Here is a 277,105-nt window from a genome sequence, read left to right on the forward strand (position 1 = left end):
CCCGAGGCAGAGTGATGGACGACGAGCAGGACGCGGGAGACAGGGCTCAGGATGCTGGTCAGGGCCGGAGGAGGTGCAGGACTGTGAGTCCTGGGCCCTCAGGGCAGTCAGGGCCGGCGGCGGGGTGGAGGCCATCACCAGGTCTAGGGGAAAGAGATGCAGGAGGAGCAGAGGGCTGAGCCCTAACAGTCGGGGCCAGGAGAAGGAAGGGAGCCACTTCTGATCTGCACCAACTAAAGGGAGGGGAGGACCCACCTGTGTTGACTTTCTTGCACTGAGTCTGGGGGTTAAGTGGCATGAAGGGATCTGAGAGTTTGGAGGCCAGAGTTCAAGCCCTCGCCCTGCTGTGCAACCTAAAGCTGATAGCTGCCCCTCTCTGGGCCCAGACTCATCCTCTGTACAGGGAAGCGATAGACCTGAGATCCCTCGTGGGTCACTGGCCTCAGCCTTCTCTTTCCTTGGCTCCCTCCCTGCTGCCTGCCTGGAGTCCAGGGGTCCTTCCTGCTCCCCCTCATGTCCCGCGGGCTCCTGGCACTCCCAGGGAGGGAGCAGGTACCGCTCCATTCCGCCACTCTCGTGCCTTTGCCTCATCTCCCGCCTGCAGAACAGGCCTGTGTGGATGCTGGGAGAAGCAAGCGTCGCCCTCTGGTGGCACCTTCTGGGCCAAACGTCACTGGGTCCTGCTCCATTTGAACTCAAGTATGCCTAAAGCAATTATTGAGTGCCTTTGGTGTGCGCAGTCCTGAGGCAGGCCATGAAGGAGGTGGGCAGTGAGGGGAAGTGGGGAGAATCCTGGGTGTGGTGTCAGAGTTCAATTCCAGAGTCAGGCCACCTGAGCTCAGATCCTGACTCCAGCCCAGATCCTTACCCCCCGGGGCCTGGGTGTTCTATATGTGGGAATCAAGGCCAAGGGGGTTCCTGGGGTTGCAAGGGGATCAAATGGCACCACCCTGGAGTGCGTGTCAGCCTCGCTCCAGGCCCCAGACACGTGGGCTGTGTTTATAACACACGCATGCTCAGTGCCTCAAAGGAGACCGCCATGCGGAGGGGCGCTCTGCTGTGTGGGTGGACGTGCCGGCCTCGGGGTTCCTCCAGGCAGCGTGGAGCTCATGCTGAGGGCCCTTCCCAGGGCCGTGCCCACGGTGCAGTAGGGGCCCCCTGGCAGTGGCTCTGGGCAGGGAGACCTGGCTGTGCAGGTCCCCTGCAGTTACACTCCTGACCATCCATGGCGTTTCCAAGGAGCCGGGACGTCAAGCGCCTGGGGCTGTGGGGGCCCGTCCAGGGCAGCAGAGACCTTGGGTGTGTGCAGCATCTCTTGTTCCCCCGTGAGCAGCTGGGCTGGCTGTGTCTGCACGGCTCAGGTGTGCGTGAAGGAGGCCTCCTGTGCGCAGGTGTCCTGGCTTGAATGAACACATCTGTGTGCACGCCAGAGCTGGATGGGCTTGCTCCCCTGAAAAGGAATGATCTCCCCATCACAGGGGGAATTCAAAGGAGTCTGGGATTCTGGGAGAGATGCTGTGGAGAGGAGATAGGTATCAGATGAGGGTCGGATTCAGGGATGTTTAGAGCTCCAGGCATCTGCTTCAGCCCCACAGGCCTCTTTGCATCTGTGTCTGCTGTGTCAGACCCCTTTGCCTCTTTGCTCAGGCTGGTCTTTTATCTTTGCTGTATGTTAGCCATTACTGAGCCTTCAAGGCCTGACTCAAAGCCACCTCCTCCAAGAGGCCTGCCCTGATCACCTCACGCCAACTCCGGTTATTGTTACTGCGTGCACGCACGGGACTGTCTCCCGTCTCCCGTCTCCCGTCTCCTCAGCTGGGCCCTGGACTCCTGGAGGCAGGAGTGAGGCCTGAGCATCTTTTGTAGCTGCCATTACTCCCGGCCCAGAGCCGGGATGATGTGGATGCTGGACAAATGCTCCATGCTGACTGCTAGCTGTTCTTCCCTTCTATGCCTGAGAAAAGCATGATCCAGACTCCCCCTGAGGAGGCAGGGGCTGGAGGAATGGTGGGAAGGCCAGAGTGGGTTCTGGAAGGCCAGAGCAGCGCAGATAGGACAGGCGGAGATGGCCAGCAGTGCCTCGAATTCCCACAGCTCTCTCATTCCAGAGGCAGCAGCAGCTCGATAGTTAGAAGTGTATCCTCCAGAACCAGACGGCCTGAGTTCAAGTCTCAGCCCGGCACTTACCATCTGGCTGGCCTTGGGCAAGATACTTAACCTCTCTGTGCCTTAATTTCCTCACCTGTAAAGTAGGATAATAGGAGGACCTACCTGCAAGTGTGGTTGTCAGGATTAAATGAGTTAATATGATGCTTCTCAAACTTCCACGTGCACACGAATCACCTGGTGAAAACGCAGATTCTGACTCAGTCATCTGGGGCCTGAGACGCCGCATTTCTGACAAGCGCCCGGGGATGCCAACACTGTTGGACCTTGAACCCTGCTGGCGTCCTTGGGAATTAATGTGTCAAGTGCTTAGAAGAGACCTGGAGCATAGTAACGGATGGGGGAAGTGTTGTGAGCTGCTGCTAGCTGGCACCAATCACGGAAGGGATGGGCTTCTAGAATTTTCCAGAGCCTTCTTGGTGCTCTGCTCTCTGGAGCCTTGGCGAGGCTGTAGCCTCTGAGGTCTTTGAGACGGGGCGTCCTGAACCTCCTTGCTCGGTAGTTTGTGCTCTGGGCCCTGAGGAGGGACATGTGCCGGGGAGCAGGCAGAGGGCGATTTCAGGAGAGAGCTGAGAAGAGAAACCGGAAGAAGGCCCTGCGGCAGAGGCGGCTTCTCGGGCCCACTCCCTCGAGTGTCCGGGCTTGCTCTGGTGCGAGCTGCACAGCCGAAACCACACACCTTGCAGCTCCCCGCCCCCTCCGCTCCTGCCGCCCCCTGCTTCCTGCGGGGAAAGTCACAGGTGACTTCAGCCAGGGTGCCAGCAGCACTTCTGGGCTGGAACCGCAGGCCTGAAACCACAGCCACATCCTCTTGATTGAAGTGCCCCTTGGCCTCTTGCTAGGCCTGCTCCCTGGACCCTGGCCGCTGGTGCACCGGCCAGGCCTGGTTTGGTCCCTGAGCCCGAGCTACTTCTGAAGAGGTGGGGGAGGTTGGGAGGGTGGGTGCGTGGAGGGGCCGAGGGGCGGGGGTGTAGAGAGCGGGTCCTGGGTCAGGAGGCTGGAGGGCTGAGTGTCCGACTCAGCTCTGCTTTGAGAGCTGCCTCTCTCTGCATGCCCTCATCTCATGGTCTCTGTCTCCCACCTCCCGGGGTCATTTGCAGGGGTCCCCTGTGGTAACCTGCGAAAAGGGGTTGGGAACATAAGCCCCTTCATCAGTTAGGAGAGGGCGAGGGCCTCCTGGCAGGTGTGGTTGGTTGCCGCCCAAGTTCCAGTTTGAGGTCATTTCCCGGAGAGCAGCTCCAGGCCCCGAGGAATTGAGCTGGTCACAGCGTTCCTCCAGCCTTGCCCCAGAGAGGGTGATGCAGCCTGGGGCCCCATCCTCTGCTGCTTTCAGGTTGGCTCATGAGCTCTGGGAGGCCCATGAGATCAAGGTCACTGGTTCAAGGTCCATGTCGGGAAAGAACGTGAGCTTCCCCCTTTCCACTCAGGTGGCAGCTCTGACCTGACTGGTTCTCTCCTGTATCGGGGTGGGGGGTGCTCAGGGTGAGTGTGCAGGCGTTCTCAACCCAGGATCCCCTCCTGAGGGCTGAGAAGAGTCCCTCCTCCCTGAGGGAGGCAAGGCACCCATTCAAATTCCTCCAATCAGAGGATGCCTCTCCTGGAGGAGCCCTCAGCATCATCTGACCGGATCCCACGCTTGTAGGGCCGGGAGGCTGGGCTCAAAGTGGGCAGGCCTGGCGCCCTGGGTCTGGCTTGCTCACCATCATCTAGCCCCCTGTTTCTGGTCGCAGCACCCTACTTTTCTTTGGACATCTACCTTCCTGCATTAGGTGAGGTCTTGGTCAAGCTGCCGATCAAAGTACAGCATCCATCCTTTCTAGCCAGGAGGTGGGCATTTGACCCCATCTTAGCCGATGAGACTCTGAATTCCACTGGGAGGAGGCCAGGCAATAGCTGGAGGTTGGTACCTTGAAGGGATCTTTGAAGCTGGTCTGGAGTCTGCTGCCCCCGAGGTCTGGGTCTTCAGCTGTCTCCAGAACTGTGAACCACTCCAGATCCTTCTAGTTAGTTCTGTTTGGCTCAAGTTAGCCACAGGCTGTTCCTGTGGGCTGTAGCCCCAGAACAGTGATTACGGTGGGGAGGGACATGTGACTAGTGAGCTGGTGGCACTGCTGGGACTCCAACCCGGGTCTTTAGACTCTCAATCAATGCTCATGTCCCCTGGGAGGAGCCTCTGGTCCCTAGAGGAGCGGTGGGACTCAAATGAATTGGAACCAAAGAGAAGAAACGAGAGTTCTCATCTAGGGCTCAGTGCTGGGTGGGGGTGTTGGTGGTTTGACTGCTGGGCAGAGTGTGGGGAGACACACAGAACCTGGGCAGGCGGGCTGCGGGGGTGGGGAGGGGTCAGCCAGTGAGGCCCCTTGTGGCCCTCACACGTGCCCTGGCTCTGCCCCACGCCCCAGGCATGCGGTAGGAACTCTGCTCTAAGGTGGGAGAGGAGGAACAGGGCGCCCAGGAAAGGAGGATTTGGTTAACAGAGCACATGCTGACCTGGTTCAGAAAAGCCAGGGTGGGTTTGTGCCTCCCTGCGGTGGGAGGACTCACAATGGGTCTGTGTCTAACTCACTCTGAAAGTGAAACCAGCCACCCACCAAACACGGGGGCCTCTGCTCGTCCTGAAAGCTCTGGCAGCCTGTCTCTTTATTAGCCAGCACCCAAAGTAGAAACCAGTCAGCACGACAGATTCAAGGTCAGCCAGCCAGCTGGGGCGCATGGGCCTCACCAGGCCTTGGAAGTCAGGCATTCAACCATGTAGGCTGCCAGGAAGACATCCAGCTGTGACTCCCTTCTCAGGGTCACCCATCTGTGAGTACGCTAGGCAGCAGGGGGTTTTTGTCTTAGACCCTCCGGTGTTCCCCAAGATCCAGTGCTCACACCTGGCTCCAGGGCCTGAGTTGCAACGCTGATCCTATTCCAGGGACTCCAGAGAGAGAAAAACGTGGGGACATACACTTCTCCTGCTGCCCTCCACTCGATTCCCCGCCTCGCCACCACCCAGGCTGGCCGGTAACTGCTGAAGTGGGGGCTGGGGAGGGGAGGGCAGGCCAGTAACTAAAGAGGACTTCGAGTCCTAATCTGTGTCCAAGTGAACGTTCCTCCACGCTCGGCACAGGCACCTGTGTCTGCCAGGAATTTCAGTTGCAAACCACAGGACCCAACGCGTACTTTCATTAGAAAAGGAATTTATTCAGGATATTCTGAGGCTGGGGAATCTCTGACAGGACCCTCGAATCAGACTTGGAGGGCGGAGCATCTGAGATGGGATGTTCTGATGCCACCCTCCCCAGCCCCCTGGAATCCTCTGCCTCCTTAGCGTCACTCTTTCCCACATTGGAGTCTGCAGCAGAGACTTCTGATTGGAGGATCCCCGTCACATGCTCCCTGTCCCACATTGGAGTCTGCAGCTGACTGGGGGAGCCTCCTCACGTGCTCGCTGCCCCAGCTGCAAGAGAGGCTGGGAAAGTAAAGTTTTACCTTGTTGCTTGGGACACAAGACTCCTAAAGAAGTAAACACCACAAACACAGGAAAGGTTTGCAAAGCTGCTGTGTGACCACAGTGTACAATAAATATCCGGCCAGCCCCTGAGCAGAAGCATCGCTGACAGAGAGTCCTTTGTCAGCCCTGGTCCTCAGCTCCCCCCACCCCAAGGTACCCCATCCTTACACCTTCGCGGCCAGTGAGTGGTCTGTTGTTTTCTGCTGCGAGCCGGATGGTGGTGTTTTGTTGTGTGTCTAAGTTAGAACTAATGACCAATATTTTAAATGAGAAAATTCACATTTTAAAAAAAATCTCCATTTTCTACTTTTCTTGAAAATTCAGAATTTATTGGCAGTATTGAGTCAACATTCCCGTCTACCGTCTCTCCCGTAGATGGAGCCTCCAGTTTGTCATGGTCCCCGCCCACCATCCCGTCTCACGCTTCGTTCCTGCCTGGCCCGTGGGCATCCTTGTCTGGGACTCCTGCCCAAACTTACCACGAGGGTGAGAGACCAGGCCTCCTCCCTCACTTGACAGGCTTCGATGTTGGGAGGCCAAGAGAGCAGCATGCGTTTTAGTTAATTGCTGATTGTCCAGAAACGCCACTTGGTCCGTGATGTCTTTACAGTGCCATTCGGGTGGCCCGTGGAGTATGTCCACAAACCTGTATACATAGAAATGATGCAAGACAGTCCTGTTTTAAACCTGGTGGAGCACCTGTGTGAGTGCCCAGGTCGGGGAAGTTTTGGGCTGCAGATGCAGGTGGCCTGGAAGAATGACAGGTCCCCACCTTACTTCCCTGAGGGCCACTCAAAGGGGCCCCTCTCCAGGAATCCTGTCACTGGCCCGACACCTTCTGAGGCTTTGCACTTGCCCCAAACTCCCGTTTCTCAGGATGTTTGGCCCTTTAATTCTGGAGAGGAGACCCATGGTCCTTTCTGCCTCCTCACCGGCACCTGTTTTGGGATCTGCCAAAATACGTTCGTCTCTCTTCTCTGGGCCCCACCTTGTTTAGATTCTCGAGGTGGCGATGAGACCAACACATCAGGATGCCAAGAGTCAGGGACCAGCGGAAGATTTTACAGTCTCTCTGTCTGATGCAGGGCCAGGTGGTACCCAAATCTGGTCGACTGTGCCCCTGTCCGCTGCTTGAAGACGGCATCTCCATTGCTCAGCGGAGTTCAGGGTCCCCTGTTCTCTGGGGGTCCAGCATCCCTGGTCCTGGAGCCAGGCTTGACTGGGGGCATCATTCCGGAGCGGCAGTGGATTTGACACACCATTTACTACTTTCCACTGAGGAAGCACTGCAGGCCGAGGGGACAGCCAGGGACAGCCTCCACAGAGGGACGTTTAGATGTTTTCCGATTCCCTAATAAAAACACTAAGAAAAAAAAGCAAGCAAGCATAACTTCTAGATAGAGAGGAACTTCTCACAGACAGTTTGCAAACATCACACGTCCTCTTTCCTCGGTGCAACACCTAGACTATCTTCTGAGAAAGATCACAGATCTTGCTGAAACCTGCTTAAGATTAAGAAAAAGTGAAAAGATTCTTTCTACCTGTTTCCCACGGGAAAGGGGGAAGGCACCGCAGGTGCTGTCCAAGGGTCTTTGGAGCTTTCCCGGCCTCCCCAGAACACGCCCCCAGCTGGGCAGTCAGGAGGGGGGCCAGGAGTCGGTGCCCTGTGGACAAGATGCTGCCCTCCCTGTCTGCCCAGAGAGGTGGTCCCACAGGCCCGGGACACAAGGACAGTTTCAGGTTCCTGGGAAGAGGTTAGAAACGATCAGGGGAGCAGGAAGGCTGGGGTCTGGGGGAGCCCTGAGGGGAGCTCCATCTCCCACAAGGGGTCCCACATTCTTTTTCTTTTCTTTCTAATTTTACTTATTTTCTTAAGTAGGTATTATGTTCCCATGAAACAAAATTCAAATAGTACCAAAGGTTATTCGGGAAAGTTCCTCTCCCTCCTTTGCCTCCCGGGCCTCGCAGCTCTCCTCCCAGCAGGAAATCGTGGCTACCGGTCTCTGGGGAGCCTTCAGAGCTCCTCCGTGCACGCGCATGCAGCCTGCAGACGCGCTCGCACACAATGCACACTCACTTGCACACACGTGCATACATACACACATGCACACACTCACAGATAGACAGGCTCACCCTCACACACACACTCACATTTATCCCTTTACTTCCACACGAGTGGTGGCACACTGCACATTTTGTCCTGAACTTGGCTTTTGCTCGCTCAATCTTACATCTTGGGCATTGCTCCATGTCAGGAACAGAGAGCTGCCTCTTTCTTTGTTGGCCCAGCTGCACTGTCCTCCCCCGTACGATGTCCCTCATTTATCACGGGCGGCCCTCTGTGGATGCACACTTAGGCTGCCTCCAGTCTCATTACTGCATGGATTAGTTGGCACACACATTTCCTACATGGACACGTGTCTCTCTACACAAGGACTTTGAGAGGCTGCATTGCTGGGTTGTGTGTCAGAGACATTGATAGATGTTGTCGTCAAATTGCGTCCCAGAGGGGTGGCACCACTTTGAGCGCCCATCAGCAAAGTGGCCCACCCTCTAAGACTGCTTTTGGTGGCGAACCTTTGGAAACTTCAAATTCATTCTTCCCAGTGTTGTTTTTAATGTGATTTTCTGGAGTCTTTGTGGTATTAGAGATCTGGAACATTTGATTCTTTCTCTTTTCCTTTTATCCTTCCTTCCTCTCATCTTGACACCTTCTGTAGGTAAGGTGGTTTTCTATACTCTGGAGCTGTCTGGATAAATCGCACACGGTCCTGTTCTCAGGGAACTCCTAGTGTAGTGGGGTGGGAATGGGGTGACCAACTTTGTCCCGGTTTTAGCACTGAAAGTCCACTGTCCTGGAAACCCCCTCAGGACCAGGTGAAGGGGGCGAGTGGCTCCCCTGGAGGAGTCCTGGTAAGGAACCGGAACAGGGAATGGCTTCCTACGTGAACGGCATGGTTCCACGAGATACGAGTTGCTCTGGGTGCTGGTGTTGGAGCGGCCGACGAACCAGCTGCTCACAGAGGAACACAGAACAAGGGTATTCAGGTCTGGAGCCCGGGAGGCTGGCGAGGAGGCGACTGTGTGGCAAAGTGGAGATGGTGAGGGTGGTGGCTTGGAAGTGGAGTGTCAGGAAGACGAGCCACAGAGGATGGCCACGTTCCAGCTTGGGGACTGCTGGGTGGAGCGTCCCAATGAAGAGTGGATGTCGGCAGAGGGATTGGCTGGGAGGAGAGCCGCCAGGGCCGTCAGCCACCAGACTGTTTCCTCCTCCTTGTCCTGCTCCCCTCACTCTGAGCTTTCCTCTCACCTTGTGCTCTCCACCTGATGGGCGAGGGGGACCAGGCTGAGGGTTGGAGGCAAAATCATGCATGCCGGCGCCCCCCAGACCAGGGACCAGGACCCCTATCTGGTCGCTAGTGAAGCCGGGTGTGGTGGTGCTAGGATTTTCTCCAGCTGAGGACTCAGCTCCCCACTGATTTGCAAGAAGGCAGGTCACAGGCCCTGGGAGAGGGGTGGCCAAAGTGGAGAGAGAGTGTCAGCCAGATGAGCAACTATGCCATCCAGGCTGAGGAAGGGACAGAGGGCTGCCAGGTGGCCTGGGAGATACTGGAGGGCTTCATGACGGCAGAGGAGAGTGACCACAGAAGCCATTAATGCTCCCTCCGCACCTGTTCTCCCCTGCCTAAGGACCCTCTGTTTATAGCTAGGCACATTTCCCAGCCTCCTTTGCAGCTAAGTTGGTCACATGACTCAGTTATAGCCAATGCGATGTAAGTTAGAAGCGTCAAGGGCAACTTTGGGGAAAGGTCTTTAACAGGCAGAGGGATGCCCTTCTTTGCTCCTTTCTTCACTTTCCAGCTATAGGAAAGCAGATGTGATGGATGGAGCTCAAACAGCTCTCTTGGTCCATGAGGTAGGAGAAAGATATTGAAGATGCTCCAGCAGTGAGACAGATTTAGGTCAGGATCCTGACATCATCATAGAGCCCGCCACCGGCCCTGGAATGCCTGCCTCTGCACTCTTCTGTGTGAGACAGAAATATGCTCCTCTCTTGCTTTGGGCCACTGCTACCTTCTTCTGGTCTCTTTGGACACACACAGCTGGACTTAATCCTTCCTGGGACACTATTGTAGAGTGGACGGGGGTGGTGGAAGTTTGAGGGTTCTTGGCTGGCATGAGTCAGAGTGATGACAAGGTCCCAGTGTGGGCCTGGGCACTGACGTGGAGCCACACAGAGGCTGCCCGGGGAGAAGACGGTGCAGGACTGGAGGCTGCAGCAGGCCCCCAAAGTACCCCCGGGGCTGGAGTGCAGAGGAAGGGAGCGGGGAGGGGAGGGGGTGTTTGGTGGATGCCAGGGCAGAGAGGGGCAGGGAGGTCTGGCAGCCTGGCTTGACCCCAGAAAGAGACAGCCATATGATGGGCAAGTGGAAAAGTCATGGTCAGGGAGGGATGTGGAAGCCGGAAGGCCCCAATATGCACTTGCCCCATGGCTCCTATGAAAGAGGGGCCAGAGGCCAGGTTCGGTGGTGGTTGAGCTGCAGGAGCTGCGTCCACGAAAGCTGAGGGTGCAGGGAAGTTGGTCACAAGGGGACACAGTGAGGACGCAGAGGGGAGGGTTGGTGGGGTGTGGGGGGCACAGGAGAGGCAGTTCCGGGAACAAGAGTTTAAGCTGCTTGGTAGTTTGGGCGCTGGGAGGGGAGGAGGCTGGTGCAACACCCAGAACTCTTGAGACAAAGGTCTAGGCAGGCCTGAGTGGGCTCTGTCAGGCCCCTGCCATCAGAGAACCTTCTGGAAGATTCTTTAGGCTCCCTCAGAGGGAATCTGATGTTCTCCATCAGCCAGACCCAGGTTCCCATCCTGGCCCTGCCACATTCTGGATGGATAACCTGTGAGCCTCGGTTTTCTTGCCTGTGAAGTGGGAAGGCAGGAGCTAGCTCTGGAGGGGCAGGGAGAGTGGTCCAGGCAGGGCAGCATGTATGGAGCTCGGGGGCATGGAGAGCTTGGCTGTTTGCTGAACAGCAGCCGTGCCTGAGCTGGAGGGACGTTCAGAGATGACGGCAGGGCTTGCTCACGTAGAGTAGCACTGGGAGCTATGGAAGGTTTTAAAGAGGCGGGTGGCACAATGAAATGACCTGATTGGGGTTTGGGAAAGATGTTCTGGCTGCTGAGTGGAGAAATAGAGTGGAAGGGGTTAGGAATGGAAGCAAGGAGGTCAGTAAGGGGGCCACTGTGGCCCTGGCTGGGGGGAGACGATGACAGCCGGGACTGGGTAGGGGCTGAAAAAACCACGTGCACTTCTCTGCACACCTGTCACCCCCGGCTTTGGGGCCCCTCCGGCACGCTCGCTCACACCCTCGCCTCGCTTTCACGCCCAGCTCAGGCACGTGGGCATCAGTCAGGGCGAAGCCCCCTAGCTGCTGAGACGAGAACCTACGTGTCTCAGAGGCCCACGCAATGCAGGTTAGTCTCTTGCTCCCGTTACAGTCCAGGACGGGTTGTCTGGGGAGTGGAGAGTGGGGCCTGTCCTGCAGGTGGCTCCCCACCCCCAGGCCTTCACTTTCCTCCAGTGGATTCTTGGGGGCAGAGGAAGGGAGGGAGGGCAGGAGGGAGAGACACAGAGGAGGATCAGAGGTGAGGTTTTTAGTCCTGGAAGTGGAATAAATCACTGCCACCCACATCCCATTGGCCAGACTCAGTTCACGGCCTGCCCACCTGCAACGGAGGCTGGGATGTGGGGTCTGGATGATTCCCAGGAGGAAGGTGCATGAGGGGCTACGGGGACATATTCCTATGCTCTCTTGCACCCTAGCATGCACCGCCTCCGACAAGCTCCCGCGGCTGTGAGGTCTCAGGCAGAGGATGCGAGGACTGCACATGATCAACGTTCTCCCTGTTTAGTGTAGCCCACCCCCGCCTCTCCACCCGAGGCACCCTGGCCTGGGGCCCTCGACAAAAGCAGAGCCCTGGGCCCTCAGGTAGGGGATTCTGACTGTGGGGGCTGCCCCTTCCCCATTTTCGGTCCCCCCGCCCCCCCCCTTAGAGCCACCTCCGCCTCCTCTCCTGTCCTGCCTGGGCCCGTGTGCTGCTCCTAAGGCACGGCTGGTGTCGGTCCCCTCAGGGTCCTCGGCGCCCGGCCTGGCCATGAGGACATCTTGGTGCTCAGTAAGTGTTTGTGGAGTGAAGAAGGAAGGAGAGAGGAGGAGGAAGAGCCCCCGGCCCCTCAGGTGGGGCAGGCTCTGCCCTCCCTCTGGGCAAAGCCATTGCAAGCTGGTCCAAGACTTCTGACTTCGCCTGGGGCTGTATGTTTTCTTTCTATGTGTTTTTGAAAGTTTTAACTGAATTCATTTATTTGGGGCAGGAAATACGTTCGTGCAGTGCAAAAGGGACTACGGTGCAAAACATCCTTCCTCATCTGGCTTTCCTCCCCAAGAGATCCAGCGTTCTGGTTTCTGGAGAAACTTCCAGAAATATTCTAGGTTTAATAAATCTTGGCTGTTATTCTCATCCTTGTGATGGTTGCGTTTATGACCGTCTCCTGCATCCAGAGAGCCCGGCTCTAGGGCAGGGGGAGCAGGGGCTCATGGTGAGCCTACTGTGCGTGGTCTCAGGGAGACACGCTGTGTGCGCTCCTGCCCATTGTTCCTCCTGGCGTATCCAGCAGGAACTGTCACCCCTCATTTTATGGGTGTGCGTGTCAGGCACAGGGAGGCAGGGCCACTGGCTTCCAAGCGGCCTCGGGTCCAGTCTCGCTCTCCTCTCCCGCCTCCCACTCAGGAGGCAGTGGGGCCACGTTCTCTTTTCAGGGTTCTCGATTCTGCTTTCTCACTTCTGCGCACACTGGAGGTTCTGCAGAGCTGCCTGCCCCCCCTGCCATCCCCCAGCTCGCTCTATTCCCCTTTTTTGAAAGAGACAGCAGCTTACAAAAAATGCCCCCTGAAGCATGACTACTAGAATTGGGAGAAAGGGAGAAAGTGGAGCTGCTGCTTCTGGACCCTGGAGGGACCCTCACAGGGTCCCCGGACCTGTGACACTACGCGTAAATGGACGCGCACCTTTCTAGAAGGGTCCATAATCTCATCATAAAAGAAAAAAAGCCCTGAGCTGACATCCCCCTACCCCCCACAAAAGGGGAAAAAAGGATTAGGAACCATGACTTGAGAGGAAGAAGAAGGTTCTAGAACGTTCAATAAGGGGCCATCGAATTGTTTGCAAAGCCCCGAAAAGTGACTGAATGTTAAACTGGGTGAGGGGCTTCCTAGAAGGCTGGGCAAAAAGGGAGGTCTCAGGGAGATGGGTGGGATGAGCGAGCCGCGCTGGGGGATGCCCGAGGGACCTGTTTGTGAGGCCGGCGTGTTAGTGGGTGTGTGTGTGATTGGATGAGGGGGTCAGAGGCTGGAGGGGGCCTGTGCTAGAGGGGTGGGCGTGGTGGGGGAGGGAAAGAAGGGGCTGCACCGCCTCGCGCTCCCTGGTGCAGCAAGGCTCTATCTGAGAGTGCGCGCGCACGCGCTGCCAAGGCGCCCACGGTGCCCCCCTCCACTCCCCCCACCCCGGGGAGGAGGGAGATCTTTATCTGGTCTCTGGGTGCTCAGGAGTTTCAGACTTTCTCACCAGCCAGACCTCCCCCGCCTCCCCACCCCAGGCCTTGCCCCCTCCATCCTCTGCACAGGAAGTGGGCTGGCCCTGGGGTTTAGTCTTTGCTGGCCCCATCAGCCGGCTGCTACCTGGGCCGCCAGTGCCGGGGCAGGGCCCTGGGGAGATGGCTGAGGTCCCAGCAGCCGACAGAACCGGAGAGAGCACGCCGCAGCCCCATGTCTCAGCCAGGTGATGCCCCGCCTTGCCCTCACCCTGCCCCTGCTCGTTCCCGGGTCCCCGGGCTTCCCTCCTGGCCCCTGCCACCAGCCAGGGACCTGGAAGTGAAGGTCCTGGGGACAACTTTCAGCTCTGACTCAGATCCCCCAGGAGCTTCTGCCTGAACTTCCATCTCCCAGCCCTCCCCCCAGCCTTCTCTGAGACCCCCAAGGAGGAGGCAGGCCCTGCTCTCAGGGCTTCTGGCTTGAGAAGAAGCTGGTACCGGGTCCTAGGCTGCCCTCCCTCCCAGCCCACCCTAGGGAGGCTGGGGGCTGCTCTGGGATGAGGTGTTTCCCGGACCCTGTGCTGGGCCCCCCAACCAAGAGGCAGAGGGTAAGGAGGGGAGAGGACTGGGTGGGAGAAGGCCAGCTGAGCCTCAGATGGACTAGGTGCCCAGAGAGGGCACTGGGATGTGGGCCCACAGCGGGGAGGCACCCCCGTGTCAGGTGCTCCTAGGAGGCTTGTGGGCTGAGGAAGGAGACTTGGCTATGAAGTAGGGTGTGCTGGCAGTCTCTGGGAGCCTTGGGCCAGAGGCCAGACCCCTGGGTTCAGGTCCGGATTTGTCACTCACCTGCCTGTGTGACTGGGCAGGTCACTGTTGGAAGGGATGGGGCTCCATCCCTGGGGCTCCCTGGGGAGCGTGCTCTCTCTCTTCTCCTGGGGGCCGAGGTCTCCCCCTGTTCACTGTGTCTGGAGCACTGTGGGAATGGGGACAGAGCCATGCCCAAGGGTCCCCTTCGTTCTCCCGCGCCAGGATCCCACACCCAGCTGGAGAGATGCCCCCGGGTTAAACAGCCGGAGGAAGCCCTGTGTGTGCATACGGAGGGGTGGCCAGAGGTCGGGGGGTGGGGAGCAGGCCCGTCCAGTTCAGAGGTCAGGTGGGACGCGTCTCCGGCTACTGAGCTCCTGCTTCATGTCCTCCCCATCCCCCACGTACCGCCGTGGACCCCCATGTCAGCCCCGGCAGGGGGCCTCAGACTGCACCGGACTGGGTTTAAACCCCAGCTCTGCCCCTCTAGCCTGGGCAGGAGGCTTACACGTGCCTCAGTCTCCTTATCTGAGAAAAGGAGTCATATTAGGACCTACTCATAGGGGCGCCGAGAGGATTAAATGAGGTCGCATCTGTGAAGTGCTAATGACAGTGCCGGACACAGAGGGAGACTGAGTATTAGTCACCACCAGCTTTACCATCAGCACCGTCACCATCAGCATCAACATCATCAGTGCCAGCATTATCTTCATCTTCTTCTTTTAACTTGAAATCAGGTGATCTGGGCTTGAGTCCAGCCCCTCAGGCAGCTCTGAGCTTCAGTCTTGGCATCTGTCACATGGGGATGGTGACGCCCACCTCCCAGGGTTGTGGTGGGGATCTGATGAGTCAGTGAGTACGAACGGTGTTGCAGTCGTGAGGGGCAGGGTGCATGGGTGTGCGTGAGAACCCAGGATGGAGGGTGCCTGGGACTCGGGTCCCACTGGCCCTCCCTAAGGCTGGGCTTCTTCCTTGCTCTGGGGCTTTAACCTCCCCGAGACTGTTTCCTCCTTTGCAGAAAGGTGCAGGCTCAGGCTAGGAGCCCCCCAGCCCCACCCCTCGGGCTCCCTCCTCGCCTTGGCCCATGCAGTCGCTCTCCTGGTCCACTGCTGCGCCCTCTCTGCCATGGGCGCTGGGGCTCATTTCAGACAGTGCTGCTTCACAGACAGGGGCTGTGGTTTGGCCCTGACTGTCCTGCGATCTGGCAGGCCTTTGCCCCCATCCGCCTCCTCTCACCCTGAGGCCCTGTGCCAGGTCTGGTCCTGGGCATGGGGTCACCTTGCTGGCTGGTGCCTGGCCCCAGACAACCCCCCCCCAGGGGATCGACAGTGCCCGTGCCCCAGAATCAAATAAGGGGCATGGTGGGGGGGCTTGCTGGGGGCCCCTTTGCTGGGCTCTGCACCCTTTGGGGTCCCAACCCTGTGCCCTGTGCTGTTGGGGGGGGTCCCAGCCCCGCCCCGAGGAGCTCACCCTCTTGTGGGCACAGTGGGCTGATCAAGGAGGAGCCCACGGGTACCTCTCTGGGCTCCCTCCCACACCCAGGCCATACGCCCGCCAGTTGGCCTGTGGCCTGCTGGGCCCTGACTCCCCAGGGCAGGGAGGCTGTGGGCCTTCCCTCTGGGACCAGTGCCTGGGGCAGGGTCTGCGCAGGGCGGACAACATGAGAGAACAGGGCTTGGGGTGGAGCCTGGGGATGGAATCTCTCTCTGCCTTTCCTGCACGGTGACCCTAGGCAGGTTAATGACTGGATCCTGCCGGTCCTCATCTGAGTGAGGGGATAATACACACGTCCCACCCCCGAGCTGCGGGGCGTGTCAGCCGAGCCAGGGCATGTAGAGCACTCGGCACGGTGTGGCGCTCGGCATGGCGTGCGCGCTCACACGCACTGTGAGTACTGTCGTGGGGCTGTCAGCACCTGTTTATCGATGGTGTGAGTGGGCTCGGTGGGTGGGAAGATGCAGTCGGAGAAGCTACAGGAGGGAGGGCCCCTGCCTGGGCCCCAGGCAGTCTGCCCTGGCTCAGATTCCACATCTGCCTCTTGTCAGCTGTGTGACCTTGGGTAATTTGCTTCATCTCTCTCTGCTTCAGTTTCCTCATCTGAAAGTGGGGATAATGAGTATGTGCAGTAGACGCTCTTATTGCTGTGTTTAGAGTTTAACACAGAGCCTGGCCTATGGGAACCTCTTGACCATTGGTTCGGTGTGGTTAAGGGGCGGTGGGGCAGAAGGGAGCTGGGCTCTCATTCTAGCTCCTCCGTGCTGGCCTCCCTATGTGAACTTAAGCACATCTTTCCTCTTTCTTCTGGACCTGTTTCCCCAACTTTTGAACAAGAGTTCGGGCTCACTCAGAGAGCCCTTTTGGCTCTGACGACGCATGGGTCCGTGAATCTCTGAAGAAAGGAAATGAGTGTGTGGGGGGCAGAGGGACCAGCAGGTGCAAAGGCCCTGAGACTGGACTCTTGTATGGCGGACAGCAGACCAGCACACCCTGAGAGGAGAGGGACAGGGGTGGATGTTCACCTGCGCTCTCTCTCCCTTTGCGTCCCTCCAGGGCTCCCTTCTCCAGCTCCCACCCGTGGATGTGATGGCGGCTCCTGCTCTGTCCTGGTGTCTGTCCCTCCTTGTCCTCCTCCTGCCCCTGGCCATCCCTCAGGCATCCACAGTGGTGAACGGTGAGGACCCTGGCCTCTGGACAGCTGTGCTTTCCCTAGGGGAAGAGGCCAACACCCTTCTAGAACCCCTTTCTAGACCCCTTTCTGGACCTCTGCTTCTTGGCAGAAGATCCATCAGCAGGGGCAGGAGGCAGGGAGAGAGAGACATCCACCTTCCCCCTTGGCCCTCGGTCCTGCCCTCACTGCACCCATGTGCCTCTCCAAACCACAGGAGGACACTGGCTTGTGTCCCTGCCCTGCCCCGGCCTGCCTATGGGCCCTCACGGGCTCTGGGGCTCAGTTTATCCTCTCTGAAATGGGTCCGCCCGCCCCTTCTCTGCCCACCATAACTGTTGCCCACCTCCCCATCTGGTAGGTGAGGGTGCCAGGAGCAGGGGTGAGGGCTGGGGGCGCCCTGCAGCCAGCCACTCATGCCCCGTCCCACCGGCAGACACCTCCAAACTCACATGCTTCTACAACTCGAAAGCCAACATCTCCTGCGTCTGGAGCCGGGATGACGGACTGCAGGCTGCATCCTGCCACATCCACGCCAAGTCGGATAAACGGTGAGCACGGGGTTGGCGGGCGGGGCTGCAGGGTCTCAGGACGGTGGGGTCTTGTCCCTGGCTTTTAGACCCTTGGAGTCCTGACTCTCCGACTCCAAGAACCCTGCCCTTGGAGAATCTCGGAGCAATAGGACCCCCAGATCTTGGAATCGCATGGGTCTGGAACAATTTGGGAGTCAGATATTCAGACTCCTGGAAGCAGGGTGGGAGTGGGGTTCGGACGTCCAGATGGCAGCGGAGGGGCTGGAGACAAGCTGGGCAAGGTGGTTTGGGACCATTGGGCTGCACACCTGCTAGGCAGAGGCTGGACTCGACTTTAGAGGCCAGAGGGGAAGAGAGAGGACTCCCCAAGCTTTTCGAGGAAGCTGGGATTTTGAGAGACTCCTAAGGCAGCTGTGGTGACACGGGACTGGGGCGTGGTTGGGATGCCTGGGGGCTGGGAAGGAGTCAGTGAAGGGGTTGCCATGATCCAGGCATCCTCGTGGCAGCAGCATAGGTAGCATTGGCTTTTGGCCCTGGTCCCGGGGGGTGGTGATTCCATGGGGCTCCGAAGGCCCCATCAGGCCCCATGGGAAGACTCTGGAGGGCTGCAGCGGGGGAGGGCTGCAGGTCCTGACCTGGTCTGTTTCTAGAAGATTACTCTGACAAGGAGGCAGGAAAAGGTGAGGGGACACAGAGCAGGTGGGCAGGTGGAGACCAGCCTTGCTGCGTGGGGGACCATCCCGAGGGCCAGCTCTGCGGCGGGGAGGGGGGGGGGTCCCTCCTTTTCTTCTAAGAAGGTTCGTTTGTCTCGAAAGGACGTGGGAAAAATCCTGTGAGCTGCTCCCAGTGAGGTCAGCAACCTGGGCCTGTAACCTGATCCTCGGAGCCCCAAAGGTGAGGAGCCAAAGCCTAAGGGAGATGCCTGGGGGAGGGTGGGTCCGTCAACCCCCAGCGCAGCCTTTCACCGTTGCCCTAGGCTGCCTCTCGAAGGGCACATGGCCATGTCTGTGTGGGTATGCCTCACATTATTGTCCATCAAACCCTGTCTGGCAGTGGTGGGCACCAGGGATGCCCAGATCACATTTTCCAACCATCATCAGGTTATACGTGTTCTTGAAAGGCAGGAAAATGTGGAGACGGACTCATACAGTGTAGCTGACCAAGGCATGGCCAGACTGTGTGTCTATCCCCATGAGCTCTGATCCTGGCCCCACCATTTCCTAGCTGTGTGACCTTAGGCAAGTCCCTAAGCCTCTCTGTGCTTCAGTCTTCTCAACTGTAGGGTGAGAATAGTCATAGTGCCTGTCTCATAGGGTATGGAGAGCATTAAATGAGATAGTATATGTCAAATGCCTGGCAGAGTGCCCAGCACAGAGTAAGTGCACAACAGAAGATGTTAGTGGCATCTTTACAACCACAACAATAAGAGTAATAATAATAATGATAATACTATTATTATCTGGGAAAATCTGGCCCCTATAGCAACTGGAAGAAGGCTGGGGCAGGGTCCTTGGGGTGGAGAGGGAGGAGTGGTTCCCAGCTTCGGGAACTCTGATGGTCAGGTTCAAGGTTTGCTCAGAGCCTGCCCTGTGGCAGGTCAGAGGGTCTGCGCCCGGGGGTCCTGGACCCCAGAACACCAGCCTGGGCCCCGGAGCACAGATCCTAACAGGGCCTCCACCAGACCTTCCTCCCGCAGCGCTGCAGGGCTGCCCCTGCACAGGGTGGAGGCTGCCACAAGCTGCTCGCTCGCAGCCTGCCGTCAGGTGCGACTGGCCAGGCGCGGTCTCTATGGGGCCGTGGGTGCAGCAGCCCAGGCTCGACTCCGGCCTCCCCTGCTGACCAGAGGCGTGACTGTGGGCAAGTGCCTGAATGAGCCCAGACCTCGGTTTCTTGCCTGCAGGATGGGGACAGCCCGCTGTGCAATCAGCAGAGTGGTGGCTAAGGCCCCTGAGTGCTGCCCGCCCACAGAAGGTGCTCCACACTTGGACGTTTTCTTCCAGAAAAGTCAGGGCGTGGAGGTGGGGAGAGATGGCGAGGAGAGTCTTTCACACTCAAAGCTGTTACACGGGGACAGTTCCAGACCTGAGCCTTGTGGGGGCTCACCCTGTTTGCACACCTCTGGTGACAGGGAGCTCCCTCCCTCCCAAGGCCGCTCACTTCACTTTAGATCAGGGGTTGGCAAACTGCTACGGCTCACGGGCCAAACCCAGCCTGCTGTCTGTTAGGTAAATAAAGTTTTAGTGGCGTGCAGCCACGCCCATTCTCTCTGTGATGTCTAGGGCTGTCTTCACAGACCAGATGGCCCGCAAAGCCAAAATCTTTGCTCTCTGATCCTTTACAAAAGTTTGCCGACCCCGCCTGAGATGGTGGGGCATGTGGAGGGGCCCACCTTTGTTGCAGGCTGGGTCTCCCCTCCTGTCCCCCCCGTCCTCATCCCGCCGGCCTCCCGCTCCCCCACCCCAGCTGCTGGCAGTTGTGACCCGGCCCTCCTTCCCCTGCAGGCTCAGAAGCTGACCTCCGCGGACACCGTCACCCTGAGCGTGAGGTGCTATGAGGGGGAGAATAGGAGCACGGTGCTGACCCAGGACTTTAAGCCCTTCGAGAACCGTGAGTGCCGACTCCAGGGGGCCCCTCCCTTCTTGGCGTCCCCTCTGGGGTCCTCCCTGCTCCAGTCTCTCTCTACACCCGCATCTGACCTCTCACTGCCCACAGCCTGCAGGGTGAGGTCCTGGTTCCACACCCTGCCATTCAAGGCCCCTCAGCATTGGCTCTGGCTTCCCTCTTTGGCACTCCTCTCCTGTGGCCTATATTCATGCCATAACCAAAGCCGGCCCTCCAAACTCAACTTGCCCGCCATACCTCTGAGCCCTTGCACATGCTGGTCTCACCACCTGGAAGGCTCTTCCCATCTAGAAAATTCCCTACTCACCCTTCAAGGCTCAGTGAAGAGTCACCTCCTCCAGGAGGCCTTCCCAGACTCTCCCAAACCTTTGAGCCTCCTTTCAGGGTGTTTATTTCTTGAGTCGCCACTGCTTGATTATGGGACTGTCTCCCTCACTGGGCTGTGAGCTCCCTGAGGGCAGAATCTCTGTCATCCCTATGTCTCTACTCTGAGTCCCCAGCACCAGGCCTGATCTGGGCAGTGCTCTGGGAAGGTTTGTTGAATGACTGAGTGCCCAGTCCAACCCCATCCCTTGCCCGCTTCCTCCTAGACCTTCCAGGCCACCTCTAGGGAAGAGCTGGGGTGGAGGGTGAGATCCAGGCAGGGTTCTGGACGCAGCGCTGCCTTAACCAAGTGTGATCAGACTGGCAGATCATTTCACATGGCTGCGCCTCAGTTTCCCCATCTGTACAGAGGGGGTAATCAGTTACCTGCTGCTCATGGTTGCTGGAAGGAGTCTGTGATCCAAGACGCAGAAACTGCTTCCCGCGTGCTTGGCAAACATTCGCTTATCATGGCGTGTGTAGCTCTATGAGCCTCAGAATTATAAAAACTGAGATCAGTTTAACTTGAGAATCACAAAACAAGATTAATGGGATTAAGTGAAATGAAGTTAAACGAATGAGAAGATGCCTGCAAAACTCAGACAGATTCTGAGTGCAGAGAAAGGCGGCCTTGCTCCCTTCCTTCCCCAGATAGTTAATCAAGCGTCTGGACGTGCCAGATGACGTCCCAGGCCCCAGGGAGGCATCAGAGAGCAAAGTCCCCACCTTCAGCAGGCGCCCAGGCCGGTGGGGGCACAGAAAATGAATAAAGGACCAAAAATAGATATTTAATATGTCAGGTGTGATAGGTGCTGGGAAGAAACATAAGACAGGTGAGGGGACGGAGGGTGGTGGCCGGAGAAGGCTTCTTGGAACAGGTGATATTCCCACACCAGGAGGGAAGGACGACAGGTACGGAGGTGGAGGAGGGAGCGCGCCTCGCTTTCTCCTCTCAGCATCATGACGTGGCGTCCCCCAAGCTTGCTCTCCCGTCCTCTCTCCTGCCTCCAGTTCGCCTGATGGCCCCCGACTCCTTCCACGTTGTCCACGTGGAGACCCACAGATGCAACATAAGCTGGAGCGTCTCTCAGTGTTCCCACTACATTGAGAAATACCTGGAGTTCGAGGCCCGGATGAGGTCCCCGGGCCACAGCTGGGAGGTGAGTCCATGGGCCAGGCCTGACCTGCCCTGACTCCTCCTTCCTGTCCTGATCGCCCCATCCGCCCTTCATCTCAGCAAAGCCAGCAGCCCCCATTGGTCCACTGTACTGCCTGCTCCTGCCTCCCCCTCCTTCCACGTGCCCCCTGACAATCAGGTGGTGGCAGCTGCCAGGCTGGCACCAGGTGAGGTTTACACAGCCAAGAGGTAGGCGGCTGCCCTCTCTGTGAGATTTCAGAGGCCTGGGGAAGCCATCTTTCCACTCTTCAAATCCAGCATGGTCCACGTCCACAGGGGTCTGTCACCTACTCGTTCACTTCCCCAGTCATTTATTCGCTCGCTCGCTCACTCAGCAAACATTTACTGAGTACCTACTATGTGCTGCATACCGGAGAGTGAGTGGAAGGTGAGACTGACAAGCTTCCTGCTCCCGGGGCGCTCACATGGCAGGCGTGGGGCAGACCGTCAGCACAGGAACAGGAGACCATGGCTATTAAGTGCTATCAAGACAATTAATGGGATGAGCATTTGAGAGGGACTGGCACAGGCTACTCCAGACTCAAGTGACCAGAGAAGACTGCTCTGAGATCTGAGCGTCAAGAAGGAGCTGGCCCTGCAAAGGTCTGGGGAGGGTTTTCCAGCAGTTGGTGCAAAGGCAAGACGCTGTTTGTGCATCTGGGGAACCGGAAAAAAGCAACAAGAGGGATCCAGAGTGGGGAGAGGTCTGTGGGAAAATCCCTCTTTCGGGTGGTGTGGTGCACAGACTGTGGCAGAGCCGCGTGGACGCAGAGACCACCTGCAGGCCTTCGAGGCTGTGGCCCTCAGACCTGGAGGGGGAGCCAGCTGATCGGCTGATAGCTTTGGATGTGCGCGATGAGTGGGAAGAGGGGTTTAGGATGACTCTGGGCTTGGGGGCCCCAGCAACTGAGTGGTCAGTTTCATAGGATGGGGGGCAGAGGAAGGGGTGGCTGGAGGGGAGAAAGGAAGGTGCTGCCTTGCTCAGCCTCCGCCCAGCCCTGCCATGGGAGGTGAGGCGGGTGGTGGGGCCCCTCTGCTCTGACAGCCCTGTTTCTGCCCCAGGAGGCCGCCCTGCTGACCCTCCATCAGAACCAGCAGTGGATCTGCCTGGAGACACTGGCTCCAGACACCCCGTATGAGCTTCAGGTGCGAGTGAGGCCCCAGCTGGACAATCTCGAGGCTTGGAGCCCCTGGAGCCCCTGGAGCCAGCCCCTGGCCTTCAGGACCAGGCCTGCAGGTACTGTGGGCAGCAGGGGCGGGGACGGATCTGGGGCAGGGCGGTGTGGCTGGGGTGTGGCTCTGGGGGGGCTGCGGGGGAGGCCCGGGGATGGGGGTACGGTGCTCAGCCCATTCACAGTCACCGGTCACTTGATGTGTCACTTGATGTGGCCCTGCAGGGTGGGCCTAATTGTGCCCATTTCACAGATGGAAACAGGGCTCAGTGAGGGGCTGGCCTTGCCTATGGCCTTGTGAGTTAGTGGGGAGACCAGAAAGGCTCTTTTCACTTGCTCCACCCTGAAACCTCAAACTCCTGGTTTCTGCCACGGTCTGGGGCAGGGTGCTTTCACCTCTTGGCCTCAGTTTCCTCATCTGTGGAATGGGTACCATGATACTGAGGCAGGGCTGCTGTGATGAAGGCATGCGATGCCCCTTGTCAGCCTGGCCCATAGCGTGTCTGCTGGACAAGCAGGGACCCTGTGAAGGGTCAGAGGGCAGCCTGTCCCTCAGCACCAGGTCGGGGGCCGCGGATGCTGGAGTGATGGGGTCAGTGGGGGCACCTGTCTGACCCCTCTTCCTGCTTCTCCTCTCGCCCCTGGGCAGCCCCCGAGAAGGAGACCCTGCCCGTTTCTTGGTGGGGCCACACCCTTGTGGGCCTCACTGGCGGCAGCTTAGGCTTCATCTTCTTGGTCTACCTGCTGGTCAACTGCCGGTACATCGGGCTGTGGTAAGAGCGCTCCCCTCCCGTCCGTCACATTCTTGTCTGATCCACGCACACCCCTGGGCGGGTCTGGTTCCCGGCTGAGCCCCCTGCTCTGGCACACCCGTGCTCCTCTGCCCTCCCGTGAGCCCTCCCGCCTCACACCCGGCCTGTCCCTGTGACCCACCCCCAAAGACGGAACCCATGGAACCAGCCTGAGGGGAGGGGCGAGGGAGAGCCCATGGGGGCCCTGTCCCCAGCATTACTCTCAGGACTCGGGTGCGTGTGTCCACGTGCCAGCCGTCTGTGTGTGTCGGTCCTCTCGGTTCTGTTTAGGTCTGGGCGATCATTCATTCACCCCTTTCTTTACTGAGTCCCGGCACAGAGCCGGGGGGACCCCGAGTGCTGGGAGCACAGGGCCAGCCCCGTGCCTGGGTCCCCTCCTCAGGGAGCTCGCAGTCCAGTGGGGGAAGGCAGATACTATTAGTCATATGTGTATCTAACGACACGCTGTCATTGGGATAGTGAAGGAAGCAAATGGATGGATGGGAAGCAGACAATGTGGAGTGGAATCCTGTCTGAGGGGTGGCTGGGGGCGGCTTCCCTGAGAAAGACATGATTCTGTTGAAATCTGAAGGAGGAGTGAACCAGGTGGAGTGGAGGGGATGGGGAGCACATCCCAGGCGGAGAAAACAGCCTGTGCAAAGGCCCTGGGTGGGAAGAAGGGAGGAGCATCCCAGGAACTGAGAATGCAGGGAGGCGGGTGTGGCTAGAGACCAGGAGGCAGCAGGGGAGAGGGCTGACCTGAGCCTGGACATGTGGGTGGCAGCCAAGCTTTATGGGGCCCTGAGGCTGTGGTGTACATCCTGAGGTGGATGCACACAGATACTGGGGCACTCAGCTTGGCCAACAGAACATGGGCTAGAATTCAGTCCCCACTCACCACCTGTCCCCAAACTCGGTGCCCTTGGGCAGTGCTCAACCTGAACCACTATCCATGGCAGCCCTGACTGGGAGGCCCACAATCTGGCCTCTCTCCTACCTCCCTCCTCCTGGTTCACTCTGCTCCAGCCATCTTCATCCGTAACCCCTCTAGCTCATGAGGTCTCCCACTCTCATATCCTTCTCTTGCACAGCACCTGCTCTTTGTCTCTGCAGAATGAATGGTCATGTTGCACACTTGGTTCGAGTCTGACTCCTCATTACAATGTCAGCTCCTTGAGTGCAGGGACCTTCTCCATCAGCCATTCTTGTGTCCCCAGCACAGTACCTTCCCTTAGTCGGCATTCAATTAGTGTTGACCGAATAAATGAACATCTGTGGGGTGGCTCCGCGCCCTGCCATCAGAGCTAGGGGGCTGCCGGCAGGACCCCTTGGCCCCTTCCCTGCTCACCTCCTTCCCTCCCTGCCTCCCCCTGTCCAGGCTGAAGAAGGTCCTGAAGTGCCACATCCCAGACCCCTCGGAGTTCTTTTCGCAGCTGAGCTCAGAGCACGGAGGAGACTTCCAGGTAGGAGCCTGGGGGTGGAGGACGGCAGCGGGCAGCTGGCGGGGGCTGGCTGGAGGGTGGGTGTGGTGCAAGTGGCTGGGGAGCTGGTGCAGGAATAGCAGCTTTGCCGCTGTGTGGGAGGAAACAAAACGGGAAGTGAGCAGCCTGGGGTTGCGGGGGGGCCCCTTTCCCCAGCTCTGGCACCAGTGATCTCTGTCTGAGCCAGACTGTCTGGCTTCTAATCCCGGCTCCACCACTTTCTGGCTGTGTGACCTTGGGCAAGTCATGGAACCTCTCTGTGCTCAGTTTCCTCCCCTGTAAACCGGGGAGGAGAATAGTGTTACTACGGGTATGGCCCCGGCACACAGTGAGTGCTCAGGGGGCCCTGGCTAGAATTCCTGTCACCAGGCTGTTGACAGAGTAGGACTTGCCAGGCACATGTTCTCCCCGCCAGCACCTGCATGGACCTGCTCTGCAAAAACCCGTGGGCAGGCTCCAGATCTTGTCCCAGATGCTGCCGAGTCCTCTAGTCACTTCTGGTCACAAAATCCAGATTCAATTAAAAGTACGGGCCCGTATGGTAGTAACACCCCGAGCTTCACTTCAAGTTTGGTGGTCTCCCTTCCCCCAGCCACACCCGCTTCAGGAAGGAAGCTTCGAGGGGGAGAGGGGCGTGGTGGGCTGCCACTACCTCCCCACCCCTAGTCCAGGCTGCCAAGACCTGCGGGGTGAGGTGGGGGCCGGAGGGAGGTCAGGAGGAGCGCTGAGGGGCTGGAAAGCCATCCTGGACCAGAGCTGTCATGAGCTGGCTTTGGAGTTCTTTCTCAGGGCTGATCAGAGCCCCTTCTGGAATTCTCTGGAAAAGTCCCAAGACTGGGGATATCTTACCTACAGTACTCTTGATGTAGGGGAGTGTATCGCCTTAAAATTCCTCCTTCAGCCGTAAAGGTAGTGAGCTCCCCACCAACAGAGGTATTCAAGCAGGCCTTGGCGGACTGTGTGTCAGAAGGGATTCCTGTGTTGGAGCTGGTTGGAGGCTGGACTGGATGCATCCTCAGTCCTCTCCCAGCTTGAAGTCCTTCTGATTCTATGGCCTAGGACATTCTGAAGTGGGAGTGGGGTCCTTCATGGAGAGCTGCAAACCACTCCATCCTCCCATGAGGTCATCCCTGGGTCTGGATGCCTGGCTCAGGCCCAGTGTGTGGCGGGGGGTATCCCGAGAAGGCTTTGGGGACGCACAATGTGGCTGGGGGCTGGGGGTGGCCAAGAGGGACCCAGCCCTCTCCTCTGCATCTGGCTGAGGCCTGCTCCCCCCTCTGTCTACCCCAGGGCCCCCAGCTCCAAGGCCACAAGGCCCACTACCCCATCCAGGGGACCTGGGAGTGTGTGTGTGAGTGTGCGAGTATGTGTGAACGGGGACGAGCTTCTCATTGTGCCCCCCTCCCACCCCACTTTGGGGCATGTGGACGGAGGCCCAGCCCAGGAAGTGGCTGACCACACACCCCTCTGAGCGGGGCCCAGTGAGGCCCTGGCACAGCAGCGCTGGCCACAGGCCTGGCCTCTCCTTCTGCTGCCACCCGCCTGGAACCCCTGACCCGCACCCCCTCTCTCCCGGGCTGCTGCCCTGCTCTGCCATTCCCGGTTTGCCCCGGGGCCATCTCTCTCTCTCTTTTGGCCTTTTCTCCTGCAACACAAACTCCTGGTTTGGGGGAGGGGGTAGGTTTTGTTGAGTGGTTTGCATGTGCGTGAGTGTGCGTGTGTGTAACAGCCGCTCAGCCCTGGGAACTCACTCTGGGGAGAGAGAACCGGCATGTTTCCCGCTGGTCCACTAGTTCAGCAGAAATAGATCGGCTGGAGCGTAGGGGGAGCCGAGCATGGTGCTGAGGCTCCCGGGACAGAGGGCTGTTGGGATCCTCCAAGGCACCCACCCGAGGCCCCCATCACAGCATCCCAGAGTCTGCCGGCCCCCACACTCTGCTGTGTCGTCCGCATTTTACCTGTTGCCAGGTGGTTCCACCTTCGTTTTCTTACTTGACATCTGCCTACTGGCCCACAGGGAGGAGGTCAGGAGAGACGTGGCTAGCTGTTTTGGAATTGAGGCTCAGAGAGGTGCAGTGACCTGCCCACGGCCACACAGCTCATGAATGCCAGGGCCAGGGCTGGACCCTGGTCTCCCCGCTCCTTACCGGGGCTCTCTGGACACCCCAGAAACTGCGAAGTGCTCTGCTGGGCACTTTCCTCTCTCTGTGGAGGGAGCGTGCGGGAGGGGGGTGCTGCAAGGTGCTGGGAGGGAGAGGTAAATGGGGGACCATCAGCTCCCCACCTGAGATGTCTCCACGGCAGTGTGAGTGGGGAGCCTGGGTCCCTGCTCTGCTGCCAGCTGGCTGTGTGATCGACGTCAGGGTGCACCCCCTCTCTGGGCCTCTGTGCTCTGAGGGACCTTTCTGCTTCCGTGTTGGTTGGCTGATTCACGCACTCCCCCTAGTCCCCACCACGCTCTGAGGATTCCGCCCTTTGCTGTGTCCCTGGTACCGAGAGCAGTGCCAGGCTCACCGTAGGTGCTCAGTAAAGACACTCATTGAACCCACACATCCCCTGGGCACCTCCTGTGAGCCAGCAAGGCCTGTGCTGGGGCTGTGAGGCAGGCACACCCCCTGGGCTGACCCAGAGGGTTCTCCAAGCCAGGGGGCTTGTTGGTGTGGAGGTATAGTCAGGGAGGGCTTCCCGGAGGGGGCAGCCCTGCGTGGATGGCTGAAGGTGGAGGAGGAGCTAGGAGTTGTGGCGGGGAGTCCGGAGGAGGGGGTGGGAGGGCAGAGCAAGCATCCCGCTCACCCTCCCGGCTCTTTCTCCCCACAGAAGTGGCTCTCCTCGCCTTTCCCCTCATCCTCCTTTAGCTCCAGCGGCCCAGCGCCCGAGATCTCCCCGCTGGAGGTGCTGGACAAGGACGCCAAGGCCACTCAGCTGCTCCTGCTGCAGCAGGACAAGGCGCCCTCGCCCCCGCGCGAGACCAGCGGCCACTCGCTGACCAGCTGCTTCACCAACCAGGGCTACTTCTTTTTCCACCTCCCGGACGCACTGGAGATCGAGGCCTGCCAGGTGTACTTCACCTACGACCCCTACGCAGAGGAGCTCGACGAGGGTGGGCCCGGGGCGCCCGAAGGGTCTCCCCTCCCAGCCCTGCTGCCTCTGCCGGGGGAGGACGATGCCTACTGCACCTTCCCCCCCGGGGAGGATCTGCTGCTCTTCTCCCCTAGTCTCCTGGGTGGCCCAAGCCCCCCAAACCCCGCCTCAGGGGGCACCAGGGCCAGTGAGGAGAAGCTGCCCCGCTCCCCGCAGGAGGAGGTGGCTGGAGACTGGGCCCCGAAGCCCCTGGGGCGTCCCCCAGCAGGAGCCCCTGGCCTGGCAGATCGCCAGCCTCCCCCGGAGCAGCCGCTGGGAGAAGCAGGAGAGGAGGTCCCTGCCCCCCGCCCCGTGGAGGGGGCCGGCTTCCCCTGGGCCAGCCCTCCCGGGCACGGCCAGGTCAGGGCCCCCGCCTCCTGCCTGACCCTGAACACGGACGCCTACCTCTCCCTCCAAGAGCTCCAGAATCAGGACCCAGCTCACTCGGTGTAGACAGACGGCCAGCGGTGGGAGGCAGGTGGCTGCCCACTGTGGCACCAGGCCTAGTGGAGGACCCTGTGTCCTTGGGGCTTGTCCACTGCTGAGACACTCAGTGTCCGGCTGCCTCTGACATCTCCACCCAGAAGGCCCCGCCCAGCCCTGCACACTCTGCCCTTCACTTCCAACCTCGATTGCCGCTCCCTGGTCCTACTGCCCGTGCCCGGCACTGCGGGGGAGGGGCGCTGGACTCCCCCGCCCCCTCAGCAGTCATGGAGCACCCGGGGCGTCCCTCCTCTCCAGCCCTGCAGCTACTCTTCAGGGAGAGTTCTCGTGGCTCTCCAGGGGTCATCGCCCAGCTGCCTCACTGGGCTTCCTGCCCCAGGCTCCCCGCCTCCCTCTCACCCCCTACAGGGCAGGCAGAGGGCTCTTTCCAAACCACGGATATGGTTATGCTGCCCCTTGTTCTAAACCAGCACCACACCTTGGCCTGGCCCTTGCCCCTCCAGCATCATGTTGGGACATTCCCTTGGGGAACCCTCTCAACGGTCCTACTGAGCCACTTGGAGCTCCCTCAAGCCCCCGGAGCCTTGCACATACTGTTCCCTGTGCCTGGGGTCCCTCTCCTCCCTCATCTAGGTGACAGTGTCACCTTCGTGTCCTTCACGTGTCAGTTCTGCTTCCACTGGAGGGGAACATTGCCTCCTTTCATGTGCTCCAACTTCAAGATTCAGAGCTGGAGGGACAAGCTCTCAGGGTCACAGAAGGGCTGGACAAAGCGGCCCTGTCCCCTCACCCCTGGGCTCTCTCAGGACCTCGGATGCTTGGCTACTGCATCCTTAACGCTGTGGCCCAAGTATGGACTCAAATCCCCCAGCAGAGTGGACGCTGGCTGGATCTTTCCATAGTGGCTTCACAGACCCATAGGGCATGCTGCTGCAAAGTACACACCTCCTGATGCTGCCACAGGGAGCGCACTCCTGGATCCCCGCCCCCCTGCAGCCCTCTCCACCTCTCACTGGAGAGGTTTCTTCCGAACACCAGCTCCAGAAGAGCAGCTCCATTCACTGAACTTGACACAGTGCCCTCGGCACCCACCTATTCCCTGGATGAATTAATGAACTATCTGGCACCACCTGGCCTGGGCTCCCTGTGCCCAAATGCTTTCACACAGGGAGCACCATCCACCTGGCAGGAGCACCCCTGGGGGCTTGATCCTTGTGAGGTTAAGACTCAGAGAGGCAGAGCCCCATGCCCACTGTGTTCCAGCATGCTGCTCCAGAAAGAGGCTTGTCCCCTCCCATGGCAGCCCTCCCCTCCCATACAGCTGGCCGCTTCCTTCTCAGTGCTCCCCACCATCCCTCCACTTCCTTTCCTTGTGTCCCTGGCACTGATCACACTTGTGATGTCTGTCACAACCTTCTTCCTTGACTAAGTCTCCGGAAGACAGGGACACCATCCCACCTAACTGAGCCCTGAGAGCACCTGGCTGCACTTATAGGCCCTGCTTGCTGCTGATTGGGTGCCTGAGGCAAGCCCACCCATAGGCTGACCAGCAGCCTATGAGGTGGCATAACACAGAAGCTCTGTCCAATCAAGGAGGCCGGGCCTGAGCTGGCCAATCAGATTTCTCTCAGTCTTGGGCATTTGAACTCAGGGAGGGAGGAAGGTCCCTGGGAGCAGTTGCACATGGAGTAGGCACCGGGAAAGGCTAGAGAGGAGCAGAGCCATGTAAGCAGAGGGCTCAGGACTCCCCAGCCAGAGTCCTGCTCCCAAGGGGGCTACTGGCCCTTTGCTCAGCATTCCTGTTTCCCTTATATCCAAAATAAACTTTCCTGAGCTTGTCTGAGTCTTGAATCGTTACCACGGAACAGCTTTATTTCCTGGTAATCTCAATTCCTGCCTCTTGCCATACGATGCCGTATGATCTGGGCCACAAGGCTCTTCAGTCCTGGCCTGAGTGTCAGCCCCGAGCTCCGTGCCCAGACCTTTGCTGTGCATCCTGGAGCAAACTAGGAACCCTTTCTGCAAGTCAGTTTCCACTTTGAAAAGTTCCGGGGAGGGTGACATTGCTCAAGCCATGGTCATTTGTGTTACGTATATTTTTAATGATCTGTGTGTACTATCTTTGTTGTTGTTTACTTAATATTTTTCTTTAAGCCAATTCACTTTAAAAAATATTTTTATTTAAAGAAAAATCTTTATATTGCTTTTGTAAATGGAAAAATGGATATTCACTATAAATAAAAGGTAACTGTAAAAAGTAAATACAATAAAACAAAATGTTTCAACTCATTGCCTGCTGGAAATCTGCTGTCTCTTAGTTTAAAGGGGAGATCAACAAGTGTTAGGAAGCTGTTGAAGACATGCCAGCACCGAATGGGGACTTCCTCCTTGAGAGAAAGCAAAAGAGTTGTAAAGGGAATATCTTTTTCACTAATAGGACTCAGATTTACCTTATTCTGTGTCACATATATATATAGATAGATATAGATATAGATTTTTTTTCAATGCCCTTGACTCTGAAAAGTCGGACCAGATCATGGATGGCAATATCTGGCATTCATAAAGCTGCACCCATGGCAGACATTGCTAATCGATTCTATCCATGCAGGGAAGACATTGCTAATTGATCACGGCCCTCCTTCCTCTGGAGCTTGGGTACAGCTTTAGATTCTGTACGCAGGTCCCAATGGATCACAGCTGGCACACAATGACATCTCTGGAACAGATAATCCCTCAGGTTCCTTCCACACAGAAACTCTTACTTTTCCAGATTCTGATTTTCCAGACGGGGAAAACTGAGGCTGAGATGCTGGAGACTGGAAAGCTGAGAGGGACCTATGAGCAGGCACGCCCAGGGAACCCAACTGCCCCACCATGTGTGACGAGAGACCTGCGCTGGCAGCGAGCAGAATAAGGGGCCACCTTACATCAGCTGAAGATGGACTGCTGGGCCAGAAGCCACAGAGTGACATGTCTGGTGTGGCTTAGAGTGTGGGCCTTGGGTGATGGGGCAAGGTGGGAGCAGCTGGCAGAGGTGGAAGGAGTGAAGGAGAGACAGGCCTGCCTGGCTCAGATTGAGGAGGAGAGGAGCAGCGCCAGCTGGGGACCAGGAAGCCTAGGGGCCCGGAGAACCGTCAGGTGCAGAGTGGGAAGCAGGAGACAGCAGAGGCAGATAGGGGGATAAGAGAAAAGGCAGGAGAGGTAGGGGGGCCTTCCAGCCTCTCAGGTCTCCAATCTCTTGAGCAGTATTCCTTCCTCCACCTCCCCAATCCCCGGGGATCTCTGCTCCCCACACCTCCCAGCTCCCACTCCGAGCAGCTTCCAGTGCCCACAGTTACCGAGAAGATTATGGTGGAAAGAGTTCATGACTAGGATGAATAACCCACCACCGTGCTCCTAATGATTGACATCCTGGATAACCTCAGAAATGATTACAAAGCACATTAAAAAGGGATAATAAAATTAATATTTATGCTCCAGACACTGTGTCAGGCACTTCCCAAGCATCATCCCTCAGTATCTGAAAGGGACCTTTGAGGCAGGGGTTATGTTCCCCGTTGTGCAGGTTAGGAAACTGAGGCTCAGGGAGGTTAGGAAAGGCAGCTGATGGTTGGGAAAGCCGGACTCAAACTCAGGGACCTTTGGGACCAGAGCTTTTGGCCCTTTGCATATACAAAGCTGCATAGGAGACAATTAGATTAATAGAAAAAAACCCAAGCAAAATTCCATTCTAAGCTTCCTGGCAACCAATTAAAAAGAAAAAAAAAGCGGACCCCATTCCACGAGTGTGACTGTGGGAGAAACCGTCCTCACCCTTGGCACCTGGCGGCATCACCTGTAGCTCGGACGTCTGCTCAGCCTCCTCCTTGGTCCACCAGCCCCCAGCCACCTGCCCCTCCCGTCTGTCCACCTCTGAGCCCTGCCAGGGTGGTCTCGCTCAGGGTCACATCTGGCCATGTCATGCCCCTGCTTACGTCCCCAGTGACTCCTTGTTGTTTTCAGGACAATGGCCGAACTCCTTAATGTGACAGTCAATGACTTGGGGGACCTCAGGCAGGTCCCATCGGCTCTCATGCCTCCGTCACCCTCTCTGTGAATGGGGGAGTCTGGATGATTCCTAAGTGCTCTGCTAGCCCTGCTAGTCTGTGGTCTCAGGCTCCCCACGGAAGGTGGCTTGTGGCTGGGACTACACATACTTTACTTCAAGACTGGGAGGGTGGGGTTGGGGATGGGATGAGGACAGGGACCACAATTCACTCCTTGACTTTGGCACTTGTTGGTCCTTGGGTTTGAAGCAGTCCTGCTGCCCAAAAAATCCATTCTCAGACTCCTACACATCCCTCAGGACCCCACTCAAGCATCCCCACTTCTGAGAGGCCCTCTGGTTCATCCCCGGTAGGGTTGATGACTTCCTCCTCTGTCCCCCTCCTAAGCTACCTTTTTTATAAACAATCTGTTGTGCTGTGGGCCAGACCCTGTGCTAGATTCTGGGGATACAGGGGTGATGGCAACGGCTGTGGAAGAAAATCAACCAGAGGCCCACCAGCACAGCCTGATTCAAAAATCCGGGGCCTGAGAAGACTCTGGAGTCTCTGACCTTGGGAAGGGGGAGGGGAACGTTTCCAGGGCTTTAGCAAGAGAGGCTCAAGCCAGAGTTGAGTGAGTTTTAGAAATAATTGGTCAAAGATGGTCTTGGAAGAGAGAGAAACTGTTCCCGCAGATTAGCAGCCACTGTTGGCAATCTCGATTTTATAACAGGTGGCGGGGGGACGGACAGCTGTGGGGACAAGGACCTGTGAGGGCCACAGGCGAAGGTTCGCGGTCCTTCAGGGTCCCTTCAAGAGCTACATTTACTGAGCACGCAGCATGCATCAGGTTCCGTTCTAAGTCCACCGTGTTGTTAATTGCCTTGATCTTTACAGCAATGCCACAAGGGAGGCGGGAGGTACTCCATTTCACAGATGAGGAAACGAAGGCACAGAGTGGTTAATGACTTGCCCAAGCCCACACAGCTAGAACAGGGTGGAGCAAGGATGTGAACCCAGGTGGTCTTCAGCACTCACAGGGCAAGCCCTTTACAGCTTTTAGGGTGTGTGCACGTCTAGCGTCTCATACAGTCTCTCGGTGACCCAGCAAGACAAGAATGACCCAGATTCTGAGTCCTGAGTCACAGATGATGACAGGAGGCCCCGACAGGCTGGCACCATGTCCCAGGCTGTGAATTTAGGAGGGCAGGGCCAGGGGGCGGGGAAGGACTGGAACCCTGGGCTCTTTCCCCTACATCCTGCTGTCTCAGGGCCACTGTCATTGAGGATGGGGTGAGGGGGGTGGTTGGGTTGTTGATTGAACTTGAGCTCAGCACCAGCAGCCCGGGCCTGGCCCCTGTGACAGCCCCGGGACATCCCCTTGCTGGCTTGCTCAGAGACATTTTCCACCACCACAGGTATGACACATTCGATGCTCCCATCACAGCGCCGCAGGGGAAGGGGGGGTCACAGGGCTGGGGGAATGCAAGGCAGGAAGTGCTGAGTGGGGAGAGAGCTCAAGTGTGGGGAGAGAGGTACCCAGTCTACAATTCCAGGAAGCCAGGACGCGGAGGAAGGGAGGAGCTGGTGGGAGATGCATCGCCTTCCACTCCTCTGTGCACCCAGCCTACTGCCAGGCCCCGGCCACAGAGAGGAGGCTGGCGACTGCCCTGTCTGCAGAGTCCCCAGTCCTAGGGGGGCGGGAGTGACCACGGAGGACACAGACAAGTAAACCAACAGCCACATCCTCCCACTGGGGAAGAAAGTCAACCCAAGCCTTTACTGGAAACGCCAGCATGGGAGGCTCTGACAGAGTCCCCTAACTCAGGAAGGGAGAGAGGAATGCAGGGCGGGGCTTTAGGGAGGGGCTCAGCCAGAGCTCGCTGGCTTTGGATATAGTTGGTGGAGGATAGTTCTTGGAAAAGGGAGGAATTCTTCTTAGAGATTTGTTCATTCATTTACTCAACACACCTTTACGGGAGTCTATCATGTGCCGGGCATGGTGCTAGGTGCTGGGGATCCAGGAGTGGGAGAAACACCCTCTATCCTGCCCTGAGGCCCCTGCGGCCCCCTGAGGGTAGTTGGTGTGGTGGTTGAAGCACTAACTCTGGACCTTGGCAGCCCAGGTTAAATCCGGTTCTGCTGCCTACCAGCTGTGACCTTGGGCAGATCCCGACACTTCTCTGTGCCTCCGTTTTCTCATCTGTAAAAGGGGGACTTACCGGGACTGTTGTGAGGATTAAAGAAGTACTTAGCAGAGATGTGCTGGTTTCAGGGGAGGTGGGACAGGCTGGGGCAGGACTGCGGCCGGGGAAGCCCGAGGGCTGCAGGTGTGGAGGCAACTGGCCTGCATCTCGGATGCTCTCCGCTGTCTTGGTGACGCCGTCTGGGGCGGGGCTCACCCGGACACCACTGCAGACTGGGTTCCAGCACCCCTCCTTGCCCTTTCTGACTCTTGGTCCTCACGGTCTGTCTGCTCCTTGCTCCTGGGTAGGTCTCAGGGATCAGGGTCTAAGGTGTGACCCTCTGCAGGGGTATCTAAGCACCCAACATGGCGTATCTCCCATGAGAGGATCCCTGGAGGTGTGACAAAGGCGAAAGGAAAGCTACAGGGTCTTCTGCCTCCCTCTCAGATCCAGCCACGTCAGCTGCCACCAGCCTGGTCCAAGGCCAAGGGCACTGAGTCCTTCCCAGTTCCGTCCCACCTGTCCCCTTTGAGCCTCAGTCTCTTCCTCTGTCAACTGGGGAGAAGGGTGCAGAGGAGAGGAGTCTGTCTCACCTCAAAGCTCCCTTCTGGCTGAACCAGTCTGTTCTGTGGCCTCTGGAAGGATGGGGACGGGGTCCCCACTCACTCTGGTAAGATGACCCAGCAAATTTACCATCCCAATTTTAAATCCCCGCGGGAGTTACTGACTGGAAAAGCCTCAAGTGATGTGCTTGGAGGCCCACCCTGCAGCGGGCCTCCCATTCCCCACTCATTCCACTACACTACTGAGCTCCTGCCACGTGCACTGGGCTGTTGGAAGTGATGTTTCGATGGGGGGGAGTTGGGAGTGCTCGAGACAGGGCATGGTGTTGGTCAACCCCAGTGTTTGGGGGAGTGTCCCTGGCGAAGGGTCCAGTGACTCTTGTAACAGCAGGTGTAGGAGAGCAACCAGCCAGGAACGGAATAATTCAGCAAGAGATTTCTATTGCTTGTAACTCATGCAAATGTGAAACGAACAGTGAAAACTGTACTTCTGGGACCCCAAACTCAGATGCACATGCTGATGGGGGAAGGGGGTGGGATGGGGTGGGGGAGAAGGGCAGATAACAGCAACAGTGTTGGAAATGATGACAACGACGTGTATGTGCAGGCACTGTTCTCAGTTCCTCTCATAGGTTATCTCCATTTCCACAGCACAGCTTATGATTATTGTCTCATTTTCTGTAGAAGGAAACGAGGCACAATAAAATCAAATAACTTGTAGGTCAAGGTCAAGCGGCTAATAAGTGTCAGAGTCAGGACTTGAACCCAGGCTTCTGACTTCAGTACCCGTCTTTTTAACCCACACAGTGTGAGACAGTTGGGAGTGGTGGGGCCTGCGTCACACTGAAATTTCTCAGGGCAGCCACGGCTGACTGTTGCTGCATAGGAAGGCAGGGCAGATCTTCTAAAATTTAAGAGAAGCTGGAAATTCAGTTTTTTTATGTGAAGCGTCCTGATTCTTAAATATTGGCCACTAATTTTTTAAAAATTTAAAACAAAAGTAGGCCAAGAAAAATGTTTCTTCGCACTAGATAGGAAGGAAGAAAAGAAAACCATCCTATGAGTTTTGTTTGTTGTAAAGGTCACTTCTTCCTGACTCTGCTGGCTGGGTGCTTCGCGCCCCCACCCTTGGGCTCTCTGAGCCCCTGTGACCCTTTGCCGGCCCTGATCCCAAAGGTCCAGTCCATCACTCCTCCCAGCACCTGCCACCGGAGCCTCCCCAAGGAAACGTGTAGCTTGGTGAATGGGTGGAGGGAGAAAGGGAAGAGGAAAGGGAGGTTCCAAGAACAGGGACTTGCATATGAATTTGAAGACAACACGGATGGCATAAGGGACATTAGGACCTCTCACAGCCCCACCAGGAGGGACAGCTGCTCTGATGACACAAGTTATCAGGGAGAAGAGAGGCACCAGGGAGCCTGAGCCGTGGTTCCTCTGCGGGGCAGCCGGAAAGAGGCTCCTTGGAGAATCTTCCATGCCTCTGGCCTTGGAAGGGGTTCCCTCTGGAGTTAAGAGGCGGACCTTCAAACTGAACTGTCTGTGGGGGAGGAGTTCTGGCTGCAACAGCACTTTGAGGCAAAAAAAAAAAATATATATATATATATATAGGTTGAAAACTGGAATTCTGTGTGCCTTGGAAATTTTTTACTGACTCTCTGCCTAAGGACTTGCATGTGTAAGACCGATGTTGTCCTTTTATGTGATGTTTAGAAATTTATTTTTGGACAGAGTCCTGGAAAGAGCATGGGACGAGGAAGCAGGTGACTTGAGTCCCAATCCGGACCCCGCCGCAGCCGTGCCATGACGGGGCTCGGGGAGCCCCGCACCACAGGCTGGGTGTCTGTCTCTGGGTGTGTTTCGGGAACTCCTCCTGCTGAGACCCCACAGGGGAGGAGGCCACGCTGAGTGACACATGCAGAGTTTCCATTCTGTGTCCCCAGCACGGCTTGAGGCAGCACCTCTCAAACCCCAAACCCCTGAGCAGAAGCCACTCCCCTGACCACCCGGCTGGGAAAGCAGCGAGGGGCAGGCCAGGGCCTGGAGAGCTGTCCCCCGGTGGCGCCTGCACATAGAGGCCAGAGGCCTGAGAAGAAATTTTTACATATTAAGGTGCATGGGGAAGCCGTTCTGGGTACGCCCGAGTCAGCCTGAAATTTACGTAAACTCAAGAAGTCTGACTCACCGCCCGTCAAACATACGTTGTGCATCCGCTTTAAGCACTAAGGGGAAGGATGCGTCTGGTCACTACCCTACAGGAAAGAAGGCGCTCTTGGAGAGTGGGAACTAACGCCTCCCTTCCTGGGATGCTGGAAGAGTCTTCCTTCCCATGGCCCCAGGGTCATGTCGACCACTGTGTACAGGCTAATCTGTAGACAGAATATCTTCTTGAAACCTGGAGAAGAAATAAAACATACCCGTGTCGTGCTTGGTGTATGTTCTTTGTTCCAAAATAGTTTAAACTTCGCTGAAAACTATGCTTCTCCGGGCGCTTTCCTCCTCCGTGAAGGCTGTGCTTCCGGGCTAGCCCTCAGCTTGGCTCGAACGAAACTCTCTTCTGTTATGGATGGATTATTGATTATTTGCATTGACAGGCCAGGACCCAGGACTGTCAGAGGGATGAGGGGCCCAGAAGTGGCGGAGGGGCAAGGAGAGAGGGACACAGACAGGAGGGGGTGACACGAGGGTGGCACTGGGAAAGAACCACCCGCTCTGAAGTCAGGGGGTCCTGGGTTTGAATCCAGCATGTCCTGGCTGTGTGACCCTGAGCAAATCACATCCAGTCTCTGAGACTCCACTTTCTCACCTATAAAATGGGGGGAAATGGCCACTTTTCCTGCTTCTTCAACATGGGGCTCAGCACAGACCAGCATTGTGTGAGTGCTTGACGCCAGACTAAGGAACAAGTGGATGAGCCATGGTGGGCACAGGGTGTGCTGAACAGAGGTGGCAGAGGTGGGCCCCGGGGACCCTGCGCAGGCACCCTCTGAAGTCTTGCTCAAGGCAACGGGCAAGGCTGTGCAGGCAGCCCATAGGGTTTCCTTCCCCCCAGCCACAGTGCGGCTCCCGCAGGCTCCAGAGGCTGTGGGAGGGAGAAGGGGCGGGTACCCCTGTGTCCACGCAGGCGGAGAGCGATGGTGGGGACAGCTCAGGAGTAGAGAAAGCACCCTTCGGGAGCAGCTTGAGGACTCAGGGTACACGGACTGTGGAACAGTGTCCACGCATTGTCAGTATCCATCCCGCTCCTGACCCCCCGCCCCACCTGCGATGGGCTGAACTGTGTCCCCTCAAAAGATATGTTCAAGTCCCAACCCCTGGAACCTATGAATGTGACTTTATTTGGAAATAGGGGTCTTTGTAAATAAGATGAGGTCATTGGGGGGAGCCCTAATTCAGTATGACTAGTGTCCTCATAAGAGGAAGAGAAGAGACACAGAGAAAGACACACACAGGGAGAAGTCCAGGGGACGTTATGCTGCCATGACCCAAGGGATGCCAAGGACTGCCAGCACCTGCCAAGGCAGGAAGGACCCTCCCTCAGGGCCTTCGGAGAGCCTGGTCCTGCCGACACCTTGATCTTGGACTTTCAGCCTCTGGAACAGTGAGAGAAACATTTCTTAGTTTACGCAGCCCTGTTGGTGGCACTTTGTTCTGACAGTCCTAGGAAACTCATGCCCCGCCCTCAAGTCTGGAGGAGCTGCGTACCCGTACCCGCAGACGCCTGTCTAGACAGCATCTGCTGGGGCACCTGGAGCCGCCCCTCCCCCCTCCCCGCAGCCCCTGCACTTCCTCCTGGGTTCAGAGAGAGGCTCAGCCAGCAGAGAAGCTTCTCCCGGGTGGGCTGCACTCTCCTCCCTCGCCCCCTCCGTGGCCTCCTTGAGCTCTGAGGCTCAGGTGACCCCCAGGGCAGGCTGACCAGGAGGGGTGGCTCTCCCGCTATCTCCCAGCCTGATGCCCCTCCCTCAGAATAGTCCCTTCACTCCCTATGCTCAATTGAACAGTGTCCCCTCCAAATTCATGTCCACCCGGAACCCGCGAGGGTGACATTATTTGGAAATAGGGCCTTTGCAGACGTAAGCAAGTTAAGATGAGGTCACATGGGATCAGGGTGGGCCCTGAGTCCAGTATGATGGGTGTCCTTATAAGAAGAGGGAAATGCGGCACAGAGACACAGACACAAAGGAAGAAGGCCACCTGACGAGGGAGGCAGAGGCCGGAGCGAGGCTTCTATAAGCCAAGGAATGCCAAGGACTGCCAGCAGCGACCAGAGGCCAGGAAGAGGTGAGGAAGGATTCGCTGCCGAGCCTTCAGAGGGAGAATGGACCCGCGGACGACGTTCGACTCTGGCCTCCGGGACCGGGAGAGAATGGACTTCTGCTGTTTTAGCCACGAAGTTTGCGGTATTTTATTATAGCAGCTTAGGAATCTGATTCACCTCCCATCAAAGAGACCAGGTCGGAGTCCCCGTTCCACTTGCAAGGGGCCGTGGGACCTGTGGCAGGTCAACCGCTCCTCTCAGAACCTCAGTCTCCTCTTCTGCTGATGGGGACACATATTTTCTCTCCCAAGTCTGGACCTTTCACTGCGAAGGGCTCAGCTCAGGGCCCAGAGCTCAAAAGCCTTCCTGTATTATCAGTGAAGAAGTTGACAGCAACTGTCATTTATTCACTCCACAAACATTTGCTTGTCCTGTGTGCCATGCACCGTTCTAGGCTGGGATCCAGCAGAGGACAAGACAGATGGGGACTTTGTCTTCATGGGCTCACAGTCTAGGAATGGGGAGCAGGGAGAGAGACAAACCGCTGGAGCGGTTAATTGCAGAAAGTAAGAGTTGTGATATGGGGTTGTCCCTAAAGGCTGGTGGTTGTCATTCTTACAGGGCCTGCCTGAGCTGAGCCGAGGTCAGCTGCCCCAGCCTCCTCCCACTCCAGGCTGACCACAGCACGCTGCCTGAAGGCCTGACAACAAGGCAGCTCTCCGGGCTCGCCAGCCTCTTTGGTGGCCAGTGGTGAGCACCTGCTGTGTGCAGGGCCGTGGGAGGAAGTGGAACACATGACACACGACAGGCGCTGGCACTGCATCTGCCCACCTCCAGTTCATGGAACATTGTGTGGACAGAGTATCACGAACTGAGCGGCCGAAACAGCAGAGCTCTACTGTCAAACAGTTCTGGAGGAGAGAAATCCAAGAGCAAGGTGTTGGCATGGCTATTTCTTCCTGAACCGTGAGGCCGTGGGGAAGAATCTATTCCAGGCCTTTCTCCTAGCTTCTGCTGGCTTGCTGGAGATCTCTGGCATTCCTTAGCAAGTAGAAGCATCACCCTGTTCTCTGCTTTCATTCTCACATGGCATTCTCTGTGTGTGTGTTTGTCTTGAAATTTCCCCTTTTTCTGCGGCCATCAAGGTTATCAGATTAGGGCGCATGCTACTCCAGCATGACCTCATTTTAACCAAATACATCCACAGCACCCCTATTTCCAAGTCAGATCACCTTCCGAGGGACGGGGGCTAGACTCCCACATGTGGATCTGGGGAAGGCACAGTGCTACCCCCACAAGCATCGTCTCTGTGCCCCCAGGAAGGCAGGCGGCACCCATCCCGCTGGGTGGCGCCCAGGCCTGGGGTCAGGGCTGTGACTTGCTGGCCCGGTGGCCTCCCTCTCTGAGTTCAGCTCCCCTTCAGAATGTCTTATGAAGTGGGATGTTGAATGTCCAACTGTTGTCTTTTCAAACCCAGGACTTATGTACAATGTCCCGCTCTGTTGGGCAGAAGTCACACGTGTCTCCTTCACGTCCCTGTCCCCGGTGCCCAACACAGGCCTGGCAAATTGTAGGCACTTAATCAACTAGGAGTCACGAGGTCAAATTTTGGTTTCTGCAAACTGGGGCTAAAAACGGCATGGACGAACCGGTTGTGAGAAGTAAATGAAATAACCAGGAAGCGCTGGGCATGGCAGCTGGCCCACAGCAGGCGCCCTCTGTGGCATCAGCCGGGACGGAATGACCGTCATCAGAAGGCTGCATGGAGGGTGAGGGGGGACACGGCCGGCAGCCCCCAGCTCTGCCCAAACCCCGGATTGAGAGAGAGGCAACTGACCTTTGTTAAGGGCCTCCCAAGTACCTGGCACACTTCTGCGATTTATATCCAGTTCCATCTTTCGCCCTCAACAAGCCTTCTCCCTGTCCTGCTGGGTCAAGCCCGCGTGCACCCTGGTCTCCAAGCCTGGCCAGCCAGGCTTCCAGGTGGCTTCCCCGTCCCTGGGGACCCTGGGGGCCCGGCGTTGGTGTGAGATGCAGATCCCCCGGAGCAGCGAGGCCTTCATGCCGTGTGTGTGTGTGTGTGTGTGTGTGTGTGTGTGTGTGTGTGATCCGCCCCGGGACAAGAGGATGGACGCAGGCCACACGGGTGCCCCGCTGCCAGAAGGAAGCCCTTTCCCCGCGGCCCTCTGGGCTCCCGGCACTTGACACCCTTGCCCAGGCCTCCAACGCCGCCTCCTCCGCGTCCCGCTGCCCCGCGCGGCCCTTCCCCAGGCTGCGGCCGGTCGATGGCTGGGCGGCCGCCAGGTACAGAGGACGCTGGTTGTGCAAGACCTTCGGCTTTTCCGACTCTCCAGCTTCCGGCCCGTCCGGTCCAGCGCGGGCGGCTGTGCCTCTAGCAGGAGCCTCTCGTGGGGGGGCGGGGCAGAGGCGGGGCTCGGTCCCCACGCCCGCACCCCTGCTCCCACTGCAGCGCCCCACGCTCCCACCCCAGCGCCCCTCCCTGCAAACTTCGCAGGGCAGCCCCGCCTGGGAGGAGGGGACCGGGAGGGAGGAGGAAAAACTGCGAGCTGGGCCTGGCTGCGTCCTCGGCCAGGGCGGTGAGGCCCGGGCAGCAGGCCCTGCAGGCCCGAGGACCAGGACCCAGGGAGCCGGGGCGCCCCCGGCCCCGCCCCGAGAGGAGGGCTCTGGGCACGCCCCTCACGCCCGCAGCCACGCGGGACTCACGCCCCGCCCCGGCGCCCGTCACAGAGCGCGAGGAGGAGCACGCGAGGGGTGTGCGACGCACGGAGGTGCCACGCGGGAGGGACCACACAGGCGGCCTTACCTGTCTTTACCCGCCCCTCGGTGCACACCCCAGACACACTGGCCGCGCACATACGCGTCACACGCCACACGCACACTTTACACACCCTCACACACCACACACGCCTCCCACTCCACACACACCTTCTCCTTCACACGCACACGCCTCTGCCTCCACGCGCACGCGCACGCGCACGCGTCCTCACGCCCGGCCCCGCTGTTCGCGGGGCGCTTGTGGTGGGTCGGTGCGCCCGGCGGGCGGCGCGCAGCTCCAGGCTGTGGTGGCCTCGTCCGTCGCTGGAGAGAGACAAGGGCGGGTGGGCGCCAGGAGGACCCTCTGTGTGACCGCAGGGAGCCCCGCGGTGCCATGTGAGGGAGTGATCGTGTGACAAGTTCGTGCTGGGGAGGTTCCCTCTTGGGTCGCCCCGAGTGTGGAGCCCGGCGTGTGTCCCACCTGCGGCCGGTCCCAGCCCACGTGGCCGCGTCCTGCGAGCTCCAGAGCCGCACGTGGCCGGTGGCCGCCGGAACGGACTGCACGAGGGGGCCGCCACCCTGGCCCCCACCCCCACCCCCCCACCCACTCCCACCCCCGGCCTCACCTGTCCAGGTAAGGGGACCCACGTGCGCCTCCCGCTCCCTCCGGGACCCCGGGCTGTAACCAGGCAGGAGCGTCACCAGGCAACAGGCCCCTGGGGAGAGCTCCGGTCTCGCACCTGCCGCCGCCTCCAGGGTGCCCACGGGCGGGGCGGGGCGGGCTCTGCCTGCCGCCTGCCTGTGGCCTGTTTACCTGGCTCAGTCACCGTGGCCGGCCCAGCAGGAGGCCCATGGCGCCTGAGGCCACAGGCCACAGGGGACAAGGGCCAGGCACCCCTGCCATGGCTCCAGGCCATTGATCCAGCCCTGCGGCCGGTGGGGGAGGGGAGACCTTGGCCTGGACAAACAGCGGCTCTGAGGCCTGCGTGCAGGCCTGGCACCCACCTGCCACTCCCAAAGGTAAGGGGGCCTCCGGGCCGGGGCACTGGGATCCATGAGTGACGTGGTGGCAGTGTCCACCCTGGTCGCCGGCCTGGCTCCCTGGGGCTTGAGCCATCTGCCCTGCTCGGAGGCCAGAGCGGGAAGGCTGAGCAGAAGGCGAGGGGTGCATGGGGCTGGGGTGGGGGCAGGACGGGGTGGAGCGAGGCCGCGTGTGGGGACAGGCACAGCGGCAGTTGAGGGGCCGCAGGTTCGGGGGGCTGGGAGGCCTGGCGTTCGGGTGGGGCCTGGGGGCTCTGGGGCAGGGACAGGGCTGGGAGAGGCCCGATTTGCTGGGCTGACCATCCCACCCTCACTCGCCAGGGCTGGACACACTGCCCCCTCCAGATCCAGGTCCCCGACCTGGGTTTGGATGTGGGGAACGGGCCCAGAGCCCCACGCTGCACCCACTGCGGGACGCTGAGCTCACAGGCTCAGGGCTAAAGACGGCCGGCCGAGCGTGTGTGTGTGCATGAGTGTGTGCAAGTGTGTATGAAGTGCAAGCATGCATCGATGAGTGTGTGTGTCATGGATAGATGTGTGTCTCCATGTGTGTATACCTGTGTGTGAGTTTATGAATGTGATTGTGCATGTGGTGGGGACTTTCACCCACTGTCCCCACACTCGGGGACACAGAAAGTGGCTGTAGAGAGGATTTACTCGAGGCCCTTTGGCCTCGCTGAAAGGTCCTGGGTCAGAATCCCAGCTCTGCCCCACTCTGCCCTGCCCAGCCTGGCTGAGTGATCTCAGGGAAGTCACCTCTCTGTACCTCAGTTTCCTCAAGCACTAAGTAAAGACAGCAAAGCAAACGTCGCAGGCTGCCGGAGGCGGAGGCCTGCACGGGGCTGGAAGAGGGGTGGCCCCGCCCCAGCGAGCTCAGCTCCAGGGGCAGACCAGGGACCCTCCAAGGGTCAGAGGGCAGGAGGGAGTGAGGAGCAGGCTGGGAGTCCCAGTGCTTGGATAAGGGGCGGAGCCTCAGGCCCCTGTGGTGGGTGGGGCGCACCCAGCCCCTCCCTCCAGGGCTCCCCATCAGGGCACAGAGGATGCCCCCAGGTGAGCTGCGGTTGCCCAGGGAGGCCCAGGGCGCTGCAGAGGAGACGTGCTAGGAGCAGGCGGGAGCTGGGCTGAGGGTGATGGGGCCGCGTGAGGAGGTGGCAGTGCAGGCGGAAGGGGGAGGGCGCCGAAAGCAGGCTGTCAGCAGGAACCCGCTGGGCTCAAGAAGCCACCCACACCATGCTCTTTACCCAGCGCTGGCAAAGCCCTTGATCTGTCCAAGTTTCCTGCCATCTTCGTTATTAGAATTGATAACTGAGAAGTCTAGTGTCGCCGGGGTGCGACCAGAGAAGAGGGAGAGGGGAGGAAGGAGCAGGCCAAGTCAGCCAGGCCTCCGGGAACAAGCACGTTCCAGCTCCGTGGGAAGGAACTGGGACCTGAGCGGTCACTCGTTCAACAGCCACAGTCCTGCGTCGCTTAATGACGGGGGCACATCCTTCGAGCTGTTAAGTGATGTCATTGTGTGAACATCATCTAGTGCGCTTACACAAACCTAGATGGCGTAGCCCACTCCACACCTAGGCTATACGGTACTGATCTCATGGGACCACCATTGTCTATGTGGCCCAATGTTGACTGACATGTTGCTGTGTGACGCGTGACTGTGTTGAGTGCCAGCCTCTGCTCTTGGCACAGGACACACAGCGGTGAACACGATGAAGCCCCTGCTGCTGTGCAGCTAACAGCCAGGAAGAGACAGAAAAAGGACACATAAGTATAGAAAGATCTCGAGAAGTGCTGTGAAGAAAAGTGCAGCAGAGGGTGGGGAGTGGTCATGGAAGGCCTCCTTGAAAAGGGAACATTTGGGCAAAGGAGGTAAAAGAACAGGCCATGAGGCAAACTGAAGGAAAAGTGTTCCTGGTGGAGGGACCAGCAAGTGCAAAGGCCCTGAGGTGGCATGTACTTGATATGTTGAAGGTCTGGCAAGGAGCTGGTGTGGCTGCAGCAGAGGGAGGGAGAGGACAGAAGGATGTGCAGGGGCCACGTCACGTGGGCCCTTGTGGGCTGTGATAAGGGCTTCAGGCTCTGTTCTAGGTGGATGGAAGTCATGTGAGGCTTGTGAGCAGGGCACATGGTGAAGGGACCACCCTGGTGGTTGTATGGGAATTTGCTAGTGAGGGTGGCCGGACGACTGGCTACTGCAGGTAGGTGACAGATGATGTTGACCTGGATGAAGGGGTTGGGTTCTGGGGACGGTTGGAAGGTAGAGCCACAGACTTTTGTGATGAACTGGACCCTCGGAACAACGGAGGAGCCGTTGTGATAGTAAAAGACGGGAATGGTGGGGTCATCTTCACAGCTGTCAGCTGTCACCATCGTCCATCTCCTGCTGGGCTGTCAGCCCAAGAGGGTGGGAATGAGGTCTCTTATATTCACCAGTGTGCCCCGTCCCCAGCACCGAGCCTGGCACCAAGCAGGTGCCGATAGAAATGGGGTGGCCAGCTAACTGAATCGAGGACTCGATAGGCTGACCCCATCATCTGCGCCCCAGCTGCAAGCCCCACGAGTCCCACTTCCTGGAGGCAGCGAGATGTAGGAGAGAGCACTGCACCGAGAGTCTGGGGGCTCATTCATCTGGGTGGCAGGCTCTGGGCTGGGTTCTGTGGGGGGCAGGGCTGAGTAAGACACAGGCCCACTTCCTTCTGGGGGAGAGACACGAGGCCAAAAGCCAGGCAGATTGTTGATCTGACCGAGGGCTGCCCAGAGGAGGAGGCAACTTACTACCCAGGGCCCTGAGACCCCTCGCCTGGCAGGTGGCCTTGGAGCTGGCCTTTAAGGGTCCTTCAGGCAGTCCTTGAGGCAGAGGGTGTGGCAGCACAAAGTGGGGTCTCGTGGGCCTGCAGGGCGCTGTGCGTCATGGATGTTAGGGCCACGGGGGGCGTGGGCAGCAGCCTGGCCATGGAGGGTCTTGGGTGCCACGGCAAGGGCTTTGGAGGTGGCTGGGAGCCATGAGAGCATTCTGAGCAGCTGAGCGGTTGGAGGTGGCCAGGGAGAGCTCTCTGGTGATAACGTGAGGAGGAGCCGGAGGAGGAAATGGGAGGCGGGGAGCCCAGTTAGGATGCTGGTCCAGGGGTCCCGGTGGGAGGCGATGGGGAGCCCAGGTGAGTTGCCCCCCCCCTTCGGGGCTGTGTCTAATCTTGGATTTTCACACAGCGAGTGTTCTGCAAATGGGCCCCCTCTGTGATGCTCAAGGTCTTCCCAGACAGACGCGAGGGGCGTTTATGAGGGAGGCGGGATCCACAGAGTGAAGGCGTGGCGTGCGGGATGGGGGAGGAAGGGGGAGGCCTCCCTGACCATCCTACCCCGGACTGCTCTCTTGCTGCCTCCTCTCACGGACTCACAACCTTCTCTGAGCCTCGGTTTCCCCCTCGGCACCTGATGAGGTGTAAGGCAGTAGAGCACAGGGGTTAGGGCATTCCTCTGAAGATAAAGGGCTTGGGTTTGCAGCCTGGCTCTGCTGCTAACCAGCTGGGTGACCTTGGCCAAGCTGCTCAGCCTCTCTGTGCCTCAACTTTCTCATCTGTAGAAGGGGGATAATAAGACAACCTACCCCCACAGGGTCTGTGTAAGGCTCCATGAGACAGTTCGTATAAATGTCAACTATTGTCACCTCTGGGTCCCTGGGCCCCACGGCTCTGTGAGTCACCCCGAAATAGCTCCTTGGTGATCCAGACTCAAGAGTAAAAGAGGGGTGTGGCCACCTGCGGCAGAGAGAATGGACCTGGGGCTGAGAGGTCGTGGAGCCGGCCGATCGCCTGGGCTCTCCCCAAACAAGCCACCCCACTCAGCTTCTGGGGACGGCCAGTTTCTCAGCAGGGGTGCTGGGACACTTTGGGAAGTGGGCAGGCTGTCCCGCCTGTTGCAGGATATTGACCATCCTTGGTTCTGGCCCCAGCAGGGCCTGCCCCACACATATGGGTGTCCTCTGGTTACTGGGTGGAGGGGAGTCCAGGCCCAGTGGAGAGTCACCAGCAGTCCCTCCCTTCCTTATGTCTGATGGGGCCCACTCAAGAGGGTCACTGTGGCTGGATGCAGCAGGCATCCTTGGCTGGCAACAATGCCAAGAGAAGTGGCAGGGAGCAGGAAAGTGGGAAGGAGGGCCAGGGGCCCTTGAATCCAGCTGGGAGGACTCTGAGCATCACTGAGGGGCCCCATTTTCAGAAAACTCACGGTGTGAGAACTCAAGGCACAGCCCAAAGGGAATCCATCCTCCAACCCATCTGGGATGCATTTGAAAGGCCCAGCGGCATTTAAGGATGCAGTAATGGGAGACTGGCTTCTCAGTGCTCTGGAATCCTTGCTCTGCGGGTAGGCGGGGAGGGGGGTGAAGGGCCTTCTCTGTGCTGTGTGAGGACCTGCCTGAGAAGCCAATAACACTCAGAAGTTTGCTTGGGGGTCTGACAACAGAGCTGCAGGCCGGGGGCACCGAGGGGGATGACATTCAGTTGTTATTAAATGGTTATTTGTTAAGTAACAGCTCATTCACAGGAAGCAGCCCAGAGTAGCAGAAGGAGCAGGGAGTCAGACCCTGGGCTGGATCCCTCCTCACCTGCTGTGTGACGTTGGGCGAGTGGCTTAGGCTCTCCGGGCGTCAGGGTTTTCATCTGTAAAATGGGGCTGGTAGAGAGCGCCAGATATTCAACTCACATTGGGAAAACGAAGCCAGGAAAACCCTGGACTGAGTTGTTGCTAAAACACTCTGGGCTTCAGTTTCCTCATCTGTCCAATGGGTGCAGAACCTTGAAAGGTGCTTGGAGGTTTCAGCAAGATAATACACATGAAGTGTGCACACAGAGGGGGCCAGAGGAAGAAGAATGCATGGTGACAGTGCTCCCCAAATCCCTGGGGGACCAGAGGCTTGAATGAGGTGATACCTGTGAAATGTGTTCTGTAGACACTAAACAAATACTCATTTTTGTCTTCTGCCCCTAAGAGGCTTTCTGGTGGGTGGGGAGACAGGAGGGCTGGCGCTAAGGGCTGGCTCTCTCCAGGCCTTGGGGGGCTGGTGCAGTGAATTCACTGCATCAGTATTACCAGAAACTCTATTGTGGAGACCCAGGAAGAAGGAAAAGCAGGCCCAGTGGAAGGGAAGCCAAGGGCGAGAGGAGCTGGTGTACAGAAGTTTGCACCCCGTGTGCTCCATTCCCCATGTAGGTACAGCCTCTGTAGGGCAGGGTCCAGGCTCTGAGACCTGCATCTGTCCTCTAACCCCAGAGAGGGTAGTGCGGGAGCAAAGGTGGGGGCTCCAGAGCTGCTCTGAATCCAGCTCTGCCACTTGCCCTCTGGGGCGAGCTGCTCGGGGACCCGCTTTCCCCCACTAGAAGCTGGCTCAGCTCTCACTTTCAGTCACTGCCCCCCGGTGTTATTTTCCTCCCATCCAAAAGGCAGAGGTGCTGTCTCACTTCTATGCATCGCTGGCATCCAGCAAAGGCTCCCTTGCAAATGCCAGATGGTTTCCAGCCCTGGTCTCTTTCTCCACCAGGATGCCCATGGCCGAGGCCCCCCAAGCCACTGGTGGGCAGAGCGATGGAGGCGACGGCGAGGACGCAGAGCCGGAGGGGATGTTCAAGGCCCCTGAGGACTCCAAGAGAAAAGTCCGAGACTACCTCCGCCTGGCGCCCCTGTGGCTGGCCCTGGTCGTGCTGGTTTCTGTGGGGGTCTTGCTCTGGTATTTCCTAGGTAATCGCGTGGGCCCCCCTGGAGAGGCACCTGGGGAGGACTCTGGGTGGCTGTGGGGGGCACAGCAGGGCAGATCCAAGCTCAGTGATGCCTATAACTCCGTGTGACCTTGGGCAAGGCACATTGTCTCTGTGAGTCTCCCTTTCTGTTCTGTGAGATGGGAGTGCTGCTGCATCCCCATGCTAGGTCTTGGGGCCTCAGGCCAAGTGCCCCCAGCTCCCACCCACTGTGGAAGGAGTGCTTTCTCAGCATGCCCAGTTCTCGTGAACTGATAAACTGAAGGAATGTAAACATTGCCTCCCCTTGCCTGCAGCCCTCCTGGGTTGCCCTGGGGCTCAGAGCCAGCTGGCTCTGTGAGAGGGGGCCCATTGACGCCAGTGGTGCCTGGCACCAATTAATGCCTCTGCTCACTTGAGCGCAACCTGGGAGCTCGTCCGGGGTAGGGACCACAGCTCCAGCACCTCTGGGTCTCCAGGGCCCAGCAGGAGTGTGGATGAGGGGAGGAGGACACAGGACTCAGGCATCCAGGAGGTGTCCATCACACAGATGGCTTTCAGACCCAGCTCGGCACATGTGGAATTCAGCACACAGTGATGGGGGGCCTGAGGTGTCCAGAGCTCAGGGCCTCTCCCCTGTCCTGAATTTTGGCCGTCCTCTCTGGTATCATAGCCTCAGTCAGTCGCCTGGAGCCCTAGGAGCAACTGGCCCATGTTCTGGGTCCATTCGTCCATCCTTCCATTCATGCATGCATGCATTCATTCCTTCATGCATTCATTCATTCCTTCATGCATGCATTCGTTCACTCAATGAACACTCTTGAGTATCTACTATGTCTCTCTCTGAAACCAGTGGACACCAAACCTCATTCCTTCAGCTCTCGGGGGTGGGAGGTAATGGATAAACCAAAGTAGATGGGGCCTGTGAGAATGCTCTCGTGTAGTGTTAGAAGACTCATTCATTCATTCATTTATTCAGTACTGAGCACCTCCTGTACTCCAGCTCTGAGCTGGGCTCTGGAGAAAACCCCGCCCTCGCCTTAAAGCACACCAGGTGCTAGGACAGAGGAGCTGAGGCCAGGCAGCCACAGCAAGGGCCACCCACCCTGCTCAAGAGATCAGAGACTTCCCATTAAACACTCTGTGGAAGTTAGATAGTCTTCTTACTGGCTAAATCTCCTGGTGGAATTCAGGCCTGTTGAAAGCAATGGGGACCCCCTTTGGGGCAGTTATCAGGGAGATCAGCAAGGGCCCAGCTCCAGAGGGGTCCAGGGAGGCGGTGGTCTGGAGCAGCCCCTGCCGATGCTGTTGGGAGGCCCGGGTCAGATGCGGGCCGCCTGCTGTGACTCAAATGGACTGTGCTCAGAGCTGAGCAACATGGGCAGGGAGTGGAAGCTGTGTGTATTTCACCACCGGCAGGAAGCTGGCGCCCCAAAGAGCGCCCCAAAGAGTGCGGGGCTGCCGGGGCCTCCTTAGGCTTCAGGATAAATAGTGTTTAGGGTAGAGTTCGGAGCGTCAGTCTGGAGGCCCGGGAACTCACCTGCCAGTTGTCTCTCTTGCAGAGTCTAATTTCTCCTAGTTAAGTTCCAGGAGTAAATCACCCCCAGGGGTGGGTGCTCCTTGGGGCTGAGGACCCAGGGGGTGAGCGCTCCAAAGCCTCAACTGCGGAACCCACCCCCCCATCCCCCAAAGGGATTAAGGGTGGAGGAGGCACTTGAGGAGATGTTTGAAGGGTTCCTCCCACCCGGGGCCAGGCTGGGACCTATGACATCGGAGCGGGAGAAGCCCAGTGAGGAGTGAAGGACTGGCTGAGTGGCAGCCTGACCCAGAAAGGGGCCCAGGAGAGGAGAGGGGTGGGGACCGGCTTCCTAGCGCCGAGGAGCCCTGGGCCCGGGGTACGTTCTTCTTGGAGCAGGGCCCTCAATGCTGCCTGCCGGTATTTCCCCGGTCCTTTCCCTCTCCTGGGCGAGTTTTATGCTTTCTTCCCAAACCTCCCACCCTCACCTCCACCCGCTTTGCCACCTGCGTCAAAGAGAAAACGGAACCACTCAGAAAAGAAGCCTGGTGGATGCCAGCACCACGTCCTCCCAGCTGCACCCCGGTGCTCTGCCCTCCCCGCTGTCCCTGCGGCTGGGCCATCCCTCCCCGGCTAAAGCCGCCTGCCCTCCCAGGAGGCACCCCTTTTGCCCACGCGGCGGCTGGGGCTCTGGCAATGCTCCTTCTCTCCTCCAGCGGTGTCACCCTCAGTGTACAAGCGTGCTCCCATTGCTCCCGCACCAAATCCCTCTGTTTCTCCTCCGTTTCTCTGCCCCCTTTGCAGCAAACTCTCTGAAGGAGAAGTCTCTAAGAGCTGCTGCCTCCAACTCTGCACCCCTGGTCTCTCTGCGCCCTTTCCATCCTGGCTCCCCGCCCCCTTCCCCTACAGCTCGAACAGGGCTGGTCAAGGTTGCCAGTCATCATGTTGCTAAACCCAACGGCCAGTCCTCAGTCCTCACTGCCTTTGACCCGTTGACCCATGGGCAGCACTTGACCAGGCGCCTGTCCCCCTTCTCCTTGAAGCCCACTCCTCACTGGCTCCTGGGGCTCCCCTTATTTTCTCCACCCCCCCCCCCCACCCCAGCTCATGGTTGCTTCTTCTCCTGCGTGTCCTGTGCTGGGCGCGGGGCTCCCCTCCTCTCTCCCTCGGCCCACTCCCTTCAGATTCTCCTCCGGTGCCCTTGGCTTTAAATGCTTTTAGACCCTGAAGACTCTTAGTTTTACGTTTCCAGCCTGGGCCCCTGGGCACCTCCCTCAAGCTCCACTCTGTCACTGGGGCCTCTCCACCAGGATGTCCAAGGGCCATCTCAGACCCCACGGTTCAGCAGGCCACTCTCATCACTTCCTCCAAACCTGCGCCCCCCACCTCCCAGTCTGTGGCCATTTCATCCTTCTAGTTACTCCCTGTTACTCTTTCTTTTACACCCTGGCCCTAACTTGCCAGCAAACCTGGTCATCTCCAGCCCCAGAATATCCTGACTCCAGTCGCTTCTCACGCCCTCTGCTGTGCAGCCTGGTCCAGGCTCCGTCACCTTTCTCCTGGACTACTCTCCCCTGGACGGACCCCCTCACTGGGCTCCCTGCTTCTGCCCTTGCCTCCTTAGAGCCTGTTCTCAACACAGTAGCAAAGAGATTGTTTTATAAAGCGAATCAAATCATCTAACTTCTCTGCTTAAAACCTCCCACGGCTCTCATCTCACTCGGAGTAAAACCACAGTCCTCCCAGGGCTTGCAAGGCCCTATATGCACTTCTCATCCCCCAGCTCATCTCCTCCTGCTCTCCCCTCACTCACTCTTTGCTGTTCCTCAAACATGCCAGACAAGCTCCTGCCTCAGGGCCTTTGCACTTGCTGGTCCCACTGCCTAGAACGCTCTTTCTATAGATCAACATCCACGTAGCTGCTACCATCACCTTCTTCCCTGGCTTCCATGTTGCAGCTCATCCCTGGGCCCTGATTTCCACAGCACTTACACCTCGAACATGTTGTATACTATGCTTGCTGTTTATGTCTGTCTTTCTTGCTGGACTACAAGCTCCTAAGGACAGCTTTATTTATTCATTTATTGTTTTGTTCATTGTTATATTCCCAAGTGCATTAGGTCAGTTCCTATGCATAGCAGGTTCTCAATGAATATTTGTTGAATGAATGAGTAAATGAATGAATAGGGGTATAAACTCAGGGCTATGAATCTGTTCTCTTCACATCAGCCAAAAACTGTCTTTGCAAAATGGAAATCTGATGACACATCCTTGATTTTAAACCTTTCAAGGTTCCCCTTGTTCATTGGGTAAACTCGTACCCTGCTGAAGTCCTGGCCTCTTGTTGCCCTTCCCCGTATCTGATTGCTCCAGCCAAACAGGTTTTAGCCCTGGTCCTTACCACTATCCCTCTGCCCCAGGGTCTTTGCATATGCTATTCCTTCTGCCCTGAAGGTACTTCCCTCCCTGTCATCTCAGTTTATACTCCACTCTTCCCATTTCAGCTGGAGGGTCATCCTGGCCCAGGCCCAGTTTCTTGGTCATGTCCCCTCAATAGCATCTCGTGCCTCTCCTTGAAGGTGCTCCTCCCAGATGGATCCTCATGTTGTGTGGTTACTGGGGTAACACCTGACTTACCCACTACTGTCAGCTGCGCACGGGGGGACACATCTGTCTTGGTTACTGTCATACCCTACATAGTACATGCAACTTGGACGACCTGGTCAATAGAAGATTCATAGAGGTGCTAATCCACGAACTTGGCCTGGGTTATGTGGCCCTCATGTCATCCGTGTCCTGGACTGGTCACTGCATCAGCCTCTGCCTGGGACACCACCCATCTGTGGGCCTCTCTTCTCCCTGGCACCTTAGGGCCAGTGTGTCACTAAATAAACCTTGGATGAGGATGATGACAATGACCTAGACAATGATGATGGTGGTGCCTTGGAGGCCCAAGATGCTGGAGGCTGAGCCGAGGGTTCGGGTGGCAGGAGAAGGCGTAGAGGAGCCAGGAGCCCTCCCTGTCTGCGCCCTGGGTTAATCTTGCCGGTTTCTTCCTGGGCAGGGTACAGGGCGGAGGTGACCGTCAGCCAGGTGTACTCAGGCAGCCTCCGCGTGCTCAATCGCCACTTCTCCCAGGACCTCGCCCGCCGCGAGTCCAGTGCCTTCCGCAGTGAAACCGCCAAAGCCCAGAAGATGGTACGGAAGGACTGCGGGATGCAGGGACGGAACGTGGGGCTGAGGAGGGAGAGGGCCAGAGCCGGAGCAGGTCAGGCCGGTTGGTCAGTCCATCTGGAACACTCCCTGGGAGCAGAGCCCTGTTCCAGGCACGATGGGAGGGGACGTGACACAGGGTGGTGGGAAAGTTAGCGGACTCTGGGGTCAGTCACTTGGCTTAAATCCTGATTGTGCCGCTTAGTAGGAGCACGACCTCAGGAAAGTTAGGGCAGCGTGGGGATGCTGGCGGGACCCACCCTCCTGGCCTCCCTCCTTACTGCCCTGGGGATGGCCTCAGCTGCCAGCATCTTCCGCTCTTGGGCCACAGGACCGCGCCCTGCCCCGCAGGGCAGGCCGGAAGTGCCGAGGAGTTATTTCGAGGAGCGGCCCTCAGCCACGGGAGGTGGAGTGCGTGGATAGAATCCCCGGCTCCTTGGCTCTAGGGGGCAGTTTTGAGGAGGCCCCTGCTGTCTGCCTGTTGGACGAGCCCTCAGCTGCCCACAGCTCTGCCTGCTCCTTCACAGCCAGAGGGGCTGCCCGCTTCCTGTCTCTCTTCCCCGCCCCCACTGTCTTCCCCAGAATCACCTCCAAATAAGCCACTTGCCTCATGTCCCTGACTCGGGACCTGCGTCTGGGGGACCCCCCCCAAGGCTCTCTTTCCTCCTTTGTAAAGTGGGGTTGTCATGGGGTTGAAATGAGGTAATGAGGACATTCTCTGTGTGCCCTTCGACGTGCTTTCCAAGCATACACCCCGCCGTTCCATCCTGCCATCAGCGCTGTGGTCGAACGTGTGCAAAACCAACCAGCTGAGCTCCCGTGGCTGGTGGCGCGGGGAGGGGACTCAGGAGCTGAGCGGGCTTTTCGGGGTTGAGGAGTGACTTTTGGCCAGGGGGAGAGAGGCCATTGGTGGTCGGTGAAGGCCAGAGCCGGGGCGGGGGGGATGGAGGGCAGCGCCTGGGCGGAGGCGGAGGGGATGAAGATGGAGTGAGTGTGAGGTTTGTTTCCTGGCACGGCCCACGGGCAAGCCTCTGGCAAGCAGGGCTGCGGGCAGGGGCGAAGGGCGTCCCCAGGTCAGAGGGGGCAATTGTTTCCCCTCCTTTTAGCTCAAGGGGCTCATTGCCAGCACCCGCCTGGGCACATACTACAACTCTAGCTCCGTCTACTCCTTTGGGTGAGTCATCCCAGCCCCCGACCAGCCCCTGCTACAACCCCGGACTCAAAGAGTGAGAGGGGACGCTGTAGGCTTCTGAGGCAATGCCCTTGTTTTTAAAAGTGGGGCAACTGAAGCATGGAGAGGAAACTTGGTTCCTGCATGTACCCACGCCCCCCCGCCCCAACCGCTCGCTGAGTTTGGTTTCCTCGTCTGGAGAATGGGCGCAGTGGTGTGGGAAGGATTCCGGTAGACCATTGGTGCGACGTGCTTGTCAAGGGCATGTATTAGGTGAGGCCGTGGGCGGGTGGGAGAGAGGGGTGACCCAGCTGTCCCGCTCGTGTCTGGTTCTGCCACTTACGACACGGTCTGCGGCATCGATCTAACCTCCTGGGCCTCTGGGTCCTCATCTGTAAAATGGGCATGTTGAGAGCGCCTCACTCTGAGGTTGTTAGCAGGCTCCCCTGAAGATGGAGCACAAGGCCTGGGAGGTAGTAAGCGCTCAACACACATGAGCCACGCTTGGTTTTCTCCCCGCAGGGGCAGGGGGCTGGGTGGGGGCCAGACTTCAGGCCCCGCCAGCCCCTCTCACTTCTGTCTGCCTTAGGGAGGGACCTTTCACCTGCTTCTTCTGGTTCATCCTCCAAATCCCTGAGCACCGCCGGCCGATGCTGAGCCCCGAGGTGGTGCGGGCGCTGCTGGTGGAGGAGCTGCTGTCCACGGCCAACAGCTCGGCGCCCCCTCCCTACCTGGCTGAGTACGAGCTGGACCCCGAGGGCCTGGTGCTCCTGGGTCAGTACTGGGAGGGGGAACATGGGATGGTCTGGCAGGCCTAGGCAGGCCCCCAGGGTGGCCCCCTGCATGACCCAGGAACCAGGACCGAGGGACGGGGCGGGGCGGAGGGTCGGCATTCAGGGTCACTCTCAGACTGGCTGGCTCTGACGGGTCTCTTCTATTTTTATTTTCATTTTTCATTTCATTTTTATTTATTTATGTTTTTGTCTTTGTTTCTTTCTTTGTTCGTTTCCTTTTGACAGAAGCCAGTGTGAAAGACCTAGTTGCCCTGAATTCCACGCTGGGTATGCTGCTTCTGTGCTCTCTCTGTTCCCTTTTGAGTTGGTGTTTTTCTTGGCTTGGTCCATTGTCGGGGCTACCTGGCTTCTGTGGCAGGTTCGGGGTGCGCTGGCCTGGAGTCACCCAGGGGATGTCTGATGGGTCCTGAGCAAGGCTTGGGGCCTGTGAGCACGCGTGTGTGTGTGTCTTGCACAGGAGTGTGTGTGTGTTGCCTGTGTGGGATGTGAGAGGGAAAAGCAGTTTCGTTGTGCATAAATGTGACTCGATTTCTCTATCATTGGATCCGGTGTGCCCACAAGATGCCGTTTCCACTGCGGGTAGAAAATAATCCTGCCAATTCGAGGTGTGCCAGCCACTTTGGGTTGAAAACTTGGTATTTTGGAGATATTTCTGTCACATTCAAGGATACTCCCTCCACCCTTTCCTTCCTCAGCCAGCCAGGCTAGTCTGCCCTCTCCTCCCACCCCACCCCAGAGCCATGTTGCTAGAGTCGGTTTGCTTTTCTCCAAGAGGCTCCACAGTCTTCCTGCTGAGCCCTGGGGAGCAAAGTACCAGCAGGGCCACCATGCTGACCAATGGCAGGGAGTACTGTCCACACTGGGGTCTGTGTGACTGGTGAGCCCTGGAGATGTGCAGTGCGCCACCTGGGCTACTGTACCCTATGGCCCTGAGCACAAGCTCCTAAATTCTCAGATTCTTCCTATACCACCTAGAGTTTGTACTGAGAGCTGAGGCAGGGCCTGGGGTCTCAGCCCCCTCTCAGTGAGGAAGGCAGAGTTTAAATCCTGGTTATACCTTCTCTGACCATCGTCTCGTCCCATCTGGCTTGTCAAATACCTACTTTCTTGGCAGATGGAGGTGATGGGGTCAAAGTGTAATTTTCAAATAGTTAAAATCATGATTCTCATACAAAGGCATTGTGAGCATGCCAAAGATTTATATAACTCATTAATGAAGGAAGCTGTAGGATGGTAAAGCTTGTTCAAAGGAAAACACGGGAAACTCATCTATCTACCTATTTATCTATCACCTATCATCCATCTATCTATCTATCTATCTATCTATCTATCTATCTATCTATCATCTGTGTACCATCTATCTGTGTATGTATGTATCTATCTATCTATCATCCATCTATCTGTCTACCTGTCATCTATCTACCTACCTCTCTATCTACCCATCTACCTATCTCTCATCTATCTACCTATCTTTTATCTATCTACCTACCCACCTACCTACCTATCTACCTACCTACCTGTCTACCTATCTATCATCTATCTACCTAAATATCATCTATGTACTATATATATATTTATGTATCTACTTATCTATCATCTATCTACCTATCTGCCTACCCATCTACCTGTCTATCATCTATCTATTTACCTATCTATATATCATCTACCTACCATCTATCTTTCTATATATGGATGTATCTATCTACTTATCTATCATCTATCTACCTATCTACCTATCATCTATCTACCTATCATCTATCTATCTAACTATATATTGTTTATCTATCTACCATGTATCTATTTATCTACCCATCTATCATCTGTCTATGTATCTATCCATCATCTATCTATCTATTAATCCTTTATCTATCTGTTAATCATCTACCCATCAGTCATCTATCTAGCACCTTCCATTGCCTCAGTACACCTGTGGCCCTGGCCCTTGGTCTGGGATGGGCCTTTTGGTTGCCCTTGCCTGCATGGGGTGTCCTTGTGTCCCCAAGTTTCTGGCAGCTGTTCTGCAATTATCCTCATCTGGTTCAGCGCACATCCAGAGCCCCTGCCCTCTGGGAGCACAGCATTTAATGGGGCGAGGATGACCATTCAAATCCTTTAAACAGGCTTCTGTGCACCTCCTCCATGCCAGGCCCCCTGCCTGCGCTGGGGACACCAGGTGACCGTGTCCTCACCCCTGCCCTCGGAGGAGCTCTGGCCCCGTGGGGGAGACAGACACATAAACAGAACCTCACAACACCAAGTGCGGCTGCTGGGACAGAGGTCCCCGAGGCAGCGGAGAGAGCAACAGAGACTGACACCAGGGGCCGCCATCCAAAGAGGGAGGAGGGAGTTGCTCCTGACTGGGGGTCCTGGAAGCTCTCATGGAGGAGGCGGCAGCAGACTCAGGCTTGGGGATAGGTAGGAGTCCGTCAGGCAGAGGGAACAGCGTGAGCAAAGGCCTGGCACAAGGCCGGTTCCCGGCGACCAGAGACACCAGGCTCCCCAGAGGTGTTTCTGATTCTCAGCAGAAACCAGCGCAAACCTCTCCACTTAATTAGTCTCAAAATAAACCAAACCAAAAAAGATTAAAATGGCAAAAGCAAAGCATCAGCTTGGAGCACGATTTAAAGGACACAAACGCCTAGGAACAGCCAGGCACCTTTCCGCGGTGCTGGCGGAGGCAGATATCAAAGGCCTGTCCTTTCCACTTGCAGCTGTCAGAGGTCTCTCCCCGGGGAGGTCAGCTCCCCACTGGGGTCACCATGGCCAGGGGTCAGGAGGAGGGAGTTGAGCAACAGGCAGCAGGATCAGAGCAAAGCCCGTTCACCACCATTCCCTTCTTGGTCCTCAGAACCACCCAGAGAAGGAGGTGGGACACGTGTTATTATTGTGTTCGTTTGACAGAACTCAGAGTGGCTAAGCGACTGGCCCAGAGTCACACAGCTGATGTGAGGTGGTGCTGGGATTATAACAGATTGTGGACTGCCCTCACACCTGCTGCCTCCCACAAGTGGGGCTCATCCCCACATCCTGACTGCTTCTTGGCAGAACACCATCCTCCCTGCTTCATAGGTTTATGGTGAGGTTTAAATGAGATATTTATGCTCCATGGGAGAGATTTGTTTGCCTACATCAAACATGTAATAGGTGATCAATAACTATGTTGAATGAATGAGTGAATGAATGAATGGTGCAGGTGGTACAGCTTTGCAAGTTCTAGCCTTGCATACAAAGCTCGTAGATTAAATGTAAGAGAGGAGCCACCGCGGGTGTGGGTGTGGGTGTGGGCGGGTGTGTCTGTGTGATGGAGAAGGAGGTGTGAAGTGAGGGCAGCCAGTGAGACTGGCCACATCTGAGCCTCAAGCGGGGCCAGCTGAAGGGTGACGTGTCACAGAACTTTCTCCCCAGCTCCACCCTCTCCCTCTCCCCCACACCCCCCTAAAGAAGAACAGTCACTACATTTATTGAGTACCTACTGTGTGCAAGGCACTATGCTGAGCGCTCAGACATGCGTCATCCCTAAGCTTTGTGACAGCCCTGCAGAGGGTAAGATCCAGCAAAGAGAGGGGAGATGAGGGGAACCCAGGTCTGTCTGGCCCAGGCTGTAAAATGGCGACAGTGATAGACGCCGTTCCCGGGGCTGCTCAGCAAGGTGGTCAGTTTTGCTCAGTTCCGGCACAGATCCAGCACGTGACAAGTGCAATCTGCCTCCCTCTCCTTGTCCCGTTATCATTAGCTAGAAGCTCACTTCCTCTCCCAGGGCTGCCTCCCAGCCCCCGGAACACAGTCCCTTCCCTCCACCTTACGTGAAGCCCTCCCACTGCTCCCCCTCTTGTGCAGCCGCCTCCTGCTCTCCCAGCCTCCTCAGTGTTGCTCCCAGCAGCAGAGGGGTGTGTGGTCCACGCCCGACCACGTCCCAGCCCTGCCTAACCTTCCATGGCTCCCAGGGCTCCTCTCCGGGGTGTGAGCTGGATCTGCTGCTTCTCCAGCTTGCCTCCCGCCTCAAGGTCCCTGCCCACTCTGGCCTCCAGCCCTTTGCTCACGCTGTGACCCCCCGAGGACTTCCCTGCCCCACGGCCGGGCTCAGCGCCCTCACCTCCTGAGCTATTACCCTGGGCTCTGTGTCTATCCCTGCTGTTCTGGGCGCTCCCACGCCGTGAAGGGACTTTCTCTGGCACTCGCCTGGCGGGGAGGGCTCAGTGAGTGCAAGTGAACGAATGAATGCACGATGAATGAATGCATGCATGAGGAGACTGGAGACGGATGGAAGCAGCTGGGAAACAGAAAGATAGGACTTAGCACATCTGGGCTGATCCCATGCAGCTGCTCTGGCCGTCCCACCCCTGCCTGGTGGGGACCCACCGGGGCTGGCCTCCCTGGGTCTCTCCTCCCAGCTAACCGGGGTCAGGGGCCTGTCCCTTTCCTCCCTCCAGGCTGCTACCGCTACAGCTACGTGGGCCAGGGCCAGGTCCTCCGGCTGAAGGGGCCCGACCAGCTGGCCTCCAGCTGTCTCTGGCACCTGCAGGGCCCCCAGGATCTCATGCTCAAGCTCCGGCTTGAGTGGAAGCTGGCCGACTGCCGGGACCGGCTGGCCATGTACGACGTGGCTGGGCCCCTGGAGAGGAAGCTCATCACCTCGTGAGTGCTGGGAGGGTCGGGGTGAGGGGAGAGGTGGGAGGGGTTGGGGTGGGGTCAAAGGTCATGTCCAGGATTCTGAGACCAGAGGCTGTGTGACCTTGGGCCCACGTATCTGATGGGAGACAGTGAGGCTAGCCCAGACGGAGAACGGGAAAGGAGGCTGGAAGTGGCTGTGTACTATGGGCAGTCCTCTTCCTCTCCCAGCACCTCAGTTTCCCCATTTGTAACAAACCAGTTGTACTAGATGACCCCTAAGGTCAGCTCTGGGAGGAAACCTGGCTTGTTAGAAGAATGCTTCAGAGTCTGGCAGCCCTGACTTCCAACCCTCCCTCTGCTGCTTCCTAGCTGTGTGTCCTAAGGCAAGATACTTTCCCTCTCTGAGCCTCAGTTTTCTCACCTGTAAAATGGGTGCACAATCATGCTTACCTTGCAGGGTTATTCTGCGGATTTAAATCAACCCATCTGTGCCAAGATCCATACACACAGTAATGCTCTCCATTATTCCTCTCATTATCTACAGTCTAGTTGGGGGCGGGTCACAAAGGGCATTGAATGCCAGGAGCAATTTGAACTGGAATACTTAGTAAGCGGGGAACTAATGGAAAGTTTTTGAGCGGAGGAGCAGGGCTTTAGGACACGGGATATGATGTAGTGGGCAGGAGTGACAGGTCCAGAGGGCAGGCAGTGGGCGGTGTGGAGACCATAAAGGGGCTGGAAATGGCCTTGGCCCAGGAGCGTAGTCACCTCCCCACAGGGGGAGGGAGGGGTGTTGGGACTACAAGATTCTGTAGGAAGTGGGGGGCAGACACTCGGGGGCATGGGCTGCTGCCTTCTCTGTCTCGCAGGGGCCCCCAGCTTCTGGGCTGGGGTGGGGTGGGACCTGCGTGTTCAGACCAAGGACAGCCCTCGAGGGTGAGCTGGGCGAAGGTTCTCCCCAGCCCCTCCCCAGGGCCTCTCTGAATCTCTGGCTCCGAGGCTGCACACTCATTGGCACCCCCAGCCTGCTGCCCCACCACATGGTGACCTCGATCTGGTTGTGCGTGGGCTGGGTTCCTGGAGGGAAGCACAGAGAAGCCAGATACAGTCTGCTCTCCCGGCCCGATGGGGGTGGGGATGCTCGTGGGCTTCCCTGGGGGCTTCTCCCAGTGCCCCCCAGCCTGCTGTTGGGGAGGGGACCTGCCTGCCAGTCTCTGCTCTGTCCCTGCTCACTGTGGCACCAGGCTGCTCACTCGTCTCAGAGCCTCAGAGAAGGTCCAAAATGAAGAGTCAGACAAGACTGGGGGTCCTCAAACTTGCACCCCAGAGCTGGGAGGGGGGACCTTAGTGGTGATGGGAAGACAGAGCAGGGGGGAACCTTGATCAACTTCAACCCCCTGGTTAGACACTGTAGTTACAGCAAGGGCTCTGCTGCTAAGTAAACATGAAAAACGAAAGGTGAAGCCCCTGTTAAAGGCGACCTCAGGTCCCTCGTACCCCTAATACCTTATCTCCCCCCTCCCACCTCCCGGGCAGATGAGCAGCAGAGGCAAGGAGGGCGTGGTGTGTGTGGGGGGTGCTCCAGCAGTGAGAAGAAACCAGCGGTGTTCAAAGCAGGAAGAACGAAGGAGGAACTGGGGTGCCTGGCATGGGAGAGGCAGGGGACATGATCCTTCCCAGGAGCCCTGGGCACCAGGACCCTCCCGGGAAGCTCCTTGGGATTATTCACTCCACCAGCCAGGTGCCGTGTGTGGATCTCACGCAAGCATTTCCATGGGGCCTGCAGCCCCCCGCTCCCTCCTGCCAAGTCCATGGCTGCACAGAGTGGGCAGGCAGTGCCTTGCTGCCGGATGCTGGCCTGCCCACTGTGGGGGAGGCGGGGGTCTTAGCTTCCTGGGAATCGGTCTGCCAATTAGCAAGGGCTCCAGAGAATTCCGTCGGAGATGAGGGGAAGTTTGACAGAGGTTGGTGAGAGGGCGAAGGGGAAACCGGGAGCACCCCTGCCTGAGATGGGCAGACCTTGGGTGGGGTGGGGGCACCTACACAGCGTCGGGGGGGGGGGTCACCACATGCTGTCAGATGCAGTGCCCAGAGCACATCTGTCTCTGCTGTGGATGGTCCTGAGCCTCAGTTTCCCTACCTGGAAACCAAGCAGTTGACCATGACAATCTCCGAAGACCCTTTTCAGGGCCGACCTTCCAGACTTCTAAGAGTCTAGAATTCTAAGATGCTATTATTTATTCCGTACCTCCCAGGCACCAAGCTCTGGGTGGAATCCTGGGGTGCCCCAGGGGTCACCAGGCCACACACCTGCCTTCCCTCTGGCCCAGCCCAGAACAAGGCCAGTGGTCAGGGTGTGGCCAGCCACAGGGAGTGGTCCCCACAGGTGCCAGCTGGGCTCCCTGGGGGGCACAGGCTGAGCACTTGGGGGTCCTGGGGATTCTGAGGGCGTGTTGTGAGACTGGGGTCAGCCGTCATGGTTGAACTACAAGCTCCAGAAGTCTGGCCAACCTCCTGGCCTCGCTCACCCGAGACGCTGGCCTGACCCTTACAGGGCCTCCAGTCAGTCCTCTGGACCACAGAGGGTCAGAAGCCTGCCTGTGGACACACAGCGGACTGGTTGCAGACCTGGCCATACAGATTCCCAGTCCGCCCTCCTCGGCTCCTCCCAGCAGCCCGTGGCCCCCCCCAGATGCCCTTCCTGGACCCCTGCCTGCCGTTGCACCTTTCTCTGTCCCCTCAGGGTCTATGGCTGCAGCCGCCAGGAGCCTGTGGTGGAGGTCCTGGCGTCAGGCGCCGTCATGGCAGTGGTCTGGAAGAAGGGTCTGCACAGCTACCAGGACCCCTTCGTGCTCTCTGTGCAGCCTGTGGCCTTCCAGGGTGAGGGGTCCGGGGTCCCGGGGGTGGGGAGGTGTCCCCTGGGCATGCTCTTCACCTTCTTTGCTGTAGCTGGGGATGGCATGGGGGCAGAGGGAAGATTCTGTCATCTCTCCCTCATTCTCTCTCCTGCCTTCCTTCTGATATTTTCTGTCCGGAGTGTATTGTCGTTCCCCACCCCGCCACCCCCCCTGCCCCTCTTCCTCTGCATCCCCGTGGGGCTGAGGCTGGAGGGTGGGGTCTATGGTCAGAGGCCTGAGAACCTCGGATTCACCCCCAGGCAGTCCTTGCACAAGGAATGGAACAGTGCAGACTCCCTGGAGGGGGCGGGGTGGGGCTCAGCGCAGGGCGATTCACAGCATTTCAAAGGCTCTCCCCCGGGCTGCCCACCGGCCCCTCCCCAGCCCCCACGCTCCTCCTGCTTCAGGAGCCCCCTCCCCACCCCGTTTCTCAGGAAGAGCACACCCCACCCTTCATGCCCAGTGGCTGTCCTGGGCCTGGAGGGACGCGAACCTTCAGTTTCCGAGCTCTGCAAGGGCTGGGTGCACACGCACAGCCGCTGCTCCCCACCTCCGCCGGTCTGCCTCTCCCGCTCAGCCTCCCCTCCCTCTCCTACTGTCCATACCCACTCTCCTGGCTGTGGCCCAGGGCCCCAGCTGGCCCCACCGGGGCGCTGGCTGCCTCCTGAGGGTGGGGGGCGTCCCTGGGAGTCTTGACACACCTCTAGGGGAGGAGAGAGGGCGGCTTTAGGGACCTGGACTCCATGGAGAGGTGGGGGACAGCAGGCATACGCCTTCCCCCATCCCTCACTCTCCCGGTGACCTCAGCCAAGCTGCTTCTCTTCCTTGAGACTCATCTTTGAAAAGGGGACAACTCTCCCTCCCCCTTGACCCATAACCGTGGGCGGGCACGGGAGTGAACATGTTCAGTAAGCTGTCAACCGCTGCCGGCTAATGTCATAGTCATAGCCGACATTCATTGAGCGCTTACTACTTGCCAGGCTGTTTGAGTGTTTCGTGTCTGTTTCATCTGCTCAGCTACCCTGTGAGGTGTGGACTGTCATCATCCCATTTTATAGATGACGAAACTGAGGCCCGAGGTCACACAGGCACACTCAACCGCGGGGCTTTCCTGTTTAGCGGCAGGAGGGATGCTGGGGTTCCAGCTGCTCCCCCGGGTGCTGGGAGGGGCAGCAGGGTGGGGCCGGGGCCTGTGTAACGGCTGTTCTCGGGGCCCAGCCTGCGAGGTGAACCTGACCTTGGAGGGCCGGCTGGAACCACAGGGAGCCCTCCGCACACCGCACTTCCCCAGCTACTACTCGCCCAGCACCCACTGCTCCTGGCACCTCACGGTGAGCCCTGCGACCTGCCTGCCCACCTGCCCTCGCTCAGAGCACCCCATGCACCTCCGGGGACCCCAGCTGGGAGGGGGGCAATGTCCTGCCCTGCTGAAGCACCCACAGGCTGAGCCCTAGGTGCAAATCCCTGGTGCAGGGGATGGTAGTGTGGCCTAGGTTTGGGTCTTTAGCCACAGCAACACTTGTTTGTTGAGTGACTGACAAACTTCAGCCCCTCCTGGCACTCTGTGTCGGCGAGCCTCCTTCTGCCTCTGTTGTCCTGGGGGGTGGGACCACCAGCCCGGCCACAGCCCATGGGCCACCTGGTGACCGGCTCCTCCGTCACAGGTGCCCTCGCTGGAGTACGGCTTGGCTCTCTGGTTTGACGCCTACGCGCTGCGGAGGCAGAAGTACGGCCTGCCATGTACCCAGGGCCAGTGGACGATCCAGAACCGGAGGTACCCGCCCCCTGGAGCCCCTTCCTCTCCACACAGGTGCCCCCACTTGGAGCCCAACTCTCTGACCTCAGAGGGCAGCACCGGAAGAGAGCAGAGGTGGGGCAGGTCAGGCCTGTTGCCCCACCCCTTGACCCAGTCCCCTATCCTGGCCCCCCACCCCCTCCTCCTACCACCCAAAGGTGTCAGATACACATTTGTCATCAGACACCTTGGACGTTGATCCTGTTCGAGTGAAATGGTTTCATTTCCTTGGGTGCTGTCACCCCACGGTCTGGCACCCTGAGTCCTTAAGTGAGATGATGTGGGAGCCACAGGACTCAGCAGCGCTGGCGCGACCTGCCTTAAACCAGCCGAGTGCAGATGGAGGCCCCTCTTCCCATATTTGCTCCCTCCCTGCTGGTGGCCAAGGTCACGTGGCTTCCGCACAGCCAGGACTGCTTCTGCAGGGATGCGCGGTAACCACGGTCACCCTGTGTCCCCCACATCCCCAGTGGGGCACCAGCCCTGCTATTTGTCCTGCCCTTGGCCTCTCTGGTGACAAAGTTTGTGAGGAAGAAGTGAGTCCCTCAGGGAGGCGGGCAGGACATGGTGGGCCAGGCCATGCAAGGGGCCGTCCTCGGGTCAGCCGTGGCTGTGGTTGGATCAGTAAGCTCAGGACTGGTAGATGCCCACTGGGGCTGGCAACCTGGGGGCCGCTGGTGGTCCTGACAGCTGCAAAGGAGTGGGATGGGCAGGGGAGCGGGACGACGTGGTGCAGACGCACTTTCCTTTGTGTGGGGGGAGGAGGTGGGAACTAGGCCGGTCGGGGTGGGGGGGGCATCTACCATGGGAGGGGTCCACAACCAAATGCTGCGCCGGCCATCCTGTACAGAGAGAGGACATTAAGGCGCAGGTGATAATGGTTCGAGGGGGACAGCGGGGAGGGGAGTGGAAGGCATGGAGGGGAGCAGAGGAGGCCCTCCTGTGGCCCCCTTGTTGGGAGAGAGGAGTAGCCTTGTAGAGCCGGGAGACCCCTCCCCACCGGGGGTCCCAGGACGTTGAAGAGAAGCAGGTTGGGCTTCTGCTCTCCCTTCCACCCAGGGGGTCTGGGGGTCTAAGGCTGGGATGCTAATATGGAAGGTTCTTGATTTCTTGGCTATTTTGAGTAACCAAGATTCCAATAGACTGAAATTGCGGGGTTCTAGGACTCCGGAATTCCGGGATCTGGGGACTGGTGTCCACATTCACCAACACTTGACCTCTGCTTATCGGTTGGTCCTATTCAAAAGCATCAGACAAAAGGTGATGGGGACTGACAATGCCCGTTGACAGGATGTCATCCTCTCCAGGGCTTTTGCAGTTGATCAGGGACTGTGATTAAAAGGAAAAAGAAGGGATGTCAATGGTGTGAGTTCCAGCTCGTGCTGTGTGGGGGGACATCAGGTGGTGTGAGTTCAGGCCTGTGCTGTCTGGGGGGGACATCAGTCAGGTGGTATGAGTTCAGGCCCGTGCTGTCTGAGGGTGACATCTGATGTGGCTCTGGCCTGTGCTGTCTGGAGAGCAGAAGGGGCATCTTGTCCCACCTCTCCAGCACATGGGTGGCATTTCTGGCCGTGACCACCTTGATCTTTCATGGAGCTCCCTGGGGGCCCTTTTCCACTTGCCTGGGGCCTACCCAGACCAAGGACAGCTGGGCTCACCCCTCAACATCAGGAGCCCACAGAGCGACCCTGGGAGTGGCCCATGATTCATAGTTCTTTGAATGATGATAACGTGTTCTCCTGCTGCCCTCTCAGCCCCAGAACTGAATCTGATATCTCGGAGAGGAGCTGGGAAGGAGCCAGAAGGGCCGCAGGGTCTGACAACCCTGCCCTCACCCCACCCCGTGGCGATTCCATTCCCCAGGCGCCAGGCCCAGCCCCAGGTGCCCTGCGGCTCCACGCTTGGTGCTCAGCATGGGGCATTCAGTTCACCGGCCAGCGGCCTGTGACGTCAATGGCATCTTCATTCCATTTCCCAGAGAAGGAATCGAGGCTCAGCAGAATTAGGTGGTGCCCACGGTAAGGGTGTCTCCCATGCCCACCACCAGCCATGACTGGTAGGACACAGGACGGTCCACACGACGCTCCCCAGGGAGAGCCTTCTTCCTCCCTCCCTGAGTCAGCCAGGAGGGTCGGGCAGAGGTATGGGCACTGGGTCCTAGGAATGTCATGAGCTACACTTGGGGTTTGTTTTTACTTTTTTGAGGAAGATTAGCCCTGAGCTAACATCTGCCACCAATCCTCCTCTCTTTGCTGAGGAAGACCGGCCCTGAGCCAACATCTGTGCCCATCTTCCTCCACTTTACATGTGGGACGCTAGCCACAGCATGGCTTGCCAAGCGATGCGCACATCCCCACCTGGGATCCAAACCCGTGAACCCCGGGCTGCTGAAACAGAATGTGTGAACTTAACCACTGTACCACCGGGCTGGCCCCTACCCTTGGGTTTTAAATGAGGACCGTGGACGGGGAGTCTTAACCAAAAGAATGTGACTGCAATGGTGGAATTTCAGGCACTGTGACAGATTCTAGCGGAGGTGGGGGGGGGCTCTCCCTCCCGTGTCACCAAAGAGGGATGGAAAGTGTGGGCTGGATGGGCCATCGAGCCCCACTCTCACCCGTTGTACAGGTGGGGAAACTGAGGCCAAGTGAGGGCCAAGGACTTGGCCTCTTGTCCTTGTCTTTTTGCCTTGAAGTGGTGGGGACGAACTTCAGGGTGCAGCCAGCTGGTGGGTGGGTGGGGAGGGTGAGGCCCGACAGGGTCTCTCTCCCCAAGCCTCCCCTCACCTCCTGGGGGGTTGCAGATATGTGCAGGGGAGTCTGGCCACCTGGTTTTGCGTTAACTCTGGGCACACCCCCTTCCTTGTCTGCACAACAAGGAGGTTAGGCCAGCCCAGGGCCCCAACTTTTTATAGTTTACCCATCAGAAAGACGTCTCTCAGGAAGTTGTGTTTATTAGTTCCTAAAGAAATGTCCTTCCAAATCGGGCTGGCGAGGTGGAAAGAGCATAGGAGTTGAAACCAGACCGAACAGGGTTCCAGTCCTGCCTCCTCTCCTTCCTACTAGACAAGGACGCCCAGCCTCAGGTAACTCATCTGGAAAATGGGCCTGAAACAGAGCCCCCTGCCCAGGGAAGACTCAATGAGATAACGGGTGGAGGACACTGGCTCCTATGGGCCCGGGTAATGAGCAGCTCCAGAAGGCGCCAAACATTAATAACTGGCTTTCCACTCTGTGCTGGGCAGGCACCGAGCTAAGGGGTTCGCCGTGCCATTTCCTTCCTCCTCAACAACCTGGTGAGGAAGCAGGCCCCTGTACTGCCTTCACAGACCAATGGGGAGCCTCAGGCACAGAGAGGTAAAGTCGTTTGCACAAAGTCACCCAGCTCATAACTGGAGAAGCCAGAGTTGAGCAAGGCAGTCTGATCCAGAACGTGTGTGGGTGCACATACGCATGCCTGTGTGCGTGTGTGCATGCACACGTCACTGCTCACACTCATGCAGATTCTTTCACGCAAAGCCTCTGAGCAGCCATGCCAGCTGTTCACTCTCTTGGCCAAGGCCCTCCCCACCAATCCCTTGGCCTCCTGGTGAGAGGACCGACAGCTTCTGCGGCTCTCGGCAGTTCCGAGAGCAGCCTGGGAAGTCCCATTTCCATCTTCTCAGATCTTCATTAAGGGTCCAGGGTCCCCAGGTGGAGTCTCATGTCCCCTGTGCCCCCCGCCCGTGTCTGAGTGTGGAAAGGAAGGCAGAGGTGTACCTCCAAATTATAAGCACGGGATAAACCATTTCCTCTAGTTACGATCTTTTTTGATAATGATCATCCTATGTAGTTGCTGGGAAATTCTTTGAATGAGCATTTGTTGGAAAATCTGCTGCGTGGGCGGCAAAGACACAGAGATCCGGGGAAGGGCGTAGATTTCCAGCCACAGGGTTTGTAGGGAGGGGGTGGCACAGTCTTTGGGCTCAGAATGGCCAACGACGAGCAACAACTGAGGGTGGGTCGGGGGACAGGGCGTCTTACCCCTCAGGTGCCAGCAGAGCGGTGAGGAAAGGCTGGCCTGGGCTCCCTCCACTGGCTGGGCATCCTTGGGCACATCGCCTCACTCCTCTGAGCCCTTTCTGCCTTCCCTCCACCTCCCTGTTTCTACCCAGCTTCTCCCAGTGCCCGCCTGACCCTGGCTGAGGCCTCATGCCCTGTGGGTGGCCTGGAGGCTGGGAGGGACTTGGCCTCATGAGATCTGGCCACCAGCGGCTTGGTTTCGCAGAACCACTCTGGCTGGGCGTCACCACAGCTCAGGCTTCCCCCTTTCTGGGAACCTGCCTCCTGCCAGCTTCCTCTCCTGTGATGTCACTTTTCTTGTCATCTGCCCAACCATTTCCACTTCCCTCCCGCCCATGGGAACAGGCAAAACTACTGGCTCCTTAGGCCTGCTGGAGCCCCCTCTGGCCTGGCCTGGCTATGGGGTGGCCCTTCTGCTCCCCTGAGCCCCCGGGCGGCCAGCACTGCCTATAGCCACAGAGCCTCCTGGGCACTGGCGAGTGTCAGACCCCGTGCTGGGTGCTGGCAATGCGGAAGGCAGTGCCCCAGTGCTGCCCTAGACGAGTCGACAGCCTGACAACGACAGCAGCTTGCTTTCAGAGAAGTCATTGTCTCATGTATTCCTTAAAAGACCCTACGAGGGAGATAGTATCACCCCCATTTTACAGATGTGAAAATTGAAGCTTGTTGAGGTTGGGCCATAGGCCCAAGGTCACACAGCTGGTCCATGTGGCAAAGCCAGACCTCAGACTCAGCGCTGCAGCTCCACGTCCAATGCTCTGGCACCATGTCAGCTCGTCCTCCCTTCTTTGGTGCTTGCCTTCTCTGACCCTTCTTCCCATTTCACCTGTCCTTAGGGAGGGGAATGGATGCGTGCACCCATCCATCCATCCATCTACTCACTCATCCTTCTTCCTTCCACCTGTCCACCCATCCATCCATCCATCTACTCACTCATCCTTCTTCCTTCCACCTGTCTACCCATCCATCCATCCATCTACCCTTCCATCCAACCACCCTTCCATCCATCCATCCTTCTCTCTATCCATCCATCTGCCCACCCTTCCTTCCTTCAACCTGCTCATCCATCCATCTATCCTTCCGTCCACTCACTCTCCCGTCTACCTTTCCATCCATCCACCCACCCACCTACTCATCTGATCTTTCTTGAATTCCTCCTTGTGTGGAGTTGCTGATACGCAAGTAGGTTGACAGGGTCTCTGTTTACCATCTGGGTGAGACAAGAAGAAAAATCTCCAAATCCAGAGAGGTGAGAAAGGCAGGCAGGACACAGTCCAAAAATGTACCTTCAGACCCCCAGCACTTTGTAGCTGAGATGAAAGGTGGGCTCCACGGCCTTCAGACTTCTGGTGCTTCTCAGAGAGGGCCTGTGGGGGAGAGCGTGGCATTTGCAGAGTGTGCATCCCCTCCCCCAGAAGGCTCTGCAGCAGGACCCAGAAACGCGAACGTGTGAAGCAGCCAGGCTGCCCTGTCGTTCCATGAGGCAGGCTGCATGGGGGCGAGTGGGAGAGGTAGGGACCTGATTAGCAGGGCCACTCATGCCCTGCCTAATTCGAGCAGGCTCTGATTACTTCTAGCCAGCGTTTCTGGGGCTTATTTTTCAGGAGAAGCAAGAATCTAGATTATTATGTGAAATTAATTGGCACTAAACTTGAAAAGAAAAATTTTAACACTCTATAGACTAAACAGATCATCTTTAAGTTGAGTGACTCAGCCTGAGTCACTGGATTGCAGCCTCTGCCTCCAAGTCTCGTCTGGCCCCTAAGAACGGAGAGCCTCGCCCCGGGGATTCTGCCACCCTGCCCCTGCCCCAGACCTCTAGGGCGAGAACCAAATGCTGCCCAGGCTGGGCGGGCTCCTGGGGTACCAGGCTGAGCTACGGGCTGATTCTGGAATTCCCTCTTGGATGCCAGTGGAGAAAGCGCCCTGTCGGTACCTTAGGGCCCCTGGCCAAGGCTCAGGGTGACCACGAGCCCTCGAATTCTTCTGGATTGAAACATCCTGCTCCCCTCCATCCCGGTTCTGCCTCCTTGCCTGTCTCCATCTCTCTCCTGGACTGGGTGGGGATGGCACCTCACATCCCTGAATCTCAGGTATATTCCGGGATATACTTGATTCTTCATTTCCTTGCAGTATTTCCCAGCCCCTGATTCTCCTTTCCACTCCCCAGGGCAATTCTCTGGGGATGAAAATCCAGGATAACACTTTTTTATCCACTTTAAAAACAAACAAACGACCAAACCCCCTTGTTTTGCTTAGGTTTAAAAGGATGAGGGGCCAGCCTTGCTCGGGGGCGCCCCCTGGTGGCACCTCGTTCAGGGGTGGGGGTGGCTGTGGGAATGGTGTGCACAGCACGGGTTCTCAGAATTTTCCATCTCAGGCTCGTTTACACTCTTCAAAATTGTCGAGCACCCCAAAGAGCTTTTAATAGGTTATATACTCTAAATTTACAATACCAGAAATTAAAAGAGAGAAAATTTTAAAATATTTATCAATTCACTTAAAATAATAATAAACCCATTACATTTTAACATAAACAACATTTTATGAAAAATTATAGTTTCAAAAACTAAAAACATTTGGTGAGAAAAATACCATTTTTCACATTTTTTCAACTTTCTTTAATAACTAGATTAGTAATAGGCCACAACTGCATCCCCCCCATCCGCTTCCACATTCACTTGGTTACATATCACACATCCCGTAGTTTCTGGAAAATTCCACTGTATTCTTAGGAAAGTGAAAAAGGGCAAATGATATCTTGGCATTATTATGAAAATAATTTCTACTTTGGACCCTCGAGGTCTCCAGACCGTGCTTTGAGAACTGTTTGTTGGTATGGGGCAAGAATAAGGTCACTGAGGCCAGACAGTACTCATAGGGAGTCTGTACCGTAGGCCAGGTCCCGTGGTAGGATGTGGAGGACGTGAGGGCTCAGCCCCTGGAGCTCCTGTTGCAGTGAGAGTCAGGGGCCCACCTCCCCCCAGAGCAGGCTGGGTGGGCTCCCCTGGGTCCTGAGGAGGCTGGATTCTGGCCCCGCTTGGCACTTCCCTTCAGGAGCCTCATCTGGAAAATGGGATGAGGACAATTCCTCCCTCACAGGGTGGAGTTGCTGCAAGAACCTCAAAACCCCTGTACAGCGAGGCCATTGCCATGCTGCTGCCGATGAGGGAGGGGCCGGACGAGAAGGCCCGACAGTGGCCAGCCCCAGCCCTGCACCTTGGGATGTTAAAACAACTCATAAGCCTTCCTCAGTTGTTCATTGATCAACTCCTTCATTAGTTAATTGAGCTGTAAGTGCTGGCCATGTTCTAGAAGTTCTGAGGAAGGACCTTGCCACTGGGAATTAGGCGACCTACCCTGTGGGCTGTTCCCATCATGCTTTGGGGCATTCGCACCTGATCTCTTGACTTGCTCCCACCTTCTCTGCCAGAGTACTTCCACTTCTCTCTGGGGAGCTTTCAACCCGTGTTCTGGGTGTGTTTCCCTCATCTGCAAAGGCATTCCTGTTTGGTCTGTGGGGGTACTCCCTTCCCTGTGGGGGGCATTCCTACAAGCTGATGGACCCACCCATCTGTTCTGTGATGGTGTCCCACCTGGGAAGGGAGGGAACCCCCGCTGCTTTCTGAGGAGGGTCCCCGCTCTGGGGGAGTGATTGCTCCCGCTCTGTGAAAGCATGCATGCCCACTTCCTCTGTGAGGTGACGGATGACCAGACACCTTGTGGGATGAGCCCCACGTGACACCGACCCTGGAGATGGGAGGATTCCTACCTGGTCTCTGGGGAGAACTCTGCCTCTCTGTGGGGCTTCTCCTACCTGCTCTGTGGGAACAAGAGCATCAGGGGAGGAGGAGTCCAGCAGGGATGTGAGGGTGCTCCCACAGTTGGGGGATGCTCCCATGGTTGGGAGATGCTCCCATGGTTGGGGGATGCTCCCACAGTTGCGGGATGCTCCCATGGTTGGGGGATGCTCCCTTGGTGGGGGGGGGTGTCCCATGGTTGTGGGGTGCTCCCATGGTTGGAGGATGTTCCCAGGGTTGGGGGATGTGCCCATGGTTGGGGAATGCTCCCTTGGTTGAGGAATGCTCCCATGGTTGGGTGATGCTCCCATGGTTGGGGGGTGCTCCCTTGGTTGGGAGGCACTCCCATGGTTGTGGGATGCTCCCAGGGTAGGGGGATGCTCCCGTGGTTGGGGGATAGCCCCCCCGGGTGTGGCTGTACACGGAGAAGGTGCTGCCCATCAGCACTGCGCTACTGGTCCTGGGAGTAGGACTGGGGCCTCCTTCATGCCCAGAGAGTCACAGGGACACCACCAGGGCTGTGGAGGCTTCTCAGTGGGAGGGACAGTGCCTGAATGGGGCACGGTTGCCTTCTCACCCTACACCGAGCACAAGGGGACTGTCCTCTCTGTCTACAGAGAGGAGACCCGTCAAGGACTTTGCCGCTGCTGACACATTGAAGGCTTTTGTCAAGTCAACAGACATGAGGTGCTCCCTTATTTTATAAGGGAGGAAACTGAGGCTCAGCGGAGGACTCTGACTTGCTAGAATCTCACAGCTCCTAGGTGACTGCGACTCGAATCCAGACTTTGAATTTTATCCTGCAGGCAGTGGGGAGCCATTGAAGGTTTTGGGGCAGGGCAGTGACATAGCCAGGCTGCTTTCTAGAAGATGACTCTGCGGGTGAGCAGTCACCCAAGGGAGAAATCAAGACAGAGGAGGTGGGGGTGTGTCTCTCCCTTCCTCTCCGGCTGCGCTGTCCTTGCCCTGTCTGTGCACTATCCCTTCCCTTGGGCCAGCCTGTGTGGCGCTGAGTTTGTCTCTGCTCACCCCTAGGCTGTGTGGCCTACGTACCCTGCAGCCCTACGCCGAGAGGATCCCAGTGGTGGCCACTGCCGGTGTCACCATCAACTTCACCTCCCAGATCTCCCTCACTGGGCCCGGCGTGCAGGTGCACTATGGCCTGTACAACCAGTCGGACCGTGAGTGCGGGCAGGCCAGGGGCAGGGCGGCACCCCAGAGCCCCGCAGCCCCTCCCTGCCTCTTTGCCATCCCTGGAAGCACCCAGACGCTGCACAAAAGGAGTGTGTGTGTGTGCATGTACATATGAGCACGGGCACAGATGTATGCAGCTTTGTGTGTGTCCACATGTACAAGGCAGTCATGTGTGTTCCCTGGGTACACACACCTGTGCGTGGTCTGTGTGCACATGCCTGGACACGTATGTCCACACAGACCACGTATACAGATGTGTGCGTGTACATGTGGGTTCACGTGTGAGCACACGGGGGGAGGGCTCGTCTGCATGCGTTTTCATGATGGCGCATGTCCTAATGGCATCCTCCCTGTCCAGCCTGCCCTGGAGAGTTCCTCTGCTCTGTGAACGGCCTCTGTGTGCCCGCCTGCGACGGCGTCAAGGACTGCCCCAACGGCCTGGACGAGCGAAACTGTGGTGAGCGGCCCCCCTGGCCCGTGCCTCCTCTGTCTCTCCTTCTCTGCTCTGAGCAGAGCCCACCCTTTGACTAGAGCCCCTCCACGTGCAGTTCTCGTCATTAGCCTCCAGGAAGTGGGGCTCTCCCTGCACTGAGATGGCAAGATGGAAGCCCAGAGTGGGAAAGTGGCCTCCCCAGGGCCACCCATGCAGCAGTGGCAGGGACAAGCTGGGACTCAGGTCTCCTGACTCCCAGCTCAGGGCTTCTCCTCATCAGGCCATCTCCTCCCAGGCTTCTGTCCTGGCCGGCTGTCCTGGAGGGAACATCCAATAAGGATGAGGGTAGGACCTGGAAGGGCAAGCTGTTAAGCAAGGACAGAACCCTTTATTTCCCTCCCTTGAGTGGGGCTCACTCATCTACCTCAGGTCTTCAGACAGGAGGTGCCAACTCCCACTGGAATTGTGCTGTCCACTGCCCAGCCCTGGCAAAGGGGCTCCGGGTCCTGGTGGTCCCCAAGCCAGGGCTCTCTTGGAATAATACCTCTCCCTCTGGATCCTGGCTGCTGGCTCCAGAGTCACCATCAGGGCCGGCTATTCTGGTCTGATCTCCCCACGCCTCCCCCTTCTGCCATTCCATCAAAGTTTTAAATATATGGGGAGAGAAGCAGGAGGGGAGAGAGGTAGGCCGCCTCTGGGATGACCCTGCCTTCCTGCTCAGGAAGGTGCCTCGTATCTGGAACCAGAACCTCTGGCTTCAGGTTCTGGCTCACCCAGGTGACCTTGGACAAATCACTTTATTTCTGTTTCCGCCAATGAAATGGCGTATCTCAGAGGATTGCTGTGAAACTCAGGTGTAAAGTAGCTGAGAAAGACATTTGTGGTTGTGACGAGTGGTATAATACATGTTCCACAGGCGCTCCAAGTCCCAGCCTGGTTCCTCTGGCTTCCTCCCACCTGCCCCTCTCTGTGTCCCCACACAGTGTGCAGAGCCACATTCCAGTGCCAAGAGGACAGCACATGCGTCTCACTGTCCAGGGTCTGTGACCAGCAGCCTGACTGTCTCAATGGGAGTGACGAAGAGCAGTGCCAGGAAGGTAGGACCGGGTATGACCAGGTAGCTAGGGGGAAACCAAAGAATGGGCTCAGATAGTCCAGCTCTTCTGTGTGCTTCTTTGCAAAAGTTTCTGCCCTCTTGTCCAAACACCAGCCCATCTGTATGTACGCCTATATGTCAATCCGTCCGTCCATCCATCCATCCGTCCATCCGTCCATCCGTCCATCCTTCCATCGTCTTGTCTCTCCAACCACCCTGTCTGTCCACTGATTCATACATCCACTCATTCATCCATCCATCAGCCTGTCCAGTCACCCACCTCCCTTTCCACTGAACTGCCAACCTACCCATTTATTGGTTTACCCAACTACCTGTCTGTGTGTCCATTGTTCCATCCTCCATCCATGAATGCAGGTATGCATGCATCCATTCACCGACCTCTCTAACTACCTGTTTGTCCATTGGTCCTTGCATCCACTCATTTATCCCTCCTTCTAGCTGTTTGTCAGTCTCCCTACAGGACCATCAATCCACCCATTCGTTGGTCTGCCCAATCTCCCGTCTATGTCCATTGTTTGATCCATCCATCCGTCATCCTTCCGAATGACCAACCAACCAATGCTTGTAGATTCCCCAGTGACAGGCAGACAGAGTTAGGAAGTGGGAATAAAAGACGCCCGAGATGTGGTCCCTACCCTCTGGGGATTATCTGTTAGTAGGAAGACATGAGTTCCTGGCCCAAAGCCTTCTGGGCATCATGTCCAGTAGCTTGGGAGGACCAGAGGGCAGGGAGGAGATCAGGCAGGAAAGCTTCCTAGAGGAGGCAGGCTCTGAACTGGACCTTGAAGAGAGGTAAATTTAAATAGGCAGGAGGAATGGAGACCAGGCGAAGAGCAGGTGGTGGAACAGAAAGTTCTTCACGGTGAAGACAGTGAGGAGCAGGTGGGCAGCCGGCGGGGCCAGGGCCTGCAGGTCTGCCAGTCTAAGTGGGAACCTTAGTCTGACAGGAGAGACACAGCCCTGCTCTTGGGAGCCTAGTCTGAAAGGGGAGGCACAGTTCTGCCTTCGGTTACCAACCTGGGGGGGAGGCATGACCCTGTGGTCAGGAGACCCAGTCTGAGAGGGGAGACAGCCTCATCTCAACAGACCAGTCTGAGGGAGCAGGGGGTGGGGAGAGGCATGGCCTGACTTTAGGGGACCCTAAAGGAGCCCCAGGGGCCCCTTCAGTGTGGTCAAGAGACCCCTCCCCACCCACGTCCTGGCCTCTTCCTTGGTCCATCTTCCCTGAGGCTTGTTTTGGAGGCTCTCTCAGGCTCAGGGACCCACCCTGTGTGCCCTGCCATATCCCAGGGGTGCCTTGTGGGACATTCACCTTCCAGTGTGAGGACCGCAGCTGCGTGAAGAAGCCCAACCCACAGTGTGATGGGCAGCCCGATTGCAGGGACGGCTCGGACGAGCAGCACTGTGGTGAGCCTGCCCTGCCCAGCTGCCGAGGGCTCTGACAGCGTCGGGTGGGCAGAAGACCCTGCACCTGCTGGACCCTAGAGCGTGGGTGGGAGGGAGGTACCCACACCGGGAAGCTGGAGGGAGATCTCACCGTTTGTCCGTCTGTCTGTCTCTGTCCCTCTCTGTCCCACCTCTGCCCCCTCATCTCTTCCTCCCCTCTCCTTCCTTCTCTTTCCCTACCTCCCCCCGTCTCTTTCCTGTGCTCTTCCTCTACTCTGTGCTCTCTGTCTCTGTTTCTCACTGGCCTCGCTCCTGCCCCTCTCCCTCTGTCCATCCCTGCCCCTAGACTGTGGCCTCCAGGGCCCCTCTGGCCGCATCGTGGGTGGGGCTGTGTCATCGGAGGGGGAGTGGCCGTGGCAGGCCAGCCTCCAGGTTCGGGGCCGCCACATCTGTGGGGGAGCCCTTATCGCTGACCGCTGGGTGATAACCGCTGCCCACTGCTTCCAGGAGGACAGGTGAGGCAGGGAATGGGGACTGAGACCATGGCAGTGGGGAGGAAAGGCCGTGGCAGGGAGGTACAGTGTCCCAGATCTAAGCTGACAGAGGGAAGGGTGGTGAGAGGGCCCCAGACTGGCTGTTCCGACGCTTGGGTTCAGTCCTGGCTCCGCCTGGACTGGTTGCTCAACCTCTCTGTGCTTTACTTTTGGTATCTTGCTTTAAGCCAAGTCAGCGATTCATTCATTCATTCACTCACTCATTCATTCACCTCACCCATTCAGCAATATTTGTTGTGCTCCTGCTACGTGCCAGGGGCTATGCTGGACACTGGGGTACAGCACAGAGCAGAACTGCCTGACCTGGTCATAGGCCATGACCCCGTCATCCCCTAGGTGTGCCTGTGACCTGGGGGGTGGGGCCCGGGAAGCCTCTAAGAGGGGACATCTCACCCAGCCCCACAGACATCCTCCCCATCTGCACCCCCAGCCTGATCTCCTGGGCCCCCAGACACCACCCCCAGCGCGGTCAGCCCTGGACTCCTCTCCCCACACCTCCTCCTCCACTCTGGGCCTACACAGTCCCCAGCCAAAGGTCAGGAGCCCCCGGGGCGCCCCCTCCTCCTCCCCTGACATCCAGAGCCAGGCAGCGAATCCTCTCAGTGCTCCAGATATCCCTCGGCCACTGCCCGTCCCCACTGCCCCTGTCGCCCTGGGTCACCCCGGGCAGCACAGAGCCCAGCTCCCTTTTGCAGCCTCTGCCTGGGTGCCCGGGTGCACTTCCTGGGTACAGTCTGACCACCTCAGCCTTTCACTCCATCCCTGGGTCCCCACTGCCCACAAGGTAAAGACAGACCTGGACGCTGACCTGGCATCCAGGGGTCTGTGCTGCCCAGTCTCTGCCGATTCCTCCCGCTCGACTCCCACCCACTCCCGGTGAGGACTAACAAGCCTCAGCGAGCGCACAGCACGCTGTCCATAAAGTGCACAGATGAAAAGGAGGGAAATGTTGTCCGGTGCTGGTGCTGTGCTAAGGTTTTTACATCCACAGACTTACTTAGAATTTCCCCAGGAATGTATGGATGGAAGATGCTACTCCCATTTCACAGATGAGGAGACTGAGACCTGGAGAGGCAGACACATCCCTGGGGAGGGATGAAGCTGGGGGGCAGGCACACTCCAGGGCGAACACTGAACACTGTAACCCCCACCAGAGCAGGGAAGGGATGGGGGTGGAGGATGGTGTCCCAGGTGGGGAAGCTGGTTAGCCTAAGGGTCTGGGATGGGAGAGGCAGCTGCTGAGCGAGGACACCCTCCCGGCCCCCAGCATGGCCTCCCCAGCGCTGTGGACGGTGTTCCTGGGCAAGGTGTGGCAGAGCTCACGCTGGCCGGGCGAGGTATCCTTCAAGGTGAGCCGCCTGGTCCTGCACCCGTACCACGAGGAGGACAGCCACGACTACGACGTGGCCCTGCTGCAGCTCGACCACCCGGTGGTGCGTTCGGCCGCCGTGCACCCCGTCTGCCTGCCCGCGCGCTCCCACTTCTTCGAGCCGGGCCTGCACTGCTGGATCACGGGCTGGGGCGCCCTGCGCGAGGGCGGTGAGCGGGGAGATGGGTGCAGGCTGCCTCCTGCAACATCCGGGCCTGGGGGGCAGCATGCACAGCAAGGGGCCCCGGGGCTCCACCCCCCAGGCCCTCTAGTCCTGGGATTAAATTGGGCTGGATCTCACAAAAGAAAACCACTTTGACTATGGCTGTGGGCCTCTGCCTCCTGGCCCTTCCCTTCCTTCTGGACTGGCATTTAAGGAGAACCGAGGTCATGGGAGCTTATGTGGGGGGATATGTGTGGGGTGAAGGGGCCGGCCAGGGACCACACAGCCCAGGAGCAAGCTCTAACCCTCTGCTCCTTGGACAGTGTGTGTGTGTGTGTGTGTGTGTGTGGCTCTTAATTATTAACACTGCTACCTCGAGGTTGGGTTTTAGGAGAACATGACTTCATTTAATCCACCCAATAATCCTAGGAGTGGGCATTATGGCCCCATTGTATGGATGGGGAAACTGAGGCTCAGAGACATTTAGCAGTTGCTCAAAGTCACACAGCCAGAGAGAGTTAGAGCAGAGACTGGAACCCAGGACTCCATGGCCCCAGAGCCCCTGCTGTTCCTGCTTCAGCCTCTCAGAAATGGGGAGTTTCTCCCCTTCCCACCTAAACTGACCCGTCTCTAGAGGCCTCGTCTCAGTCCTGTGAACACAGGCTGGGCTGGCCTAACTGTAGCCACACCCTGCACCCTTCATGGTGGCGGCTTTAAAACTCTGTACAGTGTTTCACAGTCTGGGGCAGGCAGGACTGTGGAGATAATGTGAAGATGGGGAAACTGAGGCTCGGGGGAAGAGTGACTTGTCCAAGAGCAGGATGGAGAATAGAGGTAAAGCAAGTAATGGTTCACTCACTCATTCATTCATTCATTCATTCAGCAACACATTTATGAGCACCTACTCTAGGCCAGGCATCAAATTGGGCAAAGGGGATACAGAGATGGAAAGAGAACATTCTAGGGGGAGACAGACAGTCCTAAGAACTGACATGGATGGGGAGGTGCAGGGGATGGCAGCCCGAAGGAGGTGCCCACCCAGGCGGGTCAAGAGGGTTCCAGGGGAGGGGTGGGCTAAGGCAAGGCTTGGAGATGTCCGCAGCATCCCGTGGAGGGGAAAGGTGTTCCTGGTAAGGGCACAGATGACAACCCAGGGAGCCCGAGGACACCAGCACCAGGGGAGCCAGGGCAAGGGGCTCTGGGTGAGGATGGGCAGGGCCTCGCAGGCCACCCTGAGGATCTGGAGTCAGGAGTCCTCTTCCCATTCTGCACTTTAAACCATCGGGGGGGCCTCGAGAAAAGCAGTGCCGTCCCCTCCCAGCCGAACAGACCAGATCTCTGGTGGGACCAGGCACGGCACATGCTGAAGCTCCCCGGGGGCTCAACACGCAGCCCTCGTGGAGAAGCACTGGGTGGACAGTGGGGAGACGCTGATGAGTTTAGGGAGAGAGTGGAGGGGTCAGATGTGTGCTCTGGACCCTCCCCCCCGACGGGGCTGTCACAGAGCAGAGGGGAGGTGGCCAAGAGGCCTCAGGCAGGAGGAGGGAAGGGGGAGAAGCTGGAGGAGAACACTACTGCAGAATGGCTTTGTGGGGGGGTTCTGTCTGCATGAGCAGAGAAGGAGCCAGAACAGAGTGTCAGTGAAGCTGAGCGGCAGGGGTGGGCAGAGCAGGAGAGATGGAGGGGGGCTCCTGGGTGGCAAGGGGCATAACAGAAGGAAGGGGGAACCTCCTGGGCCGCCTCAGATCTTCTTACCTCTGCCCTTTGCCCCCGACCCCACCGGGCAGGCCCCACCAGCAATGGTCTACAGAAGGTGGACGTGCAGCTGATCCCGCAGGACCTGTGCAGCGAGGCCTACCGCTACCGGGTGACGCCCCGCATGCTGTGTGCTGGCTACCACAAGGGCAAGAAGGATGCCTGCCAGGTGAGCCTGTGGGGGGTGGGGGGAGGGCGAGCAGGCGATGCTCACACCTCCGGGGGCCTGGCCCTCTGCTCGCGTCAGCCTGCACATCACCTCCCAGCCAGGTGGGGATGGCTGTTCCCACTTTACAGACGAGGACACTGAGGCTCGGGGAGGGGGAGGGACGTGCCCCAGCTCGCAGGCCATGGATCAGAAGAGACCCGTTCTCAGACTCGGTTCTGTTCCTCGCAAGGTCACACAGCAGAGAGGACTAGAAGGAGCGCACAGTGGGAGGCGGAGGTGGGTGGGGCATGGGGCACACATCCAAGGTCCCACGGCAGCCAGGACCCACTGGAGGCCAGGCTGGGCTGGTTTGAGCTCTCTCCATTTATCAGCTGTGGGGAAGCAGCAGCTTCAAAAGGAGCTGTGACTTTCTTGCTGTCACTCAGAAGATCTCCAGCAGTCAGGACCCCTGCCTGGAAGGGGGTGCCCTCACCCTGATGTGGTCCTGTCTCTCCTCTCCCCGCTCAGGGTGACTCCGGTGGGCCGCTGGTGTGCAGGGAGCCCAGTGGCCGCTGGTTCCTGGCAGGGCTGGTCAGCTGGGGCCTGGGCTGCGGCCGGCCCAACTACTTTGGCGTCTACACCCGCATCACGGGGGTAATTGGCTGGATCCAGCAGGTGCTGACCTGAGGACTGCCCCCTGCAGAGCTGGGCCCCGCTCTTGGACTCAGAGATCTCAGGGCAAGCACCAGGCGGGGGAGCACGTATTCTGGGGGCGGCAGGGCCCTGTGGAGGCAGGAGCAAGCATCCCCTCCCATAACCTGCTCCCAGACATCTGCCCCATGGAGGGCACCGGAGAGAGGAGGGCCAGCAGCTGGTGGTCAAGACTTCCCCTGAGGGCCTGGGACGGTCACCAGGCCAAGCTGGGGGCCTCCCATTCAGCCCTGTTACCTCCCGATCGATTCTCTCTCCTCCATCCCCTTCGTCCATTGCTGACTTTAGGGGGTAATAGTTCAGGGGTGATAATCCAGCTTCCAGGTCCCAGCAGGAGTATCTGAGCACAGCTGCCCGCCCTGGGCAGCATCGGCTCCGGAGCAGATTCCATCCCGTGAGCCCTGCCTGACGTGAGGGGCAGGCATGGAAGGAGCCCGTGGGGAGGGGCCCTCAGAGCCCTGGAGACAACCAAGTGGGCCAGCTGCCACCGTAAGCCAAAGGGTGGGGGAGCCTGGGCCAGGGTCCCGCCCCACCCCTACCTGCCCCTCGCCCCCTGCCCACCCCGCTTGGGCCTTCACTGCCTGCTCTCGCCCAGCTGCCTGTGGAATAAAGCCAGCTGACCAAAGGCCCTGTTCTGGGGTGTTCGTGGGGCCCCGGGCACTAGCCCCACACCCCGGACTGAGCAGCCTCTGCTTCCTGCTCAGCCTGCTCGCCAAGTGTCCAGAAGGCCAAGGTGGGCTCAAGGTGTGGGGAGCGGGGGACAGGGGTGGCCTCCAGGGCAGCTGCCCAGGTCCCAGGGGCAACCCCAGGAAGGCGATGGTTTGGTGGCCCTCAGGTCACAGTGAGGGATGGGACAAGTGATGGGCTCTTTCTGGAAGCTGGGGAGGAAACTGAGGCTGAGAGAGGGCAGAGATGCCCTGGCGATGGCACCAGGGGTTAGGAGTGGGGTCTGCGCGGAAGCCCTGCCTTCTGGTTCCCAGTCCCCTGCTTCCCCTCCACCACGACACTCCCTCCGCATTCTCTGAGTCTTTTATTCAGCACGCAGCTCACAGGCTCTACGATGTGCCAAGGACGGTGCTGGGGCCACAGAGAGGCACAGAACTTGGCTCCTGACCCCTGGAGGGGACTGACGATCCAGCATGAAGGGGCTTTGGGGTAGCCTGTAACTCAGGAAGACAGGGAAGGCTGCCTGGAGGAGGTGAGACTTGAGTTGGGGTTCAAAGGTGGCCAAGGTGGGGAAGGGCATTCCAGGCAGGAGAACAGCATGTGCAAAGGCATGAAGTCCCCAAAGAACATAGCATATGAGGGAACAGTAAGCCGTCTGTTTAGTTAGAACAGAGATGGAGAGGGGAGGACTGAAGAGGAAATCGCGGGGCGGGCAAGCTGAGATCAGACGACAAAGAGCTTGGAGTTGAGCCAAGGGCTAGACCCTGAGTGCTCTGGGGAGCCACAGAAGGCTCTATAGCAGAGGAGTGACACGGGAGGGGACTCACATTTTAGAACCCCCACTGGCACCAGTGCGGAGGGGGCGGAAGACGGGGAGGCTGCTTCGAAGGCTGCTGCAGAGGACAGGATGGGGGGAGGGAAGGGTGCTGGACCGAGCGGGGCAGTGGGGACAGACTGGGGGTTTGTTCAGGGTGGAAGGATCCTCACTGCCCTCCAGGTGCCTCAGTGGATGGGGGTGGGTGAGGAGGAGTCACCCCAGTCCACTCCTGGGGGGTCTGGCCTGAGCAGCTGGGCCGGTGGGGGACCCCTTGCCTGTCCTGGTGCATGCGGGGAGGGAAGGGCTCTGAGCAGGTGTCGTGCGTGTGCTTGGGGTGCCTCTGGGAGGGAGATGTCCAGGAGGCGGGCGGAGCTTGCAGGGCAGGCTTGGAGGAGGGGTTTCGGAGCCCCCATCCATGGAAGGCAGTCTGGGAAGGCTGAGCAGGGGAGATTCAGACACCTCAGACATGGGGGCCCAGAGTGGGAGCTGATGGGCGTCGCCACAGGCTGGACGGGATCTGAGAGGGGTGCAGACTTCCAACGGAGGCTGGGGCCAAGTGGGGCTGGTCGGGGAGGACCCTAGGGGGCTGGTGCCCTCTGGGCGCAGTGGTGGAGGAGCTAGGTGTGGACAAGTCTTTCTTGAAGCCCAGCTGTGAGAAGGAAAGGGGAGCCTCAGAGGGGACCTAGACTCGGGGGTTTCAGCTACTGAGTCCGCGGGGGGAGGGAGCAGCCTCTGGCAGGCAGTGGGGGAGCCGAGCCAGGGAGCACACTCCCCACCCGCAGGGGCCCGCCTGCTGGTGGATATGGAGCAGATGCTGTGGGGGCACCTTTGGGTGGGAGTGGGATGTTAAAGCATTGAACCCCAGTGGCCCTCACAGTCCTCAGAGGGGCGAGTAGAACACAGTGATGGGGGCTTTGCTAAAATGCAGATTCACAGCCCTGCTCCAGCCTTCATTTGTCAGAGTTGTGGGGGGGGGGATGGGTAGTCTGTTCCTTTAACAAGCCCCCTGGTGACTCTGCAAGCTGAGCTGAACACAAAGTGAGGTCAGCTTCAGTCCCGAGGGGAAGTGGCTGGCGAGGGCCCCCAGACTGTGAGGGGGGCGGGAGGGCCTGGTCCTAGGGGGTCCTAGGGGGTCGTGCTTTGCAGGAACGTCCCAGCAGTGCTGAGTTGCTGGGGGCGGAGGGAACAAGGTAGAAACTCAGCAGGGCAAGGGAGGGGGAGGACGTGGAGGTGGAGGAAGCTGGCTGGAGCGGGAGCCTGGGTGTTTGTACTTCCTGGGCCTTGGGGCAGACGGTGGACCAGCAGGGAGGGGTGGAGGTGACCAACAGGTGTCATGGCGGGAAGAGGGGGCATCCTGGGGGATCAGGATGGAGCACAGGCCGCCTTGGGCCGTGAGCAGAGCGCCACTGGATGGTGCAGTGAGGCTGTGAAGTGGGGGGACAGGGAACCAGGCTTGGAGGACCTGGTCTCCTGATTCCGGGAGCCCAATTTCCTAGCCCTCAGGGACCCCAGCTGGCTAGGGCCGCCTAGAGGGAGGGGTCTGCCTGACTCCAGGGGGCTGGGCCTTACAAGTCACCTGGTCCAACCTCTCACGTTATAGATGAGGAAACTGAGGCCCAGAGAGGGGCAGGCACTTGCAACTTCCCCCAACAAGGCGGAGTTGGTGTCGTCAGTGTCTGGCCACTGGGCCACGGATCCAGCCGTGGTCACCTGCCCCCAGCATACACAGGAGAGTGACAACAGGACAGGGCCCCCTAGCTTTAGGAAAAAGCCCCATTACCTTTGAGTCGTCTCCCCGACCTTGAGTTTAGCCCTGTCCCCAACAGTGGCCCAGAGAAGGAGAGGGAGGCGGTGGGGGGCTGTTCCTTCAGGTTTTATTATGTGGTGGGTCGGACACAGCTGAGGAGCAAGAACCCAGCCCGGGGAAGTCACAGACGCGGGAGGGGCCCCTCGCTCCGCCCCTGCGCCCCAGGCTTTCCCCTGGGCAGAGGGAGGAGTGTCCCCCTTTCCCTTATCACAAGTTCCTAGGTGGCCCCGCTGGCCCTGCTGAGCCACTGCCTGCCCCCTCCTGGCCAAGACATTCCTCACCCGCATCCCGCAGGACAGAAGGGTGGGAGCAGTCAAGGTGAAGGCTGAGTCCCACCCCTCCATCCCTCACCAATACGTGAACTTCCATCGAGGGCTAAGGAGGGCAGTCCCCTCCCAGGGCAGGGTGACGGGGGCCACCCTGTGCCTGGCGCCCTGCTCCCCAAGGACTTTCTGGGACCCCACTCCTCTTTGCAACCTCACAACAACCCTGTGAGGTAGGCGGGGCGGGAAGAGGGAACCCACTGGACAGACGGGGAGACTGAGGCTCCGGGAGGTAATGTGACTGGGCCTGGAGGCAGCCTATCTGCCATGCAGCTGGAGGACCCGGGGGAAGGGATGCAGGGGCCTGGGAGACACAGCTGGACAGCGCCACGCTTTGGCCACTGGCAGGCGGCTCTGCCCAGGGGTCCCAGGGCCCACCTCAGGGGTAAATCACAGCCCTGCAGGTGTAGACAGAGGTGGCAGCGGGGAGAGCGCTTCCTCCGCCTTGGGCCGGGGGCCCAGCCCGTGGTACAAAAATAACGAATTTCAGATGGGAACCCCAAGTCCCTGGAGGTGATCTGGGGCCTCACATCCGGGTGCCTCTGGCTTGTAACAGCTAGAAAATAAAATGGGAGGGCAGGGGGATGGGGTGGGGGCGGTCAGAACACAGGGACGGGGGGGGGGGGGGGGGGACAAGTGAGGAGGGGGTGGTGCAGGGCCAGGAGGAGGGCAGAGAGGAGATTGAAATGGAGGGAGGGAGGGGAGAGAGGGAGAGAGAAAGAGGTAGGTGAGTCATAGGGTCCCTTCTGGGAGGCCCAGAGAAGGTGGATTCAGAGCCGAGAAGAGGGAGCAGGAGGGGACCCAGCTCGCCGGTCTGGGAGCCCCATGCCCCATCCTGGGCTGGGAGGTGGCCGCTTAAGGGCCAGATTCTGGCAAGACTCTGGCCAGGGGGTCAAGGCCAAGAGAGGCAGATCACTGCTGTCTCAGGCAAAAGGTCACAGAGAGCAGCTGTCTGTCCTCATTTGAGAGGCAACTGTTGCCCAGAGAGGGACAGTGACTTGCCCAAGGTCACACAGCAGGTGGATAAGATTGAGTGGGGGCTTGTGGGCAACAGGCCAGTGCTTTTTCTGCCACACCGTGATCCTCAGCCAGCTCTGGCTGACTCCTTTTAGGCCAAGGGAATCCACCCCCAGAACCAGGGAACCTAGTGCCATGAGGCTGTGATGCAGGAGCTCTGGACGTGCAGGGGTGAGGCCAGGGCGTCTGGCTTCAGTTTCCCTCCCGTCGTCCCCAGCCTGGCTCTGGCGCTGAGGGGCAGGTGGGAAGAGTTTCTGCCCCCGGAACTTGCTCCTCTCAGAGCCTCACACCCAAGGCCAAGACAGGCTGAGAAACTTTGGTGAGGGGAGGGAATCAGCCGGAAATTCAGCTCCAGTCCAAGGAAGGAGAGATGAGCACCCTCCTGGCTCCCGCCCCACCCTCCAGCTCTGCCCAGCCACAGACCAGGGACCGAAGCTCTGGGGGAGGGCGAGGGCCGAGGAGAAGCCCTCCCTGCAGGGCAGCCTCAGGTCTGAGGGGTGCAGACAGGAGCCTGTAAGGAGGAAACGTGAGGAGGCGGCGAGGAGGTGAGGCGCCGGGTCGGGCGGCAGCCTCAGAGGTGCCCGGTGGGGTTGGCAGGCACGGAGGAGGGACAGCTGCGTCCCTCCTCCCTGGGCCGGGAGGCGGGAGGTGCCGGAAGGGGTGCGGGAGACAGCAGGCAGGATGCTCCGGGATGCAGGACCAGGGCACCTGGGTGGAGGGCGCGGGAGGCTGGGACCAGGGCAGCCCCGGGATGGAGGTGTGAGCAGGCAGAGAGAAAACCGGGACAGGAGCAGAGAGGGAAGAGGCAGGGTGCAGATGAGATCCAGGAGGAAGAAGAGGTAGATGAAGATGAGGCAGGACCTCCAGCGGGAAGCGGAGGAGGAGGCGGTGGTGGGAGGGAGAAAAGGTTAGCGGGATCCTGAGATGACTGGGCTGCAAAGAAAAAGTGAGAGAAGGGATGGTTATGCGGGTGAGGCGCCAGGCACCGGCTGAGCTAACCCTGGTGGGCCCGCCCCCCCAGTCCCCGGCCCCCCAGGTTCTGCAGCTCCTCCAGCAGGGGGTGGGCGGGCCGCTCCGGCTGTTATGAGCAATCATTCTCCTCGGGGGTGGCTGCCCCTTTCTCCTGTGTACCTGCCTCCACCTGCACCTGTTCCACCTCCACCTCCACCTCCTCCTCCTGCTGCTGCTCCTCCAGCTGCTCCTCCGTGCTCTGTGAACCAGCCGGCGGACCCAGGGAAGAAAGAGTGGAGAACTAACGAGGGGGCCAGGCCTGCTGGCGGCTGTCCCCATGGGCCCCCATCTCAGGGCAGGCGGGCGGGTGGGCAAGATGAAGGGGGACCTCAAGGAGAGAGGAGGGCTATAGCCAAAGAGGCTGGGCCATCTTGTCCAGTCCCCTGGGAAGGGACTGGAGAAACCAGCAAAGGACGGGACCCTGCTGGGGATGCTCATGGATCAGTCTGGCTGCTGTGACATGGAGCAAGGCTGGCTGAGGGGTGGAAGAAGAACGGGGGGGGGGGGGGGAGGTGTTTGCCTGGGGTATCCTTGAGGGGCGCCTGGGAAGGCCTCATTTTAGGAGGCCTGACCCAGAGCAGAAATGAGACCAGGGAGGGCCCAGGGCAGACACCATAGAGATCTGGGGTGCCAGCAACAGGCTCTGGCAGCCCAGGTCCCGAGAATTTGGCTGAGAGAGGCAGGAGCAGCATCCTTAAAGGCATCGCCAGCCACTGTCCCCGATGGGGTTGCGGTGGGCAGGGGAAGTCACAGGAGAGGGAGACAGACAGGGAGCCCGAGTTTATAAGTCTCCACTGCACAGGGACAGGCCCCCAGAAGGAATGGTCTCCCTTCTTCCCAGCCTGGCTTCCTGCCTGCCCCACCGGCCCTACCAGAGGCCCTCGAGGCTTCCAACCAGCTCTGGGTCCAGGGTGGCAGGACCGCTGCTCGGCCCCCTCCCCACAGCCAGCTGATGCTGCCTCTAAGGCCAGGGCAGAAACACAGGCCGACCCCAGAGGGTTCCTGGCCCCTCTCCTGCAGAGTGCCCGAGGAGGGGCCCGGGACACGGACAGGATTAACAGGCTAGCGGGGACATTCACTCGCCCCCGGGAAGTAAACTGGCCATTTGGATCCCAGCAGTTCCAAGCTTGACGACACCATGGAGAGGACATGGGACTTGTCCAAGGGCCCACAGAGCATGGCCCACCACACCCAGACCCCTAGTTCAGTGCACACCCCCTCGTGCCACGTCCCCCCGTGGCCACCATGTGGCCACCATTCAAGTGGCATCTACGTCCACTCCGCTGCGTCCTCGGGATGGTCCGGTCTCACTGCTCCCCAGCCTGGGCCTGGGTACCGGCATGAGCAGACGGGACCGTGGGTGGCATGGGATGGATGGCATCGGCTGTGACCGGGGGTTATGCGTGTGCAGCAGGAGGGAGAGAGAAGCAGCAGGAATGGCGGGGTCGGGGGCGGGGAGGGGAGGGAGAGTGGGGGAGGCCGAGCTTGGGGGCTCACCTTGGTTTTGCGGCTGGACTCGGAACTCAGCCCGTGTGGGGCGCTGTAGAGCTCCTTGGACACCACGCACAGGAACTCGGCCTGGTCCTCGCCGCCGTAGTTGTAGGAGGAGCCGATGTTCACCAGCTGGAGGGGTGGAGCATGGGGACAAAGATGCCAGGTCGGGATGGGGGCAGTGGGGAGGGGGGTGGACAGTGGCACTCGACACGATGCCAACATGTCCTGATGTTGCTGTTCCGTGCAGGCCCCTCCCTGGGTTTCCATAGGACACCTGGGGCCAGGCCGACACTCAGTCTCCTTGCCTGCCCCCACCTATGCCTCTGGTCTGTCTGCGGGACCAGCCGGCAGTGTCATTGCTGTTCCTCCCCCACCCCAGCCCCAGCCCTAACAGGCCACTTTCTAAAAGCAGGCAGAGACCTATAATGGGCAGGCCGCCCTCTCCGTTCCAGATGTGGCTGAAGCAGCCCCAGAACCAGGCTGCAGGGTGCGGCTGCCATGGTGGAGCCTCATAGAATATTCTCTTCATTCTTGGAAGCAGAGGTAGGGTAGGCTGCCCATTTCTGAGGCCACAGGGCAAATGACCTGTGGCCCCCGACCTGCTTGTTTGGCTCCTGAAAACCCATGGAATTGGCGTAGGCTCTCAAGAGTAGCCCCACCTTTGCTCTGGGGTCTCTAGAATAACCACACCCACAAGGCCCCTTCTGGCAGATAAAGGCCGTGCCCATGACGGGTCTCCAGCCCTCGGGGACCCTCATCCAGCAGGCAGAGAGAAACATCAGCCCCTTTGGCGGACAAGGCCTGGTGAGGTGGTGACCTGCTGCAAGTCCCACAGCCAGGCAGAGGGGACAGGGGTCAGAATCTGGGATCCCAAGTCCTCTCTAGGGACTTGTAGACTCAGATCCTTCCAATAATTTGCATGATGCTAGCTAGCTCCAATGTCTAGAGTCCTGCCCTGGCTGGGGGCTTTCTCAGTGGTCCTTCTGATCTTCACACAGCCCTGCAAAGGAAGTACTTTTGGCCCACACCACAGATGAGCAAACTGAGGCCCAGAGACGAGACGTGACTTGCTCAAGCTCTCCCAGCACATCAGTGGTGAGGCTCCTGGACTGGACTTGTTCCTCCAGACTGCCCGGCCATCCTGGGGGGGCCCCGGCCTTCTCCCTCTGCACCTCCACCTGCCAGGGAGCTTGTGGGTGGGTGTGGATACAGGGCTAACAAAACCCTTCTCCTCTAAGGGCAGTCTGACCTCGGGTTACCCTGCTGGCCTGGTTCCTCTGGAAACCCAAGAGAGGTGGGAGGTCTGCTGTATTACTGGGCAACCCCGCTTACAATAAAAATTTCTCCTGGGGCCGGCCTGGTGGCCGAGTGGTTAAGTTCCCGCATTCTGCTTTGGCAGCCCGGGGTTCACAGGTTCAGATCCTGGGTGTGGACTTACACACTGCTCATCAAGCCATGCTGTGGCGGCTTCCTACATAGAGGAACTAGAATGACCTACAACTAGGATATACAACTATGTGCTGGAGCTTTGGGAGAAAAAAAAAAAAGGAAGATTGGCAACAGATGTTTGCTCAGGGCCAATCTTCCTCACCAAAATAAAAAAAAAAAGCATTAAAAAAAAAGATTCTCCTGATTGGTAAACTGCATCTGGAGCAGAAGGAAGTCTCGGTCACTATAGAACCCTCATGGGAAATCACTGCTCTGGGCTTCCTGGAACGTGGCAACGCTTGCAACTGGGCACGTCCCTTGTGGGGACCCTGGAAGCTGTGCCCATGGAATTGTTACAAGAGGTGTTGACCCACAGTGGACCGTGCGCACCTGTGTGGATCTCGTCTCCTTGCACCGGAGCTGTCACTCGGGGGCCAGAGACTCACTCATACTGCCGTGTAGACCATCACCCGGTTGCCATGAGAACTCCCACCCAGGAGGATGCCCGGAGCCGCCCGTGCCAACGGGGGGCTTCTGTCCCCTCTCCTTCTTGGTCGATCTGCTGCCAGTGTGGCCTGTCCTGATCTTGTTTAGTTTGACTTAAGAAGACCCCTGAGTGGGCTGCCGGGGGAACCCAAGCTGAGGCTGCAGGGAGGGAGGGCCCTGGAGGCTGGCGGGCCGGGTGTGGCCTCGTGCTCCTGGCTACCTGCTCGAAGCGCCAGCCATCAGACATGGTGGAGACCATCTGCGTGAGCTCCTCCTCCTGGCACTGCAGCACACGGTACACATGCTTGGGCGGGACCTGCAGGCAGAGGGGTGACGTGGAGGCACCCGCGGGAGCGACAGGCACCCAGGAGCACCCGCTGTCCCCCCAGCTCCTTCTCCCCCTCCACCACCATACACCCCTGGAAGGAGAGGAGGGGAGGGGGCCAGGTTGGGAAAACAGAGCTGTGTTCTGACTACCTACTATGTGCCAAGCACTCGACATGTGCGCTCTCAATCCTTCCAAAAGCCCTCTGAGTTGTGGGATTTTCACAGGAGCTCAGAGAGTGTCAGTTACATGCCCCAGGCCACCCAGAGCGGCAGAGCCAGAACTGAAACATGGGTGATGCAAGAGGGAAGGAAGGAGGGGCCTGGGGGACATTCTGGGTCATTAACTGAGGCAGGCCCTCCAGGAGACAAGGGGCCTGGGAGATGGTGCTCACCACCTGTCCCCCACCTCCCACGTCTCCCCAGGGTGGGCATAGAATCTCTCCAGCTTCTCCTGCTGACTGCTCCCTTAGGCCCAGGTCTGGGCTCAGAAATGCCAGGTCCCATGGCCTGTCCCACCAGGGGACCACCTGATCCCACGAAGCGGACAGTTTCCTAGTCCCGCACTGCACTGACCCCTGCAAGGCCCCGAACCTCCACCCTGACCCTGCTTTGCCTGTGAGGAAGGGAAGCGTGGGCAGTTCTCAGCGCTTCTGTGTTCTACAAGAGGAAATCAAGGTCCAGAGGGGGCATGATTGGCCCAAGGTCACACAGCGAACAGAGCCAAGACAGGGACAGAACCCAGCATCCGTCTCCCAGTCTGGCGCGCTGCTGGGCAGTCTGGGAGCTGGACAACCACCCCTCCCCTTACAGGCTGGCTCAGGAAAACATTAGCTCCACCTCTCCCCCTCCCTCTCTCCCTGCCTCCCCCTCCTGACCGCGCCCTGCTCTGGCCCTGGGCCCTGCCCGGCCCTGGGTGCTGCCCGGCCGCTCCAGACCTGCGTGACGGTGTAGTCCTTCTCTTCCATCCGGTCCTTGATGATGCGGATCAGCGGGCCAATGTTGTAGAACTCCGCCTCCTCCAAGACCCCTGGGGGAGACAGAGAGAGGAGCTCCAGGTCACTGCTCTGCCCCCATGCCCTGTTCTCCTTTTGTCCCCTCTGCCTCCGAACCTACCTCCTGCTCCAGTCACACGAGAGTGATGAGCACCTGTGAGTTCAGGGGTCAAGCAAGAGGGAACATTTCCTGCCCTGGATCCCACACTCTCTGTGGAAGGGGCGAGATGCCGCCACTCGGCCAGCCCTACATCTCTGCTGTGCTGCGCGTGGTCACCCAGGGACGCCTGCCAGCCCCCTGATCTGGGGGGCTGCCGTAGCGCTATCAAGAGGCAGCAGGCTTGTTGGCACTGGACCCTAGAACGCCACAACGAGAAGGGCCTCAGCTGGCCCCCATCACATGCTCCCATTTAGGAAGCACATGCCAAGTGCCAGGCACTCTGCCAGGCATTTCATATTCTTTATTGAGTTAATTCTCAGAACTAGAAATAGGTACTTTCATCGCCCCAATTGAACAAATGGGGAAACTGAGGCCTGGAAAGAGAAGCAGCTTGTCCAAGGCCACACAACCAGAAAGCGGGAGCGCTAGGATTCAAACTCAAGCTCCTCTACTTCAGAAATGCATGATCCTTGTGTGTGTGCATCTCCCCGATTGCAGCACCGTACAGTTTGCAAAGCCCCTCATGTGCTCATCACAAGCCCCGGGGGACAGTGGGGAAGCAGGCATTATTGTCCCCATACAGTTAAGGGGACAGAGAGGCTTAGAGACTGGGTCACCACTCCAGAGAAGTAGAACAGCCGCAGGCCTAGACTTCCCTGAACTCCTGCAGGGTAGGGACCCTTCTGGTCTTTTCCATGATTGGCCTCTGGGCTCCCTGGGGACAGGGCCTGTGTCTGATCTACTCTGCTCTCCACAGTGCACACACAGCCCCTGACACAGAGGAGGCAGTTGGCCAGTGTTGCTGCCTGAGCGCTCCTTGTGGGGCCCTGCAGAGGACAGACAACTAACATCGCCTCACCAGTCCCCGGTGCCACGCACTGCACCACGTGACATGCTTGTATCAGCTCCTTGTATCCTCACAGCAACTCAGCAAGGCGGGTGCTACTGTCACCCCATTTCACAGATGTGGGCACAGAGGGGTAAGTGGCTTTCCCAGTGTCACACAGCTAGGAAGTCCCCTCACAGATACCCTGGCCTCCTGGATGGGGTCCTCGCCCTGTCTGAAGGTGCTGGGAGTGGCAGGACTTTGAGAGCCCTAGAACCTGTAAACAGGTGTCAGCTGTGACGCAGCCGGAACGTTCACCTCCACTCCCCAGGGGCTGGCGCCCAGGCCCAGGCCACACCCACGGTTCTGTGCTCCCGAGGGGCTGCCAGGGAAGCCACGGGCTCTGCAGAGCCGCTGCCTACAGTGGGCTCTGATGTGGAAGCGCTGGCCGGCTGGGGAGCCACTTGGCCTCTAGATCACTGTGTCCTACGGGGGTCAGGAGGGGAGACCGTGGGCCCAAGTGAGTTGGGTTGGGCTGTGCTAGACACCCACGGGGTACAAGCGCCTGGACTTATGACATCTGTTGTCTCCAAACATGCTCTCCCCAATGCAGATCACCGCTCCCACTTTATATACACAAGTGGAGCCTCAGGAAGGAGAAGTGACAGGTCCAAGCTGGCCTGGCTGGGTCAGCTGACCCAGAGCCACACCCTTCTGCCCCAAGGGAGAGTTAACCTGCCTCTGACTATAGTCCGTGCCCCTGGCTGGGGCTCTGCCAAGAGGCCATTCTCCCAGGCACAGCTTCCCCACCGTCTGCTGGGCCCGGCAGTGGGCATCTACAGGGCCTCAGCCACCCAGGCCTAGGAGAGACCAAATCCTGGCTGGGGAGCTCCTCCCCGCCTCCACCCACGACCAGCGTGGTGCTGCAGAGGACGCCAGCTTTGGGGAAGAGCCGTCGGCTCCACCCGCCTGCGGCCTGCAAGCCCTTGCCAGGCATCTGAGCCACTGGATCACCCAGAGACAGAGCGCCACACCTCTCCCCGGGTCATCTCCACCCCATTCACACCTGGCTTCCCAGGAGAAAGGGCATCCCTGCCCACAACGGAGGCTGCCAGCCTCACTGGCTCCCTCCATCCTCGGCCTGTGTGTTTCCATCGCCTCCCCCACAGCACGCAGAGAAAGCTCGGCCGGTCAGCTTGGCAGAGGCCCTGGGCCGAGCCCCAGCAGAGGTTTGGGGATTCAGCCCTGTTAGGGGTGAAGAGGCAGGAAACATGGAAGAAAGAAAACGTCCCTCCCTCCTGGGAGAAACGGCTTTGGTCCTCCTCGGAAGGAAGGCCCTGGCAGGCTGCCGAGGGCAGGGCTAGGAAGCGGGCCCCGGCCAATCCCTGGACTGACTCACCCTCCTCAGCCATGTCCTTGTCCAGCACCAGCTTGCCGTGACGGAGGAAGTTCAGGATGGGTCCGAAGTAGGTGGGGTCGCGGTCAATGAGGTAGGCCCCGGTCTCATCCTGCGGAGGCGAGGGCACAAGCAGAGAGAGGAGAGTAAGGCCTCCCCCCCGCCCGACCTGCAGACAGCCCCTCACTTCAGGCCGGTGAAGGATTGGAGGGAGGCGGCGAGCGAGCAGAGTCAGTCTTCCCTGGAACAAAGTGGCATGATGGAGCAAAAGGCTTTGGGGTCAGATACACCTAGGTTCCAATCCTGCCTCTGCCTTTTCCTGACTGTGTGGCTGTGGGCCAGTGATTTGGCCTCTCTGAGCCTCACTCCTCTCTCCCATAACTAGGGGTCATTGTGAGCATCCAGTGAGGTCTGAGTGGCACCTGACCCAGAGGAGGACTTAGTGATTTTCCCTCTTAGAGGTCTGAAGCCAGCCTTACACTGTCTCCATCAGATCCCCAGTCATTCTGGGGATGTTTACAAGTTTGCAGAGGAGCCGCTCTCTCATTGGACACCCTCAGCCTGCAGGCGGGCATCAGCGCAGCTCCACAGGGAGAACGGAGACATCAAGAGGTGAGGGGACTTGCCCAAGGTCACAGCATCAGAGGGTCAGGGGACAGGGGAGAGTGGGCCTTAGAGGTCATCTCCAGACCAGTCTCCTCTGGTTACAGACAGGAGGCTGCGCCTGGAGCAGGGGAGGGTCCCCCAAGGTCATGCGGGCAGTTTGCAGCCGAGAGGGCATGGGAGCCCAGAAATGCCCACCAGGGCAGCGCTCCTGCCTGATGAAGCCCAGCTCAGAAGGCACCCGGGGGGCTTCTCCACCCAGCTCCCTGCACCCCTAGGCCACCCACACCCCGGAGGGCGGGGAGAAGCAGCCTCAGCAACTCCTTCCCCAGAGCGCGAGTCCCATTTGGGAAGGAGGGAAGGCCCTACGCGTCTGTCCGTCTGTCCGTCTGCACAGCCCCAGAGTTAGGAAAAGTCCCCATCCCCAGCCTCCTAGGCTGGCAGCCCAGGGCAGAGCTCAGAAGCTCCAAATGGCCGCGGCCTGGCGTTGCCCCGTTGCCACGGCAATGGGCACATCCCTCACTCTCCCATCCACTTCCTCCTCCTCTCCTCCGGCCAGTTCTTCCCATCTCCGGCTCTCGGGAAAAACCAGCGGGGTTCCCAGCGCCGCGGGCAGGAGCGGCCAGCCGGCCCCGATGCCTGCGCGCCGCGGACCCCCGCCGCCCACCCCGCGGGCCTCACCCGGTCCGACTGCAGCTCTTCCCCCTGGCACAGGCGGCTGAGGAAGGACTTCTGCTCCCGGCACAGCGTCTGCCGCGTGGTCAGGAACACCGTGCCCCCCACGTTGAGCCGCACCCACTTGCCCCAGCCGCCCCCGGCGCGGCCGCCCGGCCCCGGCGGCGGCGCAGCCTCCCCGGCCTCCATCCTCATCGCTCGCCCCGGCGTCTGCATCCTCCGCGCTCCAGCGGCGGGAGGCGGGAAGGGACCGCGCGCCGGGCATGCCGGGAGCTGTAGTCCGCGCCGCCGGGGCTCGTGCGGCCGGGGGCAGGGTCCGCGGGTGTCAGCGATCTGCCGTCCCCAGCCCCACTCGCTTTGCCTGTCCCGGGAGGCCCACAAACCCGGCTTTCTTGAAAAAGCCGTTTGATCAAATGACTGCGTGTTTGGGGAAGGTCAAGTTCGCGGTCACTGGGAAGATAGTGAGCGATGCCCCAAATCAGCAACCCCCCATTTGTTCTCCACATTACTGCTTTCCCTTTGTCCAGTCTGGGCTATCACACAGCCCATATGGGAAGGAACTTTTCCCTCCTGGAATTCCCGTGCCATTTACCTGTATCTGTTTTCCAATATTCTTCCATTCTGCCCTTAGTGTGGGAGGGCGGGACCAGGGGAGCTGGATTCTCTCCCCACAGACGTTCTTCAAGGACAATGTGGTGGGGTTAAGGTTGGCTTGGCACCTTCTCTATTCCCCAGGCTTCGTGGGTCTTTGTTGTTCACTGGCGCTCTCAGCAGCCCTGTGAGGTTGGTGTTACTGTCCCCATTTGACAGATGGGGACACAGAAGTGAAGGGATGGCACGAGCTCCGGGTGGGTTCCCAGTGCGTTTCCACCAGCAAGGCCCCTTCTCTGCACCCCGCCGTTGTCAGCACCCCCGGAAACATTTCTAGGGAGGAAGCGTGGAGAGGGCACTGGGGCAAAGTCAGGAGAACTGGGGTTTCAACCTGGCTTTTATAGGGTGAAGTATGGGGAGAGGTCTGTTTTCCATATGTCATTCTGGAGGGAGGGGCGGGATTGGTCTGCCGTCCCCCTTCTGAGCCAGATAACTGGGAGGTGGGACTGACATCCTGGGCACACGGTGGGAGGGTGGGGGTGGGGGGGACAAGGGCTGAAGGGGAAGCTGACCCCCGCAGCTTCCTCTCCTTCTCCATGTTGCGGTCATGGGCCTGGATTGGGGGCGGGGTCTGAGGCTCCGCTCATTGATTCCGGTGTCACACACACAGGCCTGCACCCTGGGCAGCCTGGCCATGTGCTGGGGGAAGCTTCTGTTAGCTCCCGAGGCTCTGCTCTCCAGGAAGCCTTGCCCCTTGGCGGGGTCACAGCTGCTGAGAACTCACCAGTGTGATCTGGAGCAACTTCCTCTCTGAGGCTCAGTTTCCCCTTTGGCGAAATGGGAATTATAATATAATGCTACCCGAGAGCATGGTTGTGCAGTGAAGATTAAATTCTCTAATGTCTGTGGAACGCCTAGGGTAGTCCCTGGCACTTAATACATTGAATGAATGAGTGAATGAATAAATGAAGTGGGATATGAACTGGTCTTGAAAGGTCAGTGGCACTCCAGGTGCTTCGGCAGCCCTCAGCCGTTGTTGGCTAAAACGAAACTGGAGCCGGGGGTGCTTCTGTATCTTTTTATTAAGGGCTGTAGACAGGGAGTGACCAGTCAGATTTGCTACTTGGATCATTCTGGGGTCTGAGAGTTGCCCTGGGGGCTGGGGCCCTGGAGGTGTCGGGGAGGCTGGGCCAGCACCTTTGTTCCCAGAGGGGAGGGGAGGCTTTGCTGAGCCAGTCTCCCCACCTCTTTCCCTAGAGGCACCCCCCCCCCCGGCCACCAGTGTCCCCTCAGCAAGCACCTAAAATGTCCCCACCTGAAGCAACAACCTCACTGGTGAAGGACACAGCCAAGAACCAGGTGGCAGGACCCAAGGCCCTTAAATAGAGCTGACAGGTGCCACCCTATCACACCCAGGTGTCCCTGCCTGTGTCTGGGCTTTGTCTGGGGGAGGACACCCACGTTTGAGTGGCAGAACACTGGCGGGTGGGGAGGGGTACGCCCACCTCTGGAAACTGAATCCGGACCCCTCCCTCCCGCCAACCATCATTCAGCGCCATGGCTGTTTGTTGAGCGCTGACTATGTGTCAGACATTGAAACACAGAGATGAAGACGTCAGAGGTGGTCCTTGGCCTAGAGGGGGCTTCCGTTTGGGGAGGTGGGCTCAAGAGGCTTAACAAAACATGGAATGTTGGTTCAACAGTCCTGCTTGTAATCACATACTGGCACTCTTCATAGTTTTTTGCATGAATTCCCCATTTAGAGGATAAAACCGAACATTCCTTGGATGTTTTCTGGGGTGGTGGTTACCCTGGGGGAGGGCCAAGCTTCAAATGTGTGCTGGTTACACTGCCCCCTGCTGTCCCCTTCTGGGAAGAGCAGCTTTCAGATGACAATAGGGCTCTGAATTCGACTTGAAAGTGGGACAGGACAGACGTGGTTAAGGGGCACAGGCTCCCAGACAAGGATGCCAGCCTGAGCTTTGTGGCTTGCTAGCTGGGTGACCTTAGGAAAGTCACTTAACCTCTCTGACTTCAGTTTCCCCATTTCTAAATTGGGAATAATAATGGTACCTAGCTCAGGCGGTTGTTACGAGGATTCAATGAGCTAACCTGTGAAGCTCCATGAACAGCACTCAGCACACCTCGTGAGCAAAGCCTCAGGGGATATTGGCTTTCCTGAAGCCGGCCACCCTGTCTATGGTTGGCTGGACCCAAGATCAGTGCCTGAGCCAAAGGCTGCTCCTTACGATTCATCCCGTGGGATGAATCAACCTCACCAACTCGTCCCTGCTGGGGTTGGAGGGAAAGGCAGAGAGGAAGGCCACCCCAAATGGCGCAGCCTCCAGAGCAGAGCGGCTGCCGTGTTCTCACTGGAGCCCCTCCCCGTGTCCTGGTTTGAACCTTCCTGTCTTCTTAGCAGCATCCCCCACATCTGAGTGGCTCGTTTCACATCCGCTGTCAGTTCCATGACTAAGATGTCACTCATCCCTGCTGGGCGTTTGGATCCAGTCCTCCTCTCCCCCAAGTTCAGAACGTTCTGACATTCTGATGAGTCTTGACTCTTTTTTTTTGGTGGTTGCTCTTTACATTAAATCCGATCCTATCACTGCCTGAGCTGGCAGTTCTGCCTCTTACCTTGGAGCGGGGTGCTGTTGGTTCTGAGTCGGCACCTTTTCAGGTCATTCCGGCACATCCAGTCAAAGAGGCTGTGTCCTGACCCACCAGAGTCTCTGCTGTGTGGCTCCCGGCTGTGAGACATCTGGCTGGTTAGTTACATAACCTCTTCAACCCTCACTTCACACCGCACTTACATCCTCGTGTTAGCCATCCGTCTTAGTGTTATAATGTGCAGTAAACGTTAGCTATTATAACTGAGCAACTGCTATGTGCCGAGCCCAGGCTGGAGGCATCCTTCAGTATTGCTATGCCCATTGTACAGATGGGGCTCAGAGAGGTCCACAGACTGCAATATTTGTAAGACAACAGTGCTCTGATGCTTTTACCTAGAAATTCCTTTAATTCTCAACAAGCCTCCCCCAATTGCTGGACTTCCCAGTTTCAGAACTGGAGACTGTGCCCTTGGCCTTGAAGAGCTCAGAGAGGGCTCCTGCTGTCTTCAGACTCCAGGGGGCGCCGTTCGCATCGCTTAAGGGCAGGCGCGCGTCTCAAGGAGGGGTGCCCGTCTCCAATTTGCGCAAAAGCGCACGCAGCCCCGGCCCGGGTCTCGCCGGGCCAGCCCAGCCTGGGGCTGCTCTTCAGCCGCGGCCGGGGCTCAGCGGGCTCCCGGCCCGTCCCGACCCGGCGCGGGGGTGGCCGGCCATTCGGCTTCACCAGCAGGGGCGCACCGGCCCGCCCCGCAGTCCGTCTGCTCCCGTTGGTCCCTTCTCAGCTCCGCTCCCGGGGACCGAGGCCCTGACAGTCGGCCACCTCTCACCAGCTTCCTCCAGGGACCCGACTCTGGCTCCTGTGGCTGTCATTTCACAGCTTGAGACAGGAATCTAGTGATCAAGCTCGAATCAGGAATTGCACAGAACCAAAAATCTACTGCCCATCCCCCTGGGCCCCTTGGACCCCGCCCCTGGGGCCGGAGGGGCCTTTATGAGCGCTTCCCTGGGCCCAGCTCTGCGTGCACCGGGCACTTTCATGGATTCTCTCCTTTATCCCAACCCAACAGGGAGATGCAACTGTAATCGCCATTTTACAGAGGACGAATCCTAGGGGGTTCTGTGCGCTTTCCAGCCCTCAGATTCTCCTCCTGCCCCCCTACCCCCACCCCCTGGGCTCTTCCGTGGCCAGCGTGGGATGGGGTGGGAGACGAAAAGAAAGATTTCCTTTGCCTGGCACCCACGTCCTCTGGTGTGGCTTTGCTCTGGCTGGAGCAATGATTCGAGCTGGCTTGTTTTTTTCTGGTGGATTGTTTTGGGGGTTCTTTGGTGCCCCCATTGCTAGGAGTGGCTCACACTGCAGTTTCCTACCTGGGCAGGGCCTCCTTGCACTGGCTTGCCCGGGGTACCCCTACTCAAGGACCAGCTTGATTCAGTCCCACCCACACCCCTCATGCACAGAGTCCCTTCTGGACAGCTCCAAGCTTTGTCTCTTCACCCAGGTCCTCAGCTGGTCCCCGGGAAGCCACAGGCATGCTCTGCCCTGACAAGGCTCACCCTGCACAGCCCCATCTCCTGATTCCAGAAGCAAGCAGCTGGTCAGGCCAGCATTTGGCATGCGGGCTTTTCCAGGCATGGGTCCCAGCCAGCCTCTGAACCCCCCAGAACACAGGACACACAGGTCAGACTCTGCAAATGGCCTCCAGGAAGGCCCTCTCCCTCAGCCTACAGAGAGGGGAGGCACCCCATGCGCCTCCCCAGGTGGGGAAGGAGAAGTAGCTGTGGCAGCCCCCTGGATCCGCCTCTAGAGAAAGCCTTGATCTGCCTCCCTCCCCTCCCCTCCCCCATCTCTCCTCTCTGCGCTATAGACAGGAAGTGGAGGCGCCTAAGGTTTCTAAAACTGGTTTTTAACCACCTGGGTTGAAATAACTGCTCTAAATGGTCTAGCACCTTGTTTAGAATGTGGGTGCTGTTAGCAGCCCTGGCTGAAACTGAACCAGAAAAACCTGCGTTTAAAAAATAGCGTTTTACTTTGAAGTAATTTCAGACTTAGAGAAAAGGTGCAAAAAGAATACAAAGAATTCCGGTAAAGCCTTTACCCAGATTCACTGAATGTTAACACTTTACTGCATTTGCTTTGTCATTCTCTCTCCCTCTTTCCTCGTTTTTCTCAACTGTTTGAGAGTAAATTGCAGACTCGATGACCTTTCACTCCTAAAGTCTTCAGCGTGGTCTGAAAAATCAGGACATTCTTTTACGTAACCACAGTCCAACGGTCAACTCAGGAAATTAACATCGATACGATACCATGAACTTATCTACAGATTTCTTCAAATCTCCATTTGTCCCACTAACGTCCTTTATAGCAAAAGAAAAAAAATAGTTCAGGATCCAATCTGGGAGGCATCTCATTCAGGTGCCTTCTCTCTTTAGTCTCCCTTTAATGAGGAACGGTTCCTCAGTCTTTGTTTCCCATTTTTGAAGAGTATAGGCTGTTTATTTTGTAGAACGGCCCTCAATTTGGGTTTGTCCAATTTTTCCTGACGATTAGCTCCATTGTGAGCATCTTTGGCAGGAATGCCCAGAAGGGACGCTGTTCTTCTCAGTGTAGCCTAATCATGAGGACACGTGTCGGTTTCTCCCGTCACTGGAAGTTAACTTGGGTCGTCCTGTTAAGGTGGTGTCCGCCAGGTTGCCGATCTGTACTCTTTTTCCCTTTGAATTGGTCATTAACTTGTGGGGAGATACACTGAGATTATGTCAATATCCTGTTTTCCATTGGACTAATTGATCTCCTCGTTCATTTTAATATTCATTGATGATTCTTGCTATAAATAAGGATGACTGTGATGATTGTCAAATTGTGATGTTTCTAATTCCATCATCCTTTCTACATGTATTAGGTGGTGTTCCATTGTAAGGGAGATATTTCCCTTTTCTCTCATTCATTCGTTCATTTATTTATATCAGAATGAACTATTGGATTCTTATTTTAGTCTGTGGGTTATGCTATTACTATTATTATATATTTTGATGCTCAAATTGTCTAAGATTTGGTCAGTGGGAACCCCTCCAAGCTGGCTCCTGTATTCCTTTTTAAAAATAGGTCTTTAAATAAAAACACTTCATCTTTTTTAAAAATTGTGGTAAAATACACTTAACATAAAATTTACCACTGCAGTGGTCCAGAACATGCCTCTGTGGCATCCAAATTATTTTGAGCTGAAGACGTCTGAAAACAGACTTTTTTCCTGAACTCCCTTATCAGCCTAAAAGCGGAGACTCTCAAGAGAATTCAAAAGAGCTTCATAAGTACCCTCTCCAGGAGCAACCAGGGAAGATGGAGTCTTATCCTTGGAGACTGGAAGTCCACACCACACCTAAGCAGACATCGACACAAAACTGTCACATCTCCCGTCTGTGTTCCTAAGGGCCCATTTATCTTTCGTAAAAGTAATATGTTTTGCCATAAGTGCCCTTTGCCCCTTCCCCTACTAAGAAGTCATTGGTTTTCCTCTATGTGCCCTTTCTCCCTTTGCCTTTCCCTTATTAAGATGGTACATAAACCCCCAATTCTCTCCTTGAGTCGCATTTCTTTGTGAACTCCTGTACGTATGTATGTGATTAAAAGCTATCTTTTCTTTTGCTAATATGTCTTTTGTCAGTTTAATTTGCAGGCCCCCAAAGAAAAACCTAAGAGGGTGGAGGACAAGCTCTTAACCGTTTTTAAGTGTACAATTCAGAGACATTAGGTACATTCACACTGTGCAACCGTCACCACCATCCCTTTTCATCTTGAAAACTGAAATCTGTTTCCATTGAATAATACTTTCCCATCCCTCCCTGCTCCGGCTCCTGTATCCTTGTGACACGTCCCCATCACTCTTGGAGCACTTCCTCAGTTCCTGGCACAGCAAAATGATCCAGGCTCCCACGGTACTTTCCTGCTCCTTACCGCTCAGTTCCTTTCGATGGATACGAGTATTTACAGCCAATATCTGAGCACTAGGTGGGCTCATTGCACCAGGGGGTTGTAGCTTCCAGGTCTCAGGGAACCAAGCTGGAGCTCGGAAACGTGTGTGTGTGTGTGTGTGTGTGTGTGTGTGTACTGTCAACCGACAAAAGCAGAAACCAGTTTAAAAGGCAAAGTGTTTATTTGGGATCAAAGAATTGCATTTTGGGGAGCACAGATTCAGATAGAAACACAAATAGTATCCCGATTATAGGAGAGGGGCCCATGGTTTTTTTGGGGAAAAAGGGAAGAAAGTGAATTAAGTTGTGTTTAAGAAGAGTTCGCTGATACTAGGTGAGGTAAGGCTAGCCTTGTCCTTCATCATTGATTGGTTAGCAGTTCAGTCATCAGCAAAGTCCGGTGTCATCAGGCCTTACAGACAGGCTGTTCTTGTCCTTACTGCCTTCCTGGAATGTTGGCGGTTTGGTCCAGTTTGGAAGATCAAGAAAACAAGACATGCAAGGCACTTCCTCTGAAATGGCTGCTCTGGCTCTGTTTGAATACGGCTCCACTCACGTCATCTTTCACGGCACACCCACCCACCCACCCACACCCACACACACACTGTTTCTCTATCTTACGAATCCTGAGTTTACACCGATATCTCCAATTCCAACCCAGCACCACAGATTTCCTTCCAACCTTCTCTCTTCCCATATTTGCTCTTCCTCTCCCCAATAGCAAAAGTCTCGGTTCCCAGCATCGGCAATATATTTACTTGTTTGCTCAGTCCTGGTTTCGTAATTGGTAACCCACAACGCTGTGAAAAACAAATCTACCAACAAGAGCTCAATATTTATTTTCAGGGGTTTTGTTCTGTTTTTTTTTTTTTTTGTCTTTTGACTGAGGATATATAGTCCAGAGAGCCAAAATACCATGTTCAAGAGTTACCTGGGGCGGGGGGCGGGGTCACTGGGCCAGTTCCCCTCCCCATTCAGGGCGGTTCTGTTGCCATTTGAAGTAGAGTTTGGTTTATTTGTTTCCATTTGTATTAACATTTCATTCCCCAACCTTGTTAATTTACCTTTTTTTGAATATGAGAAACATGACGCAGTTCTAAAAGTCAAAACTATGCAAGAAGTCATATACAGAAGAGTAGAAAAATGTCCCCATGTGTCACCTCCTCTTCCCGCCCGGCCCCATAGGTTTCTGGTTTCTCCTTCTGTGTTTCTTTTTGCAGGAGTGAACACATTTGTGGCGACTTTCTTATTCCCCCTTCTTTCTTACACAAAGGTAGCATGCTATGGATACTCTTTTGCACTTGCTTTTGTCACTTAACGATACATCCTAGAAATCAGGCCGCGTCATCTCACGGAGCTCTTCCTCAATCCTTTTATATCTGCCCCGCGCTCCACTGTGTGAATATACCGCCGTTTATTCAACCATATTTACACTTAAATATATGTAGGTTGTTTCCAATATTTTACAGATTACAACTAATGCCATAACAAGTAACTCAATTGTGCATAAGTATTTACACATCGCTGGAGGTGTTTCTTCCGGGTAAATTCCTAGAAGTGGGATCGCTGGGTCACAGGGTAAGTGCATCTGTAAGTAGTGTCATTAGATATCCATGTGATTTTCAAGCCTTTCATGGCTCAGAAATGGGGAAAGGCTTTGAGAGGCAGGAGCGAGAGGGCAGGGAGGCTGCAGGGGAAGAGGCTGAGAAGGAGGAGCAGATGCACACAGCACAAGCCACATCCGGGGGTGACTCTCCCACTGCACCAGCTCCCTGATGCCTCCGATACCGGTTCACCTGGGAGCCCCTGGAGGCCCCTCCCGTCTCACTCTGGGCCATGCAATTCTGCAGTTTATCACATGCTTTCAGCTAATTACCGTGCCTGGATTTTAGCACCCGAGGATGCCTCCTTCCTTGCGTTTTTCTCTGCCGATTGCTACTACATACTTTCAAGAGAGGGAGTACGTCCTTTCTACAAGAGTCCTGGAGAAACCATCGCAGTTAGATGCCACACATCTAGCCCGGGAAGTCACGCAGCTCTGGGTCCCTCCTAGCTCACCTGTGAGCAAAGACGTGAGCATGTGTGAGTGCCTTTGCAGGGGGCTTATGAACACCCCCTTCCCCCGCCCCCAGAGAGCACCCCCACTCCTCTTGTAACCCCTCCCCATTCTGTCTTGCAGTGGATAGTGCCGGGTAGTCATCCCACCCCAGCGTCCCATCCCAGCCCTAACCCTCCTGTGACCTTGGTGAGTTCCTTGGCCTCTCTAAGCCCCCGCCTTCCTTACCTGTAAGAGCGAGGATAAGAACTATTTCTCAGAGTTGAAGTAAACGGATGCAAAACACTGAGTATCCCCCAAGACGTGGAAAGAGCTGGACCAACAGGAGGGCTGTGAGGGCCTCTCAGCCCCACAGGCTGTCATGTACACTCGGACGTTCATTCAGCCCCGTCCCCGTCAGTCACTGTGCTGGACCAGGAAGAGAACCATGAAGAAGACGTGTCCCCCTCAGGGGCATGTGGCCGGCGGCACCGGGAGGCAGGGGCGAGGAGAGGGACAGAATACTAGTAATATTGATGGTGCAAACACCCATGTGGTGCTGCCTGCGCCAGGCTCTGTTCTCAGGGCTTTGCAGGCATCTGGTTCTGTGAGTGGGTCCTGGATTCCCCGACGTCACAGATGAGGAAACAGAGGCTCACTCACAGCCAGGGAGCAGGAGGCCTGGATGCCTCCAGAAGCTGCGCTTTGAACCCACCCCTGCTGCTGCTCTACCTGGAGCATGGGGGCCAGCCCAGGGAGCCATGATGGGGTGGAGGGGCCTCAGACTCAGAACCACGCTCCACCCTCTCCTGTTCCTTGTTCCGTCTCAGATACTCCTCACCACGCCTGCTATGGTCCGTCCGTCTGTCCTCACATGTCTGCCATGGTCTGTCTGTCCTCACCACGCCTGCCATAGTCTGTCTGTCTGTCCTCACACGCCTGTCATGGTCTGTCTGTGTCTTCACCACAACTGCCATGGTCTGTCTGTCCTCACATGCCTGCCATGGTCTGTCTGTCCTCACATGCCTGCCATGGTCTGTCTGTGTCCTCACATGCCTGCCATGGTCTGTCTGTCCTCACATGCCTGCCATGGTCTGTCTGTCCTCACATGCCTGCCATGGTCTGTCTGTGTCCTCACATGCCTGCCGTGGTCTGTCTGTCCTCACATGCCTGCCATGCCTGCCATGGTCTGTCTGTCCTCACATGCCTGCCATGGTCTGTCTGTCCTCACATGCCTGCCATGGTCTGTCTGTGTCCTCACATGCCTGCCATGGTCTGTCTGTCCTCACATGCCTGCCATGGTCTGTCTGTCCTCACATGCCTGCCATGCCTGCCATGGTCTGTCTGTCCTCACATGCCTGCCATGGTCTGTCTGTCCTCACATGCCTGCCATGGTCTGTCTGTGTCCTCACATGCCTGCCATGGTCTGTCTGTCCTCACATGCCTGCCATGGTCTGTCTGTCCTCACATGCCTGCCATGGTCTGTCTGTCCTCACATGCCTGCCGTGGTCTGTCTGTGTCCTCACATGCCTGCCGTGGTCTGTCTGTCTGCCCTCACATGCCTGCCGTGGTCTGTCTGTCCTCACATGCCTGCCGTGGTCTGTCTGTCCTCACATGCCGGCCATGGTCTGTCTGTGTCCTCACATGCCTGCCATGGTCTGTCTGTCCTCACATGCCTGCCGTGGTCTGTCTGTGTCCTCACATGCCTGCCGTGGTCTGTCTGTCTGTCCTCACATGCCTGCTATGGTCTGTCTGTGTCCTCACATGCCTGCCGTGGTCTGTCTGTCCTCACATGCCTGCCGTGGTCTGTCTGTCCTCACATGCCTGCCATGCCTGCCATGGTCTGTCTGTCCTCACATGCCTGCCATGGTCTGTCTGTCCTCACATGCCTGCCATGGTCTGTCTGTGTCCTCACATGCCTGCCATGGTCTGTCTGTGTCCTCACATGCCTGCCATGGTCTGTCTGTCCTCACATGCCTGCCATGGTCTGTCTGTCCTCACATGCCTGCCATGGTCTGTCTGTGTCCTCACATGCCTGCCATGCCTGCCATGGTCTGTCTGTCCTCACATGCCTGCCATGGTCTGTCTGTCCTCACATGCCTGCCATGGTCTGTCTGTCCTCACATGCCTGCCATGGTCTGTCTGTCCTCACATGCCTGCCATGGTCTGTCTGTCCTCACATGCCTGCCATGCCTGCCATGGTCTGTCTGCCCTCACATGCCTGCCATGGTCTGTCTGTGTCCTCACATGCCTGCCATGCCTGCCATGGTCTGTCTGTCCTCACATGCCTGCCATGGTCTGTCTGTCCTCACATGCCTGCCATGGTCTGTCTGTCCTCACATGCCTGCCATGGTCTGTCTGTCCTCACATGCCTGCCGTGGTCTGTCTGTGTCCTCACATGCCTGCCATGGTCTGTCTGTCCTCACATGCCTGCCATGGTCTGTCTGTCCTCACATGCCTGCCATGGTCTGTCTGTGTCCTCACATGCCTGCCATGCCTGCCATGGTCTGTCTGTCCTCACATGCCTGCCATGGTCTGTCTGCCCTCACATGCCTGCCATGGTCTGTCTGTCCTCACATGCCTGCCATGGTCTGTCTGTCCTCACATGCCTGCCATGGTCTGTCTGTGTCCTCACATGCCTGCCATGGTCTGTCTGTCCTCACATGCCTGCCATGCCTGCCATGGTCTGTCTGCCCTCACATGCCTGCCATGGTCTGTCTGTCTGTCCTCACATGCCTGCCATGGTCTGTCTGCCCTCACATGCCTGCCATGGTCTGTCTGTCTGCCCTCACATGCCTGCCATGGTCTGTCTGTGTCCTCACATGCCTGCCATGGTCTGTCTGTGTCCTCACATGCCTGCCGTGGTCTGTCTGCCCTCACATGCCTGCCATGGTCTGTCTGTGTCCTCACATGCCTGCCGTGGTCTGTCTGTGTCCTCACATGCCTGCCGTGGTCTGTCTGTGTCCTCACATGCCTGCCGTGGTCTGTCTGTCCTCACATGCCTGCCATGGTCTGTCTGTCCTCACATGCCTGCCATGCCTGCCATGGTCTGTCTGTCCTCACATGCCTGCCATGCCTGCCGTGGTCTGTCTGCCCTCACATGGCTGCCATGGTCTGTCTGTCTGTCCTCACATGCCTGCCATGCCTGCCATGGTCTGTCTGTCCTCACATGCCTGCCATGGTCTGTCTGTGTCCTCACATGCCTGCCATGGTCTGTCTGCCCTCACATGGCTGCCATGGTCTGTCTGTCTGTCCTCACATGCCTGCCATGGTCTGTCTGTCCTCACCACGCCTATCATGGTTCATCTGTCTGCCCACCCCTCCCCACCAGGCCGGTCTGCCCGCTCAGGGTCTGTCTTATCCTCCATGTCCCCAGATCTGGGTACAAGGCCTGTCCCTGAGGGTGTGCACTGGAATTAACAGGGGGACAGGTTGTGTCCGTGTGTCTTGGGCGTGGGGGGTGGGGGGACCTGGCACTAGGAAGGGGGACAGAGGTGGGAATCTTCAGGCCGTGGTGCTTACTGGCTGTGGGTGAGGGGGCGGAGTCTGGAGAACTCGCTGGCAGGTCTGGGCACAGGTGACCCATGGGTGGTGGCCGTGCACACTGAGACAAGGGATGTGGACCGAGGATCAGGTAAGGGTCCCGGGGGGCAGTGGACACAGGGATCTGAGTCCAGCGAGCAGCTGGAGGGCCAGATTTGAGAGTCCCCAACTCAGCATGGTGGTGTAAGCCCCTGGAATGGTGGCGTCATCCAGAGAGTGGGCCCCCCCAGCAGCACGTGGGGACTGTGGAGAGTGGGGGGGTAGAGAGGAAGGTCAGCCAGCAAGGGGCCATTTGGAGTCACAAGGCCATGCGTCCTGGGAAGGCACACCAGTGGGGGCCCTTTAGTTTAGGGGCGCACAGCCCCTGAAGGCATCACTGGGCAGTGAAGTGGTCAAACCACCGCTGAGAGCTCAGGGACCCTCCGTCTCCCACGTTCCATCCCCTGACAGGCTAATACGTTAAAAATTTCAGTGCTTAAAATTATAAAGCTTCAGTTAACCTAAAAATGTCACCCCCTCCTGAGAGACTCCTCCCCCACGAGTCAAGGCTGACAAAGCCCCATTCTGCTTAGACGGCTGGGTTATCCCAGGAGGAGGGACACCTCACGCTGTTCTGGGCTCTGCCTTATCTGACCTCGGGCCCACTCTGTGAGCTGCAGGGCGGTTTGCTCTCACTTTTCAAACAAGACTGAGGCTCTGACCAGAAGTGTCTGGAAGGCAGACCTGCGGGGGCCTCATGCAGAGTTGACTCCACGGCACCAGGACCAAATCAGCATTATCTAGGCCACGGTGTGGGGCAGGGCTTCGAGTCATGCTCCCTCGAGGCGACAATCCAGGGAATGGACGCGCGCTGGCACAGCTGGCCAGACAAGGCTGGGAGCCCTCCAGCTGGCCCGGACACAGAGGTGCTCAGCAAACACTGCCAGGTGGGCAGAAGTTTCCTCGCCCTGTTGTCCGGTGTTGCAAGTTCCCTCCTGGACACAGGGGTGGGTGGGGCGGGCAGGTCCCTGCAGCGACTGGCTTGTTATTCGGGGTTTCAGGCTTGCAGTGGGCAGGGCAGAGCCCTGGCGGGTGGCCCGGGTCACCCCTAGCAAACTCCTGCGAAGTTAGCCTGCAGCCCCGAAAGTCCTAGCAAGGCCGGCCTCCAGCTCCTTCGCCCGCATCCGGTCGGCTCTGAGCCTGTTCAGACCCAACGAAGACCTTCCCAGGAGGACAAGCCCTGGCTCCCACCAGCCTGGGCTCCTTGCTGGGGGTGGACTGAGGTGGGGGGAACCTAACCAAGCCCCCTTGGCTAAGCCCCATGGCTCAAGGGGTCTCCTCTTGGAGCTGGGGAGACCCTTGGGCATTTCCCATGAGCTTGTCACATGTGTTTCCAAACCCCCAGTTCCATTCCATTCTCCCCTTGATCCTGAAATTGGACACCCCTCCCTGCCCCGACCTCACGCACCCAAAGCAAGACTCACTGGAGAGGCCCCTACCCCACTACCTCCAGTTCGGCTCCTCTCTTGAACTAGCTTTGTGCCCTTAGGCAAACCACTCAACCTCTCTGAGTTTGCTTTCTCAACTGCAAAATAGATCATTTCACAGTACTCTCTTCTCTCTGGAAATACAATATGATGGGCTTGTTTCTCCTCCCTGGCTGGCAAGCCTTTCCCGGGCAGGAACAATTCTCATATCTGTTCTTCTCTCTCCCCCAAGGCTGGAAGTACAGGAGGCACTCATCACACTGAATAAGTAGAAGTCCTTTAAAAAATAACAAAAACACGTGATGTTTACTCTGTGCCTGGCACCCAGCTAAACAGTTTCTATGGATCCTCTCATTTAATCCCCATATTGCTCCAGGAAGGTACTATTGTTCCCATTTTAAAGATGAACAAACCGAGGTTCCGAGAGCTCAGCAGTGCATCCAGGGCCAGGCAGCCTTGCACGGGGTAGCTGAGACAGAAGCCAGAGCAGGAGCTCACATGTGTTTGCAGCAGGGACATTCCCGAGAGAGAAACCGAGGCCTGTCTGAGACCAGTACGCGAGGCCGGTTTCTAAACTGCTAAATTCAGTCTCCGGGGGAAAGGATCCCTCCAACCCGCCATCCCTATCTACACTGCTCCCGACTGCTGTGGTCAACTGTGTAATTCGCTCCTACAGCAGTGGTTCTCAACTGGGGCTGATTTTGCCCCCAGGGGGCATTTGGTGACATCTGGAGGTGTTTCTTGGTTGTCACAACTGAGCAGTGCTACTGGCATCTAGTGGGCAGAGGCCAGAAATGCTGCTAAACAGCCTACAAGGCACAGGACAGCCCCACAAGGAACAAGGATCTGCCCAACGTCAGTGCTGGGGGGACCCTGGGCTGGAACGATGGGGGGGACCCTGGGCTGGAAGGATGGGGGGGACTCTGGGCTGGAAGGATGGGGGGACCCTGGGCTGGAACGATGTGGGGCACCCTGGGCTGGAACGATGGGACCCTGCAGTGGGCTCTTGGCCAGGCCCTTGTCTGAAATCGCTTCTCCTGAAGTACAGATGATTCCCGTCCTACAGATGGCGAAGCTGCGGCTCGCAGAGGTTGGGACTTACGTTAGGGCTCTCATTCAGAAAACCAGCACTCTGCCCTGGTGGCTGTGCCCTCCCTGTGGCCTCGGGAGGTGACTCAGCATCAGAGGAAGCGGGATGGGGGTTGTAGGTGAAAAGGAGTCAATTCGGAGTCAGGAGCTCGGGGTCTGTTGCCAGCTCTGTGGTAACTCCATCCTGTGGCCTTGGCTAAGTCACTGCCCCTTTCTGGTTTTTTTTTTTTCCCCCTTTCTGGGGTTCCCTCCAGTACCGGCTGACACTGGCCCTTTGGTGGCAAGAGGCACCTTGGGGGCTTGAAGATGGGGAGGGGTGGCCCAGGTTCTGATGGGGGTCTCTGGGGTCTTCTATGTCTGCCTCTGCACCAAGGACAAACACAGACGGAGGAGAGCGGAGCCCCCACCCTCGGGAAGCCTGGGGGGAGAGGGTCTCTGAGCAGAAAGGATCAAGTCCAGGGGTCCGCCCACCCCCTGCGAGCTCCAGAGGCGAGCATCCAAGAGAGGGCTCCCAGAGTCTCGAACTAGATTCTCTTCCAGTGTGGCTAAACGCAGCCCTTCTCCAGAGCACCCTGGCCGGGCCGGCACAGGCCTCCTCGGGGGGCTACAGCCTCCTACTAAGATCTGGACCCACCTGGCTTGAAATGAGATGTACTGCTTACCTGTGGGGGGCTTTGGGTGGGACTCCAGACACATCACAGCAAGATGCACCTTAAATAGCCCAGAAGCCAGAAGGTCGACCCCCGGCACTATAGGGTGGAGGGCGGTTGACTGGGGGTATTCTGGTGGCAGGAATGGAAGGGTGCTGGGGCCCCAGCACAGATCAGAAGTCAGGGACAGGATCTCCAAGACCCCCAGGCTCCACGGAGCTCTGTTTGCTGGGCATGCTGGAACCCCTGGCTCCTGAGGAAAACTGAGGCCACCCCACAGTTAGAAGGATTTAGCACTTGGCTGTTTTATTTCCTCAAGAGCAAGACAGACAGGAGGTAGGGCTGCAACCCAGCTCAGCACCATGTGGGCAGCTCCCGGCCCCATGTGCCACCGCCACCTTATCTCCTGCCTCCACTGGGTACCCACAAGTCAACCGAATTCCTGGCCTCTGGGATGTCGCCCTATGTGCCACTCGAGTTGGAGGAAGAAAGAGTCTCCCGGTCAAAGCAGAGTCTGAACAACCAGGCTGCGCACAGCTGGTGGCTGAGTGTTCCCCGAGCTTCCTGCGTCCTGCCCAGCCTCAGAGGGTCTTCCCCCGGCCCTCTGAGATGACTTCCTCTGGCTGCGCGCGCATGTACCACTCCACCCAGGAGCCATCATAGATGGCCACGTCGGGCTTGCCGCAGAGGTAGGCCCCAAGTGCCACATGGCAGGCTGTGACACCGGAGCCACATGTGGCCACCAGCGGCTGGGACAGGTCCACCTTCTTGTCCTGGAACAGGCGGCGGATGTCCTCGGGGCTCTTCTCCAGGCCCTCGTCTGTCAGGAAGTCCGTGAAGGGGATGTTCACGGTGCCAGGGATGTGGCCGGGTTCGATGCCTGTTGCAGGAGGGCAGGAACAAAGTGAGGGTTGGTATGAATGGCCCCCTGCACTCCCAGAGGCCCCCTCACAGCCACAGCCCGAAACCTTCTATACGCCTCATCTCTTATAGTCCGCACACCAGGAGACGCAGGCGCTCTGCACAGACATTTCCATTTTACAGACGGAGATGCTGAGGGTCAGCATCACCCAAGGTCCTGCAGCCAGCAAATTGCTGGCTGGAATCCGAACCTAAGACTCGACTCAGAGCCCCACTCTGCCACCCCCACCCCCACCTCCTGATAACCGACTATGTGCATGGGGACAACAAAGATAAACAAGACCTCTGCCTTACTGGGGCCTACAGCACTCGCAGCCAAGGAGTTTTGATGTGGCCTGGCAGACAGGCAATCACCAAATAATTACAGGTGACATGGGTGTTACCAAAAGCCCCACGGGGTGCCATGGGGGCACATTATAAAAGATACTAATAGTAACAATACCCGCTGATGTTACTGAGGGCTCATGTTGTGCCAGGCACAGTTCTGAGCCCCGCGGCGTATTTTCTCCTTTCATCCTCCGCAAGCTCTATGCGAAAGAAATTACTATCCTCCGTTGGTACAGATGAGGAGACTAGGCACACGAACTCGCTCGCCCGAGTCTGGAGGGGGAGAGGGGCCCCAGAGGCTGTGCTGCTGACCAGCAGGCCGCACAACCTGGGAGGCGGGAGGGCCATAAAGCTTCTCTGAGAAAGCCCTGAAGGGAGAGGAGGATTCAGCCAGGTTGAGGGGTCTGGGTGGTGGGGGCTGAGCACCCCAGGCAGACGGAGTCCTTGGGGACAGAGGATGAAATCCCATGGTGCTTAGAGGGGTTAAAGGTGATCGTGGTGAAAGCCCAGACAGTAGGGAGGCCGAGGACCCAGGGAACCAAGGGGCTGGGAGCCTCTCGGCAAGCCTGGATTAGGACTCGGGCTTCGACAGGACCACGAGGGGAAATCAGACTTCTGTCTTCAAAAGACCGTTTTGATCGTAGCATGAAGAACCTGGGCAAGGCTGGTGACCATTCATTGAGAGGGTCAGCCCTTTACCCACATCTCTGGAAACTTGCCCTGGGCTCCCGACACACATTTCCTTTCCACCACTGGCCATTTCATTTCCACCATCCCCCATTAGGCAGTGTTACTGACATTCCCATTTTCATGCCAGGAACTGAGATTGGCAACAAAATGAACCCTCATAGTCAATGGGTCCAATTTTGGCCATTCTGACTCTAGGGCGGCTTCTGCCTCAGTTTCCCCTCACAGTGGGGTGACACTCCCACAGGGAGCTGCTGACCCATGTTGGTATCTATTCTCAGGACTTAGTGGACAGACAGCACTCTGAGTCCATGGCTGGCTGGAAGGCATCCTGCATCCCCACTTAACAGATGCAGAAACTGGGCTCAGTCAGAGTGATTACCTAGAGACCAGGCCGGAGAAAGGAAGAAAAGCAAGCTCTCAGCCCAGCATGGCCACAGTCGGAGCAAGGCTGTCCCCACACCTTGAACCCCACCAAGGCATGCTTCCTCCCCACGCTGGGCCGATGTGGCAAATTACAGGTGCACTGGCCAGTCTCAGGCTGTGGGGCAGGAATGATGGGACGGTGATCTCCTCCACTGATTCACATGGAGCTGCTACGCATACCAGCTGGGTCCACCTTGACAACAGGCCCGCTGGGTGCGCATCGTTATCCCCCATTTTACAGACGAGCAAGCATGACTGAGGCGAGCATTAATCACCTCTGTAAAGAGCCGTAACCAGAGACGCACACGTTAATTGTATCACTTCCCATTTCTTGAGTGCATCCTGTGTGTGCAAACACGGAGCTGGCTGCTTTACACACTTGCTCTCATTTAACATTTGACCCCCACCACATCCTTTCTGTTCCATGTTCTGCTCCACTTCACATATGCAGAAGCAGCAGCTCAGAGATCAGGTGACCTGCCAGGTGTCACACAGCCAGTGCAGCCTGGGGGAGGGCTCTGAACCCAGGTCTGGCTCTGGCTTCCTGCCCTATGTTGCTCCATCCCCTCCCACTGGGGGCTGAGCTGCAGGACCCAACAGGTTCAAGGTGGCGTCCTTATTAGGCTGAACCATACGAAATTGCTGCCTGTGTAGGTTCAAAAACTGCTGGAGATGAGCAGTTTCATTTGGTTTGACCTAATGTCAATATTGCTCTGCAGGGACCTTCGGAATTTGCCAAACCTCTCTGAGGCACTGACTCCGTGCTAGCTACCAGCTTAGCCTTTAGGATGCACTGGGAGCATGGGCCGTCCTTGCCCTGGGGCCATCTTAAACAGTGCTAGGACAGGGTGAGCCCAAGCTGCTCTGAAAGCACAGGACAGAAGATCCAACCCCGATGCCCCAACCCAGGGGCCTGGGGGATGCCATTCAGGGAGAGCTTCCCAGAGGAAGTAGCAAATTCCCTGCACTGCCCCCCGCCCCCCGAAGCGGGCAGGAGAGAAATGGCTTGGGAACAACCGCTCCCTGCGTTAAATGGACGGCCTCCCAAGTTCAGCTCCTGGCCGGCTGCTTCCTGAGACCTGGCAAGGTAGCCATTCTAAGGCTCCATTTCCTCCTCTGTACAACGACAACACCCACCGCTCGGCATCATTGAAAGGCTCACACCAAGGCGGCCACGGACCCCCCTGCTTTGTGGGGACCCCTCCCTACCTCCTACAGGGCTTTCCTGTGGGCTGTCTCCCTGGGGAAATCCAGCTCCCAGCAGAAGGTGCTGCCCCAGCCCAAGCCAGCAACCACCCTCTATTGGGTTTCTGCTCCCAGCTGGGGCAGCAACCTCACTCTCTCCTTACCGCCCTTCTGTCCTGCCCTCTGCAAGCCTTGGCCCCTGGGAGGGACTTTCCTGCCATTCAACGCCCTAGACTCCTCCTCTGCCCACCTCCATCACCCTCAGGGATGGCATAGCCCTGACCTGGCCTCATCCCTCTGGGGCCCTTCCGCAGTGACCCCCTACAGCCATACTGTTGGGGTGAGGCTGCTTGGGTTCTCACACTTATACAGGGCACCCTGGGTTCCCAAGGAATTTGGGGTAGTCATTGCCCCAAGCACGGATGGGGCTGGGGCAAGGATTATTGCCCCACTTGAGGATTAACGCCAGGGAGGCCCCCAGAATCCGGATCTCCCGGCCCTCTGCGCATTGCTGTTACCGTCTCGGGGCTCGGGCTCCGTGCCCCGGAACCGGCCGGTGGCGCGGGCGTCCACCACCTGGAAGCGCCGCGATTCGAGGTTCTCCTTGATGTCCTCGTACGTCTTGACGAAGGCGGGGTCCAGCGCGGCGTGGAACTCAGCGGGCGCGGGGCGGCTCTTGCCCGAGCTCAGCGGGAGGCCCTGGCGCAGCCAGTGGCGGAAGCCACCGTCCAGCAGCGACACGGCGCGGTGGCCGAAGGCGCGGAACATCCACCAGACGCGGGGCGCGGCGTAGAGGCCCTGGTCGCTGGCGTCGTAGACCACGACGTGGGTGGCGGCGCCCACGCCCAGGCGGCCCGCGTACTCGGCGAAGTGCGCCGCGCTGGGCAGCATGTGGTCGTAGGGCGACGTGCGGTCGCTGCATTGGTCGATGTCAAAGAACGCTGCGCCCGGGATGTGGCGCTCCTCGAACTCGCGGCGCGCGTCGCGGCCCAGCTTGGGCAGGTACCAGGAGGCGTCGAGCAGCTGCAGGGGCTGCCCGGCACGCGGGGCCCGCAGTGCCTCGGCCACCCACTGCGCTGACACCAGCGCGCGGAAGAGCTGCTGCGGGGCCATGGCGGCGGCGACACTGGGGCTGCAGGACTGGGCGACAGGGAGGATGTCAGGAGGGAATCAAGGAAGAGGTCGGCCCCGGGGACGAGAAACGCTGCTGGGGCTGGGGGCCGGGGCGGTGGAACCCGGGAGGGCAGTGTCCAGCGAACGCGGAAAACCATTGGTGGTGAACCCAGTGCACACTTGGGTCACCGGGCCTCCCCTGCCCTCCCCCGCCAGGCCTTGGATATAGACACAGGACAGAGTGACCACAAGACCATGACCCTTTGGAGAGGGCCAGGGGACCCCCTCACCGCTGCTTCCTGGGGAGCAGGTAGACCTGCTGGCACTTTAAGGCAAGTAAGGGCAAAATGGCAGCCCCTCCCTAAGACGCAGCTCAGCTTCACCTGCAACCAACCAGGGACCCTGGTGGAATTCATTCACTCATTCATCAAACATTTATATCAGCGGCCTCATGGGAATAGTAGCTGGCACTCACTGAGTTCCTGCTGTGTGCCACTTAATCCTCACTACCTTAGGACACTGCGGGACACAGACTAGGTTCCCACTTATTTGCTGAGTAGCCTCCAGAGGTTTGGTATTGTTCTCATTGTTTCTCAGAGGACCCACTGGGGCTCAGAGAAGTGCACTAACTTGACCAAGGTCACCAGCTAAGCGTGGTGGCGCCAGCCTTCACACTAGCAGTCTGACACCAGAATCCAGACTTCTCACGGACATGCGCTCTGCAGGCCCTGGGAGCCCAGCAAGGTCAGATTCTGTCCCTTGAGCCTGAGCTTTCTCTCCTGACCTTCTTGCGGCAGCAGCAACAGTGACCTAGTGCCTCTCTCCCGCTCCCCTCCCCTCCCCCGCTGGCCAGCAGCTGAGAGTGTGCCAGCCCACCAGCCCACCAGTCCACCGTGACAGGTCAGCCCACAGCCTTCCAGCACCAGGAGGCTCCAAACGTGTTGAGCCCCTGTGCAGGCAGCCCCCAGTCCACTAGGTGCCTTTGTGCCGGCTAGAGAAAGGTGGAGTTCCCATGGGGCACATGGCTGCATGAGTGGGTCCACGCCGCACAACCCCTCAGCTGTGCACCCCCTGTGCAGAGAACAACCTCTACGTCCAGACCAGGCTGTCCTGCTGCCATTCTGTGGCGTGCTCCGGTCAGCCAGCCTTTGGTAGAGGGTGCATCAAGATGCCTGTTTTGTGAATGAGGCGACTGGCAGTTAGGGACATAAGCAAGCTCCTTACCCTTGGTCGCAGAGCTGGTCAGGGGCTGCTTCAGGATCTGAAGCCAGATTTCAGCTCCTGAGGCTGGACTTCTTCCCCAGCCCCAGGTCAACGATGACCAGGGCCTAATGAGTCCACAGTGGGATACCCTGTGCCCAGCCCCCTCCCACAGTCCCATCACAGGCTGGCTTTTAGGAACCCACTTCGTCTACACGGGAATTGCGCTGGACAATGAGAAACTCTTGACTTTGCCAGGCCCTGATGGTAAAGATGGGCCACAGGCCTGCTCAAGAGACAACAGAACTGAGGAAAGTCTGGAGTGCAGTGTGAGCAGAGGGGCCATGACCTCAGCCTGAGGGGGGAGCAGAAGGAGTGGGAAGGCTTCCTGGAGGAGGGGGAAGTCCAAACCGATCTGACCTTTTCAGGGACCCAGGAAACGGAAGCTTGACCTTCAGGATGAGGAGGCTGCCGAGGGGGCTCTGGCTGAGGGGCAATCCCAGTCTCGGTGGGGTTCCCCACAGCTGGATAATGCTGGGAGATGCCACAGGCCGCTTCTTGAAGGACCCAGTGAGAGCCACCACAGCCCCGCCCCCCCACCATTCTTGGGGCTCCTTGTTTTCTTCCCCAAGGATCCATTTAGAGTAGAAAGAACCTTGGTTTGGGAGCCAGAGGCCCCCAAAGTCAGCACAAATCCCAAGTAAGTCCGGTGCTTAACGGGCTGTGTGAGGTCCGGCCTGTTCGGCTCCTGGGCTGTGTCCATTGGGCTTCCGACCCTCACCTCTTAGAGGGAAGATGAAATCATGAATGTAGAGGGGCCATCATTATGCACTGCACGTGCCGGAGGTAGAGGGTCTGGGAGAGCAGGCTGTGTGTCTAGAAGGGCAAAGGGCGAAGGGCAAAGGGCGGGGACCAGGTCGCTGTGTGCTGGGCAGGCCTGGACCACTGCAGGTGGGGATGCTGTGGGAGTGAAGGACTCCAGGACAGAAAGGACAGCCCTGGGCCCACCTTGGGATCCCCTAGCACACACCTGCACTCGGGGACGTGGGAGTGCCAGGCCGCCATCTGGGGTTGGCCCTGCAAGAGTAGGGCTCCACTGAGCCTGGGCGTTCCTCGAGGACTTGCCCAGCCTCGTCGGTCCCGGCACCCCTCTGCCCCCCGACTGCACAGCACAGAGCTCAGAGGATGCGCTGGGCAAATGTTCCTAAAGTATGAATTTTTGCAACTTCCTGTGAGAATATAATTATTTCAGAATAAAAAGAAATTTTAAAAGGAAGATGAGAAAAGCACCCCAGGCATATGGAACAGCACAGGCAGACAGCCGAGTAGGGGCAGGGGTGTCCCACCAGCTTGCAAAGAACTAGTTGCTGGATTCCCAGGAATTATGCCAACCGGTTGTTAAACACAGCCATTGTTAAAAATTAAATCATATAAACACAATTAAATAGGTTAAATTAAAACCAAAGGCAGTTTTTCAGAAGTTTGAGGCTTTGGCGCTGAGCAAGGGAAAACCAAGGCAGCCGGTGACACACGGGGCTTTCAGATCTGGGAGGACAACAGGCTGCCTCAACTCCACCGCGTGTCCCCAGCGACTGGCTCGGCCAGCCTCTCTCCCTGGTCTTTAAATAAGCTCCTGGCCTACCGCGCAGGCCTCTTGTGGGAAGTAGGAACACCGTCCGAGTACCCAGCAAAGTGCCTCACCAAGCAGGCCTTGACACACGTTAGTTTCGTTACACTCCGGGCACTTCTTTGCCAGTTTCTCCTCCTGGAGCCTCTGGGTCAGCTGGCCTCTTTCCTTGGCCTCTCTGTCCGGCTTTATGAGTTCTCCTCCCTCCCGCCCGCCCTCTCTTGCGCCACCCGATGATCCCCACCCCCACGCACGGCTCCCCACCCGCCACTCACCCAGACCTCCCCCTGCAGGCCTCCCCAGGCTGCCGCGCACGGCCATCCTTAGGGCGAACCGAGGGGCGCGCCTTTCCTCCCAGCCTGCGGCCGCCTCCTCCGCTCAGGCCCCGCGGGGGAGCCCCTCGCCGCGCACCCCACCGATCCACCGCCCCCTAAGGACAGGCCAGCGCGACGCCGCAGCAGTTACCCAGGTCTCGGGCTCCCGGCTTCCGGGCTTGGCCATGGCCCCGGCGGCAGGGCACCCCCTCCCCGCGCCCGCAGCCGTCCTCTCCTCCCGCCACCAACCTGCGGCGGGCCAAAGGGAGGAGACTCCGGCACAGCCCACCGCTGCGGCCACTCGGAGCCGCCGCTGCCCCGCGCCTTCCACTGGCCGGGCCGGGGGGACGCCCGCGCCGCCAAGCTCTGCCCCGCGCCCGGCCCGCGCCGCCCCGCGCCCCCGGCGGGTCCCCGGGGCTCTGAGAGGCGCGGCGCACTGGGGGGCAGCGCGGGGCGGGCGCGGCTGGGCGGGGACCGCGCGGGGGCGCGGCGGGCGGCGCTCTGTCCCCCCTCGGGCGGCGACGCGATGGTGTGGGCCGGCCGGGTTGTTGTGGGCTCTGGCTTTGAACGCGCCAACTTCTCCAGCGGGCAGGGCGAGCTCCAGGGCGGCGGCGAGGGCGAGTGAGTGCGGCGGGGTGGGGGCGGCGGCAGGCCGCTCGGGATTGGGCCGCTGGCCAGGCCACCTGCGATCCAGGGGAAAGTTCCCGTAACGAGAGCGGGTCGGGGTGCTCCGGGAAGCCCGGACCCAACTTGGGCACAGGGCACGGAGCCGGGGCTGGACTAGGGCATTCTGGAGGCGGGCGAGCGAAGGCTGCCGCGAGGCGGTGGGCGGGTTTGCTAGAGGCGCGGACCCTCGCCCGCGCGCCTACTGCCCTGCCTTCCCGGGAAAGCGGGCTCCAGGCCCGAGTTGCCATCTCTCCCCAACCTTGAGCCTCTTTTCGCTGCTCTTTTCTGGCACGATCCCGAGGGCGAATACTATAGCTTCTTGGGCCTGTCGCCCTCCCAGCCAGCTCCCGAATGGAGCCCTCCGCAGCTCAAGCCCCACCCCCTCCTGCGCGGGAGGGACCCAGGGAGGGGCGGAGCAGGCTTGTCCTGGGGAAACTTTGAACCTACCCCACTGCACGCCCCAGCCCCACGGGGTTGCTGTAAACAGGTGCGGCAGGGAAAAAGCTCGTCCTGCCAGGCCCCACTCCACTGCACATACAGCTTCATGCCAGTCTCTTTCCTAGTTCCCATCCGCGCCAGGTGACGTGCAGAGCTGAGACCATGGTTCATCAGGTTCTCTACCGGGCGCTGGTGTCCACCAAGTGGCTGGCGGAGTCCGTCCGGGCTGGCAAGCTGGGGCCTGGCCTGCGGGTGCTGGACGCGTCCTGGTACTCCCCGGGCACCCGCGAGGCCCGCAAGGAGTACTTAGGGCGCCATGTGCCCGGCGCCTCCTTCTTTGACATAGAGGAGTGCCGGAACGCGGCGTCGCCCTATGAGATGATGCTGCCCAGCGAGGCGGGCTTCGCCGACTACGTGGGCCGCCTGGGCATCAGCAACGACACGCACGTGGTGGTGTATGATGGTGACGACCTGGGCAGCTTCTACGCGCCTCGCGTCTGGTGGATGTTTCGTGTGTTTGGCCACCGCACGGTGTCTGTGCTCAATGGTGGCTTCCGGAACTGGCTGAAGGAGGGCCACCCGGTGACATCTGAGCCCTCACGCCCAGAGCCGGCCATCTTCAAAGCCACACTGGACCGCTCCCTGCTCAAGACCTACGAGCAGGTGCTGGAGAACCTGAAATCTAAGAGGTTCCAGCTGGTGGATTCACGTTCCCAGGGGCGGTACCTGGGCACTGAGCCAGAGCCAGACGCAGTAGGTAGGTGTCCCAGGGGGTGGGTGGTCCCTGGGGAGTCATGCTCAGTGGAAGGATGGGGAGTAAGGATGTCTGGGACCCTCTCCTGTTTTGCCCTCAGTTCCCCCCATGTGGGTCTCAGTCTTTCCATCTGTAAAATGAGAGGTTAGAGCTAAGCCTAAAGGCTTTTTCAGCTCTGATGCATGAGGACCTGCGTATGTGTTCCCATAGCTATGTGCGTGTTCCCATAGCTACACGCTAACAAGCAACCTAGCATCTGTATGGGGTGGCATCTGCAGAGAGGACTGGTGACACATCCCCCCACATCCGTGCCCAGACACTAGCTCCCTCATGCCCAGGGCTGTGTCCATGAGCCAACACATGCATTGCTACACAGAAGGACACCTAGCTTCTCAGGGCCTCTCCAGCTCCCCAGAAACCCTTATGGACATCAACAATGCCCTTCTCCCAGCACCCCTCCCTCTGCAGCTCTCCGGGGCCCCCCTGACCGTTCCAAACAGCTGCAGCCTGCCTCAGAGCCGTAACAGCAGCTGCCATTTCATGCTAAGCCCTTGACGCTGCATTATCTCATCTAACAAAGCTTAATATCCCCATTTTAGACGGGAGGACTCTGAGGTGCCAGGACATTAAGTTCTCACACAGTTAAGTGGCAGAGTTGGGATTTGAACCCAGCACTGCCTAGTTTCAAACGAATGCTCTAAAGCAGCATGCACCACCATTCTGCCCCACGCCCAGCTCCCAGGCCAGGAGGGAGCCCCTCTGCCAGGCATCGGCAGGGAGTGGGCTCCGGAGTCCTCTCCTATGGACAAAGGGGAGGCTGGAGGTGGGAGGGGCCTCAGGAGAGGAAACGCTGGGTTCTGGAATCTCCTAACAGAACCGCAGAGATCTCACCCTCGCTCCTGCTGGTTGCCCTCCAGCCCCTGCCTGGGCACCTCTGATGGCCAGGACCTCACTGCTCTGGGGGCCCCTGGTGGTCCAGGCTGCCCTGAGCCCCTGGGGTGGCTGGCACTTCCTGGGGCAGTGGCTCTGTCCTCAGTCGACTGCTCTGGGGAATCTAAGTCCTGTGCAACATTTTGCCTAACTTGTTAAAAAACGTCTCTTCCTTTCTGTGCCGGGGGGGGGGGGGGGGGGGGGGCACCGAGAGGAAGGGTCCGGTCAAGGCTGCTGGTTAGCGGCAGGGCAGAGCAAGGAGAGCGCCCGGCTCTGCCTCCCCATCGTGCTTTTCCCAGGCCCCGTGTTTGCCTTGCTGGGCTTGCTGGAGGCCTGGAGTTGAAGATCCAAGTTCGTTGGGCACCTTGCAGAGACTCCTGACGCAGAACTCCAGCAGCCCCCTTGGGCCCTCTCTCCTGGGGACTTCGGCTGCCGCTGTGGGAGGAACGGGCACTAGTTTCTTCAGCTGCCTCCCAGCTTGCCCTGCAGCAACCTGAGAGTAAGAGGAGGGAGAGTGTGCAGATGCCAGGCCAGTCTCCCCGCTCCCATTGTAGGGCTCAGAGAGGGGCAACAGCCTGCCCCAGGAATGCCTCCTCAAGCCCCAAATTCTAAAGTCCCTCCCCCAGTCCCCATCTGGAGTGCGGGGATCCTGATTTGAGCTCAGCTCCTCCTTTGTGGTGGGACCTCAGTCTAATTGCTTGGCCTCTCTGGGTCCCTTATAAGAAACGAGAAGAGTGAGGCCCCCCCCCACCCGGCTGTGGGTTTATTTCAGTGCAGCAGTGGCTGGAGGAGTGTCCTGAGAACTGCAAAGGCCAGGGCCACCGGGAAAGGCCTGGAGGACATGGCACTTCCCTCCCTCCTTCTCTGAGAGGCTCTGCTGGCCTCCTGCACGAGACATTTGGATGCAGAGGCGCACCAGGCTCTGCTGAGTTCGTGGTCCCCAGGTTGGGCTGGGATCTGGGAGGTCCCCCCGTGGGCTTAACGGTCCAGATGTAACACCCAGGGGAGTGTGAGTGGCAGGCAGGCCCCAGGCAGCCCTGGGAGGAGTGACCCCCAGGAGGAGCTGGATGCGGGGCCTCAGAAAACCGCCAACCACTTCTGCTGACCGTAGGCAAGCAGCTTCCCCTCGGGCCTCAGTTTCTCTGCTCCGGTGCCTGTGGTCCTGTTCATGAGGGGTGCAAGGTGGGAGAGTCAGGCAGACCTGAGTTCATGCCCTGGTGTGGCACTTGTGTGTGGCCTCAGGCGAGTCACCTCACCTTTGAACCCTTCTCCTTAATGAAAGGAACCCTGTGCACCTTCCAGGAGCTGTGGGGGAGGAGAGAACGGAGGTGGGAGTTGATCCACTCAGCATCTTTCTCAACCTTATTCTCCTTTCCTCCCCCCTCGGGGTCAGTGAGGGTGAAGAGGGAGGGTATTGGCCGCCTAATGAGCACTTTCATTTGTGGACTCCTTTATGCACATCCTCTCCTTGCCACCTACAGCGGCCCTGCAGGGGAGGCAGCGGGTCGGAACCTGTCCCACATTGCAGGTGGGGATGGGAGCACAGAGTGGCCAAGACGTAACCCCAGTTGGCAGCCATCAAAGCGTGGCTGTTTCTCAAGGCCACTGCTGTGAGCAAACACAGGGACAGGGGAAAGGTCACAGCTCCACGGTGCTGGTGTCCTTTCATGGGATCCTGGGGCCCCTCTGCCTGTCTCTCCCTCCTGGGTCGGGGGCTGCCCACTGGGGCCACCTGCACTGGATTCCTTAGTGGCTTTAGGAGGAAAGCAAGAAAGAGCCAAACAGGCTTTCCTGGCCTTGAAAACCCAGCTCGCTCAGTGACCTGAGGGATGTCTACTCACGCACTTGTCTGGCATCTTCTTGGCCAGAGTTGGACCACAAAGTCCCAGACCTCTGAGCGGCTGAGGAACCTGAGAGGTCATCTCATCCATTCCCGGCCTCGGCCCCCTTTCCCAGCAAGGCTCAGGGTGGTCAAAGAACGCAGTCTTTGGGGTGGGACAGACCTGAGTTCACTTTACACACCTTTGCTGTGTGTCCTAAGGCAAGTCACCTCACCTCTCTGAGCCTAGGCTCCCCATTGGTGGCAGGAGGATAATCTCCCCAGCTTTGTGAGGATTGAGGAAGATAAAGTTCTTGAGATCATCATTGTCTGGGCACCTGGTGCCCGAGATTATGAGCATGGTGGCCTGCCTGCTGGGGGTAGGGAAAGCCACGAGCCTGCAGCTGAAGCTGGATTTGGGAGAAGAACGGTAGGAGCCCCTGGCTTCTGGGCCCTGTGTGTCTTCCCTCCGGTGGCTCTGCTCCAAGGTTCTCTGGGCCAGGTTCATCCGGCCTTCCCCACACGCAGGCAGTCAGTTCCTGCTCATTTGAATTCTTCAGCCAGGGCCTGAGCCCCTGCTGGCAGAGATGGAAGGAGGACCCCTCCTCCCGAGGCGGCCGAGTGTGGGGGGCCGGAGCCTACGGGACCCCTGACTTCTTCACTCGGCAGAGGTGCCTTTGATGTAACCAGATGGGCTGTTTCATCGGGGGTGGGGGACGGAACAACACAGCATTCAGGACTGAACGACCGCGGGCGCTTTTGAACGCACTTAAATCCGGCCCATCGTCTGGATGCCGAAACATTTTGAAGTTGGGTTTCTTGGCAAAGAACACCCTCGAGGCCAACAGATCAATTGTTCCTCACTGCCTGGGTCAGCACACGTCCGATCTCAGATTAGCTTCCAGACAAAAAGATGAAATCACAACAGGAGGAAATCGCTGTAATTTTCTAAGTGGGGCCATCTGTTCAATCGAAGGCACTCTTGCCTCATGCCAGTGAATTCCGGAACCCGCTTTGAACGTGGGGAGAGGGGAATGGGATGTGGCTCTGTGATTGCACGTCGACGGTGTGCCAGGGTCACTGGGGTCTTCTCCCTACAGTAGCTGACTTCCCCACAAGCCTGAGGGCTAGGGGGGTTGTCTCCCCACTTCACAGATGGGGAAACTGAGGCTGAGAGGTGCAGGGCCAGCATGGCTGCAGACTGCCCTACTGTGTGCCCTGTCACTCTGGCCAGTTTCTCTCCCTCCCACTGCCACCCACACTGGTCCTGCCTTGCCCCGTGGTTCGATTTAATGGGGTGGTGGGGAATTTTGGAGGAAAGGGAGCCCAGAGAGACGCCCAGAGCTGCCTCAGTGCCCACTGCCTGGGTGGGGGCTGCTCGAGGAGGAGAGCAGTGACCTGGGTCTGCCGGCACTGGACCGAGGCCCTGACCCCGTGGGCAGTGCCAGCTCTGGCAGCGGCCCAGTCCCCTGTGCCCCACTTACTGACTGTTCTGGAGCCAGATTTGGTAGAAGGGCCTCACTGGGTGCAGAGACAGTTCCAGCGTGGACCCCCGAGCCAGCCTAGACCCTCATTCTGCTTCCATCCAAGCCTCTCAGGGTTGGTAGCAGGGGCCTGTAGGGCCTGCACTGCCCCCATTCTCACCTGCCCCCCAGGGTGGGTGGGCTGGCCTCAGGACTGAGAAGTGACATGACTTGCTTAAGGTCACCCTGATGGTAAGTGGCAGAGCTGGGATTTTTTTTTTTTTTGGTGAGGAAGATTGGCCCTGAGCTAACATCTGTTGCCAGTCTTCCTCCTTTTGCTTGAGAAAGATTGTCCCTGAGCTAACATGTGTGCCAGTCTTCCTCTATTTTGTATGTGGGATGCTGCCACAGCATGGCTTGATGAGCAGCGTGCAGGTCCACACCCAGGGTCCCAACCCACGAACCCCAGGCCAGGGCAGCAGAGTGTGCGAACTTAACCACTCTGCCACTGGGCTGGCCCGAGAGCTGGGATTGGAACTTATGTTTAACACCAGGTCACATGCTCTTTCTACAACTGTGTGCTTAACAGGAACCCACGGGACTCGGTTTGGTCCTGGGTCTGTCTTTACCTCTCTGTGTGGCCTTACGTGAGCTGTTTCATTCTGCTGAGCCTCAGTGTATTTGTCTGTGAAATGGAGTGACATTATACGTCATGAATTATGTGGCTGTCTGTCTCACACCTGTCTTCCTTGCTAGACTCATTCCCCTGCGAGCCCGGGCCGTGTCTCTCCCTTTCACCCCTGTGTTCTCAGCAATGGGCACAGCACGGCATATTTGCATTTATCATCTTATTTCCTCTTCTCAAGAGCCCTGTGAGATAGGTACGTACCACAGAGCCCATTTTACAGATGAGAACACTGAGGTCAGAGAAGTGAAGTGGTTTGCCCAGGAGAAAGGGCAGTAAATAGTAGAGCTGATACTCACACCTCTCAAGCAGGTAGGATGGTGGACATTCCTCCTTCAAGGCTGGTTTTGGGGGAGGGGACACTCTGTCTTAAGTCGTGAGCACTGAATGTAGGTAGGGCCAGGAATAAACTGAGCTCCAGGAAGGGCAAAGACTTATTTTTATTTGCGCAGCTCTCTAGCCTTATATCCAGGACAGGTGGCAGCCTCTGGGCCCCACTCGCCCCCACCCCCGTGTTCCTCCTAACCTTGTCCTGCCCTTTGTCCTCTGCCCCCGCCCAGGACTGGAGCCAGGCCACATCCGAGGCTCGGTCAACATGCCGTTCATGGACTTCCTGACGGAGGACGGCTTCGAGAAGAGCCCAGAGGAGCTCCGTGCGATGTTCGAGGCCAAGAAGGTGAACCTCGAGCAGCCTCTCATTGCCACCTGCCGGAAGGGTGTCACCGCCTGCCACATTGCCCTGGCCGCCTACCTCTGCGGCAAGCCCGACGTGGCCATCTACGACGGCTCCTGGTCCGAGTGGTTCCGCCGGGCCCCGCCGGAGACCCGGGTGTCCCAGTGGAAGGGCGGGAAGGCCTGAGTGGTGGGCTCTCCTCCCACAGCCCGTGACTCCCGTGCTTAGTGACCCCAGCGTGACCTGCCACTGGGTCATGCTCTCCAGCAGAGGAGACTGACACGTGGTAGGATTGCTGTCAAGCCCCCCTTCCCCTGGCAGCACTGGAATAAACTTGGCCTTTTCCCAGGAGCTGTGTTTGCCTGTCTCTCCCTGGTTCCATCCTTGCCCCACCCTTCTGTCTCCTTCCTGTTCCTTAGACCCCCACCGAGGAGAGAAACCTCCGTGGCAGCCCCCAGCTGGGGAAGCCACACTGAAGACACCACTCGATTATTTAGTTTTTGCAAAGGAAGCCGCTTCTTGTCCCACGTCAGGCGGAGGGTGCTGGGACCTACCTGGAAGGGGTACTGGGAGGCCAGAGAGAGGGGAGACCACGGCTAGCCAGGCACCAACCCCTCTGCCAGGCCAGCCCTCTGGGTGGGCGGGATGGGACGGGGTGCAGCTGGCCTTCCAGATGGGCGTTCAAAGAGGTGTCACACAGCAAAGGCCCCGGGGCCTCTCCGAAGAGGCGATGCTCAGAAGCAGCCCAAAGGAAGGTGGACTCTGCCTGGGTGCCCTTCCTGGCTTAGAATAAGACCCTTTTATTCTGGGAGCGATGGGGCAAGGTGCTGGAGAAGCAGTTCAGCGCCCGGGGAGGGTCTTAGAGCTCTGGCGGTGTGATGTGAGCCAGGAAGCTACAGGAGAAGAAAAACCTGGTGGACCGGCCCCATGTGCCTGGGTTTCGAGCTTCCCAGAAACATTTCTCGAAGCCCTCCTTTGGGGCTGTGAGATGACTCCAGACCCCACCTACTGGGGATCCCCTGCTCCTGCCGTCCAGCCTTCCTGGGTTAACACACAGCCCTGGAGGGCAGGGACCGAGTCCGGCCGTGCTATGCCGCAGCCTCCAGCTGGACATCGGGGCAATTGGGCGCTCAGTGAGAGCTGAGGAGGCTGGCTCAGGGGCTGGTGTGTTGGGTTGGGGGCTGATGGCCCTTGGGGTCTGCAGTGGAAGAGGGCTAGAGCCTTTAGTCTTCAGTCTGGATGGCTGTCCCCTTTCACCTCCATGCAGTCCTCATGCCAGCTTTAGGTCTCTTACTGGAGCCTTGAGGGGCCAAAGAGCCGGCCTCGGCGGATGACTCCTCCTCCTCGCCCTCCTCTTCCTGCTCCTCCAATCCCAGAGATCACTTGGTCAACACGTTTGTTTATTGAGCACCTGCTGTGAGCTGGGCGCTGGTGCAGATGCTGGGGACACGGCAGTGAATACAGTCACCTCCCCACTCGCATGTGGTTTCCATCCCACTGGGGGAAAGAATAAATACGTATCTAGTGTGTCAGGTGGTGACAAGCACTATGGGAGAAAAGATGGGGGATTGGGGAGTGGGGGGGTGGTTAGGATGATTTTGTAAAGGGTGGTCTGGGAAGATGAACAGAGTGCTGAAGTAGGTGAAAAAGAAAGTCATGGGCAAAGATATCCGGGCAAAGAAAGCTTCAGCAGAGGGAACGGCTATGCAAAGGCCCTGAGGCAGGACTGTGCTTGGTGTGGTCAAGAACCAGAGAAGGCCAGCGTGGCTGGGGCCAAGGGAGCCATCAGGAGACTGGGAGGAGCTGAGGTCAGTGAAAGGGGTGGGGGTGGGGGCATGGATAGGGCCTTGCAGATAAATGGAAGGACTTTAAGGTTTTACTCTGGTTGAGGTGGGAAGCTACCAGAAGGTCTTGATCTGAGAGGTGACATGATCCAACAAAGGTTTAACAGAATCGCTTGGCTGCTGAGGTGAGAAAAGACTGCAAGGGGATCTGATGGACAGACTCCAGGGGGATCCCCATGAGATCCACCTTCTGACGTGCACGCCCTATGTGGTCCCCTCCCTTGAGCGTGGGTGGGGCCTGTGACTTGCTTTTAACCAAGAAAATGTGGCCAAGGCGATGGGATGCTGTCTGAGCTCAGGCTGCTGTAACAAGTTTAAATAACAGACGTGTATTTCTCACACTTCGGGAGGCTGGGATGTCCAAGACCGAGGGGCCAGCAGATCTGGCCCTGGCAAGGGCTCTCTTCCTGGCTTGCAGACAGCCACCTTGTCTCTGTGTCCTCACAAGGTGGAGAATGAGGAGCTCTGGTCCCCCTTTCCCTTCTTATAAGGACACCAATCCCATCATGGGAGCCCCACCCTCACGACCTCATCTAAACCCAATTGCCCCCCAAAGGCCCCTCCTCTAAATACCATCATTTTGGGGGTTCAGTTCAGCATATGAATTTGTGGGGACACAAACGTTCAGTCCATAGTAGATGACGCTTTTGGGATTACAATACATAAGATTTGAATGCCCCTCTTGCGTGGGTGGCCTCTGGCTGACAGCCAGCAAGAAACTGAGGCCGTCAGTCCAACAGACGGTGAGAAACAGTGTCCAGCCGACAGCCCCAGGAGCCCGGAAGGAGATCGTCCCCGGTCTAGCCTCAGATGAGAGTGCGGCCCCGGCCAGCACCTTGATTACAGCTCTAAGACTCCAAAGCAGGTGCCCAGCTGAGCCACGCCCCGACCCCTACCCACAGAAAGCAGGCCAGAAGGAACGCATGGGGAGCTGAGTTTGTGGTAATGCTGTTGTGCAGCAATAGGTAATACAGGTGACAAGAGCAAAAACAGGAGACCAGTGGGGAGGCAAGAGTGTTAGCCCTGGCGAGACGCAGTGGTGGTTTGGACGGGAGCCGGGGGAGGTGTGGAGGTGGATAAAAGTCTGAGTCTGGTGTACTTGGAGGCCTTGCTCAGAGTTCCAGGTGACGTCTCTCTGTGCCAGGCAATGTGCCAGGTATTTCACAAAAATGCCCTCGTTCAGTCCTCGCTCTTACTCTTGGAGGTGGGCTATATCCGTTTCACCTACAAGGAAAGTTCAGCTAAAGAACTTGGCCAAAGTCACTCTTCTCATAAGAAGCAGGCCCAGACTCTGGGGACCCCGAGTTCAACCAGGCTCTCTGCTTCCCGGGGAGGACCTGAGAGGCTGGGCCTGCAGGCGGCGTTCCCCACCCCCACCCCCAGCTGAGCAGCAGCCAGACAGGACTGAGCCTGCAGAAGTCCCTCAACTTTGTGAACCTTCTGTAACCCTTGCAGTTCAAGGGGAGGAGAGCAGACCCTCAGTGTCCCACCTCTACTCTAATTTCCTCCTTGGTCCCTGACCCCTTCCTGTCCAGCTCAGACAACTCCAGGTGCATCTCTCCCTCCCCTCCCCACTCCCCTTGACCTACATTTATGCCCATAAACACATCGATGCTTTTAATATTTAAGTCCCTTCTAAACTGTTAAGCTCCTACACATCCTTCAAGATCCAGCTCAAATGGCCCTTCCCTGAGCTCTGCCTCCTTTTCCCTATACAGAATTAATCGCTCTCTCTACTGAACCCTTTGTAATCCCAACCACTTCCTTCCCACTTGATGGCATCAGAGCCCTCTGGGCCTGACACACGACCTGGGACATGGTGAGTGCACAGGGGACATTTTGGGTGAATGAGAGAGTGCACAACACCTGAGGGCCCCCTGCCTGCTCAGTAGGGGCTTTCGCTGGCCTCGCTCCCTAGGGTGGTGGGCCCATCAGCCCTGAGGTAACAGAGCCCTTTGTATCGCGGTCGCCATGGCGACTCCAATGGGGGGCGGGGAGGGCTGCTCCCTGGCAACCATCCGGTGGTCTCCACCGCAGCTCTGCAGTGTGGATCTGCACTCCCGGCTTCAGCGCACACCAGAGTGGTTCACGGGCTTTCTGACGTTATGAAAGAGGGTGGAGAGGTGAGGCGGACACCTGTGCGGTGGGCCAGGGGTCCGCCAGGACATGGGATTCCATCTTGTCTCTCCGCATTCAGAGTTGCTTGTGACTGAAGAGTGCCCGGACTGTGACAGGACCTCCCTCCCTCCCTCCTTGACCCACGTCTCTCCAGACCTTTCCCTGCAGGTCAGAAACTGGCAGCGAGTCCACACTTCTGTTCCAGCCAGTCCAGGCTGCTCTGGACCGGGGGGTGCCACTGGGGCAGACAGGGGGCTGCCGGGGATGGGGAACGGGGACAGGAGCAGAAGGCTCACATGAGACAGAGGATGTGGGGCTTGGTTTCAGCGCCCCCTGGGGAGGTCCCATTTCTTTTCTGAGCCTCAGTCTGTCCTTCTGTGAAAGAGGTGAGTTACTACTTTCTCTGAACACCTGAGTCCTGGTGAGGATAGACTACTAGCTGCGAGGACGCTTAACATACGAGCTGTATTAGTTATCTCTTGCTGTGTAACAAATCACCCCAAGCTTAGCAGCTTAGGAACATCTGTTATCTCAGTTTCTGCGGGTCAGGAACACAGATGCAGCTTCCACGGGACTCTCACAGACTGTGATCAAGATGCTGGCTGGGGCTTCAGTGTCATCTCAGAGCTCCACTAGAGAAGGACCCCTTTCCGAGGCCACCCACGCTGCAGGACTTGGTTCCTCGCAGAGTGTTGGGCTGAGAGCCTCCGCTCCCCCCAAGTCGTGGCCATCCACAGCTCCTCGCCGTGTGGGCCCCTCCAGAGGGCAGCTCACTAGAGGAAGTTGCTTTCATCAGAGCGAGGGAGCCAGGAAGAGCCAGAGAGAGTGGGAACAAGACAGTCGCAGGCTTTGATAACCTCATCTTGGAGTGACATCCCATCCCACTGGCCATATTCCATTGGTTAGAAGTCAGTAGGTCCAGCCCACAGTCAAGGGGCGGATTCCCCAAGCGTGTGAAAACTAAGGAATGGGATCATTGGGAGCCATGGCAACCGCCCCCCTCAGTCCACCCTCTAGCCCCCCATGATGTCCGTCCCTTCCACAGGCAAAGTACATTCACCTCCTCCCCAGATCTCCAAAAGTCTCATCCCATGACAGCATCAGCTTGAAATCTAGAACCTGGTCCCATAAGTCAGGCCCAGGTGTGGACGAGTCTCCTTGGGCGTCGTTTCTTGAGTTCAGTCCTCCATCAGCAGATCTGTGGGACTAAGCCAGCTGCCCTGAACACACCCAACATTCAATGGTGCGGCAGACATTGGATAAGAGCTATAGACATTTCTATTCAAAACTGAGGAAAGTGGAGACAGGCAGGAGTCACCGGCCTATAGCAATTCTGAATTCCAGCCAGGCAAATGTTGGACTTTGCTTGATTTGGTTTCAAGGCCTGGAAATAATTCTCCGTGGCTCTCAGCTCTGACTAATGGCCCCGTGCTTCCACTCTCTAAGTTATTTTATTTTAAATAGAAGGGAGCATGGGCTTGCATCTGAATAGTTTTCTCAGATCGCTTTCTGCCAGCAGAATTTGGGCATCCACTGGCACCCCCAAACATTGTACAGTCTCTGTCCCTTTCACTCCAAGCTGGTAGTACTTTTGCTGGTAGAGTTTTTTCAAAAACTGTGAAACTTATAGGGGTTCACTCCATAGACACTGGGGCTCCTGCTGAGCGACAGCATCCTTCCTGGAAGCTTCCTAGAAACCCCGTCATTCCATGAAGAGCATCGGTGGGCGTATCCTTAGCTCTTTCAAGGGCCCTTTGTGTGACTGAATAATACTCGGATCCTTTCGTCTTTCTAAGGTTTTAACAAAAGCTTGCACAGTCACGCCCTCAGCTACATTTTCCTGACTGCCCTGAAGCCGTTTCTTAATTTTAGCATCTTTTGGCATCTGCAGAGGATGAGAATTTCCAAAACCATTGAGTCCTGTTTCCTTTTTGCTTAATAGTCCTTCCTGCAATTTCCCTCTCTCCTTTCACATTTCACTACAAACAGCAAGAAGAGCCCAGGGCCACCTGCAATGCTTTCCTTGGGGACCGCCTTCACCAGACGGCCCAGTTCATCAGTCACATGTTCTGCCATCCACGTACCACAGATGACAGTGTCGCTGAGTTGCTGTCACTACGTGACAAGGACGTTTCTTCCTCCAGGTTCTAATAACATGTTCCTCACTTCCTTCTGTGCCTTCTCTGGCAGCATCCTCCAAATCCAGATTTCTATTGATTGTCTGTTTAAGGCAGTTCAGGCTTTTTTATCATGTTCTTTGAAATCCTTCCAGGCTCCACTACTTCTTGATTCCAAAGCCACTCCCTCATTTTTAGGTATTTGTTACAGTAGTATCCCTCTCTTAGTACCAAAATAGATATTAGTTATCTATTGCTGCTAACAAATTACCACAAGGCTTAGCAGCTACAAACTATGTTCTTAAAAAAAGAACAAACTTATTATCTCACATTTTTATGGGTCAGGATCCCGGGTGTGGCTAGGCTGGGTCCTCCAGCTCAGGGTCTCCCACAGGCTGTAATTAAGGTGTCAACTGGGCTGTGTCCTCATATCAAGGCTCAACTGGGGAAGGAACATTCATTCATTCAGTTCTTTGAGGACCATTGAACTAAGGGTCTCTGTTCCTTATGAGCTGCTGTCCGGAGGCCACCCTCAGTCCCTGGCCACATAAGCCTGTTCTTCGGACAGCTCGAAATGTGGCAGTTGCTGCTGTCAGAGTGTTGAATTAATCGGATGTTTTGCTTGGCAATTTTTCAAGAGAATAAAATTGCTCTGGTTCTTAACCTGCTTTGAGCTTACCAGAAGACCAAATTGCTGGGTGACCTTAGACAAGTCACTCTCCCTCTCTGAGCCTCAGTTTCTTTATCTGTAAAATGAGGGCTTGGATTAGCTAACCTCAAAGATCCCTTCCAGCTTCAACTTGCTGCTCCTGTGCGTCCTTATTACAAAGACGCTGGCAACTCAGGTCGAGGTACTAATTATCCATGATACGATAAATTGTTTTATCTTAATTCATATTATAAAATTCACAAAAACTTTAAAAAATGTGATAAAAAATGTGACTCAGAGAACATGAGTAAGAAAAAGACCACCTAGGAAAAAGGATCACAAACCTGAAAGCTGCAGAGGCTTTTGAAGATGCCAGAGCTGCCCCCCAAAATTTGGCCCAATGGCCTGTCTTCAGAGGAAAGACCGAGGTGACACCAGCGTGGCTTCCTGCTCCCGGTTCTCCTGTGTTGGCCAAGCTGGTTCCCTTCCCTTGAGCTTGACTGACCAGCTGGTAAATGGACAAAATCCTATTTGCAGGGAGGCAAAGAGTCACCAGAATGGGGGGCTTGGGGCAAGGCACCCCATAACCAGGGGCCTGCTGGGGGCTCCTAGGGGAGTGTTGGGAGGTGCAGATGGGGGAGAAGACGGAAAAAATGATTACTGAGGAGGAAAGGGAGCCCAGGGCCCCCAGGCTGTTTGAGAAGGGCCTTTGAGGCGCTGGTGGTGGGAGTTGCCAGGGCTTTCCAGAGACGCAGAGGCTGCAGGGGCTCGGGAGGCGGGCCCAGGGCCAGAGGTGATGGGTGGATGGGCACAGGGCTCCTTGGGGGTGGACAGTGCCGGAGAGGACAGAAGCAGCATGGGGCCCTCGGGTCAGGGCTGGGCAGACTCCCTCAGGGCTCCGTGTCCGGCTCTCAGCTCATCCTCTTTCACAGAGACTGTGTCATCGGAGACGTCGGAGTGTGTTTCTTTGTCTACAGGGCTGAGCTTGGAATTGCCTGTCCCAGAGCAAGCATCGATGGAGCTGGGCCCACGAACAGGTAGGGCGGGCTGACCAGGGCTGACCGGGAACACACTGAATGCACGTCAGGGCTTCTGGGGGGCCCTCTGGGGCAGCAGGGACCGGCCCCTCCCCCCTCCCTCTGTCTTGCTTTGGCTTCCAGACCCACAGTGGGGCCCTGCCAAGGCTTCCTCGGGGCATGCTGTTTGTAGATGGAAGAAAAAAAGGGAGGGACAGGAATGTTGCTAAGCCCCTCCCATCTGCCAGGCCCGAGGATGATGACCCCGCTACAGCGCCCTCCTCAGGGGCTCAGAGGGCAAACAGCCGCCCCTTGAGGGCACCAGAAGGGGCAGCGGCTAACGTGCATGTGCAGTCGGAAAGGAGGGCTAGGTCTGCATCTACTGCCAGAAGTAGAGACCCAAGACACAGGGTTGACTTTTCTAACAGCAAGTTACAAAGCAATACACAGGATCCGATCTCACTTATAAACAGAAGTGGAACAAAACTATGTGCCCAGCAAGAGGGCTAGAGGACCCGTCTAGAAGGCTTCGCAGGGAAGCTCACCAAACACGCTCACAGCTGTAACCTGGGGTTGAGGATGTGGGGGGCGCGCCGTGTGTGGGACTGTCTTCTGTGTTTTGCACAGTAAGGAAGAATCTGTATACTGCTGGTGCCTTTTGAGTGGCTTCCAGTTGGCCGTAAGATGCTCGTTTGTGTGTCACTAAGAAAGAGAAAACCCTGCTGGTTAGACAGGGCCGTTGACTGTCAGATGCAGGCTGATGTCAGAGGTGCTGACGCGAGAAGGAAGGACACTTAGAATGCAGGAATGCAGGGTCTCTCTGGGTCTGAGCTCCTGCAGCCACCTCCTCATCCACTCGCTCACTGATGGACTCACCCACGTCTCGGATGCACAGGGCTCTCTAGCGGGTGCTGTGGGAGGTCCAGGACTGTCTGACTCGTGGACCCCTCTCAATGATCCCCCCATCTAGGAGGGGAAATGAGATGGTTTGTAGCTCACAACGATGGAGAAAGGGAAAACCCAGGGTGGTGAGCGATGCGTGGAGGGAACAGAGTTGTGGAGCTGAGAGGAGGGAGCGTAGAATTTTGACGTAGGGAAAAGGAGGGGCTGACCTTCCAGGTAGCAGGACCAGCCTGGGCAGACGCTGAGAGGGGGGACGCTCAAGACGTGGGTGGAGAAGAAGCCACAATCTGGCTGGAGCCAGGGATGGGGGAAGAGAATGAGGAAGGGACGTCGCAGGTTGGGAGAGAGAAGCCCCCGGGGCCTGAGAGTCAGGAGCAGGAATGCAGGGAGGAGGAGGGGAGGGGAGAGGTGGGAGTGTGAGAGCCCAGAAGCGGTTGGAGTGACACCACCCACTAGCCAGGAGGATAGAGGAGGGAAGTGGGCGTTGGGGAGCAGCTCCGAATGGGGAGCAAAGACCAGAGCCCAAATCCAGCTCTGGTCCTTTCCAGCCATTCGACTTGGCCAAGCCCAGGAATGCCCTCTGCCAGCTTCCGTGGCTGCTGGTTTTCCTCACTGGATTGCTGCGGGGTTCAAGGAGGGGAAAGGAACAAACCAAATGGAGCCAGGGACACTAACGCACAGAGAGGTCCAATCCCTTACTCACGGTCACACAGATAGGCCTCCGGGCTGGACAGGCTTTGGGCTACAGATCCCATCGACAGAAGCAGTGTGGGATGACCGTGTCCCCTCAGACGCTTCTCCCTTTGTCTCACGATTTCTTGCGCATGCTTCTGGGTCCCATGACCTCACTCTGTCCCCATCCCCTTTTCTGCTCTGAATCTCTGGGGCTCTGTGTCCGTCCGCCCCCCTCCTCACCCGCGTTGCTGTCTCCCTTCCTGCCCTCCACTGTCTGCACTTGTCTGCCTCCTTCCCTCCCTCCCTCTCCCTGTTCAGGTACAACCACTTTGACCAGGGCCCGTGTGAACAACAAGGAAGGCCAGCAGGACATGGACTCCTGGAGAACAGTCCGCAGCCCCCCGGACACCTCCAAATTCAAGTTCCAGGCCCCAGTCTGCCCGCAGACGTCCCTGCACCGGGGAGGCAGCCCCCTAGGGCGGGCCCACCTGGAGGAGGTCCGGCCTCCACCCCCTACAGCTATCAGCCGGGACTCCCCCGGCATGGACCCACAGCCTGGGTCCCTGAAGAAGGGGGAATACAGACCGTCCTCGAGGGAGAGCAGGGCTTCCTTCCGAGAGGGGCCTCAGCCGCGCCAGAGGCTGGAGGAAGGCCCCGACGTGGGGGCCCAGGGCCCGAGGAGCCTGAGCCAGAGGAGCAGCATCATTCCTGACAACATTCGCCACAAGTTTGGGAGCAGCATGGTGGACCAGCTGGTCTCTGAGGAGCAGGTGTCAGGGCGGGGCCCGGGAGGCAAAGGGCGGCGGGAAGGTGAGGCATGGAGATCTGTAGTGAGGACCCCCAGGCCCCTGCTCTTGAGCACAGGGTCCCTGTAATGATATCCTTAGAAAGCGGAGTTGACTGAACACCTGCCGTGTGCCAGGCGCTGCGCACTGTCTACGGTCTTCACACACAGCAGCTCATTTACTCTCGCCAAGGAGGAAGGCACTGTTATTACCTTCATCTTACGCAACGGGGCCCAAGGCTCACAGGGGCTCAGTAAGTTCCCCAAACTCACTCGGCTGTGTGGGATGAAGACCCAAACTGGGTCAGCGGATTCTGGAGCCCTGGCCCTTCATGACTTTGCAGTTATAAGTCTTGTGTTTGAATTAGATGCTTTTAACTCGAATAAGCCTTAAAAGAGAAAGCAGCATTGAGTGGATGGACAGCATGGTTTAGGAATCAGAAGACCTGGGTTTTCATCCTCGCTCTGTGCCTGAATGTTGAGTGACTTTGGTTAAGTTACTGCCCTTCTCTGGGCTTTAGTCTCTACATCTGTAAGGTGAGGCAGCTGCACTGGATCAGGCTGGCAAACACGTGACATGCATACCATAACTTGCCGAGCCTGCATTCATGGCAGACATCACTAATCGATGTCAGCACTTTTGCCCACTGGATACTGTCACTACTGGTCAACTGAAAGTTGAGACAAAACTTATCTTCCATTCTAGTCACAGGCTAAGGGTCCTCCCTCAGAATGTCTCTGGCAATCTGAGGCATATTTTCAAAGCCCCCATCTCAACCCTCATAGCAACTATATTGTGCAGCAGGCCAGGCAGGAGTTATTGCTTCCTTTTTAACAGATGGTAAAACTGAGGCTCAGAGAGCTGATGCGATCTGCTCAGGGTCACACTGAGCAAGTGGAAGATCCAGGGTCAGAAAGGCTGTGGGCCAGGGCCCCTTCCACTTGGTCATCTTAAGGTGCAGTGACCTCAGCCACCTGCTAGTCTGCCCCACTTGGAGGATCATGTCCCGATTTGAGGTTGGCTGCACGTCCCTGTCTCTCACTGCCCCCTTGGCCTTAGGAAGGTGCTGGTTCTCTCTTTGGTCATCATTGTCCTGGGCTTGGATCAAAGGATCTGGTTTTCTGTCCAGCTGTGCTATAGATCGCAAGTGTATCAAGCCAGCAGATATCAGAGCTGGAAGCTACTTCAAAGATCATCCAGGTTCCGCCCCCTCCTCTATTTTACAGGCAGGGAAACTCAGGCCCAAAGAGATCCAGAGGCTTGCCCAAAGTCAGCAGCTGATATATGGCAGAATTGGGACTCAAACCCAGGTTTCCTGGCTCCTAGGCCTGGGCTCAACCACTCTGGGCCTCAGTTTCCCCATTGGTACAAGGAAGGAGTTGGCCCCGATGAAATGCAAGGAGCCACTAGAGCTGACATGTGTGGGGCTTCGATTCCAGAAGGCCTCCTGGGGCTCTGGGACTCACCAGCCGTGTGATGGGGAGTCCTTGCCCTGAGGCCCAGCTCCCCATTTATAAAATGGCAGGAACAGCATCACCTCGTAAAGAGCTCTCCTGATGAGGGTGCTCAATGCAAGGAGGATGCCCATGTGGGAGGCAGGGTGGGGTGAGGGCATGAGGGGCCTTCAGCTCTTCCATTCTCCAGCCTCGGGGGCTGGTTGAAGGCTAAGGGTGGGGTACGGGGTGGTGAAGCGGAGCAGAGCGGGGAGTCAGAGGGGAGACATCGGCTTGGCGCTGCTTTGCTACCCCTGTCTCTTCTCCCTCCCTCCCGCCTCAGGCTCGAAGGGCCATTGGCGAAGCCTTTGACGGCCAGAAGAGGGCAAGCTCGTGGCCCAGCAGGACCCAGAGTCCCACGCAAGTGTCCTCCATCTTCTCAGACTACTACGACCTGGGCTACAACATGAGGTCAAACTTGTTTCAAGGTCAGGCCAGAGGGCAAGGGTGGGGGCTGTGAACACCCATGGTCCCCAAGGCATCGGGCGGGGAAGGCCCTTTATGTGTCCACCCCTTCCTGGACCTCAGATGGGATCTGAAACCCCAAGACACATCCCCAGAGATGCTCATTTCACAGCCACCAAGGTCTATCTCTATGCCAGGCCCGGTACCGAGTGCTGGGAATGTCCAGCCCCATGGAGAGTCTGTCCCCACCAAGCAGACCATGCATCCTATTACCAGTCAGCCTGTCATTCCCCCAAATCATTCCCCCAAACAGCTCGGGTGTCCTAATCTGCCAAGAGGAGGCCCGGGCACCTCTGGCCTGGGCACTAGTTATAGTGACAGTATCCGGATTTCTGCGTTCAAAGATCAGCTCACCTACTCACTGGATGTGGCCTCAGGCAGGATCCTTAACCTCTGAGCCTCAGCTGCCCTCTGGACAATGGGGATAACAATGATATGGCCCTCATCGGGTCATCGGCAGGGCTCTATGAAGGGCTGAATGGAGGCACCTGGCCTGTGGCTCCCAGCGAGCACTCAGGGGCTGGCAGGCCATTATCTCTCTGTCCCAGAGCCTGGTGGTGGCAGCACCTGGGGAAAGGGTGGGCTGGAGACTGACATCTACGGTGCGTCCTGTGGGTCAGCCGGCGTCCTGTTTGCCCGGGACCTTCAGCAGGAGGAGGTGGATCTGAAGCTCAGATCGAGGCTTTTCTTCTGACTCCACAGTCTTTCCCCAGCCCCAAGTCACTTCCTTAGCTGCGACCCTTCCCCGAGGGTTTAACGGATTGGTCGGATGGGGGTCCACGGCCGGCATTCGGGGGCTTCTCTCTGCCCTCACATTCTAGCTGGGCCCCACGGCAAATGGGCAAGTCTGTCTGGCCCCCTTCCTTCCTCCCACCTCATTTCAGGCCTTCTCCAGAGTCCCTGGGGCCTGGCAAACCTCCTCACCTGGCTCAGAGCCCCGTCACCCAAGGAACCAGCCAGCCACTGGAACTTTCTGGGCTTTTCTTTGAGCTTGGGGAAGGGGAGGGGCTGGAGAGGGGAAGAGAGAATACAGCTCAGATTGTCCTCTGTCCTGGGCCTCAGGAATTGGCCTTCCACTTGTCTCTTTTACAATTACCACCAAATAGTTCTTACATACAACCTTATACGGTAATGTCTGCACAAATGCAGAAGAATAGCATAAGAAATGTCTGCGCATGCCCTGCTTGTCATCCAGCCTGAGAATCGCAACTGTGCCAAGGGCATGCTGGAACCAGCTCTTACCAGCTTCCACCAGCTCACAAGAGTTGGTTGTTGAATTTTTTCTGGAACTGCTTGGCATCACAGTGCTATCCTACAATTGGCCACCGTAACACACGCGCTCCAGAAATTGGCAAGCATCACCAATTAGAGCGTTACCTTTAGCACAGAACCATCAGCGTGGCTCACCTGCATCCCTCCAGCTCCCACCACCCAGGGTGGCCTTTGTGCTTGCTGCTCTGGGGTGGTGAGGCTCCTGTGGTTGAAAAGGAAATCAGAGAGGATGCGGGCCAGATGGGGGAGGCCACTGGAAGGTGAGAGGGGAAGCCAAGGTATGTCTTAAGCAGGAGAATGGCATTGTTGGATTCAGGGAAAAGGATCACGCCAGTTATCGTGTTGAGAACAGACATAGGGGAGCTGGGGCAGAAACAGGGAGACCAGTGAGGAGGCGACCGCAAAAATCCAGGTGCAACAGGTGATGGTGGCTTGGTCTAGGGAGCAGAGCTGTACACTGCACAACTCTGGAGGGCGCCATTGCGCAATGTAGAGGCCCAGGGAGGTAATGCCTGATGCTGTCGGATTCTGGGTATCTGGGTAAGGTAGAGTGGACAGGATAGGCTAGTGCATGGATTGGGGTGTGTGAGAGAGGAATTAAGGTTGATGCCGAGGTTGTTGACCTGAACTGCTGGAAGGATGGAATGGCCATTTCCTGAGATAGAGAAGGTTCCAGGAGGAGCGGGTTGAAGGAATCCTATGCCATGCTGAGTCATAAAGATAATCTTTCACATAGTCTTCTAAAATATTTCATTCTGCTTTTCACATTTCCGTCTTTACTCCACCTGGAGTTGATTTCTCTTTTTAGTGTGAAGCAGAGATTTACTTTAATTCTTCCTCTATGTGGATTAGCCATTGTCTCAGCACCTTTCCTTTTTTTTTTTTTTCTCCCCAAATCCCCCCCAGCACATATTTGCGAATTTTTAGCTGTAGGTCCTTCTAGTTGTGGTATCTCAGCACCTTTTGTTGAACAGTCCCCTCCTGCCCCCCAGGGACCTGCAGGGGTACCTCTGTCTATGCATCGAGTTTCCACGTGTGCGCGGCTCAGTTTCCAGGCTCTCTGCTCTGTCCCCCTGTCTAACACTACACTTTTAATTCCAAGGTATTATAAGTCGTCTGATACTGGTTGGGGGATCTCCCTGCAACGCCCTCACCCCCCTCCCTCAGCTCCCATCGTGGCTATTCTGGATCCTTTACTCTTGCCTATAAACCCTAGAATCAACTTGTCAGTTTCCATGAAAAACCCTGTTGGGATTACGATCGAAATACGTGGAATCTATGGCTCAATTTAGCGGCGCTTGTCAGTTTTATGACAATCAATTTTCCAATCCACGAATATCGTGTGCAGATCCATTCACTTAAATCTTCCTTCAATACCCGTCAATAATATTTTGTAAATTTTTCTATAAAGATTATGTAGCTTTTGTTAGATTTATTTAAGAGAATTTACTTTCTGCTTCTGGCAAATGGTATCTTTTCAAAAATTACATTTTCTAACTTTGTTGCTTACATATGCAGGGGCAATTTTTACTTTTGTACATAAATCTTGTATAAAACAAACAAAAAATTTCCTGGCCAATTTTCTAAATCTGACCATTTTACACCTGAATGCGGGGAACTGTGACAGACTTTTAGAAGCCTGTCTTGAATTTCCATCTGGAGGAGTCTGCCCCACAGCTCACTTGCATGTCTGATCTGGAAGCCTTACTCAGCTCACCTGTTCATCCCAATCATTCGTCTGTAGAGTCTTCGGCGCTTCTCTTTAATGATGGCGATGGCTACATTGATGCAGAGTATGTAACATGTGCCAGGCGCTACTCTAAGTATTTTGTATACATTTTACTTTTCTCGAGAACCTTATGCAGCAAGTGCTATAATTTGCAGGGTTTTTTTTTTTTTTTTGATAGAAAAATTGAGGCACAGAAAGGTTAAATAACTTGCTTAAAGCCACACAGCCAGGACTGGTCACAGTTGGGATTTGAACTCTGGCAGCCTGGGGCCATAGTTCACATTATTAACCACTAGGATCTTCCCACCTTTATACCATCTGTCCGGGCCGACTTGTCCAGGACGACGGCGCATAGAAGCAGGGAAAGTAGGTCTCTTTATCTCATTCTTGATTCTAAAATTTCACCATTAAATATAATATATTAAAAAGGATTTTGAGGACATCTTTTAGTAGATTAAGGAGAGATCCCTTTAATTCAGTTTGCATGTTAATTTCTAAAAAAAAAATTATGAATGGCTGTCGAGTGTCATTAAGTATTTATACAGCAGTTATTCACATGATCATGTGACTTTTTCCTTTGCTCTGTCGACGGCAAATTATATTAACTGATTTTCTAATATTAAATGAGGCTTGTATTCCTGCACTTAAACCAGTGCAGATGCAGATCTTTCTAAACTGTGAAAACTGCCATTGACATCGAGGAGTGTCGAGAACATACAAGTGCAATTTAAAGAATAATAAGTAATAAGTAGCCGTGTGCCACCTCCCCGGTTAAGGGGGGGCCGTCCAGGAAGCTGGGGAGCCCCTCCCGTACTTCTCCCAGCTGCATCACCTGACTTTTGGCTTTTGCTAATATCTCTTTGCCTTTTTTTATAGCGTTAGCCCCAAGCATGAACCCCTCAGCAGTGTTAAACAGACCGGTTGGGACAGACTTGGACAGGTGATGTTTGAGTAAAGACCTGAAGGAAGGGAGCAGGTCAGCCCAGCAGAGGCGGCAACGCTGAGGACACTGGCTCTTCCTGGCCTTTTTACTGGGAGCCTTTGTAGGATTGTGTACAGGGGGGTGACTTGTTCCAAAGCATCCATCAGGCTGTTGTGTTGAGACTGGATGGAATAGAGTGGGGAAGAGCAGAAGCAGGAGAGCAGTGAGGAAGATCAGATCGGGGGTAGAATTTAAAAGGACTCCAGGCTGGTTGTCTCCCCACCAGCCCACACCTGGTCCACAGAAACAGTCCAGCTGTTTCTGCACCTGCGGGGTACGCACCTGTGGGAGTATGGCACGCTCTCTGCCCTGCCATCTCAGGCCAACGCCTTCTGTTCCAAGCTTTGGTGTCCCCCAAACTCCCAGGCTTTATATCAACCTACCCAGGGGACCCCACTGAAGCCCCTTTAATTAGATTTAATGTGAGAGGGGCACTGCTTTCACTTTAGGGAGGGGCGACTCAGCACAAAACAAGCCAAAGAAATTCTCTTGAAACTTCCCAGGCGGGGGCCAGCCTGGTGGCATAGTGGTTAAGTTCGCACATTCCACTTCAGCAGCCTGGGGTTCGCCAGTTCATATCCCAGGCGCGGACCTACACATTGCTTATCAGGCCATGCTGTGGTAGGCGCCCCACATACAAAGTAGAGGAAGTTGGGCAGGGATGTTAGCTCAGGGCCAGTCTTGCTCAGCAAAAAGATGAGGATTGGTGGCAGATGTTAGCTCAGGGCTAATCTTCCTCAAAACAAAAACAAAAACAAAAAACTTCCTAGCCAATTTTCTAAATCTGACCATTTTATACCTGAATGCGGGGAACTTTGACAGACTTTTAGAAGACTATCTTGAATTTCCATCTGGAGGAGTCTGCCTCCCAGCTCACTTGCATATCTGATCTCTATCACACTTAGGGCTTCAGTTCAGATTTCTAACTTAACATTCTGTTATGTGAGTATTTAAAGCATAAATAACAAACACAATAAAAATTGCTTTTAAAAAGTGGATTTCTAGCTTGATGGCCTTGTCATTAGAGAACACAGTCTGTGATGAATTCCGTCCTTTGAAATTGCGGAGATTTGCCATATAGCCCAGCAGATCATCAATTTTTGTAGATGATCAATACGCTCTTGAAAATAATCTCTTGGGTTCAGAATTCTGTGTTTGTCTCATAGAGCAGGCTTGTTAATTATTTCTATACAAACCTTCTAATTCCTTGTTAATATTCTCCGCTTGATCTATTAATTACTAAAAGATGGAGTTCTAAGTCTTTCCCCAGGATAGCAGATTTGTCGATTTCTCCTTGCAGCTCTGTCAATCTTGCTTTACTTGTTTCAAGATTACTCTGATGCAGCAAGTTCAGAATTCTTGCATGACCTGAATGAACGGCAGTCATTTCTTTTTCTCCTAGTGCCTCTGCCTTACAGTCAATTTTGCCTAATATCAATATGCTGGGACCAAATTGCTTTTGGTTAGTATGTATCTTTTTCTGTACTTTCATGTTCATCCTCTCTCTCTGTGTCCTTTTTCTTTTTTTTAAAGTATGCTTTAAATATTATATATCTGGAAAATATTTTCCATTGTCTGGTCACTTGTTTTTTAATCAATGGATTTAGTCCATTTATATTTATTTTAATTGCTAATATATTTAGATTGATTCTTAGGACTTTATTTTGTGTTTTCTGTTTGTGCTGCTTTTTCCTCCTTTTTTTCTTATTTTGGATTTGAGTGAGCTTTCTTTTTTCCACCAATTCAATTTTTGTCCTTACTCTTCCTATTTTTCGAGTGGTTAATTTTGACATGTTTACACGTGTGGTTAACACATTCTATAGTCCATCAAGAGATTTCAGCTTCCCTGAACAGTACAAGAACATTAGAAAGCCTCAACTTTATTCTCCCCACCCCCATCTTGGCTTACGCGTGACTATTTTACAGAATTTTAATTCTACATAAGCAAATTAGTTTCAGCTGTGGATTCTGGAGGCACACAATGTGGGTTTGAGTCCTAGACCTTTTACTTAGCAGCTGTGTGACTTTAAACAAATGACTTAACCTTTCTGTGCTTCAGTGACTTCAACAGTAAGATGGAGATAATAGTTAAACATGCTTCTTAGGGTTGTTGAGAAGATGCACTGAGTAAGTTCTGTAAAGCTATGAGAACTGTGCTGAGCACACGGTAAGTCTTCAAAAATGGTTAGCTATCATTGTCATCATTATTGTGCCCCAAGAATGAGGCTGTTATTATAACTGATGTATATTTAGATTCCTTCAAGGTTCTATTTTCTTTGCCTACCATTCCTTCTTGTATCTCAGATCTTCCTTCCGGGATCATTGTTTTCTTTCTGAAGTATGTTGTTTAGAAGTTTTTTTGGTGAGATTTATTTGTTGGTAAATTTTAGGCTCAGAAAAGTCTTTATTTCACCCTTATTCTCGGAAACAGTTATTGTAAACAGTTCTAGATTGACGATTGTTTCCTGTCAGCATTTGGATGTTATTTCTTCATGTCCTTCTGGCTCTGATAACTCATCATAATTCTTTGTAAGTAATCTGTCTTTTCTCTATGGCTGCTTCTAAGATTTCTTTGTCTCTGCTGTTCTAAATTTGGCTTGGATGTACCTACATAAGGAATTCTTTTGGCTTATGCTGAGTGGGGAATTAGGATTCTTGAATCTAAGGATTCATATATTTCATCGATTCTAGAAAGATTTCAGCCATTATCTTTTCAAATATTGCCTCACCCCATCTTCTCCCGTCTCTCCTTCAGAACTCGAAATAGACATAGGTTAGGCCTACTTACTGAACCTTCATTTTAACAACGTTTTCATATTTTCCCCCCTCTGTGCTGCATTCTAGTCAATTTCTTTAGCTAGATTTTCCAGTTCACAATTTTTTTCGCAGCTGAATCTAATCTGCTATTTCACCTGTCCATCGAATTTGTTTTTAAATGTTACGATGTCAATTTTCAAACTTAAAAGGAAAGCAGGCTAGTTTAACAAATAGATATTGTACTCATCACCCAGCTGCAACAGTTATTAATACATGGCCAAGCTTGTTTCATCTTTTCTCCCACCCACCCGTCCACCCTTGCCCCAGATTACTTTGAAGCAAATTCCAGGCTTCTTATCCATTGAACTTACCTTTCATTTATTATATGTTTCATTTCTGATATTCCACTTGCTTCTTTTACTAATCTGTGTGTTCTTTCTCGGTAGTGTCTTATTCTTTGCTTACACCTTTTCTCTGTCTTTCATGACTTCAAACATTACATCTACTTATTTTATATTCTGCAATTCATCATTCAAATCCTTGCTGTCTTTTGAGATTTGGTCCTCTGATGTTTCTGCTGACTCTTGAACATGGCAAGCTATTTCCTTGTGTGTGCGTATGTTTAACTTTACACACAGAGGTAAGTTTTCTGAAAATACAGGTATTCGTTGCCACATGCCAGGTGCCCCAATGAATGTCCAATAATGTGACCTTGCCAATCTTGTAAGAAAATTTATTCCTTTGAATAGCTGAAGAGACCAAAGCTCTGAGAGGTTAAAACCTTGTGTGAGGCCACGCTGTCCGTAGTGAGGGGCTGGGGTTGGAGCCAGGTCTGCTTTCTGCTGCCTTGCCCTCCCGAGTCCCTGCCCTCCCACCATCCACCATCCCTAGAGGAAACTGGCCGCCAGCTGCGCACCCTAGAGCGCCTGACCTCCGTTGACTTGGGGCATCTGGGAATTTCTTCATGGGGTCCCACAGGGGCCCCCCAGGAGACGAAGAGCCTCATGAAGGCCTCCTACACCCCAGAGGTGATCAAGAAGTCGGTGAGGGACTTAGAGCACTGGCACGGCAGGAAGACAGACGACCTGGGTAGGTGGGGTGCTGGGGGCATGGGAGGCGGGGGCTCCCCTCCCTGGGCAGGGTGTGCCGGCCCCGAGGTCCAGAGACAAACCAGAGCAGCAGAGGGGGCCCCTGGGGTGGGTCACCGCTGGAGCCTGGGCACTCCAGAGGTCCTGTGGGTGATCTGTGCTGACTCCTTCCCTGCTCCCTGCAGGACGGTGGCATCAGAAAAACGCTATGAACATGAACTTGCAGAAAGCGCTGGATGAGAAATACGGAGAGAAGAACAAAACCAAGAGCTCGAAGCTCTAGATCCGCCCTCCACTCAGGAGAGCGCTGACAATAAAGAAAGGCGCACGTCTGAGTCTCTCCTCCCTGCTTGGGGCTCTCCTCGTGTCCGCTGGGGCCACGGGCTCTGCTGCAGAGACCAACTGAGCTAGGACCGGAGCGCTGAGGGCCCAAACTCTGCCCAGACCTTCCTCCAGACACCCCTTCCCACCCCTCCATACACCCACACACCTGCGCACACCCACACCACCCCCATCCCGCATACACACATCCATGCACCCCACACCTTCCCCCATAATTCCAGGAAAGGGTGTGAGGGCTGAGCAAGACTCTGTCTCAAGCCCCGTGTGCCTGGCTTCTCCCTCCCGCCCTGCGTGGAGAAGTCCCATAGTGACACCGCTCGATCTTACCATGCACGTCCTCCCGATCAGAACTCCAATTATTTCCGGACACCCATTTCCTTCTACCGCGAGCTCAGGAACCTCTAAGAAATCGGCCCCCTCACCCCGTCCCCAGTCCGGGAATAGCGTGATTGGTCTCACGTAATTCTAATCCTTCCCCCCCCCCCACCACGCAAAGTGATTGGCTCAGAAATGGGCACGTGACTCAATTTGGGCCAATGAGATGCATGGAGAGGTGTGCGTGGAGCCTCCTGGGAAATTCTTTTCTCTCCTGGGAGAGCATCCCCGTCTCCTGTTGTGTTGAATGAGGAAGCACGCAGCCCAGACTGCTCCTGGCAGACTCTATGACCAGAGGAGCTGCCGACGCTGTGGCACAATTTGGGTCTTCTGTGACCTCACTGAGCTGCTCCATCCACCAGGCCAGAAGCCACCTACCTCTGGTCGTCTGATAATGCCTGCCTGGACACCTCTTCATTGTTTAGGCAGCCAAACTCATCCTTAGCCGATAAGGGTCCCTGGTAGCAACAGCGGAGGGACCTGGGAATTGGGGCCCTAGAAAGGAAACCCCCAGAGAAGGGGTTCTAGGTTAGACAGTCACGTCTACCAGCTGCTCCTGAACTGACTGCCTGATGGCTCTCCAAGCCAGTGCACACCGCCCCCTCCCCCCCCCCGCCCCCGAGATCACCGACTTGCACTCTTAGTTGTGCTCTCGCGTTATTATTTTTGCCATCTTTCAAACCACCCCCAAACCTAGTGGCTTCAAACGACGACAACCATTTATTAGCTTATGATTGTGCAATTTGCGCAGGGCTCAGCCTGGCTCATTTCTGCTCCCTGTGGCATCTGCTGTGAAGATGGCTGCTTCTCTCAAGTGCCCAGCGTCTCGGCCGGGATGAGTTCCACAGCTGGGGGCTGGCTGGGCATCACTCTCTCTCCGTGGGGCCTCTCCTCCTGGCTAGCTTGGGCTTCTTCCAGCCATGGCCACTGGGTTCCAAGACTCCATGTGTAAGAGCTTATCACACCTGGCACTGGCTTGTTGATGTCTCCGTAGTCAAAAGGACATGTGGTCAAGCCCAGAAGTGTAGTGGGAGGAGACCGCAGAGAGACTCCTATGGGCAGGAGCGGTTCACTGGGGACCCGCAACCACGGTACAACACAGCGGTCATCACGCTTTGGGGAAATCAAAAGCTCATCGCCAGGAAAAGAGGCGCTGCCCCTCCCCCACAAAAGGAAATGCCTTCTCTAACACAGGATTGGAGCAGCATGGAGTATGGGGAGGTGCATTTGGCCTGATTTAGTATTTACTGGGTACCTAACTGCAAGGTGCTGAGTTCAGCTCAGCTTCTTTATTGGCACCTAATTTGTGCAAGGCACTGCTCTTGTGCTGGAAAATCCAGACTTCATCTTTATGGAGTAGCTACCACCTGCTTATCATACAGAGCGACAGAAAAAAATGAGCCGCCCAGAGTCTTGCAGCTAAAGCAGACCCCGTATTGTCCTGATGAAGCAATTATAATACGCCAGACGCATATGATTACGTGCCAGACGCTTTGCACACACGGCCTTATTTCATCCTCATACAGGTCCTCAAAGATGTGATCATCCTCTTTATGAAGATGAGGAAACTGAGGCTTGGAGAGGCCAAGTAAATCGCCCAAGGTTATAACAAGAGGAAGCTGGGATTGAAAGTCCAGGAATTTCTGACCAAAGCGATTTTCTCCTCGACCAGGCAATCCTGCCATCCTAGCAACAAATACACACTGAGCACACAAACACTCTGCCCTGTTAGGCACTGAGGGGGACAGTGATGCAAATCCAACACAGTCCTCGTCCCCAAGGACTTTACAGAGGACCGATGTGGAAGGGGCTGGCTTTGAGGCTTATCCATCATCCAACATGTGCTGTGCATCTGCCCTCTGCCCAGCCCTGACCAATGAACTGGGAGTTCAGAGGTGAATGAGACACGACACCTGTCCTCAAGGAGTCTGGAGTCTGGTGGGGAGACAGATCCATCAGTAAATAGATGCTCAGAAGTGTTCCCCATGCAGCGAGAAGTTATACGGGGCCAGGGGAAGCACAAAGGAGAACCTGGGATGGGATGGGCGCTGGTGGTCACAGAAGGCCTTGTCAAGGAGGTCCCTCTTGCAATGAGTCTTGGGACGTCAGTAGATATGTTTGAGTGGACTGGAAAAGGCACAGCCTTCCAGACAGAGGGCACAGTGTGACAAAAACTCAGCATGGCGTATTTGGGGAGGAGCAGGTGGCTTGCTAAGCTTGGAGGGTAGGGCTCCAAGGTGGGGCACAGAGGTCAGGTGGGAAAGGTGCCTGGATGGGGCTGTGCCCTGCGAGGGCCTGAGATGTGAGACCCAGCCCCCACCTCCAGTTACTGTCCCTCTGACTGGAACATAAAGGGCTAACAGTACCTGAAGAAGCAGCATGGAAGAGAAAAGATGCTCAATATCCCCAATAATCAGAGGGATGCAAATTAAAACAATAAATTCCTCGAGTTGGCAGACATTAAAATGCAACTGTAGGGGAGGAGGAGGGAAATGGGACACTCATCCACTCGATGAATTAGGAGCCCAGAACAGCAAGGGAGGATCGGACAAAATTGCAATTACATCTTATAACCTGGAAATTCCATTTCTTGGCAGCCTAGAGAAACTCTGAAACAGACAAACAGGAGCCCCGCCCAGAGATATTAGTGCAGCGCTGTTCCTAACAGGAAAACCACGGACATGTCTGTGAGCAGGCGAATGCACAAATGGAGGATCTACGGCAGGGGAAAGGATGACCCCTCTACATACACCACACGGAAAGACCTCACAGCCTATCACGGTGCGTGGAAACGACAGTCTGTAGGCCTATGATATGAAACATCCCACTCACGGAACCTCCAAAAGGCACGCACGGAACCACTCCCTTGCTTGCGGATGCCATTAGAGCGTGTGTGGTGGACTGCAAGGACACTGCAGAAATTCAGCTTCACGTCATATTTAATTTAGCCCTTTTCAGACACAGCTTTGCTTTCTATCACTGCAAGAGAGAGCAGCCCAAACGCCCTCCAAGAGAACTCAGGTGCTAGAAGGAGCGGCCGAGAAACAGAACGCTGGCCTGCTGCTGTAAAGTGAAGCGAGCAGTTTCCATTTTGATGTAAGGAAACAAATGTAACAGGCTTCGTGACTTTGCCTCAGTCAAAGATCTCCTCTCAGAACATTAAGTGGAACCCTTTTTAATTAAACATTGAATACTTTGGAGCGAGAGATGCTGCAATCTAGGCAAAATAAAACACGCATAGATTTTGAAAGCTTAAGCAAGGCCTTTATCCCACTGGTGCTGTTTCCAACAGTGTTCCTTGTTCTTTGTGCTTCTGAGGTCCCTAGATGGTGGGATTTACAGTGAGTCTTAAGTTTCAAGGAGGTACAGGGACCAGGTCTTAAGCAGCACTAATTCACACAGTGAAAAAGTTATTCAGCCTTCAATTCAAGCAGGGCCTCATTTGCTCACAGTGATTCAGAACCATCTTCATAAAAAGCCGCCTCGGATGCTCTGACAGACCCAGTTGACCAGCCCCATACGGCTATTATCCTAGTCCAGCTCGCCTCCTGGTGGCAGTGTCTCTAAACTGCAGGGTGAGTACTCAGGTCTCATAAATCCAGGAAGTGCGTGCTAAGGAGGGGAACTAGAGACCATTTAGACACCTTTCTAACCATGTCTTTCCTGCCCCGCACCCATAGCTCCATTTCACAGATGAGGAAACTGAGGCTCAGTTGAGCGAAGTTATGTCTTATCTGGAAGTGAGCCGTCCACACGGCCAGTTTCACAAATCCGAAGTCAGCGATAGTGCAGGGAGGCAGGAACCACGGTCTCTGTGATGCAGAAGCTGCAGCAAATACAGAGGAAAACCCAAATGCAGGTGTGCAGCCAAGAGGCAACGAGAGGCTCTGCAGGCCTAGGGGACTGTGCCTGGGCTCGAGTCCTCGGGAAGACCCTCTCGCTTGTCAGAGCCTGGGTCTCCTTCATGGTAGGGGACGGACACCTCTCTCAGAGTCCTTCTAAGATTAGCTGAATGCACATCCGGGACCTGGAGGAGAGCATAGCCCTCACAGGGCGTAATAAATGCTTATTTTTCCCTTCCTTCAGGCCCAGGTTTCCCAACCATGTTTCAGGGAACACTGCAACATGTTAATAGATGTGAATGGAAAAACTGTCCCATTGTCAAATGAATTGGGATTATGCTCGTTTAAATAACAGTAAATAGATTTCTTTTGTGCAAGATTTCTTGGAAAGTGAAATATGCTAAAATTCATTGTGTCACTCCAAATGTTTGCCTGGTATTTGCTGTTCCCCACTGGGCCTGACACAGACAGAGTGAGTGACTAATAGCAGTGACAATAATAATGATTTTATTAAAATTGTAGGTTCAGAAGCTTGGGAAGTCAGCTGGGAAGCGTGGCCCTGTTTCTGGGGAGTTGCTTAATAGACTGCTGTGTAAACCCGGATTCTCATGATCGAGGGTCCCGGAGAACGATGCCTGCCAGACGGCCTGGCCACCCCTCCCTCTGGCCAACCCTGCAGGCATCCCCCCTGGGAGCAGATAAGGAATCGGAGAAGGCACGAGCCTGTCCTCAGGACCAGGGGGCGAGACTCATGGCTGGTGCTGTCCAAATAAGGCTGGGTGAGGCCGTGCCAGCCTCCCTGCCCTGTGCTGCGGGCTTCCCTGGGTTACAGGCAGAGGATGACCCGTCCCAGGCAAGGGCCAGGAGGCAGGCCTGGGCCTCTCCCATTCCCAGTCTCTTCCCAGTGGGCCTGCGTTTACTGAGCACCTGCTACCGCTGGGTGTTGGGTACCACAAGGGAGACAGGGATGACTAGTCCTTGTGCTCAGAGGGCTCCCAGGAGAGAGTGCGATAATGGGGGACACAGATGACAATACAGGGGAAAGAGAGGGTCAGGACAGGAGGGGAAGAGAGGGGGCCACTTGGGGCGCTGGGGCCTCCAGGATGGACAGTCAGGAGCGGTGGGCCCAGGCAGCAGGCGATTTAGGGTGAATGTTGCTAGAGCCCTGAGCAATTCAGGGTCCTGGTGTAGATTCGATGGGGTAGAACACTCCAGATCTGGGAGAAGGGAATTTGGGACTGCTGGCCTTTTGGGGGTCAGAAGTGAAGAGTTCCACAGCTGCTGACTTGCTCCCCGGCTGGCCCTAAGCCCTCAAGCCCTCATGATTATGTTTCTTCTGTGGACAGATCTTGGGGACACCTCTCCCCGGTAAACAGGCGAATCGGGCAAGCAAGCCGCAGGGGCTTGAAGCCAGCACAATACCGTCCCTGCTGTGCTGTGAAGTGGGGTCCAACGGCCTTGCACCCCACATCTCGGGACTGAAGACGCCCGCTGGACTGATCCCCAAAAGGGAAAGATACATGGTAGCTGCTCTCACGTTTCCCAGCTGCGTTTCTCAGAGCCCGAGGGACTAGTTAAGGACCCCGGTCCTTCCTCCCTCCACACAGATAACGCCAGCATCTCTGCACTGGCCCGATGTACAATCAAGAAAGTCCTGTGTATGTTCCCTCCAACGTATCATCTAGAGAAAAGCCCAGATGTACTGTATCCCTTTTTTAAGAAATCTAGGCGTAAGCTTTTTCTCGTCCTCTTTCCTGCGCACGCACTGCTTGTGAACGAGCCACCAGCTGCGCTGAGCCCCAGCCCCCGGGAGCGGTTCCAGCCGCTGGAGCATCTCATGCGGATTGTTGTATCACCCGGACTCTTTATTTCAGTCGACACTTCCTTCCATTTCTCTTCGCTTGGGACTCCTAAGGGCTCTTCCCCAGGCTTTGTTTCACTTTCGGTTAGGTCTGCTTACCCGTTTGCTCAGGGTGACTCCCCACTCCCCAGCCCCCTCCCCGCGCCCCGCAAGTGTCTACCGCGGAAATGCTGAGTCACTGTGGAGAGACTATTTCCTCAGGCTTAAAAGAATCGAAACCTAGGTGACCCCCCCAAGAAGAATAGCTAGCACCGACACGCAGCTTTACATGCCGTAACTCAGTCACAACACCCCTGTGAGGGAGGTACTTTCATTGTCCCGGTTTTACAGATCTAGAAATTGAGGCACAGAGAGGTCCAGTCACCTGCCCAAGGTCACACAGCGAGTAAGTGCTGGAGGTGAGATTTGAATCCAGCCAGTCTAACTTTGAACTCTATACACTTAACCACTAGGTTACTCTGCTCTGAGGAAGGGTAAACAATAATTTTCTCAGAAATTAGTGTGGGCAGAGGCGAGGCTTCTAGAACGCTTGCATAAAGAGTCTGAGTCCAGAGCAGGAAGTTCACACAGAGATTTTCATATTTGCTGCTAGTCCTTAAATTCTTCCTGTTAGTGAAATGCCAGCGATCTTTTAAAGCTGGGGGAAGGAGGAGGGAAAGCCGCAGAGTGCTTGACCTGAGTGAGAGCCAGGCCACAGCCACACGGAAAATTACCCCGAGCCGTGTTTACAGGCGACCAGACGGGCAGGGCGTCCCAGACTGTGGACCTGAGGTCATTAGACCACGTGCTCCCTCCCTGAACAGGGGTACAAGGGCAAAGGCTGGAAGGCCTTTAGAGACACCTCCGTACTCCCTTATTTAACAAATGGGGAAACTGAAGCACACAATGGCGAGTTGATGTGCCCTCTCAGTGACCCCCTTACCTTTGCTAACTCAGCTCGGACTCTGGTCTCAGGATTCTCCCTCCAGATGCCGGCTCAGCTATGAAACGGCCCTGAGACCCTGGGCGAGTGACTGAAGGCTGCTCTGAGGCTCGGCTGCTCATCTGTAACGGGACAGACAGAGGACCCGCCTCTCAGGGCGACCGTGTCAAAGGTCAGCAAAGCCAGCCATGAGTCAAAGTGGTGAAAACAGATGGTGCTCAGCCTCTTCTGCCGGCAGAGGCAGGAGCGGAGCGCTCAGCCCTGTGCACAGGTGCCGGTGATTCAGAGGGAGGACGAGGGAGACGCCTGGGATCAAAGGAAAACTCACAGGGGCTTTTGGATGTAAGTGCCATCAGGCCAGCTGTGTCTGCCGGCTGGCCATCGTTGAAGGTGGGCTTCCGTCCCCCCTCGGAGACTGTCCCATGGGACAGAGGCCTGTGCTCCTCGTGACTGCATGTCAAAGGACTGGCCTTTGAGAAAGGACTGGTCCTTGAGAAAGACCCAGCATCTGGGTGGTAGGACTTACGGAGCCGTCTCAAGGGACAGAGGAAGGATGCGTCGTGGGAAGCCCTTTCTAGTGAAGGCTCTAGAAAGGGAGGGCAGGCACCTGTGGTTGGCTGTCGGCTAGAAGGAGCAGTCAGGTCTCCGGCAGCCGTGGGCTCTCAGGCTGGCGTTTCGGTGGGGGCTGGGTGGGCCTGGGACCAGTGGCCTTGCTGCAGTTCCGTCTCCCAGGGAGGGGTCTGCACGGAGTCCTCCTGGGCTGGGAGGGCCAGGTGGCGTCCAGGAAGCCAACTGCTTTGCCACGCCCCAGCAGCCGAGTCTGAGACCCGTGGCTCCAGTGTCCTGGAACACAGGAAGCTGCTCTCTCTCTCTCTCTCTCACACACACCATACATGGACACACACACAGTCACCTAAGGAAATGCATGTAGATATAGGCACAGACAGGTGCACATCGACGCAATGCGTGCACCCAAATGCACATGTTTGTGCACATACCCACATGTGCACGACATGCAAAAGCGTCACTAACACACACACGCACATCCAAATACAACTATGCAAGCAGGGCTGGCTCCGTGCGTGTGCAGCCTATGCTGCCACATAGGTCCCAGTGCTCAGGAGGGCCCCACACTTAGTTTAATGCCCTATTGTCGTGGTTTTGAAATCTTACCGATGCACACACAGGTGTCCTCTATCTCCTTCTGTCTTGTTCCTTCCTCCTGTCTTGTGTTCACACTGGAAGTTCCCACGAAGCTCCATCCTCAAACCAATGGGCTTAAAACGAAAACTGAGAATTGCCGCTGGGGGCGCTGCCCCTCCAGACGGGGGCTGAAGTAATGCCCGCTGCCCGCCTCTAGGTGGCAGCACCAAGCCGGGCCAAACCGCCGCGAGGCCCGGGAGGAAGGGCGGGGGCTCCGCGGAGGACTCGGTGTCGCCCTGTCCCTCCCGGAATCGACCCATTTCCAGAAAGCGCGGCGATTTCCCAAGCAACGCAAGTTTCCAAGAGGCCATCCAATCCATTCTTCCGTGCCTGTATTTTCATTCGATTCATTTTTTCCCATTCACTTGTAATAGTTTTCTTGTTTTATTTCTTAAAATCTTCGGATTACAAATGCAGCACATTTTATTGTAGAAAATAGCACACACACGAAAGTAAAAATCATCCATAACCTGACACTTTTTTTAAGGCCGGAAAAGCAGGTGACATCCTCTCCTCTCCTCCGATGACTTGGCACATCCCTGCCAGACTCTGTTCTCCAATGAAGACCCTACCCGATTTCTCCTGTACACCTAAAAACGTACACATACCTGCTGTGTCTCCTTCTTAAAGAGGCGCATCTCCTGCACACGTTCTTCGGGTCACTTTTCCGCTTAATATGACCTAGTCACGTTTCGAGTCGGTGTGTGTAGATAGACCTGCCTCCGCTTTTAAACATTGGCAATCTCATCTTCCTAAGTCTGGCTTTAGCCAGTTCACGGACAGTCTGCACTCAGCGGGTGCAACCACCGGGCGGCTTTATCATCTGCCTTCGTGGCATCCTCACCTGGCTGTGTGGCCTCTCCTCTGCACACCCCTTAATGACACATTGGGCAAGTTCCCCAGCTCTCTGACCACCGTTAATCATTTTAAAAGTCCACTCAGTCATCTAAAAGCCATTCAGTCTCATTCTTCCTCCCCCAAAGGCTTGACCTACGGCTGAGAGAACCAGAAAGCGGGGGGCCTTGGTCACTCGGTCCTTATCATCTCTCTTGCTCATGGTTCTGGCCGGTGTGCTTGGGCGGGAGGGCTGGAGAAGGGTCTCTGTGGTCAGCCCCTGTTATTTGTTGCTGCTTCTTGGGCTGGCTCTGACCAGCTGTTGGGGTCCCTTTGGGAGAAGGGATGCGCGCTCCGAGGGCTCATCTCTGCTCAGTGTCCTGATGAGAGGGTTCAAGGGCTCAGCCCTCCCCATCCCACCTCCTCCTGCCCTCCTCTGTGGAATACCCTGCAGCCTCTGCCTGCTGGGGTGTCCTCACCCAGCGGGCTACCCTCGTGGGTGGGCTCTGGGTGGCCACTCAAGTCTGGTCACCTTCCTCAGAGTCCACTTGAACTTTGGGCAGCTCCCTCATGCTTGTGCATCAGATGGGGGAGTACAGGCAGCCCCACGTCCCCGCCACTCCACCCACCATCTCTGCCCAGTTCCCTTTCCTCCCTGATCAGGGCATCAGAAGGGAGAGCAGCCAGTGCCCTGCAGGCACAGCCTCCACAGGCACCCCAGCCTCCACCAGTGACTCATGGGAGGCATCCTCTCCTGGTTTGGGGTGGTGGGAGTACCCAACCCCTTTCCCATGGGGAGGGAGGAGGAGAGCCTCAGCTCCTTCTGCCTGGCCAGGCACTCATGTCTCTGACCATCTTCCCTCCTCTCCACCCAGGCTTCTGGGATGGAGCTGGCAGGGGGCCATGGCCAGAGCAAGTTGTAGATGATCTGGGGTTGCAGAACTCAGAGAGTGCCTCTGACCTCTGGTGTTTGTGATTCTTTTTAGATGTGGAGTCCTTGATGCTTCTTTGTCTAAATTCGGGGGAATGAAATTAGATCTTATACTATATACAGTAATTAACTTGAAATGGATAAAAGACTTCAATCTAAGACCTGAAATTGTAAAACTCCTAAAGGAGAACGTAGGGAAAAAGCTCTTGACATTGGGCTTGGCAATAATTTATTGGGTATGACCCCAAAAGCACAGGAAACAAAGCAAAAATAAGTGGGATTACATCAGACTAAAAGCTTCTGTACTGTGAAGGAAACAGTCAACAAAATGAAAAGGCAACCTGTGAATGGGAGAAAAGATTTGCAAGCCACACGTCTAATAAGGGATTAATATCCCAACATATATCCCAAATATATAAGGGACTCATGCAACTCAATAACAAAAACACAAACAGCCTGATTAAAAAGCAGGCAAGGGACCTGAATAGACGTTTTCCAACAAAGACACATGGATGGCCAACAGGTACCTGAAAAGGTGCTCAGCATCACTAATCATCAGCGAAATGCAAACCAAAACCGCGGTGAGACATCACCTCACACCTCTTCGAGTGGCTGTCATCAAGAGGACAACTGGAACCAAGTGCGGCGAGGACGTGGAGAAAAGAGAACCCTAGGGCACTGCTGGTGGGGATGCGAACTGGTGCAGCCACTGTGGAAACAGTATGGAGATTCCTCAAAAAATTAAAAATAGAAATACCATATGATCCAGCTATCCCATGTCTGGATATTTAGCCAAAGGAAATGAAATCAGTATCTTGAAGAAATAATTGCACCCCTCATGTTCACTGCAGCATTATTCACGCTAGCCAAGATGTGGAAACAACCTAAGTATCTGTTGACTGATGAGTGGGTAAAGAAAATGGGGTATATGTGCACAGTGGAATATTATTCAGCCATAAAAAAGAAAGAGCACAACCACAGGCACTCACAAGTACAATATACAACTATGTACTGGACGGGGGGAGCTTTGGGGAGAAGAAGAAGGAAAAAAAATAAGAAAAAGAAGATTGGCAACAGATGTTAGCTTAGGTGCCATTCTTTGAAAAAGGAAAGAAAGAAATCCTGCCATTTGTGACACATGGATGAACCTGATGGACATTATGCTAAGTGAAATAAGCCAGACATAGAAAGACAAATAATGTGTGACCTCACTTATATGTGGAAACTCATGGAACCAGAGAGCAGAGTGGTGGCTGCCAGGAGCTGAGAGCTGGCAGAAATGGGGAGAGTTTGGTCAAGGGTACAAATTTTCAGTTACAAGATGAATAAGTTCTGGAGATCTAATGTACAGCCTGGTGAATATAGTTAATATGCTCTATTGTAGACTTGAAATTTGCCGAGAGAGTAAATTTCGAGTGTTGTCGCCACTAACTACGTGAGGTGATGGGTGTGTTAGCTAACCTGATTGTGGTGATCATTTCACAATGTATACGAATATTAAATCATTACATTGTGCACCTTAAAAAATCGCGTTATACAACCTGAACATGTACAATTTTTATGTGTCATTCATACCTCAAGAAAGCTGGGGAAAAAAATAAAGATGCTTTGGTGTGATGACGTGTGGCGAGGCCGATTGAGGATGGAGAAGCCTGGTCCCCGTGAGTCATCCGGGGACGCGGGCCGCTCTGCAGTGCAGATGCACAGCTGCACGAGGCAAAAATATTCTCTAATGAGCATCCAGAGTGTCTGCTCAGAGTGAATCGTCCTCAGAACAAGTTCATAACAGGACATCATTGGTGAAGCTGTGCAAGCACTTGGTACCTGATAAAGCTAGCCGGATCCTTCAGGTGTGACCACCCCCGCCTGCCCCTCCGCAGAGACACTAAGGGAAGGTGTCATTGACTGTTGGAAGACAGAAGCAGCAAAATGCTTGACTGGGGGACCGTTAGCATCACCATACTCCTTATTCGCTTTAGTCTATTTGTATCATTTTCTATCAAGTAAACCACATGCTGTAGAGACGTTTGGAAGTGTGATAGTTCCTGCTGCAGTGGTAAGGGGAACGCCAGCCTCCTTGAAAGGTGGTTTTGCTTTGCAGACCAGGGACAGTGGGAGACGCCCCCTTGAAATGGGTTCCGTGTATTCAGCGGGGCAGGATGAGATCCAGGTGTAGTGGCGGCCAAGGGAAAGAACTTGGAGCATGGATGTGGTTAGCAGGATGGGAAGCAGAGATGGGTGGGCCAGGGACAGCCTGACCTGAGGGACCTCTGGCAAATCTTAACTGGTCATGGTGAGCTTAGGACTGAAATAGTGGGGCAGCCTGTTAAAGTTTTAACCTGTACAAGTGAAAAAACTCTAACTCTAGTGAACAGAGGTAGGACGTGGGTCACCTCACTAGGGAGTTATGCCCCCTCATCCCATTCCTAGAACTGAGCCAGCTCACGGAGCCCCTTGATTAAAAGGATGGCTCGGTCCCCTCAAGGAAGGATCCTGCCACATTGCCAAAAGTGTCTACGGTCAGTGTTCCTTCTAGCCTTCTCCAAAGGGACTGTGCACTGGGGAAAGGAAAGTACGCAGACTTTGTGAGGCCGACCGGTCCAGGAACGAGGGCCGGAACTGAGGCTGTCCTTTCTCAGCCGTCCACCAGCAACAATTTTGTTCTTGTCTCAGCAACTTTGGGCTTTGCTGGTTTAGAGATCGTAGTTCCCAAAGGAGGACTGTTTCCAGCAGGGGACATCAACAAGTGTTCCATCGTCTTGGAAGCTGAGGCTGCCACCGGGCTGCCTGGGGTTTCTCGTACCACTGAACCCACAGGCAAGAAGGGAGTTGCTGTACTTGGAGAGAGTGGTTGTGGCCACCAGGGGGAAGAAGATTGTTATTACACGACGCAGGTGGGGAGAGCGGGTCTGGAACCCAGGGCGTTGTTTGGGATGCTTCTAAATGTTACGTGTAAAAGTTAGTAAGAAACTACAGCAACCCAGTGAGGCAGAACCACCTTCAAGGATGGTTAGGGTCACCCTGCCGGGCAAAGAACTGTGAGCGCAGAAATGCTGGCTGCGGGCAAGGAAAACACAGAACAGGTGGTAGAAGAAAGAGTTATAATTCCAGTTATGTCCACATGGCCAGTTGCAGAAATGAGGACTGTGCAAGTGCTATTCAGTTTTTTTCTCCTTTTTTGTTTTAAATTTATGCTTCATTTTATTGTTTATTGAAACATTGAGACAGAGTATTCTGACGCATTCAGCATCCACAAAGTCAAGTCAATTTTATCTGTGCTTCAATATTTGATTAATAGAAAGTTCTGTCAAGGGATTCCCAGGGACATCTTAGTTTGAAATACATCATTAAATGGGATGCTGCTCATAAAAACATTCTTCCAAAAATTGGCTTGCTCTTTGACCGTTTTCCTTCTCTTTTTTTAACTCTTTCTCGTTTCCCAATCTTCTCCATCTAACACAAGGTATGTTTGATTCAACATTTATGTTATAAGATGTTAAAGGGGAGTTGTGACTGGGCTGGGAACGGCTAAGAGATAAATGAGACATTGGAGAGAGATCTGGGCCTTGGGAAAGAGCGAGCACAGCTGCCTTTGGTTGAGGGGGAGTTGGATCACGTTATGCAGAAGCGTGATGTTCTTACTGCCTGTTTTTGGAAGTTAAATGTGGGTAAAGAGTTGTGTGTGGATCCTGGTGCACCATGCTGGACCGTCTGAATCACGTGGGCATCACCCCCGTCTCCATCTAAGATCCCTTGTATGTTACAGCGGAGAAGCAGGAACTACAATTCCCAGAATCCCTTTCCCCGTGTGGTCCAGGGTTGAAGTTTGCCAGTGAAGGCGCTCTGCGGGATGTGAAGGTGGAAGAGATATCAAGGCATATTCTTTGGAAGTAGATGCAGCCAGACTCTGAGTGCATGTGAGTCAGAACTTCCTGGCAAACTCTCAAGAACCATCCCCTTCATCCTTGAGGCTGAGATCTTTGGTTGTGCCTTCTCTGATCTTTACTTTCTCTACTCTTCCATAAATTGTGAAAAACCCCAATACCTGTATTCCATGCTTCACATTCTAAATGCTTGGAATGGTTTCTGTTTTCCTGACTGAAGCTGATAAACATGCTCATATTGAACATCTATCATAGCATAACTTTGATGTGCTCTTACGCTAAAAATAATCTTTTTTTTTTTTTTTTTTGCTGAGGAAGATTCGCCCTGAGCTAACATCCATTGCCAATCTTTCTTTCTTGTTTTGTTTTTACTTGAGGAAGATTGTTGCTGAGCTAACATCTGTGCCAATCTTCCTCTATTTTGTATGCAGGTTGCTGCCACAGCATGGCTTGATGAGGGTATAAGTTGGTGCCTGGGATCCGAACCCACGAACCTGGGGTGCTGAAGCAGAGTGCACGAAACTTCAGCCACTCAGCCACGGGGCCAGCCGTACAAACAATCTTTGAATGGCCAGAGGCCTTCTCTCCACCAAGAGTGAGGTGGTAAGGGCAAGAAGGTGAGGGGAAAAAAATCTCATTCTGTTACATCTTTATTGGCCATTTGTATTTCTTCTGTAAACTAGCTGCTCATCTATATTTTTCTCTTTCAATTTTATACCATTCTTTTATTTCTTTGAGGGAATCCTTTGTATAATGTAGAGAGTGATCCTTTGTGGGCCACAGTTGTCATGAAATGTTGGGAAGAGAGAACATCCCTCCCTCCCCAGCACACGCACACACACCCCCACTCACACGCTCTCACTGAGGTCCATAGAGGACAGGAGTTCTAACCCCCCCTCCATCCTTTTCCTCTATTCTTTCTTTCTTTTCCTTTTTTCTCCAGGGAAGAAATGACACTTGGTTAAGGAGCCACTGCTCAGGCGTGTCCACGGCCACCGCCAGTTCTCTTGGGCAGCCTAACATCGGTCACAGTGGGCCCGCCTTCCTCCCTGTCTTCTGGGACCAGCCCACCCCATCCCAGCTTCTCTGCCTGAAGCCAGCGGGTCAGTGAGGACGAGTGAGGACCCCAGACCCAGCTTGCCCACCGGTTTGTTATGGGCTGCAGACTCTGGGTTCAAGGAGGGAAGTCAAAGGACTTTCCTTTTTACCTAACGTGTTTTATCAGAAGTTTTGCAAGCTGGGGTTATTGAATAGTTTCCAGTCATTAATAAAGCTAACATTTTATTCTCCACTTGGCTCAATTCCTCCTGTTTTCTAGCGAGAAGGACCCGGGAGGGGAAGAGCCGCAAGTGGTACGATGGGGGCGCCGAACCCCGTCCCAAACGCCTGGCACAGATGCTTTATGGTCTCGTTTTGACTTTCTTTTTAGCGTCCACCACCCTGTACACATTTTAAATCGTATATAGTCAAACCTGTCAGTGTTTTCTGCTCCCGTTTTTAGGTTTCCTTCCTTAAGTCATTTTTCAACAAGTGTCATTTCAACACCTACGATACACCAGATACAGTTTCTAGTTCTGGGGAGACACCAAGAATAACAAAACCACACAGATTCTCGTCTCTCATGAACTGTACGCTCTAGTCAGTTCTGGAAGGACATTCCCACCCAAAGATCACACAAATAGTTGCCTGTATTTTCTTCTAGCACTTTCATGGTATTATACTGTTTTATTTTTAGATTTTTTTTAACCAATTTGGAAGTTATTTTTGTGAATGGTGTGAGGTGGGGAACTTAACTTCCAGATGAGAGGTAACTATCTCAACAATTTTGTGTGCGTGTAGTCTATCGTTTCACCATGATTTGAAGTGACATCTTGTCTTACAGTAAGTTCCCACAGATACCTGGTTTTATTTCAGACTCTTGGTAGGCAGCCTTCGAATGGTTCCCGGTGGTCCCTACTTCCTGGGAACCATGCCCTTGTGTGATCCTCATCCCTGGAGTGTGGGCTGGTCCTGGGGTCTCGCCTTTAACCAACAGATTTCTGCAGGGGGGATGGGATGTCACTTCGGGGATTAGCTCATGAAAGGCTGTGACTTTCTCCTCTGGGCACTCTCTTGTTTCTCTCACTTGCTAAGTCTGGTCAAGCTGGCTGCCATGTCAGGAACTGCTTCATGGATGGGCTCGTGTGTTGAGAAACTGAGGGTGGTCGGGCTCTGGCCTATCGTCAGGGAGGAGCTGAGGCTCTTAGTTCAGCCCTCCATGAGGGACTGAATCCCACGTCCAGCCACTGAGTGAGAGTGGAAGAGAATCCCGGCTCAGTTGAACCTTGAGATGACCGTGGCCCCAGCTGGCGCCTTGACTGTGGCCTTACCAGAGATCCTGAGCTGAGTGAGCTGAGCCACATCTGGTCTGACCCAGAGATGATAAGATGATAAGTGGTGTTGTTTTAAGCCAGACATCCAGCACTGTTTCCAGTCCTCTGCTCGAAGGCGGGGGCTCTTCAACCTCCCGGGCACTCTTGGAGCCTGGCTTTATACCGCGTCTCCTTCTGACGGTGGAACGCCAGCAGGATCTGCCCCAGGCCCAAGAGGCCCCTGCAACAGCCAGGTGGAGAAGCCACCAGGGCCTGCGTGACATCCCATCGCAAGTTCCTTTTATCTCACTTGGAATAAGGATGCAATCACTTGTCTCTAATTTTTAAGAGAAGCAGATACACATGTAAACAGCAAGGAAGTGGAATTCCAACCACAGAGGGTTTTTTTAAACATAATTTTGAGAAGGCAACTTTGAACAAAGAACTTGCAGACGTGGTGTAATTCCTTCTTATTAGAGATGAGCAAGCTTTCCTTGGAAGGACGTGAAGCCCTTGGCATAGGCTGCTTAAGAGAAATAGACAACAGAGAAAAGAAAGAAAGAGAGAGAGAGAGAGGGAGAGAGAGAGGGAAAGAAAGAAATAAGGAAAGAAAGAGAAAAAGAAAGAAAGAAAGGAGGGAGGGAGGCAGGGAAGGAAGGAAGAGAGAGAGAGAGAGAAAGAAAGAGAGTAATTTCTCTCTTCCCAGCAGAAGGAGAAAGTCCTGATAATTTGGTACCACGAGGTCTTAGATTCCACGTAGAGTTTTCTCAAGGGAACTTGATAACGACCTGCCCAGGTGGAATGTTAATATGATAAAGTCATAACTAGGACTCTTTCTACTTCCAGATTAGAAAACATTTCTTCATTGAGGGTATTAATAATTTTCTCTATTACACATATATTGTATCGATAATTTTATTCTAAATGTTTTAGAAGCCTTAATGCTGCCCTTGCCTACATCAAATTTTTAAAAGAGGAAACAGAAGCATATAATGTACAAATGAGAAAAGTAGATATTGTCATAGAGATGGATAAAATTAATAGAATTATAAGAAATATTATGTGCTAGTTTACGCCAACAATTTAGAAAATCTAGATGGAATGTACAATTATCCTGTGAAATATAACTTACCAAAACCAATTTAAAAAGAAGTAGAAATGCTAATAATATACCACCGAAGCACATTAAATTAATACTATGCCACGGGTGACAGGCACAGCTCCTTAGTTGGGGGGTGGCTGTGGTTTGGACACAGATCTTTGAGAGGTGAATGCTAGCTGTCATGTGGAGAAAGAAAGAGCACTTTTCAAAAACCAGCAACGTCTCCCTTTGAATAATAAAATAGTAAAAAACAGAATCATCATAGAAGAAAAGGAAAAATATAATTTAATAATTAACCACGTATAAACGCATCAGGCTCAGATAATTTAACAAATTCTTTTAAGCTTTTAAGTTCATTTAAGTTTTTCCGTTCTTTTAAGGCAAGTGACTTTTAAGCAACAGATCGCCCCCGTGTTATTTAGACAATCTCAGAAGAAAGACAAAGACAGGAGGAAAACTTCCCAATTTGTTCAACACAGCCATCACATTCCTGAAATGTGGGGAGAGGGCATCCAGGAAGAAAGCTTTATAAAGAAAACCTAAGATCTGGAAGGAGAAGGTCCTTTTTAGACTGGAGGTCGGCCGGCTGCTGATCAGAAATGGGTTTGCAGGCCAGCGCTTAAAACTAAGGAAAGGCCGCAAAGCCAGTGCCTTTCGCTTTACCTGAGCTCACATTCCTGTCTCAGAAAAAAAAATGCGTTTCTTTGATGCTAATAGACTTGTTAATTTTCTCTGTTACCCATGTTAAGACTGTGAATAATTTCGTTGTCTCAAATTCTTGTGAAACATTGCTCAGGCTAAATTTTGTAATTCATGAAAATTGATGATGGTTCAAAAATTATGTCAGTATACATAAATGATTCAGCAGCAGGCTTAGCAAATTTCTTAAAGAAGTGTGGTATTTAGAGAGCGTGAAGCCTCAGCGGATGATTGCGGCATTTAGAGACGCCCCTCTGCTCTCTTTTTACTATAACTGAGTTTTTCAACACGATGTTTGGCAGCTTTTTTCTCCCGAAATCCAAATGATAAAGCAATGCTGCTTTTATTATCATCATTTTTAACTTTTTCTTCTCTGGTCCCCGAATCTGATAAAGCCAGTACAAAAAGAGGTCTGTAGATTAACCTTACTTATAAATGCAGATGCTAAATCATCAATAAAATATTGGAAAGTCAAATCCAGCAGTGTTTAAAAGGAATAGCTGGCTGCATAGAATTCATTCCAATAATGCGGTGACAGTGCCAACTGAGGAAATCAGTCAGCCCGGTAGACCAGAGAAGGGACCCTACCAGTCAATCCCATGACGTTAGGCGTCTCCCCATAACCCGCGCGCCAGTGGTCTCCCTGGCGGGTTTGGGGTTCCTAGGGACTGTCTGACCACTGTGGCTGCCATGTCACCAAGCTGGGAACTGCGAAAGCAAACCTCGTACCCAGAAAAGTGGAACAGACGGGGAAAACTTGATTCAAGGCTGTTGCGATAGGGAAGAGACACTGGAACCAAGTCTGAACGGACTCTGCTGGAACAGAAGTGCAGGCAGGATTTGAAGTGCTAGCGTGAGAGGGAGATGGTGGGCATCTGTGTTTGCCAACTGGCTTTACCAAAAAGAGGAAGTAAACTCTCTGATCTTATGACAGGAGGTGGTTTTACAGCTTGGAGCAAGACGCCCACTGAAGTTGGCTCCTCCCCTCCCACAGTGACAGGGGAGAGAAAGATGCCAGCTTCCCTGATGACTACACTTCAAAGGAATTCTTTCTTCTTTCTTTTTCTTTCTTTCTTTCTCTCTCGCTCTCTTTCTCTCTCTCTCTTTTTTCTTTCTTTTCTTTCTTCTCTCTCTCTCTCTCTTTCTCTCTTTCTTGTTAACTGTTGTCTTAACTATTTTAACTTAAGCAGTTAACTATTTTTCTTAAGCAGTCTATGCCAAGGGCTTCACGTCCTTCCAAGGAAAGCTTGCTCATCTCTAATAAGAAGGAGTTACACCACGTCTGCAAGTTCTTTGTTCAAAGTTGCCTTCTCAAAATTATGTTTAAAAAAGCCCTCTGTGGTTGGAATTCCTCTTGCTTGCTGTGTCTGCTTCTCTTAAAAATTAGAGACGAGCGATTGCATCATTATCCCAAGTGAGGTAAAAGGGTCTTGTGATTGGTTGTCACGCAGGCCCTGGTGGCTTCTCCACTTGGCTGTTGCAGGGGCCTCTTGGGCCTGGGGCAGATCCCACTGGCGTCCCACCATCAGAAGGAGACGCGGTATAAAGCCAGGCTCCAGGAGTGCCCGGGAGACTGCAGAGCCCCACCTTCGAGCAGAGGACTGCAAACAGTGCTGATGTCTGGACTGCATCTGGCGACACAAGAAATAGAAAATAAAGACGGACTTTCTTTGACTCATCTCAATCTACTGGTGGTGGGCAACTGTTGTCATTTCACAGGGATCAGGAAGAATCAAAGTCCAGGGAGCGGAGGCATTCCCGACCTTGACCGTCCCCGTGGCACACAGGAACAGAGAGGTCCACCTTGGCTTCCAGCCCTCCCTGGCAAAGGACATCCTGGCCCACAGGTGTGCTCTGCCAGCCTCTGGTGTCACCAGCTCTCATCCTGGTCGGAGCCTGATGCCACCCCACACTTGGCTGCCCAGCCCCTCACTGTGTGGTGCTCAAGGCTGAGTGGCATCCTGCTGCTGTCACGTGGCTGCCCAGCGAGATTTCCCATGGACTGCGGTGTGCTGGGTGGGCCGGCCCGACACTCCGTCCAGCTCGCCTGTTGGATTGCTCATGACAAACGGACATGTTTTTGTGACTTTCATAAACTGGAGCTGACTTCCTGGAGTCCAGTCAGCTCTGGGACCCCGGAAACAGATGTTCTGGCCCTGGGAGGCTGGGGCCGAGATATGGATCATGCCCGTGAGGTCACCAAGATAAATGCCACCTCGTAAACTCTCTTGATCACAATCTTAACAGTTTCCATTTGTCACCCAGGCTAGAATGGGTCCGTCTCTGGTTGAACTCCTCAGGCCAGCAGATAGAGCACTGCGGCCAGCGAGTCCCCAGGGTCCTTGTGGAGACCAAGATGGGTCCAGGATAAAGTTCTCACTGAAAAAGAGGGAAATTAAGTGGCCACCTGCCTTTTTTTGAAAGAGATCATCCTGTGGACTAGAATTCTTTCTACTTCCTTTGTATTTAAACGTCCTTTTTGAAAATACAAGATGATGTTGATAGTAAATGATAGCTACTTTTTAATTGTTCTTGATTTAAAAATAAAAAGTTGGCACTCTCCTCCTTTTTTTTATGTTTTACTTTTACTTATAACTATCCATGAAAACTCAAGGTCTGGAAACCACATTTGTAGAGGCGTGGAAGCCAAGAAATGAGCAGAAATAGAGGGAGAGGATGTTCCCACTAGTTAATCGGGGGCTCTGAGAGGAGGCCTCCGGGAGGAAGGGGGTCCCACCCCCAGGACACAGGGTGCACAGCAGGAAGCACTTCCAGGGCTGAGGAGAGGCAGAACAAGGCACAACTTTCTCTTGAGTCTTTTAGACGGAGACTCCAGCGCTGGGAAGAAGGCAGGAATTCAGCCGTCAGAGGCTGGCGCAGGGCGGCCTCAGCTCTCAGGAATAAGATTGGACTCAGGATGAGAACAGAGGCTCCTGGACATCAGGAACCGCGGTGGTCCTGTGCGTTCCTCCTGCCTTGGCCCAGGGGTTGGGGGTGGCTAGGACTGATGATGGATCTCAGTATCCAGTGGGGCAGTGGAGGAGGGGCACAGGTGGCTCAGTCAGGGGAGAGGAGGACCCAGGAGCAGGAGGCAGATGGATCACCGCTGAGCACAGAGAGACCCGGACAGACAGATGCCATGAGTGTGACCCGGGGCATGGAGCTGCCTCTGATCCAGGGCTGGTCAGTGGAGGTCCCGACGGAAGAGCAGGGAGAGGTGGGTGTGGGGTGCTGGGGTCCTCCACAGCCATGGGGAGCCTGTGGCACTGGCCCTGGTCGGGAGAGCTGGCAGAGAGATGGGAGGGAGCTCGAGGCCAATGAGTGCTCATTCCCTATCCTGGGGATTCCCTTAGTCACCAGCGTTGGCAAGGACCTGCCCAGGTCCCACGGTGCCCAGCCTCTGCATCCTGAGTTCCTAGCTTCAAATGCACAGAACTTGGGGGCCAGTGTGAGAACCTGCCTTTCCATGGACTGTGGTTAGCCCAGACCTTTCAGTTGCTCCCTCTGCATTGTATAATTTGATTCTATCTATCTATCTATCTATTTTTTTTTTTTTTTTGGTGAGGAAGATTGGCTCTGAGCTACCATCTGTGCCAATCTTCCTCTGTTTTTTGTATGTGGGATGCTGTCACAGCGTGGCTTGATGAGTGGTATGTAGGTCCTCACCTGGGATCCGAACTGGCAAACCCCAGGCCACAGAAGTGCAGCATGCAAACTTAACCACTAGGCCACTGGGCTGGCCCCTAATTTCTTTTGAATGAGGGAGGGGAAGTGGTAAGCATGCACTTGAGAGGTTAGGATGGAGGTAGCTTAGACACAGGGTTGACTCACACCAGAAGGGGCCCAGGGAGGTAAGGGGTTAGAGTTTGCTGGGAAAATGGGGGGATTGAGTAGACCCAGGTTGTAGGGGACCATCAGGTCCTGGGGTCCCACGCTGCCAGGACTGCCCCATCACCACAACCATGGTAATGAACATACTCGCCATCCCACTGTCTCTTTCCTGATGGAAGGGCCCTAAAGAACTGACCTGTTGCCTAGTTTTCTCAAGGTGCCCCAAGGAGGCGGGGGCTCTGGCCGGCATGCTGGACCATTAGCCGTGGTAAAAGCTGGCCAGTCTGACTCTGGGACCCCTTCCCTGGGCCAGAACAACTTTTGGGCCCTTTGCCTTGATGTCGCAGATCATACCACGTTTTTTCTCTGTCTGGTTCTCTGCTGAATGCTGATGAATCTTAAAAGACGATAAAGTCACGCAGCTATAAAATGAACACAATGTTAAAGATTTCATTTAATTCATTATTAATGAGAAAACCAAGTAGTTGCCACACCCAGTTCAAGGAGAGTCCAAAGAACAGACACGGCCACCTTTACAGGTTAGGAATATTGAAATGAACTCTGTGTGTGCTGGGGAGCAACAGGGCAGGCTGAGCTGCTAGGTGGTCCGGGTGACTGGCCCCTTGGAGGGGTCTGGAGTGTTTCCCCAGCCAGCACAGCTCCTGGGCTCTGGCCCAGGGGTAGGAGCCCCTCCTCCGGTCTGTGGCCCTGGCGGCTCCAACGCACTGCATTCAAGGACAGGCCCAGGCATCTAGACCCCACGCAGGGCCTCTTCCTCAGGCCCCCCTGCACCCTCCATGGTCCGCAGACACAAAAGCCCTTTTCTCCCTTGGCTTCTCCTCACCCTCAAGAGGCCCCCAGGAAACAGTTCAAGGCCTCGTGGAAGGGGGACTCTGTTAATCTCACTAACCTCGCGATAACTCCATGAAGTAGAGAAGCAAATACGATTGCTTCTGTTTGACAGATGAGGAAACAGAAAGGTCAAGTCACTCGTTCAGGTGCACATGAGCATAAGGGAGGCCATCTTGTTTCACTAAGCGGCCTCGGCGGCCCCTCCTCCGTGTGACCACTCGCTGCTCTGCACGGTCTCTAAAACAGTCACGTGCCCTCCTGATTTAGGGCCTCCGCTTACGTACGCACTCCCCGAAAGCTCGATAAGTTAAACCTGTGTTCTCTGCGTTTCTCTCCAGGAAAAGGCTGACAGGCGGGAAACACACCTGCAAGGGACCCGTCACAGCTGACAGAAGAGCGGAACGAAGTGATGCCTGGAGCCCGTCATGCCCGAAGGAAGCCCCTTCTTACTGCCCATTTTCCCTATGTCACTGCCTCGGGATTCTGTAGTTCCTGAAGATGGTTTTCTTGAGACATTTGTCTGCCATCTTCCCGATTATGCCAGCTAATAGAATCAAAACTTCCCTTCTCGATCCCTAACTCGTGATTAATTGGCGCAGATCATGGGGAGCAGAGAGAGCTCACTGTTCGGTAACACAGGGTCACACAGCTTGGTGACAGAGCAGGATTCAGCCCCTGTGTGACCGCAAAGCCAGTACTCCTTCCACAGCTCCAGGTTATAAATCCAGTCAGGAGTCTCTTGGTGAAGAGTTCGAGTGGGGAGGATTTCCGCCAGCGCAGCCCCATCATTGGGAGGGAGGGCTGCCAGGTCCCGGGCCCGGACTCTGTCCACAGTGGGGGCAGCATCTTGTCTGTCTTTGGATAGAACAAACACTGACAAGGGCTTCTCTTCCTGTGACCACAGTTCGGTTCCTGGTATTTCCTGTGCCTCCTTGACCCCCCATTGATAAACAGCATGTGACTGCAGGGGGTGTGTTGGGGCCTCCTCTCAGGTGCCCCATTTTTGGCTCAGGCCACCTCTGCCTGTGAGTAGCCATGTGCCCAGTACTTCTCTGGCCTTTGCAGAACCAGTGGCCCAGGGCAAGGCCACTTACCGAAGGAGAAGCAGTGGGGCCGTGGGGTCACGGTCAGGCGTGCTGAATTCAAGGCGTCTGTGCAGCACCCAAGGGGAGGTGCCCCTCATGGAGCTGGATTCCTGGTCTCAGGTTTGGAGGAGAGAAGTGACTAGAGAACCATGGAGGGAAAAACTTGAGAGAGCCCAAGAACCTGCAGGCAGAGCTCAAAGCAGGAGGCTGTCCAGGCGGGGTGGGACGAGGAGTGGAGCTCCAAGCCCTGGGGACACTGGGCTGACGGGAGAGGCTGGGAAGGGACGGAGAAGGGGCAGTAGAAGGAAGTGAGAGACTGAGCGAGGTGGAAGGCATGCAAAGGGATAGCTGCTTAAGGTGCTAGGAGAGGTGACAGTGTTGGACGCTGAGTCTGGGAAGTCAAGGTGGAGGTGAGTCTGTTGGATGAGGTGAAACGAGGCTCCTAGGTGGTGCTGGCGAGACAGTGCTGGGGTGCAGTGGGGTGGAAGCCAGGTTGTAGTGGAGAGGACGTGGGGAAATGAAGACAGCTCTTTGGAAGCGATGACTGGAAAGGGAGGAGAGAGGTGGCGTAGAAGCTTAACATAGATTCTTGGTGGGGGTCAGGAGGCGGGGCATTATTTTGAAGATGAAAGAGAGTTGATTATGTTTTCAGGTCTGAGGAACGTGCCAGAAATTTACGAGATAGAAGACAAAGAGGGGATCGACTGATGGGGTGAGGGACACGGGAGGACGGACTCCAGCTCATACTTGGCGCAGGATGGGAAAGAGGGAGACGGTCACGGGGAAATAGGGACAGTCTGAAGTTGGGCCTGGAAAGACATTTCTGACATTGCTTCTGTGTGACCAACCATGTGATGCCAGAGGTTGCTCTGCGACTAACCAGCTAACTGATGTCTGTCTTAAGAACAACGACCTATCGCTGTGCAACAAACCACGCCCAAACTTTGTGGCTGGAAACAACAAGCACTGATTGGTTGTCGTCATTCTGTGGGCTGGCTGGGCTCAGCTGGGTGGTTCTTCTGCTCCACGAAGCAGGAGCTGTCATGTGAGTGGCAGCATTTAGCTGGGAGCTCAGCTAGAGCTGGAAGGTGAGGGACGGCCTCGCTGGCTGTGATGGGGACATCTCCTCCACGTGGCCTCTACAGCTGGAGCCCGGGACGCTTTACCCAATGACTGGCTTCTGAGAAAGCAAAACGAGCCGTAAGGCCTTGTCCCAGAGGCCACACAGCTTCCCCCCGTTGCATTCTACTGGCTGAAGCAGGTCACAAGGCAGCTCAGACCCGAGGGGAGGAGAAACAGACTCCACCTGTTAATATGAGGACCCGCAAAGTCACAGCATGGAAGGGTGTGTGGGGTGGGACGGACTGTTGCCGCCATCTTCAGAAGCAGCCAACCACAGCGTGTCTCAGGAGTCTGTGTTACACTGGACATTCGTCTTCAAGTATAGGCAAGCATTTGAGATAATTTACAGTGAAAATATCCTATGTTTTTTTAACTGTTCAGTGAATGCAAATTAATTGAAAAAAATCATCTTAAATGAACATTATATTTTATTCTTTTATTATGTAAATTTTGCACTTATTATGGGAAAATGACAAAAGGCTTCACAGAAAGGAAAAACGGCAGTCACCAAAAACCCAATTCCCTAAAGGAAATGTACCCCAGACCTGTGACCCCACAGACTTTTGGACTGACGGTTCAACCTGGAACACCTTTGGCCAGAAACCCCTTGTCTGACAATGAAAATTCTTGGAGGATACATTGCCCTCCTCGAATAAGTGTTGAAAATCAGAGAGCGGAGCCTGAGGTGTGACTGGCACAGAGAGGGATGTTACGTTTAACCCTCACGTAGCAGATGTCTGCTCTGCGCCCGGGCCTGTGCTAGGCTCCCGCTCTGAGGCTGATTCAGAGGAATCAGAGACAAAGGTGAGAGGAGAGAGATTTCTATTTGTGGTGGTGGGGGCTGCAGTAGGGGATGTGGGGGCCTCGGGACCCTCAGGTGGAAGGGGCAGGAGGGGCTGAGGCAGGAGGAGGCACAGAACGAGTTACTCACAGAGGAGGGTTGAAACACCAGCAGGGGTGCACCAGGGCCAGGAGGAGGAGAGAAAAACACCAAGGAACACAGGAAGCCGGAGAAAGGAATTTATACAGGGAGCGCCTTTGACTTCATGTATTATATTCCAGGTCTTTTTCTTATTTCCAGATTGGAATTTTATCCTTTTTTTAAAACCAGTTTTATTGTTAAATACAACAGAGTACCCCAAACACAAGAGACACGTGTAGCTTAATAAATTATTCTAAGGTGAATATCCTTGTAACTGCCCTCTCACCGAGGACAGGTGACAGAACCGTGCCAGCCACGCAGAACCCTCCCCACGCTGTTCTCACACAAGTGTGGCAGCCCCCCAAAACCAGTGTCCCGACTTCTCTGGCAGCATCTGTCATGTTCTGACTTTTCTTTATGGTTTTATTATCCAATCCACATGTCTGGACACTATACCATAGTTTTTCTTTTTTCAACCTAGAGGTACCCAACTCTACTTCTCTTTTTCCTCCTTGCGATGTTTGCTTACGTACTTTTTAAAGCTGAAATTGAATCAGTCCGTTGAAGTATAAACACATATTCATTATTTCAAGAGTAAAAGGCTGCACTAATTACTGATTGTGAAAGCTGTTAATTTTATGAAGAAAAACAGTAATTAAAGCTTTAAATAGTTGAATAGGGAGCTAGATTGATGGTTAATACAAATATTAAGAGAGTATTTGCTTGATAATTTCAGGAAGAATATTATAGACTATTCGAGCTTATAAAATTTAAACAGTAAGAGAGGCAGAAAATAGAGATTTAATTATATTATAATTCTAACCTCTGTAGAAGTTTTCCAGTAGCAACATTCTTTCCGTGGAGTAGAGTCCCTTGGAGAATTCTATTTCATTTTTCAGTGGTTTCATTCTCTTCAGGCCATAGATCCTGCAAGAAAATGTCCTGTTTGAGAACTGTGCACATCTTGTGAGAATAAGTGATAAGCAAACTGTCAGCTTTGCTCCATCCAGATTTCACAAAGAGAAAAAGTTCAAGGGAGTATAATATCCATGATAAACTATCTCTGAGGCAGACATGATAAAGATGACTAAGAGAACGAAGAAAGGAAAACAGTTTCACAGATAAGCACCCCGTGTACATTTTCTTCTTATTATTCAAACCTCAAAACAACAGATTTTATAAGAATGCCTTAGGAAGGCCATTCCCCATAGTTTTGAGTCTTTGGAGGCTAAAATTCAAACAAAACCATTTTCAGAAGTTAGAGATGAAGGCTTTGGGGATCTGCCTGAGCCGTTAACCCTGAGGATGGAGTTCCTTCTGGAAACATATTGTCAGAAACGTCTGCCTGAATGATGTTCTGCTGTGCACCGAACAATGAGGGATATTATCCAACCGGCTGGCTGGACAGGAGTGTTTATTAAGCATCGTAGGATGAAGGAGAGGAATCCCAGGCGCCCTCAGGCGCTGCAGTGCTGAGAAATTATTACTATTACCCAGAAAAATGTCAGCAGTTAAAGTTGGGAGACTCACATTTATAATAATAAAATAGTAGCAATGTTCCATTTCTGGTGGATAACGTTTCAGGTTCATTCTTAGATCCTGGAAGTCTGGTCAGGACGCTGATGGTTGCCTTGGCCTCCTCAGGGCCCTGGGCTCTGCTGACGGGGGTGTCAGCACAACGGAGAGCGCTGGGGGCCCCAGGCACGTGGGGGCTAGGCTCGGGGCACAGATGGGCAAATGCCACCTGATATCCACATTTTACAGATGGGGAGACCTCAAAATGAGACTCAGAGACAGTGTGGCACGCCCAAGGTGACACAGCCAGTCAGAGGCTGAGTCGAGGCTGGAGCTCTGATCTCAGCTTTGACCCCCGGAGGGGCTTCCTGGGGCAAAATGTGGCTCCCCTTGGTCTGGGCTTGGAAGCCAGCCCTGGGCCCCGGGGCTCCTTCCTGTGATTTCTCGGGTCCTGTTTCCAACAGCCTTTCTGTTGTGAGCTCAGAATCTGTGAATCCAGTAAATCTCTTCATTTTATCGTCAGCCTGAACCCACCTCCACACGCCCCCTGGGGGAAGGGGACCCCACCTGACTTCTCACTCAGAATTGCTGTGTCTCTGTCTCAAGCCCAAGGGTCAAACACGCCATCCTTTTTCCCTTTACGTGCCACTCCCCTTCCAGACGTTTCCTGCTCCACCAAGGGTGCTCCCTGTCTGCCACATCTCAGACCCCGGCAGCCCCCTCCGGACCCCACTCTCATGGAAGCGGGGCTGCAGTATGTCAGAAAGAAACCGGCAGAAACTTAGAAAGTCGACAAGGCAAATAAGAGGGGAATGAGGTGGCTGGAGAGTCACCTCATCCAGAGGGGCAGTGATCCTGCCCCGAACCCATCTCATGGCCTTTATCAGTGTGAATAGCCAGCGAGTCTCTCCCTTCGGGACCAGCATGGAACAATTCTGGGGACAGGAGGGCTTCGCATAGAGAATTATTTAGTCAAAACTCATGGATGAAACGAGGAAGCATGGCTGGGGCCCAGGCAGAGGGGACTGTGGTCCAGGGATTGAGAAATGGGCCTCTCCAGATGCCACTTGGATGCGAGCCAGTGCCTTCAAGGACAACAACTAGGTCAGATAGACTGGGCACCTACATGCCACGCTCTGTTCCAATGCCTTATATATACCTACTAATAAATCCTCATCATAACCCTGTGAGCCAGGAACTGTTACCAGCCTTATGCTACACAACAGAAAACTGAGCACAGAGAGGCCAAGTAACTTGCCTAAGGTCACACAGCTGGCAAGTGGCAGAGCTGAGATTCGAACTCAGATCAGCCATCTCCAGCCCCGCAGTTAATCATTCATTACAGGACGTTGTTTCTCTTGACATCGCCTCCACAGAATTGTGTGGCGGGAAATGATTGCCCCAAACTTACGCTTATGGTTGAGTCTCATAGCCAGACCCAGGACTTCCCACAAGGCTCCCTTATCATTGTTTAATTTTTAGACATTTTATTGTTTAATATTTTAATATATTTATAAAAGATAATATTTTAAAATTTTTAGTTATTACAATGTCTGTAGGAAGTCTTGCTTTGGTCATTGCCGGTGTCCCATTTTCCACTGGCCACTTCACTGCAGCCTGGCCAGGGGTCTCAGTTCATGACAGGCTGGGAGCTGGGAGGCCGAGAGGCACCTTCGCTCACCAGGGAAGGCATCGGGGTGTGACCTCTGAGCCCCCTCTTGGTGGTGACGGGGGAGTGATGCAGCTTCCTGAGCTGGCAGGCAGCAGTATTCCTGGCTGACCCTGCGCCCGTGTCCGTCTGCCCAGGCCCTGATGCTTCCCACGTGGTGGTGAGCGGAGGACACAGAGGGACAGCCATCCTCTGAGGAGCATCCTTCTACCTCTGCTCTCCACTCCTCCAGACTGAGCTCTCCCAGGCCAGCCCTGTGCCTGGCACTTTCCTGGGTCCCCAGCACAGCAAAGCGGTTCCAGGAAGCTGAGTGGGAGCACTTCGAGAGGAAGAAGGCTGGGGACAGGATTCAGCTCAGACCCATCGCGTCCTGCACTGGACCTCTGAATGAACTCTCCGTGCCGGGACGGTGACCACACACGTGCAGGAGTGCCAGAGAGAGCACCGGATCCCGGAGGAGGCCTCGTGTGTGCCTCGAGCACTAGGCTGACCCCCCACTCCTGTCCTCGAGCCAAGATTCCCCACCAAGGGAAGGGTACTCGACAGTCTTCCTGGCCAGGTGTACCTTCGCTGGCAGGAGGTAATCAAAGAACCAACAGGAGAGATTGCCAACGGTTTCCCACTCTTTCCCTCCCCTCCTCTCTGCCCTTCTCCCATCCCAGGAAAAAGGCAGGAAAAGACGAGACACCAGTGTAGGAATTCTGAGCATCAGAACTCCTTGCCCATCCCTGTGGTCTACACACTGCACCCAGCTTGTATCACCAAGTGAGGCTCCCCCATTGGTGTGCCCGGTCCTGTGCCCGGCTGGACAGAACCAGAGAGAGAAGGGAGAAGGCATGAGCTCCGGAGTCACTGTCCTCAAGGAGTCACTCATTCGTTTATTCATTCATTTGTTCACTTGTTCGATTATTCATTCCACACGCAGTCCCAGGTGGCACCTCTGTGCCAGGCCAGGTGTGGACAATCAAAGAAAGAGCCGTTAGCCAGGTTGGAGGGCAGACATGGAAACTGGACCATAGGACAGTGTGGGAAGGTGCAGGGGAAAAGAGGAACTAAGGGGGATAAAAGCACTTTCAGCTCACGCCAATTGAGGATTAGCGCGTGCCGGGCATCATCTCCTCTGATCCCTTCAAAACCCCTTTGAGGTTTGTAGATGAGCATCTTCAAGTAACAGGTGAAGATGCTGGGGCTCGGAGCAGTTACAGGTGGGTGTTTGCATAGGGTCGCCGTGTCAGTCTGCATGGGCTGCCGTAACGACATACCACAGACGGGGTGGCTCAGACAACAGACCACCTGTCTCATGGTCCTGGGGCCAGAAGTCCCACATCAAGGTGCCAGCCAATTCCATTCCTGGTGAGAGCTCTCTTCCTGGCATGTAGATGGCTGGCCGCCTTCTCACCGTGTCCGCTCACGGTGGAGAGAGAGTGAGAGACCTTGAGAGAGAAAGGACGTTCTGATGCCTCTTCTTATAAGGACGCTAATTCTATTGCATCAGGACCCCAGCTTTATGACCTCGTTTAATCTTATCTCCATAAGGCCCTGTCTCCAACACAGTTGCACTAGCGGTTAGGGTTTCAACATGTGAATTTTGGGGAGACACAATTCAGTCCATAGCACTCACGCTGCGAGCAGTAGGGGAGGGGGAGTCTAGCCCAGGTCCGTCTGGCTCTGGGCTCTCACCTGCTCTGGTCGTTGCAGCCACCTCCCCCTGCATCCCCCTGGGGGCGTCCGGGAAGGCTGCATGGAGGAACTTTGCATTGAGCTGACAGTTAGAGGGTGCGTAGGAGTTCACAGGGAGACAAAGTGGGGTACAAGCACAACATTACAAAGTCAGTGAGGCTTAGAAAAAAGTGGCTATCTTGCTGTCCACGATTCTGGGAAGCTGGGCAATCTTGCGAAGAGTCACTTGCACAGAAACAGGCCTGGGCCAGCGTCGCTTCCTCTTTCTGCCCCTCCGTTTCCTAACGACGTCAGCATAAATAGGAAGCGTGAGAGGCGCTCTGCCCCCGGGAGACTCCAGCAGCAGGCTGGTCTGTCCAGCGCAGAGAGGTATGGCCCGGCTTTCGGGGGCAGGCTACGGGTGGGGCGGGGAGGGGGGGCCGCGTGGGCAGCCTGGGATGGAAGGGCCAGGGAGGGCCTGGGGTTGAGTGGGCAGGGGAGCTCCAGGGTCTGGGGAGGTTAGGGCTTGGCCACTCAGCCAGGCATTGGAACTAGGGGGTGGAGGACAGAGCTCTGGACTCAGATATCTGTGCTGTCCCCTGGTTTGCCACTGAGATGTTGTGACAGTGAGAATGTTCCCCCTCCACTTTGGGCTTCTATCTCCCTATCTTTAGGATAGGGTATTAGACCTGACAGTCCCTGACACACGGCTTTAAAGGTGTATGTTTGTGTGTGTGGAGGTACGTGAGTACACATGAGGGGTGTGGGGGCAGAGGAAGAGGGATGCAGAAGGTGGTACCTGGAGATCTGCTCCATTCAGACTCAAAGCTCAGTGTGGCTCGGTAAGCTCAACTTAGGAGCTAAGAAGGGTTGTCTCTTGCCCAGATGACCTTGTCCAAGGGCATTGACTGTCCTTGAGCACCAATCATTCTTTTCCCCCCAAACATTGTATATTGACCTTGCACCCTCTAACTCTGCTAAATTCACTTGGTTCTAATAGCTTTTTTGGGTAGGTTCTTTAAGGTTTTCTGTGTACATGAGTATCATCTGTGAATAGAGGCAGTTTTATTTCTTCCTTACCAATAGGCATGCATTTTACTTCTTTTTCTTGACTGATTGCGTTGGCTGAGACCTCCAGCAAATGTTGAATAGCAGTGGTGAGAGTGGACATTCTTGCCTTCTTACTGATCTTTGGGGGAAAGCAGTTGTAGCTTTTTCATAGATGTCTTTTATTGGGCTGAATAAATGCTTTCGTATTCCTACTTTACTGGCAGGTGTTTCGTTTTTCTTGTATCATAGATGGGTGTTGAATTTCGTCAAGTGCTTTTTCTGTGTATATTGAGATAATCATTTGCTTTTTCTCCTTTAGTCTGTTAATGTGCTAAATCACATTGACTGATTTTCAAATGTCAGACCAACTTTGCCTATCTGGTGTAAACCCCACATTATCCAATTGTCTTATCTTCCTTATATATTGTTCGATTCAACTTGATAATATTTTGTCATGGATTTTTATGTCTACATTCATGAGCAATATTGATCTGTAATTTTTTTTTCTTGTAGTGTCTTTGCTATAAGGGTATTAACGGCCTCATAAAATGAGTTGGGAAGTGTTCCCACCTCCAAGTTTGTGTAGAATTCGTATTATTCATTAGCACTCATTGGTGAAGCCACCTGGGTGTGGCATTTTCTTTGTGAGAAGGTTTTTAATTATAAAGTCAACATTTTAAACAGATACAGGCTTATCCAAAATTTCTAATACTTCTTGAGTTAGTTTTGACAATTTGTGTCTTTTAAGAATTTTTTCCATTTTATCTAAGTTGACAAAAACATGGGCATAAAGTTGCTTGTAATATTTTCTTATTATCACTTTAATGTCTGTAGAATCTGTAGTGATGCCTGCTTCTTTCCTGATACTGGTAATTTGTGTCTTCTCACTCTCTTTTTTTTTTTTCTTGATTAGCCTGGCTAGAGGTTTATAAATTTCATTGATTGAAAAAAGAAAATAGCATTTGAATTTTCTCTAATTATTCTTGTTTTCTATTTCATTGACTTCTCTTATTTTAATTATTTCCTCCTTTTACTTATTTGTGTTTAATTTATTCTTTTTTTCTTGCATCTTAAGTTGGCAGTTTAGATCATCAGTTTTATACCTTTCTTCTTCTCTGAGATAATCAATTAAAGCATAAAATTTTTCTCTAAATACTGTTTCTGCTGCGTCCCTTTTCACTTTTTTCAGTTCAAAATATTTCTGATGTTTCTTGTGACTTTTTCTTTGTCCCAAGGCTTATTTAGGAAAATCTATTTTCCAAATATTTTGGGATTTTCCAGGTATTTATCTATAATTGTTAGTGACCTCTAATTTGAACAGAAGACACTATATATGATTTCAACTCTTTTAAATCTATTTAGTCTTGTTTCCTGACATAGAATATAATATATCTTGATGAATGACCACGTGGACTTGAGAAGATTGTTTATTCTGTTGTTGCTGGTGAATATTCCACAAATGTCAATTAGGTCCAGTTGGTTGATAGTATTGTTTTAGTCTTTTCTATTCTTAGCAACTGTTTCACCAATTACTGAGAGAGGACTGTAGAAATATCCATCTATAATTCTAGATTTGTGTATTTCTCATTTCACTTTTTTCAATTTTTGCTTCATGTCCTTGAAGCTCCCTTGTGAAGTACATACTTATTTTAGTTTGTTATGTTTTCTTGATGAACTGACCCCTTTTGCATTATGAAATGTCCATCTTTGTCCCAGATAACAATCTTTGTTCTGCTGTACGTTGATATTAATAAAGCCACACCAGCTTTCTTATAATCAGTATTTGCATAGTATCATGGTATAGCTTTTCCTATCACTGTACTTTTAACCTTTCTGTGACTTTGAAGTGGTTTCTTAAAGACATCATTTTGTTGGGTCTTGTTTGTCTAAATCTGTATATCCAGTCTCATAATCTGTGCCTTTTAATTGTAGTGTTTGTGCCATTTACACTTATAATTGTCATAGCTATGGTTGTTTTTAAGGCTATCATCTTGCTGTTTTTCTTCTACTTGTCCTATATGTATTTTATTCCTTTCTTCCTCTTTTCTTGCATTCTTTGGCTTTAATTGAACTTCTTTTAGGGTTATATTTTATCTCCTTTATTGGCTTGCTTTATTTAAAAAAATTTTTTTAGTAACTGCTCTAAAATAGTATTTCTCAACTGAAGCGATTTTGCCCCTTAGGGGACATTTAGTAATGTCTGGACAGATTTTTGGTTGTCACAACTGGCAGAAGAATGGAATGCTACTGGCATCCAGTGGGCAGAGGTCACAGATGATAGTAAGCATCCTGCAATGCACAGGACAGCCCTCCACAATAGAGAAACCCTGCTGTACGTGTTCAATGGGCAGCTATAATTTATCATAGTTTAGCTTCAAATTATATTTTACGATTTCACATGTAATGTAAGAATTTACATCAGAATATTTCCACTTCCTCCTTTTGCCTCTGAGCTATTGCTGTCACATTTTTACTTCCATAATATTATAAGCCCTATGATGCCTTGCTGTGATTTTTGCTTTAAATAATCAATGATCTTTTAAATTAAAAAGGAGAAAAAATAGTTTATATTTACCCATAATCATTTTTGGTGCTCTATCTCTTTATGTAGATTCACATTTCCATCTAGAATCATTTTGCCTCATCCTAAAGAGCTTCCTTTAACATTTCTCATAGTGTAGGTCTGTTGGCAATGATTCCCTCAGCCTTGGTTTGTCTGAAATGTCTTCATTTCACCTTTGTTGTCAAAAGATATTTTCACTGGATATAGAATTCTAGGTTGGCAGGGTTTTTTTTCCACTAGTACCTTTAATATTTCCTTCCATTGTCCTGTGGTTGTCATAGATTTTGATAAGAAGTCGGCTATCAGCCTTACTTTTGTTACTATGTATGTAATGTCTTTTTTCTCTGGCTGCCTTGAAGATTTTCCTTTTATCACTGGTTTTCAACAGTTTAACTACTTGCTACTCATTAGTTAGCAAGTTCTTTCATTTTTTTCTAATTTTTTTTAAGTTATACATCTTACTTTGTACATACAGAAGAGTACAAAAGCTTACAGTTACCATTTCAGAAAAATAATAAAATGAACATGTGGCTACGCATCACTCATGTTAAGAAATGTATTCCTCCCACAAATATGCACTGAGAATTGTTCTAAGTAATGAGATGCATCAGTGAAAAGAGAAGACAAAAAATGTTTGCCCTTCTGGAACATGTGGGGAGAGAAAGATGATGGAAAGAAATGGAGCTAACGGAGAGGGAGAAACAGCAAACACAAAAAATAAGTGTTGTATAGTGTGTTAGAAAATAATGTGTGCTCTACTGGGTAAGGAACACCAGGGTTTGGAGGAGGCAGGAGGAGGGTCGAGGTATGTCTCACTGAGCAAAGAATTGAAGGAGGTGAGGCAATTAGGCACATGGATATTGAAGGGAAGAATGCCCCAGTCAGAGGGAACAGCCAGAGCAAAGGCTCTAAGGGAAGAGCATGCCTGGAGCGTTTGAGGAACGCTCAGGAGGCCAGTAGGGCTGGAGCACAGTGACCTAGGAGGGGAACAGCAGGAAAGGAGACAAAGAAGAAATAGGGGGCAGATTTTGTAAGCCATTGGAAGGACTCTGCTTGTATGCTCCCTGTAATGGGAGAATCAGTGCCTAGTTTTTATCAGAGGATTGACATCTGTTTATGGCTTCCGTCTTGTGAATAGATGGTGAGGGGAGGTGAGGATGAGAACAGGAAAATCTGTTAGGAGGCTTTCCCACAATTCCAGATGAGATATGATGATGACTTGGACCAACGGGTTGCCAGTAGGGATGGAAGGAAGTGGTTGTTGGCATGGGCGAGATCCTGGTCAGAGTAGACAGAACGGGTGGATGGGGCTTGGGGATGCTGAATGCAGACAACTCTGAGGGAGTTTACTGAAAAGATGGGAAGAGAAATAAGGTGCAAGATGGCGGGAGAAAGTGGGACCAAGAAAAAGTGTTTTTTAAAGATGGAAGAAATTACAGCACTGGTGTAAGCTGATGGAAGTAATCCAGTAGAGAGGCCCAAACTGATGCTATCGGAGAGAGAAGGAGGGGGGATTTCTGGAGCTGTGTCCTTGAGGAGGCAAGCATGGGTGGATCCTGTGCAGTAGTTGGGGGGGTGGCTTTGGACAGGAGGATGGAGAGTCCATTGGTGGCAACAGGCAAGGGCACAGAGTGTGTGGGTCATGAGACGTCTGCAGATGCTGGTGATGAGAGCCTGTGGGGCTTTCTGATGAGTTTTCCCAGGGAGGGAGAAAGCAGGTGGAGGCTGAGAGTGAGAATGGGTGCAGTGGAACTGGAGGTGTAAGGGGAGAGGAGCAGGTGTGAAACCACCTCCCAGGAGATGGGAAGAGCAACTGGACCAGGGCAGCGTCGGGTGGGGGGTCTGGCAACACGTCTGGATCACTGTCAAGGATTTAAAGCGAGACCAGTTGATGTGGTTTATTTCGGGTGTGCAGGGACAGCTAAGTGGAGAGTTGGAGTCAGCCACAAAGTTGTGGTTTGCCAAGATGGAGAGACAGAGGTGGGAGGGCGTTGAGGACAGATACTTATCAATTTCTGTACCCGGAAACCCTGCTTCCTCCTTGCAAACCCCATCTCCATCACGTCCTCCTTCCTACCTCCTTTCCCAGGCAGGAGATAACTGCTGTGCCGAATTCTTTGTTAATCTTTCCCTGGTTTTTCCTTAAAGGGCTGCCTTTAAAGAAATGTATTGCTAAACAAGAAATTATTAATCGAATTCTGGAAAACTGGGATGCAATCACAGACCCGGCTGGTAAGGGAAGGACAGTATTCCCACTGTCGGACAGAGGCTCCCAGGAGAAGGAAGCCAGACAGAGTCTCTGGGTCAGGGACCAGCTCCAGCTCCCCCAGGGTTTACAGGAGCCCTCGTGGGGCAGCTGGTCCCCACGTGGTTGTCCCAGAGCCTGGGTGCGGGTGTGAGTTTTGTAGGTTTCAGAAATTTTGAGGAAGAAGAGAAGCTGAGACGCCTGACTCTGCTCTGCTTGTAACAGATCAGGGAAGGCCAGCAGCTCAGCCTCCTGCAGGGGAGAGGGAGCGCCCGGGCGACGTGGGAGGGGGAGCAAGCACACGGAGTCATGGTGTTGGCTGAGTGGGGCCCAGGCTGTGCTTGTGTATCCTCGAGACCTAGGAGACGAAAGGCTCCGTGTGAAGGAGCTGGATCCCCAAAGCCCACCCACCCAAAACACACGTGTCAACCCCGCAGCTGACTCTTCGAACACGCAGCACTCACACCAACACCGGGGTGACTGGTAGAAAGCTGCGGCTGAAGGGACCACCTGGGTCCACAGGAGGAGGCCCTCATCCAGGGTCCCAGCGGGGTCAACAGCAGGGCCGGGGGCCAGGCCTCCTACTCCCCTCCCGTCAAGGCCTTCACCCCCTCACCCCCTCACCCCAGTCATGTTCATGCAGAAGAGAACGGTGGGGGCCTCAGCCTGTCCCATCTCTTTCTCCAGTCCCTGGGGGAGAACAGCAGTGGGTGGAGGACAAGAGCTGCTGAGATAGGCCTGGCCTCCGGGACAGCGAGGACCCTCAACCCCACCCACAGCCAGAACCCACCGGTGCCAGCCCCCTATTCATCTGAAGCTGACACAGACATGGCGCTGACCCGGCGGCTGCTCCCCGTCGCCCTGCTGGCTCTGTGCTGGGGGCTCAGCATGGCAGGGGCCCAAGGTGAGCCTGAATGCTCCCTCTGCTTCTCTGTCCCCCTCCCCACTGCTGGGCCCCTGTCCTGAGGAAGCTCCCACACCCCAGCAGCTCCCATCTTCCCTCCCTCCCCCCTCCCTCCGCCCTCCCTTGCCTCGTTTCTTCTCTCTCTCTGATCTTCCCTGGCGTCTCCCTCTTCCTCCTCCCACACTCCTGCTCATTCCTCTCTGGCCTCCTGTAAACTCCATCTCCACTTGCATCCCTTCTCTGCCCACATTTCTCAGTGTGGCATTCAAGGCCTCTAACCTCCAGGCCAGCGGTTCCAGTCTTTTCTCTGCCCCTCCTCCCCCACCAGACACTCTGCTGCTCTGACGACGACCTTGACCGGCTCCCATCTCTGCGCCTTTGCTCCTGGGGGATCCTTGGTCTGGGGGTCTCTCCCTGCTTTGGCTCCAGCATCCTCCTCCTGCCTGGAGGCCCAGCTGGGACGCTCCTTGGGCTCCCGAGGCCCGCGAACCCTCCTCCCCGGGGGCTCCCAGAGAACTTGGCTTCTCTGATGACCGCGGGAGCCACAGTCCCTTCTCCCACCATCAGGCCCGGCAGCTGGCCAGGAGACCTGGGTGGGGAGGTCCAGGGAAGGGCTCCGCCACGCTGCCTCTTAGAGGGGCTTTTGTGCCTCTCTTCCCAGGCTGCCCCGAGGGTCCGGGCAGGGCCTGTGCCTGACGCACGTCCCGTCCTGGGGTGGGACGGAGACCTGGTCCAGGAGCAGGATGCAGCTGGGGCTCAGGGAACGCTCTGTGATCGACCAGAATATTCTGTTTCTCTCCAGACAGGAGGGTCCGCAATCAGGACCCTCACACACACAAAGCCCCCGGCCCCGCCCAGGGCCCCTGGGTTCTCTGCCTCGCTGCCAGGAGCCTTGACAGGACTCTGGGAGACCCCCCAGTGCCAGGCGCCCGGGAGGGGCAGGGAAGGGTGGTGGCAAGGACACCTGGAAGGGAGAAGTGTGACCCCTTCCTGTGTCCCCCTGGTCAGGGACCATCCCGCTGCAGACCCTGAGCTGCCACAACGACTACACCAGCCGCATCGTCTGCAGGTGGGCGGACACGCAGGACGCCCAGCGGTTCATCAACGTGACTCTGCACCGCAGGCTGAATGAGTGAGCAACACCCCCGGGGGCCCGAGGGCAGGGAGGGGCCCCACCATGTGGGGCTGTGCTGGGTGGGGGGCAGAGAACAGAGGAGGGGAGGCACCGCCTGGGAGCTCCTCCTCCGGCGGGCGGCCTGCCAGGCCCAGGTGCTGGTGTCTGATGTCGGGGTTTCCCGGAAAAGCCGTCTACACTAATGTGGTTGATGATGGTGATGGTGACAGTCTTATTTCATCACAAATTAACGAAACCGCCCCACGGAGCGTGTCTCAATCCACTGTCATTGTGAGACAGGCAGGGCCGCGATGTGCCGCCCAGTTCACAGAGGAGGAGGCTGACGCCCTGGAGGTGAGGTCCCTCCCCCGGCCACACGGTGGGCGAGCCGCTGAGCGGGACCAGTGCCCTGTGTCTGGCCTGCGGGTGGGCTCTGTGTCTCCCCGAGGCCCGGCCACCTCCAGGGTGTGGGTCTGCTCCTCTCTCCTCACGTGGTCTCCTGGGCACATGCTGTGTGGGAGGAATCCTCACACCATTCCGGGTTTGGGGAGAGTCTCGCTCACCATAACAGAGACCATTAAACAGCCAGCGTCACAGGGCGCCCCCCAGAGCCGGCTCCTCAAACCCCCAGCATCGCCCCTCAGCTCTCTCTCCTGCTCTCTCAGGGGCCTCCATGCTCCTTCTCCACTCTCCTGAGTCCCTGCTCCACCTTCCCTCCTCTGCTGTGACTCCTCCTCCTGCCCTGAGACCACAGACACCCCCAAAGGAGAAGCTCCCGGGCTCCTTCCATGTTCACCGGGCCCCCCATATCGGCCTGCCTCCCTGGATCTGGCTGTAGGATTTCCTGTTCCTGTCCCTTCTGAGGCCTCAGCTGGGGTCCCATCTGGTCTTGCTGCTCAAGGACATTGCTGCCACCCTGGTGCCCACTCTCCCTGTGTGGTGGATGGGCCTTCCCCTGGGATCATCTCCAATCACTGAGCCCACGGCCCCGACTGGCTTACAGATGCTGCCCAGGGCTGCAGGTCCTAGTGCCTCTTGACCCCCTCCTCCGGCCGGGCCTGTCCTCTGCTTCCCTTTGCATCAACACTACACTGCCTTCTCCCAGGTACCTCCCCTGAGCCCACTCTGATTAAGGATGTCACCCCTACCCTGGCAGCCAGCTTCTCTGTCAAGATCACCTGTGACCTCGTGTGGCTGAACCTGAAGGTCATTCTCTGTCTTCTTTACTTGACCCGTCAGCCTCACCTGGCACAGGTGAGCCCAGTGTTCTCCACTCGACCTGTAGGACCGTCCCATCCCAGGTGGGCCCCGTGCCTCTCCAGCCTCCGGAGCTCTTTTGCTGGCTCACCCCGGTACCCGACCCTACACCGTGGGATGCTCCAGGGCTCATGTCGCCTGCTCACGCCACCCTCCCTGACCCCCCCATTTCAAGTTGCACCCTAGCACCCCCTTCCCCGCGGTGCTGTTGACGTTAGGTTTTCTCTGTTTGAAACATGACATATTTTATTCACGTGTCCCGTGTGTCTCCCTCCACCAGGATGTGGCTCCGGGGGCAGGGATTTCTGTGTGTTTTGGTCACTGGCCCTGGACAAACTCTCGCACGTGGTAACACTCAGTAACATCTGTGAACGACTGATTCTTCTTCACTTGAGGCTGACCCGTGTCCTCTCCTGGCAGGGACCCCCCACAGCCAGTGGCCTGCCGTCTCAGTGATGACACGTCCTGGTTAGATGACTCTTGTCTCAGCTGTGTGCCCAGAAGTTGCGTCATTCCCTACAAGTTTTTCGCCCTTGCTGACAGAGACTACTTCTCATTCCGACCAGACAGGCCTCTGGGAGCCCAGCTCAACATCAATCTGGCCCAGCATGGTGAGGCCTGGGGGCCCTGGCCAGGGGTGGTCCCCGTGTGGACAGTGGGCCCTACGGGTGGCTGGATGGCAGGAGGCGGGCCAGGGAGCGAGCGTCTTCCAGGGGTGGAGACCCTGGCTCGGGGTTGGGTTTGGTCTCCTGGGGGAAGAGGACGTGGTCTCCTTGTGATGGGGGCGTTGGAGCAGGTACAGCGTGAGGGGCCTGGTCAGAGGCGCCTGCCCCACCTCACCCTGGCTGCTCCACCGCCTGCCAGGACACTGCCTGCCAGCACTGAAGGCGTCCCTTCCAGAACATTCCTTCCTATGCAGTCATAAACTATATCCTGAAAACTCTCCTATTAACATGATTTCATCCAGTCTCTACAACAACCCATTGTATAGATGAGGCACTTGAGACCCAGAGGGATGACATGACTTTTCCAGAGTGCCCCCGCTGGGCAGTCCTGACAGTGATGGGTCAGACGTGCCAAGTGCTTCCTGCACTGCAGAGACGGAGGTCACCCCCTGGTGGCCCTCGCTGAGTGGCCCCAATGTGTGTGCCACGTGTGTACAGCGGCCCATGAAAGCCAATGGTCTTGAGTGGGTGTCGGTGATCATTTTATATAATTAGATTTTATTTGACAATAAATTAGAAAGAAATATAACCGACTCTTCAAATTGTTGCATTCAAGGTAACAATTTCTTAGAATGAGGCTAAATTAAAAAGACGAGTCATATAAAAGTTACGTTGACGGGGGCAAAAACCACATGTGTTGACACGGCAAAAACCACATACGTTCCTGGCCTTTAGGAGACACTGCTGGTTCTCACGGAACCCTCAAAACAATACCAGATTAGTTGCTATTGTTGTTGCTATTTGACTGGTGATGAGACGGAGGGAGGGAAGTGAACACCCACAGCCTCTCAGCGGCTGGTGGCAGAGCTGAGATTCAAACCCAGGAAGGTCTTAATTTAGCGCCGGAGGGCACAAACCCTGGGCCACCCTGGGCCACCCTGCTGTCCTTGCAGGTGTCAGAGGGGAGGGGGCTCGGCCGCTGTTTCCGGCCTTTCTTCATCCCGGCAGCACGAAGCTGTTGCCTGGAAGAGGGGATGGGCGAGGCCGTGGTGCGTTCATTTCAAACAATGTCTCAAAATGTGTGTTGGATGGTGAGAAAGAGGACGCTCCAGCTGGAGCTCAGGTACAGGCTGGAGAGGCCAGAAGCACCAGGTGTCCTCTTGAGTGATGGCTCACTGAAGGCGGGTGTGTGCCACGTGCTGAGGGGCAGGGGGCAAGGAGCCCTTGGGGGCTCAGGACGGGCTTCCCAGATGAAGAGCTTCCCAGGGAGAGCTGAAGGGTGGAGGGAGGAGAGAGCAGGAAGAGTGCTCCCGGCAGAGGAAACGGAGGGTGCGAAGGCTGGGAGAGCCCGGAGGGTGAGGCAGGTTAGAAAAGCGCTAATAACTGTGTCCCGGGAGCATCAGGGTCAAGAAGTCCGGACAGCGGGAGGAAGGAGAGGGGAGATGCTTCTGTGCCCTGCAAAGAGGTTAGAGGTCACCCTCTCTCCAGAGATCAGTTAACTTCTGTATGGTGCTGGATCGGAAGAATTTTAGGCTTTGCAGCCAGATGGTCTCAGTTGCAAATCCTCAACTCTGCCGTTGTAACGTGAGAGCAGCTGTAGAAAACACGTAAACGTGTTAGCTGTGTTCTGATAAAACTTTAGTTTGCACACAATTTTGAATTTCATTTAGTTTTGACGCGTGGCAAGATATTTTTCTGATAAAAAGAATTGTGACAAAATATAAAAATCCATCCTCAGCTTCAGGCCACACAACAAGCTGTGGGCCAGATTTGTCCCTTGGCCGTGATTTACCCACCCCTGCTCCAGAGGGTAGTGTGGGAGCCAGTGAGGGAGCGTCCCATGGTCCGATGAGCGAGGAAGCCCGGAGAGGCGAGGGCTACAAGGACATGGGTCCAGGGTGGGAAGTGAGAGCCAGGCTGGATGAGTGAGCCCATGAAGCAGTGTGAAGATTCACCCTGGAGGGAGAGGATGAGGTACAGCCCCGATGAAGGGAACATGGAGGAGCAAAGCATAGTTAGGGAAGAGAATCCATTCATTCACTGATGTCCCACCACTGGGCATCTACATTTGCCAAGAGAGCACCGAGCAGCAGGGCAGCATCCTTGTCCCCATGGAGCTTACAGTCTGGAAACCAAGGAAGGCTTCATGGTGGAGGAGACCTGCACAATTTAGGAATGGGGGGAGCATTGCCTTCTGGAACATACCGTGAATCAGCCAGTGGAGCCTGGAAGTCTGCTGGGACTCCTGGCCGGGTAACAGAGTCGAGCTGGGGTGAATGCCCCTCTGCGGGGAGGGGCTCATTACAGCTCCCGGACAGAAGGGGTCAGGGGGTCCACACTGTGCGATTCCACGGACCTCCCGTGCCACCTGTCTAGAGTCACTCTCCTCGGCCCCCATCCGCACAGTGACCCTGCAGAGGCGGTGGCTGCAGCTTACTCACTGCTGGGCCCCAGGGTGCCACACACGTTCTGACGGGGAACAATCCCAATAATAGTGACAGTGGCCTTGCGAGCAGCTCTGTTGTCCTGCAAGCTGTACCGCGTGCAGACACACCAGCGTCGCTGTGTGACACCCCTACCCTGGAACGTGGACGCTCTCCCGTTCACACAGGCGTATGGAGGTCCACGGAATTCTCTCTGATCTGTGCTCACCCGGCCGGCAGGTTCAGGCTGACGTTTAAGCCCTGGGCTCTTTGGCCCCACGGCCCGTGGTCTCTCTGCGATGAGTCTGATGGTGGCCGCTGAGAGCCGGGCATGAGCGAAGGAGGGAGTGAGTGAGGGACTGTCTCCCCTCCCAGGGGACAAGGCCCAGCCCCGGGACCTCCAGTGCTTCTTCGACGGGGCCGCCGCGCTCAGCTGCTCCTGGGAAGTGAGGACCGAGGTGGCCAGCTCGGTCTCCTTCGCCCTCTTCTACAGGTCCAGCCCTGACGCGGGGTGAGTGCCCCCTCCTCTGTGCCCTCCCCTCCTCTGGCCGTGCCCTCTCCAGGCCTCCTCCTGGGTCTGGGGGCCCCAGCAGCAGCCTCAGCTCATGCCGAGGTCTCATCTCCCCCGTGGTCCCCGCCTCCCCCCGTCCTCACCTCCGCTGTGGTCCTCAGGGAGGAGCAGTGCTCCCCAGTGCTGCAGGACCAGCCCGGCAGCCCCTACATCCTGCACCGATGCCAGATCCCCGTGCCCGACCCCAGGACCCACAGCCAGTACCTCGTCTCTGTTCGGCCAAAGGAGGAAGAGAAATTTATCAAGAGCTCAGAGAACAGTGAGTTTGCCCCCAGCCTTCTGTGCGAGGGTCTTGGGACAGCTCTGTCTTATTGTGTAACCCAAGTAAACTCAGGGCTCCTCACGGCCCAGTCTCCACGTGCGTCACTTTTAACACAATGCAGTCCAGCAATGCAAACTGAAGTCATTCTAATCATTATTTGAAGTTCTCAGAAAATACGTAAGTGATGCAGTTGATAACATGCCAGAACAATTCTGAAAATACTCCCCCCATTACTTCTGCTCTGTGTTCTCTTCTCAGCCTGCAGTGTCTGGACCTCTGAGCCCCCCCACTTGGTCCTAATTGCCCTCTGCACGTCACCCCTCAGATGTCTGTGGTCATTCCATCCCTCCTATGCTCCAAGGTGGACGCTCCCTTGTCCGTCCTGTCTGCTGTTCCGCTTTCCCCGCCATCTCTCTAAATGATGAGTCTGTTTTTCACTTGTCCAAGCCAGAGACCTTGGGATCACAGCTTTCTCTCAGATGCCACGTCCAGTCCACCAGCAAATTCTGCCACCTGTGCCTTTGAAATGCACCTAGAATAGGCCCATCTGTTTACCACCTCGCCTTGGTACAAGCCACCATCTCTCTGGATCCCGGATCCTCACCCCTGGCTCCTCCCAGCCCCCCCTTACCTCCTAGCCTTCCCTTCAGCGTCTTCCCAATCCAGCAGCCTGTGGGACTCTCTTAACACATTATCAAATTGTGCCCCTCCTCTACCCGAAACCTTCCAAATCCTTCCATCCTGCACAGAGCAGCAGCCGAAGTCCCTGTCACAGACCTCCTCCCCTGTCCTGCTCTCTTCCTGTGCCCACGTTAGCAGCGCAAGACAGACAGTAGGCCCTCAAAGTGTGTTGACCAATGTCCAAACATTCCAGAAAGTACAGGCCTTCCCCCATCTGCTGTCTGCTCTCTGTTCTTTGTCCCCCTCTTCCTCCAGGGTCCTCCCTCGCTCTTCTACCTGCCGTGGGTCTTCCTGGGATGGGGGTGGGGAGGAGAGGGGTGAGGCTGGCGGTGGGGACGAGGGGGATGGAAGGAAGGCGTTTCTCCTTCTTGAGGCCTTTGAAGGAAAACAGGGATAAAAAAATAACAATGTAGGTAAATATGATATTATTATTATTGTTCTTATTGTCTCTGCCATCCGTTGAAGACCCCAAAGAGAAGAGAGCTCTTACACTTGTGTCGCACTTTAATGTTACAGAGTGTTCCGTGCTGTGTCCTTTTAATTGTGAGGGCTGAGCCTCTGGGCACTGGGTCAGGCAGCGGGTCTGCTGGACAGACCCAGGCTGGAGTCTCCGGGTCGCCCCTAGATTGGCGGCCTCGCTAATGCCCGGTGTCTGTCCCCGTAAACGGGGGCTCCAGTCACACGAGAAAGAAGGCGATCAGCCTTGGAGCCCAGGTCTGACTCTGGAGGCTGCCTCCTTCTCCATTCGGAGATCCTGCCTGGCCACCCCTCACCCTTCCGGAAAAATCCTGGAGCATTTCCTGCTGCAAAGAACTGGAAGTCTTTCTGTTTCTGCACGGCCTGAAGCCTGAGAGAGCTCCGACCTGAGACAAATGAGGCCAGCCCTGAGGAGGAAGGCCGCTCTGTCCTGTCGGACCCGGTGCACAAGCTCCTTCCCCTCTGAGCCCAGCAGTCCCCGTGACAGCCCGCTGGTCAGTGGGCAGAAAGCCCACTCTTAGCCCACTCACATTCACCCTTCTCTCCCGTGACCCTCACACCTGACTTGAGGGGAGGCGGCAGAGCAATGGTGACCGTGGTCTTTGTTTCACAGTGGAGGAAGCTGAGGCTCAGAGATGGGAGGCAACTGGATGAAGTCACACAGCAAGTGCAGAGCCCTGGCTAGAATCTTCCGCTTCTGTGTTAGTTTCCGGTTCTTGCTGCAACAAATGACCACAAACATAGTGGCTTAAACAACACACACTTTCTCTGACAGTCCTGGAGGCAAGAAGACCACAGTTGGGCTAAAGTCAAGGTGCTGGCAGGCCTGCACGCCCTCGGGGGCCCTGGGGCAGAATCCATTTCTGGGCCTTTTCCAGCTTCTAGAGCTGCACTAGCTGGCCCTGGTGTCAAGTGGTTAGGATTTAGTGCTCACCACCACGGCCCGGGTTCATTTCCGGTCAGGGGACCACACCACCCGTCTGTCGGTGGTCATACTGTGGTGGCTGCGTGTTGCTGTGATGCTGAAAGCTATGCCACCAGTATTTCAAATACCAGCAGGGCCACCCATGGTGGACAGGTTTCAGCAGAGTTTCCAGACTAAGACAGTCTAGGAAGAAGGACCTGGCCCCCACTTCCAAAAAATTGGCCATGAAAACCCTGTGAGTGGCAGCGGAACATCATCTGATACAGTGCAGGAGGCTGAGAGGATGGCGCAGAAAGACCGGGCAGGGTTCCGCTCTGCTGTCCACAGGGTCAGTGGGAGCGGAATGGACTCGACAGCACTGATGCCACGGTGGCATCTTCAAATCTCTTCCTGCTTCTGCCTCTCTGCCTTCTCTTTGTAGTCAGACCTCCCTCCTGCGTTCCTCAATCAGAACCCCTGTGATTACGTTGAGGGCCCACCTGGATAATCCAGGATGATGTCCCCATCACAAGGTCCACTTTGCTGTGTAAGGTAACAAGCTCCGGCGGCAGGACCCGGATTCCGTAGGGGCTGCTGTTCAGCTTCCACAACCTCTCATCATGGCACGTCCTGAGGGTCACCCTGAGGGGGAGTGGACACAGGACCACCCGAAAAGCCTGACCTGTGTCCAGGACTAATGAGGGGACACATGTCCTCAGTGAGTGCCTCTGAGTTCCCTCCTGAGAGTCTGCACTGCGTCCCGTCTCAGGAGGACAGGCGCCCGTCCTGTGCCCAGCAAACCCACGTGGGCAGCAGCAAGGACAGGCTGGAGCCATGGGGGAAAGAGGTCCTTTCCGGGGCCAGGTGCTCGGCCTTCTCTCCTTTTGAAGGTGGCGTAAAGGCAAGTGTCTGGGAGAGACGCTCTCAGAGCGATGACCCCAAATCCGCCAGGTTAATTCAGAGTAAAAGGCCCAAGAGGGCCAAACTTGGTACTTCCACTACCACAAGTAACCAGGAACCCAGCCACGGCGCCACTGCCCAACAGACAGCAGTTTACCTCAATACCTCCCGGGGTAGGGCTGCCCAGCCGAGGAAAGATGCTGACGCCCCACTGGGGGCACAGAGACCCCGAGACAGGTGGGACCAGGGTCCTGGGCCAGTGGAGGTGGCACCAGTGACCAGCATGGAAGACAAGGAATGTTCGATCGGAGGGATATTAGGAATAATCTTCCCTAAAAGTGTCCCTCCCTCCAGTCCAGATGGTGCCCCCGACACTCAACGTGACCAGGAGCACAGACGGCTATGTCCTGCTCTGGAAAGCGGAGGAAATGATGTACAAACACATAGGCCACACCTTCGAGGTCCAGTACAAGAAAGACACAGCCTCATGGGAGGTGAGGGCCTGGGCCCCGGGAGGGGCTGGTGTGGGAAGGGGCTGGGAGACAACACGCAGGAGGGCGACACCTGCCAGGTGCCTGGCTCCCAGCAGGTGACCTGCAAGAGGAAGCCACTGGGACTCGGTGTCATGACCCCAGGTGGTCAGCAGGTCACCGTCCCATCCCTTGGTGAAGGAACTGAGGCTCCCGGAGGTCATGTGACTTGGCCAAAACTAACACAGCCGACTCAGAATTGCAAAGGGGGCATAGACACCAGGGTGGGGAGGGCGGAGGGACAGCTGCATGAAGGGTTTGCCAAAGTCATAAAGGGGACAGTTCTTCAGAGGAATCTCACCTGGACTCAGACGTGCAGCTGGTAGAGCAGAGCAGCTTCTGTGGAGTCAGGCAGGGCCCCGGCAGGGGCTCCGTCTCCTGCCCCCACCACCAGGCAGCCCTCGGGGCTGTGTCCACAACCTGGGGCTCCACAGAGCCCAGATCAGAAACCTGGCAGCCAGCCCCAGCCATTTAGTCTGAAAGTGGGAAACTGAGGCCAGGAGGGGTGGGTCAGTGGTGGAGCTGGGAGTGGGCCTGGGCTCCTGAGCCCCGTTCTCAGAGCCCAGAGTCCAGGCACCCTGCATCGCTTCCTGGGGAGCCAAGTGTGTGCAGGCTGCCCCGGAGGAGCTGGGAGGTTGAGGGGTCTCCAGGTGGGTGGATGTGTGACTCCTCGGGGTTTCTGGGCCTCAATGTTGTCACGTGTCACAGGGTGCGTTGCGGGAGATGCAGCCCAGTCCTGGACAGTGCTGTCCCCCGTGGGGCTGGGCTGGTCCTCCATGGTGGGAGTGACATGGGGCTGCGGCTCCAGCTGGGGACTGACAGCTGGCAGCCAGGCTGGGGTGTGGGGCGGGAGGGGCTGGCTGCTGGGCCCTCGTGCACCAGGCAGGCTGCCTCACCTCGGCCCGCCTGCTCACACACCTGCACCCACAGGACAGCAGGACAGAGTCGCTCCAGAACGCCCACAGCATGTCCCTGCCACGGCTGGAGCCCTCCACCAAGTACCAGGCGAGAGTGAGGGTCAAGCCCACCCCCGGGAGCTACAATGGGATCTGGAGCGAGTGGAGTGAGGAGTGCTCCTGGGTCACTGAGTGGGGTAGGTCTCCCCGGCCACCTCTCCCCCCACCCCTGGTGCAGCCCAGCTGGGCAGAGGACAGGAGTGATACGGACACAGAGATGTGACCCGGCCCCACCCAAGCATCCTTCCCTACCACCTGTCACTAGTCATTGGAAAGGGACGCCTGGTGAGCAGCACAGGCTTCAGGTGAGGTCCTGAGAGGCAGAGAAGAGCAGGTTTCCCCATCACTCCTCCCTCAGACCAGACCTTAGCCCTCTAATAATATGGCCCACAGTTTCATTCGCTGTTATGGCAGCCACTGACCCAGTGACCTCTCAGCCTGAGTTCCTGTTGCCATGGCAGCAAACAGCAGGAGCCGCAGACTGAGGCCTGGGACCAGAGGTTCCGGTCTGATTTCTTCACCTTCCCCACTTCCCTGCTCTGGCTGCTTTTGTTTCTCCCTCACATTTCCCCACAGGGGCCACCCGGAGACAAGGCAGGACTAGGTCCCCGAGGTGGCTGAGGAAAGGATGGAGGAGGTGGGGAGCAAGCACCCCAGTCCCAGGCAGCCCGAACATGGGAGAAGCCCCAGGGAGAGGGCCACTGTCAAGAGGAAAGGAGGGCTGGACATCCGGCCCCGGGGAAGGAGAGCCGGGGAAGTCCTCCATGATTGTCATAGGCTGCAGTTATTGTCCTCCCCACAGCACATCCTGCTACTGGAAAGGCTCTCCCCACGGTGCCCTCCCCAGCACTTGAACGTTGCATGGGGTGCAGACCAACACCCTCTTCTTGTTTGTGTCCCTCCTCCTGCCCCTTTTGCTCCCCCCTGAGACCCTGAGCTTTGGGACCCCTGAGCCTGCACAGACCGGGTTAGGGCACTGAGCATCCACCTCCTGAGCCTCCAGCCTCTCCCTCCCGAGATGCTAACGCTCCTTTTCCCCACTTCCCGCCGGGAAGAGCTGTCCGTGTGGGTCCTGGCGCTCATCATGGTCTTCGCCACCCTCGTCTTGCTCCCAGCCCTGCGCTTCTGCGTCGTCTATGGCTACAGGTAAGGGGACTCCATGATGGGGGTGCAGTCCCCAGGTCCCCAGGGGCTGCCAGGCACCCACAGCCGGCTCCCTCCTGTCCCTGCCCTGCCATCCACTCCCTGAGGGCCATGGACAAATCCCAGCCTCTCCCTGAGCTTCAGTTTCCCCTCTGAGCTTGGGGAGCATGAGCATGGCCCAGCGCCCCACAGGCCTCTGGCGGCTGTGACCTCCCCACTGTCTTTCCAGGCTGAACCAGAAGTGGGAGGAGAAAATCCCCAACCCCAGCAAGAGCCACCTGTTCCAGGTAGGAGCTGCCTGGGAGGGTGGCTGGGTGGGCGGGGCTCCTCTGCACCTGGCCCCTGCCCCAGGCCAGGTCCTCCTCCCCTGCCTGTGGGCTTGAGGGCTGGGGACTGGGCAGCCAGGGAAGGGGCGGGGAAGCTGCAAGAGCCAGGCCAGCACCTGCCAGTTCATCCCTGCCGTCCCGGGCCCTGCAGATGCCCAAGGGCCCTGCCCCCGGGGCTCCCGAGGACCAGGGGAGAGCTGAGTACACGGGGACAACAGGAGTGCAGGGTGGGCTCAGGGAGCAGCTAGTTCTACTGGGGATGGGCGGGGTCGTGGAGGCACGTGGCTTCCTGGAGGACAGGATGTCAGGGCTGAGCTCTGAGGGTCCGGGGTGGTGCCAGGTGGGAAAGGCTGCTGCAGGCAGAAGGTATGTGAGGCTGGAGACAGGAGCCCTGCAGGAAGGGCAGTGGGCTGGGCAGTGAGGCTGGGGCCACCATATGTGGCTGCGATGACCTCGGGGTGGGCATCCACGCGAGGGTGAAGTGGCCCTCCGGTCAGGAAGGCGTGGCCGGCTCTGCCCCTGGAGGGGCCCTGGCCAGTGTGGGGAAATGAAGGGTGAGCGTGGAGGCAGCATCACCCAGATCAGCAGACTCGAGGGAACTGGGGCCCCCGCCTCGGATGCAGAGGACCCAGGGAAGTCCCAGTCCTCTCTGGCCTCCCCTTCCTGGTGTCACAGGCTCAGGCTGGTCCTGACCAGGCTGAGATTCCTCCCATGTCTGGGGGCTCACTGAGGCCTCTGTCACCCCCTGGCCCTCCCCCCACCGTTGGTTTCTCAAAGGCCCCCACAGCCACAGACACCAATGTCCTTTCTCTTCCCAGAACGGGAGTGCCGGGCTGCGTCTCCCAGACAGCACGTGGACCCTCAGCAGCAGGAGCTCCCCACCCCAGGGGCCGTGGGGCGGCCACTTCCCTGAGCTGGAGAGGTGAGTGTCTGGGCGTGGGATCCCTGGAGGGGAAGGGGGACACCATCAGGCACATCGAGGGCTCAGAGGAGGCAGCCTCGTGCCTGTGGCCCCTGAGGAGAGATCCTTGGAGGCTGGTGTGCACGACAGCAAGAGGTGCCCTAGCTGGACAGCGGGAAGAACCTCCTGATTCCCGGGTCAGGGAGGGACCTCAGACTTGACCTGAGGCGGGAGACTGGAGCAGATGGCTTCTCCCTGCCCTCCTGCCTTGACCTCTGGGGGTGGCCGAGGGGCTGCCGACCCTCATGGCATCAGCACACTGCCCCCAGCTCACCACTGACCCTCAGGAGAGGTGACTGCATGCCAGGGAAGCAGGAAGGAGGGAATGACCGAGCAAACACAGGCTCGCACTGCCCGGGGCCCTGATGCCGGGGCTGTCAAGGAGCAGAGGGTGCGAGGGTCACCCTGGCAGAGGACACCCTGAGCAGGAGCACGGGGGCTGGCAGGCGGGGTCCATGGGGACACTGAAGGGACGTCCAGCATCCCCTCTGGGCCTGCCCCTGTCCTCGCCCTGCCCTGTGCTCCCTGTGAGCCAGGGTGTCTGCCCCCACCCCGAGCCTGTAGTGGGCCTGAGGTGTCTGCCCAGGATGGTCCCCACATCTCTTCACCTGTTCTTCCCACAGGGTGTCCCCCATAGACTGTGGGCACAGCGAGGTGTCACCTGTCACCACAAAGGACCCTAAAGATGCCCAGGACTCACCATCTGAGCCTGACACGACTCTCGCCCCCTCAGACCTGCCAGCCGAACGGCCCTGCAGCCCCCAGCCGGGCCTGGCTGCCCCCTCGGGCAGGCCTGAGAGCCAGGTTTCTGGCTTCGACTTCAGTGTTCCCTACCTGGGGCCACCCCACAGCCGCTCCCTGCCTGACATGATGGGCCTGCTGGTGACCCCACAGATGGACATGGGCCAGAAGCCGCTGCCTTCAGGGTCCCTGGAGTACCTGTGTCTGCCGGCAGGCGGGCAGGTGCAGCTGGTCCCGCTGTCCCAGGCGATGGGACAGGGCCGGGCCCAGGATTTGGAGAAGAAGCCCAGCCCTGGGGCTGAGGGGAGTCCCTCCTTGGAGTCCGGGGCAGACCCCGTCCCTCCCGCACCTGGGCTGATGGTGGGCGGTCAGGGTCCAAAGGACAGCCCCGCAGCTCTGCCCACTGCCTCTGGGGGTCCTGCAGACAGCAGCATGGCCTTTCGTTATGTCACCACGGCCGACCTGACCTTCACCCCACCCACAAGGGCCCCGTCTGTCTCCCAGGCTCCCCGTCTGGGGCTCCCCTCAGACCAGAACCACAGTGTCTGTCCTGGACTGGCTGGTGGGCCCCCTGGAGCCCCGGCCCCCGTGAAGCCAGAGTTTGAGGGCTATGTGGAGCTCCCCCCGACCATAGGCCAGATCCCCAAGTCCCCTCTGGTCAGTCCTACTCCTCCTGCCACCAGCAGCCCTGTCCTGAGCCTGGGGGATCGCCGGGCAGATGCTGCCCCAGTCTCCCCACATCCCAAGGGCCTCCTGGTCCTGCAGCAGGTGGGCGACTACTGCCTCCCCTTCAGCTTTGGTGCCCGCCCACTCCCCCTCCAGGCAAGCCCTCCACTCGTGGAAGAGGGACCTCCGACTAAGATCCCCTGGCCCAATGCCCTGGCCCTGCCAAGTGTGAAGGACCCGGTGTCACTGCTGGAAAGGCATCAAGCCACTGCTGGACCCACCATCACCCGGGGGTGACAACAGGCCTGGAGAGTTGCGGCCGTACCCTGCCTCAGCTGAGCCTCTGGGTCCTGCCTTTCTCCTTGTTCCACCCCTTGGCTCCTTCCCCGGAATTTTCTGTATATCCAGAGGAGCCCACAGTGGTGAGAGCAGCGGTTCTCAAACTTTCTCGCACCCCAGCATCACTGCAGAGCTTGTGAAACCCAAAGGTTTTGATTCAGTAGGCCCTGGGTGAGATCTGTGAGTTTGTCTTCCTGCCATCCCAGGTGATGCCGATGGTGGTGATCCGGGGACCGCACCCTGAGGACCCCCTTGTGTAGCAGAAAGCGCTAACACAGCACTTTCCCTCTGCCCACCACTCACGCTGGACCCTTGAGTATCTCTTGAATGATGCAGGTGCTATTGTCGTTCATCGCCCACATCTGCATTGTCTAATTATTGTGTAGTGGGCAGGGATTGCTCGTAATTAAGATTAATTATGAGCAACTAATCAAGAGTTTTGATTCTTTGTTACCTTTTTATAGCTGACTTTTAGTTTTATTGTATTGCGGCAGGAAATGTAAAATTCCTACTCTGGAATTTCTTTGAAGTTTCCCCTGTGGCTAAGTAGATCCACTTTTATATATAAATTCCCTAGGAATAAGAGAAGAAAGCAAGAAAGGATCATCTCTCTTTATGTATTACATACGTGTTATGTTATATTATATATTATACACTTACAAATATACATAGTCACCTGTATAGTCTCACTTGTTAATTATTGTTTTATATAAGTTGTTTCCAGAGGCAGCAGACAGAAGAGGGCAGCAACCCTGATTCTACAGTGAGATAGTCTGAGTTCAAACCCCAGCTCAGCTACTTACTACCTTTTGGTGACTTCCTAACCTTCTCTGTGCCTCTGCTTTCTCATCTGTAAAATGGGGTGATAACCGTCAGCTCTTACATAATTTCTCTCATTCATTCACAAATATTTATCGAATGTCTGCTGTGTGCCTTGTACCGGGCCAGCTCCATGACTCCTTGCAAATATTTATTTTATTAAGTGATCTGCCAAATAGGAGACAAGTGTGTTGAATTTGCCAACTGGGATTTCGGTTTTATCAAATTCTCTTATATTTATAAGGATTTGCCTTACGGATTGCCCTGTGCTGTTCAGTTTAAAAAGGTTTGTGATCATTATATCGTCAAGGATTGCTAGTTTTTGCTGTTGTAAATATCCTTCTTTCTCCTATTTAATACTCTTGGCCCTAAATGTTGTTTAATCTGATATTAACACTACCACCTGCATTTTATTGTTGTTATTGTCATTAGCATTTGTCTAAGTATATCTTTTCCATCCCGGTATTTTCAACTTTCGAGTCCTGTCTTTGAGGGGGTGTGTCTTGAAAACAGGCGAGAGCTGTGCTCAAAAACATCCAGTCCAGTCTGAGGATCCTTGTCTTCATGGCTGCTTGCTTTTCTTGTGATAGCAAATAGATATTTGCTTTTTTGTTTTATTTCTTCTTTTTCACTTTCCTTGCTTTTGATACATTAATACACTTTAAAAAATATTGGCTTTATTTACAAAGGTAACACATAAACATAAAAATTTCAATTTGAAAGTTTGTAGAATAAAGATGTCTCAATTCCATCCCCTCCCCAGAGGAAGCCCTCTCGTGGGTTGCTGTGTGTTCTCGAAAAGTGTTCCTGTTGCATTTATAAACGGGAGCTTAGATTGACTACTTCCCTCTCCCCTCTACAAAACGTGATCCTACTCAGCGGATTGTTCTGGGCCTTGCTTTTTTCAGTTACTGTATCTTGGAGATCTTTCCACAATAGTCTGTCTTTTCAATGACTACAGTCTCCCACCAGATGGGCGTGCCGTGGCTCTTCCATCCCAGGCAGTAACGAAGGGAGCGTATTGTTGCCCTTCGCGTGGTTTCTTTTTCTGGAAGGCAAACAACGTGGCAATAAACATCCATGTACCTATATTTTAGGGCATGTTTCCCAAATAATGCTAGAAACAAAATCGCGAGGTCAAAAGGTGTGCATTTTTCGCTTTGTTCCATATTGTCTGAAAAACGATTTCCCACCAAAATGGTGTCTCGCCATTTTGATCTTTACATGGTCAAGAGTATGAGAAGACAAGCCACAGACTGGGAGAAAACCTTTGAAAAAGACCCATCTGATAAAGGGCTATTATCCAAAATATTCAAAGAACTCTTCTAATTCAACAACAAGAAAACGGACAACCCAATTGAAAGACGGACAAAAGAGCTGAACGGACACCTCACAAAAGAAGTTGTGCAGATGGTAAACGGCCACACGAAAGGATGCCCCACGTCATCTGTCATTAGGGAATGACAAGCTAAAACAGCAGTGAGACCCCGCTACACACCTATCAGAATGGCCCAAATCCAGAACACCGACAACGCCAAGTGCTGGCGAGGACGTGGAGCAGCAGGAACGCTCACTCATGGCGGGCGGGAACGCAAAATGGTGCAGCCACTTTGGAAGACGGTTTGGCAGTTTCTCACAAACTAAACATACTCCTACCATATGATCCAGCAACCTCACTTCTTGGTGTTTGCCCAAAGGAGTTGAAAACTGATGTCCACACAAAAACCTGCACACAGATGTTTATAGCCACTTTATTCTTAATCGCCCAAATTGGAAGCCACCAAGACATCCTTTAGTAGGTGAACGGATGTGAAAGACTCAGACACGCCTCAGCTCCCCCCTCAGGAAAGGACCAGCCAGCCAGCTGCTGGCACCCTCCAACTTTGCCTCCTTCCTTCTTCTCAGGGCGCCCCCAGCCAATGGCTGACCCCACAAGGGCCCCAGGGCCTGGCCATTTCTGCCCACCGTGGGATCTTCCCAACAGGCAATTTTTGCTTCGAGCTCCCCATGGGCTGCAAGTGTTTCGCCAGGTCTGGAAGGTCTGACGGTTCCTCCTTACCAGCTTTGCTTTCTCCTCTTTCCTTTCATCCCCAGGAAGTCCTCTGCATGTCCCTCCATCTCAGGGACGGCTTCCTGGAGGCCTCACACTGTGACACTTCCTTATCATCACCCGCTACATGCATGGCTCTGGGCTAGGTTCTCAGGGGCATACAGGTGAGGGAGACGTGGTCCTAAATACAAGGTCTCTCGGGACTTCAATGATTGAGAACGTGCATCCTTATTATTTAGCTCCCAGAGAAATACAAATATTTTTCATGGGCACCTCTGGCTCAACCTCCCCCCACCACAGAAGCAGCTCCGTTTATGGATTTTTCTGTCTTTCCAAGCAACGTGGATCATCTCGCGTCCATGTGTGGATCTTCAGGGGAAAGCCTTTGCTTTCGAGGGCAGGCTCTGAACACAGGGCCGGGGCTCGAATCCTGACTCTGCCACACACCCGCTGGTTGACCCGGGGTAAGCTACGTAACCTCTCTGTGCCTTAGTTTCCTCACTTACAAAAAAGGAGATAAAGATAGTACCTGCCTCAGAGAGTTGTGCAGATTAAATGAGTTGATCCCACTAAATCAGTTGAGCAGGGCCTGCCAGGAATAAGCTCTCGACAAACCGCAGCTATTTTTATGGGGACCTCAGTTTCTCACGTGGTTCTCCAGTCTCATTAGAGATCAAACACAGGACGCCCAATGAAATTTGAATTTCCAATAACAGTGAATGATTTTTTTAGAGTGGGTGGGCCCCTTATACTCGCCCTGGCGCTGTCTTTCTCCTCCCCTCCCTCACTCCTGGCTTGTCCCAGGAGCCCACCTGCTTCTCGCTCTGTGAGGCACAGTTTTCCTTTTCTCGTCTCGACTGTCCCCAAACTCGCTGTGTGCCTCAAAGACCAAAGGCCCTTTTGCTTAAAAGAATTCATCCTCCTCGAGGCAGCTGTGGTTTCCGATAGCCCCCCTCCCCATCTTCACCAACACACACACACAAGTTTAGGGGTGGGTGTTGTTTTCTAGTAAAAATATTTTATTGCAATTTTTTTCAGTTACCAATGTCTGGACACTTGGGGATTAATATCTTGGACTCCTTTCTAAGACGTGGGTCCACCTCATTCATTTTTAACACAGGATTCTACTTTAGAATGTACTAAAATGTTGTTATCAACGTCACGATTGGTGGATATTTAAGTTGCTTGTAATTTTCTTCGACCACAAACATTGCTGTAATGCACGGGGATGCAGGAACAAAAGTGACAGGAACGTTTGCTCTGCCACTTATTAAAACGTAAAACTAGAATGTCAGAGCTGTGGGGTGTCATCTAGAGAACAACGTAAGAAAATTGAAAGCCTAGAATTCGACTGAGTACATACGGGGACTTTATATCATGAAAGTGGCATTTCAGACACACGGACCAAACGTGAGCAATTCCACAGATGTCACGAGGACACTTGGCGACTCGTTGGAGGAAAACAAAAAGCTAGCTCTTCATCCCACAGGCTTACATTCCAAAATCATTACAATTTCACATGAAAAGGTCGGAACACAAAAAGAACTAGAAAAACTATAAATTAAGACAAATGCAGTTTTGAAGCAGGTCCGAAGGCCTTGCAATCTTGACACCAAAAGTGGAGCCCGGAAGGAGATCCTCGGTACATCTATTCGACAATACAGAAAAGCTGACGTTGTGGACACTGAAAGCTTCATGTACAAAATTAAAAGACAAACCACAAACTGGGGGAAAGGTTTGCACCATCCATGAAAGGCCATGCGTAAATAGTTTTAAAAATTCAATCAGAAAAAGATGAACACCCAGCAGAACAAAGACTGTAATGAGCTTAGCCCAGTAAAAAAATGCCAATGCCCAAGAAACATATGAAAATACGTGCAAACTTGATAATTATCAAATAATGCAAATTTCAACAATATAATGCCATTTGTTTGCATATCAGAAAGGCAGATTTCAGAGGACCATAATCCCCCGTATGGGTCTGGATGGTAGACCAGAAGCCCCCTGTCCATGGCTGGTGGGAGTGGGAGTTGCGAGGTCTTTCTGGAGAGAGGGCAGCCAGATGATTCGGACTGTAAGCCTGACAGCGTACATGCCCTTGGATCACTTTTCTTTGCTGAGCAGTTTTTGCCGGGTTTTCTATAATAGTCCTGGGTCCCCGACTCCCCTCCCTTCCCGAACTTCCCCGGGCCCACCAGCCTGGTGTGGAAAGAGCTTCTCAGTCCGGAGGCAGCACGGAGCATGCTCAGCTCCATGGCCTCTATGCACTGCTCCCCAGTCCCCTCCGTGAGACCAGCAGGGCTCCCCGTGACCTCAGAACACTTCTTCCCTTACCACGCCCATTCCTCGGAGTGACAATCCACACAGGTGCTGTGCCACCAGGCCTGCGGCTGCACAGCTGTGAGCGTGCCTAGTTCTGGGCTGCTCTTCCCAGCCGTGACCCCTGCCACGACCCCTCCCTGTGCCTCCTGCCTCCTGTTCCTGGGCTGGACTCTTGTCCCGTGCCTTCGTGCTGCTGGGGACAGGCCGCAGACACAGGTCCTCCAACGTGGACAGCCCTGGCGGCATCCGTGTGGGCTCTGACGGTGCCACGACAGCTCAGAACACGCTTAGCTCGGACCTCAAACTGACTCTCATAATAAATCAGTGAAAAGAGAAAGAGGAAAATGGCAAAAGTAAGAAAACCTGGTAAAAAAGAAAATGAGGGCAAATGGAATGAGGATGGATGGAACACTCTAACAATTCAGAACCTAAAATCAAGGTAACTTGAAAGAAAAATGTGTGTGTGTGTGTATGTGTGCCCATGTGTGGAGGGACGCACGGACAGAGAGAGGAGAGAAGCGACTGGCTGAAGGTCAAGGGAGAAGGCGAGTGGTGGACCCTTCTCCCAGGCTCTGTCTGCCCCGATGTGGAAGCCGTCCCTTGGCTCTGCAGAAATGACTGTGGAAGGGACGAGCGCTGGGGGGAGAGAAAAGCAACGTGGAGAGAAGGCCGCCCCTCCTTGCGCTCGCCTCCCCGGGGTCTGGAGGGGCTCAGCACACCTCCCCAGGCCTGGCGACATCCCACGGGGGCAGAGCCAGGTAGTCCTGCTGCTTCAGGGCTTTGAAGAGCTGGATGGCGGGGACCTGGGGAACGGCCTGGCCCGAGGGCTTCTTGGCCTGGAGCACTTGTTCCAGGTCCCCAGTCTCAGGACAGGGACCCGGGGAAGAGGGCTTAATCTGGGGTGAGAGAGGGCTGGACCCGACCCCAGGGAGAAAGCAGTAGTCGCCCACCTGCTGCAGGACCAGGAGGCCCTCGGGGTGTGGGGAGGCTGGGGCGGCATCTGCCCGGGGCTCCCCCAGGCTCAGGACGGGGCTGCTGGTGGCAGGAGGAGCAGGACTGACCAGAGGGGATTTGGGGGTCTGGCCTGTGGTCGGAGGGAGCTCCACATAGCCCTCAAACTCTGGCTCCATGGGGGCCGGGGCTCCAGGGGGCCCACCGGCCAGTCCAGGACAGACGCTGTCGTTCTGGTCTGAGGGGGGCCCCAGACGGGGAACCTGGGAGACAGACGGGGCCCCTGTGGGTGGGGTGAAGGTCAGGTCGGCAGTGGTGACATAACCAGAGGCCACGCCGCTGTCCGCAGGGCCTCCAGAGGCAGTGGGCAGAGCTGCGGGGCTGTCCTTTGGACCCTGACCGCCCACCATCAGCCCAGGTGCGGGAGGGACGGGGTCTGCCCCGGACTCCAAGGAGGGGCTCCCCTCAGCCCCAGGGCTGGGCTTCTTCTCCAAATCCTGGGCCCGGCCCTGTCCCATCGCCTGGGACAGCGGGACCAGCTGCACCTGCCCGCCTGCCGGCAGACACAGGTACTCCAGGGACCCTGAAGGCAGCGGCTTCTGGCCCATGTCCATCTGTGGGGCCACCAGTGGGCCCACCATGTCAGGCAGGGAGCGGCTGTGGGGTGGCCCCAGGTAGGGACCATTGAAGTCGAAGCCAGAAACCCGGCTCTCAGGCCTGCCCGAGGGGGCAGCCAGGCCCGGCTGGGGGCTGTGGGGCCGCTCGGCGGGCAGGTCTGAGGGGGTCAGAGTCATGTCAGGCTCAGATGGTGAGTCCTGGGCATCTTTAGGGTCCTTTGTGGTGAGAGGTGACACTTCGCTGTGCCCGCAGTCTATGAGGGACACCCTGTGGGGAGAACAGGTGAAGAGATGTGGAGACCACCCTGGGCAGAAGCCTCAGGCCCAACACAGGCTTGGGGTGGGGGCAGACACCCTGGCTCACAGGGAGCACAGGGCAGGGCGAGGACAGGGGCAGGCCCAGAGGGGACGCTGGACATCCCTTCAGTGTCCCCATGGACCTCGCCCACCAGCCCCCGTGCTCCTGCTCAGGGTGTCCTCTGCCATGGTGACCCTCGCACCCTCTGCTCCTTGACAGCCCCAGCGTCAGGGCCCCGGGCAGTGCGAGCCTGTGTTTGCTCGGTCATTCCCTCCTTCCTGCTTCCCTGGCATGTAGTCACCTCTCCTGAGGGTCAGTGGTGAGCTGGGGGCAGCATGCTGATGCCATGAGGGTCAGCAGTCCTTCAGCCACCCCCAGAGGTCAAGGCACTGTGGGGTCACCCTGGGCAGCAGAGCAGGGAGAAGCCATCTGCTCCAGTCTCCCGCCTCGGGTCAAGTCTGAGGTCCCTCCCTGACCCGGGAATCAGGAGGTTCTTCCCGCTGTCCAGCTGGGGCGCCTCTTGCTGTCGTGCACACCAGCCTCCAAGGATCTCTCCTCAGGGGCCACAGGCGCGAGGCTGCCTCCTCTGAGCCCTCAATGTGCACGATGGTGTCCCCCTTCCCCTCCAGGGATCCCACGCCCAGACACTCACCTCTCCAGCTCAGGGAAGCGGCCGCCCCACGGCCCCTGGGGTGGGGAGCTCCTGCTGCTGAGGGTCCACGTGCTGTCTGGGAGACGCAGCCCGGCACTCCCGTTCTGGGAAGAGAAAGGACATTGGTGTCTGTGGCTGTGGGGGCCTTTGAGAAACCAACGGTGGGGGGAGGGCCAGGGGGTGACAGAGGCCTCAGTGAGCCCCCAGACATGGGAGGAATCTCAGCCTGGTCAGGACCAGCCTGCGCCTGTGACACCAGGAAGGGGAGGCCAGAGAGGACTGGGACTTCCCTGGGTCCTCTGCATGCGAGGCGGGGGCCCCAGTTCCCTCGAGTCTGCTGATCTGGGTGATGCTGCCTCCGCCCTCACCCTTCATTTCCCCACACTGGCCAGGGCCCCTCCAGGGGCAGAGCCGGCCATACCTTCCTGACCAGAGGGCCATTTCACCCTCGTGTGGGCGCCCACCCCGAGGTCATCGCAGCCACATATGGTGGCCCCAGCCTCACTGCCCAGCCCACTGCCCTTCCTGCAGGGCTCCTGTCTCCAGCCTCACATACCTTCTGCCTGCAGCAGCCTTTCCCACCTGGCACCACCCCGGACCCTCAGAGCTCAGCCCTGACATCCTGTCCTCCAGGAAGCCACGTGCCTCCACGACCCCGCCCATCCCCAGTAGAACTAGCTGCTCCCTGAGCCCACCCTGCACTCCTGTTGTCCCCGTGTACTCAGCTTTCCCCTGGTCCTCGGGAGCCCCTTGGGCATCTGCAGGGCCCGGGACGGCAGGGATGAACTGGCAGGTGCTGGCCTGGCTCTTGCAGCTTCCCCGCCCCTTCCCTGGCTGCCCAGGCCCCAGCCCTCAAGCCCACAGGCAGGGGAGGAGGACCTGGCCTGGGGCAGGGGCCAGGTGCAGAGGAGCCCCGCCCACCCAGCCACCCTCCCAGGCAGCTCCTACCTGGAACAGGTGGCTCTTGCTGGGGTTGGGGATTTTCTCCTCCCACTTCCGGTTCAGCCTGGAAAGACAGTGGGGAGGTGACAGCCGCCAGAGGCCTGCGGGTCACTACGCCATGCTCACACTCCCCAAGCTCAGAGGGGAAACTGAGGCTCAGGGAGAGGCTGGGATTTGTCCATGGCCCTCAGGGAGTGGAGGGCAGGGCAGGGAGAGGAGGGAGCCAGCTGTGGGTGCCTGGCAGCCCCTGGGGACCTGGGGACTGCACCCCCATCATGGAGTCCCCTTACCTGTAGCCATAGACGCCGCAGAAGCGCAGGGCTGGGAGCAAGACGAGGGTGGCGAAGACCAGGATGAGCACCAGGACCCACATGGGCAGCTCTTCCGGGCGGGAAGTGGGGAAAAGGAGCGTTAGCATCTCGGGAGGGAGAGGCTGGAGGCTCAGGAGGTGGATGCTCAGTGCCCTAACCCGGTCTGTGCAGGCTCAGGGGTCCCAAAGCTCAGGGCATCAGGGTGGTGCAAAAGGGGCAGGAGGAGGGACACAAACAAGAAGAGGGCCTTGGTCTGCACCCCATGCAACGTTCAAGTGCTGGGGAGGGCACCGTGGGGAGAGCCTTTCCAGTAGCCGGAGGTGCTACTTCAGTGGGACTGTGACCACAGCCCATGGCAATCCCAGTGGGCTTCCTAAAGGAGGCAGCATATAAACTGGGCCTCGAGGAACGGGAGGATTGGAGAGGCATAGACGGGGAAAGCCGTGCCGGTGGAGGAACCAGCAGGTGCAGAGGCCCATCAGGAGCCCCCACACTTCCTGCCGGGCAGCCTGGAGCTACTCACAGGCTGGGCCCTCCAGGACTCCCTGGCTCTCCTTCCCCGGGGCCCGATGTCCAGCCCTCCTTTCCTCTTGACTGTGGCCCTCTCCCTGGGGCTCCTCCCATGTTCGGGCTGCCTGGGACTGGGGTGCCTGCTCCCCACCTCCTCCATCCTTTCCTCAGCCACCTCGGGGACCTAGTCCTGCCTTGTCTCCGGGTGGCCCCTGTGGGGAAATGTGAGGGAGAAACAAAAGCAGCCAGAGCAGGGAAGTGGGGAAGGTGAAGAAATCAGACCGGAACCTCTGGTCCCAGGCCTCAGTCTGCGGCTCCTGCTGTTTGCTGCCATGGCAACAGGAACTCAGGCTGAGAGGTCACTGGGTCAGTGGCTGCCATAATAGCGAATGAAACTGTGGGCCATATTATTAGAGGGCTAAGGTCTGGTCTGAGGGAGGAGTGATGGGGAAACCTGCTCTTCTCTGCCTCTCAGGACCTCACCTGAAGCCTGTGCTGCTCACCAGGCGTCCCTTTCCAATGACTAGTGACAGGTGGTAGGGAAGGATGCTTGGGTGGGGTCAGGTCACATCTCTGTGTCTGTATCACTCCTGTCCTCTGCCCAGCTGGGCTGCACCAGGGGTGGGGGGGAGAGGTGGCCGGGGAGACCTACCCCACTCAGTGCCCCAGGAGCACTCCTCACTCCACTCGCTCCAGACCCCGTTGTAGCCCCCGGGGGCGGGCTTGACCCTCACTCTCGCCTGGTACTTGGTGGAGGGCTCCAGCCGTGGCAGGGACATGCTGTGGGCGTTCTGGAGCGACTCTGTCTTGCTGTCCTGTGGGTGCAGGTGTGTGAGCAGGCGGGCCGAGGTGAGGCAGCCTGCCTGGTGCACGAGGGCCCAGCAGCCAGCCCCTCCCGCCCCAGCACCCCAGCCTGGCTGCCAGGTGCCAGTCCCCAGCTGGAGCCACATCCCCAGGTCACTCCCACCATGGAGGACCAGCCCAGCCCCACGGGGGACAGCACTGTCCAGGACTGGGCTGCATCTCCCGCAACGCACCCTGTGACACGTGACAACACTGAGGCCCAGGAACTCCGAGGAGTCACACGTCCCCCTGCTTTGAGACCCCTCAACCTCCCAGCTCCTCCGGGGCAGCCTGCACACACTTGGCTCCCCAGGAAGCGATGCAGGGTGCCTGGACTCTGGGCTCTGAGAACGGGGCTCAGGAGCCCAGGCCCACTCCCAGCTCCACCACTGACCCACCCCTCCTGGCCTCAGTTTCCCACTTTCAGACTAAATGGCTGGGGCTGGCTGCCAGGTTTCTGATCTGGGCTCTGTGGAGCCCCAGGTTGTGGACACAGCCCCGAGGGCTGCCTGGGGGTGGGGGCAGGAGATGGAGCCCCTGCCGGGGCCCTGCCTGACTCCACAGAAGCTGCTCTGCTCTACCAGCTGCACGTCTGAGTCCAGGTGAGATTCCTCTGAAGAACTGTCCCCTTTATGACTTTGGCAAACCCTTCATGCAGCTGTCCCTCCGCCCTCCCTACCCTGGCGTCTATGCCCCCTTTGCAATTCTGAGTTGGCTGTGTTAGTTTTGGCCAAGTCACATGACCTCCGGGAGCCTCAGTTCCTTCACCAAGGGATGGGACGGTGACCTGCTGACCACCTGGGGTCCTGACACCGAGTCCCAGTGGCTTCCTCTTGCGGGTCACCTGCTGGGAGCCAGGCACCTGGCAGGTGTCGCCCTCCTGCGTGTTGTCTCCCAGCCCCTTCCCCACACCAGCCCCTGCCGGGGCCCAGGCCCTCACCTCCCATGAGGCTGTGTCTTTCTTGTACTGGACCTGGAAGGTGTGGCCTATGTGTTTGTACATCATTTCCTCCGCTTTCCAGAGCAGGACATAGCCGTCTGTGCTCCTGGTCACATTGAGTTTCGGGGGAGGCATCTGGACTGGAGGGAGGGACACTTTTAGGGAACATGTTCCTAACATTCCTCTGATCGAACATTCCTTGTCTTCCATGCTGGTCACAGGTGCCACCTCCACTGGCCCAGGACCCACGTCCTGCCCGTCTCGGGGTCTCTGTGCCCCCCACTTCACCATGTCATCTATTTTGACCCGAGCAGCCCTTCCCTTGGGAGATGCTGAGACACATTCGTTTGTAGTGAGCTGACCCAAAGCATGGGGTGCTCCTAGTATTTCAGTAAAAACAAAATCACTATTAATTGGATCTATCCTACAGTATTGACTATGATCTAGGCACTGTTATAATGCTCAACACGCATGACTTATTTCACTTAATTCCAATAACAACTCTATGTAGTAGGTGCCATCAACTTGTCACATTTTACCGAGGGAGAAACTGAGCCCCAAAACAATCGAGTAACTTGCCAAGGACAGGCAGCTACTGAGCGGTAGGGACAAAGATGGCAACCCAGCAGATCCCCAGAGAGCAAGTGGTGGATTCAAATCCAGGGGTCATGGGGGAAATTGGCTGCTACTTCTGACAGAGGGCACAGACTGGGTGGAAGAGCTTGGTCATCGTGATCAAGCAACGTGGGAGTTTCCTTTGCTTGGGGTCCTTGCTACATAACATGAATCAGAGATGTTAACACACAAGGAATTGCAATTTATTTGCACGCACCCCTTCCCCGATTGCAGAAGTAAATCATAGAGCAAGACTACAAATATCAGTCAGTGGAGGACTCTGGAAACCTAAAAGAGAACAATCCAATCAGTGAGTGAAAGGGAAAGTTTGTGGGAGGACCAGGAAGCCCTGCTGGCCAGTAGGAGCTTCAGAGCAGCTGCAGAATTAGAGGAACGCAGAGCCAAAGGAACAGAAGCAAAAGATTTTAGGGATGTGTTCCTAGGGATTATCAAGAGAATTTTCCTTCCTAGGAGTTGTCATTGTCTTTGTTGTATATTGCTTCTTGAGAACCTTGAACAAAGATTAGAGTCACTTTTGTTCACTTTCTCAGCGGACCAATTTGTGTTGAAAGTGACGCACGTGGAGACTGGGCCGTGAGGAGCCCTGAGTTTACTTGGGTTACACAATAAGACAGAGCTGTCCCAAGACCCTCGCACAGAAGGCTGGGGGCAAACTCACTGTTCTCTGAGCTCTTGATAAATTTCTCTTCCTCCTTTGGCCGAACAGAGACGAGGTACTGGCTGTGGGTCCTGGGGTCGGGCACGGGGATCTGGCATCGGTGCAGGATGTAGGGGCTGCCGGGCTGGTCCTGTAGCACTGGGGAGCACTGCTCCTCCCTGAGGACCACAGCGGAGGTGAGGACGGGGGGAGGCAGGGACCACGGGGGAGATGAGACCTCGGGATGAGCTGAGGCTGCTGCTGGGGCCCCCAGACCCAGGAGGAGGCCTGGAGAGGGCACGGCCAGAGGAGGGGAGGGCACAGAGGAGGGGGCACTCACCCCGCGTCGGGGCTGGACCTGTAGAAGAGGGCGAAGGAGACCGAGCTGGCCACCTCGGTCCTCACTTCCCAGGAGCAGCTGAGCGCGGCGGCCCCGTCGAAGAAGCACTGGAGGTCCCGGGGCTGGGCCTCGTCCCCTGGGAGGGGAGACAGTCCCTCACTCACTCCCTCCTTCACTCATGCCCGGCTCTCAGCGGCCACCATGAGACTCATCGCAGAGAGACCACGGGCCGTGGGGCCAAAGAGCCCAGGGCTTAAACGTCAGCCTGAACCTGCCGGCCGGGTGAGCACAGATCAGAGAGAATTCCGTGGACCTCCATACGCCTGTGTGAACGGGAGAGCGTCCACGTTCCAGGGTAGGGGTGTCACACAGCGACGCTGGTGTGTCTGCACGCGGTACAGCTCACAGGACAGCAGAGCTGCTCGCAAGGCCACTGTCACTATTATTGGGATTGTTCCCGGTCAGAACGTGTGTGGCACCCTGGGGCCCAGCAGTGAGTAAGCTGCAGCTGCCGCCTCTGCAGGGTCACCTGGGGATGGGGGGTCCCGGGGAGTGGCTCCAAACAGGCAGCATGGGAGGTCCGGGGAATCGCGCAGTGTGGACCCCCGGGCCCCTTCTGTCTGGGAGCTGTAACAACCTCCTCCCCGCAGAGGGGGGTCACCCCAGCTCGACCTCGTTACCTGGCTGGGAGTCCCAGCGGACCTCCGGGCTCCACTGGCTGGGCCGTCCTGAGAGCCCCGAGCCTGGGGCCAGCCGGGCGCGCACTCGGGCCACGTAGGTGCTGCTGGGGAGCAGGTGCTCTGGCCCCAGGATGGCCTGGAAGGAGTCGGAGCGGAGGGTGGGGGCGTCCTGTCGAGAGAGAGGGGCTGTGGGGCATGTGCTGGCTGGGCTGCGTCCCTGTGGGCTGGGGGCAGAGCTGGCCATGGTCCCTACCTCCCAGGAGTCCTGAAGCCGCCTGTAGACCACCTCAAACTCCAGGTTGGACAGCCAGTGGCTCTGGGAATCCCCAAGGGCCATACTCCAGGTCAGCAGGAAATGGTCCCTGGCATTAGTGATCTGGAGCTCCTTGGGGGCGGGGGGCTGCACTGGAGGGAGAGGAAGCAAAGGGCCCATGAGGGGCTGGAAGCCTGCTCAGCAGTCAAGGCCCTGCTGGCCTTCGTGTGGACAGACCTGGGTTCCAGGTGGAGCACTGCCCCCACCAGATCAGTGACCTTAGACAAGACCCCTCTCCTCCGTGGGCCCTAGGCCCTCAGCTGCAGGACCATGGGATCAGTGGGAACGTGGTCCTAGCTGTGCAGATTGCTGTGTACACAGAACACGAGCTCCGTCAGGGGTCCTGGCAATGAAACTGTAAGAGGAGCCTCCTTCTGCCCCTGGGCCCCCACTGCCCACCATGTGGCCTGTGTGGCCTCCTTCCCAGCAAAGCGTGCTGTGGCTCACGTCGCTGCCTCTCCCGCTGCCCGCTCTCCTTCCTTGCCCCCTGCCCAGCGTGCTGCACCTCTCGGTGCCCAGCATAAACGTCTCCTCCTCTAGAATCTTCCCAGACAGTCCCCCAGGCAGAATCCATTGCCCTTTCTGGCCCCACCATAGCCGGTTGTGTGGTCCTTACAAGGCTGGAGGATTTATGTGTATCCATGTCTGCCACCCCGGGTAGTCGAGGAGCCCGTGGGGGACAGGGGTTGGGTCTTGACCCCCTTCCCTATTTCCAGGGCCTGAGATGCCGTGGTCCAGGGAATTTGGGAGACAAAGTGAGCGAATGATTGAATGAGTAAATGAATAAACATGTGTAGGCAACCTCCAGAGACTTTTCCTGAAATCATTCCATCAACCAACAGCAAGTCGACACCTGCCGGGACCGACAGGGTTGGCGAGCAGACTCAGCGATTCATGGCCCCTGTCTTCCTGAAGCTTCTGTGTCTAAATGCTGAGGGATGACTTTCAAACCCAAAAAATTCAGAGAGAGCGCAAACGAGATGTAACTGTCCCATGCTGGACCTGAACACGGTGAGCGAGAGACTGTCAGAGCTGGAACCTTCAGAAAATCCTAAGCCCAGAATGGCGGGTACATGGTGCCGCTTCGCGGCCCACCACCATGCAGGCGTCACTCATCACTCGCTGTGCGCCTGGCCCCTGAGCCTGACATGGAGGGCACCCTTCTCGGCACAGAGCTCTGGGAAGCTGCTACCAATCGAACCGACTGGGAACCCAACCGAAAACCTATTCATCCCACCTGAGGGATTTTAGCCCACTAGCTCATTTCACGGCTGGAGAAACTGAAAGAGGAAGCGAAATGTCCAGATCTCCAAATGTGGGAGTCTCAGAGCAGATCAGACGTCCGTCTGTCCCCTCCCCAGCCCCTCGCAACCTCCCAGAATCATTGCCAGAACGGTCTGGGCTGGACTGACCTCCTGCTCAACATACGCTCCAGGGGGCGATACGCCACCCTCCCCTCCCAGTGCTAAGTTCTCCCCATCTCCAGTGTGACGCCTTCCCTGTCACCAGGCCATAGGTCCATGGGGCGGGGATACTGCCTGGCTTGTTGGCTCCTCTCCTGGTGCCGTAGGTGCTCCAGGAAAGAACAGATAGTGAACGAATTGCATGCAGATTCTAACTTTGATTTGTGTCCCATCCTCTGGCCACACCCCAGTTGAAGCCTCATCATTTCTCCCACGGCTCCAGCCTCCTGCCCCCTCCTAGCCCCTGCCATCTACCTTGCACATCGCCCACTTCCGGCATCCTCACACCTATGTCTGATCATGTCCCTCCCCTTCAGAGGCTCTCCACCACCTAACTGGTGACCTCCTTGCAGGGCACAGAAGCATCTCCCCTCTCCTTCCTCCCACTGTCCAGCCTTCTTGACCCTGATGCTCCCGGGACACAGTTATTAGCGCTTTTCCAAACTGCCTCACCCTCCGGGCTCTCCCAGCCTTCGCACCCTCCGTTTCCTCTGCCGGAAGCGCTCTTCCTGCTCTCTCCTCCTTCCACCCTTCAGATCTCCCTGGGAAGCTCTTCATCTGGGAAGCCAGTCCTGAGCCCCCAAGGGCTCCTTGCCCCCTGCCCCTCAGCACGTGGCACACACCCGCCTTCAGTGAGCCATCACTCAAGAGGACACCTGGTGCTTCCGGCCTCTCCAGCCTGTACCTGAGCTCCACCTGGAGCGTCCTCTTTCTCATCCATCCAACACACATTTTGAGACATTGTTTGAAATGAACGCACCACGGCCTCGCCCATCCCCTCTTCCAGGCAACAGCTTCATGCCACGGGGATGAAGAGAGGCCGGAAACAGCGGCCGAGCCCCCTCCCCTCTGACACCTGCAAGGGCAGCAGGGTGGCCCAGGGTTTGGGACCCAGGGTGCTAAAGTCACCAGCATCTGGGTACCCCTGGGCAAGTTTCTTGCTCTCTCAGCCTCAGTTTCATCGTTAGTCAAAGGGGGTTAAAAAAGTAGCACACGCTCACATCACGCATTATTGTGATGATTAGAGAATGTCAAGCAGTGTTTCCTAAAAGCCAGCCAGCTGCAGGATTCTTGTCATTTTTTAAAGTTAATGAAGATGAATATTCATTAACTTTAAAAAATGACCACTCCCACACACACCTTTATTTTAGACTCATTCTAAGCACAGATAAAATTGAATTAATGAGATTGAAGTGCTCATTATATTTCTGTCTAATCTACAGTCAAAGGAAACCTAACTATGTAAAGTGATCACTGACACCCACTCAAGACCATTGGCTTTCATAGGCCGCTGTGCACACGTGGCGCACACATTGGGGCCACTCAGCGAGGGCCACCAGGTGGTGACCTCCGTCTCTGCAGTGCAGCAAGCGCTCGGCACGTCTGACCCATCACTGTCAGGACTGCCCAGAGGGGGCACTCTGGAAAAGTCATGTCGCCCCTCTGGGTCTCAAGTGCCTCATCTATACAATGGGTTGTTGCAAAGATTGGATGAAATCATGTTGATGGGAGAGTTTTCAGGATATAGTTTATGACTGAATAAGAAGGAATGCTCTGGAAGGGACGCCTTCAGCGCTGGCAGGCAGTGTCCTGGCAGGCGGTGGAGCAGCCAGGGTGAGGTGGGGCAGGCGCCTCTGACCGGGCCCCTCACGCTGTACCTGCTCCAACGCCCCCATCACAAGGAGACCACGTCCTCTTCCCCCAGGAGACCAAACCCAACCCCGAGCCAGGGTCTCCACCCCTGGAAGACGCTCGCTCCCTGGCCTGCCTCCTGCCATCCAGCCACCCGTAGGGCCCACCGTCCACACAGGGACCACTCCTGGCCAGGGCCCCCAGGCCTCACCATGCTGGGCCAGATTGATGTTGAGCTGGGCACCCAGAGGCCTGTCTGGTCGGAATGAGAAGTAGTCTCTGTCAGCAAGGACGAAAAGGTCGTAGGGAATGACGCATCTTCTGGGCACAGAGCTGGGATAAATGTGGTCTGACAAGGACGTGTCATCACTGAGATGGCAGGCCACTGGCTGCGGGGGCTCCCTGTTAGGAGGGGACACAGGTCAGTTCAGTGTGAAGAAGAATGAGTCATTCACAAACATTATTGAGTGCTTACCGATAAAGGGGGATGAGGAGACCAGAAAGGCCGGGTTGGAGGATGCACTTTGAAATGGGGAGACAGAGACGACCTCTTGGAAAAGGTGACATTTGAACAGAAACTTGAAGGAGGTGAGGGAAGGAGCCATGCAAATTCTGGGGAAAGGGGATTTCAGGTCAAGGGAAGCAAGTGCAAAGGCCCTGGGGCAGGTGCAGGTTTGCAGTGCTCCATGACTAAGCAGTTAATCAGTGTGCACAGGGTGGAGTACGTGAGGGTGGGAGGTCTAGGAGACTAGTTGAGTGTGGGAATGGGAGGCCAGCACTTAAAGGGAATTTAAGGAATTTGGATTTCACCATAAGTCAGGAAAATTTAGAGAGTTCAGAGCAAGGGAGTGACGTATTTTGATGTATGCTTTGCAAGGATTCCTCCGGCTGCTGGGTTGTGGATAGATTGGGTGGAGGGGAGATGGCAAATCTGGAGACAGAGAGCCCATTTAGGAGGCTTCTAGAATATCCAAGCAAGAGGATGTGGTTTGAACCAGGGCGATGGTCTTAGCATTTGCCGGATTCAGGTTCTGTTTGAAGATCCAGTTGATGGCATTGGGTGATGGGTTGGATGTCGTGGTGGGGAAGGAAAGTGGCCAGAGAGATGAAAAAACAACAACCAAAAAGCCCTCAGTTGTGTGGCTGAAGCCACAGGAGCCCCCATTTGGTGAAGTGAGATGGGGAGACTGGGCGAGGGCAGACCTTGGGGGCAGAGCAGGAACTTGGTTCAGGACATTGGGGCTGCAGACACCTGTTATCGGAGGGACAGTGGGGAGAGGCAAGCTCACCTGCTGGCCTGGAGCTTCGGCTGGAGAGTGTGGAGAGCGTCAGCCCTCAGCCTGAGGTGGGGTCTCTGCCCACCAGGTCAGACATCAGACTAGGGGTCCAGGGACTCCCCACCTCCCCCTTCAAGACTGAGACTAAAGAAGGGAGCAGACACGGAGACAGAAAAGGGCCGGCCAGGGAGACACCCGGAGAGGGGCGAGTGTGGGGGCCGGGAGGCAGGAGAGGCAGGCACTCCGGGAGGACACAGTCATCCCTCTGAGCCGGGGGCTGCCCTCGGGGCCACAGGAAGAAGGCTGAGACCGACCCTCAGACTCAGCACTGATGAGGGCTTGGCTGCCCTTGGCAGGAGCCGTTCAGGTGGCCCGGGGGGGGGGGGCAGCAGAATCCGGGGGGAGTGGGTTCAGGAGAGAAAAACTGGAAAGGCACTGGAGACAGTGGTGTAGACAACTCTTTAGAGGAGAGTCACCTCAAAGGGAAGAAGAGGGTGGCCCCGGCCGGAGAAGGGGGGTCAGGAGGTGCCTGCAGCCATGGGTGGCATCTGTAAGCCGGTTGGGCCCGCGGGGTCAGTGACTGGGGATGATCCTGGGGGAGGGCCCATCCACGGCACAGGGAGAGTGGGGACCCTGGTGGCAGCAATGTCCTTGAGCAGCAAGACCAGATGGGACCCCAGCTGCCGCCTCAGAAGGGACAGGAACAGGAAATCCCACAGGCGGATCCCGGGAGGCGGGTAGATGTGGGGGCAGGGTGAGCGTGGAGGGGGCTGGGAGCTTCTCCTCTGGGGGTGTCTGTGGTCTCAGGGCAGGAGGAGGGGTCACAGCGGAGGGGGGAAGGTGGAGCTGGGAGTCAGGAGAGTGGAGAAGGAGCATGGAGGCTCCCAGGAGAGAAAGAGAGAGAGCTGAGGGGCGATGCTGGGGGTTTGAGGAGCCGGCTCTGGGGGGCGCCCTGTGACGCTGGCTGTTTAATGGTCTCTGTTATGGTGAGCGAGACTCTCCCCAAACCCGGAATGGTGTGAGGATCCCTCCCACACAGCATGTGCCCAGGAGACCATGTGAGGAGAGAGGAGCAGACCCACACCCTGGAGGTGGCCGGGCCTCGGGGAGACACAGAGCCCACCCCGCAGGCCAGACACTGGTCCCGCTCAGCCGCTCACCCACCGCGTGGCCAGGGGAGGGACCTCACCTCCAGGGCGTCAGCCTCCTCCTCTGTGAACCGGGCGGCACGTCCTGGCCCTGCCTGGCTCACAGTGACAGTGGACTGAGACGCGCTCCGTGGGGCGGTTTTGTTAATTTGTGATGAAATGAGACTGTCACCATCACCATCATCAACCACATTAGTGTAGACGGCTTTTCCGGGAAACCCCGACGTCAGACACCAGCACCTGGGCCTGGCAGGCCGCCCGCCGGAGGAGGAGCTCCCAGGCGGTGCCTCCCCTCCTCTGTTCTCTGCCCCCCACCCAGCACAGCCCCACATGGTGGGGCCCCTCCCTGCCCTCGGGCCCCCGGGGGTGTTGCTCACTCATTCAGCCTGCGGTGCAGAGTCACGTTGATGAACCGCTGGGCGTCCTGCGTGTCCGCCCACCTGCAGACGATGCGGCTGGTGTAGTCGTTGTGGCAGCTCAGGGTCTGCAGTGGGATGGTCCCTGACCAGGGGGACACAGGAAGGGGTCACACTTCTCCCTTCCAGGTGTCCTTGCCACCACCCTTCCCTGCCCCTCCCGGGCGCCTGGCACTGGGGGGTCTCCCAGAGTCCTGTCAAGGCTCCTGGCAGCGAAGCAGAGAACCCAGGGGCCCTGGGCGGGGCCGGGGGCTTTGTGTGTGTGAGGGTCCTGATTGCGGACCCTCCTGTCTGGAGAGAAACAGAATATTCTGGTCGATCACAGAGCGTTCCCTGAGCCCCAGCTGCATCCTGCTCCTGGACCAGGTCTCCGTCCCACCCCAGGACGGGACGTGCGTCAGGCACAGGCCCTGCCCGGACCCTCGGGGCAGCCTGGGAAGAGAGGCACAAAAGCCCCTCTAAGAGGCAGCGTGGCAGAGCCCTTCCCTGGACCTCCCCACCCAGGTCTCCTGGCCAGCTGCCGGGCCTGATGGTGGGAGAAGGGACTGTGGCTCCCACGGTCATCAGAGAAGCCAAGTTCTCTGGGAGCCCCCGGGGAGGAGGGTTCGCGGGCCTCGGGAGCCCAAGGAGCGTCCCAGCTGGGCCTCCAGGCAGGAGGAGGATGCTGGAGCCAAAGCAGGGAGAGACCCCCAGACCAAGGATCCCCCAGGAGCAAAGGTGCAGAGATGGGAGCCGGTCAAGGTCGTCGTCAGAGCAGCAGAGTGTCTGGTGGGGGAGGAGGGGCAGAGAAAAGACTGGAACCGCTGGCCCGGAGGTTAGAGGCCTTGAATGCCACACTGAGAAATGTGGGCAGAGAAGGGATGCAAGTGGAGATGGAGTTTACAGGAGGCCAGAGAGGAATGAGCAGGAGTGTGGGAGGAGGAAGAGGGAGACGCCAGGGAAGATCAGAGAGAGAGAAGAAACGAGGCAAGGGAGGGCGGAGGGAGGGGGGAGGGAGGGACGATGGGAGCCCCTAGGGTCTGGGAGGTTCCTCAGGACAGCGGCCCAGCAGTGGGAAGGGGTCAGACCAGGGCAGGGAGCATTCGGTCTCACCTTGGGCCCCTGCCACACTGAGCCCCCAGCACAGAGCCAGCAGGGCGACAGGGAGCAGCTCCCGGGTCAGCACCATCTTTAAGGTCAAGTCTGGATGAGAACGGGTCCGGCACAGGGTAGGTCCAGGTCTGAGCTTGTTTCAGGGTCCTCACTGCCCTGGAATCTTATGTTCCTCTCCGGCAGACGGCCAGGTCGGACCCATGTCATGGGTTCTTGCGACTCCTCCTTCCAGAGCTGTGCTCCTTAGGCCTGGGGACGGAGGTGTCAGCTGAGAGCTGCCCCCTCCCCATCCTGTAGCCCCAGGGACTCAGACTGTGCTGTAGAGTGAAGCCAGGAGTGGCCTTGCGTGGGCTCCCGCCCCGCGGCTGCCTCGGCCTGATGCCTGGGACAGTCCCTTCCCCTGAGTCAGGGGCTGGGGCGTGACTGAGAGAGAGATGCACTAATGACCTCTGAAGAAGTGGGTTCTCGCTGGGTCGAGCTTCGGGTACCCCTGGGCAATGCCCCGGCGAGGGGAAAGCCTGAGCGGGAGGCCTGGCATTTGATCTGTTCCCAGCTCCCCATGGGCCGCTCACCCACCCCTGCTTTGGGGTCGTTGGGTGTTGGGGGCCGGTGTGTCCTCCCCTGGGTGTGACCTCACTCATGTACGATCACTCACACGCTTACTCTCACCCTTGGACCTGGTGCTGTCCCCGTCCTGCTCCCTTTAAAGTCACCCTCCCACACCATGTTCTGAATGCCGGTTCCCTTTTCCCCGCAGAAGGCTGGGGATTTCCTCTTTTCATTTTGTCCAGCCCTGGGAAGTACCCAGGAGAGCACAACAGATGGCCGTGGCTTCTTTCCTCCCCATTAGATTGTCTGAAACTCACTCAAGACGCACGCGTGCACACACTCACACCCAGAGCAGTGCTGTTGTGGTGGGAAGAGCAGAGCTCTGGGCTCAGCCAACCTGGCCTTCAGCACAGACTCTGCCCCTCCCATGCTCGTGACCTGGGCTAACGCACCAATGCTCCCTGCACCTTGCTCTCTGCGTCTGTAAAATGGGCACAGGTCCACCTAGCTCACAGGGTGGCTGTGAGGAGGACCACACGCGGCGATGTTGACAGAGCAGTCGGTCCGATAGGAAAAAGAGCAGGTTCGTTTGGAGCTGGGGGAGAGTATTTGTCCACTTTAGCGCCTGATGACGGGGGCAAGGCCGCGGGGTAGGCCAGGGAGCGTCTGTGTGGGCTGGTGCAGCTTGCTCTGCCCACCTGGGACCAGCCTAAAAGTTTAGAGCTTCTATTTGGATCTGACCATAAGTAGAAACACTACATGTGTAAAGAAAGCAATTCATCCCCAAATAAGTGATAGGTTGAACACAATTCCAATCAAAATCTAACAAGATAATTTTGCAAGAATTCAGAAGAAAAAATATATATATGAGGCCAGTTCATGAGATTTTTAAAGATAAGGAGGCTCTACCCCAATAGCAAAATTTATTACAAAGATCTGATAAGTAAAGCAGTTGTGTTGTTGTGTGCGTACAAACACACAAACATATACGCAGAGGATGGATCAGTGGCCATACTGACCAGACAAACTCTATTTTACCCCAAATGTACTGTATGATGAGGAGAAATCATGAATAAATGTGAAGTGGTGGAATCATAAAAAGTGCTAAGATAATTGGGTAACAACGTAAACACAGCAGCCCAAGGCCCTATCTCATGCCAGTCCCCAAATACCAGGCTAATTAAAAATTCAAATGTAAGAAGTCAAATCGTATTAAACTTGCAGACCATAGAAGCAAATACTTTTCAACTGTTTAAGCTTAAAAGCAGTGGAAAAAAAATCAGAGAGACAAAGGCTGGCAGATAGTACATAAAAGCAAAATCTTCTGTACTTTAGAAAAATAGTAGAAGCAAAAAGCTAAGGACAAAGGGCAAAAAAAAGAAAAGCGCCAAAATTATGGAGAACAGATTATTATCTTTACACCATAAACGGTTAAAACAAATTAGTGTCATCAAAAGACACAAGCATGAAATTTACGTGCACGCAGAGAATTCGTGTTGGCAGCTGACAATTATTAAGTGCTCACTGTGAGCCGGGCGCTGTTCAGACGTTAACACATCCATGTGTAGGTTACTGTTAGAATCTCCGGTTTGCAGATGAGGAAACAGAAATAGGGACATTAAATAAATGGTCCACGATCCTCGACTGGAAAGGGACGGACTGGGGTTGAATTTCCCCACTGTCGGTGTCATGCGTGTCCGTTTTGCCATATGCTGTCTCAAAAGACACTTCTGTGGACACGCACAGATACAGCAAACACAGAACAAAACTTTAAGACATTTAAGTTGGCAGCCTCAGGGAGACTTGAGACATCAGAGCCGTTTAAAAGAACAAATAAACAGAGTTCTTTGAATTTGAAGGTATGAGATCCATAATCAAAAAACAAATCTCAATTACGGGTCAAATCACAGAATGAATGCTACAAATGATGGTGTTACAAAGGCAGATGTTGAAGACAGAGCAAATGGGCGAGGAGGTGGAAAACCTTAGAGAAAAGCTGAGGCTCGGAACAGGCGTCCAGGAGCTCCAGCCTCGATCGTGGGAGCTGGCAGTGAGGCTGTGGGTGGAAAGCAGAGGACAAAGAGAATTGAGAGCAGGAATGACAGACAGTGTCAGCTACCTAGCTGTCCCCTTCCTCCTTGGTGACAGAAACTCAGGTTTTAGCTGGGCTTATTGCTGCACAGAATAAGAGATTATATTTCCCACATTCTCCTGTAGCTAGGTGTGGTCATGTGACTAAATGGGGTCCAAGGAGATGCGAGTAGAAGCACTGGGTGTGCCTTCCAAAAAAGGCTGCTTTAAAGGAAGTTGGCTCAGGTAGAAAGGGTCCATTTTTGCCCTCCTGCCTTTTCTCTTTTTTCCAGCCTGCAACTTGGAAGTGATGGATGGAGCTCCAGCAGCCATTTTGGACCATAAGTTTACGTCCAGGAGGGGAGCCATATACAAGGATAATACAACAGAAGAAGAGGAACTTGGATCCCTCTTGCTGCTGTAGAACTACCGTACCAGCCTGAGACGGCCTATCTCTGGACAACTGTTATGTGAGGGAAAAACAAATGTGTATTGTTAAGCCACTGTTGTTTGGGGATTTTCCATGTGCAACCAAACAGATGGAATTGGAAATAGAAGAAAATCTCAGGGAGCTTACAAGGAGAGAGTCCACTAACTGAAGAGAAAGATTCATTTTTAATAGTGCCAAACCCAGTCATACACTGGTGAATTCTCAGTCATCCAAGAACAAAAGCATAATCCTAGAAGCTTCCAGAAGGAAACAAACAGGTTATTTTCAATGGAACAAGGGTCAGGTTGGCAAGACTTTCTCACAAGCGACCCAGAACTCTAGATAGTGCTGTCTTGAAAATACTGAGGGAAAATATGTTTAAACCTAGAATAATAAAAAGTCAAGCTTACTTTGAAGTTCGAGGGCAAAAAAACACACAACATTTTAGAAATGTAAGGAGAAAGAAAGTTTTTCAGATCTTTTCTGAAAAAATTACTCTCAGATTTATTTCAGAAAAAAAAAATGTCCAAGAAAGAGCTAGCGTGTGATACTGGAATCAGGCATGAGAAAAGAAACCAATAAGACTTGTAGTTAAGTAAAGAAGAAGTTTTACCGTATAAAGTGAAAATAAATAAATACATGATAGCAATATTGAAGTAAAACTCAGATGATTTTATCGTGGGAGGTGGTGGTGAGGCTGCGGGTGGAAAGCAGAGGAGAACTGAAAGCTTGCAAAAGATCTCGCGTTGTTTTGAAGAAGCATTTATAGGTTAAGCCCAAATGCTAATGGAAGATATATATTAAATATGCATGTTAAAAATATAAAGGTTAAAAATCACTAAGAGTGAGAGCTAAGCACTGAGCAAGAGGATGACAGGGAGAGGCAAGGGAAAAGGAGAGCGAAGGAGAAAAGAGAAGAGAAAAACCTAACGCCTTCTCGCGCAAAATAAACACGCACACCCAAATTCTCAAACTCGTGAAGAAATTTAACGGTAGCAATAAAAACTGGAAATGCAAAACACAAATTCGTTCCAGACAAAAACAATTTCATAGGACAATCTGACAAAGACTTTAATAGAAGAATGCAGCCTGGTCACATTGGGATTATTCCAGAAACGGATGGAGAGCCATTGAGAAATCTATTTATGATGAAAGGAAACAGATCAACAGATTAAAAGGAAAAAAAGGGTGAGTTTATCTTGACAGACGCTCCTAAATATTTGATAATACAAAAGCCATTCCTGATTAAACAAACAAACTTCAGCAAAGGAAGAAAGGTTGGGATTTCTGGGTATCTACTGGAAACCTGTTGCAACATTGGAGTCAAAGGGAAATCTTAGTGCCGTCCCTGTCAAAGGCACAGACAGGAGAATGCTGTCTGCTACTGTCATCTCCAGCGGCCACTCCTTCTCAATAATCTCTGAATCCAAGTTCCAAAGGATTTTTAACAGGCTTGATAAACTGAATTCTGGATTATAACAAACCAAACATGAGAGACTTGCACTATTAGCTAGAAAATAGTAAGGCATATAATAGTGGACAGATGGAACAGAAGACAGTGAGAAAAATAACCAAGTAGGAATTTGGGAAGTAATAATGGAGTTTCAAGTCACTGAAGAAAGAGGATGGGCTGCACACGCGTAATTAATGATATCGTGACAATCAGCTGATAATGTTTCTTTTTTTGAGGAAGATTAGCCCTGAGCTAACATCTGTGCCCATCTTCCTCTACTTTATACTTGGGATGCCACCACAGCATGGCTTGACAAGCGGTGCCATGTCCACACCCGGGATCTGAACCCTCGAACCCTGGACCACCAAAGCTAAACGTGCAAACTTAACAGCTGTGCCACCGGGCCGGCCCCTGATAATTTTTTTAAGTTAGATTATTACTTTACACGCTACTCCACCCTTCCAAATTCTAGACAGATTAAAGATCTAAAAGCCAAAACTAAAATGATAAAAGCATTAAAAATGTTTCTTTAATCTTAGAAGTTGAACAAGACACCAAATCCAGAAATCTTAAAGTAAAAAGTAATGACAGATTTGACTTAAAGCAATTAACACATTTTTATACGACGCAAGATATCTTAAACATGGTAAAAAAAAGACAAGTGATAATCCGGAAGAATATATTTTCAACACGTGAAAATAAATTGCTAATACACATAATAAATGAATCACCCAAAGTTAATTCGTAGAAGACAAAGAACCCATCAAAAAATGGACAGAGGAGATTTTCACGCACATCAGAAGTAAGAATCAGATAATTTTCATCCATTACATTGGACACAATTAAAAGATTGCTCGTTTTCCTAAAGGGAAATTGGCCTTTTTGTGCACAACCATGGGGTTGTGCGTTAATTCAGCTGCTTTGAGGATGATCTCATGATATCTACTAAAATTTTAAACCTGCAAAATCTCTTGCCCAGCAATTCTGCTTCTAGGAATCTGGGCTGCAGAAACACTTTCATAAGTGTGGAAAAATTGGAAACAACCTAAGTGTCCATCCATATGGGATTTGGTGAATCATTGAGTGTCCATACCAATAAATGCCACGTATTTCTTAGGGTTAATCAGTAAGTTAAATAAATGTGTATTATTGTGGAAAGTTGTCTGAAATATAATATTAAATGAAAAAACAAGTCGTAGAACAGTATGTGTGTTATAATTCCATTTACATACAAAGAAAAACTGTATACTTATATCATGCTTAGAAAATGTTCTGGAAGCATACATATGGTAAAAAGAGTGCATGTGGGGCTAGGACATCAGGATGAATGAGACGTTATCTTTTATGCTGCGTAATTCTAGATCATTCTAATTTTTAATGAAGCAGATATCCATGTATTTACTTGATTAATATTAAGTAACTCACAAAATATCCTGCGGTATTGGTGGATACAGCACTCCGTAAGTAAAACTGATGAATGAAAACAAGAGTGACCAAAAGCTAATGGGATAGATTTTACTCGTTATAAAACTATTAGAAAGCAGGAGAGATGGCCAGTAGAGAAAATTAGAATCCGGTTATGCAAAAAGATAGCAGCAGGGCGTTTGATGACTAAAAATTGCACACATGCGATGCAACTTGCCACTGGCGCCTTGTACTCCAATTCAGACCCATAGAAACACTTGCCCTCCCATCCTCAGGGCAAATGCACACACCTGCACACACCCTGATGCAGACACCCCCAGACACCCACCCACCCAGACAACAGACTTGGGTACAGAACGTGCACATCCGAGCCCAAACCCCACTGAGCAACAGCAGTTCAGGGCGGAGTGTGATAGTGAAAAACCCTTCCCAGAGCGGGAGTAATATGTCCTGGGCGAGGGACTTGGCCCTCCTCAAATTCCAAAGTCAGTTTCCCAAGCTCCCCGAGCTCTGGGCTGGAGCACAGCAAGGCTCCAGGCCTCACCTCCCGCCTCCAGGCTCTCTGCCTCCCTGCATCCCTGTGGACATCCACGCATGCATGTGCGTGCGCACACACACACACACACACTCTCTCTCCTTCTAAACCAGGATGTCATGACCTATCGGTGCTGTTCCCACTCCAGAGACGAGGAGACAGAAGCCCAGGGCAGGAGAAGACACTCTCACCAACACCTTAGTGACAAAGCAAAGACAGATGTCTGACTCCCAGCCTGAGCTCCCCTCCACCTCAGGCGACCTCCCTGTTGTCAGTAAAGCTGGATCCTGCCAGTGAGGCCCAGCCTCCCCAGCTCTTCACACAGCAGCCCGGCAGGTCCGCACCCCCTGCTGTCTCCTCACCCACCGGCTGCCCAAGGAGTCTGGGCTTAGGTCTTCCCAAGAGGCAAAGCTCTAACCTCCCCGGGCCCCAGAGCTCCCCTGCCCACTCAACCCCAGGCCCTCCCTGGCCCTTCCATCCCAGGCTGCCCACGCGGCCCCCGCTCCCCGCCCCACCCGTAGCCTGCCCCCGAAAGCCGGGCCATACCTCTCTGCGCTGGACAGACCAGCCCTTCTGCTGCAGTCTCCAGGCGGCAGAGCGCCTCTCACGCTTCCTATTTATGCTGACGTCGTTAGGAAACGGAGGGGCAGAAAGAGGAAGCGATGCTGGCCCAGGCCTGTTTCTGTGCAAGTGACTCTTCACAAGATTGCCCAGCTTCCCAGAATCGTGGACAGCAAGATAGCCACTTTTTTCTAAGCCTCACTGACTTTGTAATGTTGTGCTTGTACCCCACTTTGTCTCCCTGTGAACTCCTACGCACCCTCTAACTGTCAGCTCAATGCAAAGTTCCTCCATGCAGCCTTCCCGGACGCCCCCAGGGGGATGCAGGGGGAGGTGGCTGCAACGACCAGAGCAGGTGAGAGCCCAGAGCCAGACGGACCTGGGCTGGACTCCCCCTCCCCTACTGCTCGCAGCGTGACCTTGTGCAAATTACCTGCATGTAACTTTGCCAGGTCTCAGGACCCCCATCTGTTATTTACTTACAAGCATCTACAGACATGGAAGGGCCAAAGGATTGAGGGAACCAAAGCATGCTATGCAGCAAGGCCTTAGCTCAGAGCCTGGTGCACGATAACCCCCATGTGTGGCCAGTATTATTTTGACTCCCCTCGTGTCCTTTTGCCTTGCATCTCCCCACACTGCCCCATGGTCCTCAGTGTTCACGGCTGTCTTTTCCCAACCCTGCCTTGTGTGTGGCTCACATTTCTCTCTCCAGCAACCAGTACATGCCCTGGCACAGAGGAGGCCCTTAGTGACTGCGTGTAGAATGAATGAATGAATGAACGAATGAGTGACTCAATGAGTAACTCCCTGAGCACGGCAGGGCTGGGGTTAAGGCAAAGTGAGGGAGGCACCCCTTGAGCGTAAAATTCAGGGAGGCAGCAAAACACTCAAGAATCAAGATAAATAATATTTTAATGCAACATTGTAAAAAAATCAGAATTAATGCCCCAAATCCGGAATTAACAAAATAGGAAGTTTTAAATAAAGACAGGCTGAGTATCGGTGCCGTGTGCAGCCAGGTTGGAGCCTGAGGCAGAAAGAGAGAGCAGTGCTGTTTCCTCTGAGCAGACATGAGTGAGAGAGGAGGAGGATGCCTCCCAGGGCGGAGGGTCAGGGGCAGGGGCAGGGATGAGGGGCGCGCGGGGGCTGGGAACCTATAAAAAAGCCGCTGGACTTCTGGCCTGTCTCTGCTTTCCTCCTGCCGGGAAGGGCACGCCTGGCCTGGAACAGCTTGGAATGCCCCACCGGGGCAGAGAAAGCACCGGCTGGAGGGCAAAGCGGTGGCTGTAGGACGGGAGCTCTCTGGGGACACTCCTGCCGGTGTGCAGTCCCTTCCATCATAGACAGGTGGTGCGGGGTCTGTCCAGGGCTCGAGAGGAGGGAACTGAAGGGATGTGCAGGGTCTTTCTTCCTACTTAGGCGCTCCCATCCAGCCCGTCCTCCCTGAGCTCCTCTGTTGTGCTGGCCAGGCTGGGGGCTGGGGACCCCAGAAGGGGCCACACCCAGGCCTGGTCCCCAGGAGCCCAGTCGTGGGAGAGGCCCTCCCGGAGGTGAAGGTGGGCAGAGTTCTCCCGCCGTCTGCTCGGCCCACCGCTGGCCCGGGGCCCTGGCACCTGAGAAGGCCGACACCTGGGCTGGGCTGCAGGGACTTCTTCAGGTCTCGGGGGATTTCTACTGCCCTGAAGCTTGAAAAGCTCCCTCTTGTTGGCTTGAGAGCAGGCCTGACCCCCGCTACTGCCCATTGAGAGGCCCACGCCGGAGAGGACTCCGGTCCTGTGTGTGACTGTCAGGTCCCACGTAGGCCACTGCCATGCTTCCCGTGGCAGGCCTCGGGGGCGGCTGCCTTCCCACGCTGGCCCGGGCACACGCGGTGCATGGTTGTCTCTGAGGGAGTTGCGGTCAAGGACTCAGGCCCCTGACCTGTCATGCTCCTTCACATATTTGCATTCCTGGGCCTCTGATCTGAGGCCTTGGGCAGAGGCCTTCTTCAGGTGCCTCCACCGAGGCCTCCTTATGGTGGAAGGAGGGGACCCCTGAAGACACCTTTGCCCTCTCTGACTCAGCTCCCTGTACTTCCCCACTCCCAGCCACCCCACCCTCTCCCCACCCGAGAGTCCATAAGACAGCTCTCATACAGTGACAGGACCCACGTCTGTGCTGACGTGCTGTGCCGAGGGTCCCCCTGACCCTCAGCAGATACTCTGTTCTAGGGGGCACAGGGGGGACGGGGTGTCAGCACTCTCTCTGGGTTTTGCACTCGGCTTATCCCACAGCAGCGAGTGAGCAAGGCTTACCTCTCCCAGGTTTGGGCTTGTTGCTATAACTGGCTGCTCCCACGCCTGGCAGCTCGGCTCCCCCTCCCAGTGCAGCGGTCATCCCCCTTCGTCAGGTGGGCAAGGAAGCACCTCAGCCTCAGGGCTTCCTGTGTGACCAGGACTGCCAGGAGATGTGATGAGGACCCAGCAGTGAGGCGGCCTGAAATGGAATATCAGAATTTGACCCTGTTCGACTTTAAAAAATAAAGTTGCCAAAGATGTGAAAACGAACAAGCAAGCAACAAGAGCAAGTCAAGCAAGACAAAAGCTTACTTACCTTCCTGAGGGGCGCCTTTGATGTGGGTGAGCGATCCCACGGGGGAGACGGCGCGTGGCTCCCCAGTGTGGTCCTGATGAGGGGGTGGAGGAGGCGTGCACCCTGTCTAGTCTGAGAGAAGCTTGCTTTCTCAGCTCTGTGCCTCTTGCACAACTGCCTTGTGGAGCCTAGGTCCTCTCTGTCTGGGACTGATGAAGTTTTGCTCATTTAATTAAAAAAAATTCTCTACTGTGTTTGCATTTTAAATTATTTAAATTTTCACGCTTTAAAGTGCACAAATCTTAAGAGTACAGCAGAGAATATTGATACATCAACACACCCATATAACCACCATTGTGTCCCCTCCCCATCTCTCGAAGGTAACCACTACTCTGATTTCTTTCACTGTAAATTAGTTACGTCCGTTTTTTTAAATTGTGGTAAAATACACACAACATAAAATTTGCTATTTTTACCACTTGTAAGCGTCCAGTTCAGTGGCATTACGTATATTCACATTGCCGTGCAGCCATCACCACTGACCAGCTCCAGAATTTTTCCATCATCCTGGACAGAAAGTCTGTACCCATTCATTCCCCATTCCCACCTCCACCCGGTCCCTGGCAACCATCACCCTACTTTCTGTCTCTATCAATGAGACCGTTCTAAATGCCTCACGTAAGTGGAATCAGACGCCAGCTGTCCTTTCGTGACTGGCTGATTTCGCTTACCATAGTGTCTTCACGGTTCATCCACCTGGTAGCCTGGGTCAGAATTTCCTTCTTTTTAAGGCTGAACAAGGTTCCATTGAATGGACATACCACAGTGTGTTTACCCATTCATCTATGGATGGACATTCTGGTTGTTTCCACTTTTCAGATACTGTGAATAACGCTGCTATGAACACTGGTGCACAATTGTCTAAGTCCCTGCTTCTGCTTCTTTTGAGAATGCATCCAGGACTGGAATTGACGATCACATGGTGCTTCTGTTTAAATTTTTGAGGAGCGGCTGTACTGAATGGTGCCTGGTTTTGAACTCACTTGTACGGCATCGCCCTATACTTGGTTGCATCTTAAGGGCTTCAATTAAAGAAAGTGATCGGCAAAGCCTTTCTGATTCCAGGATTGTCCACAAGCCTCTCTGTTCTGCTTGTCCATTCTGACTCAATCACACACACTTGGTCATACGGGGGGTGACCCCGTACCTGACTCTGAAATTCTGGCCCAACAACTGTCTGCAACTTCGGAGGTGCTGTTAAAAACACAGATTTTCGGCTTCCAGATTAAATGCGAGAGTGCAGCAAAATCATAGACTATCTCTGTCAGGTACTAATCAAAATGAAGACAAAAATCTGTTACGAAAATTGCACAAAAATGTACCAGCAGCAGCTAAAGCAAGCAGTCGAGGGCATGGAAGTGAACTTGTGCTCTCGATTTTACAGTGCGAGTGTGAGGGGAGTCACAGAAGAGGCTGGCAGGCCGGCACAGGGTGCTTCTCTGCCCCTTCAGTCAGAAGCAATACTGAGAAAGAGGGTGAGTCAATAACCCCAACAGAAATACCCTTGGAGTGGAGAGAAGCCAGCTGAGGGGCGAGGTAACACCCTGCAGAAATCGGGGGGAAGGCCCCCAAGGCCCCTGCTCACCACCTGCATGGGATCAAAAGAATGTTAGGTCAGCCTCTGCCGCCCCACAGTGACTTCCCGCAGTGAGTCAAGGGCCCTGAGACAGGGCGAGATCTGTCACTTCAGTTGGCGTGACAACCTGGAGCCTCCGAGAGCCCCCTTTACTACAAAACCCCCAGATCCCAGATCAGCTTAGTCTTTAAACGCCTTGCTGGACTCGCGAGAGGTGAAGGAATTCTCACGGCCATCCCTTCTTTTCAAACAAAAGCCGAAAGCAAAAAATAAAATCAACAGAAATAGTGAGGCGAAACAGGAAACGTGATGTCGAATTTGCTCTCAGCGCAAATGCTGTTCCTGACCATCTGAAATGGAAGCCGTGGGCGCCCAAGAACGCGGGCAGTTGAAGTCGAGATTCTCGCCATGAACTCAGGGCCCTGGATGGGACTGAAATCGAGTCCAGAGCAGTGGTGTTGCCGCCTCAGCACAAACGAGTGCAAATCTCTCTGGAGGGAGCGTTCTCAATTTCCCATCTACAAGCCGAAAGCATCAATCACCAGACTCACGAGGAAAGGAGCCGCCACGGAGAGAGGAAACAGAAACAACAGACCATAGATATAGAGTCTCAAGAAACAAAGATACTGGAATAATCAGATGCCCGCTATAAAACAAATGTGTAAGAAAGAGGCGAAATTTGTCGTCACTGTCTGTCCTAACCTCCTTCCCCCTAGCTTTTCTTTCTGCCTTTCTGCCTTCATTGTCCTCATGTAACAAGTCTGAATACACACAGAATGGTGGGTGGTCGTGGCTGGGAAAAAAATTCCAGAGATGACAGTGGAGCATTCACAGAAGTCATGCTGTGTCGCCGATGCCCTCGATGGCACAGAGGATGCTGTTGGGTGGAAAAGCAAAGACACACACATTCTGAATGAAACGCTCAGGAGCACCAGGAACCAAACGTGAGAAGTTTTAGGCACACGTCAACCAGTTCAGTTTGCCTCTAATTTCCTTCTTATGTAATCAATAGAACGAGGTAGGATAAAAAAACCCCTACATTTATGTGTCTAAAAGAGCTCTTAATAAGGATTAAAAATTCTAAATGAGAAGAATCACTTTGTCAGTTTAATTGGGAATATTTTTATTTCCCCAGTGGCATATAAAATAATAACATCTTACAATTGGTGACATCTTAGATTCCATGGAATACAGTAAAATATCGACAAAACGTAATAGGAGTAACGACCACGGATTGAGCATTGACACTACGGCCAGACCCCGAACCCTGAGCTTCACTCACATGATCTCTTCTTCTCCTCACCATGTCCTTCAGGGAGTTGTTATTATTTTCACCTTACAGATGAAGAAACTGAGGCATCGAAGGTGAAATAACTTGTCGAAAGTCACATAGCTGGTCTATGGCAACACTGCATTTTTCCCTTTTTCCTTGTATTCCGAAATAATTCCAAAATGTGGAAAGTGTTAAGAATGGTCCAAAGAACCCCCATATGCCCTTTATGTGTACACCCCATTCACGTTTCCATCCTTGTCTCAGTGCTGTCTTTTATGGCAAAGGATCCAGTCCAGAACCACACATCGCGTTTCATGGTGACCTCTCTCCAGCCTCCTTCAATCTGGAACATTCGCCTCAGTTCTCCTTGACCCCTTTGAAGCCTGAAGACCGGGCGCTTTGCAGAAAGTCTCTCGATTTGGGTTCGTCTGACGTTTCCTCATGATTAGACCCACACTGTGCATTTTTTGCCAGAATAACATAGAAGTGATGCTGGATTCTTCCCGGTGCATCTTATGAAGTTTCAATTTCAATTTGTCCCTTTACTGGTGGCATTCACTCTGATCACTGGATTAAGATGGCATCAGCCAAGTGTCTCCATCATAAACTTACCTCCCCCCCTTTTGTAATGAGTATTTTGTGGAGAGAGACTTGGAGACTATGTAAAACACCATCCATCGTCCCACTCACTGATTCAGCAGCCAATGACGTTCCTTAACCAAATTAAATATTATTGTGATGGTTGCCGAATGGTGACTTTCTAATTGCATCATTCCTTCTACATTTGTTAACTGGCATTCTACTGGAAGGAAGAGCTTTTTTTTCTCTCGCCATGTTTTACTCGCTTATTTAACCTATTTTACTAAATGGATTACAATCAATTGCTATCATTATGTGTCTGGATGTTTCAGTCATCCCAGATTTGGCCAGGAGAGCTCCTTCAGACTGGCTCCTGTGTCCTTCTGACATATTCCCTCCATTCTTTAAGACTTTCCTGATTTTCAGGCACCATAAGATACTCCCGTCTCATCTTGGACTTCTCCGACCCCAGCTTCACTCACTTCTCCAAGGACCTCAGCCTGAAAAGTGGAGAATGGTATTTAGAGCTCGCTGCTGCTGGGGTGTCACTGCCGTCAGGCCCTCTCGGTGGACAGAGCCAGGAAATGAATGAACGCATGCGCGCATGAATGAACACACATATTTATAGCTATATTTATTTCTATTTCTATCATTTTGAAAACCATAAGTTTACACCGACACTCCCCAATTCCAGTCCCACACCGCAGGGTTCATTCTGGCTTTCTCCCTGATGTATCTGCACTTCCCTTCTTGGCCGTGAGAAACCAGACCACGGTCCCCGGCATTCGTGCTTCATTGCTCCCCCGCCCACGTGCAGCCTGCCTCCCTGCTGGGCTGCTTCCCTGCTCTGACACCCGCTATTACGGGGTCGAATCGTGCCCCTCAAGAAAGACACGTTGAATTCCTAACACCCCGTACTTGAGAATGTGACCTCACTTGGAAATACAGTCTTTACAGAAGCAATCGGGTAGAACGAGGTCATTAGGGTGGGCCCTGATCCAGTATGACTGGTGTCTTTATAAAAGGGGAATTTGGACCCAGAGACGCGCACAGGGGGAAGAAGATGTGCCGACACACAGGCCGTGTAGTTGGAGTGATATGCACAGGCCAAGGATGACCAGGGATCGCCGGCGATCACCGGAAGCTAGAAGAGGCCTGCTGACACCTTGCTTTGAACTTCTAGGCTCTACAACTGTGAGATGATACACTTCTGTTGCTTCGAGCAGCCAGTTTTTGGTACTCTGTTACCCTAGAAAGGATGACATCCTCCTTGGTGGATCCTGGCTGCCTTCTTGTCCTCATCAGCTCTGCCTGCGGACTTCAGGAAGGGAGGGAGACTGGAATCAGGATTTGAATACAGGCCCGTCCGTCTCCAAAGACCATGTTCTTAATTAGTCCCCTCTTTTTATGGAATAATAGGAGAGGCCTAAATAAGCCTGTTAGCAAGCAGATCTTAATAAGTTCTATAGCAGGCGTTGGTACAAAATGGCCTTCAGGCCAAATATGGGTTACAGCCTGATTTTGTTCAGCCTGTGAGCTAGAAATGGTTTTAAATTTTTAAACGGTTGGAAAAAAATCAAAAGAAAAATAATATTTTGTGACATTTGGGAATTACATGAAATTCAAATTTCAGTGTCCATAAATAGTTTTATAGGAACACAGCCACTCTCCTTTGTTCATATTTCGTCTACGGCTGCACTGAATTTTTGCGGTAAATGGTAAAGTCGAGTCGTTGAAACAGAGACCATATGGCCTGCAAAGCCGTATTTGCTATCTTGTGCTTTATAGACAAAGTTTGCCAGCCCCCGTTTTAGATATTCAAAGAGCATCCCTGAGAATACGAGGAAAAGAGAGATGACTTCCACCCAGGGAGGCAAGGAAGGGCTTCCAAGGGCAGTGACGTTGGCTCTGGGTCATGAAGGATATAAAATTTTGACATTTATTCATTTATTCCTCTATTCAATAAGCATCAAGCACCTGCTATGTGGAACACGAAGATGAGTAAAACCCGGTGCTTGACCACACGGAGTTCACAGTCTAGGGAGGGTGGTGTGCAAACCTCTCCCGCCTATGCACTGTGAGGAACCCCCACTCACGGTGGAAGCTGAGGACTCATCTCCTGGGAGGTCAGAGGAGGCTCCGCAGAGGAGGCACCCCCATAGCTGGATCTCAGAGTTTATGGAGGGTCTTGCTGGGCAGAGGAAAAGGGAAATCTGGGTAGCCTTCCTGGAGGTGAGGACTTTTGCCCGTGGACTTACCGTCCCTGGGGTCTACTTATTGACCTGGCTAGCTAAGGAGGGCGCCAGGCAGTCAAGAGGCCCTCCACATGAGACTGGGCCCACACCCCCACTTCCAGGCTCACAGGCAGTGAGTGACACCCCAAGGTCACAGCCTGTTAACGGTTGAGTTGAGGCTAACACTACCTCTTATGACTCTGAGCACACTGAAGGCTTGCAGGAGCAAATGTGGAATCCTGAGCTTTCTTTACCCTCCCCCGTCCCAAACTCCCTGCACAATCCAGCTCCTGGGACTTTGGGAAAAAGGAGAACCAAGGAAAGCTCGACATTGCCTCATCTTCATAGGAAACTCGGCCAGAGAAGGAATCCTAACCGTCCCAACCTTCTCCTGCCTCTGCCCCTTCTCAGTTCCCTGCGGAACCTCCATTTTAGCATCTTCCACGTTCATTGCAGCTGCTTGCATTTCTCTCTCCCTTGTTAGCCTGACAGCCAGTCAGGAGCAGGGACCATACCACTTATTTCTTATCTCTGATGCTGAGGAGTTACAGATGCTCAATTAATGTCTGTTGAATGGACTAGAATGTAGTTGAACTGAGCGGGGTGGAAAGGATGGGACCGGATCAGACAGGAATGGTAAGGCACCAAAGGATGCTCTCATAGGACATAGGTGGCCTCCGTCCATCGATTTCAAAAGCCACAGACTCTTCCAATTGTCCTTTTTTCGGTAAGTACTAAGTTTCCTCTATGGGTCTTGTCTGGGATTTATCTGCAATCATACTTTTTTAGAAAAAATTTATGCTATCTAAGTGGACTTCCTTCTTTCTTGAGCAACTGCAACTACCAAAACCTCAGTTCATTATCTCCCCAGCACAGCCGGTCCCTGGTCTGAAGGTCTTCCCGTAAACAATTTGCTTCCAATACTTCTGAGCCTCTCATCCTCCTCCCTGCTGTCAAATCTGAATTCGTGTTAATTCTGCTTGGGCCAAAACTCAGGCTTCTATCACTTTCTACCTGTCCCTTCCGCCACCCACCAATCAGGACTTACTATGTCTCCAAGAGTTTCGCATGGGACAGTCCGGCCCTGTGCTCCTCTCAGCACCAGCCCCTCCTCACAGGGCAGCCATGTCGCCCAGCTCCAGGGCGCGCCATTCACACTGTGCTCTATGGGATTACAAATGGAGTCTCCTGAGTTGTGTGACACAGTGCCCCTGATTTAGTCACCAGAGTGATCTGTCACTCCCATGCTCAAAAAGACCATCAACTCTGGAATTTCCATTACCCAGGCATTGACTCTGAGCCCGTCAGAGTTGTTTACAACACTCCCTGAACCTACCCGCCCAGTCTTATATGTCACCACTCCCAACTTCCCCAAACCAGATCCTTCTCTTGAGCGTGCTCTGAAACTCATCGTTTCTGAGCCCGTGAGTCATTAATTCCCGCTTCTCTCTCCTGTGATTTCATACTGGAGAGTTTCCCTAACTGATAGACATAACCAGGCTGCTTCCATCTCCAAAAAAAAACCTGCATTCGTTCATTCATTCATTCATTCAACCAATGTTTTGAACACTTGCTGGGTGCCAAGCCTTTATTCTAGGCACTTAGGATGAATGAGTGAACAAAACAGATGAGGGTCTCTGCCTTCGGGACTCTTACAGTCTCAAAAGGGAGACACATGATCAACAAGGAACGTAATAAATTGGGAAAGGATAAACTGCTTACAGTATTTTGGAAGGGGTAAGTGCCATGGAAAAAAAGGAGTCGAACTGAGAAAGGGGGATGGGTGGGTGAGGGGAGAGCGGATTGCAGCATTAAATGGGATGGTCAGAGGATGCCTCCTTGGGCAGGGGAGATGGTTGCCACTTCTAGAGTCTCATCTACATTCACTGTCATCACTTCTCACCTCCCACTTATTCCTCAGCCCAGGGAAATCTGATCCACAACCACTGCTTCCGACAAGGCCAACAAGGAGCTCCACATTGGACCTCCATATGACGACCTCCACATTGGACCTCCATATTGGACCTCCATATGAGGACCTCCATATTGCAAACCCAGGGTCAGCTTTGCATTGTGGAAGCAGAGTTTGATGCTGTAGAACATTCAGTTCTTGACACATGTTTGTGCCTTGGCCTCCAGGACACCACACTTTCCTATTTTCTTCTATTTCTCCTTTGTCATCTCTTCTTTCTCTGCCCAGCCCTTCAGTGATGGTGTTTCCAAGGCCCATCCATGCCTTTGGCTCAACTGAAGCTGTGTATCCCCTCGAGAGTTTCAACCACGTATGTGCTGTGAAACCCAACTCTCTGTTTCAGTCCTGACTCTTGGAGAGATTTACAGGTTCCTTTCTGTTTATGAAAGGTGAGGCCCCTGCCTTCCTGCCAGAAACCTGCTGTGTGTAACTAAGTTTCAGGAATCTGGAAGGTCCCCTGGCAGAGCAGGAACAAGGCAGTGGAGCTTTTGGTTTAGGGCCTGAGGTCTGAGGTAAGAGGAGCAATAGGAGCAGGTTGGTGATGGGGCACAGAGACCCTGAGAATATTGTCACAAGTGAAGCACGGGAAAGAGACCGCCAGTGAGAGCTCCTTGCGATGGGAATGGCCATTTTTGGTGGGGAGGGCCTGTTTTGTGCACACCTAACCCTGGAGTCATGGTAAAGGAGGCTGCCAAGACTGCTTTGAACCCCAGCACAGGGTGTTAGGAGAGAGCACATCCTTCTCGACCTGTCCTGGGTTCCTACTTTCCATGGTTTCCCTCCAGGCAGCCATGTTGACAGAGAGAACAGGTGTGACAATCCACATTGGAACTACATGACGTATTATAAACACCAACTTGACCAGTCACCTGGAGGGGCAATGGGGCATCTGAATGTCAAATGTCTGTCAGTCACCCAGCTGTAGTTAACTGCGTGCAGAAGACACCACTTTTTTGCCAAACCATGTTGACTTTCCACATAGCCACATCCTCCCATACATAAGCCCATAATTAACAATCACCAAATTCACAAGGAAACAAGCCACCGTGGGTGAAAGTAAGCAGAAACAACAAACAGTAGAAGCAGACCCCCAAGAACTGAAGATATTGGAGTAATCAGATCTTGAATATAAGATATATTCCTGTCCCCACTCCCAAGAGCTTGACTCGTCTGAGCTACTCACGGTAATTCTCCTCTTGCTGGCGATTGGCTTAGGAAGGGGCGTGTGCACTCCATCTGGCCAATGAGACTTGAAGGGAAACCTTCCCTTGCGAGGAAAGGTGTCATTCTTGTCTCTGGACATCATCCTCTGCCTGAGACATGTGGGGCCATCTCAGCCATCATCACCACTTCCTGGGCTGTTGGAGCAGAGGGAGGGGAAGCACTTGGGTTCGTGATGGGGTTGAGCTCCTGAGCTGACTCACACGGTACAGCCCCACCTCCAGGCTCCGTGTCTCACTGCTCAGCTACTTTCAGTGCTTTCTTGGTTGCCTGCTGCTGACAGAGTCCTCACTCCTGCACCCTTTCACACCCTATGTGTTCTTCCCGCTTCATGACGTCCTCCTTTGTCTGCTCCACAAACCCTCCCAGATCTTCCCCGAGGTGATGCCAACCAGGCCCTCGCTCCTCAAAGTGTGGCCACTGGGCCACTGGCAGCAGCATCACCTGGCATCTTCATAGAAAAGCGGAATGTGAGGCCTCACGGCAGACCCAGTGAACTAGAATCTGCATTTTAACGAGACCCCCAGGTGACGTGCGAGCACACGAAAGCTCGAGGAGTGCTGAAGGACGCCACATGTCGCCTCGCCTTGTCTGCTGCTTCTTTCGTCTGTATTTGACTTTTCTCTTTGTAAATCCACTTCCACGGGCGGGTGATGCAGCCAGAGTGGGGCGTGCGCAGGGTGGCCTCGAGCGAGCTCCTTGGCTTCACCAGGCCAAGCCGCAGCTCTGCTCCAGGGCCCCTCACTCCAGAGGGTGGAAGGATATAGGCCCATCCTCCACTATGCTTGGTTTCTGGCTTCGTCTTGTCTTATTTTCCAACCAAGATCTGACGGCGGAGCGAGGGCCCAACATAAACTACTTCACTTAAAGCTACTTAAACTACTGAATTGACCTATTTAACTCCTTGATGCTCTCCCTTCCTTTCATAACACAGATCCTTCCCTTTGATCAATGCCCCATACCTGCCCCCAATATTTTGGTGTTTCCTGCCTGGTGCTCAGATGCAAGACCCTCTGTGAGCCTCAGGCCTCCAGCGTCTCTGCCCTGACACAGTCCTGTGCAAAGGGTGCCGTGGGACATTACTGCTGCCCAGCTTCCACCCAAGGGACACTTTTTTAAAAAAATTTTTTGAGTAAGATTAGCCCTGAGCTAACATCTGCCGCCAATCCTCCTCTTTTTGCTGAGGAAGACTGGCCCTGAGCTAACATCCATGCCCATCCTCCTCTACTTTATGTGTGGGACGCCTACCACAGCATGGCTTGCCAAGCGGTGCCATGTCCGCATCCAGGATCCAAACCAGCGAACCCCAGGCTGCCGAAGCGCAACGCAGGAACTTAACCACTCCACCACCAGGCCGGCCCCGGGACACCTTTTTTTTTAACTCCAGTATTTTGAAATTTTTTCCCTGCAATTCCATTTATAACTAATCTTTTGGAATCCTGAAGGGATTCTAGCATCTGAAGTTTTTCACGCATTCAGCTATTTTGCGTGATGTCTGAGCTGATTGATAAGAAAGGCTGCAAGGAAGGAGTAGACAATCTAAAAACAAGGGGAGTTTTCTGTTCTGTAAAGACCGTTAAGAAGTTATCAGGAAGTTACCGTGCATCTGAAAAGAACTGGGCATCTTTTCCTTGATCAATTAGTATGTCCAACTGAGAACCTGGACAGGCCTCCACAAGATGGGCAGCATGGTAAACTTTCCATTTACTTCGATATGATCGCAGATATCCACTGAAAGCCTTTTCTCTCTCCCCAGGGACAGAGCACTGGGCTGCAAATTGGCCCTCCCGACCTTGGAAGCCAGCATAGCCTTGGCCATGGCAGGATAATGTGCAGGCATGGACAGTGGCCCTGGTCTCCATGTCTCCAGAGCAGACGAGAAATAAACTCTCTTCCCTCCAAGCAAAATGAATAGAGAGGTGTGTAGAGAGGCAGAAAGATGCTAACCAGATGGGTTACATGAACTTTTCCGAATTTTTATAATCACTAAAAAAATACAATAAAATTTTTAAATTTTATCTTGGGTGAGAGGAAGACTCAGGATCAGAGTGACAGCGTTCATTGCATATCATTTATACATTTAATTTTTGGTTGTATTACCTATTCAAAATATATACAAAAATTATAAATTCTACCCATCCTTCAAACCCACTTGGTTCCAAGAAATCCTCCTTAATTCCCCACCCCGATATCTGTCCCCGTCTTGAACCCTCACAGAAGTGGGTTCTTTGAATAAGACGTTCCGGCCGTGGTGCTCCACCCGTTGTGGGCTATCTCAGGGACCTCAGTCTTACATGCCAGTAACTTTACCCCAAATTATGACAGTGAGCAACGTAGGGTTGCCGGTATTTGGGTGGAGGGGTGGTGCTAACAAAGGACATTTTCAAAAACAACCACAAGCCGGTCCGTTCCCTTCTGGTTCAAGGCTGCTCACCTAACTTGCTGTCAGTTCCTGATTCTTAAATTGGGGATGTTAACTTTTCCTCCAGTCCCCTTCCTGGAATGTTAGTTGCATAAGAAGAACCATGGGATGCAAAAGAGAAAAATGGTCACCACACCATCTACCACTGTTGATTTCACCAGGGAAAGAATGTTACTTTATTTTATTTTTTTTTTTAAGGAAAGGACATAATCTAAGAATAAAGAATAGTCCTTTAAATTCAAAATGATTGTTTTTATCTTCCCCATTAGACTGCAGACTGATGAAAGTTTGGCTTTGGACTCAAATTTGGGAACAGCTGGTTTATTGCTCTTTCTGGGAGGGCGTCTCTGCACGTATATTTTGTTCTGCTTCTGGAGCCTAAGTGTCTCGAAGTTGCCTCGTCTGGTAGAAACAGGGCGTGGGAGAGGCGCACCTCACTTCTGCTTGTTCCCAGTGACCAGGACTTCGTCCTATGGCCACGTTTAGCTGACAGGGAAATGCTGTCTTATTCACGGCGACTAGGTGTGTTAGCTTCCTGGAGTCGCAATAACAAATTACCACAACCTTGGTGGCTTAAGATCACAGAAATTGTTTCTTTCACAGCTTGAGAGGCCATAAGTCCAAAACTGTCATGTCAGAGGGCTGTGGCCCCTCTGGACACTCAGGGAGGGTCCGTCCTGGCCTTTCCCAGCTTCTCGTAACTCCAGGCGTCCCATGGCTTGTGGCCACATCACTCCAGTCTCTGCCTCGTCCTCACATGGTCTTCCCGCCCTCTCCCTGGCTCTATCCTCTAGCCCTTTCTTATAAGGACACTCGTCATTGGGTTTGGGGCCCACTTGGATAATCCAGGATGAGCTCGTCTTGGGATCCTTAATTACATCTGCAAAGACTCTTTTTCTAAATGAGGGCACATTCACTTGTTCTGGGGTTAGATGTGGGCACATCTCTTGGGGGGGCCACCGTTCAACCCACGACACTATGTATCCAGCACAAACTCTTTTACTGGGGATAAGGGAGGTACTGACACTGGGGAACAATGGGCATCTCTGTCTCACGCAGGATGATGGGGCTTCCTGGGAACCCACAGAGCCAAGCCTTGCAGAACTGAGACAGTAGGTGGGGGGCTCTAGGGTTTGCTTACATTGTCAGCCACGCAGCGCAGCACCTGCCACCTCTGTGACCGCTCTCCTTTATTTCTGCCACTATTCCTCCTGCCACTGCTGTTGGCGCTCTCAGCCCAACGCCTTGAATTACTCATGGCTCCCAGGGTCTCTGTCCCCTGGCTTCTCTCTCCGTGTCACAGGTTGGTCCCTGTCGGGCAGACTCTGAGATGGAGTTTGGTGTATTGTGTATGTTTATTAAGATGTGCCCTTGGGATCAAAACCTGTAGGAGGGAAGGAAAGGGAGCAGGGCTGGCAGAAGGTGAGTCGTGATGCAGGCCCAGCCTCAGCCTTGGCCCATGAGCCTGTATTTATTCTGACCTTGGGCCACTTTTCTTTCCACACAAGGTAAGTGGCTGAATGCTTTGCCCAAAACTCTGCCCATTGGCAGGATTCTTCCTTGCCACCGTCTTTCAGGACCACTCCTACATGGGGCTGTGGGGAACCTGCCGTTCCTTCTCTGCTGACACCCACGTACCCGCTGACCCATATAGGAACCAAGCTTAGCTTTTTCTTCCTCTGTTGGCTTGTCCCAAGGGACCCTCCCACCCTGTACAGTCTAAGCATGACGTAAGGGAGAGGCGTGGGTGCAGACAGGCAACCTGTTCCTATAGCTTGTTGATTTTATGTCCTCCTGTATTTTTCGCGCTGGATCCCAGGTGGACCACTTCCATCTGATGATGTAACGCTCTGAGCCTGCTCCATATCATGACTTGGCGTGTTGGACATAAGCCAATTCACAATGGCCAGTTGTGGCCACGTAGTCACCGGACACCCTATGATAAGCATTCTGTCTCTACCAGGCACAGCAGGCAAAGGATTATTTTCCAAAAGGTATGCACTCCTCCACTGCAGATGGCAAAGCCTTGCCCCAGAGGCCCCAGGGGTCTCCATTTTGATTCTCCCATTGGGGCTGGCCATGTGGCATCTTTTCCCACCACTGATACCTCTGATATAGATTCTGCTGAGCCATATGGCCCAAGAGGCAGGGCTGCTTATGCTGTAGCTCACCTGCTACAGAGCCCTTCCCTTCTCTGGGTCCCTCTCAAATCTGGCAGCCTTTTATACAGCCCAGTAGGAGGGTCAGAGGAGTAGTTCCAGGTTTGGAGTACGCTCTGCAGAAGCCCACCGAGCACTGTACTTTCTCCTTCATGGTGAAATGTGCAAGATGCAATCCTTGGTCTTTTACTTTGGATGGAATGTTCCAGCACTCTCTTAACCTCTCGATCCTTAAAAATTAGACTGAAATGGAGAGCCCCGAATTTTCATAAAGTTTATTTCCTACCCACTGGAGCATATGTGTCTTATCAAGGCCTCTAACGTACCAGCCATTTCTTGCTCATCTTGTTTGGTGAGTGTGATGTCATCGACACAGTGGGTCCACGTGACGTCCTACAGGCTGTCCAGATAGTCCAGATGTCCTTGGATTATATTATGACTGAGAGTAGAAGAGTTAACACAGCTCTGGGGAAAACCTGTAAATGGATATCCTTGTCCATTCCGTGCCAGCGTGAACTGTTTCTGATCCTTTTTTTCCGATTGGATGGAAGACAACACGTTCGCCAAGTCAATGGCGCCGTGCCACGCGCTTGAGGCTGTGTTTCTCCACTCTTTCAAAGACCTCACAGCTAGCACGTCAGCTGGGACTGGAGCTGTTGCTACTTGGGTGAATTTGGAGTAGATCACTGCCATTCTCCAGGACCTGTATGTTTTTTCCAGGGGCCATTAACTGGTGAACTAAATGGAGGCATGATGGAGAACACCACGCCTGCATCTGTTAGATCTTTAAGAGTGACACTAAGATTTGCCATCGTCATTTGTCACTGGCGAAAGTGTTAATAATTGAACTGCTACTTTGTGCTGGGTGCTATTTATGCTCCACCTGCCGTCAGTCAGGGGGTCCTCCCTGCCAGCTGGGCAGATCCAAGACCCCATCTTGGTGCCTGCTTTCTTGAACCATTCCTGCTACCACTTGTCACGAGTCGAGTTTCCCAGGAAGTAGACTCTGTGACAGTATAGTATGCAGGGTGTTTATTAAGGAGTGCCCTTGGCATCAAACACTACGGCAGGGAGGAGAGGGAAGCAGGATTGAGCAGAGGGAGAAGTTGAACTGTGATGCAGACCCAACAGCAGACTGGCCGATCCCAGAAGGAGCTAGAATGTCCCTTCAGAGTTGTCTTGATTTTGGCCACGTGGCCAGGCATTTGTGCTGCATCCATTAGTCACTGTATATCCCTCCCCCTGCCCCTCTCTTGGGAAAGGACACGGCCTTGGGCAAGGTGGAGCTCCCCAGCCACCCCTGGAGAGGCTGTCAGCTGAGCCAACAGTGTTCCCAGCTCCGGGGGTAACAAGTCCTTCACCGATGAAGAGTCCCAGTGGTGTATCAGTGTCCACCACCGTGTGGCTTTCGGCTTCTCTTCCCACTCCCACATCCTCGCTGTCTCACCAAGTCTCCTTCGTTCAAGTTCACAAGAGAGAATCAAACAGACACTATGGCTTCCATCTTGGTGTTCACTCCCTCTCTCTCCCTGCTCACCCTCCCTCCCAGGTGGCTCTCTGGAGAAACCAGCTGCCATGTTGTGAAGAGCCCTGTGGAGAAGCCCACCTGGCAAAGAACCGAAGCCTTTTGTCGACAAAGCAGGTTCCCCCGACCCCAGCCCAGCCTTCAGATGACAGCTGCCCAGCCAACAGCTTGACTGGAACCTCATGAGAGATCCTGAACCAGAACCATGTGGCCAAGCTCCTCGCGGATTTCTGACCCTCAAAAACTGTGTGAGCTAATGTTTGTCATTTTCAATTTCTAAGCTTTGGGACAATTCAATACAAGGCGATAGACAATTCTTGTATTTCTCTCCCTTCAGCTTCTTCCCTTCTAGCAGAACCATTGTGTTTCAGGTGTCTGGGGAGATCCCTTGTACTCAGGGAAAATGGTTCTTTATTATGATCCATAAGAAGAATTACAATTTAAAGAAGAAGAAGGAGGAAGAGGAGGAGGATGAGGAGGAGAAGGGGAGGAATAGAAAAAGAAAAAGAAGAAGAACGATTCAATAAGGCAGTTTTGGAAGCCGCCTTCTGCTTGGGTAATTGGCCTAAGGATGAACTTCTGACCTTTGACTGAAACAGAAAGGATGGTCGCCACACACAGCTCCTCTTCCCAAACAAAACGACAGGTTTGTGAGGAGGTATCTTTGTACCCTTCCTTTCTTCCCCCTCCATCCATCCTTGAACAGGGACCCGAAGCCTGGAGCCCAGCTGTCTGCTAGCCGTGGAGCAACAGAAATGAGGCAAAGCCAAGAGAACCATTCACACACCGGCCTTGGCATCACCAAGGCACTGAGCCAACACCGCTATCCCTCACTTCCAGCTTTACTCTGTGAAAAAAAATTAAACCATTGCAGACGGATGCAACCCTAACTGAACAATACAGTAAGCTCCTCCTGTGTTCTGGGCACTGTGTGGGGCCCTGGGAATAGAGCAGTGAACAAAACAGCCGTGGTCCTGCCTTCGCGAACCTCAAGATTTTGTTCAGGACAGAGATGACAAGTAAAAGTTTGATGGGCCTTTCGAAGTTTTGTAAAAGGAAAACCGTGGCCGCCACAGGAAGCAATGGCAGGGCGGCCTAATCCAGCCTGGAGGTTTACGGGAGGCGCCACGGAAGAAGTTTCCTTCAAGCTGAGCTGGAAGGGAGGGCAGGAGTCGGTTGGGGAAGAGAGTGTCTGATAAGAGCCCTTGAGGTGAGAGAAAATGAGGCATTTGAGGAACTTGGAAGAGCTGGGCATGGAGCCCAGAGGGGGAGGTGGACGAGCAGGGGATGCGAGGAGATGGAGGTAAGGTGACAGCTCAGATTCTGAGGGGCTTTGAGTTTGAGTAAGAGTTTGAAACTTTATCCTACGGGCACTGAGAAGCTATGAGAATTTCAAAGAGGAGAGTGATAAGATCAGATCTGCCTCTGGATCAGATGGCTCAGGCTGCCGTGCTGAGAACAGTCTGGAGACAGGGACACCACTGAGCAGGCAGTCACCAGGAGGAAGACGACGCTCGCTGGGACTTTGGTGGTGCCAGAGGGGAGAGAAGAGTGAGTAGATTCTAGATACATTCAAAGAATAGAATCCTGGGGTCTTGTGATGACATTATCACATAACCCTACGGAGCTGGGAGGGGTGGCACTAGGTATTTCTTCATGCAGCTGGGTGGGTGGGTGGAGGGCAGGAGCAGGTCTGTGGGGGACGAGGCCTCCGAGGGCAGTTACCATTGGCCAGCGCTCAGCCCTGTGCGTGGAAGATGCTCTTTCAGGATTTGTGGAAGAAATTGGTCTCCCTGGCAGGGGGAGCTGGTCTGACATCCTGGAGTTGGAGAATTTGTGTTTCGAGGCCTCCACCCCCTCAAGCCCCGCCAACCATGCCCCTCACAGAACCATCTTAGTGGCTTTGCCGTGGACCGCTAGCTCTTCCAAGGCCAGAACAGCGTCCAACACACATGTCCTCACCGGTAAGGCATGCTGAGATGAAAATGGGGAACTGTAGAGGAACCCCAAATCCCCACCCCCAAAACCACCTGCTGTTTCTTGAGGGTAGGCCAGGGTGGTGAAGGAGATACCGGGAACCGAACTGTGTGGTTTGAAGTCACGAGGAAGATAAGAGCCTGTCAGCGGCTCATCTGTGCAAAGATAGGACAACTGCCCTCATGGGAGGAGTGACAGGAAAATCCCTGCCTGACAAACACGGCTCCGTCCTGAGAGACGGGGCTGATTCACACGGTCTCTGGGTGGGAGAATTCAGAGCTGGGAGACTTCAGGCAATGACCAGTGGCGGGCAGCCGTTGCACGAGGAGAGGAAGGTCCCCACCCCTGGCTGGTTACAGTGACCGGGAAAGCCAGTTTGTTCTGAGGGGCAGGCTGTCAACAGGGAGCTGGACCCCATGCCGAGGGCTGGGGCGCAAGAGCCCCAGATGCAAGGGTAGGAAGCCAGCTGTGGAGGGACAGAACAAGGCAGCCTCTGCTGTGAGCTTTAAAATTTTTTTTAAAGATTTTATTATTTCAGAGCATATAAAAATTTCCCACGTACTTCCTACCCTCCCCTACTCACAGCACCCCCCACTATCGCATCCCACCCCAGAGTGGCACATTTGTTACAGTTGATGAACCTACATAGGCACGTCATAATCACCCAAAGTGCAAAGCTCACATTAGGGTTGGTGTTGTACGTTCTATGGGTTTGGACAAATGCATAATGACATGTATCCATCACTATGGTACCATACAGAGCAGTTTCACCGTCCTGAAAGTCCTCTGTGCTCCAGCTATTCACCCCTCCTCCAACCCCAGGCAACCACTGGTCTTTTTATTGTCTCCGTCGTTCCGCCTTTTCCAGAATGTCACAGGGTTGGCATCATGCAGTATGCAACCTTTTCAGACTGGTTTCTTTCACTTGGTAATATGCATTTGAGGCTCCTCCATGTCGTTTCATGGCTTGATAGCTCATTTCTTTTCAGCGCTGAGTAATATTCTGTTGTCTGGATGTACCACAGTTTATTCATCCATTCACCTCCTGAAGGACTTCTTCGCTGCTTCCAAATCTGGGCAATTATAAACGAAGCTGCTGTAAACATCTGTGTGCAGGCTTTTGTGTGGACATAAGTTTTCAACTCCTTCGGAACAAACTGCCAAACCGTCTTCCTAAGTAGCCGTACCATTTTGTATTCTCATCAGCAAGGAGCATTCCCTTTGCTCCACATCTTTGCCAGCATTTGGTGTTGTCAATGTTCTGGATTTTGGCCATTTTAATACGTCTGGAGTAGTATCTCATCTTTGTATTAATTTGCATTTCCCTGATGACATAAGATGGGGAGCATCTTTTCATGTGCTTATTTCCCATCTATGCATCTTCTTTGGTGAGGTGTCTCTTAAGGTCTTTGGACCATTTTTTAATCAATTAGTTAATTTTCTTAATGTTGAGTTTTGTGTTCTTTAAATATTTTGGATAATAGTCCTTTATCAGATGTGTCTTTTGGAAATATTTTCCCCCAGTCTGTGGCTTGTCTTCTCATTCTCTTGACATTGCTTCACAGAGCAGAAGATTTTAATTCGAATGAAGTCCAATTTGTCACTCTTTCTTTCATGGATCATGCCTTTGGTGTTGTTTCCAAAAAGTCATTGCCAAACCCAAGGTCATCTAGGCTTTCCCCAGGTCATCTTCTAGGAGTTTCATAACTGTGCATTTTACGCTTAGGTCTGTGATCCATTTGAGTTGATTTTTGTGAAAGGTGTAAGCTCTTTGTCTAGATTCATTATTTTGCACATGGATGCCCACTTGTTCCTGCACCATTTGTTGAAAAGGCTGCCTTTGCTCCATTGCGTTGCCTTTGCTCCTTTGTCAGAGACCAGTTGACTGTGTTTATGTGGGTCTATTTCCGGGCTCTCCATTCTCTTCCTTTGATCTATTTGTCTGTTCCTTCACAAATACCACACCATCTTGATCGCTGAAGCTTTATAGTAAGTCTCAAAATTGGGTAGTGTCAGTCCTCCAACTTTGTTCTTCTCCTCCAATGTTGTGTTGACTCTTCTGGGTCTTTCCCATCACCACGTAAACTTTACACAGGGGCCGGTCCTGTGGCCAACTGGTTAAGTTTGCGCACTCCACTTCAGTGGCCCAGAGTTTTTCCAGTTTGGATCCTGGGTGCTGACCTAGCACCACTCATCAGGCCATGCTGAGGTGGCATCCCACACAGCAGAGCCAGAAGGACCTACAACTAGAATGTACAACTACGTACTGGGGCTTTGGTGAGAAGAAGAAATAAAAGAAAAGAAGATTGGCAACATATGTTAGCTCAGGTGCCAATCTTTAAAAAAGAATTAAAAACTTTAGGATCAGTTTATTGATATCTACAAAATAACTTCCTGGCATTTTGATTGGAAGTGCATTGAATCTATGGATCAATTGAGAAGAACTGACTTCTCGGCAATATTGAGTCTCCTTATCCATAAACGTGGATACTAGCTCTTCCAAGGCTCTCGTTTATTTAGTTCTTTTTTTATTTCATTCATCAGAATTTTATGGTTTTCCTCATATGTATCTTGTACATATTTTGTTAGATTTATACCTAAGCATTTCATCTTTGTGAGTGCTAACATAAATAACATTGTGTTTTTCATTTCAAATTCCATTTGTTCATTGCTGGTTGTAGGAAAGCAATTGACTTTTGTATATTAACCTTGTATCCTGTGACCTTGCTATAATTGCTTATTATTTCCAGGAGATTTTTTGGTCAAGTCCTTTAGGTTTTCTACACGGATGATCATGTCTTCTGTGAACAAAGCAATTTTATGTCTTCCTTCCCAGTCTGCATATCTTGTCTTGTCTTGTCTTGTCTTACTGCATTAGCTAGACCTTCTAGTGAAAGGTTGGAGACGATAGTGAGAGGGGACATCCTTGCCTTACCTGATCTCAGTGGGAAAGCTTTGAGTCTCTCACCATTAGGTATGATGTGAGTGGTAGGCTTTTGTAGATATTCTTTATCAGTCAAGGATCATCCTGAGCTTTTTAGCATAGAGGCTCCAGCATGAGAAGGATCATAGGCATTCAGCTGTCAGGCGTAAGTGGGCCATGGCTCTCAGAAGCAGGGCTAGACCCAGGAGTGAGAACAGAGGTTCCAGGAGGACTGGAGAACATCTGCGACTCTCTGAGTCCCTCCTGCCTTGGGTCAGGGCTGGTCCTAAGGCTGAGGATGGATCTGAGCTTCCAACTGAGGAGTGAGGGGACAGCGGCTTGGCCATGGAGAAAGGAGGACCTGGGGGCATCGCTGAGAATACCTTTGTGAGGTTGAAGGTTGTGCTTGGGGAGAAAATGCAGGGACTGGTAGGAAGTGCCTTGGGGAGAGACAGATCCTGTGAGTGTGACTCAAGGCGTGGAGCTGCCTCTGACGAGGACATTCTGAGGGTGGAGGTGCAGATGGAGCAGCTGGGAGAAGTGGAAGTGGAGTGCTGAGCTCAGAGAGGGCAGGCTGGGCTAGGGCCCTGCACAGCCATGGGGAACCTGAGACACTAACCCTCGTTGGGGGAGTTGACAGAGAGATGGGAGGGAGCTCGAGGCCCACGTGGCCCCTTTCCCCACCCTGAGAATCCCCACCCCACCATGGCATGGCAGGGACCTGTTCAGAACTCAGGGAGTGCTCAGACTCTGCTCCTGGTTTCAAACACATCTTCCCTGGGGGCCTGCGTGAGATCCTGCTGATTTCTAGACTGTGGTTTTAGTCACATCTCTATACTCCTCTCTCTCTCTGTTGCCTAATTTGGTTCTTTGAATTGATAGTTTCTTGAGTACAACAGAGGAAGTGGTCAGCATGTGTCTTGGGGTGATTAGTATCAGTGTCGGGGAGCTGACTGGACACCAGATGGTCTCCAGTGACAGGGCAGGGGGAGGTTGGGTTTTGATGGGGAGGCCAATGAGGAGAGCTCAGTAGATTCAGACTGTGTGGGGTCATCAGCTCTGGGGTTCAAAGCCATCCACCAACCGTGGGGTCCAAAGCCATCCATCAACCATGAGGTCCAAGGCCATCCATCACCCATGGGGTCCAAGGCCATCCACCAACCGTGGGGTCCAAAGCCATCCATCAACCATGAGGTCCAAGGCCATCCATCAACCATGGGGTCCAAAGCCATCCATCAACCATGAGGTCCAAGGCCATCCATCAAGCATAGGGTCCAAGGCCATGCAGGCCTCTCCTGTTTGGGTGCTGCTCAGGGACTTGATCCTCAGCACTTGTCCCTCCTTTCCGCCCAGTCTTCCATGTAGCTGGTTCTCCCGTAGGCTCCAGAAATTCTCCGCATCACCTGCCTCTCTTCAAGGGGCCACTCCCTCTGCAGTCTCAGGGATTCCTGCTCCCTCCACACCCACTGAGGCAGGATGTCTCCAAATTACCATAAGGGCATTCTATATTCTTAGAATTTTGTTTTCCTACTGATTACAAGAGAAAACTTGACAGAGGTAATAAATCTGGTTAATTAAGGGAGGTCACAAAGGTTCCAGAACTTCCATGGACCCTGCCTTTCCTCTGCACAGAATGGTCAGTGTGCTCAGTGAAGTGAACTCTGCCTCGATGGCCTTGGGGGAGACCTCCTGTCCTTTTACTTCTAGGAGGAGGAACTCCACGCATTCTCAATGCCTCCCGAGAGAGTGGGCCCCTGAGGAGGCCTTCACTGTCCACTTGGTGCTGAACTATCAAGAGTGGAAGAGAGGTCAGCTGTCCGGTGGCCCCAGGCCAACTGGAACTGGTTACCACCTTCCCTAAGGAACCATCAGGGCCAGGGCCAGCACATCAACTTCCTGGTTCACCCCACTCCCTGCCAGAAGTCCAGGCTTCCCCCACAACCCAGACCTTCATCCAGGAGTACTCTGTCTGAGTACTCGGCCCCTTGTCTGATCCCTCAACCTTCCCAAACCTTGCCCTGTACTGGTGGGAACTTATGGTCTAGCAACAGCCCACTCTTTCTTAGTCTCTTTGCTGGCTGTTTCTTTCACTTTTGTTATGGGGAATGGCATCCCCCCAAAAGTCACATGTTGGAGTCCTAACCCCCAATACCTTATTATGTGACCTTATTTGGAGATCTTTCTTTCCAGAGATAGTCAAGTTAAAATGAGATCATTATGGATCAAATGAGGTCAAGGTGGGCCCCTAATCCAATAGGACTGGTGTCCTTATAAAAAGAGAAATTTGGAGACAGACACGCATGCAGAGAACACCATGGGAACATGAACCTGGCCGTCTACAAGCCAAGGAGAGAAGCCTGGAACAGACCCTTCCCCTACAGCCCTCAGAGGGAACCAACCCTGCCAACACCTTGATTTTAGATTTCTTGCCTCCAGAACTATGAGACAATAAATTTAAGTTTCTTAAGCCACCCAGTCTGCAACACTTCGTTGGGGCAGCCCCAGCGAACTAATGCATCCCTCTAGCTCTGAGTCAAGCTTGCCCTCCCAGAAGACACTGCTTCCTCCGCAGCTCTCTCCAGTGGAGGATGTTTTGCTCCCATTCCTGCCTTCTAAAGACCATAGCTCATTTGAAGCTCATGGCATCAAACTTCGCCCTGGCTCCCTTCTGTGTTTCTGGAATCTCCCAACACCCCAGTCAACCTCTGTCAATCACTGACGACTGGAGCACCTGGCCCACCATCTCTCCCCTCTGCTCCTTAGGTCGTCATGTCACAAGATGATCCATCCAACACCTTGGCCTCTTGGCCACTCATCGCATTAGCGGCAGAGCCTGTTTCTGTTCACAACAGCACAGCCAATAGGTGAAGCTCGTGGATTCTAGAGTCAGCCCACATGAGGCTGATTTCCGGCTCTGCCACCTGGAGCTCTGAGTCCTCTCTGGGTTTCAATGTCTTTGTCTGTACAGTGAAGATAATCCTAGGATCTACTTTATGGGGTTTTTTGAAGACTAAATGAGAAAATGCAGATAAAGAACTATGTGGTAAATAATAAACTCATAATAAATGCTGTTATTGCTATTATTTCCTCAAAATAAGAGCAGTCTACAGGTAGAGTTTTGTAACCCAGGAAGGAGCAGAGTAAGAGAGAGGACAGCTCAAGAGACTGTTGACTTGGTTACTTTCTATACTAATGATAGAAATAGGTCTGCATTACAGACCTTCTAAGTCTCAGACAATGACCTCTAAGTCCCAATATAATAAATATTGTTCACTTATATTTATTGTATAAGTCAGGGTCCAATCCAGAGACAAAAATCACACCAATTATTTGAACAGAGAGAGTTTAACATAAGGAATTGTTAATCAAGTTTAAATTTGTTAATTAGGTAACTAAATGGTTACGAAAAAAGAGGAGAGAGAGAGAACTTGGAGGTGTCATGGAGGAAGCAGCTCCCAGCCGTAGGGCTGGCAGAACAAAGGGAAGAGTTTGGAATTATAGGAATGTAGATATTGAGAGGAGGGCCCCCATAAAGGGGACACAGGCCTCTGGGGAGAGGGTGCCTCTTTCTCGGCTGGTGCTGGTGTCTTGGGGAGCAGGGTGGGCGGAGTTGCTCAGGGAAGCTGGTTCTGCCAGTGCTGGAAAAGCTACAAACTGGATTTAATTGCTGCCGCTGGAGAGAATGGCTGCTGCCACTGCTGCCAGGGGAAGCGAGGGGCAGAGTGCAGGCAGGAAGGAGCCGGTCCTTTCTCCCTCCTCCAGCCTCCCAGCCTCCCTCCAGTGTCCCCATCAACAGACACTAACAGGGAACCAGCTGATAGGGCGGAAACCTGGTTGGGGAGTCCCAGGTGCAGCATCGCAACGAAGCGGAGCACAGACGGATGGACTCGGAGCAGAGAGATGACAGCTTAATAACCGGCACAGGCGGGTTATCTATATGGGAGGAAAATAAGGAAAAGGGTTGGGGAGGGGGGAAGCGGCTGGATTGTCCAATAAAAAGATGAATTCCATAATTAATGCCAACAAATTGTACACTTAAAATGGCAAATTTTGTCCTATATATTTTACCACATTAAAAAAAAAAACTTTCCTACTTAAAAAAAAAAAACGACAATTGAATTCCTGTGGCCAAGTTGATCAGAGAATTGCTTGGTTTCCTCTGGGAGGTACTGAGGGACGTCCTTCCAGAATTTAAAAAGGAGACCCCACCCCCTGTGCTAACCTGTACCATCGTACGGGGCCAGGACACGACAAACCACCTTCCGAGACAAGGAGAAAGTGACAAACTGAGGACAAAAGTTTGCAAAACATGCCAGGTACAGAGCTGATCTCAAGCTGAACAAAGCTATTACAGATACAAGGAAAAATATGAACACACCAGTTAACAATAATTCATAAAGGAAGAAATACAAATGGCCAATAAATGCGAAAAGGTGTTTAACCAAGAAAATACCACTTCCTACCATTTTGTCAACGAGAATGACAAGGACTGAAAACAGTAGTAATTTTCAGTGTCGGTAAAAGAAGAGAAACTCAAATTCTCACACACTATTGGTGAGTGTAAATTGTTTTAAACTTTCAATGGGGCTACTTGTTAATGAGTATCAACAGCCTTAAATAAAAATATTCGTATCCCTTCATGCAGATATTCCACTTGTGGGAATCTATTTGAAGGAGGTACTTAGAAAGATGCACATGGCTCTGGACAGGGTAGTTCTCTGAAGCGCTTTTTACAGGAAAAAAAATGGAAACACCCTAAATATTCAAGGAAGGTATCAATCAAATCAATTATGGTACTGCACGTTCAACCATAGAAAGATGTTCTCAATGTATCGTTAAGTGAAAATGTCTGCTGAAAAATAGTATTTGATCTAACTTTTGTCCCCAGATTATAAGTTATGTGCATTTAACAAAAATGAAAAGAAAAGACTAAAAGAGCACACACCAAAAAGTGTCAGAGTGTTTTCTCTGGCTGGGACCACGGTAATTTTGGTTACTTCTTTGGCTGAGCTGTAGTCTCTAACTTTTCAGCATGTATCATTTATGAACAGGGCAAGAAAGGAGAAGCAGAAACTTAGTGGTCACCGAAACTGTTAATATATCTAAAGACAGCTGTGTCCCTGAGGAAGGAAAGGAGCTGCCCTCGGAAGTTCAGACAAAGCAGTTAGGGAGGTCAAGTCCTGTTCAGAGGATGGGGACCTTGGGGAAACTGAGGCACAGAGCTCTCCTGTGAGATGATCCTCTTAAGCCCTCTTAGCCTCAGGTCATTAAACATGCTAATCATGGATTTAATTCCCCATTCCAGGCCTTGAGGATTAGAATTCATCTCTCCATGATGGCTTGGAGAGAACAGTGGACAGGCAATGCAAGCGTTTCACGTCCTTGCAATTATATTTCTTGCTGTAAATTGGTAAACTGAGGGGTCGAGGCAGGGGAAGGGAGCAGGATCTGGCCAGGAGCTTCTGGATTTCAGGGGCACTGCTCTCTGTGCTGACCTGCGAGGCCAGAGGTTGACCAGTCGATGGAAGTGGCAAGTTCCAGCCACTGCCTGGAGTTGTCATCAAAGACGAGAATATTCCCCAAGGCAGTATGCTCTCATCCTCCAAGTGGAAGAACAAATTCTCGTAACTCTAAAATGGAAAGAAATGATAGATTACAGAAGAGAAATCTTCTTCGCTGGAGCCAGGCTTCCTGGGTTGAATTCTGGCTCTATGATCGCCCAGCTTGGGCCCGTGGCACCCTCCTGAGAGCTCTCTATGCCTCCACTTCTTCAACTTCAAGGACAGTTGCAAGAAGGGAAGGAGTTGATGAAGGCAGGTGCCTAGACCAGTGTCTCAGCCACACAAAGTTCATTAAATGCTCATTGTGGTCATTATTTCTCCAGCGTTCTTTCTGTTCCTACAGCAGACTCATGCCAACAGGAAAGGCCAACAGGAGAGCCGTCCTGCTTCTGGGTGTCTGCATGCAGGGGTCAGGAAAAGCACTTGGAGATAAGCTTATTCTCTGACACAATATTGAAGGTCAAGGGGATCGAGCTATTCTTTAAATCTTATGTTGCGTTTACATTGGTTTATAACATTATGTAAATTTCAGTTGCACATCATATTTCAACTTCTGTATAGACTGCATTGTGTTCCCCACAAAAAGTCTAGCTGCCACCTGTCACCATACACACATGCCCCTTTACTCCTTTCGCCGTTGCCCCACTGCTTTCCTCTCTGGTAACCACCAATCTGTTCTCTTTGTTCATGTATTTGTTTATCTTCCACATATGTGTGAAATCATAAGATATTTGTCTTTGTCTGACTTATTTCACTTAGCATAATACCCTCAAGGTCCATCCACGTGGTGTATACGTATACACCACATCTTCTATATCCATTCATGAGTCGATGGACACTTGGGTTGCTTCCACATCTTGGCTGTTGTGAATAATACTGCAATGAACATAGGATGCATAGGTCTCTTTGAATTGTTGACTTCAAATTCTTTGGATAAACACCCAAAAGTGGAAGCTGGATCATATGATATTTCTATTTTTAATTTTTTTGAAAAAGTCTCCATACTGTTTTCCACAATGGCTGTGCCAGTTTGCATTCCCACCGGAAGTGTACGAGAGTTCCCTTTTGTCTACATCCTCTCCGGCATTTGTTATTTCTTGTCTTTTTAATAATAGTCATTCTGACAGGTGTGAGGTGATATCTCATTGTAGTTTTGATTTACATTTCCCCAATAGTTAGCGATGTTGAGCATCTTCTCATGTGCCTGTTGGCCATCTCTGTATCTTCTTTGAAAAAACATCTGTTCATATCCCCTGCCTATTTTTTGATTGGGCTCTTCGTTTTTTTGTTGTTGAGTTGTACGAATTCTTTACATATTCTGGAAATGAACCCCTTATCAGATAGATGATTTGTAAATATTTTCTTCCAGTTGGCGGGTTGTATCCTCAAGTATGTTTTAATCTTTGAACCATTCAAATGCATTTTTAAAATATTTTACTTATTTTTATTTACTCTTTAGCAAAAAAGAGAAAACATTTTGTTCTGAAAGAACTTTATTTTTCCCCTTTGGCAACATGCCTTAACACTTTTCAGCTGTAGATATTTTCCGAGATATCGACTTTCTTGAACTTCCTTGAAGTCTTTCGTTCACTCTGGGGGACGTGGGAAGAAACTTGATAAGATGTCTGCATGTTCAGAGGAAAGTGAGTGGGGTGTCTGGCTTCCTCTGGCTTTGTCCTTGAGCCCCCCCTCCTTCTCTGATGGGGCAGAGCTGGCAGTGACGGCACCTACCAGAGAGGCTCTGTGTTCCCCAGGACAACGGGACGGGGGCACCATTGATGGGCCATCACCAGGTGTCTTCCTATTTCAGGCTTCAGAAACGTTTTGTCCTATATGCTTGACTTGGATCTCATCCACCCCCTGTTGGTTTTGTCGTTTTCGTGTTCTCTGCTCCACCCTCTCTCCCAGCACACTCACGCACACACACACACACTGATGTTCACAAGTTCTATGATTCAGTCGTGGGGATTCTAAGATTCCAGTTGCCCAGGTTTCTGACATTATAAGACTTTGGGATCTGCGAAAGCTAAGGCTGCTTCTCAAATGCCCCGCTTTCCAAGCAGGAAGGACAGAAGCCCTGGACCAAAATCACCAAACATCCCGCCTGCTGTTATCTGGGTCCAAGTGTACATTGTTTAAATGTCAAATGAGTGATCAAGTCAATCCTGCTTTACAGGAAACCTACTGATGAATTCTCATAAGCCATGACAGGAAAAGAGCACAGCCTGTAAAAAGTCCGGTTAACAGTAATAACCGTGCCACAAGCAGTTCCTGCATGGCTTCCTGTTTATGCAGGCAGCTTTCTTCCTTGAAGGAATTCTTACGGGATGGGTTGGGCAGGGGAGGGGCGGGAAAGTATGATCGAGGGGTCTGCGATTCCCTCTAGATTCTGGCCAGCCTTCGCTGTGCTGTGGTCCCCGGCTCAAAGGCTCAGAGTTTCTTGTTAAAGTTTAGATGATTTCTTGTTAGGTGGTCTTCTTTTTACTGTCTACCTTTATTGGGTGGGTGCTGTGTGCCAGGCAATGTACAAAATCTGTATTTCCTTATTTTCACAAAACTCTGTGACAAGGGAGGTACTATTATTATTAACCCATTTTACACATGAGGAGACTGAGTCTCTTACCCAAGTTACCCAGCTAGGAAGAGATGGAGACAGGACCCACGTTCTCACCCACCGGACAAGACCACCTACCCTGCGTCCCCTCCCTCCGCAGCAGCCTCCAGGCGAGCAGCTGCCTCCCGTTCCTTTTTAGGGTGAACTTCACTCTCCACCCTTCTCTCCCCATGCCCAGCTGCACCCACCCTTCCTTCCTATAGTCTCATTCCTTCTTGCCCCTAAAGGCAAAACTTAAAACCAAGGCTATTGTAAGGGTTTACTGTATTTGCCTGCAGGGAAATGGAACGTTAGTCAGAACTTCAGAGGTGGAAAGTCCCAAAGTTTTCAGCCTGGAACAGGAGCTCCAAGTCCCTCCCTGTCGACAGTGCTGACTTGGATGGACTCCTGCCCTGCCCTTTCTTCTCCAAGGCCAGGCTCACCAATCCACAACCTCATCCCGCCCTATCCTTTAGGAAAGCCCCGCTTATGGCATATCCATTGTCCAGAAGAGTCGGGACAACTTACCGAGGTCACGTTCACGGATTGCCTATTGTAGCCCTGGGCACTAACGCAGAAGAGACGTCACTCCTTCTTCAAGTACCAGCATAATCCAATCACTGCGGAGAAGGGAGACATCATCCTTGCTCCCGCCATGCCCCTCTGGAGCCAGGAGAGAAAAAGACCTGATGAGTGTCACTTAACCTCCAAAAATGTGCAGAGCAACCCAAGGCAGAGAGGGAGTGAATGCTCTCTTAGCATAATAGATCAAAATAATGAATTCACAAAAAACAAAGCCAAAGTTCTGAACACCGGAGAATATGAATTTCCCATGGAAACCAATGTTTAAACGTTTAATCTATATTGTTTCTTTAATGTCATATTTGATACATAGAAAAGACTATGTGTAACATATATGTAAGCTACAAAGTGTATAACAAACAGCTATGAACCCACCATTCAAACCTAAGAACTAGAATACGTTACCAATCATTTCTATCTACTGGCGTCTTCCTCCCCTCTGCATTCCTCACCTCCCTCCCAGAAGCAACCACTATTCTGAAATGTATGTCTTTTAATTTTTTCAAAGTTTATTTGAGGAAGATTAGCCCTGAGCTAACCTCTGCTGCCAATCCTCCTCTTTTTGCTGAGGAAGACTGGCCTTGAGCTAACATCCGTGCCCATCTTCCTCTACTTTCTATGTGGGACGACTGCCACAGCATGGCTTGCCAAGCGGTGCCATGTTCGCACTCGGGATCCGAACCAGTGAACCCCGGGCTGCAGAAGCGGAACGTGGGCACTTAACAACTGCACCACTGGGCCAGCCCCTATAGTTTTTGAACTTTATAAAAATAGAATCATGTCTTTCAACACTTGAGTTTTTCTATCAATTATGTTTCTACAAATGGTTCATGTTGTCACGTGTTTCACCATTGTGTCATAATCAATGAATGAAACTACTGTCCTCTGGGTGGGTGTTTAAATTTGTGGGGAGTTATTGCAAAGACAGCTGCCGTGAATATTCCTGCTTATGTCACCTGGTCACGTGGTCACGTGCAAGAGTTCATTGTTGGGTCATAAAATACAGGAATGTTCACCTTTACAAAACTAAAGGCAAACAGTTTTCCAAAGAGATTAAATTAACTTACATTCCTCTTACGACCACTCAGCACCTTTTTGTATATTTATTGACCAATTATTTTCTCTTTAGTGGAATACTTATTTATGTTTTTTCCCCTTTTTAGTATATTTGTCTGTATTTTTCTTATGGATATGTGGGAATTCTTTATATATTATTTATATCCTAATCTTTTGTCAGTTATAAATCTTGCAAATACCTTCCAGTTTTTGGCTTATCTTTTCCCTTGTGTCTTCTGATTAACAAAACCTCTTAAGTTTAGTGTAGTCAAATGTATTGATATTTGTTTATCAATATCTTGTTTTGTTTAAGAAATTCTTCCCTACCCCAAGAATAGGTAGATAGTATTCTATACATCTTCTCAAAGTATTGCTTTTCCCTCTTAATGATTTAATACATCTAAAATTGCCTTTTGGAGTAGTCTGAATTAGGGAGTCAATCTCTTGTTTTGTGTTCCATATGGTTGAGAAATTTGCCAAGAAACCATTCTTTGATTTCGTTCCTCCCTTCCCCCACTGGTCTACAAAGTTCCCTCTATCATATATCAAATAACACGTGTGCATAGTATTTCTGGGCTCTCTATTCTGTTCCATTGCTAAATTGTAAATCCATGTGCCAATATCACACTGTTTTCATTTCCGTTGCTTTATAATATCTTGCTATCTAAGGGCATGTCCCATCGCTTCATTCTTCTTCAAGAGTATGTTGGCTATTCCAAGCCCTTTCCTCATCTATCTAAATTTTAGAATAAGTTTATGAAACTCTAAACAAAACAACAAAAACAAAAAGTTATGGGAGTCTTTTTTCTAATCACATCAATCTATGGATCTCTGTGGGCCAATGGTGAGAAGTGACATCTTTACATGTAGTCACTTCCTATCCATGAAGATGGGATGTCTTCCCATTTATTTTAGTCTCCTTGAATCTTTCAGTTGAGTTTTATAATTTTATACACATGGCTTTTGTGTACCTTTAGTTAGACTTATTTCCATGTACGTTAAAGATTTTATTAAGGCTGTAAAATTCTTTTCAAAGTGTTTATTGCTGGTGTATAGAAAGGCAATCAACTTTTAGTGTTAATATAATCAGCCACAGAGCTAAACTCTATTATCACATCTAATCATTTGCTCGTACATTCTATTGGGTTATCTACATAGACATTACATTAAATATGCTTTTGATATGATAGATATGCTTTTGACTACCAATCCTATACTTCAATTTCTTTTTATTCCCCTACTGAGCTGGCTAAGCCCTCCAGTGTTGAATAGATGGGCAATAATGTTTGTTTTTGCCTTCTTCCTGCCTTTAAAAAATCCTGCTGCTAATATTCTAATATTTTCCTATTAAAAATGATGTCTGCTGTAGACTTTCTTGAAGACAACCTTTATCAGGTTAAGGAAATCTCTTTATTGCCAGTATACTAAGAGTTATGTGTATGCACGTGTGCACACGTATGCACACATGTGTGTGATTTAAATCATGAATGGGACTCCTCTTGTATCAAATTCTTTTTCCCACCTCTGTTGGGATGACCATGTAGTTTTTCTCTTTTAATCTCTTATGCAGTGGGAATATTTTTATGGATGTTTAAATGCCAAAACTCCCTTGAATGCTTGGGTCAATCTAATACAGGCATTTGTATTATCTTTTTTTTTTTTTTTTTGTACCCTGCTAGATTTAATTTGCTAAAACATTTATCTATATTCAAAATGTGATTGGCTTATACTTTTTACTACTTGTACTATCTTTGTCTGTTTGGGCATCAAGATTATTCTGGCTGCATGGATGAGTTGGAAAGTATTTTATCTTGCATTTTCTTGGTTTTTGGGGGGTAATATTAGCATGATCTGTTCCTTGAATGTTTGGTAGAATCTGCTCATAAAACTGTATAGGCCCAGTGAGGCACAATACTTCTGCTTCAATTTATTTACAGTTAAAGGAAAATTCATGCTTCTAGTTCTCTTGATTTCTTTTTTTTTTTTTACCAAATTATACTATTCTTTTTTTTTTTTAAGATTATTCCTGAGCTAACACCTGCTGCCAATCCTCCTCTTTTTGCTGAGGAAGACTGGCCCTGAGCTAACATCCGTGTCCATCTTCCTCTCCTTTATATGTGGGACGCCTACCACAGCATGGCTTGCCAAGCATTGCCATGTCCGCACCTGGGATCCCAACCAGGGAACCCTGGGCCACCGAAATGGAACGTAAGCACTTAACCACTACACCAATGGGCCGGCCTCCACTATACTATTCTAAGTATTTGTTTTGTCTAAAATTTAAAGTTTAGGATATTCAGCTTTTGGTGGATTTCTCTTAGTTTCTTTTTAATCTCTGTTTTATCTGTAGTTATGGTTCTTTTTCATCCTTAATACTGTTTTATTTTTTCTTCCTTCTTTTTATCTTCAGTAGTCTTGCCAGAGTCTCTCAGAAGAACCCACTTTTGGCTTTGTCTATCTTCTCCTCTCATATTTGTCGTTGCTGTTGACATTAAGTTCTCTGCTTATTTTTATTATTCTTTCCTTCTGCTCTCCTTGAGCTAATTCTATTGTTCCTTTTTTCACTTCTGCTATTGGAAGCTTAGCCTGTTTATTTCCAGCCATTTTTTATGCAGTTTCTGTGTTGTTATATTTAATGATTTAAAATCTTTTTTTAAAATCCTCACATATATGGAAATTTAAAAACAAAATTCTAAGTAACTCATAGCTCAGAGAAGATCATCATAATTGAATTTAAAGAATACTTACAATTGAATGACAATGGGACATATTAAAACTTGTGGGATATGGCAAATCACATTTTAAAACATTAGAGCCATTTGGGGCTCCTGCCACAGAGCCAACAGACAGAGAAATGAGTCACTGTCTTGCCTGGGGTGACTGATGCCTCCTACCAGGGGGAAGATTAAGTTGTTGCTCCACAAAGAGGGTAGAGAGGACCATTTCTGGAACTACAGTGGTTCACGTGGGTGCCTGTTAGTCTTTCCTTACCGACTAGTCTAGGTCAATGGAAGATTGAGGCAACCCAATAAAGACAAGACTTCCAAAAACTCAGATCCTATAGGAAGGAAGTCTTGGGTCACCCTACCAAATAAAGACCCCTATTTGGCCAATGTGCTGGCAGAGAGTAAGGGAATATGAAATGAGTAGTGGGAGGAAGTAGCTTGAACTACCAACTTAAGACCTGTGACCAGCTGGGGCTGCAGGGACCGTAACAGCCCTGAGCATATTATTTAATCCAACACCCCTTCCACTACCTTATATAAAGAACACCTGTGACAGCTAATGTTTTAGGTTTCAGGAGGGAGTACGTCTTTAGTGATCTTATCCTACAATGATATTTTAGCTGTTGGTACTTCCCGTGTTCCCTGAATAGGGAATGTTGGGTTTTTCATTTGGGTGAGAGACGAGGTGGATGGTGAGGGGCAAAATGGATGGATTGTGTCAGATATCTTCATTTTCCCGTTCCTATCTACTCTACACTCTTCTCCACCCTGCCATCTGCCTTAAGAAGCTGACCTGTGTGGGTTATAACAGCTGAGTCCTCTGGCTTCCAGTTCGGACTGGCAATGGGGAGCACAGAGGGAGGGAGGGAGGAGCAGGAGGCTGGGGTATTTATTTCTCTGGTTCTCCCTGCAGTTTACTTTTGTCTCACTACGTCCGCCAAGCAAAGGTGGCTGGTCCTCTCAAGGTGACCGTCTCTACATAACTCTCTTCTTCCAGGTTTTCTAAACACTTCCTCCCTGTATCCCAGTGGAGCCGGGAATGCAGCAAGTCCACAGTCCTATCTCCGGGATACTGAAATATTCTTTCTCCCACACGCGGCCTCCGTCTTTGAAAGCAGTTCCTTTGTTACACCCTTCTTGAATTATCCCATAATTTTCCTGTTGGACACATCCATGTTGGATGATGGATGAGGACCAGGGTTCTCAAACGGAGAAACAGCATTACAATGGATTTTCTTTTTAATGACTTCTTACCAGGGCTGTATCCCACTCGCTAAGATTTCTACCCAAGAAGTCTGTTTCTAATTGGGTGATTTGCCACTATCTTCTACACACATCGATTGCAAATTGTTCAAGGCCATTAATTAACTGATCACAGTATTCACCATATTAGCATTGGGAATATTTTTATCTGTGTTCATTTTGTCATCACTACCATCATGATTACCAGTCAACTCTTATCTGTATCTAACACCGCTGCAGCAATTTCCCCAACGTGCAAGGAATAAACAATACGAGAAGCGTAGAGTTCAACATTTCTTCGATATTAGCTCCTCTAACTTATTTGCACTTTTGGCTAATAAACTTTTTGTGGATGTACGACATTTTATATCCTCATATCCTCATAAGTCACAAAAAAATCTTCAAAGCCCTTCTGGGCAGGTTCATTTTTCAAACATCACTGTAGACAGAGTCTGTGCCAAGAATTTGTGACTGTTGACTTATCAGCATTGGCAATTGTGTAGATGACATTATTAAGATTGAACTCTTCTGGGGAGTCACGGAGTCCTAGGCTCTGTGATTGTAGCAAGCATGCAGTCTGAAAAAAGTGTTTATCTTTGCTCTAAAATTCTTTATACACAGGCTGTAATACACACCTCCGGGGAGAAATAAAAGCTGAAATTCACAAGAAGTTCAGGAAGGAGGTGTGCATAGCAGTTTCCCAAGAATGATGATAGCATCTTACAATTGGCTTTTCCCAGGCCAGAATGTCTGCAATGAGTTTGCACCACAGGTACAAAGTGGTTATTAATCTGTCAGAAACACTTCTCTGTTACCCAGGCTGTCTCATTTGCATAATAATGGACAGTAAACTGCATTCACCTTTCAAAGATGGCACATGCTGCCCTTTTCCAGTTAATTCCAAATGCACCCCGTGTATACCCACAGCCCTTGGTCCACCAAGAACATCAACAGGATGTAACCAACTGGTGGATCCTCATCAGCTGTCCTGCAGAGCAATTTTGTTCCTGCTATCAACCAGTCAGTGTCAAAATTTTCCTCAGATAACACACCGCAGCAAACCCACTGATAAAATTTTCAGCAGCTTCGTTATCAGCAAAAGCTTTTAAACCCCTGATTTTGACATTTTCTTACTTTGGATACATAAAGTCAAAAATCATGCCCCAAAAGCAACAAGATGTAAGGGAAAACAGAGGCGAGTGTGGCTGGTAAGCACAACCGTTGAGTTCAGGGTCAAGGATTGCCACTAAATGTGTTTTGGTTCCAAGTTTACACAAAAATAGACTGAGAGTCAGCATAGACAGCCCCTCCCCCGCCCCCGGAAGCTGTCTTTTGCTTAAGTAGATGCCAGGAATATCTTTTTCTACGCTTTTACTTTCATTGTTTCCATGTCCTTAGATTGCATGTGAGTCACATGTGTATGACACTTACGTGGACTTACTTTTTTTAAATCCAATTTGACAATCTTTTAATTGGTGCATTGAGTCTGTATATATTTACAGTATGAAATTATTGATATATTTGAACTGATTTTTACCAACCTTTTGAATCCTACTTCTTTTTTCTTGCCTCTTTTTAATTGATTTCCTTTTTTCTTATCCATTTTGATGTAAGTATTAGGAAATACATACGTTCTGTTTCTATCATTTAGTGATTTTCATTAAAATTTTCCATGTATATTTAGTTTGGCAAAACCTAACATTAAACAATTTTTAACTCTGCTTATGAATAGTACAAGCACCTTAGAATATTTTAATTCCACCTTTCCCAAGACACTTATTATTATTATTATTCAGTATTTTAGTTTAGTCCTTTTTGAACCCTGCAAATTGCAATTACTTTATATTGAGAATATTTGTTTGAATTTGTATGTATGTGTAACAGTCAAGGTTCCATCAGAGAAGCAGAATCACTAGGAAACACATAACAAGAGATTTGCTTTGAGGGTTCAGTCTTCCTGAATTGTGGGAGCTGGTTAAACCATTTCTATGATGCTGTTGCATCTGTGTCAGGTCTGCCAAGAAGGCAGCCAAAAATAGAAGATACACGTGAAGTGAGAGAAGTGAGAGAAGCAAGGACAGACCAGAAACTGCAGGTGTGAGCTGGAACCAAAGGACAGACTGTAACCACATCAGCCTCTCACCCCCTCCAAGAATTCAAGGAGGGGACCTGCGGAAGAAACTGGTGCCCTTTGCCGCAGATCTAAACACGCACCTGGCCCGGGAGAAGGAGAATCCACAGGAACTGGGACTTGACAATGAGGGGGTTACTGAGAAGTCTGCTTATCATTATAGGCATACCTCGTTTTACTGTGCTTTGCTTTATTGGACTCTGCAAATACCATGGTTTTTTTTACAAGACCCTCTACCAGCGAAAAGATTATGGCTCGCTGGAGGCTCAGATGATGGTTAGCATTTTTAGCAATAAAGTATTTTTTTAAATTAAGGTATTACATTGTCTTTTTAGACATAATGCTTTTGCACATTTAATAGACTAGAGTATACCATAAACATAACTTTTATGTGCATTGGGAAACCAAAACATTCATGTGACTCACTGTATTGCAATATTTGCTTTATTGTGGTGGTCTGGTACCAAACCCTGGCTATGTCCGAGGTATGTCTGTATAAGTGTTGCTCTTTCTTGGAGATTTCAATCTTATCTGACTTTGAAGATGTTCTCTTTGACTTTTGTGTTCTGAAGTTTCAAAATGTGAGCCAGCAGGGTGAGAAGCAACAATGTTCACCGGCTGCAACAGTATCTCTTAACTGAACCAGAAAGAAGTTGGCCGCTGCTTCATGTGTGCCTTCTGAATCTCTTGCAAATGTCTCTAAGGGCCCACAGTAGTCTGGATCCATTCAGGGAGGGAAATTCTTAGAAATATACCTCTGGTTTAGCTAAGTCAATGCAATACAAATCCACCACAGCATTTACCTTTGTTTCTGCTTGTCATTTGTTCTTGCATCTCAGACTATCCCTGAAGGACCATTTCCCATCGTGAAGAACATACTTTAAAGATACTTTTAGTTCAGCTATCTTGGTGGCAAATTCTCAGATTTTATCTGTACATGTCTGCTTATCATTCTAATTCTTGTTATTTTGTAATTATCTCAACTTCCTCTGACTGCTTTGAGGTTATTCTCTTTGACTTTGGTGTTTTGTGGATTCGAAATGTTGTAGCCAGTTGTGGATCACTTTTTATTCATTCTGCTGTCCAGATGTGCTTCTTGCATCCATAAGGTTAAGTTCTTCACCAGTTTTGAACTGTTGCATCTGTCATCAGTTTAAATGTTGCCTCTTCTCCATTCTCCTTTTTTTCTCTTTCTGAGATTCCGATTAAAAAAACCACAACTCATTCTATTGTTCCTATCTCTTAACTTTAGGTTCATATTCTCCAGCTGCTTGTCTCTCTGTGTTACATTTTGGGTAATTTCTTTGGTTTACCTTCCAATTCACTAGTCTTCTCTTCACCTGCGTGTAAGGTGCTATCTAACCTGTCCACTGAGTTTCCTGTTTCGACAGATACGCAGACACACAGACACCTACACATACGTATATTTATGAGCATATATATACACACACAAACACACATATACATAGTCCATATTTCTTCTGCAAATCTGCCTGGTCATTCTCTTTAGCTCATTCATTCTTATGATTTTATTCTTTATTTCTTTAAATATTGTAGTCATTTAGTTCAATAGCTTATAGTCCCTGAGGCTCTAAAGCTATTGTTTATTGTCACTGCTTAGTCTCACTCACAGAGATTTGATGATCTTTGACTGTGAGCCTTTTGCTTCATCTTAATCTGAGTGGCTCCTGTCAGCCCAAATGGGACACTTTACTCCAGAGGGGACTTCTGCTTCCACTTGGAGGCGGGGATGCCACTGTCTCAGGGTCACCTCAGCCCTCAGCCCCAGGGCCTCAACCCAGCACAAGAGCCCCTGCTCCAGCCTCCTCACACCTTGGCCTCCCTTGGCCTAGCACTCTGAAAGCAGCACTGCCTCTGCATTCCAGAACAACCCACAAACGCTATGGATTCGGGCCCCAGATCCACACAGGGGGGAAGGTTTGGGGAAGAGTGGAGCATCCTTGGAGAACCTGCTACTTCTTGTGAGGCTCGTGGTTCTTCCAAGAGTGTGTCCCACCTAGGGCCTAGCTGTTCTGCAACAGTGGGGCCCCTCAGTGAGTCTGGTCAGGCGACATGCAGGAAGCCAAACAATTAGATTTGTGAGAACAGGCATTGCAAGTCTGTTCAACTTTCCTTAAATGGATGTTTTCTAGTATATTGTTATGGATTGAATTGTACCCCCAGAAAGATATGTTGGAGTCCTAAGCCCCAAACCCTCGGAATGTGACCTTTCAGGGAGAGAGGGTCTGTATGGAGGTCGTCAAGTCAAAATGAAGTGCTTAGGATGGGCCCTGATCCAATATGACTGGTCTCCTCCTGAAAAGGAGAAATTGGACCCAGGGACAGACATGCACAGACGGAAGACAAGGTGAGGAGACATGGGGAGAACGCTGTGTGAAGACAGAGGACTGGAGAGATGCATCCACAAGCTAAGGAATGCCAGAGAATACCGGGAAACTGCCAGAAGCTAGGAAGAGGCAAGGACGCATTTCCCGACATGTTCCGTCGGGAGCACGGCCCTGCCAACACCTTGACATCAGCCTTCTGGGCTCCAGACTGAGAGACAGCACGTTTCTGTTCTTTAAGCCGCAGTTTGTGGTACCCTGTTGGGGCAGCCCCGGTAAACCGACACAGGGAGCTGTGATCTCGTGGAATAGCGTTTCCACAGCACGGGGCCGTGGGGACGAGGGGCGCTGGCAGCCTGCCCTTTCTGGGGTGAAACGGCAAGACTGGGAGCTGAGGGGAGAGGGGCCCCCCTTCTTCTTGGCTGCACCCACCCGAAGCAGCACACCCAGAGTAGAGTCCCTGTCACCTGGAGCTGGGGTGGGGGTGGGAGCGCATTGTGGCTCAAATGCCATGGACTCGCTGTTCTGGCTGAGATTTAGTAGATTTTCTTGAATAAATGCTTCTCCCTTTGCTGTACGCTCTCAGAACAATTTCCAGAGACTGTAAACAGTTGAACGTTTTAAGCATTTTCCATCAGTGAAATGGTTGTTTCATCTCGGAGGGCGTCCACCGCACTCCTCACACCGCCATTCTGGAAGTGACACCTGTTGGCGTCTCGAAGGGTTAGAAGAGAAAAAGCTTCAGCTCGTAGAGGAAGACCCCATCATGCCGCTTCTCCTTCCTCCACCGTGGGGCCAGCGTCCTCCCCCCCACACCCCCACTCACAGTGGAGACCCCAACACGGAGGCCCAGGTCTCCGTCTCCTCTGCAGAGAGGCGGAAAGGAGAAGGCAGAGGGACCCCCTGACCCTCTTCACACACAGGGCTTGGCGTGGGCGCAGCCCCAGAGGGCACCTGGGAGCAGTTACTGCTGTGAGGCAGGAGGCCAGGCCCAGGCAAGGAGCAAAAGGGAGTGGGCAGCAGGGCCAGGCGTGTTGCTGGGTTCCCCCACACTCATGGACAGGGCAAGGGAATGGGGTGGCTGGAGAGAGGCCCAAAGCCGGGTCCCTTCTGGGTATAAATGAGCCCTAATTGACTCCCAAATTGCTGCTCATTAAAGGATATTTCACTCCCTCTCCTCTCTTTCCTCAAAGATACCATCTTCCTCAGTCTGGCCTTTTGAGACGAAATGGTTTATTTAATTCAGAGACCAAGTGTAGAGACCAACAGAGCCAAGCCCAGCAAGTCCACCGAGTTGGAACGAGGATGTCTTCCCCGTGCTCCCAGCCTTTCCTGGTCCCAGTCTCCTCTAAGGGCTCTGCCAGGTGTCCCCTCACTGCCCAGGGATGCCGTCGGCTCAGGGGACTGTGTTATAGACCCCGTAGTTGTCCTGCTGGGTGACGTGCAGCTTCCAGGGGAAGAGGCGCTTCTGGGTGGGGAGACCTCGGGCCTGCCTCACCATGAGCGCCACGTCCTCATCCGACAGCAGCCGAACCAGGTCCCCGTCAGCATCCCGGTAATTTAGGGCGATGTCCTCCCTCTGGAACTCCCGCCTGAGTGGGAAAGGTCAGGGTTAATGACAGGTCCAGTGGCCTTGGGTCTAGGCCTGGGGCAGGGAGAGGGGGCGGAGGGAGTTTTAGGGGCCAGATCTAAGCATCAGAAGGGGTCAGAGCTTGACACAGGCCTTATCGTCCGAGTGGTCCAACCTCCCACTGTACAGATGGCTAAACTGAGGCTTTCACAAGCAATCAGTGGCACAGCCTGAAATGTCTTGTGTATAAATGTGCCAAAGACTTAAGAGCTGCTGTGGGGAAGAGGAGCAGGTTTGGCGGCATACAAAGCGGAGCAGGATAAAGCCCCAGAGAGCCCCGTGCGCGGCTGTGGAGGAGCTCCTGTGAGGATGGGACTGTCTCACGCGGGGAGAGGGCGTTCTCACACCCTGCTGGCGAGAGCAAAAATCGATCCAACCTTTCTATAAGCAATTTAATAAAACATGTCAGAAGCCTCACAGGCTTGCAAACACCTTGATCCCCAAATTCCACTCCTAGGAAATCATCCTAAGGAAATAATCAGCATTATTTTTAGTAATAAAAAAGTGGAAAATAATTTAAATGGCCAACAAGAGGGGGTGGCTCCACTAGTTACGGTGCACCCGCAGAATGATACGGCGTAGCCAATTAAAGCATATTGACGTAGGGGGTGGGTGGGCGTGTGCACTGAAGAAATCTGAATGCACCTCGAATAATGAGAGGAGTGAAAATAGGAGGTGATTTCACTTCTTTACGCCTTTCTGTGATTTCGGACATTCTTTTTTTTTTTAATAGTGAATAAGTGGGACTTGTGTTGTCAGGAATATAACAATGCTGTTTCCATTCCGTCAAATAACTGTCTCTAAGTGAACTGCGTCTTGGGAGGTGGTAGTTCCCGGGTGGTGGAGGGTCCAGGCCCAGGGTTTCTACCTAGGAAGGCGTTAGCTCTAGCTGCACATCCACGCTCATAAACTGCATCTGCGTGACCTCAGACAACCCCTTTGCCTCTCTGCAGCCCCCGCTCATCTCTGACGCGGGAACCTGATGACAGCTCTGCAGGGCTGGGCTGTGGGTCAAACGTGGAAGCGAAACAGACGCAAAGCAGTTAGGCCCCTGATGCCCTGGCCCGCTCCCCCGTTCTCTCCTCCAGGGCTCGTGACCACCTCGGTCCTCCAGCCCCGCCCCTCACCTCATGAGCTCCAGCAGGTCCTTGAACAGTGGGGTGCTGCTGAGGTCTTCCTCCACCGCGATGTCTCTAAGGGGATGACAAGCAGGGGTGAGGCGGCGTCATGCCAGGGGGATACACGGGAATGAGGCTGGCCTGGCCGGGCCGGACCTTGACATCTTGTTATGAGTTATGGTTTTCTCGGAGGGTGGTGGGAGCCACTGCTGGCTTTTAAGTGTGTACGCGGGGGGATGGCATCAGATCTGGTTTGGATCTTGGAGCCCGGAGTGTGATATTGGGGGTGAGGGTCGGGGTGGGGACAGGCCAACACCCCTCCCCACCGCCAGCAGGCCACGAACTTGATGGTGCTGATGGTGTCCTCGTAGTAGTAGCAGCGCAGCCAGTTGGTGGGGTCGTCTTCCTCCGGGAAGTCCTTGAGGATTTTCACGAAGGACAGTGGGAAGATGCCCGTGGCTCCCCGGACAGTGCCCTGGGGAGGAAAACGGGCTGCCTTGTCGGTGCGAGGAGAGGGGGCCCCAGCCCCCTTAGGATGATGGGGAAAGGCAGATGAGGTCTCAGTCCCCTTATGTAGAGGGAGGTGACCAAGGTCACCAAGCTGTTCGCCTACCCCAAGACTTATATTTCGGTTTTAGAATAGCTCATGACCTGCATTTTTCTGGAAAGCTGCTATCATCTCATCCATTCATTCACTCAATCATTCATTCAAAGATTGCTTGAGCACCAGCTGTGTGGCTGGCCCTGGGCACTCAGAATGGATGGAGGTGTTCACCCTCCCTCATGGGGCTTCCACTGCAATGGAGGGTGACAGACAGCGTGCAGGTCAATAGGTGTCCGTCATGGTGAGTCAGATGGTGGAAGGCGTTAAGGGGGAGGGAGAAGGAGGGGTGGTTCCCACCCATCTGCTCATTCCACAGACGCCACCAAGCACCTGCTCTGGACCACACAGCCAGAAATCTCTCTCCGGCCCGGGCCTCTCTCCTGAACTTCAGGCCAAGAGCCAGCCCTGCCCGTGCTTGGCTTTGCGAAATGTTCTCCCAGTCTTCACCACCCTGTGGAAGACAGAGTACCTACACCCCATTTACAGACGGACAAACGGAGGCTCAGAGAGTCCCCTCACTCCTCCCCTGACCTTCCCTTCAACCTAAGGCCAGAAGTTGGCCAGCATACTGACACATAGAACTTTCCAGAGAACAGGAAGGCAGCAAACATTTCCTGTTGCTGGAGAGTGACCCAGCAATACCCCTAGGGCAGCTGTAAGAGCTGATGAATATCCGAGGCAGAGCTCTGAGATGGGGTATAATCAAAGCCACCAAGTCAGTGGGGCCAAGGGTCCTCGCTCCTCTCCAGCTCCCGGATGCCAGGGACCCTCCCCTCCCATCAATGGTCCCCGGACCCCTGGACACCAGCCCTGCTTGGGACCTGTCCCACAACCTCCTTTAGACACCCTCCCCAGGAGCCCCGAGAAAGAGAATCTTAAGCAGGACAGGACCTAACCCAAAGGCTGGCGCCAGACCAGGGCCTCCCACCCAGCGACGTCCCATCTCCATTCACTAAGTCACTATGAGCCCTTGCGTGGGCCACGCTGGCCGCACAGGGGGGACAAAGCAGCGACCAAGAAGGCCCTGGTTCCAGAGTCTCATTTAACTCTCCCAGTGGCCCTGACACTGGCCAGAGGCCATGCATCCGGGGTTTCTGTAGGTCAAGCCCTGAACAGCAAGGCCTCCTTTAAGCCTTCCAGGAACCCTGTGAGGAAACTGCCACTGTTCTGCACTGACCAAAAAGGAAACCACAGGCCAGAGCGAGTCTCCCAAGGTCACGAAGCTGCTTAAAAACAGAGCAAAGACACGACGACAGATAGGCGACTCCAGACCCCCAGCTCTTCATCAGCATCTTCCCTCGCTGCCTCACAGGGGAGTAATGCCATCCCATCTTACAGACCAGGGTGTCTTATCTGGGGGGACTTCGCTCCCCAGGGCCAAAAGTCTGGAGACATGTTTGATTGTCACGACTGGAGGGTGACCTCTAGTGGGTGGAGGCCAAAGATGCTGCTAGACATCCTACAATGCACAGGACAGCCCCACAACAAACTATGTGACCCCAGATGTCAATAGTGCCAAGGCTGAGAAACCCTGTGATAGACCAAGAAAACCTCACTTCCATTCTCACCTCCAACCTTACCTCCATCCTCGCCTCCAACCTCACCTCCAACCTCATCTCCATCCTCACCTCCATTCCCACCTCCATCCTCACCTCCAACCTCACCTCCAACTTTACCTCCATCCTCGCTTCCAATCTCATTTCCATCCTCACCTCCATTCCCACCTCCATCCTCATCTCCACTCCCACCTCCAACATCACCTCCATCCTCACCTCTAACCTCACCTCCAGTCTCATCTCCATCGTCACCTCCACTCCCATCTCCAACCTCACCTCCAACTTCACTTCCTTCCTCACTTCCAACCTTACCTCCAGCCAGTCTTTATTGATCCGACTGAGGAGAAAGATCACGTCTCCAGCTTTGAAATTCAGCTCCAGTTTGCTGTTCCCAGTGAAATCAAACAGTGCCTGGGAAGAAGAGTGGAGTAAGGCGGGAGGGAGGAGACATCCACTGCGGGCCTACTAGGTACTTACAGACTTCCGTGTCCCTTTTAACAGATGAGGAAACTGAGGCTCGGGGAGGATGGGTGACTTGTCTGAGGCCATTCCATTTGACAGTGGAGGAGGCGGGATTAGAACCCGGGTCTCCCTGATTGTAGAATGGGTGCTCCTTCCAGACCCGGTGGGATGCACGTGGAGAGGGAAGGGTCCAAGATCCCCGGACAGAGCACCTTCCATGGCCCCCCAGGTCTCACTGGGAGCTCCAGCGCTCCCAACCCCCTCTCCCCCAGGGCACTGGCAGTGCTGTCTCTGAAATGCCGTTTCTACGTATGTGTCCCTGGGGAGATGTGAGCCCTCTGAGGACAGGGCCTTGTCTGAGTCATCTCTGAGGCTTCAGTCCCCAAGTGGGGCTGGCCCAGAGGAGGCCCGGGAAAGCTTGCTGAATGAATGATGGATGGACGCATTTTCCTACGCCTCTGTGTTCTCCTCACATCCCCTCCCCTCAGCTGCGCTGGGGGTCTCAGTGGCCTCACAGCCTGAGAAACCCTGTGATAGATCAAGAAAACCTCATTTCGATTCTCACCTCCACCTCCCACCTCAACTCCAACCTCATCTTTACCCTCACCTCCATTCCCACCTGCATCCTCACCTCCATCCTCGCCTCCAACCTCATCTCCATCTTCACCTCCATTCCCTCCTCCATCCTCCTCTCCATTCCTCACAGCCTGAGGCTGTGGGCCCTTCCTCCCTTCCACCAGCCCACACAGCAAGGCCCAGCAGGAGGAGGGGCTCGGTGCTGCCCAGAGGCGAGGCGGGAGGGCCTGGCCCCACGGGGTACCTCTGCTCGTGGAGCAGCCATGCGGTCAAAGCCGGCACCTTGTGGGCACTCATTCTTGCTGTGGAGAGAGAAGAGGGTCTTGTCAGCCTGCCTGGTTCTCTCAGGGCCCAGCTCCCTGACTCTGTGCCCAGAAGAGACCCTCACCAGAGGCAGGAAAGGCAGGAGAGGAAGAGGATGCTAAAAATGCAGATCCAGCCATCCCGCATACCCCCTAGTTTTCACCGCCCCGGGGGAGGGACCACATCCTCCTGTGTGGACTCAGAAGCAGAGGCTCAGAAAGGAGATGGGAGCACAGACACATTTGCTTAGAGCCAGAACTTGCCAAACCTTTCACGTTTGTTCTTTCTTCTACACCCCACACCCAACCTCTAACTTTTCAGCTGAGGAAATGGGCTTGGGGAAGTGACACGCCTTGTTGCAGGGCCCAGGGCTGCCGTGTGGCACAGCTGGAACTCGGGCCGTGCTAGCCTGGGTGGACAGGAGAGATGTCCAGGCACCAAGGGGACACTCGGGGATACCGGCTGGAGGAAGGAGGGAGGAGCTGGGAGGGAGGCCGGGGCTCAGGAGCACTGCCCTGGCGTCTCTGCAGCCGCAGCCTCGCCTTTGGGAACCCAGCTCTACTCTAGCGGCTTGGATTTTCCATGATTATTTCCTGCTTAGGAGGAGGCTGGAAGGGAGTGGTGGGCTCTTTAAAGTAAGGAAGTGAGTGGCAGCGCCGCCTGGGGGCCACCATGATACACAGGGAGGCAAGGCCGGACCCCTGGAACTGAAACAAACCAGGGACAAAGCATTCGGGGAGATGCTCAGAAGTTCCGCGATAGAACAGCTCCTCCCTCTTCCCCCCCCCCCCCCCCCCCCCCCCGCTCCCCACTCTCCCCAGGCGCCAGCACTCTCAGACCACCCCCAGTGGCTGCTGTGGCCCCAAACCCTCCCCATCAATGGCCCAGCCCCTGTCCTTCGGTCCTTTCTGTCACACACATCAAAACACATCCAGCTTCTGTCCCTCGGGGCCCGGAGTTTGGTTTTCCAAGCTCCTCTGATCAGCCAAACATCCTGGATGTTCAGAGTTAGAACTCATCTCCATCCCTTCTCTTCTTCCAGGGAAAAGAGGGGCCCTTGCAGCGGGGGCCTCTGGGACAGAGAGCGCCGGGTCAGGAGGAGGGGGCCCAGGGCTCTGGCTGGCGGGAGTGCAGGCACCGGCCACTTACACTTTCCGGGTGTGCGGGCGGAGGCGGCGGAGCGCGTGGGGCACCTGCTCGGCGTCGTAGGACGACTGGTAGAAGAAGATGCGCACGTCCTCGTCCATGAGCAGCCACACGGGCAGGCTGAGGAGGCCCTGGTGCGGGTGAGAGGACGGGACCGCTGGGGCGGCTGGAGACAGGCCTGGCCATCCCAAGGCAGCTGCCCTGCCCCCGCCCCCAAGCCGCACCCCTGTCTCTGCTAACGCGTCTCCTACCCGACAATAGAAACAAGATGTATTTTAAAGATCTCCATACTCTGAAGTTAACATTGCACAAGCTTTGCTCCTGGGTTCAAGGCCAGGAGGCGGCCAAGTGGTCGGAGAACTGTCCATTTGGAAAAGGCCTGGAGGCCTCCAGACATGACAGGAAAGGTGAGGACAGGTGACGTGATGTGCTGGTGACTGTCCAGGCGCTGCACTGAGGGCCACACCATGTGACCTCACTCCATCTCGTGATAACCTGGGATTTAGCATCAGAGAGGGGAAGGAACCTGCCCAAGGCCACACAGCCTAGCAAGTGATAGAGCTGGGACACCCAGAGCCGTCTGCTGCTCAGGCGCATCTCTCAGTCAAAGGAGACAATAGTGGGAGGAAGGATGCCCCAACTAACCCAAATTAGCAACAGGTGGTGGTAATATGGCCAAAAAACGCATCCTGATACTTCATCTCATCTCATAGTTGGGGAAACTGAGGCTGGGAAAGGGGAAGTGCTCCGCCCAGTCAGCAGACCTAGGAAATAGCAGTTAGGACTCCCATTCCATCTGATACTGGTTACATCTGCCATGATGCAAAGACACTGAGGCTGCGAGGACACGGAGGACCCAGAACCTGGCAGGGCCATTCCCCCAAGTGCCACACCACGTGGGTCCCCAGGAGCACCGGGGTTCGGCTTTGGGTGCTACAGCTCCAGAGGCACCGAGACCCCCTCAGAGAACCCCACGGAGGCAGCAGGATGGGGAGGGGCCAAGAACTCGCTCCCAGAGGAACTGGGAAGTCAGAGTCCAGGAGTGACACGGCTCTCACACGGGGAGGGCTGGGAGGCAGCCCAGAGATGGGCTTAAGAAACAGACCCTGCGCCAGGCTGTGCCCAGGATCGAAGCCCAGCTTTGCCACTCCCAGCTGGGTGAGTTTGGGCAAGCGTGCCTCTGTGTGTTCTTTAATAAAATGGGTGTGATAACAGCATCTCCCTGGTGGGATTGTCTAAGGATGAAATAAGCGAATATGTGCACACACTTAGAACAGCGCGGGGCATCTAGCTGGCGCCCCATCCTAGTCAGATGTTCTCATTGCTGCTGTTATCTTTATTACAACACAGCACAAGAGGTAAGAACACAACCTTGGAGTCACAGACACGTGAGTTCAAATTCCATCCCTCCTACAATTGCTCTGTGACACTGAGTGAGTGACTCCACCTCTCTGTGCCTTTGCGTCCTCATTTTTAAACACGGATAATAGTATCTCACTCCCAAGTTATTGAGGGAATTCAATAAGCCTGTTCATTTATCTGACAAGCGCACATCCAGAGCGTCCCGGCTGCCGGTCAGAGCTCTCCGCGTGGTTCCAGGTGGATGCTATCACAAATT

General features: G+C 54.4%; 9 protein-coding genes and 4 long non-coding RNA genes across 25 annotated transcripts in view; 6 read left to right on the forward strand and 7 right to left on the reverse strand.

Moving 5' to 3' along the window:
- Positions 1-13,345: 13,345 nt before the first annotated feature.
- On the forward strand, positions 13,346-30,267 carry IL2RB (interleukin 2 receptor subunit beta). 3 transcript variants are annotated; one of them, XM_070506926.1, is made up of 10 exons: positions 13,346-13,486; positions 16,593-16,713; positions 17,069-17,258; positions 18,056-18,134; positions 19,742-19,847; positions 21,237-21,385; positions 22,465-22,639; positions 23,224-23,347; positions 24,744-24,828; positions 27,664-30,267. In XM_070506926.1, exons 2-10 carry the CDS (start codon positions 16,626-16,628, stop codon positions 28,417-28,419), a joined length of 1,752 nt encoding a protein of 583 aa, XP_070363027.1. In that variant the 5' UTR covers positions 13,346-13,486; positions 16,593-16,625; the 3' UTR covers positions 28,420-30,267. The 3 variants fall into 3 exon arrangements, with proteins under 3 accessions (XP_070363027.1, XP_070363028.1, XP_014706709.1); XM_070506927.1 differs by having other exon boundaries at positions 27,702-30,267; XM_014851223.3 differs by having other exon boundaries at positions 17,144-17,258.
- On the reverse strand, positions 24,475-26,721 carry LOC123289894 (uncharacterized). The gene is made up of 3 exons (XR_011502602.1): positions 26,598-26,721; positions 25,696-25,802; positions 24,475-24,937 (listed from the first exon to the last, which is right to left on the reverse strand). It is a non-coding gene; the product is annotated as an uncharacterized lncRNA (long non-coding RNA).
- A 5,358-nt stretch (positions 30,268-35,625) lies between the features above and the next one.
- LOC123289903 (uncharacterized) lies at positions 35,626-42,993 on the reverse strand. The gene is made up of 4 exons (XR_006534174.2): positions 42,841-42,993; positions 38,694-38,774; positions 37,599-37,738; positions 35,626-35,862 (listed from the first exon to the last, which is right to left on the reverse strand). It is a non-coding gene; the product is annotated as an uncharacterized lncRNA (long non-coding RNA).
- Positions 42,994-43,064: 71 nt separating this feature from the next.
- Positions 43,065-82,294, forward strand: TMPRSS6 (transmembrane serine protease 6). 2 transcript variants are annotated; one of them, XM_070506928.1, is made up of 18 exons: positions 43,077-43,234; positions 48,789-48,985; positions 53,562-53,695; positions 54,817-54,884; positions 55,471-55,655; positions 55,901-55,942; positions 60,106-60,310; positions 63,030-63,166; positions 64,402-64,514; positions 64,848-64,957; positions 73,875-74,020; positions 74,392-74,490; positions 75,450-75,563; positions 76,874-76,990; positions 77,316-77,484; positions 78,791-79,062; positions 80,843-80,979; positions 81,487-82,294. In XM_070506928.1, the coding sequence occupies exons 2-18, from the start codon at positions 48,790-48,792 to the stop codon at positions 81,643-81,645; spliced, it is 2,403 nt and encodes an 800-aa protein (XP_070363029.1). In that variant the 5' UTR covers positions 43,077-43,234; position 48,789; the 3' UTR covers positions 81,646-82,294. The 2 variants fall into 2 exon arrangements, with proteins under 2 accessions (XP_070363030.1, XP_070363029.1); XM_070506929.1 differs by lacking the exons at positions 78,791-79,062; positions 80,843-80,979; positions 81,487-82,294 and adding an exon at positions 77,954-78,763 and having other exon boundaries at positions 43,065-43,234.
- A 2,715-nt stretch (positions 82,295-85,009) lies between these two features.
- Positions 85,010-95,930, reverse strand: KCTD17 (potassium channel tetramerization domain containing 17). Of its 4 annotated transcripts, XM_014851222.3 has the most exons (10): positions 95,704-95,929; positions 94,423-94,531; positions 91,981-92,072; positions 90,939-91,034; positions 88,808-88,933; positions 87,411-87,509; positions 87,329-87,371; positions 86,730-86,770; positions 86,419-86,426; positions 85,010-85,838 (listed from the first exon to the last, which is right to left on the reverse strand). In XM_014851222.3, the coding sequence occupies exons 1-10, from the start codon at positions 95,911-95,913 to the stop codon at positions 85,769-85,771; spliced, it is 894 nt and encodes a 297-aa protein (XP_014706708.1). In that variant the 5' UTR covers positions 95,914-95,929; the 3' UTR covers positions 85,010-85,768. The 4 variants fall into 4 exon arrangements, with proteins under 4 accessions (XP_014706708.1, XP_014706705.1, XP_014706707.1 ...); XM_014851219.3 differs by lacking the exon at positions 87,329-87,371 and having other exon boundaries at positions 85,010-87,232; positions 87,431-87,509; positions 95,704-95,930; XM_014851221.3 differs by lacking the exons at positions 86,419-86,426; positions 86,730-86,770; positions 87,329-87,371 and having other exon boundaries at positions 87,431-87,509; positions 95,704-95,928.
- Positions 95,931-111,929: 15,999 nt separating this feature from the next.
- Positions 111,930-119,845, reverse strand: MPST (mercaptopyruvate sulfurtransferase). 4 transcript variants are annotated; one of them, XM_044780149.2, is made up of 3 exons: positions 119,699-119,845; positions 115,714-116,335; positions 111,930-112,529 (listed from the first exon to the last, which is right to left on the reverse strand). In XM_044780149.2, the coding sequence occupies exons 2-3, from the start codon at positions 116,306-116,308 to the stop codon at positions 112,231-112,233; spliced, it is 894 nt and encodes a 297-aa protein (XP_044636084.1). In that variant the 5' UTR covers positions 116,309-116,335; positions 119,699-119,845; the 3' UTR covers positions 111,930-112,230. The 4 variants fall into 4 exon arrangements, with proteins under 4 accessions (XP_044636084.1, XP_044636086.1, XP_044636085.1 ...); XM_044780151.2 differs by having other exon boundaries at positions 119,601-119,840; XM_044780150.2 differs by having other exon boundaries at positions 119,411-119,705.
- Positions 119,846-119,949: 104 nt separating this feature from the next.
- TST (thiosulfate sulfurtransferase) lies at positions 119,950-127,228 on the forward strand. Its single transcript, XM_044780181.2, has 3 exons — positions 119,950-120,070; positions 120,679-121,310; positions 126,765-127,228. The coding sequence occupies exons 1-3, from the start codon at positions 119,976-119,978 to the stop codon at positions 127,061-127,063; spliced, it is 1,026 nt and encodes a 341-aa protein (XP_044636116.2). The 5' UTR covers positions 119,950-119,975; the 3' UTR covers positions 127,064-127,228.
- Positions 127,229-127,348: 120 nt separating this feature from the next.
- CIMIP4 (ciliary microtubule inner protein 4) lies at positions 127,349-147,433 on the forward strand. The gene is made up of 4 exons (XM_070506930.1): positions 127,349-136,969; positions 138,761-138,905; positions 146,661-146,771; positions 146,956-147,433. Exons 1-4 carry the CDS (start codon positions 136,298-136,300, stop codon positions 147,051-147,053), a joined length of 1,026 nt encoding a protein of 341 aa, XP_070363031.1. The 5' UTR covers positions 127,349-136,297; the 3' UTR covers positions 147,054-147,433.
- Positions 146,778-160,840, reverse strand: LOC139045040 (uncharacterized). Of its 2 annotated transcripts, XR_011502606.1 has the most exons (5): positions 155,286-160,840; positions 154,720-154,955; positions 154,113-154,234; positions 147,440-147,982; positions 146,778-147,002 (listed from the first exon to the last, which is right to left on the reverse strand). It is a non-coding gene; the product is annotated as an uncharacterized lncRNA (long non-coding RNA). The 2 variants fall into 2 exon arrangements; XR_011502605.1 differs by having other exon boundaries at positions 154,113-154,955.
- LOC123290005 (uncharacterized) lies at positions 151,332-162,276 on the forward strand. 2 transcript variants are annotated; one of them, XR_006534284.2, is made up of 4 exons: positions 151,332-154,195; positions 160,847-160,997; positions 161,396-161,581; positions 161,908-162,275. It is a non-coding gene; the product is annotated as an uncharacterized lncRNA (long non-coding RNA). The 2 variants fall into 2 exon arrangements; XR_006534285.2 differs by lacking the exon at positions 151,332-154,195 and adding an exon at positions 154,314-154,454 and having other exon boundaries at positions 161,908-162,276.
- Positions 162,277-178,032: 15,756 nt separating this feature from the next.
- On the forward strand, positions 178,033-200,128 carry LOC106837636 (cytokine receptor common subunit beta-like). Of its 2 annotated transcripts, XM_070506932.1 has the most exons (13): positions 178,093-178,161; positions 183,533-183,616; positions 184,317-184,533; positions 185,542-185,665; positions 187,325-187,515; positions 190,368-190,503; positions 190,665-190,822; positions 194,142-194,281; positions 195,248-195,410; positions 196,329-196,419; positions 196,646-196,703; positions 197,561-197,664; positions 198,327-200,128. In XM_070506932.1, the coding sequence occupies exons 2-13, from the start codon at positions 183,596-183,598 to the stop codon at positions 199,405-199,407; spliced, it is 2,484 nt and encodes an 827-aa protein (XP_070363033.1). In that variant the 5' UTR covers positions 178,093-178,161; positions 183,533-183,595; the 3' UTR covers positions 199,408-200,128. The 2 variants fall into 2 exon arrangements, with proteins under 2 accessions (XP_044636140.2, XP_070363033.1); XM_044780205.2 differs by lacking the exon at positions 183,533-183,616 and having other exon boundaries at positions 178,033-178,161.
- A 3,186-nt stretch (positions 200,129-203,314) lies between these two features.
- LOC106837637 (cytokine receptor common subunit beta-like) lies at positions 203,315-227,484 on the reverse strand. The gene is made up of 14 exons (XM_044780212.2): positions 227,347-227,484; positions 220,339-220,587; positions 219,208-219,331; positions 216,617-216,807; positions 213,251-213,402; positions 212,998-213,166; positions 212,318-212,453; positions 211,999-212,156; positions 210,705-210,844; positions 209,574-209,736; positions 208,391-208,481; positions 208,107-208,164; positions 207,159-207,262; positions 203,315-206,476 (listed from the first exon to the last, which is right to left on the reverse strand). Exons 2-14 carry the CDS (start codon positions 220,412-220,414, stop codon positions 205,351-205,353), a joined length of 2,688 nt encoding a protein of 895 aa, XP_044636147.2. The 5' UTR covers positions 220,415-220,587; positions 227,347-227,484; the 3' UTR covers positions 203,315-205,350.
- A 41,814-nt stretch (positions 227,485-269,298) lies between these two features.
- NCF4 (neutrophil cytosolic factor 4) overlaps positions 269,299-277,105 on the reverse strand; it is a 17,633-nt gene continuing 9,826 nt past the window's right edge. The window contains exons 5-10 of the mRNA XM_014851208.3: positions 275,491-275,618; positions 274,283-274,340; positions 273,313-273,411; positions 271,185-271,315; positions 270,850-270,915; positions 269,299-269,684 (exon numbers count right to left, since the gene is read on the reverse strand). Coding sequence (XP_014706694.1) covers positions 269,489-269,684; positions 270,850-270,915; positions 271,185-271,315; positions 273,313-273,411; positions 274,283-274,340; positions 275,491-275,618 — 678 coding nt within the window. The 3' untranslated portion in view covers positions 269,299-269,488. The remainder of the gene's footprint in view (positions 269,685-270,849; positions 270,916-271,184; positions 271,316-273,312; positions 273,412-274,282; positions 274,341-275,490; positions 275,619-277,105) is intronic.

Source organism: Equus asinus, chromosome 4, assembly GCF_041296235.1.
Source record: "Equus asinus isolate D_3611 breed Donkey chromosome 4, EquAss-T2T_v2, whole genome shotgun sequence".
Lineage (NCBI taxonomy): Eukaryota > Metazoa > Chordata > Mammalia > Perissodactyla > Equidae > Equus > Equus asinus.

Excerpts from the sequence above, each read along its gene's own strand:
- LOC106837637 (XM_044780212.2), bottom strand. The coding sequence starts at position 220,414 with ATGGTGCTGACCCGGGAGCTGCTCCCTGTCGCCCTGCTGGCTCTGTGC. Across the intron at positions 212,454-212,997 it reads CCGCTGGGACTCCCAGCCAG|GGGACGAGGCCCAGCCCCGG; the intron begins GTAACGAGGTCG and ends CTCCCCTCCCAG. Across the intron at positions 212,157-212,317 it reads AGGTCCAGCCCCGACGCGGG|GGAGGAGCAGTGCTCCCCAG; the intron begins GTGAGTGCCCCC and ends TGTGGTCCTCAG.
- IL2RB (XM_070506926.1), top strand. The coding sequence starts at position 16,626 with ATGGCGGCTCCTGCTCTGTCCTGGTGTCTGTCCCTCCTTGTCCTCCTC. Across the intron at positions 22,640-23,223 it reads CTTCAGGACCAGGCCTGCAG|CCCCCGAGAAGGAGACCCTG; the intron begins GTACTGTGGGCA and ends GCCCCTGGGCAG. Across the intron at positions 24,829-27,663 it reads AGCACGGAGGAGACTTCCAG|AAGTGGCTCTCCTCGCCTTT; the intron begins GTAGGAGCCTGG and ends TTCTCCCCACAG.
- LOC106837636 (XM_070506932.1), top strand. The coding sequence starts at position 183,596 with ATGCAATCACAGACCCGGCTG. Across the intron at positions 184,534-185,541 it reads CAGCATGGCAGGGGCCCAAG|GGACCATCCCGCTGCAGACC; the intron begins GTGAGCCTGAAT and ends CCCCCTGGTCAG. Across the intron at positions 185,666-187,324 it reads CTGCACCGCAGGCTGAATGA|GGACCCCCCACAGCCAGTGG; the intron begins GTGAGCAACACC and ends CTCTCCTGGCAG.
- CIMIP4 (XM_070506930.1), top strand. The coding sequence starts at position 136,298 with ATGACCGTGTCCCCTCAGACGCTTCTCCCTTTGTCTCACGATTTCTTG. Across the intron at positions 138,906-146,660 it reads GAGGTCAAACTTGTTTCAAG|GGGCCCCCCAGGAGACGAAG; the intron begins GTCAGGCCAGAG and ends GGGGTCCCACAG. Across the intron at positions 146,772-146,955 it reads CAGGAAGACAGACGACCTGG|GACGGTGGCATCAGAAAAAC; the intron begins GTAGGTGGGGTG and ends TGCTCCCTGCAG.
- KCTD17 (XM_014851221.3), bottom strand. The coding sequence starts at position 95,913 with ATGCAGACGCCGGGGCGAGCGATGAGGATGGAGGCCGGGGAGGCTGCG. Across the intron at positions 94,532-95,703 it reads AAGAGCTGCAGTCGGACCGG|GATGAGACCGGGGCCTACCT; the intron begins GTGAGGCCCGCG and ends TCGCCTCCGCAG. Across the intron at positions 85,839-87,430 it reads ACAGGTGCAGGTGGAGGCAG|CTGTTACAAGCCAGAGGCAC; the intron begins GTACACAGGAGA and ends TTTATTTTCTAG.
- TST (XM_044780181.2), top strand. The coding sequence starts at position 119,976 with ATGGTGTGGGCCGGCCGGGTTGTTGTGGGCTCTGGCTTTGAACGCGCC. Across the intron at positions 120,071-120,678 it reads CAGGGCGGCGGCGAGGGCGA|TTCCCATCCGCGCCAGGTGA; the intron begins GTGAGTGCGGCG and ends TCTCTTTCCTAG. Across the intron at positions 121,311-126,764 it reads GCCAGAGCCAGACGCAGTAG|GACTGGAGCCAGGCCACATC; the intron begins GTAGGTGTCCCA and ends GCCCCCGCCCAG.
- MPST (XM_044780151.2), bottom strand. The coding sequence starts at position 119,636 with ATGGCCAAGCCCGGAAGCCGGGAGCCCGAGACCTGG. Across the intron at positions 116,336-119,600 it reads GCCGGGAGCCCGAGACCTGG|TCCTGCAGCCCCAGTGTCGC; the intron begins GTAACTGCTGCG and ends CCTGTCGCCCAG. Across the intron at positions 112,530-115,713 it reads GGAGCCCGAGCCCCGAGACG|GCATCGAACCCGGCCACATC; the intron begins GTAACAGCAATG and ends CTCCTGCAACAG.
- TMPRSS6 (XM_070506928.1), top strand. The coding sequence starts at position 48,790 with ATGCCCATGGCCGAGGCCCCCCAAGCCACTGGTGGGCAGAGCGATGGA. Across the intron at positions 55,656-55,900 it reads CGAGGGCCTGGTGCTCCTGG|AAGCCAGTGTGAAAGACCTA; the intron begins GTCAGTACTGGG and ends TCCTTTTGACAG. Across the intron at positions 60,311-63,029 it reads GAGAGGAAGCTCATCACCTC|GGTCTATGGCTGCAGCCGCC; the intron begins GTGAGTGCTGGG and ends CTGTCCCCTCAG.